Source organism: Lemur catta, chromosome 15 (genome assembly GCF_020740605.2).
Source record: "Lemur catta isolate mLemCat1 chromosome 15, mLemCat1.pri, whole genome shotgun sequence".
NCBI classification, from domain to species: domain Eukaryota; kingdom Metazoa; phylum Chordata; class Mammalia; order Primates; family Lemuridae; genus Lemur; species Lemur catta.
Genome location: NC_059142.1, coordinates 10188755 through 10401705, shown reverse-complemented (window position 1 = coordinate 10401705; position 212951 = coordinate 10188755). Strand labels below are relative to the sequence as shown.

General features: G+C 49.1%; 11 protein-coding genes and 1 pseudogene across 32 annotated transcripts; 4 read left to right on the top strand and 8 right to left on the bottom strand.

The window, feature by feature from the left end:
• Positions 1–10965: 10965 nt before the first annotated feature.
• Positions 10966–13522, bottom strand: LOC123650908 (cytochrome b5 domain-containing protein 1). 2 transcript variants are annotated; one of them, XM_045570164.1, is made up of 5 exons: positions 12819–13522; positions 12642–12718; positions 12292–12510; positions 11945–12000; positions 11641–11729 (listed from the first exon to the last, which is right to left on the bottom strand). In XM_045570164.1, exons 1-4 carry the CDS (start codon positions 12976–12978, stop codon positions 11950–11952), a joined length of 507 nt encoding a protein of 168 aa, XP_045426120.1. In that variant the 5' UTR covers positions 12979–13522; the 3' UTR covers positions 11641–11729; positions 11945–11949. The 2 variants fall into 2 exon arrangements, with proteins under 2 accessions (XP_045426118.1, XP_045426120.1); XM_045570162.1 differs by lacking the exon at positions 11945–12000 and having other exon boundaries at positions 10966–11729.
• Positions 13523–13613: 91 nt separating this feature from the next.
• On the top strand, positions 13614–14408 carry NAA38 (N-alpha-acetyltransferase 38, NatC auxiliary subunit). The gene is made up of 3 exons (XM_045570166.1): positions 13614–13700; positions 13894–14077; positions 14250–14408. The coding sequence occupies exons 1-3, from the start codon at positions 13620–13622 to the stop codon at positions 14360–14362; spliced, it is 378 nt and encodes a 125-aa protein (XP_045426122.1). The 5' UTR covers positions 13614–13619; the 3' UTR covers positions 14363–14408.
• Positions 14409–14986: 578 nt separating this feature from the next.
• On the bottom strand, positions 14987–16258 carry TMEM88 (transmembrane protein 88). The gene is made up of 2 exons (XM_045570165.1): positions 15833–16258; positions 14987–15678 (listed from the first exon to the last, which is right to left on the bottom strand). The coding sequence occupies exons 1-2, from the start codon at positions 16040–16042 to the stop codon at positions 15409–15411; spliced, it is 480 nt and encodes a 159-aa protein (XP_045426121.1). The 5' UTR covers positions 16043–16258; the 3' UTR covers positions 14987–15408.
• Positions 16259–16342: 84 nt separating this feature from the next.
• Positions 16343–38468, bottom strand: KDM6B (lysine demethylase 6B). 9 transcript variants are annotated; one of them, XM_045570160.1, is made up of 24 exons: positions 38336–38468; positions 31440–31556; positions 26077–26199; positions 25660–25801; positions 25426–25567; positions 25135–25233; positions 24812–25031; positions 24631–24723; positions 24385–24546; positions 24100–24297; positions 23664–24014; positions 21373–23564; positions 21160–21286; positions 20932–21037; positions 19961–20166; positions 19789–19853; positions 19635–19706; positions 19393–19541; positions 19127–19241; positions 18853–19040; positions 18509–18650; positions 17991–18117; positions 17709–17879; positions 16343–17613 (listed from the first exon to the last, which is right to left on the bottom strand). In XM_045570160.1, exons 5-24 carry the CDS (start codon positions 25560–25562, stop codon positions 17590–17592), a joined length of 4944 nt encoding a protein of 1647 aa, XP_045426116.1. In that variant the 5' UTR covers positions 25563–25567; positions 25660–25801; positions 26077–26199; positions 31440–31556; positions 38336–38468; the 3' UTR covers positions 16343–17589. The 9 variants fall into 9 exon arrangements, with proteins under 9 accessions (XP_045426116.1, XP_045426109.1, XP_045426117.1 ...); XM_045570153.1 differs by having other exon boundaries at positions 16343–17879; positions 38336–38463; XM_045570161.1 differs by having other exon boundaries at positions 16343–17879; positions 19635–19703; positions 38336–38463.
• A 493-nt stretch (positions 38469–38961) lies between these two features.
• On the bottom strand, positions 38962–141486 carry DNAH2 (dynein axonemal heavy chain 2). 7 transcript variants are annotated; one of them, XM_045570133.1, is made up of 88 exons: positions 141389–141486; positions 139348–139524; positions 135322–135383; positions 131495–131665; positions 124978–125206; positions 124064–124174; positions 123658–123896; positions 119948–120139; positions 119086–119243; positions 118531–118618; positions 117963–118168; positions 117385–117514; positions 116933–117115; positions 115910–116124; positions 107659–107805; positions 106314–106470; positions 105829–106068; positions 105357–105545; positions 105070–105217; positions 104409–104601; positions 102771–102971; positions 102532–102688; positions 102038–102212; positions 101418–101581; positions 99848–100009; positions 99642–99745; positions 96864–97020; positions 96631–96713; positions 96340–96520; positions 95805–95943; positions 91822–92039; positions 91453–91554; positions 90978–91103; positions 90548–90658; positions 90062–90250; positions 89436–89539; positions 89166–89355; positions 88508–88688; positions 87657–87784; positions 87153–87305; positions 86760–86885; positions 81733–81951; positions 81395–81512; positions 81048–81184; positions 79990–80127; positions 79742–79900; positions 76839–76991; positions 76549–76640; positions 76024–76222; positions 75644–75868; positions 74630–74734; positions 73215–73403; positions 72921–73006; positions 72648–72778; positions 72358–72507; positions 71592–71759; positions 71188–71348; positions 70469–70608; positions 69046–69178; positions 68812–68951; positions 65748–65958; positions 65408–65524; positions 65088–65229; positions 63781–63950; positions 63539–63655; positions 54555–54719; positions 53897–54022; positions 53590–53738; positions 53451–53517; positions 53163–53313; positions 52795–52943; positions 52474–52607; positions 52163–52307; positions 51823–52022; positions 50325–50451; positions 48333–48519; positions 47996–48144; positions 47672–47855; positions 47263–47453; positions 42161–42352; positions 41814–41998; positions 41382–41610; positions 41151–41302; positions 40923–41037; positions 39912–40088; positions 39740–39814; positions 39433–39583; positions 38962–39297 (listed from the first exon to the last, which is right to left on the bottom strand). In XM_045570133.1, exons 2-88 carry the CDS (start codon positions 139508–139510, stop codon positions 39143–39145), a joined length of 13527 nt encoding a protein of 4508 aa, XP_045426089.1. In that variant the 5' UTR covers positions 139511–139524; positions 141389–141486; the 3' UTR covers positions 38962–39142. The 7 variants fall into 7 exon arrangements, 6 of the variants coding, with proteins under 6 accessions (XP_045426089.1, XP_045426091.1, XP_045426092.1 ...); XM_045570135.1 differs by lacking the exon at positions 74630–74734; XR_006739508.1 differs by lacking the exons at positions 38962–39297; positions 39433–39583; positions 40923–41037.
• On the top strand, positions 97991–98532 carry LOC123650903 (annotated as a pseudogene).
• Positions 141487–147538: 6052 nt separating the features above from the next.
• On the bottom strand, positions 147539–153262 carry EFNB3 (ephrin B3). The gene is made up of 5 exons (XM_045570132.1): positions 153141–153262; positions 150636–150928; positions 150376–150468; positions 150159–150263; positions 147539–149732 (listed from the first exon to the last, which is right to left on the bottom strand). The coding sequence occupies exons 1-5, from the start codon at positions 153260–153262 to the stop codon at positions 149323–149325; spliced, it is 1023 nt and encodes a 340-aa protein (XP_045426088.1). The 3' UTR covers positions 147539–149322.
• A 2119-nt stretch (positions 153263–155381) lies between these two features.
• Positions 155382–168673, bottom strand: WRAP53 (WD repeat containing antisense to TP53). Of its 3 annotated transcripts, none has more exons than XM_045570129.1 (11): positions 168480–168673; positions 166243–166562; positions 165995–166093; positions 165619–165730; positions 157629–157717; positions 157346–157436; positions 157107–157239; positions 156353–156561; positions 156055–156158; positions 155768–155902; positions 155382–155645 (listed from the first exon to the last, which is right to left on the bottom strand). In XM_045570129.1, exons 2-11 carry the CDS (start codon positions 166551–166553, stop codon positions 155399–155401), a joined length of 1530 nt encoding a protein of 509 aa, XP_045426085.1. In that variant the 5' UTR covers positions 166554–166562; positions 168480–168673; the 3' UTR covers positions 155382–155398. The 3 variants fall into 3 exon arrangements, with proteins under 3 accessions (XP_045426085.1, XP_045426084.1, XP_045426086.1); XM_045570128.1 differs by lacking the exon at positions 168480–168673 and adding an exon at positions 166928–166963; XM_045570130.1 differs by lacking the exon at positions 168480–168673 and having other exon boundaries at positions 166243–166758.
• TP53 (tumor protein p53) lies at positions 168534–183625 on the top strand. Its single transcript, XM_045570131.1, has 11 exons — positions 168534–168701; positions 178891–178992; positions 179117–179138; positions 179231–179497; positions 179943–180126; positions 180207–180319; positions 180537–180646; positions 180955–181079; positions 181174–181247; positions 181990–182096; positions 182704–183625. The coding sequence occupies exons 2-11, from the start codon at positions 178919–178921 to the stop codon at positions 182783–182785; spliced, it is 1158 nt and encodes a 385-aa protein (XP_045426087.1). The 5' UTR covers positions 168534–168701; positions 178891–178918; the 3' UTR covers positions 182786–183625.
• Positions 183626–188478: 4853 nt separating this feature from the next.
• On the bottom strand, positions 188479–195347 carry ATP1B2 (ATPase Na+/K+ transporting subunit beta 2). The gene is made up of 7 exons (XM_045570127.1): positions 194604–195347; positions 192744–192872; positions 192297–192401; positions 191979–192184; positions 191200–191256; positions 190263–190361; positions 188479–190148 (listed from the first exon to the last, which is right to left on the bottom strand). Exons 1-7 carry the CDS (start codon positions 194713–194715, stop codon positions 189984–189986), a joined length of 873 nt encoding a protein of 290 aa, XP_045426083.1. The 5' UTR covers positions 194716–195347; the 3' UTR covers positions 188479–189983.
• A 6258-nt stretch (positions 195348–201605) lies between these two features.
• On the bottom strand, positions 201606–205561 carry SHBG (sex hormone binding globulin). 4 transcript variants are annotated; one of them, XM_045570123.1, is made up of 8 exons: positions 204782–205561; positions 204525–204622; positions 204166–204355; positions 203675–203836; positions 202928–203087; positions 202659–202795; positions 202096–202303; positions 201606–201773 (listed from the first exon to the last, which is right to left on the bottom strand). In XM_045570123.1, exons 1-8 carry the CDS (start codon positions 204911–204913, stop codon positions 201625–201627), a joined length of 1236 nt encoding a protein of 411 aa, XP_045426079.1. In that variant the 5' UTR covers positions 204914–205561; the 3' UTR covers positions 201606–201624. The 4 variants fall into 4 exon arrangements, with proteins under 4 accessions (XP_045426079.1, XP_045426080.1, XP_045426081.1 ...); XM_045570124.1 differs by having other exon boundaries at positions 202659–202747; XM_045570125.1 differs by lacking the exon at positions 202096–202303.
• Positions 205562–206000: 439 nt separating this feature from the next.
• Positions 206001–207542, top strand: SAT2 (spermidine/spermine N1-acetyltransferase family member 2). Of its 2 annotated transcripts, XM_045570120.1 has the most exons (6): positions 206001–206215; positions 206370–206421; positions 206553–206636; positions 206734–206835; positions 206984–207024; positions 207157–207542. In XM_045570120.1, exons 1-6 carry the CDS (start codon positions 206150–206152, stop codon positions 207322–207324), a joined length of 513 nt encoding a protein of 170 aa, XP_045426076.1. In that variant the 5' UTR covers positions 206001–206149; the 3' UTR covers positions 207325–207542. The 2 variants fall into 2 exon arrangements, with proteins under 2 accessions (XP_045426076.1, XP_045426078.1); XM_045570122.1 differs by lacking the exon at positions 206553–206636 and having other exon boundaries at positions 206058–206215.
• Positions 207543–212951: the final 5409 nt, after the last annotated feature.

Here is a 212951-nt window from a genome sequence, read left to right as displayed (position 1 = left end):
TGATGACTCAAAAATTGGGGTGCCATCATTAAAATCATAGGAATTGGGACAGAAGCTGGCTTTTAGAGGGCATAATGAGTTTGTTTCTAGATGTGCTTAGCTTGTAAAAGGTGTGGCATCCTTTTACAAATAACTGAATTTCTGAGCTATGCAATAGTTCTCTGTACCTCCAATATCTAACGAAGAACCCAAAGGATTTAATCTAGTCTGCTCATCCTTCTATTGCTGCCTTTTAGCTAAATCCTCTCCCTTGCCCTCACTGGATAAAGGGATACCTTAATAAGAAGGAAGAAGATTTAGCTCAAAATTGTTGTCTTTGCCTTCTGCAAGGTTTTTATGTTTGCTTTGATTGACCACTATGATGTAAGCTAAACAGTCCTATACAAAATGGCAAAAACCAAACATTTTTTCCCTTTTGACACTGCTTTTTAACAATTTCTTAATAGTTTTTTGTTGGCTGGCCAGCTAGAAATGCCTTGGTTTTTATCTGTTGTCAAGCCCCAGTTGTGCCAGCTGAATTGCCCTGAAACCTTAGGATAAACTATCTTTCCAGTTATAGATTTGTTATGGTAAATGCTAACCCAAGCTGGCTTCCTCCTGCCCCTCCAGTTACTCTTGAGCCCTTTCACTATCTAGCTCTCTGTATTGGAGAATCATTTTGATTTCAGACTAAACAAGATATAATTAATAAATTAAAACCAATGCATTTTATAAGATTCTATATTCTCAAACTGTATTAACTCCTGAAACATAGTCCAGAGCCAATAACAAAGTTATCCACTCCCTCCATTAGAGAAAGAGTTTGAGCTTTGGTGTCAGAGAGGTAGCACCTGGAATCCAACTTCTGCCACATACTAACTTTGACCCTGAGCAAGCTACTTATCTCTCCAGTCTCAGCTCCTTCATCTGTAAAATGGGGATATTAATGCCTACCTCAAAGAGTTGTAGTGAGGGTTAAGTGAGCTAAATTACATAAAGTACTGGTTATAATAAAACACTTGGTAATTGGTAGGTGTTATTCTAAACAATCAAGTTTACTATTAGCCATTTCTCACTTCGGAGAGATTCATTTAAGATTACTGGAAGATTAGAGGATTCAAAACCTGACTTATGAATAGTACATTAATCTAAAGGAGCAAAAGACTGACTTCAGTTACTCTTGCTCCCAATAGTTGGCCCCATTTCCTTGCTTTCCATCACTTTGTATGAATACGCTCAACTCTGGCATGATATGAAACAAACCACATTTTACTTGACTCAAATATTTCTCCTAATGGAGGCACAAACACTATTGTTAGGTTGGAAACTGAATGTTAGTCACAGGTACAGGTTTACTAATTTTCTAATCATGCCAGAAGTTACCTGGATGCTGAATAATGCCAAATCTCAAAGTCCTGATATAAGCATTCACTACTAAATAAAAAAGTGGCTAGCACAAGAAATGGGAAAGAAAACTAAAAATTTTGAGTGCCTTTTCCAAGGTACTTTTACAGTGCTGAGCATTTTCCCATACCTTATCTCATTTACTCTTCTCAACAACATTATAAAGTATCATCTATTTAGGGTGACCGTGTCCTGGGTTATGCCTGTCATTCTTACTGTCATCTTAATTTCTATTATCCCTATTTCTTCCGTTGAAGAAACGGAATCTAAAGGAAAATAAGTATTCTGTGAATGGTTACAAAGCCAGAACACACTCCTTCTAGTTAGATTTCTTCTAAGAATATCCCATGCATACCTCATCCAACTATAGCCTGGCTTTTCTAACAAATCCACCATTGACCTGCTGTTTGCTAAATCTCTAGACACTCAAGCCATCATCTTTTTTTTCCTTCTTCTTCTTCTTCTTCTTTTTTTTTTTTTTGATACAGGGTCTTACTCTGTTGCCCAGGCTGGAGTGCAGTGGTGCAATCATAGCTCACTGCAGCCTGGAACTGGAACTCTTGGGCTGAAGTGATCCTCCTGCCTCAGCCTCTCAAGTAGTTGGGACTGCAGGTGTGTACCATTGTGCCTGGCTAATTTTCAAAATTTTTTTTGTAGAGATGGGGTCTTGCTATGTTGCCCAGGCTGGTCCCAAACTCCTGGCCTCAAGTCACCCTCAAGTCATCATCTTACTTGATCTCTGTGCAACATCTCATACTGTTTACCACTTCCTTCTCTCAAGTAGTTTCTCTTTGGCTTCTGTGTACCATTTTGCTTGATCTTTCTCACCTCTCTGGCTCTTCCTTCTGTGTCTCCTTTTCCTTCTCCCCTCCCTTATATATTGTTCCTCCCAGGCCCTCTGCTTAGATCACTCTTCACTCTCAAGGTGATATCATCCTTGACTTTGACTGCAGTTACTCTCTGCCAATAAGTCCCACACCTGTAACTAGCCCAGAGCTCTCTTTCAGGATCTGGTCCCATATATCCAATAAGATCTGGACATGTATCTTTGCATGCCCCAAAGTTACTTCATACAGCTACTAAAAATTCATCATCTTCTTCCCCAAATTCTTCTTCCAGCAGTCCCCTTTTTGTCAGTGGACTCACCATTCTCCCTGTCACTCCAGCCAGACACTTGGGTGTCATCCTGACTCCTCTGTCTGCCTCAGATCCCTTCTTAACAAATTATCAAATCATGCAATTCTCCTTTAATTTCAGTCCACCTTCTCTGATCTCCACTGTCACCAAGCTAGTGGTGATGGTTGTGCAACATTGTGAATGTACTAAATGCTACTGTTCATTTTTTTTTTTTTTTTTTTTTGAGACAGAGTCTTGCTCTGTTGTCTGGGCTAGAGTACCATGGCATCAGCCTAGCTCACAGCAACCTCAAACTCCTGGGCTCAAGCAATCCTTCTGTCTCAGCCTCCCGAGTAGCTGGAACTACAGGCATGTGCCACCATGCCCAGCTGATTTTTTTCTATATATATTTTTAGTTGTCCAGATAATTTCTATTTTTTTAGTAGAGACGGGGTCTCGCTCTTGCTCAGGCTGGTCTCGAACTCCTGAGCTCAAATGATCCACCCGCCTCGGCCTCCCAGAGTGTTAGGATTACAGGCATGAGCCACCGCACCTGGCCAGAATAGGGGAACTTTAAAAACTCCCCCTGGGGCTGGGCTGGGTGCAATGGCTCACGACTGTAATCCTAGCACTCTGGGAGGCTGAGGCGGGAGGATCGCTTGAGCTCAGGAGTTTGAGACCAGCCTGAGCAACAGCAAGACCCCGTCTCTACTAAAAATAGGAAAAATTAGCTGGGTGGTGGCAAGTGCCTGTAGTCCCAGCTACTGAAGAGGCTGGGGCAGGAGGATCGCCTGAGCTTAGGAGTTTGAGGTTGCTGTGAGCTATGATGATGCCACTGTACTCTAGCCAGGGTGACAGAGTAAGACTCTGCCTCAAAACAAAAAAAAAAAACAAAACAAAAAAACTCCCCCTGGCTGCTGTGTAAATGTAGAAGCAGGATGACAAGTTAAGAGGCTCACGAACTTCTCTGAATCTCCCACTAAGCTATAAGCTCCTTGAGGGCAGACATTGTGTCTTATTAATTTTTATATCCACAGAGTCCAATACTGTGCCTAACAGATGCTCAGTATCATTTTAATGAATTGAATAAATAGATGATGGAGCCAAGATTCCAACTTAGGTTTTCAAGACAGGCTCAGCTCAAGTATTAGCACCCTATCTTCCCTACACACAATCCTTCAAAGACCACCTCTCCTCCCCAGCCCAGACTGGGTTGGATATCCCTCCTTTACCCCAAATGCATTTCAGGTAGATTGCATTTTCCAAAAATGGCCACAATAATAACTCACATCCCACCTATTCTCACAGTATAACATTGACATTTTTCCCACTGAGAGGTGAGGAGGTCTAGTTCCCTCCCCTTGGATTTGAGACTAGGTCACATGATATGATTCAGCTTCCTCTTGGTTCTCTTGGGAAGCTCATTCTTGGAACCCAGCCACCATGCTGTAAGGAAGCCTAAACTGCCCTGTGTAGAGGCTCATATGGAGAAGAACTGATAGCCAGCATCAAGTCGCCAGCCATGTAAGTGAGCCATCTTTAAAAGTGGATCCTCCAGCTCCCAGCAGTCTACCTCAGTTCACACCTTTTGGAGTAGAAATGAGCTATCCCCACTGAACCCTACCCATATTTCCAATTCATTAGCAAAATAAGCAGTAACTAGAATAGCCTCCTATGTTTGACATGCAGGGAGGTGGTACAACTCCATGGTTAAGTCGGTGGGCTATGATTATCTTGGTTCAGAGCCCTGCTCTGCTACTTATTAGTTAGATGACTTTTGGCAAGTTACTTAACCCTCTGTGCTTCAATATCATTTTTTCAGCATAAATAAAAATAGTACCTACTTCTTAAGTTTGTTGGGAGGATTAATGGCAGGATTAAATGCAGATTTGCAAGTAATCCAGATCAATCATGATCATCTCCTCAGACAAGCCTCTGGATCGTTCAACCATTGTTTTTTCATGTATTCTGGTTTTTGTCTTTATAGTACTTTCACTATATGAATATGTATATATATGTGTATGTATACAGGTTGAGCATCCCTAATCTGAAAATCTGAAATCCTAAACTTTTTGAGTGCTGACATGACACCACAGGTAGAAAATCCTATACATAGGTACTTAAGCTGGGTGCACTATAATCCCAGCACTTTGGGAGGCCAAAGGGGGAGGATCACTTGAGGCTACGAGTTCCAGACCAGCCTGGACAAAATAGTGAGACCCTATCTCTTAAGTAAATAAATAAATAAACACACAAACAAACAAATAAATAAAAATTAGCTGGGCATGGTGGAATGCGCCTGTAGTCCTAGCTACTAGGGAGGCTGAGGTGGGAGGACAGCTTGAGCCCAGCAGTTCAAGTCTGCAGAGAACTATGTTCCAGCCACTGCACTCCAGCCTGGGTGAAAGAGAGAGACCCTGTCTCCAAAACACCCACCCAGATACACACACACACACACACACACACGCACAAACCACAAACTTTGTTTCATGCACAAAATTATTTAAAATATTGTATAAAATTACCTTCACCCTATGTGTATAAGCTATATATGAAACATAAATGAATTTCATGTTTATACTTGGGTCCCATCCCCAAGATATCTCATTATGTATATGCATATATTCCAAAATCCCAAAAAATCTGAAACACTCTGGTCCCAAGCATTTTGGATGAGGGCTACTCACCCTGTAGATATTTATATATGCATATATATATGTCTGTATATATAGTATAATTTTTAGTACTATCTGAAGTGATCTTGTCTACTTGTTTATTATTTATCCCACAAGAGTGTAAGCCCCAGTAAGGCAAGAACCTTTGTCTCATTCACTTCTGTATCCCCAGTACCTGGAACAGTTACCTTGCACAAAGTGCTTAATAACTTTTTTAATGAATTTCACAAAGTGTTTAATAAGGTTTTTTTGTTAATGAATGAATGAATAGCACTCTTCACACTCTATGTTGTTAGTTTCTACCCAGTATCCATTCTCTACTTCCATGGTAGTAGGCCCTGCTTTTGTTTTGGATGTCAATATAGAATAATCACTGTCTCAAACTCCTTTTTAGCTAAGGGTCATCATGTGATGTATTTCCTATCAATGAGATGTAGTCAAAGGTGGGATAAGGATGTCTGGGAAAATTTTTGCTGTCTTGATATATATGCTGCCCTTTCTTCCATCCTCTTTTCCCCCTTCCTGCCTGCAATACAGGCTAGAAGTAGAGTAGCTAAAAAGTTGATAATCATGAGGACAAAAATGGGGAAGCAAGAAACACCTGAGACATTGATGATCCAGTGGAGTTGCTATTCCACTAACTCCAGACCTCTTATTATGTGAATAAAATTGACCCTTTGTAGTTAAGCTCCAACAACCAGGTTTCTGTTACATGCAGCCAAATACATTATCAACTGATACACTATGATGGGATAATATCTACCTCTCTAGGCTGATCACTAAGAGTAATTTTACATATATATATATATATATATATATATTTCATCTTCCTTATTACTCTATGGGATAGGATTGAAAGAATTGGTCAGCACAAATATCACTCACTATCCAGATCTCTTCAAATAGTGACAGTGATCAGCTAGCAAGGGACACCACATTATCTAAATCTACTTGGCTCTTGAGTTTACACAGATTTCAAATAGTGAGGGTTACACGTTCATTCCTGAAACAAACATTTATTTATTGCCAATGTATGCCAGGCATTATATGGCTATTGGGAATACAGAGAGGATTTAGTCAGATGATTGAAGCTGGATGCCCAAGTACCCACTAAGCTCCCAAAGGGCAGTAGCTTAGTTGCTCCCAGTAAGGTAAAGACTTAATTCTAGCAGTTTTCTCTACCATCTTGTTCCTCATATCAACCTTCTTTATCCCCATCCTCACTTTAATGGTCTCACTTGACTTATTCATTCACCACCTTTTTTTGTTTTTAGTACTTCCTGTGTCCCTAGCATACCTAGTACTTGGGCTGTATATCTATTTGTATTTTGAATCCCTAACTTTTGACCTCCAAGAGAAAGATCATTCTAGTTTCAAATTCTTTGTGCTTTCTTACAACTAAACCATGTGCTTCTACTGATCCATCATAAAGTGGCTATTCTCTGAATATCAACACATCCATGTGGTCTCCTAAACTCAGCTGGGGTGCTAAGATGCATTAACCTTATTCTGATGTCAGATTGGGTGTTATAGTGCCAAGCCCAAATGATGTATCCCCTCACTCATTTCCAGTGGACAGCCAGATCAAAACTTGGTTGAGGGACTGCAAACTAGTACAACCTCTATGGAAAGTAGTATGGAGATACCTCACAGAACTAAAAGTAGACCTACCATTTGATCCAGCAATCCCACTACTGGTATCTACCCAAAAGAAAAAAAGACATTCTATAAAAAAGACGTCTGCACTCAAATGTTTACAGCAGCACAATTCACAATCACAAAGATGTGGAAACAACCCAAGTGCCTATGAATACATGAGTGGATTAACAAAATGCAGTATATGTATACCATGGAGTTCTATTTAGCCATAAGAAAAATGATGAACTACCTATTATATTATCCTGGATGGAACTGCAGCCCATTCTTTTAAGTGAAGTATACACAAATGGAAAAACAAACACCACATGTACTCACCATTAAATTGGTACTAATTGATTAACACTAATGTGCACATATGGGAAGTAACATTCATAGGATGTCGGGCAGGTGGGAGGGGGAATGAGGGAATGGGTAAATCCACACTTAACAGATGCGGCGTGGCTGTCTGGGAGATGGGCACGCTTGTTGGGCAGTGCAAAGGCAATTTATGTAAGCAAAGCGTTTGTATCCCTGTAATACTCTGAAATTAAAATTAAAAAAAAAAACTTGGTACGGTAGTAAAACACTTCAGACTAGTCATAAACTTAGCCCCCAGCGTTAAAGCTTTAGGAATTTTTGCCATGGGAACACCGCAGGTGTAACACAGATTGAGGCAGACCGTTGAGAAAGCTGCCAAGAATCCTGGGACCACACTGTATTGTCTCTTTTGATATTTTACTTTTGAGGTTCTTTAAATTATCTGTGTGTGTATACTATTTCAGGGGCAGGGGGGTGGGATGTTCTGAGAATCTGATAGAAATTATAGCACCTTTCTCTAAAATGATATACATTGACACACAGTATTTAGAAACAGTTTCAGGATGTCCAGGTTAATCATCCATCTGTGACTTGCCATGAGGTTAGAAACCTTTTCTATACCATAATTTAGTCCTTTATCATATATATTTTTATTTACCTTTCATGTGTGCATGTTTTATCCCAATGAGCAAGCAACCTTGCTTCAGGGCACCTTGCCCCAGTGATGTGTGCATGTAAGGACCTTGGCTTGTGGGAAGGCTGCTGTGGTTTACTGAGGACAGGCAGCCTTCCTTTCAACACTCCATCCTCCTCCCCATCACCCTCCAACACAAAAGAGAGCACTATAAGGGGACTTGGACCCAAGAGTCATGTTCTATTTACTTTCTAGGTGTTAGGTTGAGGCATTATTTATTTACATATTCCTCATGCAAATACCCACTCTTATATATTTAGAGAACAAGGCAGTGCCTAGTGGAAAGCTTTATACCAAAAAAAGTCAATATCTAGTAATAAAAGAATGCATTCTATTATCTCAAAAATTTGTAATGTCTTTATTCCTTCCTCAGCTCTGTACCTCGCTTCATACACACGCACATGTGTACTCAGGACCCCCTTTTGTCCTATCCCATGAGTTACTTCTCAAACTGCACTCCTTTCCTGGCATGTGCTTGTGGAAAAAATTAAAAGCAGGAATAAACCTAATGTTAATAGAATGGTGGCCATGTGGTTTTTCCTTTTTTTCTGATCCTACCACCTTCAATCCTAACTTTGGAATTTGGAAGGGCTTAACCTCCTCCAGCCTCCTCTTCCTGACTCCATAGGTGATTACGGCCACCTGGTGGCCGTATGGGGAAATGACGGATTGCTCCCCAAAAAATCTGGTGACAAGAACCTCTATAGAGTAATTTTTTGTCTTGGATCTATGAGAAGCAAGGAAAAAGAAACCTATGGATAGAGGCTACAGCACAGGAACCAGACATCCTATTTCTTGGCCCTGCCTTGCCTTCCAGGACACGACATCCCACCCACTAGTTATTACAGACAAGACGAATTCACTAAACATTTGAGTTCATTCAATCAACATTTATTGAGCAACAACTGTGTGCCCTGCAGCAGGAATACAGCATAAACAAAATGGACAAGATTTCTGCCCTCATGAGCTTACAGTCTAGCAGCCAGCCAGGCAATTAAATCCATAATTTCACAATTGTAATAAGAACTCTGAAAAATGCTTGGTGCTAAGAGAAGATTTAACAGTCTTAACCTACACCAAGAAATCACAGAAGGCCTCCCTGAGGAAAAAACATTTCAGATGAGCTAGGTGGAAAGTGGATGGAAGAGTGCTGTAAGCAGAGAGAGCCTGTGAAGGCTCTGAGGCAAGAAGACATTTAATGAATTGAAAGCCAGCCAGTGTGCCTGGGGCATGGGGCACTGAGAAGAGTGTTGCTGGAGACATGCAAGGTAGGCAAGGCCTGATTTATACAAGGTCTTTGAATTCAGGGCTTTATTCCAAAAGCAACTGTGAGCCACTGAAGACTCTGAGGCAGGTTGAGTTAGATGTTTCAGTTTGTTTTCAGAGATCACTCTGACTTCAGCATATGGAGGGCAGGAGTGGAAATACGAGGACAGGTCAGGAAGTTTCCACAGCGGTCTAAACAAGAAGTGATGGTGACTTGGAGAAAAGAAGATGGGTTCTAGACGTATTTAGGAGAAAACCTACTTGATAGTGGCTGAGTGTGTGAAGAAAGGGACATGTTTCTGACAAGAGGTATTGAAGTAGGAGACTAGGAATAGGGACAGGTTTGGGCAGAATGAGCACATCCCATAGACACAGGTCCTGAGGCTGTGGCTAGAGGAAGAGGCTACCATAGCTTTGGTTCACAAATAGTTTAGGGTTTAATTGAGCAAACAAGATACACATAAAATAATTGCAGAGTTGTTTAAGATCAGAATGATTGATTCAGATAATAATGGACTCCTGCATTCCATGGGACTAGATGTAAGCCCTCAGTCTCACAGTGAATTCAGATACTGCTGAAGCCAACAGGGGTGTCCTCACCTTTGTTCATGCCTCTTATAGTCAGCTCCCTAGAAAACTCCTATGCGGCCCACCTGCTGTCTCGCAGGGGCCACCTTTCCCTGCATTGAGCCCTGGTGCCCCCTGCCATGAAGATGCACTAAACTCTCCCTGATTCTTTTTTGCTTGCTGCTGCCAGGAAGTTCACCTGTTATTCTCAATTCCCCTCTCCTGCTTAGGTTAAAGGGGACCAAGTCTAGCCATTGACCCCACGGTTGTTCTCTTTTGGACATCAGGAGAGTCCTGATGTCTTTCCTGACTGACTTGGCTACTCTCTTTATATTATCCCTGTCAAGCCCCCTCTTTTGGAGTCACCATCTTGCAAAGTCAATCCTGTATTCCTCACCTTCCCTAAGTGGCAAGACCCAACATGAAAACGTGTCTCCTTTTTGCTCCTTCACCAAAGTGTCCCAATTCACAGGCCTTCTTCCCACTCTAGTTTTTCCTGGAGTCAGTAAATATCCAACTCTTTGCCTCAAAAAAGTCAGAAGATAAATTTTGCCATGGGATTAATAAGGAAGTAGCCTCAACAGCTATTGCTTAGGTGACACTTAGCTGTCCCTGCCTTCTCTTTGCCACTGGAGAACTCTGCTAACTCCCTTCCAAAGACAATAACTGCTAACTACACAACAGACCTACAGTTTCCCATTGTGCAAGGAGTCTAGAACAAACTCACATCCCAAATACTTGGTCTGAGGGCAGTAGTTACAAATATTAACACGAGATTAGACATTGACATAGTCACTTTATGTTGAAAAGAATGTAAATTGTGGAATTGGGCAGACTTGCATTTGTATCTTGCCTCTCGTGATTACTAACTGATGTGCCTTTGTGCTATTAAGCTTTTCTAAGTTTCAAAGGACTTCTCTGTAAAATAGTGATAATGATATCCATCTTATGGGGTAGCTGTCTTAGGGTATATAAAGCATCTAGCATAACATCTCCCCTGAATTACCTGACAACCATTTATTTACCTTCTTTCCCTTGGGTTCCAGCTGCCAAACACTCTTGTAGAAGATAAGCCAGTTTTTTGATTTATTGATTGATTGAGACAGAGTCTCGCTTGTCACCTGGGCTAGAGTACCATGGCATCAGCCTAGCTCACAACAACCTCAAACTCCTGGGCTCAAGCAATCCTACTGCCTCAGCCTCCCAAATAGCTGGGACTACAGGTGTGTGCCACCATGCCTGGCTAATTTTTCTATTTTTAGTAGAGACGGGGTCTCACTCTTGCTCAGGCTGGTCTCTAACTCCTGACCTCAAGTGATCCTCCCGCCTCAGCCTCCCAAGAGTGCTAGGATTACAGGCCTCGTGAGCCACCACGCTTGGCCCAATAAGCCAGTTTTATATGGTCAATGATAGACATCTCTTATTCCTCTCTTTGTAAATCCCCCCTTCCTGCAGCCATCCCATTTCCATCATTGCCAGAAAGGTTCTTCAACCCTTCATCCCTGTAGAATTTTTCTTTCTCTTACTATCAAACAGCTCTGCCTGAGCTCTATCTGACTATCCTCTCCTACATCTCCCTAATCCAAGATACTTCATCTTCTATCATTCCTAAAAATTAATTTATTTCTAGCATTCTTCCTAAGTTTCTCAGAGAAAATTGTAATGGTGCTGGGGAATAGGACCTTTATACATCAGAAGAGCATGGGAACCACAGGCAAGTTCAAAGAGGCAAATGGAGGTCTAGGTCCAGACACCCCCTACCCCCACCTCTTTTCCTCAGGGCACAGAAAAAGCCATACTCAAAATATGCCTTAAGTATACATGAGCATACATTTCCTTTCCTATAGCTCTGTGAGGTCATCATTGAAATACAGCAGTATTGCAGGTGTGTGGAGTGAACCATCCATATTGAGATAGTCAAATTCTTCCTCCTCATCCCGGATCCCATTCTGTTCTAGGGTTTGATCCATGTTCAGGTTCTTCCCTTCATATTTCCACGTGTAGCTGGTAGCATGTGCATTACAGGGGAGATACCGGTGTAGGATTTCCCACATTGACTCCAGGATCCCCACCTGTAGAACACAGAAGCACCCCACCCGCAGAATTCTGGATGGAGTGTGTATGCATATACACACACACACACAGAGAGAGCAAAGGCCAATAGCCCACAATATGGTAGAGCCAGGATCAGAGCGCCTACTTTGGCAGATAGCAACTTCAGGCACTTTATGGTCCCAGAAATAAAGTTGAAGCTCCAGCATGCAATGAATGGGCCCCAGAGTCCTACCTGTCTTAATGGCAGCCACTTCTAACAAACAGGTCAACTGCCCCCTGGTTATATCCCTGCAATAGAGTACACTGATAAGGGAGCCCCACTGCTATCCAAAAGAACTTCCAAGGACCACCATCGCTAAGATGCATGAACTGCTGCCCTGGGCTTATAAAAGAATCTCTTGTACCCCTATGTCCCAGACACTCCTAGAATTCACAACCCTGAGGACCTAGGTGGTCTGCTTTGCCTCAGTATAAAGGACAGAAAATACAGCTTCCACCGGTTAATGGCAAAACTAATGGCCTGGAGATTAGCTGGGATTCCCAGTTCCCTCTAACCTGCCCTCAGGCACCGGTTCTCACCTCCAGTGTGTGCTCCTGCGACGTGAGCGTATTAATGATGCGGATGGTCCGGGTCTTGGCAGACAGCCGCCCCACCTCGTAAGAAGACCTCTGCCACCAGGGCTTCCCGAAATCATTGGCCCAGTCCGAACGGGGCAGCAGAGGCGGAACGTGCACAAAGCGGCCCCGTGGGGTGCAGTATGTCAGGCAGCCGGTCAGCGGATCTATGTGCTTACGGATCTTTAAAGCAGGGTTTGGGGGCGAGGGGTCGGAGCAGTTACTATTTCAGGCTCTGGCTAGCCCCCGCTTTTGCTTCCCATCCCCGCTCTCCAGTGCCTCTACCCACAACCCCAGGTTCCAGCAGAACTCACGTCTTTGGTCTTAGGATCAAACCAGTGGCTGATGTCCTGACCTGCAACTTCCACGATGGGTTTCAGCAGCACGTTCCCTGGGAAGGAGCAGCCACCGTCAATGCCGATGCCGACCACTCGAGAACCAGGCACCCGCCACATACACACTCCAACCCTGGCCCAACGTGTGGTCCTTACCCTTATATTCCTCTGCCAGTGGCGTTAGGTCGTACACGCGTCCCAGGTAAGACACCCAGAGGTCTTCGGGTTGGTTATGTTGGGCAACCTCTGCCGGCGTGAAATAGCGACGCTGGAAATACTCAAAGTCTGGCCCAGCCACTAGACCCCGGCGCGGCATGGCTTTTGCTCTGTCGGTCACCAGCTCCCTTAGCTTCCTCGTGCCTCTGCATGCACTCACTACTACCTCCGCCCTCTCTTCCAGCAGCTAAGGAGAGCGCGTTTATCCGCTGACATGGAAACCATTGTCTTTTTCCGGCCACTGAAATTAAACACTGTGCGGGTGAGGAAGGGCTAGGGCTGCGCGTGCTCTTGGGAAACGTAGTTTAATTCGGCATCTGGCAAGTAAGTATCAAGTAACAGAGTTACATCTCAGAAGTTCGGGGCGGGGAACGAACACGCTCCGTTTTAATTCAGTGGCCTGGTATACATGGGATATATAGGACAAACTATCTCCCGAGGCAGAAAAACAAGTTGAGGGGACCACCACGAAAGAAGATATTCTCGCTAAATCCCAGAGTTTCTAAATAATGTGTAAGAAACTATAGAGGTAAAGTTCTCGCGATATCTTAAGACATCCGGCATAAAAAACTTTACTGAGCCACTGTTCTGGAGAAGTAGGAAAAACTCGCGAGATCTCACTAGGAGAGGGAGATGTGATCTCGCGAAAAGAAAGAGGTCGGGAGCGATCGCGAGATCTCAGACCACCGGACCTGAAAGGTGCTTTGGAAGTTCGAGGGCCCAGAGGAGGCCCAAAGGCAAATGGCCGGAGCTGGGCCTACCATGCTGCTACGAGAGGAGAATGGCTGTTGCAGTCGGCGTCAAAGCAGCTCCAGCGCCGGGGTTAGCGTGGGCTCAGGTTATGGGATTGCGGGGCAGTCGGGCAGCAAAATGGGGGGACGGGCAGGGGGAACTGCAGCTCCCAGCAGCCTCTGGGCTTTGTGTGAGCGCCCCGCGGGCTGCCGGGAGCTGTGGTTCCGTGGGTGGGCGGGCAGCCGGGGCTGCGCGGTGTGAGCGCGTGTCCCACTCTGCGCAGGACTCGGACGGGGAACGTGAGGACTCGCCGGCTGCGCGCGCCCGGCAGCAGCTAGAAGCGCTGCTCAACAAGACTATGCGCATTCGCATGACAGATGGACGGACACTAGTCGGCTGCTTCCTCTGCACTGACCGCGACTGCAATGTCATCCTGGGCTCCGCGCAGGAGTTCCTCAAGCCGTCGGGTCAGTGCCCGGGGAATGCACAGCCGCCTGGGAATGCGGTGGAACCTCACGCAAGGCATTTCCCCTTCAGGGCCTGACTGCACCCCTGCTTTTCTGGGGTTTATTTTCGTGGCTCAGAAGGGGCGGGATTGATGCCGGTCTACCTCCCTGATGCTCTGACCCTTCTTTCCAGATTCCTTCTCTGCCGGGGAGCCCCGAGTGCTGGGCCTGGCCATGGTACCCGGACACCACATCGTTTCTATTGAGGTGCAGAGGGAGAGCCTGACGGGGCCTCCGTATCTCTGACCACGATCGCGCATGCCTTTCAGACTTTATTAAACCTATGACTGAAGTGGCCTGTGTCTGTGTAGCTGGGATGCCAGGACAGGGATAGCACACCCCACCCTAGAAGAGAGGGTTTATCTGAGCTCGGGAGCACTCTCAACCTTCCTCTTCCAATTTGGATATCCAGGGGTGCCAAAGGTTCCCTCGAGTTTGGGAGTGGGGATGGGGGACAAGGTTGAGCTGTGGACCAACAGGCCCCAGGGTGGGCCCCTGCATCTTTCCTCCCACGCTGCTGCTCCAGAATTGTGGCGGGAGGGGGTGTCATCCTGCTCCGGAAGGCCCATTGTTTCCCACCCCGGCCTGGCAACACTGAGTTCCTCTAAGCTGAGGTCAGAGAACGGGCTTGGGTCCCCAAGGGGAGCAGGGCTAGCGGCGGAGGCTGGGCCCCCTCTGCTCTATTGATGGGGAGGTGACTGGGGTCAGGGACAGAGCTCTGAGGTCTGGCCAGGAAGAATGGACTAATGCGATAAGGGAAGGCCAGGAGGCAGAAGGATGCTCCTGTTTACGTTGTTTCCTGCTCCTGAGCACAGGGCGAGGGTGATGTCTTATTTGTGCCACCCGTCTGTTCCCAGAGCACAAATTCAGTTCATTAATTTTTTTATTGATGTTTGAGCACCCCTTGCCCTCCAGCCCTGCCCCCTAATTCGGTAAATACTAGAGGAGCTGCACCAGAAAAGGAGGGTACAAGACTCAGGTATCTTATTTACTATAGGGGTGTGTGTGTGTGTGTGTGTGTGTGTGTGTGTGCGCGCGCGCGCGCGCCCACAGGGTCCAGCCCAGATATTCAGGATTTAGACGTGGGCAGTGAGAGGAAAGTGGGTTTTCCGGGTGTGAGGATTTTCACCAGGATTGGCTTCCTGATGATGCTGTTCTCTAAGGGAGAACAGCTAGGACCCGGCTCAGGCAGGAGTGGGGGCAGGGCAGGGCAGAAAATCCCCGGGCTTCAAGTCCTTGGGCAGAAAGGGAGGGAAGGCAGCCGTCTCGGTTGCTCTTGACTTGAGGTTTCCTCAGACCCAGACCTTTCCTGATGTGGGAACGGCTGGGGACCCTGGTGAGGCCCGGGTTTGCAGCGGCTGCGGGGCGCGCCGTCGCCGATAGAGGGCTCGGCTGTAGGGTACGAGGCAGTCGGCCAGGCGGAGGCGCAGGCAGAGGCGGCGGTAGCTGGCCAGAGCAAGCACGAGCAGCGGCACGAGGAGCAGGAATCCGGTGACCAGCAGGGCCGTGAAGCCCGGGTCCCGCAGGTGCGCGGTGCAAGGGGGTGCCTGGGATCGCAGGAACTGTGGGAGGAGAAGAGGCATCAGGCCCAAGCGGACCTGGGCCATACTGTGCACCGGGTGGGAAGAGCCCAGGCAGAGAAGTTGTGGCCCATAGACGCCACCGCCAGCATCACCACACACACACACTGCACACGCGTCCCGGGGGCATGCTCACCTGGGAATGGCAGAGGAAGCCGAAGCCCAACATGGTGACAGCGGGTAGCAAGATGGTCCCTAGCACCAGCACCAGCAGGAGAAGATTGAAGGCAGCCACCAGCAGATTCTGGGCTGTTACCAGCACAGCGCAGGCCCAGCAGTCCAGGGGGTCCCGGGGCTCCGGGCCACCGCTGGAAACAGGCCGCTGCGCCCCGGGGACATCCGCCATGGCCCGCCTGGCTCCCGCCCGCTTGGGCCGCTGCCCTTATAGCCCTCTTTCCTGCCCCTCCCCCGGCCTAGCCTCTCCCCACCCCCCTTCATCCTGGAATGCGGCTCTAGGATTAGGCACCCCCCATCCTGAGGAGCGGGCCAGAGCTCTGGACATTCCACAGGCGCCTCCGGGGAGGGGCTCGCCCCTAGCTAGGGTCTGCGCAGTCCTCCCCATCAATCATGCTCTCGCAGCCCTCCTCCCGGTACTCTCTCTGCTATCACCAGCACGTTATCAAAACAGGGTTTTTTTTTTCTGGCTTTTATTTTTAATATTAATATTCTCACACAAAAATCACTGAAAATAGGGGTAGGGTTGGGAAGACCCCTCTGCCCCTGGGGCAGAGAGACAGTGCAGTGCGAGGGAACGGGACTGTAAACCCCCCCACCCCTCCGCAGCCCCAGCATGGAGAAAAAACAACGTAAAGCCCCAGAGAAACTCACCCCGGGGTGTCCCTGCCCCAGTGAGGCCCTGGCCCTGGGCTGTTTCGCTTAAACAGAAAAGGGGGTGGGAGTGAAGGTCCGTGTTTTTAAAATTGGCCGGGGCTGGGAAGGACGGGGTTCCTTTTCCTCATAGTTCTTTCTTTAAAACCTTTAAATTTTTTTATTTTATTTATTTTTTTACAAAATACCATTTCAGTTCCCACTTCTTCCCCTACAGTACAGGAGTCGCTCACCCTCAGGCGGGGTTGGGGTCGGGTTGGGAGTCGGGGGGGGCGGGGGCTGGTCCGAGAAAGTGCAGGACGTAGGGGAGGGGAGCGGGTTTGAGCACCATGAGAACCCGGCTGGAGCCGCGGGCGGACGGGAGACGGTCGGGCCGGGCCCGGACACACACTCGGGGGGTAGGGAGAGCCCAGCGACGGGCGGTCCCTAGAGGGGCGGGCAGGATGGCTTCGGGGTGCAGGAGGTCGGGTTTTCCCAAAAATGAATAAATAGAGGTGAGTGGGACTGTTATAAATTAAAAACCAAAAACAAAAAAGAACAAAAATACAAATCATAACCAAGTGAATAAACAGACATGTACAGGGGTCACAGCTAGCATTGGAAGTAAAAAAGGAGGTTCTGGGGGAGGGGTAAAGCCCATAGAAAGAATCTCATTAAAAACCTCGGCTGCCGTAACGTCTATGTACATACACTAGCCGCGTGCATCTGCGCCGGGCGGGCGGGCGGCTGGCAGGCGTGAGGGAACCCGTATGCGACCCCCGCCGCCGCCGGCGCCTGGTCCTTGTGTCTGTTGCTAGAAAGGCCAAAGTCGGTGAGGGGAGGCGCTGGGTGGGCGAGGGGCTGCCAGCACCCTCCCCCCGTCTCCCATTTTTTTTCCTTTTTTCCTCATTATTTGTTAAAAAAAAAAAATTCTTAATAAATTAAGTGAGGGGAGCTGCCAATGGGGTGGAAGGGCTGGGCCCAACCCCCGTCCCGGCCAGAGGCGGGACCTAGGTCCAGCCCAGGCGTGTGCTGGTGGCCCCGCGGCGCCCTGCGCGGGCGGGCAGGCGGGCGGGGCGTCCGGCCTCATCGCGCTGTGCTGGCGGGGGCCTGCGGGTGAGAAAGCGGTTTGGTTCAGCGGCGGGCGCGGGTTGCGCCCCCCACCCCGAGCGCGCCCCTCACCTTCCCGCCCGCCAGGCCCTCACCAGCGTGAAGGCGTCGTAGGCCTGCGCCAGCTCCTCAGTGCGGTACTGCTCCAGCACCACCACGCCCTGCAAGCCCGCGCTGCGGCGTCGGGCACAGCCTTCGCAGTGCACCAGGTACGTGTTGCGGCTGCCGTTCTCACTTGTCACAAACAGGATGTTGAACACCTCCACCTGGGACAGGGAGGAGGGGCAGTCACAGGGAGGAAGGGCCACTGTGGGTACCTCCAGGACAAGGGGAGCAGGAGAGCGGGACAAGGGGAGCAGGAGAGCGGGCCCACTCACGTCGCACTCGTTGCAGTAATAGGCGGGCTCGTCCTTGACCCTGCCCTGGTAAGCGATTTTCTTCCCTGCCCGCACCAGGCTCTCCCGTTGCACCTGGCAGTGCTTCATGGACTGCAGGAGACAGAACCTGGGGAGCGGTGGGGTGGTGTTGAGGCCAGGCTGCCGGCAGGGGGGAGGAGGCAGAGCAGAGTTGGAGCAAGGCAGAGGGTGTGGGGGCTTAGACCCCTGAGACCGCAGCTCCATACCCTCCCCCTAGAGGGCCTCCCTTCTTTGTGCCTGGGTCAATCTCTGTCCTGAATATCTGTCACAGTTGAAATTTCATGTGGCTTTTGTCTATTTGGACCACAGCGAAATCAAGGTCTTGAGAGCAGGGACCTTCAGCCTCCCCAGCACAGTAACACTGCGGGGCACAGGGCAGACAAGGACCGAAAGAGCTGCAGAACCGGGTAGAGTCAGGCAGGAACAAGAGCAGGGACCAGGGCAGGTGGAGATGGACTCCCACCAAACACGGTTCTCACTTGATCATCTTGAACAAGTCGGGGTCGCTGATTTTGACTGTTCGAGCCACGTTCCAGGACACGTGAATCATGGGTACAATGGATTTGACGTTCTTCACCTCGTTCCACTCATATCGTTCCAGGGCCAGCTGGTACTGATAGGCTGCAAGCCAGAGGCCATCACTACGGGATTCTCAACCAGCCCCCAGCCACTCAGGCCCAAGCCCCTTCCCTCACAGCTGGCCATCTTCCCAGTCCCCCCTCCCCACCCCCACCCCCGTATGCTCACTCTCTACGGGGCTCACTCCCCAGGGGCCCTATCCCCTCAAAGCTGAGAAGCCCTGCACCTGGCCCCACCCTCTCACCGGTGAGGGGCCCCACGTTCCAGGCGATGTTGTTGCACCAGCCAGTGGCCTGCACCCAGTGCACGGTCCCCGCGTTAATCCACACCAGGTCTCCTGGGCGCTGCACGAAGCGGTACACAGGGATATTGGATGCATAGAGATCATCCAATATTGGCCACCAGGAACCTGTCAAGTAGTCTACGCCGTGCCTGCGGGGTGGCCACAGGGTCAGGTGGGAACCTGGAGACCGAGGGAGAGGACGCGGTAGGGTGACTAGCAGGGGAGTGGCACGCACCGGTCGCAGAAGGCGCTGATAGTCTCCCAGTAGTGCTCGTGCACCGCGAACCACTCACAGTCACCTGGGCCAATGTTGATGTTGACGGAGCAGAAGTTGTTGTTCTCTTGGTGGCCTGCAGGGGGCGACAGAGAACGGCATAGCTGGCCGGATCCGAGCTGCGATCCGCGACAGCCCCGCCCTCTGCTGTCATTGGCTGGTGGCTGACGGTCACCGCCAGCCCCGCCTCTAGCGCTTCCCGCCCGGCGCACCGGCGTGGAGCGCACCTGGCGTTCGGCTGCCGGGCACCTTCATGTACAGCTGCACTGTGTTCATGCCCAGGATAGTGTGGCCCACGTGGCTCAGCATGTTGCCCGTGGATGTTACCCGCATGAAGGCGGGCAGCTTCAGCAGCTCCTGCAGCTGGGGCTTCCACCTAAGGTGCGAGGGTGAGAAAAGTGAGAGGCTACCCCTGATTCCCAGCCCAGCAGCACTCATGCTCCAGCTTTGCTGGCCTCAGCCCACTGACCGCTTGGCATCAGACAGGTCGATGTTGGTGCCAAACTTGATGATGTGATGGTTCTTCGGGTCTGGTGCGCTGCTGCGGGGGCAAAGAGCACAAGTTGGTGGACAGCAAAGCGAAGGGAAAGAGTCAGGAAGGAAAGGGCACGTCTGTACTATACCTAGGAGGGGTTCCTGTGGTGCTGTCCGGCTCTTCTGACTCCTCATCCTCACTCTCTTTCTCCTCCTGCTCAGCCAGAGGAGTAGATAGGCCTGGGTCAGTGACCTTCCAGGAGCCCCCCCACCGCAGCCCCTGATCCCAGCACCCTGCCTCTGCTCATGCTCGCCTCTCACCTGCAGCGACTCCTGGAAGGACGAGGCTTGGTACTGTGCGTACTTGGCAATGGTGGTGTGGGAACGGGAGCTCTCGCAGGGCCAGATCTGTCGCGTGCCGGTCAGATCCCAGTTCTCATCTGAGGGCTGCTGCACCTGAGTGCGCACTTCCACGGTGTGCTCGCCACTCGCCTCCACCAGCGTCTTGGTGGAGAAGAGGCCCAAGTCTGCAAGGGAGGGCCGAGCAGGGCGTCGGGGCAGAGGCAGAGGACAGGGACTGAGGACCCAACTGACCCTTTCCCTTCCTACTCCCAAGGCCTCTGACAGGATGGACAATGGCTTGGCAGAGCTCAGCCCAGGAGGAATAGGCAAGAACCCCTAGCCCCACAGGAAGCTGGGAGGGCTGGCTTCTCACCAGCCCCCTTCCTCCCACAGCTGCTCAAGGCTCGGCCCCTCAGAGTCCTCAGGTGGGCATTTGGCCATGTGTGCAGAGCACCTGGCACACAGTAGGTACCCAGTGAATGACAGCTTCTTTAAGTTACCACTGGATCCAATTAAAGACTTAGTTAAGTGAAAGCCTGAAATGTGCTTCAAATAACTCAGTGGAAGGAAGGGAGGATACATGGGTATAAAGGAAACGAGATTGATCTTTATATTTCTGTATGATTTCCTCTACTTTTCTATGTGTTTGAAATTTTGCACAATAAAACATTGAAAAGAAAGCAATAGGTTTTCAAGAGTTTTCTAAAGTCTGTATTATTTTCATCCTTAATCACTAAGAAAACCGCAGTGACTCTTACCAGGCCCTGAAATATATCCCCTTCCCATCTGCCCACTGCTGGGAACAGACAGACGGAAGAAAACCCAAGGCCATCACTCAGAGCATTTCTCATAGCCATCGTCCTGGGTCTCTAAGTGTGGGGGTTCTCAGAGGGTCCTATATGCCCCAGATTCCTGCAGCCCTCGCCACACTTTCTGCCCCCCATACTCACTGAGCCGTAGGGAACCCGCCAGGCCTCTGATCACGGTGATGGGGTTTCGAGGGTCTGTACAGAACTGCAGCAGGACCGGCGAGAAGGCGTCCCGTTTGCTCTCCAGCTGAGAGACACCAGGAGAGGCTGCGGTCAGAGCCTTGGCCCAGGCTTAGAGCACCCCATTTGCCCCCAACAGTCTTAGAACCCTCTGGCAGGGGTGGTTCTGAGGACAGATGGCACACATACATAGATGCTGGGTGTGGGGGGGTTGAGTTTTTCCCGGGGCAGCTTCTCCTCAGTGTTGATCTTCGGTTTCACAGACTGGGCAGGGGAAAGGTAGGACTCTCGAAACTTCCCCTTCACCTTGGCATTCCTGTGGGAGGACAGTGGAATGAGGACAGAAACATCAGGATGATGGGGCCAAGTGTGCAGCCTTGTGGGTGACAGCCCCCAACTCACTTGCTGGCACGCACTACATCAGCAGCACAGTGACTGATGGTGAGGTCTGCCATGCGCAGCCGCCGCTCCTCCACCTCAGAGGCAATAAAGGTCTCCTTGTCACCACTTTCTACCTTGATGAGCCGGATCTTCAGCTCCTTGGGAGGCCCCTCACTAAGTGAGCGCAGCTTCAGCATGTCAGCCCGGCTGACGCACGGTGGCCCTGGAGCTTCCTCCCGAGCCTTCTTTCCAGGGACAGGGGCTGATGGGGGTGTGGGCTGGGCAGAAGGTGCAGGGGTTGGTGGAGGGGCTGGAGCTGTGGGTGGCTTCGCCTTGGAGGCCCCGCCAAGATCAGGCCGGGCCTTCTCACGACCCTGGATCTCCTCGCTCTGCAGGTCCAGGTTCCCCAGCACTCGGCGGCTCTTTTCTTTGGGGGCCTTGGCCTTAGCCTTTGCCCTACCCTCACGGGGCCGGCGACCCACAGTGTCCTTACAAGCCCGCCTATGCCGCCGATGCTCCTTCTGGTGCTCCTTCTGCCGCCGCTTACTGCTGCCTGACCCTGCTGCTGCCACCACCCCACCACTCTCCTCCTTGGCCTGTGTGGGAGGCAGCAGTCGCTCAGTCCCATTGTCCACTGGGCCCACTGTGTCCACTGGGTCTGCTGGGTCCGTGGCACTCCGGCCCACCCGCTCCACAAGGGTCTCACAAGCCCGACTGATCTCTTCTAGCACCTCAGACTCAGAGCGAGCAGGGGGCAGCGGCAAGGGTGGGGGTGGCTGGGTGGGGGTTGTGGGGCCCGGGGCTGGCTCTTCGCCTGCCCTGCGCTCCCGGGCCCAGGGCCCACTTGAGGTAGAGAACTGAGATGACGAGGAAGCAGAGGGCTGTAGGGAGCCCTGGGTGCTAGGGGCCGCTGAGGTGGGTGGCGGGATGGTAGCACCTGATGGGGGACCAGGGGAATACTGAGTGGTGGGCAAGGGCCCAGGCCGGGTGGGAATAGCTGCTCCAGTCCCCCGATAACAGTACTTTTGTCCCTCCAGCACGGAGGCCAAGGATTTGAGCAGGCTGGCGGGGCTCGCTGGCGGGGCTGGTGGTGGGGGTGGTGGTGGCTGTGGCTGGGGGGGTGGAGGGAACTTGGCTAGAGGCGGCGGTGGTGGTAGGGCTGGTGGTGGCTTCTTCTCCTCTTCCTGGGTGGCGGTGGCGGTGGCGGTGGTGGTGGTGGTGGTGGTGGCGGCGGCAGCAGTGGGAGCAGTGGTGGTGGGGGCTGTGTCAGTGGGGAATGGAGGCTGCAGAGATGCAAAGGGCTCCTTTAGCGGGGGTGGGGGGACCACGCCTGCCTCCTGTTGTTGCTGCTCCTCCTCCTTTCGAATCGATTCGTCCAGCATCTTCATGATGTTGGCCAGCCCATCAGGTAGGATCTTGAATTCGGCTGGCTCCTCAAACTGGTCCTCCAGCGGGGTAGGGGGAAAATCAAAGAGTCGCGGGCCTCGGGCAGGCAGCTCCCCAACGTCGGGCTGGGGTGCTTTACTCAGGGGGCCTGGGGGTGGCCCTGGCCCCACCTCGGGGGTCTTTGGGAAGGAGACCCTGGGCCGGGGGCTCTCCGGGCGCCTGAAGCTTCCTGAGGTATTTTGGTGACAGGAAGAGGGAGGGGCTGAAGGCAGGGCAAGAGTCAGGGGCGCAAGAGGTGGGTCCTGGGGGCTCAGTGTTGGGCTACGGGGCCGGGGAAGGGGGTCCATACTTCTGGCCAGATACGGAGGTGGGGGAAAGGACACAGGCCCAGCAGGGCTGCTACTGTGGCTGCCATTGTTGCTGCTGCTACTGCTGGTGGTTGGGGGAGTGGGAGGGGTGTGCGAATCCTGAGTGCCCACAGAAAAGCGGGGGGCCGGAGGCCCCAAGAAGCCCTCGCGGTGGGGAAGGGGTGGGGGGGGAGGGCAGGGGGGTCCCTCAGCCCCGAAGAAGAGCTCCTCTAAGATCTCTCCATCCTCTCGGGCTGCCCGGCAGGCCGGGCCCTTCAACCAGGCAGGGGGTGGGGGTGGGCGTAAAAGGCGGGGACAGGGGGGTGGAGGGGGTGAGGGGGGCCCAGGTGGCAGGGACAGGTGGGAAGTGGCAGCGGGAGCCCCCAAGAACGGTTTCCGACTGCTGTGTGCCAAGGGCCCCAGGCGGCCCTGGTGAGAGGAGACCTCCAGCGCGGGAGTTTGGTAATGGTCAGCGCCGGGCTGCAAGTGTAGGATGAGGTGGTCAGAGTGCTGCTCTGGCCACCTCAGACAAGCTCCACTGATCCCCCACTCCACCCTCTACCTGCAGTTGTCACTTACAATGCCTGGGTTTGGCTCCACACCCCGGAGACCGGTATTGCTGCTGCTGCTGCTACTGCTGCTGGTGGTGGTGGTGCCGGGGAGGCCAGGGGGCCGGGAAGGGGCGTAAGGCACGCAGGCGGTGGTTGCTGCTGGTGAAACGCTGGAGTCCATCCGCGACCTCTGAACTCTGCTCTCTCTAAGGTCACTTCCGGGGGGACGGGTGGCAGGCAGGCAGCCATGGCTCTCTGCTCCTGGGGGGCGGGGGCCTGGGCCTGGGGGTGCGGCCGGGACCAGCCGGTGGCCAGGGGGGTGTGAGGTGTAGGCTGGAGCTGGGTATGGATATGGGTGAGGCAGCGAGTGCCGCTGCTCCTATGGGAGATAAATGAGGACACAGGGTAAGAGAAGAGCATGGGATTTGCAGGTAAGAGGTGAAAGGCAACATACAGGGGCTCACCTGGCGCTCTGGGGGCACTGAACCCTTGCGCTCGGGGCCCCAGGCATCTCCATGCAGGGTACTCCACAGTCCTGGCTTGGTCAGCTGAAATGGGGGGCTGGTGGCCAGGCCAGGCAGGGGTGGTGGTGGTGGTGGTGGTGGTGGTGGTGGTGGTGGCAATGGAGGTGGAGGCAGTGGCAGCCCTGGGGGAAGGCCAGTCTAGGAGAGAAAAGGCTGTAAGAATCCCAACAACTCTTTGCCCCAATCCTGCCTATTTACTGTCTGCTGGTCCACCTACAACCATACCTGTTCAGAGTTGCAGCCTCTCCTGCGCTTGCCTCCAGGGCTAAGGCCCTCCTCCCCTGAGGGGCCTGAGAGTGCTGCAGGAGGCACAGGCTGCACCACTGGAGGTTCAGCAGCTCGCTTCACTGGGGGACCTCCCCTCTTGGCCCCATAGTTCCGCTTGTGCTGAGAACAAAAAGAGAAGAGAGAATGGCACAAGTGTAGGCCTAGCCCAACCCTCCTCCCTAGCCCACCCAGCCCCAGCCTCACCTCAAGGTGCAGCAAGTTCCACACTTGCTCCAGGGGGGGCAGGACCTTGGCTCGGTGCTGGCAGGAGCCAGCATGAAAGTTCCAGAGCTGGGCCTGGGGGAGCACAGCCAGACGCAGACATAAGGTGGGGCACTAAGCCAAAAAGCACTATCCTAGGCTCCTATGTCCTGCCTCATCCTACCTGCTGCAGTCGGCCAATGCGGGGCCCCAGTTCAGCGAAGCTTCCTCCATATCGAAGGGCACTGTGGTAGCAGCGTATGGCCTCCTCACTATCATGCTCTGACTCGTACAGCTGCCCAAGCTGTTCCCACAGCCCTGGCTGGGCCGGTTCCCGGAGCAATGCCTGCACACAGCCATGCAGGGATTCCAGCTTCCCATGGAGGGGTCTTGGGGTGGGCGTCCTATAGAACAGAGCAGTTGATTGGGGGGGGTCAGGCTTGGGGGAACTCTTTCAAGGCCCCAGTCTTACCTCCCATCCCCAGAACCTTCAAATCCCCCACTCACCCTGAAGCATAATATGGTTTGCTGGGGTGCCCAGAGCTACTGCCATGTGAAGGGGGTAGGGGAGCAGGGAGCAGGGGCTGCCCGATGCTGGCTGAACATCTGGAGGGAGAAGAAGTCTGTTATGTACAAGAAGCAGTCTTGTCCCTGCCTAGGAAGGAGAAGACTAAGGGAATAAGAGCAGCTGAGGACTGCACAGAATGAAACCCACAGAGAATGATGACATGGAGACTGAGGGATACGGAAAATGAGAATATGAATGCCTGGAGAAGGAGAAATGGCCCAAGTTCTCACCTGCCTCCAGGCAGCCATGCGCTACGAGGAGGGGGATGAGGCGGGCAGGAGCTCCAGGCCCCAGCACAGCTCAGGCCCCCAAGGGCAAAGGCTTCCCGTGCAGCGCGGGCCCCTGGAGGGTCCACTGCCCGATGCATCCAGCCTGAGTGGGAATAAGAGATTATACTATTACTGAAGGCACAACCAGAGCTGCCAGTATACATCCAGCCAACCCAGCCCCAGACTTTCCCTTACCAGGTCAGCAGTGGCCCCAGGAGCCCTGGAGATCGGGCACGGCCCCCTGCCCCAGCTCTCTGGGACGATGGTCCGGCTCCAGCCGCTCTGACGAGAGTGCCCACTACCCCAGATGGCCGCTTGGGGCCTTTCACAGCCAATTCTATAGAAAGAAGGAGAAAAGGGAGTGAAGTGAACTGGCCAACACACAGGGCCCAGGGGCTGGGTTGGGCTGCCTGTGGCACCCACAAGTCTGTCATTTGTGCAGGGAGCCTGGCCTTGGCTTTCCCTAAGGGGAGGCCCACCAGACCTAAGGAGCCCCTAAGAGGGCCAGAACAGTGGCTAGGAGCCGAATGGCCAGTCGGTGGGACAGGGTGGCTGCACTGCCAGATTTCCAGTCCGAAGCCACAGAGGCTGACCCGCAACGCCGCCGCTTACCCGGCCTCCTCCGTGGGAGCGTCCTCTCACCGCGCCGGCGAGCTCCCAAGATCTGGCCAATCACACGACTTCCTCTCTCCTCAGAAAGCCAATCATCACCCGCGTCTCCGCCTCAGTAACAGCCTGGCCGGAACCAATCGCAGCGAGGTTAGCCCGGCAGGCAGCAGCCCCGGGAGGAGGGGCGGCGGAGCCGGTCTGACGGGCTCGGCCCGGGGTGACCCCGATGTGACCCCGCGGCTCCCATCTAGGGTCCCCATCTTGGATCTGACACTCAGGCCGGCAGAGCAAGAAGGCCAGCAAGGACTAGATGCGTGCGGGTGACGGCAGTGAGTCGCACACTCAGGCCGGCCTGGGGGAAGACACTACCCGCAAGGCTCGAGCAGCTACTGAGCCACCACCGGTGATCCCGGCCAGACCTCTCTAGTCGCCCTCCTCCCGGCCACCGCCAAGACCGACGGACTGCAGACGGATGCAGAACGCAAAGACGTCCCTCCCCTTCTCACTTCACCTCGTCCAGTGACTGACCCCCACCCCACCCCGAGCGCCCCTGGGAACTGCTTATAACTGGCCAGCCACCGCGACTTCTACGGCACCCGAACCCTCCCGCGCCGCTATCAGAGCACTCCACCCCCCCAACACCCGACCCCGACCCCAACCGTGGTCAAGCCCCCAGCCTCATACCTAGTTCCTGCAGCTCCTCCACTTTCCCTGGCTCTCTGGCTCTTCAATACTGACCGACCCCCAAAGCAAAACTCCCCCTGTAATCCCCCAAATTCCGAGAAGTCGCGCACCGCAGTCCCGAGTGGCCCCTCTCTCGTGGCTCCGGTATCCTCTATGCCCTTCCCCGCCGGGGCCACGCGGTTCCCCACGGCCCACGTGGCCCCCGCCCCCCAAGGGAGGGGGGATTTCGGGGGTTGCCCGTGACGTGGCTACTTGCGCAGCGGAAGCAGTGTGTGTAAGTGTGTGGGGGGGGGTCTTAAGGGAGGGAGGAGGGCGGGGCCCGACAGGCAGTGACATCACCCTTGTCCCACTCTCACCGCCCACTCCCTTAAAGAACCCAGAACCCGTTTCACTTCCTCCTTCACGCCCCCCCATCCCTTCCCGTTGGTACTGGCTTAGACCCACGACGGACACAGCACTCCCCTCTTCTGGGCACCTTCCCTTTAGCCCCAGCTCTTCCTTCTCGCCTTTCTAAACCCAGGAGCTGCGTCCCCGCGCCTACCCGGCGTCCCCGCAGGTAGGGAGCCGGCTCCGCTCCCGGGATCGGTCCATTGAGAGTCTAGAGTACAAAGAGCGGCGAGAGGCGAGTGTCGAGTACAAAGCGGCGGGGGCGGGGCCAGTGCTCCAGCTGGAGCAAGCGCCGGGCAGGAAGCCGGGGGAGAGTGAGCGACCAGGGGCTGGGGGCGGCTGGAAAGTTCGCCTTCGCTAAGAGAAGTCTGCGCTGTGGGGAAATTTCCACCCAGCCCACAAAGGCAGACGGGTTTCTGGTGAAAAGAGCCTTCCCTCCTGCATGGGCAAGGTCGTCTGTTTGCAAGGAAACGCTTGGACCCTACAGGTCCCGGCGTGCCACTCTCGGCCGAGCCCTGGTGGGCACTTGGGCCCCGCGGACCCTCTCCTGCAGTTCAAGCGGAGTTTCTGTCAGAACTCTCTTCACCAGAGGCAGCAGCCTTTCTATCAGTTATCAAACACTGGCATTAGTACAGCGTTTAAATGCGGTCAAGTATAGCCCTGGCTGGCTGCCCCCACCCAAATCCTGGGGTGGGGGTGGGGAAACCCATGCATCAGACATGGGCAAATGGGGAGCAGGGGGACCAGACATCAGAGGAGCAGATCCCTACTTGGAAGTGGTGCCGAGGGTGCTGCCAGTTACCAGGAAATGCAGCTTCCCCTTCTGCGATGATGACACTTCCCCTCTGCCACTTCCCCTTTCCCACGGGGAACTGACTCAGCTTTCCCTAAATCAGCGATTCCTGTCCCTCAAGCTGTGGTCTTCCACCTTTATCCACACCCCCTCACTCCGGTTCCCAGGAATACAAAACCCTCACTTGAGGACAAAACTTCCTGTACACTAAACACACACTCACTCGCGCCAGCCACCTCGGATCCTTGTCCCCACCCGGGACCCAGGCGCCTGACTCCTCATCCGCCCCCCATACAAAGCCCTCCCTTGGGGTCTGATTCAGGCTTGGGATGGGGGCGTGTGACTCACCCAGAAAACCTTCCCATATTCCCACTGACTCAGCCCCCGCCTCCCTGAACACACACAGACACACAGTCAGAGGCAGACACAACTCCTCAGCCCACACACTGCTCACCACCGGTCCCGCGGAATTTCCCCTCTCATCTCCCCCCGCCACAATGGCCCCTCCCCGCGCCGGCAGCCCAGACGCCGCGCTCACACCTGTTCCCCGGCCGGCTCGCGGTCCACTCTCACCTCCACTCTCGCTTTGGAGCAAGAATAGCCCTCCCTGACTCCCAGTGTCCATACTAACCAAAGGCAGGGGACAACCACAGGCAGACACAAAGACTGACACCCACAGACTCCTCGAAGACAGACGAGAGGTAGACGCACAAGGCCAGAGCCAGGCTGGGGAGACGAAACACTTCTGGGGCTGGCATTCCAGTCTCTTCCAACCCGACCCACAATCCCGGGAGCCAGGCGCTCTGAAAGGGTTAATTCCGCTCCTGCCGAGGCCACGCCCTCTCCATCCGGGCACTCCCGGCAAAGCCCAGCTCCGCCCCCAGCATCCGGGCTCTGGACTAGGGACTTTAACCTACCGCCCCCCCCACCCCACCCCCGCGCCCCCACAGCCCCAAGAGAGAACCACTCCATCAATCACACCCACTTAACTCTCTCCGGGCTTGAGGCCGAGGAGCCCCTCCGCGCGGCGCCGCAGCCGCGCGGGACGCGTGGTAAGAGGCCTGAAGAGCCTCCGCAAACTCACAAGACAGTCAAAGACAAGACCCCGCAGATAGGGTTTTACCGAGGAGGCAGTTAGCGGGCAAGCTGCACGCGCGCAGAGGTGGGGTGGGTCCAGGACCCTCGCCGCATCCCGTCTGCCCGTCCTCATTCTGCCTGGTGGAAGCGAGGGGTTACAAACTCACTTCTTACCTGGGGGAGGGGGAGGCGGAGGGGAGGGCTGCCGGCGGAGGCTTCGCTGTGACTCAGCCACCCGGGCAGGCCGCCCGCCCGGGATTCCCTTCCCCAGCCTTCCCCCGCTGCCGGCCCCACCCCGCCCCCCACCGAGGAGTGACGGTGCCGGCCCCGGCCCGCTATGTGTCACTGCAGGCCTTGTGTCTGCCTCTGACTGAGCGCTGTGTTCGTCAGTCTGTCTGACACAGTCGGCTGTGTGTGGGTCCCGGTGTCTGTCTCCATGTGCACCTGCATATCTGCTCATCTTGTCTCCCACAGTGCCTGTGTCTGACGCGTTCCTGTCATTATCCCTGTCTACACGACTCCGCGGGGTTGTCTCTGTCTGTGTGTCTGCCTAGCTCCTGTCTCGGTCTTTTGTCTGGGTCTGCCTCTGCATCACTAGCGTGATCACGTGTGTCTCCGCACATGCCCTTCTGTGTTTGCCTTCATGTTCCTGAACAGAGTCAAGGAAACATTGGAGCGGGCTGACCCTGCTGACTCCTCGCTTCACTCCCCTGAATCCTGATGTCTGGCTGGGTCACTGAGCATTCTATTTGAGTGAAGTATTTTGGGGGTCTGTCTGCCTTCAATCAGTTTCTGTCCCATCCCTCAACATTCCTGCTTATCCTCACAGCTCCCTGAGGCTCCCATTATAATGATAATTGCTAACATTTAGTGAATATTTATTACATGCCAAGAATTACATTAAGCACTTTATGTGAATTTTTTTTTACTCTTTCCCAAAACCTGACATAGGAGGTACTTTGGTTACCCCATTTTACAGATTAGGAAATTGAGGCTCACAGGGGTTAGGTAATTTGGCCAAGGTCATTCCACAAGTAAATGGAAGAACTGGGCTTCTTTCCAGAGCCTCATTCTTACCACTTTTCTATACTACCTGTGTCCTATTCTCCCTCACATGGTTTTATTCTCACAGGCCATCTTCCTTTCAGCTCTACCCCATGTTACCATCCCAAATGTCTCATGTCCTCTAGAAAAAGTGTGGGTAGGAGGCTGTGCTTAAGATTTCAGAAGCCATAGATTTCTTGGCAATGAAGCTCATTCAGTTACATTATTCAACACAAATCCACTGAGGCACCCCAAAGTGCAAACCATCATGCCAAATAGTGAGAAATATGTAGATGAAAACCACACAAAAAACACAATGAGTAATGGGGAAGAGCAACACACACTCAGAGAACTTAAGTCCTTGGCCTAGGGATCATTTTCCCTTTTCTCCCACAGAGGAATAGGAAATGAAGCAGGGCCTCAGGTAGAGAACTGGCAGGAGAGTGGGAAGCAGAAGAGGAGTAAGACTTAGTCGGGTAAGGCCGGGCGCGGTGGCTCACACCTGCAATCCTAGCACTCTGGGAGACCGAGGCGGGTGGATCGCTCGAGGTCAGGAGTTCGAGACCAGCCTGAGCAAGAGCAGCAAGAGCGAGACCTCGTCTCTACTAAAAAATAGAAAGAAATTATCTGGCCAACTAAAAATATATATATAGAAAAATTAGCTGGGCATGGTGGCGCATGCCTGTAGTCCCAGCTACTCGGGAGGCTGAGGCAGTAGGATCGCTTAAGCCCAGGAGTTTGAGGTTGCTGTGAGCTGGGCTGACGCCACGGCACTCACTCTAGCCCGGGCAACAAAGCCAGACTCTGTCTCAAAAAAAAACCAAAAAAGACAGTGGGGTGAATACTATAGTTAAGTGGCGAGGCAATGGACACAAGGGATCTGGAATAAAAGGTGAGATGCCAAGTTTGCTGTGGCCATAGTAAGCTGTTGTGGCAGTGTTCTCCATTATCTCCCCAAATCAATTTCCAAACACTCTATATAAGCCAGGCTATTCAACAACTCTTACAGGGGCAAAGCCCTTCCCCTCCCAAGAAAAAATTCCTCCAGGGTCTCTCACATCCACTTTTCAGCTTCTAAACTCCAGCTTAACTCCATAAGCAACTGAGTTGTAGCACTAGGGGTGGGGGGGGGGCGGAGATTTTTTTGGTGGTAGTGGAGAGGCTCGTGAAGTACAGGGCTGAACCATTCACAGGAGACACAGGGGAGGTCCATAAAACAGGAGGGCTGAACCACTCAAACACCACATGGTGGGAGGAAGCTCAGAATTGGACTGGACCATTCTGAAGAGTGGGCATGATCCAGATCATACCAAGCATCTTCAACCATGTGGTGCAGAGTTGGACTGTTGAGGGGAGAGGGTCACCCAGGGGCAGGACTTACCAGATGGAGTTAGTTGTGCACTATCTCATTGAAACCAGTGTCCCAGTAATGGGGTACAGCAAACCACGGTGGTGGGGTGGGCAGTGCTATGGGGCTGGCATGGTGCCTGAGGGGAACCTAAAAGAAAGAAGTCAGTTAGAGGTGGGGTCTCCCAGGCTGGAGAATTTCCCTGTGCTCCCTGTCCCCTCGTTAAGGAGAGATCTGGCTTTGGGATTAGATATGATGGGAGAATCTGTTTCCATGGCAACCAGAAAAAGCCATCTCCAAAGTGGTCCTCCAACCTTCCCCTTTAGGACACAGTCTGCACCAGATCATAAGAGGGGCATGCTGTAGCATCTGAGTAAGTCTACACTGGACACCCAACCCATGATCGCTCTTCTGACTGGACCCTTCTGCTGAGACTCCCCTGGCCCCTGACATCTATACACAAGCCAGTTTGAGTCCTAGCCCCAGGGCATGCAGACCCTCTTCTTTTAGCTCTGTGTCCCCTCCAACCTTATCAAGACACCAGACAGTCAACCCCACCCTCTGGACTCTGCCTCCTCTTCTTCCCCGGGGCGGGTACAGGCAGGTCTTGGCTAGCAGCACAGGTGGCCAGACTAGATGAACGGGCCCAACAGGGAGATGCCTTCCTCCTCTGCAAGAACTATGACTCTGGGCCTGAGCCTGTAAGTGGCCTCTGCTGCAAGCCTCCCCTCCATCCCACCCCTCAAGGCCATATCCTGTTTCCCCATCACCTCCTTCCTCTATGTGGCCAAGGAGGTGTAACAGGCCCATGCCCTTCCTTCCCAACCCTCAGAGACAAGAAGCTAAGTCTTTTAACATAAGTCCAAGGCCAAGAATCAGATGTCCATCCAAGGTTTAGACCTAAATCAGCCCTCACCTCAGACTTACTCCTCAGAGATCTATGTTTTCTGCTCCCTTACTCATAGTTCTCATTCTCTGCCCTTACAAACCCATACTCTTGGGCTCCCAGTCAAATCTCTATTCCCTGTCCTTCCAGCCCCCATCCTTACCCCTGCCCCAGGGACTCAGGCCTCTGGCCCCCAGCCTCCATGATGCAATGTGCCGCAAGCTTCCATGGCTGCTGATGACACTGCCCCCAGGGAGGTCCTATTTCTGACCCATGCAAGGCCCCTTCACTGGGTCAGGGTAGTGGTCAGCTGAAGGCTGGAGAGGCCAGGCAAGCAAGGCCCGTCTGCTGGAGAAGGGAGCTTGAGGCTAGAACCCTCTACAACAGGGAGACTCAGAATGTGGGACCAGGGAGTGTGTATGTATAGACTGTAACATTTGTGTATGTGGTTGTGATGGGGGCAGGGTCTAGTCTAGAGAGAGGGGAGTGGGCAGGCCTTAGGACAGACCAAGAGGAGGTGTGAGGGGCAGCCAAGGGGGTCAGGGGTGTGTGTGAGGGGTGTCTGGACACCAGAGTGGGGGAGGGGCTAATAGTCATTTAAAGGGCCAGCCCCAGAGCTTTAATCCCTCACCAGCCCTGGCCCCAAGCCGGAGGCTGTAATTCATCTGTCCAACAGCTGGGGTGTGCATGCGTGTGTGTGTGTGTGTGTGTGTGTGTGTGTGTGTGTGTGTGTGTTGGGGGGGCATGTGGACGGGAAGGGGGAGCTGGGGGAGGGGCTGGGGCTTTCTTGTGCACAGAGCCAAACAACAAAAGGGGAAGCTGAAGGGCAAGCTCCAAAGTGCCCAGGCCAGGCTGCTGACCTGCAGACCTGCTGGTGGCCCCCACCTGGTGGCTGACAGACTCTGTAGTTTGGCCTTAGGATTCTTGGCCAAGGAGTCCATGGACCCGAAGGTGGGGCCCTGGAGAAAGCACAGGCTAAGCACCCCCTAGGCAGGCTGTCACCCCTCCTTGCACCTTCCCAGCCACAGCACTGTCCCAGACCTGGCAGGCCTGGCTACAGACTCAGCCTCAAATGCCCTGCTCACCAGCCAAGCCTCCCCAGACATGGCCTGCTGGTTCCCCTGCCTGGCGGCACAGGGTGGCAGCGGCCACACCGAGGCTGTCCCTTTAAATCATTACCACCCTTGATTGTGTGGACGAACCAAGGGCCCTGCCCCCCAGGCAGGCGGCTTGCTACCTCCCCCCAGAAATGTGAGGGCCATTTAAAGGGACAACAGAGAGGCAGCCAGGTCTCTAACTGACCACCACCCCCACACTACACACACACACACACACACAGCCCCTCTCCCCAGCGACAGGGGCCCTTGCCTCTCCAGGGTCCCCCCAAATTCCGGTTTTCTCCGCACCCCTAGATACTGCTAGAAGGAGAAGGGGGGCCAGAGTTGGGGGGGCAGGGAACTAGAGGGAGGGAGAAAAGGACAGGTACTCCCTCCTCCCCCAGAACCCCAGGAGACAGGTTGGAAGGGAGCAGGAGCCCGGAGAAGCAGCGAGACAGAGCCCCAAAAGGTGCCTACGGCAGACCTAGGGCACACAGGCTGTTGGATGAGGGGAAGAGAATGAGGCTGCACGAGACGGCGGCGCAGCCAGCGGGCGACAAGCCCAATTGGGGGCGATGGAACAAGGAAGGCCAGGGAAAAGAGGCAAGGCCAGGGAAAACGGGGAGACGGAAAGGGGGAAAGGGGTCATCCGGGAGGGTGTGGAGGAAAATCCGAGCGGGGAGGGTGAGCCAGGCCAGGGTTACCTGCTGGGTGTCTGTCCCCCGGCGGTGCCCCCGGAGTCCGGGTAGGGAGGGGGGGGAAGCAGCGGGGGCGGGGGAGTGGGGGCTGGGGGGGCGGGGGAGACGGTCCCTCCTCTGCCTCCTGGGCCTGCCCCGGCGCTTGCAGCCTCTGCCTCCCTCCCTCCTCCTCCCCGTCCCTGAGTCCCGGAGTCAAACAAAGAACTGTAGCAGGCTCTCCCCAACCCCCTCCCTCCTCCTCCTTCTCCTCCTCCTCCACCTCCTCCTCCCCTCCCTCCCTCCCCACCAGCAGGCTCCCTCCTCCTCCCTTCCGGTCTCTTCCTTTAACTACCCGTCCCCCCCCCCCAGCCCCCTGCACTAGTCTCTCTCCACCCACCCACCCCAATCTTTTACACACCCCTCAGCCTAGCCCTTTACCGGCTACAGAAACTGTGGAGTCCCTTTGCAAAATGAAAGGTTCCAGAGAACAACATGGGAAGGGACTGGGGTCTTGCTTCAAAATTAAGAACCATAATACAATTATTTTATTTTCAAAGCCAAAGGAATAGTCTTAGCTATTTCTTCGCCGAGAGTAGCAAAAAATAATCCTAAATAAAGCAATACAAATCTGTCTAAAGCCCTCATCAAATAAAGTGCACAAAGCAGTCACAGCTAATCCCCAGCACCCCCACCTTCAAATTAACACAAACTATCCACTCCTCCCTAACAAACTCCTAAGGTCATGGTTAGTTTGGAGTAGGTCTACCACCTATAATAATAAAAATAACAACTAACACCATTTAATAATAAAAGTATTTCATAACAACGAGCATTCATTCAGTGTTCATTCTGTGCCAGGCACTGTGCTAAGTGCTTTGAATAAATTGTCTCATTTTTTTCCCATGGGCCTTGAAGATAGGTATTGATATTTAAATTTTCCAGATTAAGAATATGAGGCTCATCGAGGTTGTGACCTTCCAAGTCCCAATAGCCACTAAGTGGCAGAGCTGGGATTAGAAACTAGGTCTGATTTGACTAGCCAAACTCTAAAGTACATCAAGGCAGAAACTGATTTTTTCCAATACCATCACCAACCCCAGGACTCTATAGAGAAGGGCAGCCATAGCTGTCAACTGAGACCTCCTCCCCTGAGATGCCACAAACTGAACCTACCCACCTACACAGTATAATGACCCTAACTTTTCAGCCTAATACTGTTTCTTGACCCTTTTCCTCAACTGTTTGCAGGGGGGTGGGGGATGTGCCATAGATTAAGGGGACATCAGGGATGAGCTGGTGTCCAATGAATGCCCCTAACTACACAAAACTTTTCTCCTGGGGGTAGCTATCTTGACAACCACTCCCACTCCAAGTCAATGTGGGTGGGAAGGGGCCAATGGGACACTTGGGCATGCAGCAGGTGGGAAAGTAAAGAGACTGCTGGGAGGCTCTCTCTGGGGAGGGGGGGGTGGAGGCTTGGAGGGGAAGTTCTTCAGTGCCAATCTAGGGAAAAGTGACCCAAGGTTCTCTCAGCCCAGCAACTGGGGGCAAAGTCTTTCAGCCACACCACACCCGTGCCTCCCCCTCCAAAAACTCCAGGCCGGGGTTTCCCACCTGCAGGAGGCTAAGGCCAAAGGAAGAGATAGGGGAAAGAGATGGCACGGGACTGGAACTGGACTCAGGGCAGAGGTGGGAGAGAATGGAAGGGGGAGGAGACCTCATTGCCAGGCAACCATCCCGGGGCACGTGCACTGGTGACATCATCCCAGGCCACCTCTAACACAGACCTTTGACCCCTACGGGTCTGCGGGGTCTGCTGGCTGAGCTTCCTGGGAAACAGCCTTAGGCCTTCTGGGAACCCAAAAAAGAGACGTGGGAGGGAACCCAGGCGTCCTGCCTTCACCTCTTTTACCCCCAATAGGACTCAATCCCAGGGACTCGGCCTCTCGCTTGCCTCAGCTCCTCCGCCTCCAGCCCTGACCTCCCAACCCACATTTCTGACAGGAGTCTCGACACGCCTCTCAGAGATATAGTGCCTCATCTCTCTTAGGCGAGATCTCGGGTGGGGGGTGGGGGACGGGGAATGGGGGCACTGGATCCCGCGGGGCTCCGTCTCCCATCTGCGGGATCCCCCGTGCCCCAGCCGGCCGCCAGCCATAATCTGTCTGGGTCCCCAACTGTCCCGCCCCTCCCCGCGCTGTTCCAGGGCGGAGTCTGTGGAGTTGAAATCAGGACACGGCGAGAGGAAGAGTTATGTAATCGGGAGAAGCAGAGAAGGACGAGTGGAGACGGGGACAGACAGCCCGAAAGGAGCCGAGGGAGGTGTAAAGAACACCAGGGCGAGTAAGGAGGAAACGTTAAGGATGGCAAGCCTTTTGGTGCACATCAAAGAGCAGGAATTCATGCGAAGAAGGGGAGTGATGGCCCAGAGGAGTCACCTGGGCCGTCCGGGGCTTCCCCGCAGCGCCCTCCCCCGCCAGCAACAGCAGCTGGGCCCGGGCGACTGAAGCCTCGGGAAGGGGCTCTGGTACCCGCTCCCTTTCTCTTGGGGAAGCAACCTAAGCCAGAGCCCGGGAAGGCAGTGCCTGAGCATATGGGGCCGGAAACCACAGCTCCGCCCAGCCCACCTGGGAGCGTGGGGCGCCAGCTGGGGGGAGGTGGGGAACAGGTAGTTGGCCCTCCCAAGCAAGGCTGGGCATTAATGGTCGCGACCCAGTGAAACAGTGCTGACCGACCCAGACGTCTGAGTCCCCAGGGGCTGAGGAGCGCAGCCCTGTGCTGGTTTACCCAGACTCCAGACGGGGAACAGGGAGCGGGGGGAGGGGGAGGTGGCTCGCTGCGCAGGCGCAAGGGGGTGCAAGGGCGCGTGCGATGAAAGGGGGGGTGGGCGCGAGCGTGTGGGAGTGCACGTGCGGGTCCCGGGCAGCTACCTCCTCCCTTTCTCCACCTCTTCCCCTCCTCTCTCCCTTTTCCAGTCGCTCTATAATGCCCTTTCCCCATTGGCTGCCAGGGCCCTGATGTCAGGGACGTCCGGTGGAGCGGATTGGACGGAAGGGAGAGTTAGGGAATCGGGCTCCCGAGTCTTGCTCTCCAGTTACTCTGGCAACAGGGCAAGCAACCCCCGGGAGGGAAGGGGAACCGAGGTGAGCGCCGCGCCTTGGTCCCGCCCCCCGCCGGGTAACCGCCTAGTCCTTTTCTGTTGCAGCGCAGTTCGCTGCTTCTCCTCCTACCTCCCAGGGTTTTCCTAGGCCGGGGAACCAGGGGTCCTGCCCTCAACCTGCCCCACAGTCTCCAAGCCCCCCCACTCTCTCTAACCCCCACCCATGTCACAGCCACAAGCCACAAAAGACAGGAAGCGAATCTACGTTGCTTAGTAACCAAACCGCGTGCCCCCCTCCCCACTATTTACCCCAGCCTGCTCTCCATCCTATGCCCTTTGCCCTGCTGCCCGCAATTTCCTGTGAGGGGGCCCAGGTGACACGAAGTCAAATGAGGGCCTCAACCCACCTTTCCCTCAGGCTGGGACGGGGGGCTTCAGCTGCTCTCATGGTCACATCCCCCATTCGCACTGCCCTCAGCTCTAGGTGTGCGTCTCGCCCTCGCCATCTCGTGGCTACATTGGAAAGGTTCGGCATTTAGAAGCCATTGCGAGGCATTTGAGGGTTAGGGAACCCGAGACTGCAGAGTGGGGGCAGGCCCAGGGATGAGGAAATTAGCGGGCGAGGCCGAGAGAGGGAGGTGCGGCGGGGTGGCGTGGGATGGGGGCGAAGGCTACCGGTAGAAAGCTCTTGGGGCTCCTAGTGGGGAAGTCAGGCTGAGGCTATATACCTGACCCGTGGAAAGAAGCGGTGGGAGACTTGAAATGGCCCCGGGACCGGAGACACCCCTAGTCTGACCACATCTGACCTTAATGGGCCATCGCATTGACCTCTCTGTAAACTCTGCCCTTTAGTCTTGCCCTTCAGTTAGAACTGCTGCGCCCGGCCCTGGTGTCCGGAAGGGGAATCCCAGCCCTGGGGGAACTGGGAGTCCTTTCAGGCCCTTCTTGACATCTGGAACCCAAGACATTTGCCTCCCAGTTCTTCTCCTACCCCCGCCCTGTTCTTTTGTAGGGGACCTGGATGTCCTGCGCCCCAGTCTTTTTCCCAGTGCCTTTCCTGAGACGCAAACGTCCATCCCCAGCTCTACCCCTCCTACGACTCAGGGGTCCCGCCCACCTGCACGGAGATGGTTTCCCTCTTTACAGACGTCCTCGCGGCTCCCCGTTACCTGGTTCTGGGGGGGTCCCAGGTGCTCAGGCTTCCCAAGGTCTCCCAGGGGGTCGAGCGGCCCCCCCTCTCCCAGGCTGGGGCTAGGGGGGGCCGCTCCGCCCAGTGGCGCAGTTGGATTTTCCAACACAAACACCCGCACCCCCGTTCCCCCAGCCCCGCCCCCTTCTCGTGGTCCCGCCCCTCCTTGAGCTGAAGTCTCTTTCTCCCGCTCCGCCCCGCCTTCTGCCGGTCCCTCTAGCCTCAGAGCCGGTGTTGGGTAGGATGCTTGGCGCGGGGTGCGGGGTACAGGGTGCAGTGTAAGGGTTCAGCCCTGATCCGTGCCTGACCAAACCCCTATTCCATTTGGATCACGCGCCCTTCTAAAGTAAGCCCCGCCCCACCCACTCAAGTCCGGCCCCGAGATTTAGCCACACCCTCTTTAGCCCCCGGCGCCCTGCCCATTCGCTCAAGGCCACGCCTCCTTTCTCTCAAGGCCGCCCCTCTTCCTCTGCTCCTTTCCCCGCGTCGTATTAGCTCACTAATAGCTCCCGTACTCTGTGAGACCTGGGATTTCTCCCTCCCCAAACCCCCACCGCTGCACTGAGACACTTAGGGCTTGTGGGCGCGAGTTTCACTGCTCTGAGCTCCAATACAACTCTTCCACTTTTATGGCTAGCACAACTAGGTGTCTCCAGGGCCCCATCACACGCCAAATTCAGCCAAGGTCAAAGCCTGAGGGAGGTCCAGCTGTAATCCAGGTGCATTATCAGCCTCAATTCCTAGAGGCCCCGACCCTCTGTTAAGCGGAGAAAAAGAGGAGGCCTCCTCAGCTGTCCAAGCTCATGAGTAGAGCAGTGCCTCTCTTGATCCAGTGATCGGATGTCATGGCCCCAGATCGGAGGTCGATGCCGATGACAAAGGAGGCTCGGTCTGAGCTGCCTGCCCGGTTGGGATAGTAATAGCAGGGGCAGGAGTACATGCCTGGGGGAAAGGAGACAAGGAGTCAGATCCCTGTGCGACAGCAGGGAAGGAGCGAGTGTGGAGGGGGCTGGAGCAGAGGATGGGTTAGGATCCAGAGTAGAGATGGGACAGACAGGTCTGGAGGAGCTGACCCACCCTTAGCGCTCTTCTTGCGGCTCTCTGCAGGCCGGAAGTGGATCGTGGGCATGAGGTAGACAAGCTGCATGGGCTCTGCCTCCACCAAGCAGGAGTTCTTCCGGTCCCAGCCTGCACCCTCCAGGTACAGGCCCCGAACCCAGACACCATCCTGGGGAGAAACGGGGGCAGGTTTGGGGGAAGGCTAGACTCTTAGTTGCCAGCACCCGGACCTGCCACCTCTCTCCTCCCTTCTCATCTGATTATTTCCACTTTTGCATCCCAGCACCGTGTTTTGCTCAGAGCCCCAAGCACATCTGGCTCCCACCTTGGGTGGATACACTAGGTTGCTGTCATCCACAGTGGAAACGATAAACTCCCAGGAGAGGCTGTCCACTGAAATCTGGGGGTTGAAGGTGAGAGTAAGGGAGGACCCCAAAGAGGAGAGCAAATACATGTCCTCAACATCCATCCTGCTTCACACTTTCCACATTGCTCACATTGTTTTGGCGAGCTGAAGACTGCAGCACAGCAGTGAGGAAGCCCGTGGGAAAGGTGAAACCAGACAGCCAGAAGATCACAGGTGGCCGGGCACGGCTGGCCCACAGCTCAAACTGCTCCACACGCATGGCCAAGTCCCGGGTCCATGCAGCCAGTGGCTTTTGTGAGGGATATGCCTGGGAAAGCGGGCAGTTAGTGTTTACTCATTCATTTCATCATGCATTCAAATCCTTATTTTGAGCACCTAGAGCAGATATGAGAAAACTATGTTTTCTCTGTTACCCACCTACGGGTGGGCAAAGCTCTCCATAAGCCAACTCCCAGGAAAGAAGCATAAGATAGCACCTATTTATTAATAACAATGGCAACAGTAATATTAACCAGGTATCATTAATGAAGCACCTACTGAGTGTTGTGTGCAGTACTGGGAATCTTTTTTTTTTTTTTTTTTTTTTTTTGAGACAGAGTCTCACTTTGTTGCCTGGGCTAGAGTGAGTGCCGTGGCATCAGCCTAGCTCACAGCAACCTCAAACTCCTGGGCTTAAGAGATCCTACTTCCTCAGCCTCCCCAGTAGCTGGGACTACAGGCATGCGCCACCATGTCCAGCTAATTTTTTCTATATATATTTTTAGTTGTCCAGATAATTTTTATTTCTATTTTTAGTAGAGACGGGGTCTTGCTCAGGCTGGTCTCGAACTCCTGACCTCGAGCGATCCACCTGCCTTGGCCTCCCAGAGGGCTAGGATTATAGGCGTGAGCCACCTCGCCCGGCCTGTACTGGGAATCTTTGAAACATTCTTGGAGAGGTTAGTAACCTGCCCTGAGTAAGTCTATAAATTAGTAAGTTGTGCAGAGTCAGAGAGCCAGATTTCAACCTTGAACCCATCTGGCTTCAATGCCCAGGCTCTCTGCAGTCTGTACATGCCTCCCTAGAACCAGGAGATTGGGAGGCACAGGGGTGACAAGAGAGCTCATGATTGCAATAGGATCAACAGTGGTGTAATCTTGCCTTTCCCCACAGTGGAGGGACATGGGCATCAAAGATGCAATTGAAAATCTCTTCCAGACTTGTAGACATGACGATGAGGCCCTGGATGCCTTTCTCTAGGTCTGTCAGTGAGAACCTGAACAGGATTAGGTGGAGGGTTAGAGACGGTGGGCCTGGAAAAGTCATCCTGCCAGGGGATAGAGGCCCTTCCCTCCCCCTCCCACATTCCACAGAGCCCCTGCATCTTACAGGATGGTCTGCATCAGCTTGTTGTATCTCTGGATCTCCTGCAGAAGAACCACATTGAGCGGGGAGGGGTCGAGAGCCAACAGTTTTCGGGTCCCCTCATAGTCGATCATTTCAGGGATCTTCTGCTTCACATCCGCAGCCAACTCAAGGACCTGTGGAGGTAGGAGCTGTGAGTGTCATCCTCCCTTCCTCATCACTCCCCACCCCCACCCCAGATGTGTCTCTTCTTGCCTTCTCTTCCCGGGTCTGGCCTCCAGCCCTGATGGGTGTAATCTGGGGTTGCAGGGAAAGCAGAGTCTCAAAGAGAGTTCGTGCTTCTGTGATCTGCGAGGCCACATCGGCATTGGGGTGCTGACCAAAGGCCTCAGGGGGGTCCATGCCAGGCAATAAGCTGATGTATTCCTTGTAAGAGGCCAGGCTCCCATCCTTGGGGATAAAGTAAGTCTCTAGTACTGACAACCTGGGGAGCCACAGCATAATTATCGCCATGTTGTGGGGTCTTGGGCTTCAATACCCAGCCAAGACCCCAGTCCTTATGCATGTCCCATTTGTCCAACTCCCTGCTCTTGCTCCCCACTTCCAGTCCCACAAACTGTCTTCTCCCAATCTCATATTCTCTGCTTGTGTCCTCTGGCTCCTTGCTCAGTGCTACCTGCCCCTCACCGGTAGGAGGGAGTTGATAGAGACTGGTCACAGAAATAGTCATTGATGTAGGTGATAAGCAGGCGCCGGTCCCAGTCATCTGTGACATGTCCACCGTAGTTGACGCCAGCAATGAGGTACTTGAGTGCATCCCACGGTGTTTCCTCATACTCATCCAGATAGAGGCTCAGCAAGTTCTCTGACACCTGTGAATGGTCCCAACCCAAGTCCCCACCCCTCCACATAGTTATGGCAGGAACTCTTCCAACGGAGCTTTAACACAGGCTTTCTGTGAGCAGATAGGGGGAGCCAGGGGCAGGAAGTATAAGCAGAGAGGGCTGGAATGAGGACCCCTGGTTAGCACAAACCTCGAAGTCAGAGTCGTTGAAGCCGTAGATAATATTCCAGCCAAGCTGCAGGAACTTTTTGCGTTCGAGTAATACAGAGTGGAAGAAGCAGAGTGCAAACAGCAGCTTCTTATATTTGGCAGGTTTGGAGCAGTGGGAAAACTGTGGTTCTGTCATCAGTTGGTAAAGACGTGTCATGTTGGCCTTTAGGCCCTGGGGACAATGAGGTGCACAGTTGCCATGCAGCATACTCAGCCCTGCCTCTAGCACCACCATGTACAGATGTGGAGGCTGTTCACTGCACAAAGGCACTGGCAGAAGGGGTAAGTGGAAGCCGAAATCTAGTCCTTGATCTACATGCCAAGATGTGCCTTCATTCACAAGGTGCCTTCATCTAGTTCAGACACACAGGCACTGTATGGGCTAGGGGCAGGCCTACCTCCTTGTACCCCCACTTTTGTTAAGCCAGTCAAATTTAGCAGTGGGAGGCTGTATACCAACGTTAGTGATGCTAATGTTAGTAAGTTCTGATAACCCACTACCATCAGACCAGCCTGTCCCCCCACTTTTGATCCTCTCAGCCATGATGTTCTCAATGGGTAGGCCAACCCAACTGGGGAGTGCCAGAAAATATGAACAAAGTATATACTTGCAACTATTAATTAACAAAAGTGGCAGAATTTTGCACAAAGGTTCATTGTTGATTAAAAAGTCCATAGTATATTATCAAGGAGGAACATTCTACGTGATTGGCTTTATCAGTTTTCATGAACAAGTTGGAATTTGGACTAAGTCTTATAAATGGGAAGGATATGACTAGACTTGAGAGAAGGGTCTTGGTTTCCTGGAGCTGGAAGGAATTGAAGGAATAAAGACACAATAGAGAAAATAAGTGAGGGGATAAGCCTGGCTCAAGTCAAGTGCAAGTCCTCAGGTGGGAAAAGAAGGGCCATGTACAGATGGAGAGGCAATAAGAAGAGTAGTATTAATAGTTGGAGCCATTTGGACTTGATTTACTAGCATCACGGACACAGAGCCATGCTCTCTCTTGAGTGGGACAGTGGTATTTTGAAACAATGTTTTAAGAAGACTTATCTATATGATCGATGGGATGGAGTAGTAAAAAACTTGAAGTGAGAATATTGGATAGCAGTAACAAAAATAACGTGATTTTTTTTACAAGGCCATTTATAATATCAAAACATGTAAAGTATCTAAGAATAAATCTAATTAAGATGTACACATCTTTAAGGGAAAATTACAAAACTTCACTGAAATAAAGAATAAATGGAGAGATATGGTATGCTCATGGATTGGGAAGTTTCTTGTCCTAAAGTTGCCAATTTTCCCCAAAGTGATCAATCCAATTTTTTTGTGAAACTTGACAAGCTAATTCTAAAATTTATGTTGGAGAATAAAAGCTCATTAAACCTCTTAAAAATTAAGAATTTCTATTCACCAAAAAGTAACATAAAAAAGAAAAGACAAACCACAAAACACATAACTGTCCCCCCATTTTTGACCCTCCCAGCCATGATGTTCTCAATGTTCTCCTAATTGACAAAGGGTTAGGATCTAGAATGTATGAAGAACTATGAAACATGAAGAACAGTATGAATGAATGTCAGGCACATAATGTTGAATGAAAAAAGCAAGTCACAGAGAAATTTATGTAGCATGATTGCATTAGCGATACAAACTTTTGTGTTAAAATTATAAAGAAAATAAAATGGCACATTCAGAATTCAGAATAGTGCCTTCCTCTGAGTGAGGAGGGAAGGCGATGAGATTGGGAAGAAGCACACCAGGACTTCAAAGACAATGCTAATCTTTCTTAAAAGGATGACAGGCACACAGGCATTCGTTGAATCATGATCCTTTATATCTTGCATATATTTAATAAATATTCTTTTTTTTCATTTGTAGAGATAGGAGTCTTGCTATGTTGCCCAGGTTGGTCTCAAACTCCTGGGCTCAAGTGATCCTCCCTCCTCAGCCTCCCAAAGTGCTGGGATTACAGGCCTGAGCCACCATGCTCAGCCTAAATATTCTTTTGGATCTATTTAATATCTAATTTTTTAAAAAAGACTAGAAAGCAGGGAGTGATTCAGCAATATACTCCAGGGCTACACCCCAAACTGGCAACTGGGGGCTGTCATTATGGGAACTTTCTTGTTTGAAGTAAAACTCAAATGAACCTCTGTCTCCTTAACTATTTGAGTTGACTTTGTATATCCTGAAGCAAAAATTGGTCTCTTTCACAGGACAAAAACATTGCAATACCTGATCCTAGAATGGGTCTTGTGTGGGGCAAAAATTTATAAAGGACATTATTGGGCTATTTGACAAAATTGGAATATGTATAATAAATTAGATAAAAAATATTGTATCAATGTTAAATTAATCGAAGGTGGCAACTGCAGTGCAATTATATAGAATATCCTGTTCTTAGGATCAAACCTTTTACACTTATTCTTACAACTTTTCTGTAAGTTTAAAATTATTTCCAAATAAAATATTTTAAAATATTGGCCTCTTTGTCAGCTTCCAAAAGAAATTCAGTTCTACCAAGTACACCCTGAACTTTCTTCTTTGACTGCAGGTTTGGCGGATCGCAGGGAGGATGTGCATTTCCAACAGGCAACGCTTCAGAGAAGCCTGTCCTGAGCTGAGCCACGACTAAGAGCCCTCTTCCCTTTGGACTCTCCACATTGCAGAGCCATTTCTCCAATTTCCCTCCTCCTAGATTTCCCCTCAGATTCATCACTGCCTCACATTTTTTTTTTTTTTTTTGAGAGGGAGCCTCACTCTGTCACCCAGGCCAGAGTGCAGTGGTGCAATCATAGCTCACTACAGCCTTGAACTCCTGGGCTCAAGGGATCCTCCTGCCTCAGCTTCCCCAGTAGCTGGGACTACAGGTACGAGCCACCCTGCCAGGCTAAGTTTTTATTTTTTGTAGAGACAGGGTCTCACTATGTTGTCCAGGCTGGTCTTGAACTCCTGGCCTCAGGCGATTGCTCGTCCTGCCTCAGCTTCACAAAGTGCTAAGATCACAGGCATGAGCCACTGTGCCCAGCCACTGCCTCCCTCTTTTATCATGCAGACCTAAGTAGCACCTATCTCCAAACTTACACACCTCCTCCCACCACAGGATGCTCAAGCAGCAAAGGACCATCTAGCTGCCAGGGCACATACCTCTCTTAGAAGTAAAAAACAAAGTTCTTAAAAAAAATTCAGAAAAAAATTCTGTTACACTGGTAACAGATTTCTGAACTATCTGACATTTTAAAAAGGGGCACAGAATATTTGTGTTGGCAGAAAAAATAAAGGAAAATAAAAATCAACTTTAAACATATTTTTAAAAAAATCATATTTGTGCCATTAACCAAAATGAAGCGAGGGGCTGTGAGAGGCGGAGTGTAGGGTGCTGGCGGCCGAGCAGCAGTGCTTTGCGATCACAGGCAATTCAGAGCTGGAACCGAGTTTGGTACTGGGGACAAAGATGGGGCTTGGAGTTGAAATCATGGAAAGGACAATTTCCTCGTCAAGTTGTGAAAGGAGTAAATGGAGAATGAGAAAAGCTGGAGGTTGAGGACTAAGTCCTGAGATCTGGCCACAGGCAAAGAGAAGGAGACACAGAGGTGATATGTGGTGTGTCAAAGACAGAGGGAGAAACAGCAGTGATGTGTCAGGGAAGCCAGGGAGAGGGACAGCCGACTGTGCCAACTGCCCCAAGGTAGTCAAGGAGGATTAAGAATGAGGAAAAGCTCCCACACATACACTCAAATGGTACTTATTTGCTGAGTACCTACGGTATACTGGCCCCTGTGTTTTTCACAGGGTGAGCAAAAAGGATTTTGATTTTGACTAGGAGCAATGAAAGGCTACTAAAATAGTTTAAGCAGCAGTGAGTGGGTGAGGCGCAGTGACATGGTGGATTTTAAGGGATCAGTATGATGGCAATCAATGATGAGCTTGTAATATTGGAAATAAAAAATTTCAGCAGAGTTGGAGGGAAGGAAGGAGAAAGAAGCTGAGAAGTGTGACATTAGAAAGAGAATGTAAGGGAAGGCTAGGAGGCAGGAAATTTCCTCGGTGTAAAAGAATGAATTTGGAGGCCAGGCGTGGTGACTCACGCCTGTAATCCTAGCACTCTGGGAGGCCGAGGCAGGTGGATCGCTCAAGGTCAGGAGTTCAAGACCAGCCTGAGCAAGAGTGAGACCCCGTCTCTATTAAAAATAGAAAGAAATTATCTGGCCAACTAAAAATATATATATAGAAAAAAATTAGCCGGGCATTGTGGCGCATGCCTATAGTCCCAGCCACTTGGGAGGCTGAGGCAGGAGGATCGCTTAAGCCCAGGAGTTTGAGGTTGCTGTGAGCTAGGCTGACGCCACGGCACTCACTCTAGCCTGGGCAACAGAGCAAGACTCTGTCTCAAAAAAAAAAAAAATGAATTTGGGAACCCAACTACCCAAACTCTGACTTTGGAATACTCAGTTACTTCCTGTGCCTCAGTTTCCTATCTGTAAAATGGGGTGTAATAGTACTCACCTGACAGGTGTGTATGTGGGTGTGATTTAAAAAAAAAAAACACAGGGTCTCGCCCTATTGCCTATGCTGAAGCACAGTGGGTATGATCATAGCTCACTGCAACCTCAAACTCCTGAGCTCAAGCAATCTTCTCACCTCAGCCTCCCAAGTAGCTGGGACTACAGTTGCATGCTACCATGCCCGGCTAATTTTTAAATTTTTTGTTGAGATAGGGTCTCACTATGTTTCCCAGGCTGGTCTTGAACTCCTGGGCTTAAGTAATCCTCCTGCCTCAGCCTCCCAAAGTGCTGGGATTACAGGTATGAGCCACTGGCCTGTGTGTGTATTAAATGAGTTAATAGATGTAAAGAACTTAGAACAGTGTCTGGCACATAGTAATCACTCAAGAAATGTCAGATGTTACTATTATGTTCTTGGAGTTTGGCACAAAGAGGAGAGAAATGAGGTGGAATTTTTCAGAAGGCAACAAAGTCATGTTGTGGTTAAGGTTAAGGCTGTACTCTGGTGCTAGCAGGAGGAAAGGTAGACCAGCTGGCTTGGGGTGATGCTGGCTCTCTACAGCCACGTACCTTTGGTGGCTCTGTGGTCATCTTGATGCTGGCCTGCAAGATTGAGATAGGGAAGTCGGGGTGGGGGCTAGAGCTGAGCCAGAGGCGGAAGGAAGGGTGAGGATCTTCCACCTGCAGCTGCTCCACCAGCTTGTCCAGATTAGGCATCCAAGACAGTGACAGGTGGCAGTTTGCCAGGAATACCCAGTGTCCTGGAAGGAGACGCCAAGTCAGTGAGGATCATTCCCTAAGCCCTACCTGTCCCCAAACTTTCCACCTGGTGGTGGTGGGGTCCAATACTCAGGTCTGCTACTCCTGGGGCCTTCTGGAGAAGTGGGAGGTGCAGTTCCAGTAGTGTGACTGGGGTAGGAGGTTCTGGGGAGGGGGACCAAGGCCAAGGGTAGGGGTGAAAAAAAAGATGGACACCGACCCTGAATCACACCCTCTCGGAGGAGCCGAGCTGCGATGGGGGCCTGGCCCTGGCCCAAGGACAGGGCGTGGAAGCGCTGGGCCATGCCTGTGTGCTCTGCCAGCTGGAGCAGGGCACTGGTGGGGTCCATGCCTGGGGACAGGATGAACACGAGCGGGGATCGTGGGGTTGAATCCTCCATCACCTGCCGGAAGCACCAGTGTGGCCTCAGGCAGAAGGCCACATAACCCAAGTGGGAGAGAGAGAGATTGAGGACACCAAAACAGAACGAGGGAGGCAGGAAGAACCCAGGGGTGGTGTGGGCAAGGAAGCCAAGCCACTGACCGACTTCATGTTTAGCACGGGCGGCTCAATGAAGCGGGAGCCAAGGTTAGTGACGATGAAAGAGGTAACGCAGAATGCTACCCGGTCCTGGCGCAGGGAGCGAACGATCAGCATCCGTTGCATTTCATTGCAGGCATTTTCCCACTCACCTGGGGATGAGTAATTGCAGGGAGAGAATCTGGAAGAGCAGAGAATCTAAACGCAGGGGCACCTGCCATGAATGCCCTGGGCAAGGAGGCAGGTGCCAGCTAGAGGAGGGGATGAGGAGCACTGGAAGGGCAAACACTTGAGCTGGATGGAGGGAAGGAGAGCTAAGGGGGCTCAGATGCCTGGGTACCTGGCAGCATCACCTTCTCCGGGGCAGCATTGGTATACCACAGGTGCCAATCACGAGGATACTGTTCAAAGGAGTTCATGAGACCGTGGAAGTTGGTCAGTTTGTCTAGCTCTGTGATGTTGTCCCAGTAGGCATCTGCGAGCCAACTAGTACATGGATTATCCATTTGGCCCTCCCGGTCCAGGACCTTGGGGGGAAGGAGAGAGGAGAAAGGGATGACTGGGAACATCTCAAAAGGGTTATCTTCTCTCTACTTCCTGCCCACCCTTCCTTCCTTTCTTCCTTCCTTCCTTCCTTTCTTTTTTTAGGGTGAGAAAGCCAAGATGGGTCTTGCGTGAAACAGAGTGAAGAGATGAACACAGGAATCCGAGATGGATTCGAATCCACCTTTCCTGGGGAGTAACCTAGGTCTAGGGCTCAGACACTCCGTGTGCCATCACAGTTCAAATTTAGGAAGCTGGCGCCCTCTGGTGGTTGCTTGGTAATAACGTCTCCAGCCTAATGACTTCAATTGGTACATCGCCCTTCCGAGAAGCACGGACTCCTGGTTCACTCATTCATTTATTCCTTCACTTATTCCTTCCATTTATTCATTCTTTTTAACAAATATTTATTGTTCACAACTATGTGTTTTCAGCCTTTGCTATGCATTATGGACAAATATTTCTGCCCTAGAGGAGCTTATTTTCCAACATGGGACTATGAACCCATGGGCAGTTATGAACCAAAAACATAATAAATAGGTAAATTATCTAGTATGTTAAAGATGGAAGTGCCATGGAAAAATAGAATAATTTTAGGAGGGTAAGGGAGATTGGGAGTGTGGGGGATAGTTTGAGGATGGAACATAAGTAGATGAAGGAGGTCTCACTGAGGTGGTCTGTGAAGGAGGCTACAGAGAGGGCTGAGTGTCCACCCAGGGAATAGCTTTCCGGCAGGAGGCACAGCCGGTGCACAGGCCCTGGGGTGCGACATGCCAGAGTGTTTCGGGAGGGCAATAAGGCCTGGGCAGCTGGAGAGGAGTGAGGAGCTGGGAAGTGGGAGACAACAGGATGGATGCCTGTCAAAATGGGGTCTATTTTAAAAGGACCTCTCTGGTTGCTGTGTTGAGAGTTTGGAGTGGGGGGCATTGGAAGGCTATTGCTAAAATCCAGATGAGGGGTTAAGTGAAGATGGCAAAAGGAAAGAACATGTTGTCCAGGAGGGTGGGAGAGTGACTAGCCCAAGGGAATGCAGCATGGTGAGATTCGTGATTTTGGGTTTAGAGTAAGTCCAGTCTGTGAGTCCAGTGGGTGTTTTCCTTCAGCCATGCTCAGCTGCATGGGCTACACAGGGACGGGGGAAGAAGAGCTGGATCCAGCCAGAGTGGTAAGGTTTTTTTTGTTTTGTTTTTTCTTTTGTTTTTAGAGTCTCGCTCTGTCACCCCAGTTTGAGTGCAGTGGCATCATCATAGCTCACAGCAACCTCAAACTCCTGGGCTCAAGGGATCCTCCTGCCTCAGCCTCCCGAGTAGCTGGGACTATAGGTGCGCTCCACCATGTCCAGCTAATTTTTCTATTTTTTGTAAAGACAGAGTGTCGCTCTTGCTCAGGCTGGAGAGAGTAGTAGTGTTGACGGGCAAATGCAACACAAAGTGAGAGGGAAAAGGGGTCAAGGTGACTGAGGGAGAGATTGTGATGATGACTATGGAATCCAGGCTGGGAAAGGGGTGGTTTGAGAGGCAATAAAAAAGCGGCAAGATCATGCCCATTGGTGGGTCACAAGTGAGAGATGCCCCAAAGCCCAGCCTGTGCTGTGTGCAAGGGGGTGCATGGCAAGTCACCCCCCACCCCCTGGGAGTTCATCATGCACCTGATGCTGCATGGTTCTTCTCGGCTCACTTGCTGAAGTCTTGGGCTTGACCCTGTGGGTCTGGAGTCCTCATCACACTTGCCCTCATCTCATCCCCAACCCGACTGCCGCAAACGGGGATGTGCCCTCTGCCCGACTCACCACACCCCCACGTAGAAAGAAGTTGTACTCGTCCATGTTGAGCTTGCCAGAAGTCTCCAGGATTTTGGCACACATATGAAAACTGAATAGTAGCTTGTGGCGCTCAAAAAGGGTGCGGCAGGTGTACCTGGGAGAAGGGCATGGAGAGGATGGATGAGGCAGGATGAAGTGGGCGAGGGACGCCCAACACGAATGCTCCCTGAGTGGAGGTCACGCTATCACAGAACCTTACAGAGAAGGACCTTACTCAGCCTCTAATCCAAACCTCCTGGAAACAGCCAAGGACCCAGGCCTAGAGAGAAGATGTGATTTTCCCAGAATTCAGTTGTAATTCGTCATTCAGTTCCATTAGAAAAACAAACCTTGGTTATTCCCCTACTGTTCTGCCACCACTCTCTGGGTCCTGAAGACACAAAGACAAACGAGCCATAGCTTCTGGGAGGACAGACAGAGAGGCCATCGGTTATGAGACAATGGGCTGAGTCCTACGACAAGGTGGCCATGGTGTGCAGGGAACGCAGGGAAAGTTTGTGAGGAAGTTGCCCGAGGGGAAGCAGAGTTTCTGAGTGATGTGGGAGAGGCAGGGACATCCCAGCACAAGCAGAAGCAGGGGCGTGAGGAGGGCCTGGCATGAGGGGCGGTTAGGGCTGCCCAGGCACATGGTGCAAGGTGGGAAAGGGGAGGCCAAGGCAGGTGAGCGATTTGTGGCCACTGGGGACAAGATAACCACAGACAAGCTAGAGCCAGGGGGTGACATGGTCAGGTTTGCCCACGCAGGCAGCCGCAGGATAGATCAAGAGGGACAGTTAGAGCACGACCTGCAGGAGACCATCATGCAGTTTGGGAAAAAAGCTCACGAAGGCCTGAAATGAAGCACTGTGGTAGCAGTAGGGGGAACCGGGAGGGAACAGTTTGCGGAATACTCATGAGCAAAACCTGGTGACTGACATGAGAGGGACGGGCCAAGGATAACTCCCCATGTCTGGCATGGGTGACTGGGCGGTGGGTGTTGGTGGCATTCAGGGATGAGGACCCTGAAGGAACAAGGGAGATAATGAGTCTGATCTGAAACAAGTTGAACTTGAGGGGTCCGTGGGATGTCCAGGTAGAGAAGCCAAGTACCTTGCTGCTCAGAATGTCACCCGTGGGCCAGGAGCAGTGGTGGCAGCTGGGAGCTTCTTAGAGGTGCAGAATCTCAGGCCCCACCCTAGACCTACTGAACCTTAACCTGTATGTAGTAAGATCAGGCTTTACGTGCACATTCACATTTGAGAAGTGCTGGTGTGCTGCACTTGTGTGTGCAAATCCAATGCTCAAGGGAGCGCTGAAGAGAGACCGGGAATAAATTGGCCCACAGGGGATGGCTCAGCCCTGAGAGTGGACGAGCCACTCAGGAAGGTGCATGGAGAGGAGGGCAGTGGCCGAGAATGGTGGCACAGGAAAACACCAAGGTAGAAGAGGCCAGAAGAGTGGCACTGGAGCCAGCGTGGGGAGGCACCTGTAGACGGCATAGGTGTGGTAGTCATTCAGGTAGTCGATGCGGTCCTCCAGCTTGCTGCTGCGATGGCTCTTGTCAATGCTGAGGATGAAGAGGCTGATGTAGGCGTCCAGTGAGAACTGATACATGGGGTCGATGTGGCCCATGTCGTTGAGCACGAAAAACAGGACCGATGCCCGCTGTGCACACGGGCGGTAAGCCTGTGGGGATGGGGGTCAGGGTCAGGCCACAGAGGGGCATGGCACAGAGCAGGGGGTCAGGGGAGGGGGCCTCAAGCCAACACGATCATGTTGCTTCCTGTTAGCCGGTGGCCAGTAGGGCTGGACAGCACAGAGCTCACCTCTCGGGCTGAGTCGATGTTGATCTCCGTGGTTTCACTGGTCTCCAGCTGCTCGGTCACCTCCGTGGCAGTTAACTTGGAGGTCTGCAGAGTGTTCACCAGCTGCACGTCATCTAGCAGGGAGCCTGTGGCCTCATTCAGCAGTCTGGGGAAAGCCAAGAGGCGCACGGGTCAAGGCGTTGGGGTAGTGGCTGGAAGAAGGGACCCCTTGTCACTCCCCAGGGATGCTGGCTGTGCCTGTGGGTAGGCCAGCTGGGTGCTGGCTGGGAATGGGCCAACGGGACAGTGGCTGGGCAGAGGCAAGGTCTCACCGAAGGATCTCATCCTCTAGCTCCTTGAGCTTCCTCTTGCCGGCAGCGATATTGATGACCAGCAAATCCTTCTGCTCCTCCAGCTCTGGTCGCTCCTTCCGAACCACGATGCCCAGCAGTTGGGCCTCCAGGCCCTGGGGCCACCAGAACTCAGGGTGAGGGGCTCACTCCTGTGACCTTCACCCTCCCTATCCCTTTACTCCTCCCAAGACTCTTATCCCCAGCTGCCCAACAGAAGCTTAGCCTTTTTCTTGATCCTTCCAAATCCTATAGCCCTTCCTGCTTCACCCTAGCTCAGTCTGGGCATCAGCCCTCACCCACCTGTTCTTTAACCGCAAAGTTGACGATGGTGGTCTTGGCTGAGGTCTCTGGGCTGTAGTGGGGGTTGGAGAGCTTGGTGGTGATGTAGAAACGGAAATTGGGGTTGTATTCCACCTCCTTGTCTCCAATGCGCATTAGCAGCCGACCACCTGCGTCCACAGGAGGGGCAAGGGCAAGGGCCCCGGGTGACACGGTAAGGGCCCACCCACTCCCCACCAGCATCCGGTGGCAGTGACTCAGCCTGCCCTAAAGGGCCCAGCCCAGGGCTGTCTAAATGCAGGGACAGGTGAGTAGAGGACACAGCCAAAGAACCAGCCCTTCCCACCCAGGGTCCCATGATCAGCCCCACTGTAGGCCTGGGCCCTGACCAATTCGAGCTACAGATTTGTTGAGCACAGGGTTGAGTGTGGGGTCCAGATATTCCTGCACATTCTGGAGCAGCACTGGGTATCCAAACTGAATGGCCTGTTCCAGAACTCGCAGATAATCGATCATCTGAAGGTCGATGATCTTTAGGCCCTAGACAGCAAGGGGGAGCATGGAAGAAACACTGAGGATATGAGAGAGACAATGGTCCAAGGGTAGGACCTCAGGAGGAGACAAGGCTTGGGGAGAGATTCTACTTGGGGGACAAAATCAGGTGCCCAGACATATACCTGGTTTCCTTCCATGTTCTTAATCCATTTCAGGGCCTGGGCCTGAGGATCAATCATCAGTGCCCACCTGAAGGGGCAGGGGTGGGTCAGAAGCCAGACCCAGCTCCCGCCCTGCCTCCTGCTCCAGCAGCATCCTCACCTGTTGCCCCGGGTGACGATGATGCCATTCTCAGTGGAGAAGGCATCTGAGGGTAACCCTTGGATGTTCCAATCCCGGACCTTGGTAGGATTGGTCAGGAAGTTATCAATGGTAAAGCGAGGTGAGCAAGGAACCTGAAGCTCCCAGATCTGGGGAGAGAAAAGCCCCAAACTTCAGCCTGAAGACCTGTGTCCAGCAGCCCCTGCCCCTTCTCTGCATCTCTTAATACTCCCCAGAGCCCTGCCCCCAGCCCTGGTCTCAGAGCCCACTCCGAGAGCCCGCTTCTCACACCTGCGCCCCGTCTCACCTTCCTGATCCAGATCTGGTTGACAATCTCGTCCCGGTAGTTCGTCAGGAAGGGGCCCATGTAGGACAGGAAGGCAGCTGCCAGGAGACAGTCGCCCACCAGGTAGCCCAGGTCCTCCTCCAGGCCCTGGTGGGCAGGAGGGAGATGTGAGCCTGTGGGGCCCCCAGCGCTCTGGGAGACACACTGTCCTCTGGACACTATCTCGATCAAAGGGATTCTTCCCTCGCCTAAACCTTTGCATTCTGAGAACTCCAACCTGGTTCTAATTACTTTCGAGTTCCCCATTTCTGACAGCAGTGTTTACATTCTGGTGATAAGGCCTACCCTTTTTGCAAAGCCAGGAGCTCACTGAGGGTAGAGACAAGATGTGCCATGTCTGTTTTCTATCAGGTCGGTGGGCTCTATCATGAGTCCTTGTGTGCGTTTTGCAGCCCAACCCAACAATGAAGCAGGTCCCTGTGGGCTCAGAAGGCCTTTCCTTCCACTGTTCTCACCAAAGGCGAGGAGGGAGGGGGAGAGCTCCCACCCCCCCATTCTTGGAGTTCCTTACACCCAAGTGTCCCTATTTTCTCTGACTGTCCCTCAACCTAAAGGGAACGGGTCTCTTGGAACTGGCGGGCACAGTGAAAGCAGAGCCAGGTGGTACAAGAGATCCCACCTGGACCGTCGCCTCCCAGCGGGCCTTCTCGCCAGCCAACCCAGACACCAGCATCCCGGCTCGCTCCAGCTTCATTGCCATCTCCTCGGACTTCTTGCAAAGCTCCTCCTTCTGTGCCAGCTTCTCGTCGTACTGTTTCTTCAGCATCTCCAGTTTCTCGGCCACCTGGGAGGGATCAGAGTGCCAGGCATCAAACACGGCACCTGCGGCCAGATGGGTCTGCTTCAAACCATGACTCTGCCACTTTGTGCTGGGTGACCTGGGGTAAATTAATCTCTTTGAGTCTCAGTTTCCTCATGTGTAAAATAAGGATAATACCTACCCAATAGGGTTGTCGCAAGCAGCAGATGAGATCAAATGCATGTGATAAGTTTTCTTTCCCCTCTTTCCACCCTCTTTCCTAGAGCCCAGAAACTATTCAGTCATGAAACCCATGGCTGGTGGGAGACAGAGACCTCTTGAGGCAAAATAAACTGCACAGATGTGTTGGCAAGAGAAGGCCAGAGAGCACAAAAATGAGTGCCGCTCCATGCCAGAGGCCATACCTGAGGTGGAATCTTGAACAAGGAAGAAAAAGCTAGAAATGAACCCAAGAGCTGTTAGAAAGAGAAAGAGGAAATCCATTCAAGAAAAAGGACCCTATGGTTATACTTTAGATGGAAAAAAATAATAATAAAAGAAAAAAAAAGTAAAAGGACAAAGTCCAGGGTCACACACCAGAGATGGTGGCCTGGGAAGGGCTACATATACTAGAGTAACCTCTCTCAGCTTATTGCCACACTGTGGGCTCTGCTGAGGCCCAAATATATCAGTTAAATCTGAAGCAGAGAACCCATAGAGCCTTCTCCAAGACCCCGCGTGTGCCTGAGCCGCCAGCAGCAATCATGGCTGGGCACAGACTGTATCCCGTCCTTCTCATCATGAGGAAAGTGGGGCTGGGTGACACAGAGCAGACACACGATAAACCTCGGTTTCCTTCCCTGCGACCACCCCACTGGGAGAGGCAGCCATTGTGGGAATAGTGCCACTAGTATAAAGTAGAAGTAGCTCTCCTTACAGAGTGGTGCCTGGGAAGTGTCGGCCTTCGGAGCCTGCTGTGTGTTGCTGTGTGCAAGGGCGATGTGGGCGGTAGTGCAGTGCCTCGCACGTGGTACGCAAGCCACACCCAAGCACTTGGAAATAGGATAGATAATGCTCCAAAAACATTCTTTAAAATAAAGTGGAGATTCAAAATGCCACCTTCAAATGACAGGATGGCTTACAGGTCCGGCCTTGGTAGCAATGTAATAATATTAGAAAGCATCTAATATTCCTCTAAAGAAAGACGGTGTCCTTCAGAAGGGGCTTGGCCAGCTGGGCCACGCAGAGCACTGCTGGCCAGGGCCCCACAGGGCGACAGGCACCCTGCACCCTGTACATGGGTGTGGGGTCCAGCCCTGATAGAGCCGATGCATCCAGTGGTCTTTGCTTGCCTGTCACCAGGATCGTGTGACCCCTTCCCTGTGCCGAGTCCTGCTCAGTAGCAACATCCTGATTATCATTTGGCTTCCCAGGGAGATTTGTCAATGGGGAGGCATCCAGCCCATTGGATGGTTCTATATTTTTGCATGTGGCTTTGTTGTCTTCATTGTTTCTATTTTTTCTACAAGAAACATATGCACAGCGTTGCAAACCCAAATAATATAAAAGAGGTTATAGGGAAAGCATGTCCTATAATCCACCTCTCCCACACCCAACCCATTCCTCTGAGGCAAACTACTTTTTAACTGTTTCTCTTTTTATTTCTTCTGGTAGTGACCTCCGTATCTGTGAATAATAACTTATACCATCATTTCAAAAATATATTAATCACTTTGTAGTTTTAAATTTTTTTTAAAAATTCTTTTTTTTTCTTCTTCTGAGACAGAGTCTCGCTCTGTCACCTGAGCTAGAGTGCCGTGGTGTCAGCCTAGCTCACAGCAACCTCAAACTCCCGGGCTCAAGCGATCCTCCTGCCTCAGCCTCCCAGGTAGCTGGGACTACGGGGGTGTGCCACCATGCCCGGCTAATATTTTCTGTTGTTAGTAGAGACGGGGTCTCGCTCTTGCTCAGGCTGGTCTCAAACTCCTGGTGGAGGCACCTTCTGATAGGTCATGCACAGGCCGAACCGGTTGGTAAGTATTTTCTTTTCTTTTCTTTTTTTTTTTTGAGACAGAGTGTCACTTTGTTGCCCTGGCTAGAGTGAGTGCCGTGGCGTCAGCCTAGCTCACAGCAACCTCAAACTCCTGGGCTTAAGCAATCCTACTGCCTCAGCCTCCCGAGTAGCTGGGACTACAGGCATGCACTACCATGCCTGGCTAATTTTTTCTATATATATTTTAGTTGGCCAGATAATTTCTTTCTATTTTTAGTAGAGACGGGGTCTCACTCTTGCTCAGGCTGGTCTTGAACTCCCGACCTCAAGCGATCCACCCGCCTCGGCCTCCCAGAGTGCTAGGATTACAGGCATGAGCCACCGCGCCCGGCCCTTTTTTTTTTTTTAGATAAATACTATGAAGGAAGGAAGCATTTTTATATTACCTTTGATTATGTGTTTTCGCTTTCAGATATTCCTTTTGGTTAGAGTGTGACTCATGTCTCTCTAATATTTTCTGTCTTTTTGTATTATTATATTCCTATCTTCCCACCCTTGAACTGAATGTCATACTTTGACAATTTTTAAATTTCCCAGAAATATTTCTTTTTCTGTTTTGACTTTTTCCCCTTACCATTCTATTCCTGTTTTCTAGGTGTAATTTCTTCTTTAATCGCTTTTGGATGATATCAGTTGGATTAAGTCTGCTTTTTAAGTTTTTCTCTATAACCCGAATGATCTCTGGCTCCACCCCCCCCCCAACCCCCGCAATCCCGGGATCATGTTTTGTTATAATTTTTTGTTCTGGTAAGTCCTTTGCATGTTGGAAGACTTCTTCCATCCTTTTACTCACATCTTCTCCAGGGGAGGTATGTGACTGCTCTGACTGGTAGATTAGGAAGAATAAGCTAGGAATGTTCCACTGAGATCGGATGCTTTCCTTTTAGGAGTGAGCTGCACCCCAGAGAATACAGGTTCCCCTCAGCCCCTCCAGAGTTTGGGAGGCCTGTTTGGCCTGGCATCACCTGAGATTGGGTGATTCTCTCTAAATATGGGGTCACTACTGGTGGGGCCACTTGCCCACAGATGTCAGACACATCCTCCAACCTACACCTCTACAGATGACAAAGGTGACATTTTGGCCAAACATCTTTTATTTCTCAATTTGTTTAGAACCTAGACATAGAAGAAGACTGCTAGATCTTGGATCCCCTCAAGAGTATATTTTCAGGCCAGAAAAAAAACCCATTAATGTAAGGCTGGGGGCAGGCACCCCTCCCCTCCCTAATGAAAAAAAGAAGCCTATGAGACCTGCCGAAAACAATGCTTGCAAGGCCCAGCTAAGTTAAAGAATAGCCACACCTGGATGGATTACCCTGATAAGGGTCTCTCAGCTCCTGAAATCCATACATACCACCAGCCCCTCCTAGTTCTCAATACCCACCCTAAAACCTTAACGGAACCGAAAGACCCCCATCCCCCAGCTCTAAAACATATAAGCCCACACAAGACTTCTGGGTGGTGCGACTTCTCAGGCCTCTCTCCCCCAGGACCTGAGAACCTCGCCCGGGCCCCCCTCTCTTGGGACCCGTTACCCTCACCCAGGAGCGCTCCAATAAAGCCTCTTTACTTATCCCTTTCAACTCTGCTTGTCTTTCTTTCTCTGGCGCCGACCATCCAAAAACCTTACAATTAAGAAGCTTTGGGTGGGGCTCGAGTTCATGGGTGTGGACAGGTGTTTTGACTTAGGTAATATGTAGAGGCTCATATTAGGTCAGGTGGTTTACTTACATTTCTGTGGTTGACTTTTAACCAGATAGCCTGGGTGACAGGCTTTAAGCTGATCATGTGTTATTCTGACCTTGTCAAATGATTGCAGTTTTGTCCACAGGTGAGGGACTGTTTCTAGAGAGGAAGGACTGTATGAAGCAGGGCAGCTTCAAGGAAACTGGGCTTGGGCCACTCAGACCTGGGCAAAGGAAAGATGTGGGCCTTCAAGGTGGCCTTAACTAAGAGGTGTGAGGTCTTGGGATAAAGCCTGCTATAGCTTACAACACAGAACGGCCTGGCCTGATATTGCGGACTAGGTCAAAGTGGAACTGGATTATGTTTTAGACACTAATGGACAGAATATTAGACTTCCTGCTTTTAAACTGCAAGGCTGTCAATTTTTACGTACTACAGGTTCTGGTTTTATGTTTTTATTTTATTATTATTATTTTTTTAGCGACAAAGTCTCACTTGGTCACCCAGCCTATAGTGCAGTGGCTCCATCACAGCTCACTGCAGCCTCCAACTCTTGGGCTCAAGAGATCCTCCCACCTCAGCCTCCCAAGTAGCTGGGACTATAGGTGTGCAGCATGACGTCTGGCTAATTTTTTAATTTTTTTGTAGAGAGGGGGTCTCACTATGTTGTCATCACTGGTCTCAAACTCCTGGCCTCAAGTGATCCTCCTGCTTCGGCCTCCCAAAGTGCTGGGATTACAGGTGTAAGCCACTCCACCTAGCAGCTCCTGGTTTTAAATGGTTGCTGCCAGGCCTAGGTAGACAGCATTAGATCAACTATGTGTTATTCAATTTTTTTATTTGGTGCTAAGGAGTCAATTGTGGTTAAAATCCTTAAATCCATGTGGTTTATCCACAGGTGTGTGGACTGAGTAGTCCATCTTGTCTGAGAGTCACCTGACACAGCTGGGGAGGTGGGCATGCAGGTATTAGGGATCATGCCTGAGCAACTTAGGGGATTCAGAGGTAGAGGAAAGCCGTGTCTTGAGATACGTGTGGCAGAGGGTTTGTTCCCCATGGGGCCCTGGGGCACAGCCTTCAGCAGCGTCAACAGCAGCTTTAGTTCAGGAGTCTGCTGAAGGTAGCTGTCCAGTTAAAATAAGTGTGGGGAAGAGGTGAAAACCTTTCCTAAGAGGCAGTTTTCGTGGCCTCACCAATTCCATGAAGAGAGGCAACAATACTAGCCGCTGTGGCACAGACTGACCAAGCCTGATCATGACATGGGACAGGGAATCCAGAGCTCAAGGGGGGAAACTGAAATTAAAAGGATAGACACAAGATTTCCATCTGGGGTGATGAAAAAGTTCTGGAGCTAAACAATGGTGATGGCTGCACAATATGGTGAAGGTACTTAAGGTCACTGAATCGCACACTTTAAAATGATCACAATGATAAATTTTATGTGGACTTTACCACAATCACCTTCCCCCCCCAAAAGGAAGGTATACATATGTGGATTTCCAACCACTCCAATACAGTAAATGCTTACTGGTTGGATTGTATCTCTGATATTAATCTGTTGCTAGAGATTTCTCCCAGTTAAATTTGAGTTCACAGGTCATGGTTTCCAGATAACCGACATTCTGATGAACTTAAAACCAAGATTTTCTCCATGCATCCTCATTCTCTCAAATATCATTGGGTTTCTACTATGGTCTTTTGCAACAATAACAACTGGGTTTTTTTTGTAACATAATTTTATCTAGAAGTCAGGTATGCCTTAGTAACTCCTTAGATTCTTTTTTATTCTCAAGTGATGTTCACAAGAGACTTCATTTTGAACTCATACAGCCTCTGAGGTCCTGAGGAACTATATCCTTTCACAGGGACAAACAGCCCAGGTTCTAGCTTAAGAAAACAGGTCTACCCAGAGAACCCCTGCTATGGTCTGAATGTTCATGTCCCCCCAGATTCATACGTTGACACTTAATCCCCAGTGCAGCAGTGTTGGGAGGTGAGGCATCTGGGAGGTGGTTAGGTCACGGGGGTGGAGCCCTCAGGAATGGGTTGCGTGTCTCTATAAGGAGGCCTGAGAGAGCTTGTTTGTCCTTTCTGCCACGTGAGGACACGCAGCAGGTACCATCACCAGACACCAAATCTGTTGATGCCTTGATCTTGGGACCTCCCAGCCTCCCCAACTGTGAGAAATAAATTTCTGTTGTTTATAAATTATCCAGTATATTGCTACAGCAGCCCAAATGGACTAAAACATCCCCTCAGCTAGAGACTGAGCAGAACAAGAAATTAGGGAGGATAGTTTGGGACTTTAACCTAAGAATGTTGGATTCTAGATTTTGAACTCACAAAAGCAAGATCATTTTATTTCAGATTTTCATTTCTTTGAACTTTAGTTCACAAAGGGATTTAATTTTTGATATTTGGCTTCTCCCTGTGGGTTGTATTCAAATTTGTGTGTATTTTTATTATTCTATTAATAGCACTTTAATACTACCATTTAATTGCACTACAAAGCCTCTGATACATTATGTTGGACAATGGGACTAGACATAATAGGGAATGCTAAATAGGAAAAAAAGTGAATTTTCAACTTTGGGGATACAGTTGCCTTGAAGTAGATTAAGATTCTGTTCTGACCTATTTCAGAGCCTTCTGAAATGATATCTAAGCCAGTGGTTAGTAACACCTGTTGCATAACAGAATTGGGCCTGTGGAAAATATATTTTCAGGGCCCCAAACACGTGGGTAAGGGCTGAAACTATTTACTCAAGATTTGTATTGATGTGCAATAGAGCTGGGCTCTGAGCCTCTTTCCAGACCTGGGCCCTAGTACCCCACACTGGCTTTCCCCCTTCTGGTTGGCGCTGACAGGAAGGCTTTTGAAATGCTGATTCCAGGCTCTGCTAGGGACTCTCACTTCACTGGCCTGGGATGGGGCCCAGACATCAGCACAGTGCCCAGTTCTGAGGTTCTGTTAAAAGGTGCATTTGACTCTCAAACTTTGCAGGCTTTATCAGTAACAAAGGTGAAATTTTGTTTCCCTATCTACTTTCTCTCACCCATTAGGGGTCCCCAAGTGTGGGTGTGGAGCCTCTACCAGGAGACCTAACACTGGGTGCTCTATAAATGTTTGTCCAGTGAATGATGTTGTTGGCAGTGGATCCCAGAGATCCCAATTTTCACATACAAAGGTAACTACCCCTAATTATTTGGCCTATTTAGGTGAGAAACTTTTCCAAATAGATTGCCACACCTGTCATTATTTACATTTGGAAAAAAAGAGAGTAAAAGAGTGAGGGTTCCATGGAGGCTGGGAGGTGGCAGTGGCCGCAGGAAGGGGGCAATGGAGAAGCAGGTGCAGGCAGAGCCCACCCGCCCAGCCTGGTGGAGAGGCCTCAAGGGTAGCCTCGCTGCTGCTGGAAAGGATGCCTGCAGCAGTAAAACCAGGGCCAGTGTGGCACGGAGTCAGGAAACTTGGGGTCTAACCCCAACTAGCCAGCGACCTTGGCAAGTCCCTTAATCTCACTAAACCTCAGGCTCCTCATCCAATCTGAGAAGGCTGGCCCTGGATGTTTTCCATAGCTGGTTTTAGGTAAAACATCTTGGAATTATATCACCAGCTTCAATTATATAAAAATTTTAAATTTCTCTATAAAGATACCATCAACAAAGAGGACAAGTGAAGATCGAAAGGTTGGAAATGATGAGTATGTCCATCAAAGTGAAGCAGTTGGGCCGGGCACAGTGGCTCACGCCTGTAATCCTAGCACTCTGGGAGGCCAAGAGGGGTGGATTGTTTGAGATCAGGAGTTTGAGACCAGGCTGAGCAAGAGCGGGACCCCGTCTCTACTAAAAATAGAAAGAAATTATATGGACAGCCAAGAATATATAGAAAAAATTAGCCAGGCAGGCTGAGGCAGGAGGATCGCTTGAGCCCAGGAGTTTGACGTTGCTGTGAGCTAGGCTGATGCCACGGCACTCTAGCCTGGGCAACAGAGTGAAATTCTGTCTCAAAAAAAAAAAAAAAAAAAAAGGGAAGCAGTTAAATAGATGATGGTGTAGCCACCCACTGGAATATCAAGCAGCAGTAAAAAGAAACCAGAAACTCCTTCTGTACTGATGTGGACAATCTTTAGCTCACAAGTAAATAAGACAGGAAGGTGCAAAACAGTGGGTATAATATAAAAAATGAAATATACATATATGTGCTTACATAAGCACAGCCTCTAGATGGATAAACAAGAATTTGTAATATTGGTTGCTTTTAGGGAGGGAACCTGGGTGGCTAGAGAGCAGAAGGTAGGAGAGAAACTTCTTTTTTTTTCTGAGACAAGGTCTCACTGTCACCCAGACTAGAGTACAGTGGCACCATCATAGGTCAGGGCAACCTCAAACTCCTGGGCTCAAGTGATCTTCCTGCCTCAGCCTCCCAAGTAGCTGGGACTACAGGCATGAGCCACCATGCACGGCCGGGAAACTTCTTATTGCAAAGGGTTTTGTACCTTTTGAATTTCAAACCATGTGACTGTACTACCTTAGGGATATAGTAGTAGTAGCTACTAAATCAATGACCAAAAAGAATCAAGGGGTAGATAGGAAGAATTCTTTTGATAATAACACCTGGCCATTCTGCCTGGTTTGAGAGTTACTTGTGCAAATATCTTCTAGGAAATCAACTTCTGGGTCATCTAGCCTACTCACAGTAACCCCCACCTGGCCTCCGGGGCACCCTGTCCCCACCCAAGCACACACATAGACACCTTCACTTTGTTCCCAGTCCACGCAGGGATGTAGACACTCTTGACCCATGGCCCTGGCAAAGACCAATTTGCCACACGGATTTTGTCAGTTGAAATCTCAGGGCCCATCTCCACAGGTTGTGACAGAGGTTGCCACCTCCCAAGTCAATCTTTGGAAGGGCTCCTAGTCACAGTGCTCTCTGAGCCTTTTTAACCTCTGCAATCAGCTTAGCTTTCTGAGCCAGGAGCAGCCCAATCTCAACAGGGCACAGAGTGGGAAGGAGACAAGACTGGAGGAAGGTAGGACGTGAGAAATGGAAATAGAATTAGATGGTGGAAAATGGCCACGAAGCGTCCCAGAAATCAGGGGGAGGGACTGTGAGGCTCACCTCCCGCAGCTTCTCCTGGGCCTCAGCGAGCGCTGCCTGCTTCTCTTGAAGCTGGGCCAAGGCGGCGTTCATTCGGATCCGTTTGGGCTCCACCACCCGATACAGCCGCCCATACAGCTGCAGGGAGACAGCCAGGCTGCGAGGGTCGCCCCAACCCAAGCCCCAGTCACCCAGCAGCGATTCTTCCTTCCCTCAGGTCCGTGCGTCAGCCCTCCCCCCAACCCAGCCCAGCCAATGCCTACCTCCATGGCCCGCACCCACATGCACAGGGACTTGGCAGCCAGGGAGACGCGGCCGATGATATCAGGCTGGAAGTCAGGCTGGGCACAGTAGGCCCCAATCTTCTTCAGAACCTTATCTGAGATATTGTCTTTGTCAAAGTGGATTAGCGACTTGATGAAGTTCTGTTCCCCTGTGGGATGAAAATTAGGAGCTTCAGCCAGAGGGCCTAATTCCATCCTCCTTGTCCAGGTTTTACCTCCACTGCTCAAGCATAGCCACAATTTTCCTGGCTCATTTCCTAAAACATCTGACCTAGTCCCCACTTCCTCCCTCTGAACCTGCTCCTTTCTCTAGGCACCTGCCAGCCCCCAGGGCCCTCTTCAATCCTCCTAGTTTATCTCCCATCACTTGCCTTTAACACTTGGCCAAGCCACCCTACACCTCATTCTTTCTCTACCCTTTGCACTTTCTTCTAGGGCAGGGGTCACCAAGCCAAGGTCGCAGGCTATATTCTACCATGGGAACCCAAGCAGAGAAAACCACAAGATGAAACACAAGAGTCCTGTCTTCTATTTTCTGATCCTTGTCCCTTCTTGGGGTCCCAAGGCATTCCTGCCCTTGGATTCTGCAATACATTTTTACATCTTCAGGACAATTTTCCTTTTAGTACTTATGCAGATGTTCCTTGACTTATGATTGGGCTGTGTCCCTATAAACCTATTGTAAGTTGAAAATATGATCATAAGTCAAAAATGCATTTAACATACCTAACCTACCAGACATCATAGCTTGGCCTGGCCTACCTTAAACGTGCACAGAACACTTACATTAGCCTACAGTTGGGCAAAATCATCTCACACAAAGCCTACTTTATAATACAGTGTTGAATATCACATGTAATATATTGGATGCTGCACTGAAAGTGAAAAACAGAATGATTATATGGGTACTACTGTGAAGCCGAAATATCATAAGTTGAACCATTGTAAGCTGGGGACGGTCCGTATTAAGATGAGCTGTTTTCTGTTACTTACAACCAAAGAATCATTTTTTTATTTCATGCTTAATAATTAAAGTCTAAAAGGGATAAGAAATGTAGTTTTTTCTTTTTCTTTTTTTAATGAAAAGAAATAGATAACTTTGTAAAAAGCCCGAAAATACCAGCAACAACCAAAGAATCTTAGCTGATATTTATGTCTTCTGCTTCCTGTGAGGCTCTGTGCTCTGGAGGGAGAGTAAGATGCCCCGTCCTCCCCTCTCTCTCTTCGGGAGTCTGGTGGCCGATGACGCACAAACGCTGCGTCGGTTGTCTCACTCGCCAGCTCACCTAGCTGCCTCTTGGCCTCCGCCCACGTGGGCTCATTTCCTCGAAGAATCATGACTGCCTGCATCACGATCTCCACCTGGGCGGGGGGCCGTCCGTAAGACTTGATCTCTCCTATATCCTTCTTGTTCAGAGACTCCAGGGCCTGGGGAAAGGGATTCACTGAGGGAGCAGGGCCGGAGGCCGCTCAAGGGGTAAGACAGGCCCTTACGGAGACAGGACATAGCTGAGGTGCCACCTCTTCTCACTTCCCCAGAGACTTCCCTATTCCCTTCCCTGGGCTCCCTGCTCCTGGCTCCCATCCTTTCGGATGCCCCTGGTACCCGCATGGCTTCTTCCAGGGCAGGCAATGCCTCTTCTAGATCCTTCTGGGCATTGTCAGCCAGAGCCTGACACTTGATTTCCTCAACTGCAATCTTTTCACTATTGGCTGTTACGGCCTAGGGATGAAAAGAGGACAAGGGTTTTTGTCTCTGCTTTGGGCAAAGGTGAGGGTGACAGTGTTGGTGGAAAAGATGAAAGAGAAAGCGAAAAAAAAACATGAGGAGTGGGATGGGTGTCCCCCAGGCAGGGACCCAGTAGCTGGTGGAGATGGGGAATCCTCTTCTGGGGGCACCGGTGGGAGTGGGGGGCGTAGGGCAGGGCTGGCGCTGGAGCCTCCACCTTCTGCTGCTCATCTGCTTCCCGCTTCTGCTGCACGATGATGACCAAGTACTCCTCGCACTGTTTCTGGAACTCGGCCACCTTTTTCTTGGCATCCTCCAGCTCCAACGACATGACTTGCACCTTTTCCCTAGTCTCATCGATCTTGAACAGTCCTGTCCGCAGCTTATTGGCTTGGTCCAGCAGCTCCTGCCGCTTCTCTGCCAGCAGCCTGCAGGACAGGGTAGGAGAAGGTGCACGGAGAGGCTGCGCTCCCAGAAAGTGGTGTCCTGAATCGTCCACCTGCCCGAGTGTCCCGAGTCCCCATCTTCCCTTCTGTTGGCACCACACCACCATCATGGTCAGCCTCTTATCATTCCCCACGTGGACTATTGCCCACAGCTTTCCACCCAGTCCTCTTGCTTTTGGGCTCTTATTCTACATGCCACTGTCAGAGTCAGCTGTTTCCATCAGCTCGCTTCCCCTCCCAAGCGTCTTGCCCTGTTCCCCGGTGCGCAGCAGGCAAGTGGGCTGCAGCGAACCAGAAAACATTAACCCACCCCAAGGGGGCGGCCCTCCCTCGGCTCCAGCCTGTTTTTTCTCTGTGGGAACAAACATGGGCCCGGTATTGCCACAATTTCTGATTTTTAAAGAGAAGCTAGAAAGCTGGATTTTTCTAAGGCCCCCAAGTTGAAACTTTAAAAATGTTGGCAACTGATTCAAAACATTTTCAGTATTGTTCAGGGGAAAAAAATGTCTGTGTGGGTTGTTTTCTGGACTAAGTGAAAAAATGCAAGTAAAGGGTTTATCCCAGGGACAGATGAATAGCAAACAGAAGGTAGAATGTCTGTCTGTGTACCCAGGGGAGGCAGGGACTTTATTTTGTTCACTGGTATGTTACAAGTATCCAGAATAGTGCCTGGCATATAGTAGGTGCTCAAAAAATATGTGGTAAATGAATGAATAAATGTTGGCTACCACTATTATTGCAAATGGCTTTTTCTTCATCTTGATTAAAAATATGGAATCCAATAATTTTTTTTACATCTCTCTTATATGCTTCAAAGCAAATTATCATTGTGTTGTACACATAAAACTTAAGTTAACAAAAAACAAAATTAAGCTATTAAGTGGGGCCACTCAATAACTTCATGAATGAACATAAAATTCTTGGGATAGGACAAATTGCAATGGACAAATAAAAAGAAAAAAGAAAAAAAATATTTGGGAGTGGTGGTGTGACACTGTGATTTATAATAAGAAATATATATTTGGTCTTCGAGTCCATTTCCTGGCACACAGCTCCTAAAACCCTTGGAATCTCCAAAGTGACAAGTGTCTTTGTATACTAATGAGATGACTGGTGGCTGGAGGTTGGTTGTCAGGGGCACCGACTGCGGATTAGAGTGCTGTAGCTTTCGGCCCCAATCCTGACCTCCAGATAGGAGCAGGGCTGAAGTTTGAGTTGATCACCAATGGCCAATGATTGAATCAATCGTGCCTCTGTAATGAAGTCTCCTTAAAAACCCAAAAGGACAGGGTTCAGAGGGCTTTCAAGTTGGTGAACAAGAACACATCCACATGCTGGCAGGGTGGCACGCCCCAACTCCACAGGGACAGAAGCTCTGTGCTTTGGACCCTCAGGAACCTCAGCCTGTGTTCATTTGTATCTTTTCAAATATTCTTTGCAATAAATAAATCAGCAATAAGCCGGGCACGGTGGCTCACGCCTGTAATCCTAGTCCTCTGGGAGGCCGAGGCGGGTGGATAGCTCGAGGTCAGGAGTTCGAGACCACCCTGAGCAAGACCTCGTCTCTACTAAAAATAGAAATAAAAATTATCTGGACAACTAAAAATATATAGAGAAAAAATTAGCCGGGCATGGTGGCGCATGCCTGTAGTCCCAGCTACTCGGGAGGCTGAGGCAGTAGGATTGCTTAAGCCCAGGAGTTTGAGGTTGCTGTGAGCTAGGCTGACGCCATGGCACTCACTGTAGCCAGGGCAACAAAGTGAGACTCTGTCTCAAAAAAAAAAAAAATCAGCAATAGCAAGTAAAGTGTTTCCCCAAGTTCTGTGAGACACTCTAGCAAATTAACTGAACCTGAGGACAACGAGGTCGTGGGAGCCCCAATTTATAGCCAGTCAGTCAGAAGCACCTGTAAAACAGTCTGGGGCTTGCAAATGGCAGCTGCAGTGGGGAAGTCTTGTGGAACTGAGCCCTCAACGTGTGGGATCTGACTCTGGGTAGATAGTGTCAGGACTGAGTTAAACTGTAGGACACCCGGTCAGTGTCTGCTGGAGAAAATCCCCCCACATCTGGTGCCAGAAGTGGTACAGTCAGCTTCCCATATCCATGGATTCCACCAATAGTGGATAGAAAACACGGGGAAAAAAGTAGTGTGTGTACTGAACATGTACAGACCTTTTTCCTTGTCATTATTCCCTAAACAGTATAGTATAACAAGCTACTTACATTGCATTTGCATTGTACTAGGTATTATAAGTAATCTAGAGGTGATTTAAAGTGTTTGGAAGGATGTGTGTGGTTTATATGCAAATATATACCATTCTACATCAGGGACTTGAGCATTTTGGTGTCTGTGAGAGATCCTGGAACCAACCCCCCACAGGTGCTGACTGATGACTGTAATGTGTTGAGTCAGAGAGGAGGGAAAACACTTTGGTTTTTCTGTCTCACACAGGTGGAAAGTCTAGAAGACATCAAAGGCAGACAGGAAAGGACTGGTTATATTACGGCAATGTTCTAGTTATGTTGTGGTTGGAACAAGACATAGACACATCATCCAAGAAAACAAGGACAGAGAGAATGTGGAGAGGGGTCAGAGCCTGGGAACATAGCTAGAGGGCTCTAGTGACGGCCACAACCACAGGAAGCCGCAACTCTCTGTTACTAACTTCCCAGGCAGAACTAAGACCTTTGTATCTCTGTCCTTCCACATCAGCACCCAGGTTCTTGGGACGGTCCCCATGGCCAGGTCCTGGGTGTTTCCATTACATCATTTCACCAAATACCCCCAAAGACGCCAAGCCCCCAGCCCTTCACATCCCCCGCTTTCCTTCATACTTCTTATATCCAGACACGAGTTCTAGGTAGTTGGTGGGTGTGACGTAGTTGTATCTTCGAAGTTCCAACAGCATCTTCTGGGAATACTGAGCCACTGACCAGTGCATGGTGACAAAGATCTTGGCCACCTTCCGGTGGATCTGAAGCCAATGATACGGTATGGAAGATAAAGACAGATGGAGAATGGACGTGGGAGGGAGGTCGGGGTGTGATGAGATGGGAGAAGGGGCTCACATTCTCCTGAGTTCCCAGGTCTACTCCCACCAGGTACTTCTCAGCCACCTCTAGCAGGGCCTCTCGGGGCCACTCCGAGAACCAGTTGATGGTTGTACAGTTCACCAAGGCTGGGTACTGGCGGATCCAGTTCCTGGGAGGGGTTTTGAGAAGCAGTAAAGTCCGTGCACAGATGCAGGCTCCAGCTGCTGGCTGCCCTGCCACACACTGCCAGCTCTCTAGGAACCTGAATGCCACATCCTCATGCTCCTGCATCTCCTTGTTCCTCCTATACCCATCTTACACATCCTTGTTCCATCCTACACCCCGCTCAGGCCAGGCCCACTCCCTCTCTGGCTTCCACCTCTCCTCTCTGTTATCACAGGGACTCAGGCATCTGACCTTTCATTCCTAGCCCCAAACCCTCCTCCATTTCAGAAATTAGACAGGCTAATTTTTAAATTAGGCTAATTAGAGTCAGAAAGATGAGGTTCCACATTTTCTAGGTGTAGACCTTGGGCAAGTATGTAACCTCTTTGAATGTCAGTTTCCTCGTCTCTAAAATGGGAATGACAATAAATACTAACAAAGGTTATTGAGAGGTTCAAAGAGGTCGTGCATGTAAAATGCTTAGCGCAGTGCCTGCATGTGGTAAACACAGCATACACCGTCAATGTTAATGACAAAAACAGAATGGTAACCCAAACTGCCTCCCTGCGCAAGTTTTCTACCTCCTCCTAGTTTCTGATGCCCTTAAAAATCTAGTCAAATCAAGAACGGATAAAGAAAATGTGGTATATAATGCAACAGAATATTATTCAGCCTTAAGAAAGAGGGAAATCCTGTCACATGCTACGCATGGGTAAACCTTGAGCATATTATGCTAAGTGAAATAAGCAAAGTCACAAAAAGACAAATACTGCACAATTCCACTTACATGAGGTGTCTAAATTAGTCAAACTCGTAGAGACAGAAAGCAGAACGGTGGTTGCCAGGGCCGGGGGGAGAGGATGCAGAGTTGTTTAACGGGGACAGAGTACTACTTAGGGAAGATGAAAAAGTTCTAGAGATCTGTTGCACAACAGTGTGAATAGCCTTAACACTACTGAACTATACACTCAAAATCGTTAAAATGATAAATTGTATGTTGTGCGGTTTTTACCACAATTAAAGAGTAAAAACAACAAAACAAAACAAAAAAGCCACCAACCCAAAAAAAAAAAAAAATCTAGTCATACCAAAAGGAAATGGATGACTCCCGTGTCAACCGTGGGCACTTCCTGACAGAAGGCACAGTCTATGGAAAGGAGTGGGGTGAGCAGGCGGGAGAGCCTGCTGTCAGTGTGACAGTAGCTTCCAGAAGGCACAGGAGGCCAAAAGCAGGGAGGAGCAGCATGGGAAGAGTGCTGGGCCCGCAGGGAGAGGAGAATGTGACAGAAGTCACCTGAACGGGTCCCCCACGGGGCTGAGGCAGAGCACGATGTGCAGGTTGTTCCGCACGCGATCGATGAGGTAGGCGAAGAGGCTGTCCGATGACTCGGGCACCTGCTCCGCCCGGGCCTGGTCTATGATGTGTGACTGGACCTGGACAGAAGCCACCCAGGGTCAGAGGGCTGACATTTCAGAGTCAGAATCAGCAGGGGCAGCAGGTTAAGCAAGGCTGACAAGGCGTGGGCTTTTTTTAATTTTTAAATTTTTTTTTTAGAGACAGGGTCTCACGGTGCAGCCCAGGCAGGAGTACAGCAGCTCAATCGTAGTTCACTGTAACTTCAACCTCCTGGGCTCAAGTGATCCTCCCACCTCAGCCTCTCGAATAGCTGGGATCACAAGCGCGTGCCACCATGGCTGGCTAATTTTTAAAATTTTTTTGTAGAGATGGGGTCTTGCTGTGTTGCCCAGGCTGATCTTGAACTTCTGGCCTCCAGCAATCCTCCTGCCTCAGCCTCCCAAGGTGTTGGGATTACAGCCATGAGCCACCACACCCAACCCCAAGGTGTGGGTTTTAAAGCAGCTCTGCCCAGTAGAGTCCCTGGAGGGGACCTTCAACCCTAGGGGGGTGGGGCGTGTGCTGGGTGCTACAGTATCGTATTCTGGGAGTGGTGGTTCTTCAGGGGTTAGTTAGGCCAAAGAACCAATTGGTCATGAGCATGGAAGGAATCATACCTCTTCAAATTCATCAGACTTGTACAGATTGGGGACCTCGCCTGAGCTGAGGATGTTGTTAATGTCCTCCAGGAAGGATTCGTCAGCAATTTGGGTGTCCACAAAAAGGAAGGACGTGGTCTTGAGCTCTACGCCAGCCTGGTGATACAGACGCTTGATATCTGGCCAGATGAGGGAAGGAGAAAGGGGACAGAACAGACTCACTTCAGATTCCCCATCCTGTGCTTTGTTCCTGTCTGAGATTTAGGAACCTGCCCCAGCCCGCCGCACACGCCATCCTACACTCAGCCAGGCCCACTCCCTCTCCGGCTTCCACCTCTTCTCTCTGTTATCACAGGAACTCAGACACCTGATCTTTCATTCCTAGCCCCAAACCCTCCTCCATTTCAGAAACCTGGCCGTACCATCTCTGAACTCCTGCTTCCGGTAGTATTTGGTGACCTCGATCTGGAAGGTGATGTAGTCGCAGATGGATGAAGCCAAGCGAGCCAGGCTCTGGCGTCCACTGCCCCCAATGCCCACCAAGAGCATGTTGCCCCGAGGCTGTCCAATCACCCGCACGATCCGTGTGACTGGAGGTGGGGGTGATGAGGGTAACAAGTCAGCTGAGCAAACTCAGGGGCCTCCAGGCCCTAGGCTAAGGATCGGGACCCCTGAAACTGAAGTAGAGGAACCAAGAGGTGTGGGAAGAAGTTGGTGGCTAAAGCCCTGGGTAGCAGCTCTTTTTTTTTTTTTTCCAGACAGCGTCTCGCTCTGTCACCGGGGTTAGAGTGCAGTGGTGTCATCATAGCTCACTGCAACTTTAAATTCCTGAGCTCAAGTGGCTGGGACATGTACCATCACGCCTGGCTAGTTTTTCTATTGTTCTGTAGAGGTGGGGTCTTGCTCTTGCTCAGGTTGGTCTCAAACTCCTGGCCTCAAGCAATCCTCCTGCCTCAGCCTCCCAAAGTGCTAGGATTATAGGTGTGAGCCGCTGTGCCTGCCCACAATTCAACTTTTAACCTCCACCTTGTCCGTTAAACACCCATTGCCACAAGGGCATCTGGGGCCAGGGAGGAAGGCAACTTTTGAGACTTGATTTGGGAGAGACCCAGAAAGAGATCCTTATTTCCTTAGAAATGCCCCATAATTGGGATGACAGGGAAGGGGATGTGAGTAGCAAGTGCTCACTGTGTTCAATGGCCTCTCGGAAGAGCACTAGCTGCATCGGCACGACAGCGGGTGACAGGTTGTACTCATTGAGAGCGGTCTCCATGGCTGTCTTCAGGACTGTCAGATCCGTGAGGTCTTCGTACACCTTGGGCTCCCTCAGGAAGTCCCCTGGGCCATGAAAAGGCTCAGAATCTCAAATGCTTGGGCCTCCCCAGACGTTCCCCCCCCCGGGCCCTGCGCCCCAACTCTCCTTCCAACCCCACTCTCCTAAGGGTCACAAGCCCACAGCAGTCGCACTCCTGGCTCACCAAAGATAGGAGGACGTTTGTTGGGACAGAGATTATGAAACGTGAGGTCAAAGAAAGTGCCGAGTTTGTCACTTATGATGCCCATGAAGGCTTCCATGTCTGCTGCATCGACCAGTCGGTCAGAGAAGACTCTGGTGGGAGGGATTTGGTGTGAGATCTGGGAATAAAGTGGGGACTCGGCCTGGGGACGGGAGGGTCAGGCCAGCGGTGAGGACGGCGGGGATGGAGCAAGGCTGAGGAAGTCTGAATCCGGCCAGGGCACAAGCATGTCACCTGAAACATTCATGGATCCAGAGTCGTGTGATGCTGGACTTGGTGTCATGGAAGTCCTTGTTGGCTCTGAGCATGCCCTGGAACACCTGGGAAGAGAAGCGAGTGCAGGTTGGAGGGAGGAAAGAGATTCCCTCCAGAAGGTTTAAAGATAAGCCCGGAGAACATGGCATTTTAGGATGAAGGTGACCTTTAGTGCACAGTATGCTATGAGTTCTAAGGCTTATTTTGAGAAAAAGAGAATGTTTCCAAGGAGGCTGTGCCAAGCCAAAGGGACAAGGTCAGCCCCAGAGTCACCTTGGAGATGTCTCGAAGGTTGAAGAGGTAATGGATCTTGGCAGGAGTGGGCAGGAAGCGCTGGACCACAGTATTGTACATGTCCAAGGTGGCCTCAGTCACCACGTTCCCGATGGGCTTCACCTCTTCCTCAAACTCCTGAAGCTTCTGGTTGATCATGGTGCCGAATATGCGGGTGATCTGAGACTCCTAGGAACAGACCTCAGACTCACTCTCGAGTGTCCGCGCCAGGGCCAGGGCGCTGCCGAGGAGCTTGGCTCGCGGGCAGAATTTAAGGGGACAGCCAAAAAAAAAAACCCAACTCAGAAATAGGAGAAATAATAAATGATATTTTAATACAATATTTAAAATCCAAAGTAATGTAAAATAATGCCCGAGGAGCAAAAATGCAAACATTTTAAATAAAGGCGGGTCAGGATTATCAACTTCTTTTGCCTCAGCTTCAATATGGGTCAGCATACTGTGCTGTACTTCTTTAAACTTTTGGTATTTGGTTTACCATGAATTGTTAGCATTAATTTTAATTTTAAAAAATATTGCTGCTTCTGAGTTCTGAGGTCTAAAATAAAAATAAAATAGAAAATAAAAACAAATAAGAAAAAAAATAAAAAACAAAAAATAAAATAAAATAAAATAAAATGAAAATAAATAAAAAATATTGCATTAAAATGTTATTTCTGGGCCAGGTGCGGTGGCTCATGCCTGTAATCCTAGCACTCTGGGAGGCCGAGATGGGCGGATCATTTGAGCTTAGGAGTTCAAGACCAGCCTGAGCAAGAGTGAGACCCCGTCTCTACTAAAAAAATAGAAATTAGCTAGACAACTGAAAAAAAAAAAAAAATATATATATATATATATATATATATAAATTAGCCGGACATGGTGGTGCATGCCTGTAGTCCCAGCTACTCGGGAGGCTGAGGCAGAAGGATTGCGTGAGCCCAGGAGTTTGAGGTTGCTGTGAGCTAGGCTGACGCCACAGCACTCTAGCCCGGGCAACAGAGTGAGACTCTGTTTCTAAAAAAAAAAAAAAAAAATGTTATTTCTCCTGATGACTGAGGTTTTTGGTGCTCCTCCCCTTAAATTCTGCATGGAGGTGAGCACCTCACTTGTTTTGCCCTAATCCTGGCACTGCTTTCAGTACTCAGGTTTGTGGGGTCTATCAGTACCTACCTTAGTCTGTTTGGGCCCCACCGAATCCACTGCGGCCCGTTGGGACCACAAGGCCTCACCTTCCAGAGCCAGAAAGCTACACTCCCAGCCTGTCGCTCTTCTAGTTCAGGAGATGCGAAGGGTCCTACAGATGGTCCCACCTCCATGCCTTATGCAACTCTGCTCGGGCTGCCTCGGCCCCCTCCTGCTCAGGGACAGTCGCCCCACCCCCACCCCCGCAGCCTCCCCTCCAACGCCCTCACTGTGGGGAAGGTCATGTTGATAATGTTGAAGCGACTCTGCAGCCTTGGGGAGATGACAGTCCGTCCGCCCCCAGGGGGACCCATGGCAGCCATCAGGAACATGTCCTAGACGGCAAAGACAAGAAGGGGCAGAGGTGGATGGGAAGAGGGGATGAGATGAGGCACAAGAAGAGGGAGGATGTAAAAGGGGCAGGGAGGAAGAGAGTAAATGGAGGGACAAAGTGGAAGAGGGATAGGGGCAGGTGAGAGGGAGAAACGTGGAGTGATGCGGGCAGGACAAGGTGAAGCACAGGAGGGGATGAGGGAAAGCGTTTTTAGAATTATTCACGTCATGGATTTGTCTTTATTTCATCATTATAGTCCATGTACCCAAATTAGAAAATACAGGCAAATAAAAAAAAAACTAACATTTTGATTATGTCTTCTCGACTTTCTCTTTTTTCTTATAAATTGTAAATATCTACACACGTGTGTGTGTGTGTGTGTGTGTGTGTGTGTGTGTGTGTTCTCAACCGTGAGTGCCAGCTAGATGGGGACCCCAGGATCAGGCCACTGATTAAAGAAAGAGAAACAAACTGCTCAGCACGCAGAGAGAGCAAAGCCAGGACTGAAGGCAGATGCTGGGTCGTGGGCAGGGAGCCAAGAACTGACACCAGGGAGGTCACTGCAATAGCAGGAGGCAGAGTAGACGCAGCTGTTTGGAGTTCTGACCTTGGGGTCCTACACAGTTTTTTTTTGGGGGGGGGGGGCCAGGTTGGTATGTGAATGCCATATTAGAGGCCTGAAAAGCAATGGAAGTAGGAGGACAGGATCCTTTGGTCACAAGCGTAGGGCAGGTTAGTGAGGAGAGTTAATATTTAATAATATTAATAGGAGCCAGATGTCTGGGTCCTGAAGAAGAGGCAGGACACTACTGCATGGGAAGAAATAAGGATTGTAGGATTATAGTATGGGGTCCCAGGGGAGCGGGGACTGAGCCTGTCACAAGAGAGAACAAATTCTTGGGAAGCTTACTCGAATGTACTTGATGGTCTGCTTTGCACGGTCGTACCAGAAGCCATAGTCAATCCAGAGGCGAATCAGCTCCAGGGGTGGCTGGGACCCAAACACGTCCTTAGCTGGCATATTCAGGTCATCCATAAAGGTGATCATGCTTTTGCCCCCAAATGGCACATAGACACCCTTGGTTCGCTTCTCAACCCTGCTCTCAATGATGCTCTGCACGTTGTTGGATGTGGTCTGGTGAAAGAGGTACAGAATGAATGTTCGTGTCCCCAAGAGACATATGGGGAGAAATACGAGGAGTGTCAAACAGACACCTGGATCCCAGGGGAAAGCAGAAGGCAGGGAGAGCACGGGGAGCTGGTGGCCTGGCCTCCAGGTCCCTCACACACCTGTGCAGACATGTTGACAATGAGCACCGACCACTGGCTGGAGGGCAAGGACTGCAGGACACTCTGGGCAATGGAGGTCTTCCCAGTCCCCACGGGACCCACGAGCAGGACAGGATTCTGGTTAGCCACCAAGTTGCTCACCAGGTAGTTGTAGCGAACAGTATCGATGGTGGGCACCATGATCTTGTAGAAGGGGGCACTAGGGAGGAACAGGGTCCGTGTGTGTCTCAAAGACCATCACCCACTCCTTTCTAACTCCCGCTTCCTTCTTCCTCCCAGTGTTTATCTTCCTTCGCATCACCACCCTATAATCACCAACCCTGCCTCCTGGGGGGCCTAGGAATTGGGTATTTCCTTAAGGTCCCTGTTCCGAGTCCCGTCCCTAGGTCCTCAAGAGTCAGCCCTTCTCTGGGACCCACCCTCTCCTCTCTGTCACTCACTGTTGCTCCGAGGCCCCGTCTCTCTTTCCACCTCTCCCCCCAGCTGCAGCCCCATGCCCTCCCCACATCCAGGCCCTGCTCGTACTTGGGAGGGTAGCGCCAACTCTTAGGGAGCTTATCTTCAAATGATGTCCAACTCCGCATCTTGGGGTCCACAAAGTACTCGTACACCGTGTCCTAGGGAGGGCACGTGTGTCAGGTTACCAAAGCCTTCCTTAGCCCTCCCCAGCCCAGAGTACGAGCTCCCAGACCACTGTTGGGGAGAAAGAGAGCTGAGCCGACAGGCTGAAACTCAAGCAGAGCCTGAGGACTGGAGATGCCTGTGGGGTCTGGAAAAACAGGACAAATAGGACAGCTGGGTGTGAGCACCCTGACCTTATTGGGAAAGGAGCCCTCGATCTCTCGGAGGTAGCTGTCGATCTTCTTGCGGCCCTCCTCGTCCACAGAGGCGCACACAGACCAGATCATGCTGAACACAAACGTCATCTCTACCATAGTGCCGTAGTTCTCACTGTCAGCTGGGTTCACCTGCCAGGAAGGAAAGAAAGGACAATAAATAACCCACACCTATAAGAGATGGGGGGGTCTGTGTGGGCAGGTCAACACAAACGCTTAGAGTCTTCCTCCTTTCCTGGCTCTATGTGGAAAACCACACAGTTGTGCGTGTTTATTTACAACCCACTGAAAGGTTTAGATAAACCTGAAACTTCTTGTAGCTCAGCAGTTGCCCTGAACTTCCTCTCTGCTGAGTCATAAAGACACAGTGTCATCTGGCCATACCAGGCCTGCCCTGGAGAAGCACCTATGGGTGCTCAGGAGATAGGTTCAGGGACATTCATGGTGACTAGTCTGTAATTGCAAAAAATTGGAGATGACCTTAACATCCACAGGCAGAGGGATGGAAAAGTAAAATGTAGTGTTCTGCCGTGGAATAGTGCATAGCACTTAAAGTTATTAGATGAACCTACATGCAGCAATATAGAACTTAAAAACATATTTTTGGTTTAACAAGCATGTTTGGTATACAGCATGATGCATTTTTTAAAGACCACATTTTCTATGGATACCTATGGGCTTATATGTAAATGTGCATTTATCAAAAAGGCCTGGAATGACACAGACATACTATAGCAGTTACTGTGTGACGGGGAAGGAGACCAGGATTGGAGGAGGAAGGTGATCAATAAGGACTTTAGCTTTATAAGAAAAAATCTAATTTTTATAAAGAAAACTAGATTCAATGATTACTTGTGTACTCAAAAATTAAAATTTAAAATGTACCAACTTAATAGTGGAAACAGTGTATTTAGAGCACATGCTCTCAGCCCCCACCCAGGGGCATGTGACAGTGCTGTGCTTCTAATGGTGATGGAGCTCATGGGGCCATCCCAACTCTGCTGGGCCTTTTGGGGGAAACGGCCAACAGACAGCTCGGCACCCTCCGTATCATCCCTGACCACTGTGTGAAACTGCCACAGGCCCATGGGTGGGGAGCTCTTGACGATGGCCCTGAATTAAGATACCTAGCACTACAAGTAATGTGATATACAGGGCACTGTCCCATCCAGAATGCTGGACTTGGTCTTGGAATAATCCTCAATCCTCAAAAGACAGGTGGGAAATTATGTTGAGAACCTTTTGTCTACCATATCCAATCCAGAGGCCCTAGTCTGTCCCCTGCACCCCCAACACACAACACCTCTCGCCATCCCGGTGGTTGAATCCTCTCCTCATGGTCTCTGCCACACTGAGGAGCGTTGGCACAGAAACACCACCTGCCACACCCGGCTGCAAACACCACCCCCTCGGCCAGGACTGACTGCTGTGCGTCTGCTTTATTGCAAAAGCCATTCTTCCCCGCCACTCACCCCGGAAGCCTCCCTACACAGCCAGTCCTCCTTGGCACTTCTGTGCCACTAACACTATATAATCATCCTCTTCCCATATATTACCTTGCAAGTTCATCTACGTATTTTTAATTTATTAATCTATAACTGTACCAGGAATGATATATATTGTTATAGGTCTTTTTTTTTTTTTTTTTTTTTTGAGCAGCTCTGTCATTTTGAGCAGTGGCGTCATCATAGTTCACAGCAACCTCAAACTCCTGGGCTCAAGCCATCCTCCTGCCTCAGCCTGCTGAGTAGCTGGGACTACAGGCACGTGCCACCACACCTGGCTAATTTTTTCTATTTTTCGCAGAGACAGAGTCTTGGTGTTGCTCAGGCTGGTCTCAAACTCCTGAGCTCAAGTGATCCTCCCGCCTCGGCCTCCCACGGTGCTAGCATTACAGCCATGAGCCACCACGCCTGGCCTGCTACAGGTCTTAATTGTTCTTAATAACATACAACTATAGTAACAAGTGATTATCTGGCAATGTCTTTTAAAACGATACAAACCATTTCTAGGCAGCAACTTAATAACAGAAAGCATCGAATTTTGTCCTTATTTCATAATTCTAAACTGAGAAAAACTATTCAGAAAGCTTAAATATCAATTAATCTGAAAAATTTTAAAACCCCTCTCATCAGATTAGTCTGGGAACTCCCTCTAGCAGAAACAGTATCCCAAAGCCTCACATATACCAAGACCTATTATAAATGTTTGCATTTTGAAAGGATTTTGAACTATCTTCAACTCCCAAAACATGGGTAGGAAATTACAGCCAGACCCACTGTGTACTACATTCAATTTAAAATTCCTAGTCTGGGGCGGGGCGCGGTGGCTCATGCCTGTAATCCTGGTGCTCCGGGAGGCCGAGGCAGGTGGATTGTTTGAGCTCAGGAGTTTGAGACCAGCCTGAGCAAGAGAGAGACTCCGTCTCTACTAAAAATAGAAAGAAATGATACGTACAGCCATATATATATATATATATAAAATTAGCCAGGCATGGTGGCACATGTCTGTAGTCCCAGCTACTCGGGAGGCTGAGGCAGGAGGATTGCTTGAGCCCAGGAGTTTGAGGTTGCTGTGAGCTAGGCTGACGCCAGGGCACTCTAGCCTGGGCAACAGAGTGAGATTCTGTCCAAAAAAAAAATCCCTAGTCTGACCTTTCAGCTCAACACACACACACACACACACACACACACACGCACATGCACGCACACGCACACACACACATGTGCACCCTCACTGCCTCCTTGGTCGTGGAGGCCTCGCCTTGGGGTCTCTGCTCCACTCGAGCCCAGAGTTCAAACTCTCCAAGTCACACCGTTTCCCTGAAGTTGTCCCAGTGAGGTTATGAGCCATTCCTGTCCCGGTCTGGGCCCTCCCCTTACCCCATTCTCTGGCGTGGCCAGGGCTGAGTACAGCTTGCAGAGGGAGATGATACCACTGTACTCGGGCAGGGGCACCAGCTCTTTGCAGTTGTCCTTCTTAAAGGTCAGTATCCTGTTGATGAACTTTTCGAACATGCGTTGAAGGGTCTCTGCCTCAGCCTGGAGTTGAATGAGAAGAGACTGTTTATTCACTCCTGGGGGCTATGGGCCACCCTGGTTACCTCCCCTCTGCTCAGTTCCCTTTATACCTTTGACCTCTTCTCTAGCCATGACTGAACATAGGGCTTCCAGCCAAGGTCTACGTAGTCGGTGTAGACCATCCCACAGCGAGAGACAGTGGCTGGAGAGGCCACGGCCAAGTTCTCCACTTCGAACAGGAGAGACACCTAACAACATACTTTCTTCAGATTAGAGAAACCTTATCTTCCTCTCCATCCCTCCATCAATAATAATGAAAACACTCCAGAGCCCAATGCCTCCAGTTATCACTATCAAGCACCAAGCATGGCAGGGAGAACAGAGGCCTGACATTTCCAAATGGTTTGCTTTTTAAAAGAAATTAAGCCGGGCGCGGTGGCTCACACCTGTAATCCTAGCCCTCTGGGGGGCCGAGGCGGGTGGATCGCTCGAGGTCAGGAGTTCGAGACCAGCCTGAGCAAGAGTGAGACTCTGTCTCTACTAAAAATAGAAAGAAATTATCTGGCCAACTAAAAATATATATAGAAAAAATTAGCCAGGCATGGTGGCACATGCCTGTAGTCCCAGCTACTTGGGAGGCTGAGGCAGTAGGATTGCTTAAGCCCAGGAGTTTGAGGTTGCTGTGAGCTAGGCTGACACCACGGCACTCACTCTAGCCTGGGCAACAGAGCAAGACTCTGTCTCAAAAAAAAAAAAGAAAGAAATTAGAGTTTAGTCAAGGTCATCCTTATGAAAAATCACTCCCTTGCTCGTGTGGGTTGAGTGGGTGGCAAGGGTGTGCTTGACAGCCATGAGTTCGTGCTCCTGGGGGACCGGGAAAGCTCGTGCCTCCTCTGTTGGCAGGAGCGCGCTGAGGCCGCCTGAGGTCACACGGTGCTTGCTCGTACACAGGAAGTGCTTCCTTACAATTGTTCTCCTACAGTTGTTTGCCACGCTAGGTAAAGCATTTTTTCTTCAGCCACAGGTTTCCCTGAATCCAGCCTCCTCTTCCCCAGCTCTTTCCTGCAGAACTCATTGTCCTCTCAGACCTCTGGTGCTCCGCCAGCCCCTGGCTCACGCCCTCCACGTTCCCACCCTGCGAGGCCCGGGTGGTCACTGCATTCTCTACCTGCTCAGGCATTGCGATGCGCTCGCCATTGATGAGGGTCAACACCTTGTTGTCGTCCATGACCGAGTTCATGCTCTCGACCCACAATGTGTCCACGGGGCCATCAAAAAGGATCCACTTCTCATCGGGTTTCTCATCTTAGTAGAAGGTGGATGATAAGGAAACCAGGAAACCGCACCCCTCACCTCCCTCACGCTCACACTCCTTGGAGATGCAAGCCTACACTGCCTTGCACTTCAGCATTCCCCAAACATTTCTTCCCAAATTTGGGCTTCCTATCCCCAGACTGCCCACCCCCTCAGGAGATTTGGGTATCTGCTCTCCCCACCCCATGATCCTTTGGATACCTGCACATGCTGTCCGCATGACGCTGGACAAGATGCCATCTGTCCATTCATTAGTGTTCAGGTCATATTCCCCATAGAGTTCCCCTAGGGACAGTGCCTTTGGGTTCAAAGGGAACTCCTAAAAAATGACAACAGAAGGGGTTTTTGAGTTACTGGTAGACAAAAATCCCAAGATGTCCTTTATTCCCAGCTCCCCTCCCAGGTACTTGCAGTTGTCCCTTCTCTCTCATTGCTCCTGGAACTCCCTGGACCCAGGCACAGTCCTCCCTGGCCCCCAACCAGCACATCTTCCTGCTACTCAAGCTTCTGCCACTGACTCCACTGTCCCAACTCCGTACTCTAACAATATTGAAGTTGGGGTCTCCAGCACGGCACAGAGAGGACAAGGAGGCCTGCAGGATGCGCCACGAGGTGGTCTTGCCGCTGCCCGTGCCACCCACGATCATGGTGGAGTGGCGGGAGTTCTTGGTTTCGTACAGCTGGAAGACCTTGGTGAGGGTGAATGGTGTGCTCTGCAGCCCCATGTCTCGAATCTCCTGTTCAACAGTCTCCTGCAGCTGAGGGAAGGGAAAATACAGGGAGTGGAAGAAAAAGGATGAGGCCTCCAAAGGACTTTCAAAGTCTCCCCCGTGCCTGGGAGGATATGTTCCAACTTAAAAATGGCAGCTTTGCATTCTAGCAATTGTTGCTTCACTGGGAAGCTGGCCGGTTCAGCTAGGACATTGGGCTGTAGAGAAGGCTGACCTGGTTCCTAGGTTTCAGCTGTGTGATCCTGGGTAAGTTACTTCTTCAATCCTCAGTTCCCTTATCTGTGCAACGCAGGACATGTAGCTCTACACATTTTTCTATTATTATTCTACAAACATTTATTAAGCCTCTACAGTATGTGCCAAGCACTGTGCCGAGTGCATACGACTGAGAACAAAATAGACCTCATCCTATTGCAGAGCTCATAGTCTGGTGAGAGAACCTGATTGATATTAAAGAAATCATCACCTAAGTTAAAAAGTAATGCTTATAGAACCATGATCCATATGGATCAGTCCCAGAGTAGTGTGACGTTTTCAAACGCACAGCTCATGCAACCAAATAATTTCAAATAGATGCAAGATCTTTTCTTGTATTTCTCAAACACCACTAAGAGGCCTCACCAACACAACTTCCTTCCACTATCTGAGAATTGGTTTTGTTAGGATGTTTGTGTGTGTGCATGTTTAATGTCATGCCACAAGTTTAATGCCACATTTTCTACTTATTCAGTTAAAAATATTCTCTAATTTCTTCTTTGACCCATGAGTTATTTAGAATTGTATTGCCTAATTTCCAAACATTTGGGCTTTTTCTAATTATATTTTGTTATTGATTTCCAGTTTAATTCTATTGTGGTTAGAGATTATCCTCTGTATAATTTTAATCATTTGAAATTTATGAGACTTATACTTAATAATCCAGCATATGGTCAATTTTCATAAACATTCCATGCGTACTTGAGAAGAACATGTATCTGCAATTGTTGGATGCAATGTTCCTTAAGTGTTAGGTCAAATCTGTTAAAAGCATTCAAATCTATATCTTTATAGATTTTTTGGTCTGTTTGATTTATCAGTTTCTAAGAGAAATATGTCAAGATCTCCCACTAGGGTTGTGATTTATCTATTTTTCCTTTTAGTTCTGTCAATTTTGTTGTATGGATTTTGTAGCTATATTATTGAGCACATAGAAATTTAGAATTGTTATCTCTTTCTGTGCCTTGCTCTTTTTATCATGACAAAATATCTCCCTTTGCCTTTAGTATTGCTTTCTGCCATAAAGTCTACTTTGCCTGATATCAGTGGTTAATGGTGTGATCAGAAAATGTGGTCTGAATATATTCCTTCAAAATATTTGAGGCAGATTTATGGCCTTTACGTTGTCAATTTTCCTAAATATTCTATGTGTGCTTGAAAAATGGTTATTCTTCAATTCTTGAGTACAATTTCTATAGATATCTATTAAATCAAGATTTTTAATTGTGTTGTTCAAATCTTCTATAACCCAACTGATTTTCAGTGTGCTTGATCTGTTAGTTACTAAGAGATGTTAAGATTTCCACTATGATAGTAGGTTTGTCTATTTCTCCTTGTAATTCTGCAAAATTTGCTCTGCTTATTTTGAGGCTATAGTAGTAGGTTCATCCAAAATTCAGAATTGTTATATCTTCCTGATGAATGGAAACTTTCATTATTATGAAATGGCCCTCTGTTTCTCATAATGCTTTTTGCTTTAAAACCTATGTTGTCCCATATTGCTTCCCTACTTTTCTTGCAATTGGTATTTACCTGATATATCTTTTTCTAATTTTTGACTATTCTTTGACCTTTCGTCTTAAGTTTTAGGTGTGTCTCTTGTAAACACTATTAAGGATTAGTTTAACAATGCATACTATTCAAGGTGTGATTACTTTTCCTTTCTTGCACAACTTTTTAATTTTCCCTATGGGCTAATAGTTGCTATATGTTTGTTTGCTCGGTTTTTATATGCTTATCTCTGACACACAATTCCAAACTCTAACAGCTGACTAAAGCTTTCAAAATGATTTTCACATCAGGGATCAATTTCTTCTTTTTAAAGAAATCCTCCCAAAGCCTTCAGACTTGCTGCAATCTGGATTGGCTTCCATCCTATGACCAGTGCATGGCTGCCATCCTATGACCTCCATTCGCCATCATCCCAAGAATTATCTTGGCCTCTCCCTTGCACTCAATCCTCTGTTTCCCGTGTTCCCTGTCATGGTATGCTCCTGAATTTTAGTAAAGCACATTCTCTAGTAGCTTTCTGAGAAAGGATACATTGGAAGCATTTTTTTTGAGAGTTCACAAGTCTGAAATGTCTCTGATCTAGCCTCCTCCATGACAGGTTGGCTCGGTATAGATTTTGAGGTCAGAAATAATTTTCCTCCAGAATTTTGAAGGCTGTCTCATTGCTTATGGATGCAATGTTGCTATTGAGAAGTCTGACATTCTGACTTTTTATCTTTGGTATGTCACCCCTTTTTCTCTTTCCCTCTTGTTAAATCTGCTCCTTGTTCTTGTGTTTGAAAATTTCATACTGACGGGTCTTTGTCAGGATTTATTTTGTCCATTGTGTCATGCACTTTTGGGCACTTTAATTTTGGGAACTTACATCTTTCAGCTCTGGAGATTCTTCTTGGATTGTTTCATTGTTGAACCCATCCCCTCCGTTTTCTCTGTTCCTGCCTTTTGGAACTCCGCTATTTGGGTGCTACCATCTTTCCTGTTAGAGGCTGTCCCCACGTGTCTGCTGAGCCTGGCTTTCTGCTCATAAATGAGGGTGGAGGCCAGCCAGCTGCATGGGAGCTCTGAGTGTGTGGGTGGGGCTTGCAGACTGGGAGTGACCTTGTAGGTGATTTTATCTGGGACTTTCACTGGGAAATTTCTTTTTTTTTTTTTTTTTTTTTGCGCTTTGTTGCCCAGGCTAGAGTGAGTGCCCTGGCATCAGCCTAGCTCACAGCAACCTCAAACTCCTGGGCTTCAGCGATCCTACTGCCTCAGCCTCCCAGGTAGCTGGGACTACAGGCATGTGCCCGGCTAATTTTTTTCTATATATATTTTAGTTGGCCAGACAATTTCTTTCTATTTTTTTAGTAGAGACGGGGTCTGACTCTTGCTCAGGCTGGTCTCAAACTCCTGACCTTGAGCGATCCACCCGCCTCAGCCCCTCTCCCAGAGTGCTAGGATTACAGGCATGAGCCACCGCGCCCGGCCTCACTGGGAAATTTCTGTTGTCCATGTCTTGGTCATTCCTCTTGGGCCAGACAGATTCCCCAGAGATAGCTCTTCCAATTTCCTGTCTGGCTGCCATTCTGAGAGCTTAGAGATGAAAGAAGGCTACGGGTTTCAGCACTCAGAGTGCAAACATTCACCTGATCCCCACATGTAACAGGGCTCACTCCTGCCCTCAACTCCACCTGGTGTCCCCAGTCCAGACACCTACCGTTCTGCCCTCTGGTCTTCTGCACAATTAGGGGAGGCACAGTCACCCAGGATCCCAGGGAAGGGGAGATCTAGCAACCTAATTGTTTCCAAAGCAGTTTGCCTGCAATCCTCCTTATTTTTGTTATAGCTCCTTTCCTCCCCTGGCCCACTCCCCACTTACAGAGGTACCTAATCACACAGATGCTGAGCCTTCCTTGCTGAGGCTCCGAAGACAGCCTCTCAATTTTTTCCTCTTCCAGCCTTCTCAGGCTTGCTAAGTAAGCCACAACTTATTCATTTTCTTCCTATGTCTAAAATTTAGTTTTTATCTCTTCTTCCATTCTCCCTATTCCTTTGGGTATGGATACCTCATAAATAAATTTCTTTAGTGTAGTTATAGTAGATTTTAATCTACTTTCTTCCACCACCACCCCTGCCGAAGTGCTGCCCAGACTGGAATGCAGTGGCACAATCATAGCTCACAGCAGCCTCATACTCCTGGGCTCAAGGGATCCTCTCACCTTAGCCTCCTAAGTAGCTGGGACTACAGGCATACACCACCACACCCAGCTAATTTTTTATTTCTTATAGAGATGGGGTCTCTCTGTGTTGCCTAGGCTGGTCTCAAGCTCCTGGCCTTAAACAATCCTCCTGCCTCAGCCTCCCAAAGTACTGGGATTATAGGCATGAGCCACTGTGCCCGGCCTTAATTCACTTTCTTTACTTGTAAGTCCTCTGTCTCTCTATTGAGGTTTGGGTTTCCCTCACCTCAATTATAACATTTTTCATTTCTAGAAATTCCATTGGTTCTTGTTCAAATCTACTTTGTTTGGAAGTCTCTTCTTGCCAGCTTAGCAATGCATTCAAAAAGATGTATTTTTATATTTTTATCCAGCATTTTAGTGGTTTCAATTGAAAGGATTATTTAGGGTATCTAGACTGCCATATTGCCAGAGAAAAAAGTACTTATATTTTCTAAAATCCCCTTCCCCCACCTTCCATTCCACTGCTCTCAGACATCAAACAACTCCTAGAAATCTCTCCTTAAAACTCCCTAAATAAGGAAAGAGGTAGAAGCAGGAGAGGGTTGATATGCATAGACACTGTGCAAAGGCCAATGGACAAGAAAGAGGTTTCAATGAGGTTGAAGCGCTGTGGTGTGGAAATACTTGAGAAGGAACTCATGTCAGGGGGGTAGGGAGTTGTGGTCAGAGAGTAGAATGTTTGAATAGGTCTACATCATTTGATAGCTAAGGAAGCCCAAAGAGAGGTCAATTGTCTTGCTCAAAGTCACAGCTAGTGGATGGCAGAGCAGGGTCTGGAAGCCAACTTTCCTGTTCCCAAATGCACATTCATCTGTGAGATCAGGGAGAGTACTGAGGAACAAATACCTTGCCATAGTCAATGACAGGCAGCTCGATGCTGGGAAACAGATCCTGCACAATGGCATTGAACAGTGGCACATCGACTGAAGTTAGCTTGGCAATATTCATATCTCTCATTGACAGCAGCAACACCTGGTGGGAAAAGACAGACTCAAGCTTAAGCCAGGGCCTACGTACTTCCACTTCAGAGTGCTTCGAGGCATAAGCCAAGAACAATGGCTATGCCGGCTAATCTTTAGCAATAAAACAGGTAGAACTCGGGCAACATGGGAACAAGGCATGAGGGTTTCCACCCTTTCCCCAAAATCTGGGGAAAGAGAGGGTCTGAGAAACTTTAGTGAAGGCACATAGGACCAGTGACAAAGGAGGTTCAGAACCAAGGCTGTGTCCTTGGTTTACCTCTTCGTCAGTCAGATCCGGCTGCAGGCGGCGCTTCTTGCCAGAATAGCGCAGAAGGGAGGTGAGGGCACGTAGGCCAAAGTCATAGTGGTCCTGTCTGGAGAGCTGCTGCACAGCCAGTAAGTAAAGTGTGTACACCTTCTTTGCCAGAATCTGGGGAAACAAAACAGAGGAGAAAACAACCCATCTCCCCACAAATCCCTGTGTTTCATCTAGGGACAGTTCCAGAAACAAGAAGCTAGGTTCTGGGACTTGAAGCAGCAAGGAGGTGCTCTATGGACAATCCTAAGGAGAAGCCCTTGTAAATCGTGCTGTCATCAGTTATTGACATCATGGAGAGGAGACCTGCCTCCTCTGAATTCTTCTGCCTCCACGTCCTATTGACAATAGTCTAAGTTCCTTGCAGGATAAGCTGATTGCAAGGCCTTCAGGGGGTTCCTCTGTCCAGGGAATAATTAATGAAAGGGAAATAAAATAACCAGAGAAAAGGGATTAACAGAATACCTTGCAGTTGCCAAAGCCCTCCCCAAAGAGAATGATTTCTGCAATAAGGGTAGAATCAGGCACCACCATGGCAATGGGACGGAACATGGATTTAAGATTGTCAGGAAGCTCTGTGCGGCCAGCATAGCCTGGAAAACAATACCATTTATTTAGAATCATTTGTTTCCTCATCTTGACTTGGTTCCCAAAACCCATTTCCCAATCAATCCCATTTTCCCCAGCCTTAACTTTCTCCCCAACTCCAACTCTAACTCCAAGATCGCCGCCTTTCTCATCTCAGCCCTGGCTCTTCCCATTTCACTCTCGTCATCTTTCCTGTCTCTGGTCCTTCCCCTACTTCCTGTGTGGCCCTGTTCCAAACCCAAATCACAGAGCGGTTGATTTCCCATCTCTCCAAGTTCTATGTATAGCTCACATCAGTCCTAATAGAAATTATCGCCGTTTCTCTGATTCTTTCCATACCTAAACCCTTTCCTATGCCTGTTCTCCCCTAGTCGCCCCCAGAGCATTTCCTAGGGAACAGGAACGAGACCCTAGGCTTTGCACTTTGGGGAGCTTCTCCCATTCTGAAACAGGAGGGCAGATAGACCAGAACTCTGGGAGCTAGCCCAGTGGGAGAAGATAGGGCTACACATACACACACACGTGGCTATTAATCCCTGTGGGGGGAACAGTAAGATTGTCTCCCCTTCTCCCAGAAAGATGTATGTTTATTCTCTCTCACCCTTATTGTCTTTAGCCAGGTTTCACTTGGCTAAACGCTTTGGTGCAGGAGGGGCAGGGGAGGACGGCAGTGATCGCCCTGAACACCGAATCCCCCCCCCGACTCCCATCTGCTCCCTGCCGCCTACCAGGATTCATGGTAATGAAGATCCCACAGGACCACACCAGATTTATTTCAAAGCCCTCAAAATAGAAACGGGTGAGGCCGGCAGCCAAGGCAGACAGGATGGACAGGATCTGCTGCGCCACCACGGACAGCACTTCGATGTTGATGCGGTTAAACTCGTCAAAGCAGCCCCAGGCTCCGGTCTGTGGAGTGGGAGGCAGAGTCACTGGGAGTGAGAGAGGTGCCCCAGGATACCAGAAAGCACCACCCGTCCTTAAAATGTCTTGATAGGTGAGGTGGCCTCCAAAATAGGGGGCCGGGGGAAGGGCACCAGAGGAGCACTATGGTAGCTCTGGCCAGAACTCTCCAGCAGACAGGGACAACCTGGGTGATGCTAGGAGAGGTGTGACTTGGAAAGAGACCGGGGCAGGGAACTTGTGTGCATTGAGCATCTAAGGTGCTCCGGTTGCACACACTATCTTACTTAATCCTCACATCAACTTCTGGTTTTGTAAATAAGCTAGGTGAGGTCAGGGAGATGAAGGGACCTCCCCAGCTGTAAGGGGAGGCAATGCAGTGTCATAAGCCACAAAGCACTGGACTAGACTTGGGTTCCAGTTGATTTTCTGAGACTAAAAGATATCTACAGAGCCTCTGGCACAGGACGGCAGGATACTGACCTGGGCCAGGCCTGAGTACATTCGGCCCATGGACTTATAGTCCAGGCCCTCGGAGCAGTTGACCACAATGACATATATGCCGAGGGCCTTGCCCAGGTCCTTGACGGTCTCTGTCTTTCCCGTGCCTGCTGGGCCTTTGGGGGAGCCCCCTCGGTGCAGGTGCAATGCCATGGTCAGTGTCATGTAACATCTGAGAATTGTGGACAGGGCTAAGTCAGACTTCCAGAAGCCTTGTCTCAGCCTCTGCTGCCCCCACCCCACACGGCACACCTGTCTGTCAGCGGGGTGATGACGAGCCGGCCAGAGTTACCCAAGTACTCATAGTTGTACTGGAATTGCGTGTTGGTCTGGCGGATCATGCAGTCGTCGAGATCCTGGGAAAACGGGGCAGAATAGGAGAGAGGTGGGAGTCAGAGCTGGGGGGTGACTGAGGTGGGCTCAGAGATGGTGGGGAGGCTGAAGTTAGAGCGGGGGTTCCCTCTTAGAGCTAGACAGAGAGAGCACTTTATGGCCAAGACAGCAAATGGCTTTCATATTGCACGTCCAGCCCAGTCCACTGCAGCAGCCAGCTGGAGTCCTTCTGATTCCCCATCAAGTGACACCATAGTGAACACTGGCTGGAACAATTATTTGCCACTCCTGACTTAGGAGATGAGATAGAGTTAAGAACTGGATCAGGGAATTGTGATTGGACTAAGGGCTAGATCAGGATATATTTTTTTCCTTTTTTATTTATTTTCTCTTTTTTGGTTTACCTGATTCTGTGTTCTCTGGTGCAATGATTGGTTTTATGTGTCAATGGGTCAGGATATTATTGCATTTAGAGAACATGAATTTAATTCAAGCATTAGGATCCATTTTAGGGGAAGAGAGAGGGGAGGTGGCTCATCTAGCACCTTCTCCCAGTAGAATCGAAGTTGGCTGAGCCAGTCAAAGGAGTTGACATCCATGAGGCCACTCTTATAAAGCTTCTCCAACACATCCCGGGCATGAATTTCTATCGTCACCAGAGCCACAATTTTAAGCCGCATGATCTTGGTCAAGTTCCCCCGGATGGCTTCTGAATACTTATTCAGGATTGACACCTGTGGGGAGGCAGCAGGGGACAGATCCTAATCTCACCTCATCCTAACCCAACCCCCTTCCATAGCCAATGCTGACCCCACCCCTGTCACTCCCAACCCCCTCAACAGCAACATGGGGAAACGTAATTCTGCCTCACTTCAGTCTCCTCCCCGGACTCCCCTCACAGAGCACCGTCACTCTGGCTCTCCTCAGCTCATCTCTAACTCTGACTCAAACTGCCACCTCCTCCCTCCCATTCTAACTCCGGGCTTGCAGAGTCCCACACCTCTAACTCCCACACTTGCAGAGTCCCGCACCTGCTTCTTCTTCATGACCTTGAGGATTTTCTTATCTCCCCGCTCCTTAGCTGTCAGCAGGCACTTGGTGACATCAGCCGTCCACTGGATCTGACTGGCAGTGATCACCATCTGCGGATGTGCAGAAGCTGGGTCCCAAAGCCCTGTCCTCAGCCACCCACCCACACAGCCCAGCTCCCAAGTCCCAGCTTCCAGCTTCTTCCAGGACTAGGTGCTACGTACGCCTCTCTCACGATGCCTAATCTGCTCCAAAGGATGGGGCAGACGCCTAAGGTCAGGAGCCAAAGGGCCAGCATGTGGCATACCAGAGACACAACCAGAGAGGGGGGCGAGAAGCCCGAATTTGTGAGACTCACAATTCTCTTCCCATTGGCTGCTCATTTCTAATTCCGTTTTTCTCGTTCCCTCATCTCTACTGAGCCCAGCTCACCTGGCCAGCCCACTCCTTCACCCATTTGTCCCTCTTGTTGAGGAACTTCTTGAGGGCCAGGCGGCAATTCCGGAGAAGGTCCCGCAGGGTCACCCTCATGGTCCGTTCCACATCACCAAGCCAGGACTGGGGGCAGGTGAGAGAACAGGGTGGCTGGGGGTCAGAGACAAGGTTCTCCAAAGGGAAGGTCCTTAGGAAAGAGGACTCCAGGGCTTTGGACACAAGGGAAAAGCAGGAACTGGGCAACAGCAGGCTCGGGTCCTTGAGAGAAATGGAGGCTAGGAGGAAGGTCATCTGATTTTCAGGAAGAAACTTTAGGTTCAAGCCAGAGGTTAGAGTTGTCAGGAATGGCAGGTAGAAGGGAAAAAGTGAATAACTTAGGCCCTTCACAGGGGATTCTCTCCTCACAGAGCCAAGCAAACTTTCTAATAGGAAGAATAATCGTCTTGGTCCCAAGACCCTCGCCACAACTCACCTCCACGGGCCCTTCTAAAAACACTGAGTGGAGAAAATCAATGTACTCGCCGTCGCCCGAGAACATCCCCACAGCTTCCCATTTGCTGCTGGGCCCCCCAACCTGTAGAAAAGAGAGCTGTTCATGACTGGCCTGCACACTCTTGGTACCCGCCTGGGAGTATTTGGGCCTCTTCGGGGTCATTTCTGCTCCTCTCCCCTCCTCTCAATGTTATCAGCTCTAAAAACTTCTATCCCATGAGAATCTAGAATCATTAATTAACATCACCCTCCTGTTGGGACGGCATGGTCCCCTCCGAAAGAAGCCTTGATTACCTTGACACCACCATCCCTTCCCTGCCACCATCCCATCATGGCCACCTCTACTGACCTTCTGCATTCTCAGCAATTTGATGTTGTCAAAGCATTTTTTGAGGTGTGGCTGCACAGCCTCTGGGTTGCGGGACTGGCCCAGAATCTCCAGCAGGTCATCATTGGACAAGAAGTAGAAGCGGGGGAAAATATGGCGCTTGGTCTCTAAATACATATCCAGAGACTTCTGAATATCTTCCAGGATTGTGTTCATTTCTATCAATTTGTCCAGGAGGCCTGGGGAGAAGAGCAATGAATGACATTTGATGGCCTGTTTACCATTGCCCTGGGTAGATCTGGATTCCCCAACAGTATCTGCTTTGCCAGCTCTTGAAAGTTGGGGTACAGATTGCCAGAAGGGTTTTTGGAAGCAGAGAAGTATCCCCAATCCTTCTATCATGGTCATCCCATTCTCTTCACTAATCCATCAATAAGTATTCATTACACACTATTATACACATTATAGTTTATACATTCATTACACATCATATATGATTTCATTAATATAGTAATCCTTTCTTACACGAAGTTTGACTTTTCTCAGTTTCAGTTACCTGTAGTCAATGCCAGTCTGAAAATACTAAATGGGAAATTCCAGAAATAAACAATTCCTAAGTTTTAAATTGTGTGTCATTCCAAGTAGCATCATGAAATCTTAGCCCCCTCTCACTCCAACCTGCGCCAGACATGAATCATCCCTCTGGTCCCGTGTCCCCATGCCATAGCTGTCCACCCGTCACTCACTTAGTAGCATCTTGGTTATCAGATCAACTGTTATGGGATCACAGTGCTTGTGTTCAAGTCACCCTTATTTTACTTCATAATGGCCCCAAAGTACAAGAGTAATGATACTGCCAATTCGGACATGCCATAGAGAAGTCGTACAGTGCTTCCTTCGAGTGAAAAGGTGAAAGTTCTTGACTGGAGTTGCTAAGATCAACAATAAGAATGAATCTTCTATCTGTGAAATTGTGAAGAAGGAAAAAGAAATTCATGCTCGTTTTGCTATCACACCTCAAACTGCAAAAGTTATGGCCATGGTGTGTGATAAGCGCTTAGTTAAGATGGAAAAGGGCATTAAATTTGTGGGTAGAAAACATGACCAGAAATGTGTTCCAACTGATGGCAGTTGGGTTCGTTACTACCCGAGGTTTCAGGCATCCACTGGGGGTCTTGGAACATATCCCCCAAGGATAAGGGAGGTGGGGACTACCACACCTCCCATCAGTCTTCAGAACAACAATCCTCTTCCACCTAAGAACTCAGGGCTTCATCTTCCTTCCTTTAAATGGGGAAAAGAAAAAAGAAAGAAAGAAGGAAAAAAGAACTAGAGGCTCTGATGGTCATCCCAAGAGCTTCTGAAAATTAGAGATTATTCTTCATTTACACAATCTAATACGTTAAGTCGTTAGATTTAAATACATGTCACATGCACACAATGAAAGAGGTCTGCAATGACTGGTTGCCAGCCCCTCAAGTCATAGCAAAAATAGCACTAGACTTGGGGGCAGAAGACCTCCATTTAAATTTACTAGCATGGGCCGGGCGCAGTGGCTCACGCCTGTAATACTAGCCCTCTGGGAGGCCGAGGCAGGAGGATTGTTTGAGCTCAGGAGTTCAAGACCAGCCTGAGCAAGAGCGAGACCCCATCTCTACTAAAAATAGAAAGAGATTATATGGACAGCTAAAAATATATATAGAAAAATGAGCCAGACATGGTGGCACATGCCTGTAGTCTCAGCTACTCGGGAGGCTGAGGCAGGAGGATTGCTTGAGCCCAGGAGTTTGAGGTTGCTGTGAGCTAGGCTGATGCCATGGCACTCTAGCCCAGGCAACAGAGTGAGACTCTGTCTCAATAAATAAATAAATAAATAAATAAATAAATAAATAAATAAATAAATAAATTTACTAGCATGGCCAGGCATCATGGCTCATGCCTGTAATCCTAGCACTTTGGGAGGCTAAGATGGGAGGATTGCTTGAGGCCAGGATTTCAAGACCAACCTAGGCAACAGCAAGACCCTGACTCTGCAAAAATTTTAAAAATTACTGGGGCATGGTGGTGTGCACCTGTAGTTCCAGCTACTCCAGGAGCTGGGGCAGAAGGATCCCTTGAGCCCAGGAATTGGAGATTGTAGTGAGTTATGATGATGTCACTGCAGTCTAGCCTGGGCAACAGAGCAAGACCCTGTCTCAAAAGGAAAAAATAATGTACTAGCATGTTGTTAACCCCATTGAGCTTTGACCTCTTTATCTGTAAAATGGCAATAAGATCCATCTCAAACAACAATTTGAGATATTAAATAAAATGCATTCACATTTGTAAGTTCTCAACAATCTTAGCTTCCTTCCAGCCTACATCCCCATACTTTAGGTCTTGATTGGTTTTTCCCCTTGTCTTCCGAGTTTCTAGCTTTCTGGAGAAAGTGTGGATGCCAGTGAGTGTGAACTCTGGGGTGCCCCTCAAGCCTTGAGTCCACAGGCCACTGGAGCCTCTCAGTGAGAACCCTAGTGACCCTCAGAGATCACAGGGAGACTCAGCAGCCATGGACGAGATGGATTTGTTCTGTGCGTTGTTTTTATGGCTTTGCTTATAAATTGTTCCAAAATAAAATTTTGTTAATTATCTCAAATATTATATTATCAGTTGTTGTCACTCAACTTTGCATATTGTATACTTACCTTTTATCAGAATAATTAATGTTTTTTGTGTGTGTGTATAATCAAGGACCTTGGGAAAATGAAGAATTGTTAGAATAGCCCTAGGCAAAATAAAGAAGTCCTCTGTACCCCTGCCAGGACTCCTCTCCTCAGGATACCCATTCTATTTTTAATTTTTATTTATTTAGTTATTTATTTTTATAAATAACTGCCAGGACTCCTCTCCTCAGGATACCCATTCTATTTTTAATTTTTATTTATTTAGTTATTTATTTTTATTTTTTTGAGACAGGGTCTCACTCTGTCACCTGGGCTAGAGTGCAGTGGCATCATCGTAGTTCATAGCAACCTCAAACTCCTGAGCTCAAGTGATCCTCCTGCCTCAGCCTCCTGAGTAGCTGGGACTACAGTCACACACCACTATGCCCGGCTAATTTTTCTAATTTTTGTAGAGTCTTGCTCTAGCTCCAGTTGGTCTTGAACTCCTGGCCTCAAGCGATCCTCTCGCCTCAGCCTCCCAAAGTGCTGGGATGACAGGTGTGAGCCACAGTGCCAGGCCTGGATACCGTTTTAGGTGCCTTTTGCCAAGCCTGACTCCCTTGATCCTTTACTCTGAAATATCCCAATCAATCAGAATTCACTTTCTTCCCCATGCTCTACCCCATACCCTACTCCATCCCCATGCCTACCAAAGTAGCTACAATAAAGACTAGTTAATATGGTCAACTAAAGTCAATGTAATAATAATAATAGCCAATAATAATAATAGTAACCAAGGGCTTACTATGTGCCATTTAGTGTGGTAAGTGCTTTATTTGTGTTACCTCATTTACCTACATTACCTCAACGAATGTGCTCATCGAACAAACCAGCTAGAGAAGAAGAGCGATTCCTCAGTCAGGGCCTGCTGAGACGCAGCGCTATGAATTGAGCACTAACTTTTTGCCAGACACTGTATTGTAAGTGCCACACACTCTTTTGTACTCCTGACAGAAACCCTGTGAAACAGCTTTCATTAATGCCCCTGCTGCAGAGGAAACCATGGTAGGGAGGAAGTTGCTGCTCAAGAGCATGTAGTCCGTAAGGCCCTATTATCAACTGGATTTTAAACTCAAGTCTGCCTGATTCCATATCCCATGCTCCTAACCACTGTTACACTTCACTCAATTTGCTGAATTTAATTCACTGAATTGTTATTTAATGCTCAGAAGAGGTGATGGAGATGGGAAGTGTGATGATGGCCAGGGACATCAGTCTTTCAATAAATGAAGCACGTGGCCATGACTTCACATAAAGTAGTGCCCATCGAGGCTGTGTCAGGACAGGTCATGGAGCACTGACCTGGGTAGTGGGTGCTCTGGAGAGCGTTGTTGTTCTTGTTCATCCGATCCATGATGGATTTCCAGTTGCTGTTGACCTGGTCAAATGAGGCTGATTCACTGGGCAGCTGCTTGCGGATGTCTTCTCCTTGGAAGATATTCTGAGGGGCCAAGAATCAGGGTGAGAGGCTGTTTGCCACACTCTCCACCCTCTGCTCCCTGCTCCCAGACCAGGGGTGACAGCTGAGTAGAAAGTACAGAGCATTAGAAGCCAAAGGGCAAGAAGCCCAAATTCTATAAGGAAAGTCAGTGTTGGGAGACCAGGTACCTGGATCTAAGAAGAAAAATGGAATGAAAATCTGGGAGGAAGAACAAAGGCTTGTCAAGGAGGGAATCTAAGGTGAAAGGTGGTAAGTGAGAATCAGACAGCTGAGTCCTAGAGGAAAGTGACTTCAAAGGTGGGAAAATGAGGTTGATAATAGGGCAAATATCTAGGTCCTGAGCAAATAAAGGAGCAGAAGCAGGAAGTGGGAAGAGCTCAGGCACTGAATCCTGACCTCCAGATACATCCACTGACGCTGCACTGTGAGCACCATCTCAATGACCTCCAAAATGAGGGAGAGGCAGCGTTCCCAGTGGTCCACATCCTTCTCAAAGGCCTTGACAAAACAAGATGCCTTCATGGTAGATAGAGCTACCTGGTTATCTTCCAGCGCCTGGAATACTTCTTCTGTACCTCTGGGACACAAGGGTCAACATCACAGTTGATTTACATCTGCCAAATCTTCCCTCCCCCAACCCAGGTCACACAGCCCTCCTCTCTCCAAGAGCCCCGGGTCCCTCTCTACCTGAGCCGGTGGTGGCCCTTATCCTTGTAGGGTACTATATCGAGCTGAGTCACCTGCCAGGTCTTAGCAATGTTCTGTAGTGCCTGTAGGGAGAAATTAAGGGACAGAGCAATCAGGCATCTCGTCCCCAAGGGGAACAGGAGCTCAGAGGTGCCATCAGATGATAAACAGCTGAAAGTCTGTGCTCCAGAAGGCTTAGAAAGTTGGGGAGGATGGGGTGAACTGTGTCCTACCACTTCTATAGCCAGCTCTTTGGTGGCTGAAGCAGAGATCTCCCCAATTTTCTCCACATGCTGATCCATCCCAAGCTCCACAATCTGCTCCAAGGTGAAGCTTTCAGATTGCTGATCAAACTCCCGTTGGATCTCATCCCTGACCTGGTCCCAGTGCCTGCAGCCAGGAACAGGAGGTGTTAGGACAGGAGTGTGAGCATCACTCCCCATGCTTTCTCCCATTGGGATGTTGTGGTTCTGTGTGTCTGTTAATTCATGGTTCAACACATTTTACTAAACAGGCTCTCAGATGCAATCTTAGGCACCATGGGGAACACAAAAATTGAGGCGATACCCTCCAGGTTGATATTCTCTGGAGAGGGAGTTAAGGCGGGTATGCACACAAAATACACAAGAAATTATTGCAGGTTTCCTATAGATCTGTGCTGAGTAATTGCCTTACATGAAACATCTCATTTAACTCTCACAGCTACTCTATAAATTAGAAATTATTATAATTCCATGTATGGATAAATAAACTGAGGCTTAGAAAGGTTAAATAACTTAAATAAAGTGTTCAGGTAATACTTAACCACATAACACTTAATGGTTTGGGCATTGCCAAAAACATTACACTGAAGGCAATGCGAAAGAAGTCAGATTATTTTCTCCTAAATGGATAGATAGTGATCAAAACATCATTTATAAAAAGTTTATTCTATCCCCAATGGCTTGAAATATTTCCTCTATCATATAATAAATTCCAGATACACTAAAAGAGTTAAACTTGAAAAACACAAAGTATCAGAGGAAAGAATGGAGAGAAGGTATTTGTAACTTTGAGATAGGGAAGGTCTTAAACAAGACACAAAAGCAAAAACCATAAAGAAAGAGAGTTATACTTTTGACTACATCAAAATAAAACCTTTTTTTAATGACAGAAGATACAATGCTTGGCCACGATAGACAACTCCCTCCTAGACAGAGGGAGGCCCTGGGGAAGGGGGAAGAGAATAAGGAATCAGCAAGGCTGGATAACCCAGGACAGTGCAAGAAGCCAAGGACAGGAAAGAAGGAAGACTTGGTGTGGTGCCACCATGTCCTCCACCTTGGGTCTCTGCACCTTTTGAGGAGCTCCCAACAGTGCCATGTTGGAACAAGGTATCTGCAGGTTCACAATCTCTGTGGCCCGTAGGAGCCACTGTGGGGGGTGGGGGAGCCAGGGAAGAATTTGCCATTTTCAGTGGAAAACAAGTGGCAGTTACTAGTTATGATGGTTTTGCACTTTGGATCTGGATTTGCTGCACCTTTCTTTCTTTCTTTTTTTTTTGGAGACAGAGTCTCACTCTGTTGCCCGGGCTAGAGTGCCGTGGCGTCAGCCTAGCTCACAGCAACCTCAAACTCCTGGGCTCAAGCAACCCTTCTGCCTCAGCCTCCCAAGTAGCTGGGACTACAGGCATGCGCCACCATGCCCAACTAATTTTTTCTGTATATATTTTTAGTTGTCCATATACTTTATTTCTATTTTTAGTAGAGACGAGGTCTCGCTCTTAATCAGGCTGGTCTCAAACTCCTGAGCTCAAACGATCCGCCTGCCTCGACTTCCTAGAGTGCTGGGATAACAGGCGTGAGCCACCACACCCGGCCTGCACCTTTCTTTATAGTAAGACACCAACTGCTTAAGAAATAAGATGTTTTAGTTCATCTATTTAACAAATACAAAGACATTTTAGGAGGTGCAATCTCTAAAAAATGGCTCAAACTCTTGAATTCATACAGCATATTAGATATGTTTGTAAATAAATTTATCACACAAATGTTTAATATCTCTTTCCTGAAGTAGGGAATGTGATAATTGAGCACTTGCTTACTTTATTATTTGGTTTATATTCCAGTATTCATCTCTTAATCAAGAACTGTGTGTCATTTAGCTTGTTTCATGGTTTTAAATTCTTAGATTTTGTTTAATTTTTGATCCCTATGCCAGGACTTCGTTAGTAATTTATGTTATGAACAAGAAATGCAAATTGGGAAAAAGAAACAAAGAAGCAGAGGACAGTGGCAGGCTTGATGTCTGCACCCCACGTTCATCGAGCACTGTTCACAATAGCTGAGATACAGAATCAACCCAAGTGTCCCCCAACCAAGGAATGAATTAAGAAAATGTAGTATACGTATACGACAGAATACGATTCAGCCTTTAAAAAGAAGGAATTCCTGTCATTTGGAACAACACGGATGAGCCTGGAGGACATCATGCTTAGTGAAATAAGTCAGGCATAGAAAGACAAATACCACGTAATCTCACATGTGGAATCTAAAAAAGGCAAACTCACAGAAACAGAGAGTACAGTGGAGGCTACCAGGGGCTGGGGTTAGGGGTTGGGAGATGTTGGTCAAAGGAAACAAAATGGCAGTTAGACAGGAGGAATAAATTCAAGAGATCATGTACAGCATGTTGACTATAGTTAATGTACCGTGTACTTGAAAATCACTCAGAGAATAGATTTAAGTGTTTGCATTACAAAAGAAATAAATATGAGAGGTAATGTATGTTAATTAGCTCAATGTGTGTATTCCATAATGGGTATATACTTCAAAACATCATGTGTACTCCATGAATACATACAATTTTCATTTGTTAATTACAAATAATTTTTTTTAAAAGACACACGCGTGTGGAGAGAGGGGAAGGGAGGGCTGTGAACACCGCAAAGGGGAGAAAGGAAAGAACCAGGTGACGGCACGGGCCTGAGCGGGCAGAGTGGTCACCCCCCCGGAGTGGACAAGCAGCCTCACCTGTCTCGAAGGGCAGGGTTTCGCAGGTCTGAGATGAGAGGCATGGTCCTCTTGAACTGCTCTATTTTTGAGCGAGTGGTTTCAATAATGTCCCAGTTTCGGTCCTGAGCAGACGTGGGAGGCATCAGAAGACCTGAAGACCTTCCCCGGATGGCCCCCCTTCCTCTGTTGACTTATCCTCTGCCCCTCCTCCCTCCTCCACACACCTTGTACTCTTTGGCTAGTCTTGTGAGGCGACGAAACAGTCCATGGGCCATGGTCTCCATGGCCTCTGTCTGCAGGGTCAGGAACTGGCCCATCTTCCACTGGTTCCAGTTCTCCTCCCAGTCCCGCGTGATCTCCCAGACTTGCTGGAGCGCATCGAGCTCCTACACAGCCGAGAGCAGGATGTGTGACGTGAAGTGGCCCCTGCCCTCCTCCTCCCTCACAGACACTCAGGTCCTTTGCTTCTCTCATTCTGCGGAGCTTTCCCCTCCAGATAACGGAGCTGCCTCCTCAGCTCACGTTCTTTTCTCCACTGTCTTGCCTTAAGAGCTCCTCAGATAACAAGCACACGACAAGATCCTCAACATTATGCGTCCTTAGGGAAATGCAAATCAAAGCCTCAATAAGAAACCACTTCACACCCACTAGGATGGCTAGAACCAAAAAAAAAAAAGGTAAATAAGAATTGGCAAGGATGTGGATTAATGGGAATCCTCGTACACTGCTACTGGGAACATAACATGGTGCAGCTGCTGTGGAAAATGGCTTGGCAGCTCCTCAAAAAGTTAAACAGAGTTTCCACAGGACCCAGCAGTTCCTCTCCTAGGTTTACACCCACAGGAATGGGGAACAAGTACATGCCTGTTCACAACAGCTCTACTCCCTGGAGCTAAAAGATGGGAATAACCCCATGCCCATCACCTGGTGATGGGTAAGCAGAATGTGGCAAATTCACACAATGGAATATTATTCACCCATAAAAGGGATGAAGCACCGATACATGCTACAACATGGCTGAACCATGAAAACATTATGCTAAGCGAAAGAAGTCAGAGTGAAAAGGCCTCGCATTCATGGTTCCATTTGCATGAAATGTCCAGAGTAGGCAAATCCACATACATGGAAGACACATTAGTAACTGACGGGGGCTATGGGAGAGGGGACAGGAGTGACTGCCTGCTAATGGTGCAGAGCTTCTCTTTGGGGGCAATACAAATATTTTAGAACTAGATGGAAGCGATAGTTGTGCAACATTGTGCATGTACTAAATGCTACTGTTTGTTTTTTTTTGTTTTTTTTTTTGAGACAGAGTCTTGCTCTGTTGCCTGGGCTAGAGTGCCATGGCATCAGCCTAGCTCACAGCAACCTCAAACTCCTAGGCTCAGGCAATCCTCCTGCCTCAGCCTCCCAAGTAGCTGGGACTACAGGTATGCGCCACCATGCCCGGCTATTTTTTTCTATATATTTTTAGTTAGCCAGATAATTTCTTTCTATTTTTAGTAGAGACGGAGTCTTGCTCTTGCTCAGGCTGGTCTCGAACTCCTGACCTTGAGTGATCCTCCCACCTCGGCCTCCCAGAGTGCTAGGGTAACAGGCGTGAGCCACCGTACCCAGCCTACTGTTCACTTTAAAATGGTTAATTTTGTTATGTGAATTTTACCTCAATTGAAAAAAAAAGCTCCTCATGAGCTCATCTTCCTGGTCCCAGCTGCTTTTCCAGGCCCTGAGGACCCATCCCCCTGTCCCTGTCCCTTACCTCCGGTTACCACAGGGGCCTAGCTCACACATCACCTTCTCCAGGTTCTGAAGGTCCTTGGAGGCCGGCTGCTCGATCTTGAAGATGCCCAGGTTGGAGCGGAGACTGTTTTCCTCTTCCCGCATGGCCATCAGCGTGGCCCGCACCTGTGCGATCTGATCCAGCGCCGCCATGTAGCCCACGTTGCTGCTGAAGGGGCCTGCAGGGGGTTCAGGGCGAAGCTCAGCTTCCCACTCGCCCGTGGTCACTGACAGCAAGGTCCTGGCTCTCTTATCTCTTTGAGGGCAAAGCTCACTTCTCTCCTCACGTGAGGCGGGCAGAGAAGGAGGGTGAGAGGGGACGCATTGAAAGAACGATGCTTAGTCTTACTAAAACTCCTAAATGTGGCTCGAGAATCAGGAACAGATGTAATACAGGAAGTCGGTATAAGAAACCCAGAAACATTGTGAGCTGGGCCGCTGCCTCCCACCCCAAAACTAGCGCCACCAGCTTGTGCTCCCCCTCTTCACTCCTGATGGAGCCCTGGGGCTTAGGCTCTGTCCCTCCCCAGCCCTGACCTCCTCCCGCCTTGTTCTCACCTTCCCAGGACCTAGGCTCAGAGGACTGGGTCTCAAAACAAAGGATGAAGAAGTGGGAGAGGTGGAGAAAGGAGTACCTTTGACTTCAAAATCTTCTAGAAGATTATGAGCTTTCTTCTTGAAATCATCGGCTGAGTGAATAAGGCCTGTCTTGAATTTCTCCTTGTGTTTCTTCAGCATCTGTTCGCTGTCCAGCAGAGTTTGCTGGAAGACGACCCACTCGCCATTGAGACTGTCCAGCATCTCCAGCACCTAGGGACATCGAAGAGGAGGGATGGCCCATGAGCAGGAGGTCTGTCCTCTCACCAGGGCTTTTAAGGACTCTTTTCTTATCTCCAGACTAGAGTCCGAGGGCTAGTTTTCCATGTGTGATGAGGCACAGAGAAACCAAGGAGAAACCCTTAAGCCGACCAGAATTATCATTCGAGCCAGCCTGGGCTCCAGAGGCTTTTGAATCTTGAGTCTTCTCCCTGCTCCCTTCTCTGCCCTCCCCGCTGACAGCACAGGGTCCCCCACCATCCGCTGCTGGTATGGACCCAACTCGGGTGGCCTAGACACTGCAGGAACTCACACTGTTCTCCACCAGCACCTCGTACTTTTCGAGAATGGCGAATTGCTCGTGTATGGGAGAGATCTGGGCCTCCAGGTTCGGCAAGTCATGCTGCAGGGTGTCCATGAGCTGCAAACTGACCCCCAGCTCCTCCAGCGTCTGGGGAGGGCGGCTGATTCTGAAGGGAGGCAAAGGGCACGCTGCTAAGCAGAAGGCACAGGGCCTGCCCCCGCCCCACCCCTGCCGGCCCCAGCGCGTACTTCTCCCCATTCTCCATCAGGTAGTTGTGCAGCTCCAGGAGACGCCCCGCCGCCATCTCCCTGAGTAGAGTCGTGAACTTGTTCTGCCACTCATTGCAGTGCTGCACCAGCGAGAACTTGAGGTGCGAACAGTCCAGCAGCACAAACTGGATGTTGAGGACGGTCTCCTCCTTCTGCACGTTATTAGCCACCTCCGTGTAGCTATGAGAGCCCCAGATCCCTGCTAGGATGTTGTTTTCTTTGCAGACATGCCCCCTGCCCTGACACCAACTCAAGGTCTCGTTTGCTTCTACCCAGACCTGGACAGCAGTTTTAGAGTGTTCTTCTACTCCCAGGTATTCCCCATTTCAGTCCACCCTGGGCATGCGGCTGTGACTGTCATTTTCCCAATCACTGGCTACAAGACAGCAGTCAAACTGCTTAGCCTGGCATTCAAGGCTTACATAGGTCTGGGTTGAGCTCACCCTGTGCTGCTTCCTGGTTCTGTGACCTCAGGAAGGTCTTTTGCTAACTGCTCTGAGCCTCAGTTTCCTCATCTGTAACACAGTGATGATAATAAAACCTAACTCAAAAGGTGGTTGAGAGAATTCAGTGGGCTGTTGTATATAAATCCCTTTGCATACTTCCTTCCCTGTGCCTATGGTCTAGACTACTCACTGCATGGGGAACATGCTCACGTGTTCCCATCTTTATAACCTTTGCTTACGCTATTCCCTCCATGTTGAATGCCCTCCCCACTGCCTGCCTCTGCCTGTTGAAATCCTGCTCATCCTGTAAAGCCCAGCCCCAAAGTCCCTTCCTCTGTGAAGCCTTTCCTGAAGTCCTTGGCTAGAAATTCCCTCTCCTTCCACTGAACCGCCCTGGCACCTTGTACGCCGTAATCATTGCACTTATCACATTAAAGCTTGTGTAATAACAATAGGTACATTAGTACAGTACTTTAGAGTTTACAAAGTGCTTTCATCTGTACTTAATAATATTGATAACTTCACAATGTTCCAAGGCAGGTAGTATAATATCTGTCTCATGGGAAACTGAGGCCCGGAGAGTATAAGAAACCTGCCCAGGGCTGCACAGCCAGTAGCGTGTAGAGCTGGGATGCCAAGAATTCTCAAGACACCGCTGCGCCGCTCTCTCAGCGATACCTTCACCTTCCCCACTACACTACAGCCGTCCGGAGGAAAGAATGTGTTCATTTCTCTTTTTCTTAATTCCTCATGGCCCATAGGACAATAGTGTTTGTGGAATGAATGAGTGACCAAAGGACCATGAAAAGAAGGGAGTTAACATCAGAATTTAAGAATCTTCTTCCATCTTACTCCGATCTGCCTTATTAGAAAGAAGCTGCTCACTTCCCTCATCTTTCAGATCCCTGGCCTTTCTCCTTCCCCGCCCAGACCCTGCTGTACTCCCCCAGACACCTGATTTCCCCTGAAATCTTGTCCAGCTCTTCCCTGAGCTCCACCCCTTGAGAAGCAAAGGTACAGTGCCCCAGCTCCTGCTCCTTTCCTATAGTTGGGGACACACATTTTCTGCACGTCCCTCACCCCCAACCCCCTTCCCAAGTGTCTAGGCCGGGACCTCCTCCAATTCTGTACGTCCTACAGACAGACTTCCATGCACACCTTCAGCACTCACCGGGCGATGTCGGCATCAAAGGAAGAGACAGGGGGGTTGAGGCGCTGGTAGCGACGAATGAAAGAGTCTTTGTTGATCTCCCAGATTTCCCGGTACATGTCCCAGGTCTTGAGGTAGTTCTGCAGCAGGCTCGCATTGTTGGTCATTCCACTGCTGATCTGCATCTGGATCTTCTTGATGTCCTCATCTCGCTCTTTAAAGGGATCCAGTAAAACGCTTCTCATTGCTTCCACCCCAACCCAAGCTCCAGCCTAGCACCTGGTCACAGACTTTCCACTGCAACACCAGCTCCCCAAAGAAACACTGCTCAGACATGAGCATTAGAAAGTAGAGGAGGAGGCAGGAAGTACGAGTATGACTCTTAGTGTCTCTTCCACAGGATCAGATGTCTCACCTATTGGTATCTGGGCTTCTTGTAGCCCAGCCTCAGTCCCAAATTTGTCTTTCCTCATCTCCCACACCAAATCCCAAATCTCATGAGCATCAGTCACTTAATCCCAACCCCCATCCCTGCGCCTGTTCCCTTCCCCAATCTGGCCTTTTCCTGGGTTTACCACTGGCCCAGCATGTCTGGAAACAGCCCTGGTCTCTTCTCCTCGCTCTGCCCTTTCCTCACCCTCTGATCCTCCCACACCTTATGCCTTCCCCTTTGCCCACTCACCCACGATCATGTAGATGGGTTCACGATGCATCTTGCGCTTGGTGAGAATTTCAGGGAGGTGGCAGAAGACAGAGATGGTGGAAAAGAGGTGGTTGCCAATGTCATTGACCACACCTGCCAAAGTCTGCAGGGCAGGTGAGAACTCCACCTGTGGGGAATGCAGTGCAGAAGGGGAGAGAAGCCTCAGGACTGGTAAGGTCAAGGCCAAGGACCAAGCGTGGGAATTGAGGGAAACTGAAAAATAAAGTGTGATAGTTTGGGGATGTTGGAGGCAAAGTGGTCCCCACCTGTGCCACACCTCCCGGCACATCATTCTGCAAAATGACAAGGACTTGGAAGAGTGGGTTTGGCGTGGTCTTTCCATCCCCATTGATAGCCTTGGACAGTTCCAGGAGTGACCACTTCACGTTCAGGCGCAGGGCATCCTCCATCATGTGGTCCAGCCGAACCATGTACAGCATCCACTGCTGCTGAATCTGGTGGGGAAAAGGGGGGAGAAAGAGCCCTCAGGGAAGACAGGGCAGGTTCAGCCAGCAGGGAGGGGAACAAGCTGGTTAGATGGAAAGGCAGGACATTGAATCCTAAAGGAAGTGGTTTGAAGGACTGCAGGCTGGCTGCATGCAAGACAAGAGCAGGATGTTTGAGAAACACACGCTGGTAAAAAGAGGGAAATGTGGGAGGGATAGTAAGAGAATGGTCTGATGGGACTGGGGGACTGTGGTTTTTCTAATCACAAAGCCCTGGCCTCAGGATCCCTACCTCAGGGCCATCATTCTTGAAGATTTCATAGGAGTTGGTCAGGATGGTCACCACATCCTGGTGCAGGCTTATCAGTTTCTGCTGTACAGCTGCCCGATGCTCTCTTTGGTCCTCCTCAAACTCCAGGTCCCTGTACACACGCTTGCCAGTAATGCGTACCAACAGCATCTCTGACATTTCTTGGGCTCGCCAGCCAATGGTCAGAGTGGATGCCTTGAACTCATTCACGATCGTCTGCACCTGGAGCCAGACCCACCCGCAGGAGTTTCAGCTTGGGCAGAGACCCTCTGGACCTCATTCTACCTCCCACCTGTCCTCCAGCTGCAGTTGCTGACACAAAAAAAGTCCTTCCCCAAGCATACTTAATTTCTTTTACACTACTCCCAGGTCTCTTTACCACTACCCAAGACTCAGGTACTAATCACCCAAGTGCCAGCCTTTCCATCAGCCTGGCAGACCTTTAGGGTCTTATGGCCATGGCCCACCTTGCTGGCATGTATGCGGCACTCTGTGATGAAGAAGGCACTCTCCCCTTTCAAGGCCCAGTGCAGTTTCTTGAGTCCAGGGTGGATCTTCTTATCCAGGAATCGGATACGCTCTTTGAATAGGGCCTGCTCATCTGGGGACAGCATGGCAATAATCCTGTGTATAAGACAGGACTGGTAGCTGGTGGGGAAAAGCTCTGAAGATCCCTCTTCCACACCAGGAAACTTGGTAGTGAAATCTGAAAGTTTCTAGACCACTACTAGTCTAGATTCTAGACTAGTGCTTTCCATAAAAACGTTTTGGGATGATGGAAATATTCTACAATTTGTGCTGTCCAATATGGTAGCCACTAGTCCCATGTAGCTATGGAGCATTTGAAATGTAGCCTATATCAATGAATAACTGAATTTTTTATTTTAATTAATTGGAAATAGCCACATGCAGCTAGAAGCTACCACATTGGACACTATTCAAACAAGACTATACCCCCTTGGACTTCAACCAGGCTGAGAAAGTTATCTACTCCAGCCTGAATATTTGTGTCTCTTCCAAAAAATTCGTATGTTGAATCCTCACTTCCAAGGTGATGGTATTAGGAGGTGGGGCCTTTGGAAGCTGATTAGGTCATGAGGGTGGAGTCCTCATGAATGAGATTAGTGGCCTGATAAAAAGAGGCCTGAGAAAGCTCCCTTGTCTCCTTCCACCATATGAGGACACAGTGAGAAGATGGCCATTTATGAACCAGGAAATGGGCCCTCCTCACCAGACACTGAATCTGCCAGCACCTTGTTCTTGGACTTCCAGATCTGTGAGAGATCGGTGAGGGCCCAGAACTGTGAGAAATAAATTTCTGTTGTTTATAAGCTACCTAGTCTATGGTATTTTGTTATAGCAACCCAAACACACTAAGACAGTACCTAACCCAGAGCAGGAGCTCACTCCAGAGATGAATACCAAGGGAATTCAGAGACTGAGTGGTGGGAGGGAGGGTAGTGGGCCACATGGCCTTGGTTCACTGAACCTGATGTTGTTCTGTGCCCAGAATCCTAATACCACCCAGTTCCATTCCTAGAGAAGTGATCCAGACCTACAATATATATGACCAGTGCCCTATGGGGTTGGAGGGGACCTGCTAGCTTTTGCTCTCTACCTTACAGCTGGAAGACCAAGGACAAGAATAATTACAGAGCCATAAGAGAGAGTATGGGAGGCCATTTTTTTGAGATGGACAAAATGAAAAGAACAAAAACTGTAGGAAACAGACAACATCATGGGACAGATAAGACAAAGAGGAAAAATAGAACAGCACCCAGAAGGGCTGCAGTGGGGCCTGGAGCCCTCTACCTATTGTAGTCCCGAGCAACGAGCAGCAGGTTCTCACGAAGAATGCGCAGGTCCTCGGCTCGTTCAGCCACGTTCACCACGTAGTGGGGAGTCTCAAATAGCAGCCGCTCCCAGTAGTCAATCTCCACAAAGAGAATCAGAAGGGACCTTTGAGGGAAAGAAAAGCAGAGCAGTCAGGGGACCACTGCAGGGACGCAAGGCCGGGAAGCATGAAGAAATTTAGAGACAAGAGTAGACCTTCCAGGTAAAGAAAGCCAACAGTACACAGTTACTTTTGTTCCCTCCCCAGGCCATTAAGACAGCGGTAAAGGGGTTTTCTGTGTGTTTAAGGCAGAATCTCACAAGCATGAGGAAACAACAACAGAAAATTTGGGGAAATTGAAAAGCAGATGGAGAAGAAACAGAACAGGGATCCTAAGCAGAGTGCGGACAGCTGGGAAGCCACTCAGTGTGCACTGTAGGCTCCCTAAAGGCCCAGGCGCTGGTGGCTACAGGTACCTCTGGAAGGGAGGGGCAGGCATGGAAAGTTTGAGAAGCAGCTCTGCCCTACTCTGCATGGTTAAGTGCCCTTCCCTCACCCCAGCAAAACACTGAAGACTTATTGTCTGGAGAAGGCAGTACAGAGACAGAGGGTCTTTGGACTGGGGACTCCAGGCCCAGTTGAACAAAAGAATATGTACTGAGAGTGGGGGCATTAAGTGACCACATAAGTACTGTTAATGCCCCCAGCCTTCTCTCCCACCCCGAAACCCACATTCTAGCAGCAGGACCTATACCTCCCAGGATGAAATTTGAAAGATTCTTTTCTGTGGCTTCTGAGCAGCCTAAGGAGAAAAGTCCTAAGGATCATGACCTCAGACAGATGTCCCTCAGAAACAGCCCGCCCAGACAAAGTTCACAGGTTCAAAGTTCACAAGCCCCACCTACCCGCTCACCAGAACTGCCATCAGCTTTCCAGTTCCCTTCCTTAAATACGGACAGACACCAAGGACCGCAACACGTTGGTCTCTACCTTTCCAGGCACGAAAGGTGGAAGCCAAAACAAATAAACAGAAAAGGCAACCAGAAGGCAACAAGAGAACTGCTCATCCCAGAGAAGGGGATGAGTTCTCATCACCCTCACTAAGGATGCTCCCAGGCCTTATGCTCCTTGATCTGTAGGTTTCCACATCGTGGAGTACTACTCCCCACTTTCTTCAAACACACTCTTTTCCCCTGGCTTCTGGACCACGATTCTCCTCTTCTCTGCTCCTCCCTTCAATAGCAGTATCCTTCTCTCTCCCTTGGAAATACCGTCCAGACAGGTGCTGGGGACACAGCAAAGCATCTGCTTCCTCTGCAGCTCCCTTAAATGGGGCTCCTCCAGGTTCTTCACATCCAGTACATTCTCCCTGGCTGATCCCGTCCACTCCTGTGGCTTCAGCTGCCTTCTGCAAGCTGATGACTCCAAGATCTATATGGCTGACACTCTATGTCCTACTGTCTACTGGATACCTCGCCCCTGCTTGCCCTGCAGGCACCTCACACTCAATGTGTCCAGAAACAAACACATCATCTCCTCTGCAAACCTGGAGCTCTTGTCTCAGGGAAGAGAACCATCCCACTGCCTACACCAGAACCACATGTCCTCCCTTAGCTTCACTTTCCAACAGCCAACCAACTGCCAAGTCCTCCTGTTTGTATATGCTAAAGCAAAGTTCAGAAATTTAGACACCTCCAAGGCAAGTGTAGCTCAAATGAGAGGATAAATGGCAACTGACACTTGGCCTAAAGTTGAGCTAGAGTGCATACTCCCTCTGAAAGAGCCAGGCTCCAGGCTCCAGGCAACTGTTGACATATGGGAATGCTGGCCCAGTGTGGCTACATTTTCTAATTTTTCAAGAGAGGCCAGAAAGTGGACCTTTATATAAAATCTCCCGAATTTTAACCATTAACAAATTCAACTGAAAAATAATTGTTGGGGGACAGCTTTTGGATGGCTGGCAATGTTCTATCCTTGACTTGGGTGGTAATTGCAAGGGTGTTAGATTTTATAACTATTTGTTAAACTGAACATACAAGTTTTAAGTATGTTTCTGTGTATATGATATGTTTCATAATAAAAATGTTTTTGAAAGGAAAAAACTATTTTAAACAATAAGATATTTGTAAGAGTGGCTGGGTACAAAACTAACTTACAAAAACCAAAGCTTTCTAATATAAAAACTGTAACCAGTTAGACATTATCATGGAGGAAAAGAGACAATGATAATTAAAATAACAAAAATTAAATATCAAAAATTAACCATAAATAAATAAATACATATATGGAAAAATGACTTACAGACAAAAGGCAGGACTTAAATAAATTAAAAGGAAAAAAACACTATTCTATAGGGAGAAAGACACAAAATCATAAAGATATTCATTCTTCTGAAGTCAACCTATAAATTTAATCCAATCTGTGTTCCTATAAAAATAGGAATGGGACTATTTCTGGAACCAAACTAATTGATTCTAAAATTCTTATGGGAAATAAATATTAAAAATAGCCAGGAAACTCTGAAAAAAGAATAGTAATGAGGACAATAATTAAAACAGTTTGGTTCCTGCACAAGAGTAGACAGAGATACCAGAATAGTGAGTCCCAAAATAGACACAAATATACTTGGGAATTTTTTAGTATGAAGATAGCAGTTCAATAAATGAAATTGGGTCAACTAGCTCTAGCCATCTGGGGAAAAACAACAAAATACAAAACTCAAGTTGAATCTGCACCTCTCTCCCTATACCAACATAAATTTCAAATGGATCAAAGATCTAAATATAAGGAATAAAACAATGAAATACCAGAAGAAAATATGGAATATTTTTAAAAATAAAAAAATTAGAATAAAAAACTTGATTTTTTAAGTCTGTGAGTTTTTTTTAAATAAAATTGTACTTTTTAATCACAAAGGATAAAAGTTTCCACAACCTGAAGACATACTCAAGAAATTTTGCATTCTGAAGCCTGCTGAAATGTTACTTGGAAAGAATATTGAGGAGAGAATCCCAGAATTTTTTTTTCGTCTGTTCTACAGGCAAGCACTGAATTCACAATACAGGAGATAATATCACGTTTTAAATGTTGCAAAGGATTATATTTTCACCGTCTTAATTGGAGAAGAATCTTCCAATGAATGAAATCATTTTCAAGTGCTTACTTATTTATAATACATGCTTTAAGAGATTATGGAACAAGAAATGCTGTTTTTTCAAACCTTGATGATCTTCACTAAAGTATGGTGTTGTTTTTTGTTTTTCCCAAAACTGACAAAATTTCTTCAAGTCGAGTAAGCCTCTCACAAATACAAATGAGCAATGAGTCACCAGGCACATAAGGAAAGCTTCCAAAGTAAAAGAGAGAGGCCAAAGCCAAAATCACTAGATTTACTAAAACTCAACCTACAATTCCAAACCCAGTCAAGTGTCCAGCAAGTAGAGAATAGAGAACAGCTTTTGCCAATCATACAAGAACTCAAAAACTTGACTGAGAAGCTACTAAAGACACACTCCAGCAAAACAAAGGCATAAACCAAGAAAGACAAAGACAGAGGAAACAGGAAACCAAACAAGAAAAGGGGCTCAGAGAAGTTCCAGGATGACCCTTTTGTAACAGGCCTTGAAAACCAACCACCTGGACCAAAGCAGGAGGACAGGTGACAGATCTAAAAAAAATATAAGACAAGTAACATACCTGACAGGTCAGAGCATGAGGAAAAACACTGTTCAAAGGGGTTTCATTAGTCGGTTTGGAAGAATGAATGATAGTGAACAGTGTGCTCACAAAAATTGTGAAGTAATTGTTAATTCCACAAAGAGCAGAACATCATACAAGCAAAGAAAGAGCTATAGCAACATAAAATTACTTAACTCGGCAGTAAACCATACTAACCAAATCATAATAAGATGAACACTGAATATCGATTTAACCAAACATTATATTATAGCTACATGGGAAGGAGGGGGGTGTGAATATACGTGGAGACATTTCTAGTAGCATAAACATATTCGCATATGTTCTTCAGACTGGATGCCTTGAATTTGTCTGTGTTCGTAAACATCAGGGCAAGCCCACTTGGGCACGTGCAATGGCCAACATTGCACCAGAATGTTTCTTCCTTTTCTCATCTTGGCAAGATTTTTGAAATAACTTTAAGGCAAATTATCAAATTTTAATTTGTTGGTCAAAACAGGATGAATTTGGAAAATACCTTCCTGATGTTGAGCTGAAAATCCTATGAGGAACATTTTTCATAAAAATGTTTAGTCTTTAACAGAAAAGTTTGCCAATAAATTTCCAGAATGTATATCATTTATTTTAAAAAAATCCATTTGGGGAATTATTTTTGTAAAATATTTGATAATTTATCCCCAAACAGCAGTAGAGGTAGGGAAAGGGGCAGCTGAGTTCAGTGCTGAGCCCAGGATGGACTGACCCAGTGCAGAAAGCACTCACTATCTGACCAGAGGAAAAAGAGGAGAGGACAGCCCTAGGGACAAAAACTGAACAGACAACAATGTCCCCTCTCCTGCTCAGTGGAGATTTCACTCTGCTCTACGCAGAGTGATAACACAGCTCTTCAGCCAGGCCACAGATGACATCTGGAATACGTTTGTGTTAAGTGCAATCTGCAAAGCTGGTCAGGCCATAAAACAGAGTAAAAGCCAATTTGGGCTTCAGAGTTCAAATATTTAGGATATAAAGCGGGATAACAAAACCCCACATGGGATAAAATAAGTGCTATTAAGGACTGGAAGCCTCCAAGACTGAGAGAGAGTCAGCTAATTCTGAGGACCATCAGGACATTTGGAAAGTATGCTTGTTTTAAATCTTAACCAGACCTTGTACACAAAGAGTAAACCCAGTAAAGTTATCTGCACCTCCTCGGAGCGTTAGTATTATAAGTTTTGGAAGCTGAAACTCTTGGATTTCTTCACTGGTTTGATGATCCCAGACTTTTCAAAACCCTTTACTATGATCATGTTCTTCCCCATCCGTTATTTACTGGATTGAGGCAGTTTTATCTCAAAACCACAAAAATGTAAAGTATCTTATATCTTTCTAGAAAACAATTGTCAAAGGACAGGAACAGGTACCTCTTCTATCTGGAAGAAGTATCTAGCCATTATTTGGGTTTCAGATAAACCCAGGCCGTAAATTCTTGGCTCATAGTTGCCTTGTTAAGCTCGACTATAAAGATTATGCAAAAGGGATTCCAGACAAGAGATGCCTGGGGCAGACAGAGAAGCTGTCTCCTACTTTTATCCTACTAGATGGACACACTGTGCTTAAACTTCAGGTAAACATACCACTGTAGGGGGAAGGGAACAAGGTGTAGGAAGCCTAGTTGAAATCCTCCAGGGCATATTTAGAAACCTTATAGAAATTGTACAAAAACTTATAAGTCTATCAATAGTGGACTAGTTGATTAAATTACAGCACAGCTATAGCATGAAATCCTCTAAGCCATGAAAAGGAATTAAGTAGTTCTACACTACAGAAAGAAAAATCTGCCATACATATTGACCTTTAAAAAAAGCAAGTTGCAAAAATATGTTCATAATGTGATCCTATTATATGTGTGCAGTGTATATTTTTGATTACATGGTAATCATGGTTACCTCTAGGGACTGGAGCTGGGTGGTAGATTTTTACTTTTTCCTTTACATACTGCTTCATCCATTTTTTTTAACAGTGTGCATATCTACCTTTGTAATTTAAAAATACCCAGTACAGATTAAAAAGATTAAAAGGAAACAACCAGATGAAATAGGGGGAAAAAACAGTGATTAAAAAATAAGCCAAATCAGGCCGGGGGCAGTGGCTCACACCTGTAATCCCAGCACTCTGGGAGGCTAAGGCTGGAGGACTGCTTGAGCTCAGGAGTTTGAGACCAGCCTGAGCAAGAGTGAGACCTCTGTCTCTACTAAAAAATAGAAAAAAATATCCAGCCATCATGATGCGCACCTGTAGTCCCAGCTACTCGGGAGACTGAGGCAGGAGGATCTCTTGCACCCAGGAGTTTGAGGTTGCTGTGAGCTAGGCTGATGCCATGGCACTCTAGCCCTGGCAACAGAGTGGAAAAAAAAAAAATATATATATATATATATATATCCCCAATCATTAAATGTGATTATCTTTGGGAGAATTTTTTTCTTCATTCTACTTTTCTGCATTTTGAAAATTTTCTAAAATGATCAATAATTAATTTTATAATGGAAAAATTAAATATTAAAATTAAAAATTAAATTTTGAAAACACTTTGAATATACAAAACAATATGTATAGTATGCTACTGTTTATGTAAAAAAGGATACTTGTGTACACACATATGCTTATCTCTGGAAGCTTACACAAGAATCTGGAACACTGGCACTTTCTTCAGAGGGAGACTGGGTCAGTGGGGAAAGCAGTGGAGGGAGACTTTTCATTCTCTACCTCTGTCTGACTTTTGGACTTTATACCATATGCACATATGAGTCCTTCTTGAAAATTAAAACTTATGCCACTCTGCTATTTATTTTGAAAATACTGCATTCATCAAGTTGTATCGGGCAACTTTTTTGAAGGGGAAATAATTCTTATCGATGGTTTATTCTTTGCAAAGACCTTTATGCATGTCATCTCGCCCGGTGACAACCTCAGAAAAGGGTTTTTTTAAATAGATAAGGAAATTCAGTCTCAGAGAAATTCAGTGGCTTGCGTGAGGTCATGTGGCAAAATAGATCTGCTCCAGGGTTCAGACCCCAGACTGTCAGGCATTGAAGTTCATGCTTTGTCCACTCCCCGAGCTGACCCCCGGGGAAGTAGCCACCAACAAGTGCTTACGTACGGCATTTCCTCACCTCTTGTCTCAACTTTTGTTTTCTCTCATATTTGGAATGTAAATATTGATCATTAGTGTTAAATGAAATTGTTATTTGAATACAATCCCTTGTTTCGTGGAAAAAGAACAATTGGTGGACTGAGTATGCTCATATTCATATTATTCCAAAGGTGTCCAAGTGGCTCCCCAGATACAGTGCCTTTAGGGGTACCCAGCTCAATGGGACAATGTGTCTTACAGGTTCAACTCCATTATGTATTTGAAAATGTCATCACTATGAGTTACTCTGGCCTAGCTTCTAACTCTTCAGAATCTTACCGTTGATTTGTGAGGCCATTTTTACATGGTCATGCTTGCTCATAGCTCACAAAACCAGGAAACTCACAAAGGCAGTCTCCAGCACCCCTCACTGGCCAAAGCCTTATTACCTCAAAGCTCTCAGCCTCCTCACCCACACCTCTGCCTCACCCCTCTCACCCGACATCAGCACTGCTTCTCCATCTTGGTTCTTCCACTTCCTTTCTCAACCGTAATGGGTCACCTCTCCCTGGTTAGGCCACCTTCAGCCACCCAGGACAGACACATGCGGTCTCATCTGTCCCAGACTCCATCTCCACACAGGCCTTCTCTGGCAAAGCCCCTTCCACATTTGTCCCAACAAAAACGGACATTTTATGAGGGAAAGCCAAGGCTCGTGGCAATAGCCGAGCAGCACAGGAAACAACTCTCCCCACAGGGCACAGCTGATGCCAGGCGGGGGCCAACACCGATCAAGTGGAAAGTTACTGCCTTCTGATTAGAAAAAACCTGTCACGTCACCAGAAGCTTTGTCATCTCTACAGACCGGTGCCTTACATAGCTCCTTCTTTATTTTCCTCTTCTGCATCTTACATGGACAGGAAGCCCCGCGCCAGGACTAGAACTGTCGAGTTCCAGAGTAACAGCCTGACTTCCCTAGGGCAGGGACTTTGCCATTTTATACATTCCCTGGGCCTATCTCAGTTCCTAACACATGGCAGCCTCTCACTATATATTTTTGAATAAATTAATTAATGGGTTAATTCCATTTTAAATCATTATGGTATAAGAATGTCCTAATTATAAAGCTGTAGGAGAGGCATGAGCTGACACCCGCATCCATTCTCAGGAAAGCCCAGACCGCAGCTGGGGATTTGGATGCTTTAGCTGAGCCGTCACGGCCATCTAGTGGCAGAACAGCCACATCACCGGTTTAGTAGGTTAGGGGGTTTGTTTTTTAATCAGCTTTTTTAAAAGATCAATTGTACAGTTAAAATTAAGTGATCGCAGGCATACTACAGTATAAGAGAGGGAGACAAAGGAAAGAGCCAAAAGGTGGGGAACTTGGGGGAGTTGGAGAGGGAGTCAGGTGGGGCCTGTACTTGTCAAAGTTGATGTCCAGCATGCCCGCCTTCTCCTGGCTGATTCGCAACAGTGGGATATCCAGCCGCCGGATGCAGTCCTTGTCCAGCGTTGATGTCCACTCTTGGAAGGTTTTTCGAACCAGTTCGTCAATGGCCTGAACCATCTGCTGATAGGTATGGACGCTCTCCTCCCCGGTCCCAATATGGGGCAGGAAATGAGCTCCAGAAAGGCACTGAGGGGGAGAACAACAGGTGGGTGGAGCCACCATGCTCCTTGACACCTCCCACATGCTCACCTGCACACACGTGGGCACACACACGTGCACACATGCACACACACCCCCAACAATATGTATAAGGCTTGCTATGGCGATTGATTGACTTTGACAATGTAGAGAGAAAGCAGAGCCAAGAAGAAAGTGAGAGGAAGAGACCAAGGCACGATGAGAAAGTGAGTCAAATGAGGAAAGAGAAGCACAGAAAATCAGCTCAAGAGAAAAGTTGGGAGAAAAAGGTAACTCACAGAAGATGGCGGCTTTAAGAGGTGTAAGGTATCAGCCCTTGCTAGCCCCAGTCCCAGCCCACCAGTTCTAAAGGAGCCTCCAGGTGTCCATAGGCTGCCTTATTCGCTCCCAGAACCAGTCACATGACAGCAGGTCAGTACCTCAATAGCTTTCCACCTATATTCCCAAAAAGTTAAAAAATTTTTTTGTTTCTTCATCAAGGTTCTTCCAGAGAGACCAGGCCCTACAAGGACCTCGCCTGTCAAGGTCTCTGGACCCTGACTTTGTATTACTCTTCTGCTGGCACCATTCCTTCTCTGCACCTTGATATGAATTCCTAAAATGACCCAGGTTCTGCCAGCCACGCCGGACACCTCTACAAATCCAAACCCACGCCCACCTCACTGAACTGAATCTGCCACTCTCCTCCTCCCATTTAGTTGCTGGCCGCGAAAACTCCCTAGGGAACCTCTCTGGACCCGTCCCCCATCGCTCCCAGCTCACGGAGGACAGGTCTGGGGAAAGGTCGGGCGCTCACACTCATGACCCGGTCGATGCGCCGCCGGAGGATCCGCACACAGTGCGCCTGCCCCGAGTAGTGGGCCATGTACGGCTCCAGGTACGGCCGTTTCTTGTTCAGTTCGCGGTTCACGAGGGCCAGTTCGCTATTGAACAGCATATAGAGATCCACCGCCTTCTTGTCATACGTGCGCTTGATAGCCTAAGGAAGGAGAGGGAGAGGATGACCACAGGCCCCGGGAGGCGGTTCCCCCTTATCACTCATCCCAGAGGAAAGCTCCACCCCTGCTGCGGGTCGCACTCCTCAGGGACGCAGGGACCTGGGAACCAGAGGATGGAAAGAGGCGCCAGCACTTCCGGAAACTGGAAAGGGCACAGGTGTGGGGGTAGGATGCGTCTGGAAGGCTCGGGAGGAGCTCATGGAAAGCACGAGAGACCCTGGAATAGGAGGGAGCGGGCGGAGCGGCTCACCTCGCGGGTCGCAAGCCTGTGGAAGGTGTCCAGCAGGAGCACTCCATGCTCCACGTCACGAACTAACTCGAAGGCCGAGGTAATCAAGTTCTGGGTCATCACCTCCAGGTCCTTGACTGCAGCACGGAATCTGCACGGTTAGAGAGGCACATGGAAGTGTGGGTGCCCTGGCCCGCCCCCTAAGTGCACCCCCAGAGTCAGAATCCCGTGTGCTGCGGGGTACAGGGGGCTTCCTGTGAGCCAGACACTTAACTAAGTGCTTTACATCCATGAATCCATTTAATCCTCAAAATGAAGATTAAATAGGTTCTGTCACTTTGTTTTGTAGATGAGGAAGTAGAGGCACCGGCTGGTGGAGTAGTTTGCCCAACGTTACATATGTATATGTGTCAGAACTAGGATTCAAGTGTAGCTCTGGAACTTTAACCCGAGCAGCCACCTCTCTCCCCTGCACTCCGGCCTGCCCTCCCCGTCCGTCCGATCTGTCCTTGCTTTCACCATTCCTTCCTACACTCTCACCCCTCCTCCCGTGCTGGTCTCCCCATCTCCCTTCCCTGCCCGGCCCTGGAGTCACTCACTTATTGTAGTCTTCGTGCCAGGTGGTGTTCTTGACATCCAAGATACCACCGCGAACAGCTCGCAGCATGTGCAGATGTTTATAAAAGATGTCCTCAATTTCCAGCAAGTTCCGTGTTATCTGTGGCCCCTGAGCCCCAAAGAAGCAAGGAAGGGGACCCTGCTTGCCATCTTCCCAGCGGGCAAAGTGATACTGACAGTCGCATACCTAAAAAGAAGCCAGTGTGAGGGTTCCTGCTTTCCTTTCTGAACTTGTAAGTCCTGAGTTCTTTGGTTTAGCTTCAAATGTCTAAAAACTAGGAAGAACCAACCAGACGCAGGTGGCTGCTGGGATGAATTTTGGCTGCAGAATGAAATGTGAGGCTAGGGCAGTGATAACAGAAACCAAAAAGAGTGAGGTGGTGGTAGGACATACAATTAATTGTGCAGGAAGTGATTAGTTCTATGCTTAGCCTCTTAATAAGAGCCTCCACCCCATCTCCCATGGCTCCTGGGCCCGGGTGGTGTGGGGGGTGGATTCAGAGGGTCTGCTACTGGCTTTGGATTCTCCTTCCCCAGCAATCACCCCACCTCAATGAGATCCTTGCAGCGTTGCACAAATGCATCAACCTGAGCAAATATGCTGGTCTGGTCTAGGACCCAGCCCTGACCGGAGAACCTGTGTTAGGAGAAAGATTGAATCAGAAAGCAGGAACATTAAGGATCAATCTGGCTATCCAAAGCTAGACTGTGAGCCCTACGTTCAGGGAGAGCCCTAGAAAACCAGATCCCAAGAAGCACTTTTCCTGAATCCTGAGGGAAAAGACTCAAGGTGAGAAGAACTGGAGAGGAGACATAGCATCTAAGTTCTAGGAGAAAGTTCACACATAATGAAATTTTAAACTGTGGAGTCAAGATAGGGTTTCTGGGATCAGAGAAGAGAAATTATTAGAGTGAGGAGAACCCAGGGCTAGGAGCTGGAGTATCTGTATCCAGAGAGGAAACTTGGCCAGATGTAGAAACTCCTAGGTCTAGGACAATATAACCCAAAGGCTAAAAACGTGCACACGAAAGGAGTCAGAATCTACCCTCTACAGTAATGACAAGGGGGGTAATATAATGGGACATTAGGGAGATAGACTGTACTGGGTATGCATCTGCACAGCCCTCAGGTAGTGATCTTTCCAAGCGTGACAACAGGAAATGCAGCCTTGTAGGTCCTCCTTGCTGGAGATGACATATCCCTCAAAGATCCTGTCCAGGGAGATGGCCTGGCAGCATAAGCGGATGATCTCATTGCTCATCTGTGGAAGAGGTCCCAGTAGCCTCAGTACCCAGCCTTATTTACACCCAGCCCCTTCTCTGCATCCCCCTGACTGAGCCTCAGGTCTCAGCCTCCTACTCCTTAATTTGACTCCAGAGACCCATCTTACCCCTGGTCCTCCACTGCTGGCTGGGCCAGCACCTCTGGGCTCCTCATCCACTCCTTGTCCTAGGTGGCCCCCTACTCTGCAGCAGCCCAGCTCTTCAGCTGCCCTGCCCAGCAAGCTCTCAGCTCAGCATCCCTTCCCCTACTCTTTGGCTCTGTCACCCTAGTGAAATGCACAGGGCCCTGATCCTCAAGAGCTGACATTCCTTCCTAAACCGACTTCACCCCCACTGCAATCTACTCCTGGGAAATGAGGAAAAGATCTCCCTCTTCTGCACAATCCAGCCTGGAAATCTGTCCTTCCTGCCTCCCTCCCCTTGCTCCATCAACTCCACCTCTGAAGCCCCTCTTCCTGCCTAGGTTACTTTCATCTGGAAACAAAAAGTCCCGGCCAGGCCCCAACGCTGAGCATCACTAAAACTGATGGTGCAGGTAGAAGCCTTTAGCCTCTGTCTCAGCTGAAGGGCAATCCTTGCTACCTTTCCACCCATAGATCTTCTGCCAAGTGAATTCCACCCTCTTCAGAAAATCTGGGTACCCTCCTAAAAACCCTCCATCCCACCCTCGGCATACACACACCTTTCGGAAGAGGGAGGTCAGTCTCTCCCGAGTGTTGTAGTGGGGAGAGTTGACCCAGATGATGCGGATGAGACTGATCAACTTAGGGAGCTTATTAGAGATGTCCTTAGGCCGCGTGAAAGCCAATTCCTGGTAAGGCTCCTTCAGGATTGACAAAAATGTCAGGTTTGACTGTGCTTGACCAGAGCCATCCTGGCAGTAAAGAGAAACCAGGAGTAGATTTATCCACTGGAAAGCACTGATTCAAAGCAAGCACTTTTCACCCACCTTGCACCCTGTGCTGACTTTCCTCTACTAGGAAGCGCTACCATCAACCCTGCCCAGTAGTAATCATTTCACATCTCTGCTGCCCCTTGGATAGACTTTGCACATATCAACTTTTATTGATTTACTACTTTCTATACAAGCGTTTTTACATCTTTTCTCATGTGTGCATACAATCTCTCCCCACCACACTGGGAATTCCCCAATTCCAGATTTTGTGTCTATTCCTCTATTTTCTCCAGTTGATTTCAGAGCTCTGTACAAAGTGGGTACTCCCTAGCTGTGAATCAACTGGCTGGACATCACTCCCATTTGTCCCCATGGTTGTCACTCAGTCCCCTTCACTGCCCTGCTCTCAACCAGAGCTTTACACTTCTCCAGCTAGTTAAGGCTCAATTCCCCTAACCCAGCTGAAAATTTCAGCTAGGAAGACAGGTCTTTTATCTGTATTATACGGGTCACTCTTACCTCCTGTGTGACCCAGCACAAACATAATCAGCTTGTCACATCATAGCAAAGTGTTTATCCTAGCCAGAGCAATTAGGCAAGAGAAAGAAATAAAGGGCATCCAAATTGGAAAAGGGGAAGTCAAATTGTCCTTGTTTGCTGACAACATGATCTTATATATAGAAAAACCTGAAGACTCTACCAAAAAACTCTTAGAACTGATAAATGATTTCAGCAAAGTGGCAGGATACAAAATTAATACACAAATGTCAGTAGCATTTCTATACATGAACAATGAACTAGCTGAAAAAGAAATCAAGAAGGCAATTCCATTTATAATAGCTACAAAAAAATAAATTAAATACCTAGAAATAAATTCAACCAAAGAGGTGAAACAAGGAAAACTACAAGACACTACTGAAAGAAATGGAAGAGGATACAAACAAATGGAGAGATATCCCATGCTCATGGATCAGAAGAATTAATGTTGTTAAAATGACAATAACTACCCAAATCAATCTATAGATTCAATGCAATCCCTATCAAAATATCAGTGACATTCTTCACAGAAATAGAAAAAAATCCTAAAGTTTGTATGGAACCACAAAAGACCTCAAATAGCTAAAGCAATCCTGAGAAAACAAAAACAAAAACAAAAACAAAAAAACTAGAGGTATCACACTACCATGCCTTAAAATATACTATAAAGCTGTAGTAACCAAAAGCATGGTACTGGCATAAAAATAGACACATAGGCCAATGGAACAGAATAGAGAACCCAGATATAAATCCATACATTGGCTGGACGAGGTGGCTCATGCCTGTTATTTTAGCACTTTGGGAGGCTGAGCCAGAAGGATTGCGTGGAGTCAGGAGTTCAAGACCAACCTGAGCAAAAGCGAGACCCCTATTTCTACCAAAAAAAAATACAAAAATTAACCAGGTGTGGTGGCAAGTGCCTTATTCCCAGCTAGTCAGGAAGCTGAGGCAGGAGGATCACTTGAGCCCAGAAGTTTGAGACTGTGGTGAACTATGATGATACCACTGCACTCTAGCCTGCGTGGCAAAGCAAGACTCTATCTCAAAATAAATAAATAAATAAATAAACCCACACATTTACAGCCAACTCACTTTTTTTTTACAAAGTCACCAAGAACACACAATGGAAAAAGGACAATCTCTTCAACAAATGGTGCTGGGGAAACTGGACATCCACATGTAGAATAAAACTAGACTCCCCCCCCCACCTCTAACCCTATAAAAAATCAACTCAAAATGGATCAAAGAGTTAAATGTAAGACTTGAAACAATAAAGCTACTAGAAGAAAATATAGGGGAAATGCTTCAGGACATTGGTCTGGGAAAAGACTTTATGAATAAGCTCTCAAAAGTACGGGTAACCAAAGCAAAAACAAACAAATGGGATAATATCAAATAAGAATCTCCTGCACAGCAAAGGAAACAATACAATAGACAGAGTAAAAAGATAACCTACAGATTGGGAAAAAATATTTGCAAACTACTCATTCGACTGGGGATTAATATAAGAATACACAAGGAACACAAATATCTCAACAGCAAAAAAAAAAAAAAAAAACCCTGATTTTAAAATGGGTAAATTATCTGAACAGACATTTCTCAAAAAAAAAAAAAAGACATACTAATGGCCGACAAATATATGAAAAAATTCTCAATGTTACTAATCATCAGGGAAATACAAATCAAAACCACAATGAGGTATCATCTCACCCCAGTTAGGATGGCTATTATCAAAAAGACAAAAAATAACAGATGCCAGTGGAGAAAGGGGAACTCTTATGCACTATTGGTGGGAATGTAAACCAGTACAGCCACTATGGAAAACAGAATGGAGGTTCCTCAAAAAACTACAAATAGAACTACCATATGATCTAGCAATCCCACTAATGGGCATTTATCCAAATGAAAGGAAATTATTATATCAAAGAGATATCTGCACCCCCATGTTTATTGCAACAGCCAAGATATGGAATCAACCTAGGTGTCCAACAACGGATGAATGCAAAGCAAATGTGGTATATTATACACAGTGAAATACTATTCAGCCATAAAAAGAACGAAATCCTGTCATTCATGGCAACATGGATGGAACTGGCGGGCATTACTTTAAGTGAAATAAGCCAGGAACAGAAAGTTAAACATGGCATGTTCTCATTCATATATGGAAGCTAAAAAATGTTGATCTCTTCATATCTCAGCAAGGATGTAAAAAAAAAATGTTTATCTCATAGAAGTAAAAAGTAGAACAGAGGATACTAGAGGCTGGGAAGGGTTGGGAGAAGGGTGGGATAGGGAGATTTGTCATAGGACACAAAATTACAGGTAGATAGGAGGACCAAGTTCCAGTCTTCCATACCACTGTAGGATGACTATAGTTAATAATATATTATATAGTTTCAAATATCTAGAAGGAGGATATTGAACATTCCCAACACAAAGAAATAATATTTAATATGATAGATATGCTAATTACCTTGATCTGATCACTATACATTATGTATCGAAATGCCATCTTCCCCATAAATATGTACAATTATTATTTGTGAACTAAAAAAATAAAACTAAAAATGTTTTAAACCATTAAAAATGTTTAATTTTAAAAATTTAAAATAAAAAGTGTTTCTCTTATAACTCTCTAGACTGAACCTCGTGGGCTTGTCTTTGATTCTCATGCCATCTGGTAATCCTATTTTGTGAAAATCTTATTTTCTCAGCTGGAGTATAAGAGTTGGGCTCACCGAGGGCACTCGACATATATTTGTTGATTAACTAGATGTCTCCCTACTTACATGATTAACTCCTTTAGAGACCCTGTATTATTCGACTTTTACACTCTCCACGAGTACCAGGGTGGATCCATCTGTCAGTGATTACCTTAGCTCCCCCTTCTCGGCCCCTGGTATCATCCCAGTCATTGCCCACTTTTTACTGAGCCTCCGTCCTTTGACCCACTCACAAACCTGGATCTGCTGGGCCAGTTTCATAAAGGGTGCCAAGTAGGATGACTTGGCAAGGCGCAGGATGGACTCAATGTGTTTCACTCCCTGCTTCACCAGCTGTTTACTGATGCCAGACAGGTCCGTGCATCGGTTGCGCCAGAACTCAATCTCCTCCAAAGGACCTGAATTTTCTCCTATCTCCACAGTCTCCTGGGCACTGAGCACCTCCTTTATCTGCCGGGTCCAGTGGATCATGGAGGCTGCAGGGGAGAGTACAAAACCCTTTGCCTTTCTTCACGCTGCTCCCCAATGATGTCTCCTGCCCCCACATAGCCCTCCTAACCCAATTCCTTTGTCAACATCTGGGCTGCCCCTTTCCTCTCCCCTGCAATCCCCAGCAGATGCTGGCGATGCGACCCACACTCACTCTCTAGCCGCTGCACCAGCTCTTTGTCCTTCACCACCACCTCGGGCTTCATGTTCATGGCCTCTGCAGGTATGTAGAGGACTGTGTGCCCCTCCAGTTTGTATCGAGTGTCTAAGCAAAAGAAAGGCCCATGGCAGCTTTCAGAGGGGAGGAGTTCTTGCTGCCCCCATAGCAGTCATGGCTGATGATTGGTGGGGGGCCCAGGAAGTATATGCATTTCAGGAGAGCAGTCAGGAGAAACTGACCTGTGCTTTTTTGATCTCAAAAGGAGAAATGACAGAAGGCAAGAGGGAAACTTCATGGAGGTATAACAAGAAATTGCCAAAAAATAAAGTCAAAGGTCTTTACCATATGCTCAATACTCTCTACCATGAGACATGCAGGTCCCCCCACCACCCTGCACCACCTACATTTCATCTTACCCCACATGCACTCTTAAAAACTTCCAATTCTGGCCAGGCGTGTGGTGGCTCACACCTGTAATCCTAGCATTCTGGGAGGCCGAGGTGGGAGGATCCCCTAAGCTCAAGAGTTCCAGACCAACCTGAGCAAAAGTGAGACCCCGTCTCTACTCAAACTAGAAAAATTAGCCAGAAGTCGTGGCATGTGCCTGTAGTCCCAGCTACTTAGGAGGCTGAGGCAGGAGGATCGCTTGACCCCAGGAATCTGAGGTTGCTGTGAGCTCGCTAGGCTGATGATGCCATGGGCACTCTAGCCTGGGCAACAAAGCAAGACTGTCTCAAAAAAAAAAAAGTCCAATTCGAAGCTTGAGCAGGTCTAGCCAACCAGTTCTACAGCAGAAAAGTGTATCTGAATTAGAAGGTAGATCCTGTGCCCTACTCCACACATTCGACAAACCAGTAGGGTTGGGAGTGCACTAAAGAGAAACCAGCTACTGCAGCCTTCCTGCTCACCTGTCAGGCAGGCCAAGAACCTGTGCAAATGAGAAGCAAAGTGATTTCGAATGCTCTCCGGCCAGGTTTTGTTTGTAAAGATCTGAGGGGCAAAGACGCCACCGAGCAGACGAAGCAGGGCTGGGATGTAGGAACCCCGCACCGTCCCATACTGCACAGTTGCCTCGAAGTTCTCTGGAGTGACGGGGACCGGTGCTTGGCGAATGAAGTAGACAATCTGATTCTGGGTCTGCATGAAACACAGTAGATCAGTGTTCAGTCTCCAGTCCCAGCCATGATATCCAAAGGAACCTGGGGCTCCAGTCATGAAAACCTGGCTGAGTCCTTTGTCACAGCCCCTTAGTGTGCACCCTGGCCCTTCTCTAAAAGTCAGTGCCATGAGGTGCTTCCTGTTCTTTCCAGGGACGTAATAGATTCCATACCCAGAGAGATGTAGAGAGGAAGTGCAAAGAGTATGCCTTGAGGGTAGGGCTGTGTATTTTGTCCAACTTGGCTCCAGAACCAAGTCCAACGCCTGACACATAGTAGTGCTCAATAAATGTTTCTTGGATGGATGAATGGATGAATGGTAGAAAAGGAAAGAATGAATGAAGCACTTCAGCCACTGGAAAAGCAGAAAGGACTGGAAGTAAGAGACGGTTGTGTAGAGTTCCATATCCTTTTTCCCCAGTTTTTCATTTATCTTTTGATTTTGCTTATAGTGAGTTTTTGTTGTTGCTCCCATTCAGAAATGTGTAACTTTTTATGTAGCTAAATCTGATACTTTTGGCTGGGCACAGTGGCTGACGCCTGTAATCCTAGCACTTCGGGGAGCTGATGCAGGAGGATCACTTGAGGTCAGGAGTTCGAGACCAGCCTGAGCAAGAGCGAGACCCCGATCTCTACAAAAAATAGAAAAATCAGCTGGACGTGGTGGTGCACACCTATAGTCCCAGCTACTCCCAAGGCTGAGGCAGGAGGATCACTTGAGCCCAGGAGCTTGAGGTTGCTGTGAGCTATGACGACACCACTGTACTTTACCCAGGCGACAGAGTGAGACATTGTCTCAAAAAAAAAAAAAAAAGATTCTAAAATTCTTTAAAGTCCTTTCTACCACATGCTTACATGGGCCATTCCCACCCTAAGATCAGATTCACCTGGTTTTTTTTTTCCCCCTCCTTTAGTGCTTTTGTGACTATTCTTCACAATTTAATTTTAAAAACTAAAAATAAAGCATAAAGAAGAAATTAACAGTCATCCATCTTGCCACTACCCAGAAATAAATCTTGGCATCTTGTGTCCATTTTTTAAAAAGCTTATTAATAATTTTTGTTAAGATGATATATTTTCATTACAAAGAATTGAAACAATGCAAAAAATACAAAGATAACAGTAAAAATGTCATCTAAAATTCCACCACCCAGAAATTAATAGTTAACATTAGAAAAAAATATTATTCCAGACATTTTTGTATAGATATATACATATATAAAATTAATTAAATGAGTTTTTTAAAATAGGATCATGCTGTTTTAATTAAAAGTATTAAATTTAATTTTACTTGAATTTAAGAGAATAAAAAGAAATAGAAGTCGATATAAAGGAATCGTTGAGCCTCAAATAAATGTTTCTTCACCCAGAAGAGAGATTTCCTCCCAAAAGACCCCTTTCTATGGTTGTAAGACAGAAAGATTATGAAAAATATTAAGAGTTTTCTCACTATCTTTCAATTTTAAGTTCTATTGACTCACTGCTTTTTCTTCCCCCTTGGTACTCACTGGTTGTCGTATAGACTCTGCTTTGAAAGGCATTAACATCTTCATTCTCCCTCCACATCCCAATTTTTGTTATGGTATTATTTTTACATTGTTAAAGTTTATAACATTCGCATTCTATAAATAACTATAATTCCTATGGTTATTTAATATCAGTTCTTTGTTTAAATGAACTGAATGTTCATTGATCTTTATTTGGTTCATTTCTTGATTGACTGCATTGCAATTGATGTTTCTATTTTTTTTTAATAGGGTTCTTTCAAAATTGAAAATGACAGCCTATTTTTTGCCTTTATACTTGAACATTTTGACTGGGAATAGTACCCTTGGATCACACTGTTTTTCCTGCAGAAAGTATTCAAAGAGGTCGGAGACTAACCTGACGTGTCTAGTAGATAATTTAGTTTTTTGACTAGGAGCCTAAACTAATTTTTTCCCAAACTTACTTTGAAAAAATTCCTATGCATAAAAAAGTTACAAGAAGGCCAGGTGTGGTGGCTTATACCTGTAATCCTAGCACTCTGGGAGGCCAAGACAGGAGGATCACTTGAGGTTGAGTTCAAGAGCAAGAGCAGCCTGAGCAAGAGCAAGATCCCCATTACTAAAAATAGAAAAAAATAGCTGAGTGTGGTGGCACACACCTGTAGTCCCAGCTACTAGGGAGGCTGAGGCAGGAGGATCACTTGAGCCCAGGAGTTTGAGGTTCCTGTGAGCTAGGCTGACACTATGGCACTCTAGCCTGGGCAACAGAGAGAGACTCTGTCGAAAAAAAAGAAAGAAAAGAAAGAAAGGAAAGAAAGAAAGAAAAGAAAGAAAGAAAGAAAGAAAGAAAGAAAGAAAGAAAGAAAGAAAGAAAGAAAGAAAGAAAGAAAGAAAGAAAGAAAGAAAGAAAGAAAGAAAGAAAGAAAGAGAAAGAAGAAGAAAGAAAGAAAGAAAGAAAGAAAGAAAGAAAGAAAGAAAGAAAGAAAGAAAGAAAGAAAGAAAGAAAGAGAAAGAAAGAAAGAAAGAAAAAGAAAGAAAGAAAGAGAAAGAAAGAAAGAAAGAAAGAAAGAAAGAAAGAAAGAAAGAAAGAAAGAAAATTACAAGCAAAGTACAATGAACATACCTTTCATCTAGATTCACTAATTGTTAATATTTTGCCATATTTGTGCTCTCTCTCTCTGCTGAGTCATTTGAGTTAGAGGCAGAAAACATGACACTATACCTTTAAATACTTCAGCATTACTCTCTCCTAAAAGTGAGGATACTCCCCAACATACCCAACATTGTAATTATTACACTCTGAAAATTTAATTTCATACAGTACTTTAAATAATATACAGATTATGTTGAATTCCAGGAGCCAGTCCAGGATAGTGTATATGCTCATGTCTCCTTAATCTCTTTTAATTTCAAACAGTTCTCCAGCTTTTTTCTTTCTTTCTAGTCCAGACCAGTTTTTTCTGAAATGTCTCTTAATTGGAATTTATCTGATTGTCTCCTCATTATGAGATTCAAGCTAAATATTTTTGGCAGAACTACCACATAGGAGACGTTCCTAAGAAATAATTTCCTCGAATTTTAGTCGCTTAACAAAGACACATATATTAACATTAAATCTTATGTAACAAACTGTGTGGAATATATAATAGCATGTCCTTCCGATTCCCAGATTCAGCTCCTTCTGCATTTCAGGGAAATTCTTTGTAATTTTTGCTCTAAATTTATATTCTGTTTCATTTGCTGGCTCTCTGCACTAGATCATCTGTGTCTGTCTTTCATATCTATTAGTTTCTCTCTAATTGCATTAATGTCTTTGGCTTTTTCTTCCGCATACATTTTGATGACCTCAAGCCTCTCTGTTGATGACAGGATTTTCTGTCATAGCTATTCAGTTCCTTGCTGTTTCCAATCTACCAGTTTTGTAACATGCTGCTTTATTCATTTCCTAAAATCTGCAATCTCCCTTTTATCTCATTCTCACATTTTATTTCATGTTGGCTTTTTTAAAAATTGAATGCCTGTTCTTATTAAGTTATAGTATAACGTGATGCTGTTGTGAGGAATCTCTTTGTGTTCATTCAGTTATGTTTTCCTCTTTTGCATGCTTTGTTCCTTTTTTTCCCCTTGGTGCTTGCAGTTGCCATGTAATTTCTTTTCATTTTGCTCATGTTTAGGCAGCAAGCACGTGAATTCATTCGTTTTGCTCTAACGTACTGTGGGTGACTTGACCTCCCACTGTGAGAGACCAGTCTATTTTGTCCCTGAAAGTTAAAGTGAAAGGGTTGAGTATTTTATGTGTTATTCACTTTTCTCGAGCCTAAGAGAATTGCTTCAGGAGACAGGCAGGTGGTTAAGGCTAATTTAAGGCAGTGGAAAATCTTTGTTAAAACATCTAAGCTCACACTCTCTCTCCTCCCTCTCTCTCTCCCTTTCTCTCTCTTTAAGAAACAGGGTCTCACTATGTTGCCCATGCTGGATTCGAACTCCTGGGCTCCAGCAATCCTCCAGCCTCCCGAGTAGCTGGGCACATCATCTTTCTCTCTTTTGAGATTTTGTCAAATGCTCTCAGGTTCACTCCACATAGCTGTGGACGCACAATGCCTGTAGGGAGGATGGTTCTTTGACTCTGTGCACATGCTTTCATTGGTCACCAATTTTTAAAGCTTATCAGATTCGATTATGCTTCTTTCTGTGTTAGTTTACTCTTGGGGGGTTTTGTGTGATTTTTGTTGGTTGGTTTGGGTTTGTGTTTTTTGGTTTTTGGGGGTTTTTTTGCTGGTTTTACTTTTTGTTTGTTTTATCAGGTATTCAGGGTAATAATTTTTTAAGGAAGTTTCAATCGGCCAGCTTAACTCAAGAGAATACAGTTAAGTCTATTCAGAATGTATTTCAGCACGCTGACTAGATTTTTTTTTTTTTTTTTTTGAGACAGAGTCTCGTTGTGTTGCCTGGGCTAGAGTGAGTGCTGTGGCGTCAGCCTAGCTCACAGCAACCTCAAACTCCTGGGCTCAAGCCATCCTCCTGCCTCAGCCTCCCAAGTAGCTGGGACTACAGGCATGCACCACCATGCCCGGCTAATTTTTTCTATATATATATTTTAGTTGGCCAGATAATTTCTTTCTATTTTTAGTAGAGATGGGGTCTTGCTCTTGCTGGGGCTGGTCTCGAACTCCTGACCTCGAGCAATCCACCCGCCTCGGCCTCCCAGAGTGCTAGGATTACAGGCGTGAGCCATCGCGCCCGGCCCTGACTAGATTTTTTAATTGAAAAACTTTGTGTTCCCTATGTTTCCCAATTCTATTCATTGAATAATCCATCCTTGCCCACAGATTTTAAAATGCCATTTTTAATAGAAAATGCTTCCATATCTGTTTCTGTAGTTTCTATTTTCTGTATTTCCTACGTTTCTGTACTGTTGCTTATAATATATATTCCTGTCCTAGTACAACTCTGTTTCAATGACTATAGTTTAATAAGAGAGTTTCATATTCACAAGTTTCCTCATTACTTTCGTTCATCATCTTTGCTATTTTCATGTCTTTTTCTGGAGATATTTTTAAATCTTTTATACAAGAGATCTAGAGACTGTGGCATTTGGGCACTAGGACTGGAGTTGCATTAAAATGACACATTTTTTAGATGAAGTGATCTTTATAATATTAAGACTCCCACTCAGAAACAGGCTCACCATTTATTTAAATCTTCTGTCATGGACTGCAACAAAGCTGTTTTCTTTAATATAAATCCTACTTTTATATTAAATATTTGTATCCACCTGTAAATGTATTCCAAACACTGTGAAATCAAGAAAATATATATATACATATATAGATGTATTTTGCAGATTTTTGTTCCTTTTGTGAATTAAATCTTTTTTTCATTACGTTTTATGGCTGATTATTGCCAATACACAGGAAAAAGCCATAGCCTGTTTTGCCTGTGTTTAATATAGAATGCTTTGCAAATTGTGTCATTGTTGCACAGGGCCATGCTAATCATCATCATAATTTTAATTTTTGTATATGTACTGCCAATAAGAGCAAAGCAATAGCCTTTTTTCTTTTCCAACATTTTATTTCAAAATGTTTCAAGTATACAGAAAAGTTCAAAGAATTTTACAATAATGACCTGTACTCCTGCCACCCAGACTCTACCACCACCATTTTAGCATGCATCTGGCTTTTAACTGTCTCCCTATCCTAGGTTTACCCTTCTCTAATGCATTCTCCACATTGCTGAAGTAGTTATCTAATTCCTAAAAGATTTCCCAGCTCTCTCTGGGATAGCAGCCAAGTTCTTCAATATAACATTCAAGACCCTTCATAAGCTGACCCCAACCTATCTTTTCAGTATCATTTCCCACTACTCCTCTTTTCTTTGTACATAGAGTGGTCTTTACTGAATCGCTCTTAGCTAGTCTTGATGAAATTCTACTTATCCTGCATCCCCAGCTCAAACTGCCCCTCCACCACCAAGCCCTCCCAGAATTCCACTGGTTCTATTAGTTGCTCCCATAAAGCTCCTATAAAGTTTGTTCCATGGTCACAAACTACAGTAAACATTCGCTTATATGTCTGTCTTCCCTGCTAGACCATGATGTCATCAAAAGTAAAACCCCTCATCCTTCTCAGTATCCCTGCCACCAAGTAAGGTGGCTGACACATAGTGGGGCTCAATAGGCCTTGGAGCACAGGGAACAACGAGACTCGAGGATAACAAAAATACACAGCCCCCCAGCTCCCTGTAAGACCACCTTTGATCTGGGCAAATAGGGTACGCACCTGTACGGGCATGCCCAGCTCTAGCTTCAGCCCACAGCAGGGGTCAATGAAGATGGTGAGGATGGATTCCGCAGGGTCCTGGGCAAAGCGTTCCAGAAAGGCATCATGCTCCTTTGTCCACACCGCGTCCGCCAGTCCTGTCAGCATGGCTCGGGAGAGGAAGAGGGGCTTCTACAGGAGAGTGGACAGACAGCCAATGCAGTTACAGCTATGAGGGAGGCCTTTCTCCCATTCACAGTCACAGGTGAGGACGTGGGAGATGAGAGAAGCCAGACAGGTTCAGAATGGTGAGGAGAAAGCTGAGGATGGACTGAATGATAGGTTTGGAGCTTTTGAAGAAACAAGACAACAAGATTCTCTTGCCTCTAAGAGTAAAAGGAGAACAGATCATAGAGGAAAATGATAGGATATGATCTTCCCAAGATATTTCATTTATGCCTGTGATTTGTAAAACTGCATTATCAATAAACTCTCAACATCAAAGGTAAAAGTGAATTAAAAAAGCCAGGTGCAGTGGCCCACGCCTGTAATCCCAGCACTTTGGAAGGCTGAGGCAGGAGGATCACTTTAAGCCAGGAGTTTGAGACCAGCCTGGACAACATAGTGAAACCCCATCTCCAAAAAAAAAAAAAAACAAGTGAATCAAGGGAACATTTAAGATATTAGCCTAGGCCGGGCACGGTGACTCACGCCTGTAATCCTAGCACTCTGGGAGGCCGAGGCAGGAAGATCGCTCGAGGTCAGGAGTTTGAGACCAGCCTGAGCAAGAGCAAGACCCCATCTCTACTAAAAATAGAAAGAAATTATCTGGCCAACTAAAAATACATATAGAAAAAGTTAGCCAGGCATGGTAGCGCATGCCTTTAGTCCCAGCTACTCGGGAGGCTGAGGCAGTAGGATCGCTTAAGCCCAGGAGTTTGAGGTTGCTGTGAGCTAGGCTGACACCATGGAACTCTAGCCTGGGCAACAGAGTGAGACTCTGTCTCTAAATAAATAAATAAATAAAAAGATACTAGCCTAGATCAAGTAATTAGGAACAGGGAGATGGGTACAAGAGCAATTTCTTCATGATGTAGCCCCCTCAGTATGCTGAAGTAAGTTAAGATACTGGGTAAAAGTCATTTGGCACAACAGTAAGGAGAAGTGAATAGGAAAAAAAGACTGAAAAAACGCCAAAGAACAAATTGATTAGATGGAAGGAAATTTTAACTGGTGGCTAGAAAAAAATTAATCTATAGAACTCTACTAAATGAATTCAGGAAACTAGAAGACAGGAAGAGATAGTTCAGTGAACTTGAGAAGTCACCTTATCCTTCCTCCCAGTGTTCCTGGAAGGTAAGAAAGAATCTCTCTTTTTTTCTTTTTTTGAAACAGAGTCTGGCTCCGTTGCCTGGGCAAGAGGGCTAGAGTGCTGTTGTGTCAGCCTAGCTCACAGCAACCTCAAACTCCTGGGCTCAAGGGATCCTCCTGCCTCGGCCTCCCAAGTAGCTGGGACTACAGGTGCTAATTTTTTCTATTTTTAGTAGAAATAAGGTCTCTTGCTCAGGCCATTCTCGAACTCCAGAGCTCAAGTAATCCTTCCGCCTCAGCCTCCCAGAATGCTAAGATTACAGGCGGGAGCCACTGCACCCAGCCAAGAAGGAATCTCTTACTTAAAATTTCCAGGTCAAGAAAATTTAATAGACAACAATCTAAAATCTTTCCTATATACAGACAGGGATAAACCAATGAGAAAAACATTAAGACCACAATAAGTAAATGGACAAGAGGACATGAACAGATGTCATGTCATCAAAAAGAAAATGCAAATATGGAAAAATGTTCAGTTTCACTTGAAATCAAAGAAATACAAATAAAAATAGCAAAGACATCATTTATTGCCTATCATTTTCTAAAAATCCTTGCTAAATTGATAACACCCAGCCCTTGAAAGGGTTTGTTGTTTGTGGGCAAAAAGTGTGATCCATTTGGAAAGCAAGTTAGTATTAGTATCAAAAGTGCTAGGAATGTCCTTTACTCTTTGATTCAGCAACTCTGCATACAGAAATCTATCTTAAGGAAATACTAAATATGTCAAAAGTGTTAGTTTTATTTATAACATTCATCACAGTATATTGTTTTATATTTAGAGACAGGGTCTTGCTCTGTTGCCCATGCTGGAATGCAGTGGCACAGTCATAATTCACTGCAGCCTTGAACTCCTGGGCTCAAGCAATACTCCTGCCTCAGCCTCCTGAGTAGCTTGGAATACAGGCATGTACCACCACACTCAGCTAATTTTTTTCTTTTTTTAGAGACAGGGTCTTGCTATGTTGCCCAGGCTGGTCTCGAACTTCTGGCCTCTGGCAATCCTCCCACTTTGACCTACCAAAGCACTGGAATTACAGGTGTGAGCCACCATGCCTGGCCAACACAGTATTATTATGACAGCAAAAAAATTGGAAATGGCAAAATGCCCAAGATTAATGGTTCAACTATGGTACATCCATCTAATAAAACACTATATGCTGGCCAGGCATGGTGGCTGATGCCTGTAATCCTAGCACTCTGGGAGGCCAAGGCAGGAGGATCGCTTGAGGTCAGGAGTTTGAGACCAGCCTGAGCAAGAGTGAGACCCTGTCTCTACTAAAAATAGAAAAAATTAGTCAGGCATGGTGACATGAACCTATAGTCCCAGCTACTTGGGAGACTGAGGCAGGAGGATCCCTTGAGCCCAGGAGTTTGAGGTTGCTGTGAGCTAAGCTGACACCATGGCACTGTAGTCTGGGCAACAGAGTGAGGCTCTGTCTCAAAAAAAAAAAAAAAAAAACCTATATGCATCTAATTGAATACTTTTAATGAAAAGTGGTGTTTACAAAATTATATAATAACATAAAGAATGATAAAATAGTCTGTGAAAAAGCTTTTTTTTGTTTTTTTTTTTGAGACAGAGTCTCACTCTGTTGCCCAGGCTGGAGTGCCATGGTGTCAGCCTAGCTCACAGCAACCTCAAACTCCTGGGCTCAAGCAATCCTCTTGCCTCAGCCTCCCAAGTAGCTGGGACTACAGGCATGTGCCACCATGCCTGGGTAATTTGAAAAAGTTTTTTACAAAATTGCAATATATGGTATAGTTGGGACTTATACAAAAACAAACTTGCAAACCTATGCACAGAAAGAAAAGATACATCAAAATATTAACATTGGACGTGTTTGAACAGTAACAATATGAGTTTTATTTTCCTTTTCTTTTACTTATCTGTCCCTTCCAATTTTTTCTTTAATAGATAGTTATTACTTTTCTCTCTCTTTTTAAAAATTTTCAAAGTCACCATTCTATTTATTCTTCTCACCAAGGTAACAATGGGTATGACTAAGCTTTGACGCAACTTGGAAGTAAAGATGTAGGGGCATTTAGTGTCAATTTCTCAAGGTGATTGAAGCAGCTTCTGTAAATTCTTCAACCAAAGGAGAGAACCGAAGGAAAGGAGGAAAGAGACTGTCTTAGAAATTAGTGGCCAGTCAAAACAACATCTTCCCAGCCTGTCCGACTTGTTCAGATGTTTCACCCACACAACCGATAAAGCTTGTTACCGTTTGCCCAAAGGTGGGGAGACCAGGAGAGCAGCCAAAGACCTGCTCCTCACTCAAAGCCCTCCTCTCCTAGAGGGAGCACACATGGCTTTGTTCTTTACTCAACGAACTGGATTTGTGGTGAATAGGCCACCAGCACAGAGTAAGAAGAAGTGACAGGTGAGAGAGAATTTCCCGTACACCATTCCACAACTGATCTTTGGCTGCACCAGGTGTTGGGAAGGAATATTTAACTCAGGGAAGACCCAAGCCTACCACATCCACCACGGGCTCTGCTAATTCTTCTTTCTGTAGTTCAGGTTCCTCCAATACTGGCTCTGGGAAGAATAAAGATACAAAAAGGAAAGCATTCCTTAGAAAGTTAAACATGGTCACCATATGACCCAGCAATTCCACTTCTAGCTATGTACCCAAGACACTTGAAAGTAAGGACTCAAAGGAATATTTGAAGTATGGTAATGTAATCATAAGTAAAAGAAAAAAATTTAAAAAAAGAGATAATTGGGGGCCGGGCGAGGTGGCACATGCCTGTAATCCTAGCACTCTGGAAGGCTGAGGCAGGTGGATTGCTCAAGGTCGAGAGTTCGATACCAGCCTGAGCAAGAGCAAGACCCGGTCTCTACTAAAAATAGAAAGAAATCAGCTGGACAACTAAAAATATATAGAAAAAATTAGCCAAGCATGGTGGCGCATGTCTGCAATCCCAGCTTGGGAGGCTGAGGCAGAAGGATCGCTTGAGCCCAGGAGTTTGAGGTTGCTGTGAGCTAGGCTGATGCCACGGCACTCTAGCCTGGGCAACAGACAGAGACTCTGTCTCAAAAAAAAAAAAGAGAGAGAGAGAGAGAGATATTTGTATGCCAGTGTTCACAGCAGTATCATTCATAATAGGCAACAGCCCAACTGTCCATTAACGAATGAATGGGTCAACAAAATGTGGTATATACATACAGTGGGATATTATTCAGCCCTAAGAAAGAATGACAGTGTGATTCATGCTGTAACATGGATGAGCCTTGAAGACATAACACTAAGTGAAAGAAGCTAGTCACAAAAGACCACATGTTGTATGATTCCATTTATACGCAATGTCCAGCATAGGCAAAGCCATAAAGACAGAAAGTAGATTAGGGGTTCCCAGGGTCTGGGGGGAAAGGAAAACAGTGAGCAAGGCTCTGATGCAACTTAGAAGTAAAGATAGAGGAGTAACCTAGTGCCAATTTCTCAAGGTGTTTGAAGTGGCTTTCTTTTGGAGAGATTCTAAAATTAGATAGTGGGAAGGTTGCACAGCTTTGTGAATATATCAAAACTACTGGATTACATACTTTAAAAGGGTGAATTTTATAGTGCAGTATCTCTCAATTTAATTTAAAAAGTTAACTGGGGCTGGGCACCGTGGCTCATGTCTGTAATCGCAGTACTTTAGAAGGCCAAGGCAGGGGGATCACTGGAGGCCAGGAGTTCAAGACCAGCCTGAGCAACATAGCAAGATCCTTTCTCTTCAAAAAATAGGAAAAATTAGCTGGGCATGGTGGCACGTGCCTGTAGTCCCAGCTACTCAGGAGGCTGAGGCAGGAGGATTGCTTGAGCCCAGGAGTTTGAGGTTGCAGTGAGCTATGATGATGACACTGCACTCTAGCCCGGGGAAGCAGAGGAAGACCCTGTCTCAAAAAAAAAAAAAAAAAAGACAGACAGGAGCTAACTTAGGGGGAGATTGAAGGCAGTTAGTACTAAGGTTATTCCAGGCATGCAGCCTCTGGCCTTCTATTCTTCCCCCAATGCTCTTCCCACATGAGGCCCACAGGAACCAGTCCTTCTCCAAACCACCATACTGCTGGACACTCAATTCTGCCACACCCACTTTGGAGCCCCATAAAACCCAGGAGGCTCTGTTTCTCTGCTTCCTGATCTGAGGCTCACACAGGAGATCGGGGTAAAACTGGTAAAATTCCCATCCCCTAGGGGCTTAAAGGAGGAAGGAACAAATGAGATAGAACCAAAAAAACTGAGGGGAACAGGACACTCTAACTTTCAGAAAGGAAAACTAAGAGGGGAATGAGGCACAGGGGCCAAGGAGGAAGGCAGGACAAGACGGAATAGGCAATTCCAGGAGCTTAGTGGTGAGTGGGATGACCCAACTCCCTCGGCAAAGCCGCTGGCATTCCAGATTTCAGCAGGGAACTAGGCCAGGGGAGGGAGACTGAGACAATCTCAAGAGTAGACTTACTTTATCTTCTATAATACAATTAATATAAAGACTGAAATATGCAATACCTGCAGGATAATAGTATATGACATTCATGGATACATGTAGCAAAAATTAAAAAAAAAAAAAAACAAGCTTGAGAATCGTAAGCACCAACTCAGGATAGCAGTGACCTCTGGAGAAGATGACGGGGTCCTGGGGAGGGGATTTGCCTGTGTATTTATAGGGATTCACTTGTTGCTATCACCATTGATTCTCACATTGGGTGGTGGGTCCGTGAGGATCATTATATTGCTCGCTATGCTTTTTCTGTTTTGCCTGAAATACAGGTCTACGATTCCTTATCTAAAACCTTGGGCTCCAGTATACTTCAGAATATAGAATTGTAATATAATATAGTATGTGAACACCCGCCACCACCACCCCCCCCCCGAGGGCTGTAGAATAGTACTTAATCAAACTCTTCATATTACGAGTATTTCTGCAGTGAAATATATGAATATTTATACTAAGTGGCTTAAAGAGACTATAAATACCTTCATGTCACTTTAGGTTAGGTTTTACCACCAAATAGGTTTAGATGCCAAACTTTCAAAAAACCTTTCAGTTCTCAGAGCTTTTGAAAATTACAGACAAGGAATTATAAACCTGATTATGATTCTTCTTCACCTTCTTTTAGTGGAAATTAAAGAATACTTAAGGAAGTAAAGAACATTGATAAGATCTCAAAAGGGTGTTTGCTCTCAAACCCACCATCTTTTACCAAGAAGTGTTTTAGGCCCCCTGTGTCTCCTGTGGGCCAGTTCCCCCTTGATTTCAAAGATTACAGGAATTAATGTTAGTTTCAGGGCTGCCTTGGGGGCTAAAGTCCTCTCTGAACTTCTGCCCAGGTTACAGGACAGCAGAAAGGCTCCATGTCAAACACTAAGAAGGCTCAGAGCTGGGGCAGGCAGAAACCCTCGGTGTTTGAAGGCGGATGCATTAATTTCACAGCTCCTTCCCTTTCCTCCCCAGGTGATTCTCCAAACTGGACCTCACTGCCTCCCTCCTACCTCCCCCTATTCCTCCTGGTACTGAGCTTCTAGGAGCCAGTTCCATTTTAATAAACTGCTTTCAACAGAGCACTTCAGAACTCAGAAGAATAACTTTTGCACATTTCTAAGATACTGTTCTAAGACAGGTTCCTAAGTCCCTGGACCTTTCCCCCACATCCATACTTAATCTCTCAACCTTTGACATTAAAGGGGGATTCTATTTCTCTCCATCTTCACAGGCTGCTAGCAGCGTAAAGGAGCTCCAGGTAAAAGGGGTGTGGGGAGGTCTACACTTAGCTCACAGTCCTGTCTAACTGGCCAGTGCTCTAAGGGAAAGCCCTGTGACGCCAACAACTACCAAACCTTCAAATCCTACTGGCTCCTGCTCACCCACAGTAAAGGAATCCTTCATATCAAAGCCACAAAAGCCAGCCTCTTTAAACTCTTTTCCCTCTCCATCTAGTCTTCTTTTCCTGTTGTCCTGAACCTGAACCTCTGCAGTCTACCAAGCCCCTGCCAAATTGAAGGCAGAGATACAAGAGCCTTAAACAGATGGTAAAAAGCATCAGCTGGGCTTAGGATTCAAAGGGTGGCAAGGCAGGCTGAGTCTCCATGGTGATGGGCTTAATGGGAGAAAAACATTATTTGTTTTGCCACCCAGGGTGAAAATGGGAAAAAGGAAGAGATCAAACCCTCTTCAGTGGGGTAGGAGCAATGAGGAATACTTGAAATAGGAAGGAAGAGGCTAGAGAAAGGATTGGCTGGTGAACTCCTGGTGCATTGGTGGGAAATTTTAGGACAGAAAGAACAAGTACAAGGCTAGCCAGAAAGAAGATACACAAAAAAAGGGACCCAGTGGCAGCGCTGAGATTCTGCTGAACTCCCTCAGCTGGAGAGTCATTTAGCCCTTGTTTCTTTCCCAGAAGCAACAGAGCCTGCTCCCCAACCCTAAGACCCTCCTAAGATATAAGCATTCTGCCTCCAAGCCCCTCTGATTTTCCCACCCTCCATTTCTAAGCATCCCCTGCCTCAGCAAATACCCACCAGGCTCCTCCTTGGGGGACTTGGGCTCAGCCTCGGACTCGGGCTCGCTGGCAGGCAGGGAACTCTCCTGTGCAGCCGGAGCATCCTGAGCAGCTTGCCCTACCCAGCTTGCCCGGGAGCCTACTCGGCCACTCATACGCCGCTTCTCACCTTTGCTGGACATCGTGCAGGCAAAACCTGCAGGTACACAGGAGTTGGGAGTCCACAACCAGATCCCAACCCAGCCCCCTGATACATGCAGTCCCTTTTGAATTCACAAATTGACTGAGACCCAATAAAATAATCTTTTCTGGGGGTACCCACACTCTGCTCCATTAACCACAAGTGACCTGTAATTGATAGGGGCCTTGGAGTCCTTGTTTTCCTGGGACACCCCACTTTCTTCAGGGTCCTGGGTTAAAAATCAAAGTCAGTCCTTCCAGGCATTAGGAATAAATGGAAGCTAAAGATGATAGCTCAACAGACACCCCACTAATGAGGGTTTAAGGACTCTCTCTTTGTCCAGCATATAAGGACATAAGATAATCAGGAAGGCCGGACGCGGTGGCTCATGCCTGTAATCCTAGCACTCTGGGAGGCTGAGGTGGGTGGATCGTTGAGCTCAGGAGTTTGAGACCAGCCTGAGCAAGAGCGAGACCCCATATTTATTAAAAATAGAAAGAAATTAGCTGGACAAATAAAAATATACAGAAAAAATTAGCTGGGCATGGTGGCGCATGCCTGTAGTCCCAGCTATTTGGGAGGCTGAGGCAGGAGGATCCCTTGAGACCAGGAGTTTGAGGTTGCTGTGAGCTAGGCTGACACCATGGCACTCTAGCCCAGGCAACAGAGTGAGACTCTGTCTCAAAACAAAAAAAGATAATCAGGAAAAGATCCACCAAACTGAAGTGTGGTTGCCCATACCCTCAAGCACTCTACCCCACAGGGCCAAGGGTGAGTGAGAAGGCCCAGGGAAGGGAAGACTGTCCCCACGTTCTCCACCCTTTGTCACTGTGTCAAGTCATTCAAGCAAACCAAGGTTGATTTTCCTATGTACCTTTCCTCAGATTAAATGGAAAACTGTTCCTCCTAACCACACTAAAATCTACAACATCCTTAAACAAACAAACAAAACAGTATTTGCTATGAGTCTCTTTAGCTTTTAATTCCCGAGAGCAAGAACCTTGTTTTGTGTGTACTGAGAAGTCTCTTAGCATAGTTGGCTGAGTAAGGCTGTGCTAACTGATAAGAAAAATCAGGATCATTTGACTCTAAATGCCCTGAAAACAGACTGGAAGCAGGAAAGACAAAAGTCATTCAACACTAAATTTTGAATTGTGTAATGGGGAAAAAGGAATTGGGGCACGAGGAAGGCCACAGTGGCACTGCCACTCTAAGCAGGATAACAAGAAGTGCTTCTCTGGCAGATGCTCAGCATCCCAAGGGCAAAGTCAGGCTGGCTGCACATTCTCTCTTGGTTCAGCCACGGCCTCGCGGCCACCTGTGGCTCTCCTTCCTCATCCCCACAGACTGCCACAGGCATTGATCACAGGTTATGAATTTCAGACTTGAAGGATTTGTATTTTGCTCCAAGGAAAAACGTTCTGTTAGGCCAACAAATCAATAAAACCAACTACAGCAAGAAGGCTTCCTCCATCAGTCTCCAGGGAAGCATCAGGCTGCGCTTCCCTGCCTCCAACTGGAGCCTCGGGTGCTTTCGCCATGGGGTGCACTCGCCATGGGGTGCACTCCACCGCAGGCCCCAGGAGGAGCGGTTCTACTAACCTGGGGCTCACTCTTACCCGGAAATACCGCAAGTGCCTGGCCCTCTCCTCAAATCGGTTACCGGTAGGCAATTTCCCCTTGCAATCGCTTCACCTCACACCCGCTTCCCCACACAACCGCCACAACTGCCCCTTCTTCTCCCCATCCCCCACACCTCTCCCTTGCTCCCCCTCCCTCCACAACTGCCCCTTCTCCCCACAACTGTCCCTTCCTACCCCCTCACTACTGCCCTTCTCCCCAGCATTCCTTCCCTCCTTGCTTCTGCCACGAAACACACCTCACGACGCTGACCCTCTCCTCCCCAGGCCGACCGATGGGCCACTCCAACTAAGAAGTTGCCCTGCTTGGCCTTCTCGGGCCCGCGCCTGCACGCGTCGCCATGGCAACCCCGGGCAAGGCGGGGCCGGCGGCTAGCGCAAGGGCCCGCGGAGTCGACCTCTCCGCGCAGGCGCCATGGATCCCTGCTCGTCGGCCCCGCCCCGCCCGGGTCTCGCCCGCTGGGACCGGGGGCAGGAGGGCTGGGGGCCTCGGGGAAAGTAACTACGTCTGGTGGGCTGGAGGGTGCGGGGGGCCTGGTGTGAGGACCGAGCTGGAAGGGCTGGGGCTGGAAACAACGAGCTACCGGCCCGCAAGACACTGAAAAGGCAGGGGGAACCCAAACGCCTGACCCCCGATCCCAGGTCTGTGGGCTCCAGCCTGAGCGGGTCCAGCAGATGGCGCCCAGTGGTCCCCCTGCGAGGCTCTTTGCGATCTAGAAGGCGCTCCAGGATTTCCAGGCAGCCGTGGCTGCAGCTGGGTCCGGGGGAAAAACCGGGGCTGGAGCACCCCTGCCCTCCTGCTCGTTCCCCCTTCTTAGTGCGGACTGGGATCTAGGATTGCCGGGCGGCAAGGGGCGGGGGAAGGGAGGGAATACTGGAACTGGAATTTTTGGAATCTGAGGATTGGCTTTGGAAAGCGTCGCAGGTTGGGGGGGGACGGGAGGCGGGGACTCCCTGGGGAAGGTGACCGGGCCGGGGAGGGGCTTCGCTCTCCATAGGAACAAAGGCTGCGTCCTGGGAAGCGGGAGGGGAGAGGGTGTGAGAGGAGGGGCAGATCGCAAAGGGTGCTAGGGGGCGCTGCGGGCCGGGGCCGCTAGAAGGCGCCTCGGAGACTGAGCTTTACCTGCGGCGGGGAGAAGCTTTGGGGAGACCTGGAAGATACAGGGAGGAAGCCGAGTCGGGGGATGGGGAGGCGCCCTCCCTGCTTCCATCAATAGTGCCTAATTAAGACAAAGCCAGCAGAGCCCACTGATTACATTTCCATGAGGAGCTAAATTGATGGCATTTTCTTTGCTGGATGAGGAGAGAAGAAGCTGGCACCTCAGTTCCCCTTTTTCTGGTCGGCGTTCACACCTGGCAAGTCTCATTATGCCGATCTGGCACTGCCGGGAGTAGCAGTCCCTGGCCCTCTTGAAGGGAGGTTGGATTAACCTACACCCTCATCTAACCCTGACCTCACCATCCCACCCACCCTATCTTTATTTCCAGAACTGATAGCCCTTGCCCTCCCCCCACCTCCACCCCCTGCCCCTTGCCCAGTTGTCCTTAAGGTGGGTTTCTGAATTCTGATTTGTGACCTCCTGCCTAGCCAGACTCCTGTTGCTGAGAGCAGGGATTGAAGAGAGAGGAGTCCTGCCCTTCCCCAAACCAGCTGCACAGCAAGCAGGACCAGATAGGCCATGGGTGGCAGAGGGTGGCAGAGAGAGGTGATGTGATTGGTCAGAACCGGGGGGATCCCAAAGGGATGGGGTGTGGGGGGGGGAGCCTCATGGGCAAGTTTCCTGGCTCCCTCGGGAAAGGAGCTTCCATAGATCCCATTTCTTCTGACTCCCCACACCCCAACTGTGACTGTGCCTAGGGATCCCAGCCCCCCACATTATGCTAAATAGGTAATCAAACATCTAGCTTTGCTAATTACTGCTCAATCCGATTAAACGCTGCTGAAGCTCATCAACAGAGGTGGAGGTAGGGGGAAGGGATTAAAGGGGGACAACCACAGCTGTGATAGGGAGCTCGTCCCAGGGGCTCTAGGGACAGCTGAGAAAAAGCCAGGGTGGCAAGACTGGATACATCCCAAAGGAAAGAGGCAGAAGAGTTGTAACGTCAAGACCCTTCAAGACCCTTCGCCTTGCCCTATCTTCCCAGCCGCAGGCTTTTACCTCCTCCCAGAACCTTCAGTACCCTCAGAACCCAGGCATCCAGCCATTCCCACAGCTCCCCACATGCCCCTGTCCCAGATTTAATAAGTTCTGTTCTCTCACTGTCAATATTTGATTTCTCAGAGCCATCTCCACGGAGAGGGGGCTGGGGGGCTGCTTCCCCCCTACCTTGGCCCTCTTTTGCCCACCCCCAGTCTTTTGTGCCCCCAACCTTCTCTGAACTTGCTGACTTAATGAAATGATATTAAAGTCTTAAGCAACTCCTAAAGAATGGTTGTTATGGTGAAGGGAGTGGGCAGGACGCCTGGGTCCCTGAGGGGAGCACGGGCGGAGGGGGGGAGACAGCTAGAGGCTAAGGTCTAGAGGCCCCAGCTCCCAATGGGGAGCAGCAGATTTGGGGGGAGCGGGGTGCCAGACCTCTGGATCTTGGCAGGAAGTAGGGCATGAGGGCTGGGGGCTAGGAGAAGGTGGGAAGGGAGAGAACATTCGGGGGGTCAGGGTCTCAGTCTGCTGTCCAGAACATCCATCAGAGAGTCCAGCCAGGGGACAGGGCCTCTATGCCAGCAGCCTCCCTGCTGACTATGCCCTGGGCTGGTCCCGTGAGAACCAGAGTGGACTCCTCCACAGCCCTGAGTCATCCCTCTTCCCCCTTTCTCCCCCAACAGCCCCCCACAGGTGATTTGTAGCTGATGCCCCCACGATGGTAGGGGCCTGGATGGAGTCATTCCATGACATGAAGAACTGAGAGCTTCCAGGAGAGAAGAGAACAGATGCCAAGGGATGGGAAGCCAGGCACCACCCCCACCTCTCCCACCCATCCCCATCCCACTCCCCTGGGGACCCTGGCCCAGCCCCAGTCCCCTTGGGGTGGTGGGAATGCAAGGACATTTGGCTGGGGCTGATTGATGAGGGAGGAGGCAGCCACCGGGCACCGAGGCTGCTGTTTGCTGAGCACACAGATTCCTCCCCACTCACCAGCTGCCGCCCCCTGAGGCTGCTCAGTCTCCCCCCACCCCACCAGCCACTGGGGTTGGGGGGAACTGATGCCTGAGTTTCTGATGGCAACTGGGGGAAGAGGGAGAATGAGGAAACCAAATGTTTCAATTCCCAGTGGGAATTGGGGGTACCTGGAGCCTGATCCCTTCAGAACTCCCTTCAGGACCCCACTTTCCCTACTACCTTTCCAACATCTCTCTTGCTGCCCAGTCATTCCCATTCATTCTTCTTCCTTTTTCCTTCCCTCACCCAACTCTCTGAGTCCATGCCAGCCAGCCCCCTGCCTCCAGACCACCATGCAATGTTACTACTCCCAGATCGCAAACTCTCAGCCCCATGTCTGTGGTTGCCCCTTAGGAAGCTCCATTTTTCATTCTAACTGAAATTCCAGATGTGATGTCAACCATTCCCCATCAGAAATTCTGACTGCAACCCCTTGCCCCATTTCTCCTTTCCTTAAAACCCCAACACAAACCACAGACACACACATACACCCCTCGGAGTGATTGGTGTCCCTCAGCTGCTCACGTTTGGAAGGATGGCAAAGTCTGAGATTCAGTCTGCAGTCAGCCGCCAGGACAGCCTCAACCCTATGCTGGTTTTTTGGGCAAGGAGGATGGACGGTTTTAGCTTCTGTGGTCCCCAGCCCTCTCAGTTCCTTTACTTCTGCTCTGCCTGCCTGCTCTGGACTCTGCCAGCGGCCATGTCACAGCCCCAGAAAGCTCAGAGCATCATCCTTGCCCTCCCAGAGCTTAAATCTTAGTAGAGGATAACCCAACTCACAGACACACAAGAAACACAGGGGAGAAAAAGTGGAAGGCCAAGTGAGATGAACTTCCTAAATGTGGATTCCAGACCCTAAGTGACTTACTCCCCTACAGGCTGAGGCTAGGGAAGAACAGGAGACATCTGAAATGTATGAGTGGTTGTGATGTCTTTCTTGCTGTTCCCAAACACATCATGATTTCACTGTGCCTTTGCACTTACTGTTGCACTTACTGTTGCTGTCTGGCATGCCCTTCCCCATAGTGCGTGGCTTACACCTTCTCATTATTCAAGGTCCTGACTTTTTTTTTTTTTTTTTTTTGAGACAAGGTATCGGTCTGTTGCCCTGGCTAGAGTGTAGTGGTATCATCATAGCTCACTGCAACCTCCAACTCCTGGGCTGAAGCGATCCTCCTGCCTCAGCCTCCCAAGTAGCTGGGACTACAGGCACTCATCACTACACCCAGCTAATTTTTCTATTTTTTGTGGAGACTGGGTCTTACTCTTGCTCAGGCTGGCCTCGAACTCCTGACCTCAAGCAGTCCTCCTGCCTCAGCCTCCCAAAGTGCTAGGATTATAGGCGTGAGGCACTGCACCCAGCCCAAGGTCCTAATTAATGTCACCTCTTTCAGAGGGATCTTCCTGACTTCCTAATCTAAAGCAGCTCCCTGTTACTCTCCATCCTGTCACTCTATATTGCTTATACCACTTTTCATTACCTCAGATTGTATTATGTTGTTTCCCACCAAAATGTGGACTTCATGAAAGCAGGGGTTTTGCCTGTTCACCATATATTCCCAGTGCCTGAAACAGCACCTGGAACGAAGTAGACATTTCATAAACTGTTGAAGGAATGAATGAATGAACAAATGAACAAATAAATGTCTTCCTGCCCCTATAGTCATTTTGTTGTAGATGTTACTCTAAGGGTGTGTTTGTGTATTTGTACGCAGAAAGGAAACAGGAGGGCACGAGTTGTTTTGTTTGGAAGTCACTAGCATTTTTAAATAGCTCAAAAGACACACAAGTCACTACACATGTGAGAGGCTATAGGTCTGTGTTGTTAATGCCGGAGGGTTGGGGGACTCTCTGGATGCCAGTGCTCTGAAGGGGCGTGTCCCAGGGCGCTGTGCAGTATGTGCTGTTCCTCTCCCCAGCTGTGCATCTGTCCCCAGGTGTCTTCCTGTCTCTCAGCATGTTATGATGTCTTGGCTGCTTTGGTGAGGTGTTTGCCTGTCACGGAGACTATTTATCCCCACTTCTCTTCCCTCTTGTCTCTCCACCTGTGCTTCTAGATGTATGTGTAGGGGGAGTCTCCCTCAGCTCCCTTGCCCCCTCATACACCGCTCTGCCCCAGTCTTGGACCCCTCCCTTTCTCAGTGGGCCCTGTTGCTGGGCTCCGGGTTGCCATAGTGACGGTTGCCAAGTCCCTGAGGCTGATAGCCAGCGATGGGGCTGTCGGCTCCATCCACGCGGGAGGCTGAGGGGGGCTTCCCATTGTGTGGAGAAGGGGAAGTTGCCATGACAACCAACCCCCACTAAGGGGCAAGGACCAGCCCTTCCACCCCCCTCGAGCCTCCCCACCTCGGGCAGCTCCAGTGTGGGCTAGAAGGCAGGAGCCCAGCACCTGGCCTCCCAGTTTACAACTCCCCTCCTGCAGTGCCTGCACCTCTCAGGACCCAGGCATCTTACTCAGACAGGGGGAGGGGCAGGGGTCCCACTGGACAGAAGAGGGGAAGGGGGACCCCTTGACCTCCAGGCAGATGGGAGACAGCGGGAGGGAACCTAAAGTCAGGGGAGGGGCGGGGAGGGCAGAGGTTGTGACCCCTGCTGACTGGCTCCAGTGATGCTCCTGACGGCTGCTTTTGTGGTTGGAGAATAGGGCTGAGTCCAGGGGGCTGGGCACCTGGGCTTTTTACGGAAGAAGAGCCTGGGTTATGGGTATACAGGAAGCCAGGGGATAGGCAGCTTGATGCCTGGGTCCCCGAGTCCTTCCTGCTTTCTAATGATCAGCCACATCCCTTGTGCCCACGAGTCCCCAACAGCAAAACTCCCCAAGTCAGAGATGCCTTGGGTAGGGGTGGCATGGCATAGACTTTAACACGTGAACATATTTTTACTGCCTTGTTCCTAACTGCTACTTGCCTTGTCCAGTGCTTTGGTTTAGCAGTAGACACTCAAACTGTCCCCATGGGTGAATGTAAATTCGCATACATCCCTATTTGAATGTATTGGCAACCCTGACTCCTGCCTGGGTTCCTTTCTCCATCCCATGGAGGTGGTTGTCTTCCTCAGCCTCCTCACTCAGCCCATTTTCCCCTCCCCATACACTGTCCACATCACCACTCCAGCCCACCCTGTCCCTACCCATTCCCCTTGGTTTCATGAAATCTAACCCTTAGCTTGAAAGCCACTCTATTCACTAATTCTTTGTCCCAATTCATGTCCAGACATCCTCCAGCCTTCTTGTCAACTTTCGAAGTTTTTTATTCTTTTTTTGGTTTTTGTTGTTCAAATTTCCCTTTACAGTAAAACTATTGCGGTGACGGCATACCCAGCCACCATGGCAATATCAACTTCCTGTTCCCCAGAAGGAGTGATTAGAAAAATCAGGAAGGAGCTGGGAACTACAGCACCAGAGAGATGACTTGACCTCTGGTAGACAAAGCAACCGTCTTGGCTGGTGATTGAGGTGGCCGACTTGGTGCCCAAGGGCAGCTTTGATCTAGTAAAACTGAGCTGGGAGGAAACTGAGGCAACACCCAATTGTGTACTAGAGGGCAGGAACAGGTATCAGCTGGTCACTATGAAACATTGGCCATTGCTAAGTGCCACTGTCAGCTAGACCAGCCAGTAGGCCACCATTTTGGTCACTAAGAAGGGAGCTGTTTGAGTTTGAAGGGAGCAGGAAATGGAGGAGGGATGAACAAGACAGCCATCTGGGTTACTGGGGGAGAACACACAGGTTCTTGGGGTAGTCATGTTGATTAACAGAGATTATATCGGGATATGGAAAGGAAAGAACACGACAAATTGGGCCTGCCACAGCAGATGGCAGTCATCTTAGCTGTCCTAAAATCAGCACAGAGCACAAGGGAAGGGAGATCCTGGGAAGTGCCACTGAATACTAGGAAAGTCTTCCTCAGTCCACCTCTGTCCTCTTACAGTCAGTAAGTTCCAGCTTCCTCCTGAATCAGGAAGTTCTTCCTGCCCCCCTTCGCCACAGAGTAAGAACCATCCACCTCCCGCCCCCCAATCCCCCAGACTAAGCCACTTGGAGTTCCAGCCAGATCACTTCCTGTTTCAGAAGTGCTACTTCCTGTCCTGGATGAAGGCACTTCCAGTTCCTGATGCACTTCTTCTGCCACTTCCCAGGCCATTTCTGTCCAGACCTGGTCACTTCTTGTCTGGAGCAAGTCACTTCCTGTCCCAAGTGGCCCATTCAGCATCAGACCAAGTCCGTACATGTCCTGACTGGTTCATATCTTGCTATTGGCCACTGGACAAAACGGAACACTTCTTCTCATGGTAGCTGTCATGACTCAACCGCCCCAAATGGCTGGAGTAAGTATGTAGAGGCTTGGGGCAGGGCAGACGGAGGCCCTGCTGCCCATGCCCTGAGCTGGGATGGAGTGCCAGAGCCTTCCCTGTAAGGCCCCCATTTTTGGCAGACTGAGGGGAGTGGTTGGGATGACAGGTCACAAGGGGGCCAAGAGCTAAGGGGAGAAATGCTTTGAGGCCCCACCCAGGAGATGGAGAGGCACAGGATAAGAAGGCAAGAGGGTAGAAGGAGGTGTAGGGAGGAGGGTGCTAAGGAAGAGGAACAGACCTAGAGACAGAAGAGAGAGAAAGATAAGAGATGGAGAGAAGAGAAAAACAGTGAGAGGCAGAAAGAAAGAGGTGCCAACCAAAAGACAGACTGTTCCCACCCCTAGCTCTGGGTGGGCAAGGGGTATAAGGATAGCTAGGTCATGGTCAGAGAGGAGGCTGAGCCTGTACCCCCTCCCCAAGGGAACAGGACCCAGGAGCAAAGAGACAGAGAAGGGCGCCCATGGCCAAATGGGAGGCAGGAGGTGGTGCCGTGGAACCTTAAGGAATCCTAAAAGTGGAGAAGAGGGCAGCAGCCAGGAGGAGCAAAGGAGCTGGTGGGGCAAAGGGAGCCAAGGAGATGTTGAGGGTGTCCCTCAAACCAGGAATTAAACTGGAGGAGCACCCCAAGAAGGGTTGGATTCAGGAGAGCCAGGTGGGAGCCCTCATACCTTGTAGTAGATGTTTGGAGGGCTCTGGGGGGGCCCATCCTGCACAATATACACAGGATGCCCATAGTCACCACTCACCTTCTCATAATGGGGACAGAAGGGGGGATCTGCAGCCCCACCACCCCGCAGAGCTATCCCTAGCTCCCCAGGCTCAGCCTCCCGAGGTCCCATCCCACCTCCACCCCCCAGGCCCAGAGACCCTCCCCTCCCGAAGGAGCCAGGACCAGGGTGGCGACTCTCCGAAGGCTTGGCCCGCCGTCTCCGCCAACACATGGCACCCCCAGCCCCTGCCACGCCCAGCAAGAGCAGCGCCAGCCCCCCTGCTGCCCCAGCCACTGCGGGCATGCTGGGAGGGGGCAGGGGGCCTTCAGCACCCCGGGAGGTTGCATTGCTGGTGGGGTCACCTGGCAGGGAAGGGGTGAAGGAGGAAAGAGGGGGAGGGACTGAAGGAGCCACCTGGGCATGTGAACACCCAGCCCTGAGGGTCCCCACGGGCTTCCCCAGCAGTGCCCAGGACCCTTGGGGACCCCACCTCCCCTTCCCCCAGGCCCCCACTCAGAATCCAGGTGTCCAGCCCTTCAGCTCCCTGCCACGTAGTCCTCCCCACTTCTCTGACAGCACTGATTGAAGCACTGACTTGGCTAATTAGTCCTAATTGAGTCTTTTCCTCATTTGGCTTCCATTCCCCTCCCACCCTCCCATCCTCTCTTCTCCTCTTTCCTGTATCACCACCCCCAAAACTGAAGAGGGAGGGAGAGGGTGGAGGCAGGGCAGCTGGGCTCTGAGAGCAGAGGCGGCTGGGGAAGACAGGGGCTGGGCCTGGTTTCTACCTGGTGTGTTCTCCTTCCCAGGCTCCAGGCTGTGCACTGCCCCTCGGTCTCTCTCCATGGGCATTTCAGACACAGGTTTTCGGGGAGCAGCTCCTCCTCGGGGACCTGAAGATGGGGAAGACCCAAGAAAGAAGAGCTGAGACAACTGCCCCCGGACTGTAATGGTACTGCCCCAACCTCCCTCAGCTCCTGGGAGGTGTCCCCCAGCCCCACTCACTTTGGCCCACTCGGAGAAGCACCTTCATGCCTCTGGTTAGGCACACACCTCCCTGCAAGCTCTCCAGACCTTCCCGGGTCCCATCCGATGTGGCTGGGAGACAAAAGCCAGAGGGAGAAGTTGGCACTCCAGAGTTCCCCCTTATTCTGTCCCCGTACCCTGGAGTGCCCACCCCCAAGGACATAGGGGTCCCCCTCCCTCATCTGCCCTCAATCTCGGGAGCAGCTCCCCATTGGACCCTGCCCTCTGCCCAGCAGTACCAATTATGTAGTAATCATGGTGCGAGCGGAACTCGTGGCCCCAGAGGTTAGGGCTATACTCCTGGAACTTGATGGTGAAGCGGAGGTCCAGGTCTGGCCGATCACAAGTGAGGAGGAGGTTTGGGGCTGGGGGTGCCTCACAGCGCCGGCCCTGGGCACCCCCTACCAGGTACAACTTGTAGAACTCATAATTGGGAGAGGAGTGGGGGCCAGGAGGCCGGGCCCGGGGGCAGAGCAGGTCTAGCCGGTCCCCAATCTGAGGGTAGAGCACGTAACCACCCTCTGCCTGGAACCTATGGGGAGGAGAGTGAGGTGGACAAGCAGAAGGAGATGTCAGAAGTCTGGCCCCCAGAATATCCCCTTCCTCACCCCACAACCCTCCAGGACAGCCATTCTCAGCTCCCGCCTGCCTGCCTGCCTTTGTCTGAGTGGAAAGTCTGTTCTTACAGAGCAGGCACCAAGGATTCTGTGAGCTCACACTGGAAGCAGCAGGAAGCCAGGCTCAGAGGTCTCCTGCCCCTTGGTGTGCCCAAATGCACTCTTCAGCCCGCCCTCACCACATGCACACTGCCATCTCCCGCTCCATCACCAGCCCAGTTGCCATGGCAACAGGATGCCAGTTACCAAGGAGCTGGCCTCTCTGGAACCACACAGCCCACCCCTCCCAGGTGATTTCACTATTCCATGGCAGTCAACCATGGGGGCAGAGCCTCCCCTCCTCCAGGCCACCACTGAATTTCAGGGATTTCAGGGTAAAGGGGGTACAGGCGGGATGGGGTGGGGAGGGAGTATGGAGGGTAATCCAGACCAGTGTCCCAAGTTAGCCAGGTAATAGGATAGGAGGTAAATGCCTGGTTTGTCAATGACCCTGAATGGGGCTAACAGGAACCAGGGTTTGGGGACCTGCTGCCTGGGTCATTCCCCACTGAGTCCTCCCACCCTGTGTCTCAGATTTCCTAGGGAAAGTGTTCTATTGCTTTGGAATTGAAGGAGTTGACTTTTCTAACCACAACAACACAACCCCACATCCCCTGGGCCAGCACAGCCACAAACTTGCCAACCACTGCAGCCCCTCGCTATGCATTAACAGCTGACACAGGGTCTCAGGACTAGGTCCCAGGGGACTGTTGCTTGTATCTTCCCAGACTCCCAAGTGACCCAATCCTTCCCACCCAAAATTCAAAAAAGCCCCCAGGAAACCCTAATGCCCTTTTCTCCACCCTATCAGAATAAGCCTACCGTATGTCCTCAAGCTACACACCTGATACTCGAATTGCAGCCAAGAGGCTTGAATGCAGAAAAGACATCGAGATTATTCCCAGAGAGATACTGGAGGGAGGGAGGGATGGCGGGACTGAGAAGTGTGAGCAAGGCTGGGAAGTAAAGAGAGGAAGAGTAATCCTAGCTCTCCTCTAATGAGCATATAATAGGTTCAAACACATTACCTCTAATCCTCATAATAGCTGTTAGGATTGAGGGTACAAGCTCAGAAAGGTTAAGTGACATGCCCAAGGCCACACAGCTGAAAGCAGCAGAGCTAGGATTAAGACCAAGGATTTGATGAGCTCCAAAGCTTACCCCTACCACAGTCTCACACAGCTTCCCCAGGGAAGCAAGAATTTTTCAAAACACAGAAACAACACTTTTGCTAACAGGGAGCAGGATCTGCATGTAGGCAAGGGACCCAGATGACCTCCCAAAGGTTCTGTCCTACCCTGTGGGGCTTGAAGTTTCATCTGACACCTGGCCTCTTTTCAGAGCAAAGCAAGCATGCCACTGAACAGAGGGTCTGATGGAAGAGTTTGCAGCAAAGATGGGGGAGGGGGCAATGGGGTCCTCAGGACTCCAGATGCAAGAGGGAAAGAAGGGGGCTTGAGGGAGCCCGAGCCTTATTCCAGAAAGAAGTCCCCATGCCAGGAAGGCAGGAATATGTTCTGGTTAGGAAGTCGTTCAGCCAGTGGTTCACCGACACTCTGGCTGTGGGCAAGAGTTGGGAGACAGACTGTAAAGAGAGCCAAGGAGCCTTGGAGAAGTTGTCCCCAGAGCCCCCAGACTGAGCCCCCTCGCCTCCTATCTCCAACACTGCTGGGGAGGGAGGCACCCTGCCCTTCCCCTCAGCACCTCAGCAGCACCTACTCAGCAGCTCTCTCCTGAGAGCTGACATTAACCAGGCTCCCTCCAAGCCCAGCCCCTGACACAGTCTCCCACAGATCCAAATAACCACTGCACTGTCCTCCCCGCTGCCCATGAACTTTCTTATCCTTGCCCCTTTGGGGTCTCCAAACTCCTGACACATGAATAGCAATACCCACATCCAGCTCTGTTTGGGACCCGGGAGTCTCGCGCCCAAGATCACCTCTCTCTAGTAACCCATAACCGTACGTCAGGACACCAGCACCTTCCCTCCAGCCTCCTCCCTGTTCAGAGAACCCAGCCCCCAAGTCTCCAAAGCTTCCATACCCGCTGCCCTGGGGTGTGGGGTCTCCCCAGCCCCAAGCCACTCACCTCTTATTCGCCGAGTTCCAGTAGACAGGCTCCAGGCTGAGCCCAGACACCAGCCCCCAAAACCCCAGCAGCAGCAGGGCCCCGACTCGCACGCCCCCCGGCCCAGAACGGGGGGCCCCCATGACCCCGCCAAGGCCTGGGGGGCGGGGCACCAACTCCCCCAAAGTCGCTCCCCCCCTTGGGTGACTGCTTTGGCTGCTTGGCTATTCAGCTCCGGCCACCCCGGTGGCTGATGTCCCCAGCTCCCACGCGGACCCGCTTCCTTCTCTGCTCGCGCCCCCGCTACGGAGCGCTCAGCCCCACCAGAGCCCTTGCAGGGGCCGTCTGCAGGCGCCCTACGCCCCCCCGGCCCACGCGCCAGCACCCCGGGATTTGCGAGCCGGCCTAAGTGGGGGACTGGGGGAGCCGGGGGCCGGGCGGGGGCGGCATGGGGCGCCGGACGAGGGAGCGAGCAAGGGGGCGCCGAGCCGGAGCCCCAGCCTCGCCGGGATTGAGGGCAGCGGGCTAAGGGAGGAAACCAGTCCCGAGCCCAGGAGGGGGGAGTTAAAAGAGAGGCGGGGAGGGGGAGAGGATGGTGGAGGGAAAAACTGGAGCTGGAGCTCGAGTCGGAGCGGGCGGCAGCATCCCGCGGCCCACGCCCCCCACACCTCCCTCACCTCGCGCACCTCCCGCCCGCCGCGGCCGCCTCGCCCGCCGCCCCGCCCGGCTCCCCGGCGCGGTCTCTCACGCCCCTTTTGTCTCTCCGAGTCTCCGTCTCTGGCTGAGTTTCTGCCCGTCTCCCCTCCTGCCCTCAGATCGCCTGAGTGGTTGGAATCTTCCTCTCTCGAATCCAGAAAGGCTCTCGCCCTCTCCACCCCAAGAACCCGTGCCTTGCGCTCCCGCAGCCGCCGCCTCCTCTGTCCCAAAACAACACCGCTGCCCCTGCAAGGTCTGGAGCGAATAATGATAACCTTGAAGGCTTGGCGCTTCATAAAGTGCGGCTGGGTTGATCGTCACGACTACCTGTGTGAAGTGGGAGGGGCAGAGCTAACGATCCCATTGTAGTGAGGAAGAAACTGAGGCTCAGAGACGCACGTTACTTGTCCAGGGTCACTCAGGGAGTCTGGGAGAAAGCTGGAAACCAAACCCAGGCTCTTCAACTCCCACTCCTGGGGTCCCTTTTGTCACAGCTCCCTGGACCCTTTACTGTTATCTTGGGGTTAGGTGAAAGGCAAGAGATTAGGAAGCAAACGTGGGCCCTTCTTAGATGTTTGGGGGGAGAAGTGGGGTTGGAGAGGAAAGGGAGTACCTACAACCCCGCTCCCCAGCAGCAGGAAGGGCTGTTTCCAATTATCCTGGGGGAAGGGAGGAGTTGCCTTTTTGGGTGTAAGAACCTGGCTTTCAGCACCTCCGGGCAGGGGCAACATTCCTCTCCTTTCCTCTCAAGCCTCCACAGGCCTTTTGTCCCTTCCCTTTGATTGTGAGATCCAAAATCACATCCCCTGCTGACAGTATCTCTCAGTGTTTGGCAAGGTGTGTGCTTGTGGAGAGGGACAGAGAAGAGACATTGCTTCAGATACCACACTTGTCCCCCACCCCCCAAAAGACAGAGCAGATAAATGCAGAAACAAGACCAGCGACAGCTGCTAAATGAATAAGACCCTCGGCCTTGTCCTGCATCTCACAGCAATACCGAATGTGATGTCTGTATTTTTTGGCACCTTTACTCTTTCTTGTGTGTCCTTGACTCTGGCTACTGGGTTGTCTGCCTCCTGGGGGAGGTCCAGGGGAGGAGACTGCTCCTGCTCCCCTTCCCCCAGAGCAGAGTCCGTCCCTCTGCTGCTGGATGATGGTAAATAGTGTTCAGTGGAAGGAGCAGGCGTCTTGTCTGTCACTGTCTGCACAGTCTCACACAGTCACACCCCACAGTCTGACACAGAGCTCCTGCCACTCCTGCTCAGCCCTGCTCACCCTGACCCCTGCTGCCCCCACCTTGGGAGTGAGATTTCAAACAGGTTCCCCCCTTCAGTTTACCAAGTTGCCTAGCAACCAACCAGTCAATGGCATGAAGCCCCACCCCCATCCACTTGACTTCACACCAAGCTCAGCCATCCCATTGGCTCCCGCCTAGTCCCACCTCTCAACCCCTGCTTTCAAGAACAATATGCCAGTCCCCACAGCGGCTGGACAAGGGAGCCCACCAGTCCCCCTGGCCGGGCCACCTCAGCCATATGCCTCCCCAAACAGACACGAAGACACTAGTATCATATAAAACCTCTTTATATAAGCCCATCCCCACCTCTCCCTGCCCCTCCTTGTTCCTCCTCACCCTGGTAATCACCAGGGACATTGGCATCTGGGTGCCCCCCACACCACCACAGCTGAAGGCGACATTCAAGGTGGACGTGGCGCGTGGAGAGCAGGGGAAGGTCCAGCTCCTGCTCCCCTTCGTCCCCACTCTCTGTGGGCTCTGGAAACACACGCTGACCGGAGGCAGTGGCCAGCAGAGGCAGGCTAGGGTGCAGGCTGGAGGCAGAGATGGGGCGGGCTGTCAGCACCCTGAGTGAGGATGCTTGCTCCCTCCGGGACTCACCTCCTTCCTTCCTCCCCAACCCAAGCCCCAAGATCTGTGGAACTGAACTGAGGACCTCACTCCGTTGGTGCAGTCCTTCTGGGGCAGAAAGCTCAGCACTGACTCCGGCTTCCCGTCGTCCCCAGCCCCACTGATGTCCCACACAGAGACGGCCCCACTAGTGCTGCCACTCACTAGATACTGCCCAGTCCTGGGAGAGAGGAGAGAGAAGAGAGACTCGCTGGCATAGAGGCACCACCCCTGGGGCAGGAAGATCTCACCCAGGGGCTGGGATCCTATGCGTGGGCCCAGACGTTCCTGGGGGCATCAGGGCCCTGGGCAGGAAGGAGCCACAGCACTCACGGGTCCAGATCGAAGTAAATGCGCTGATTGGTGGTCACCTCTCGACTCAGGGACCACAATGGGTGACCAGGCTGCCGGAGATCCCAGCACAGAAGCTCGGCATCCTGCAGACACAGAACAGGGCCCTGGAGTTGTCCCCTGACCCGGGCACATCTCTGCCTCCCTCAAGGTCTACAGGTACCCCTTTAGCTAGATTCATTTTTTTTCCCCATCCCCTACACCTCAACACATTGCAGACTACATCCCCACTCCTGCCCTACTGCCCGCCAGCTTTCGGCTCTCAGGATGTGACCCCTACCTTGCGAGCTCCTGAGAAGAACCGGTTGCCATCAGGGTGAAAGCAAAGGTGAGTGATGCCCCCTTGGTGCCCTCCCAGCAAGGCGAGAGGGGAGCCATCATCCCAGGCATACAGACCCAGGGAGCAGCCATAGGAGCCACAGGCGTAGAGGGGCTGGGTTGGGCTGAAGGCTATGCAGGAGATGATGCCGCTCTGGCCCTGCTTTTTTGCTAGAGAGGAAAGGAACAAAGTGGGGGAGAGGGCAACTGCACCCGGCATCAAGCAGGCTAAGCAGAGGTACGCCTCCGCCTCCTGTCCCAGGACTCAACATCTCCCCGACCCTGTTTGTCACAAGCAGGAAGAAGATCCCCAGATCCTTCTATCCCCTCAAAGGACCTAAATGCCCATGTTCCTTTATCCCTCTCAAATCCCAGTTTTTCCTTGAAGGGATGCAGAGCTGGAGACCTACAGGAAAATAGAATCAGCTTCATCTCTAATGTTCTAGACATACGAAGATTTTGGAGACCAAAAGGTACATAGCTGACAGGGCATGGGTTCAGGAGTCAGCCAGTTCTCTGACCAGCTGGTTGACCTTGGGAAAGTTTCCTCCCACTCTGCGTCTGTTTTCTCCTCTGCCCACTGGGCACAGTTTGCCTTCTGGGGCCATACTAAAGATGAGGCAAAACCCCACAGGTGGGCCCCTGGCTCACACAGGCCCCTGTGCAGGTGGCAGCACCCTTCCCTTTCCTCCTCCTTTGGAGGCACAGATGCTTACCAAATGTGGCTCGGACCTCACAGTCTCGGCCAGGGCGGGACGTGGAGAAGACACGCACAGTCCGGTTGAAGCCACAGAAGAGCTGGGAGCCATCCGGGGAGAAGCAGAGCGAATGGGCTGCCGTCAGCTCATCCTGGGGGCAGGAAAGGACTGAACATAGACCTTGCAAAGCCTCAGTTGTCCTCAAGGAAGGAGAGCTGGGCCAGGACGAGCACAGGGGCTGGTGTAGAGGTCCATACCAGGTGGTTGTAGGAGCGAAAGGAAGCCCGGAGCTCTCCAGTGAATGCATCCCAGATGTGAATCGGGTTCTCCCGGCTGCTGCTGGCCACGCTGAGAGAGACACGGACACTGAGGCCCCGGTGCTGTCAAAGGAAGGGGAGGAAGCCAACTGACCAGCCCTCTCAGCTCCCATCTGAAGTGCACACTGAGCCTTCCTCCGCCCAAAGCAGCCCCTGACTCTCTCAAGAGGGCCCTCTTGAAACTGGGGAGATGAGGAAGGAGGAGGCAAAAGACATCACTTACTAGGAAGTGTCTGGCTGTGTCGAGGACATCAGAGAATACCAGCAGTAATCATAGATGGTATCACCTTCCACCATTCGAAGGACGGGGACCTGGACAGAGATATGGGGATGCCTGCGTCACTCGGAGTGAAAAGGAATCAGAGACTCGTGCCCCTAGCAGTTTTATAGCACAGAGGAAGACTGCTGGCACTTTACCAACCAGGTAGGAGAAGGCAGGTGGGGTATATATAGAGAATAGAATCTTTACCTCAATGTTCAAGGGTTAACTTAGACTTTAATGTCAGATTTAGGCCACCAAAAACCATATAGATTCATATTTTTTCTTTATAAACACTTAGAGAGGAAGCAGTTCGAACATGCAAAGTATGAAAAAAAATGTCACATGACCAAGTACTTAAAAAAAGGAAAAGAAAAAAAATGTAAAACCCTGTGACTCACCCCCTCCACCCAGCTTAAGAAAGAAAAATATGTTTCCTAACAGAAACCCTCTTTTAGAGGTAAACACTGTCCTGAATTTATCATTGTCATACATTTCTTTAAGAATATATTCATACAGAAAAAAAAAAAACCCAGCATCCAGCATTGTCTTGCATGTCTTTAGACTTAACATGAATGGTACCGGTACTGTATGATTCCCTCTGTGATGGTGAGATTTAACTGGGGTGACACATTTTGCTCTAATACATGCATTTTCACCACCACATAGCTATCCACTCATGAACGTATCCAGACTGATCTACACTTTTCCTACTGACAGTCACTCATGTTTTTCTGGTTTTTGGCTAGTGTGCATTAACATTCTGGTACACGTGTGGAAGAGCTTCTCTACAGTTCCTGTTAAAGAATAAAATTACTGGTCTCTATGCTATGAGCTTTGCCAACTTTATGAGATACCGTAATGTCAATTTTTTTTTCTCAAAGAGCTCATCCCAATTTGCTCTCCCAACAGTGGCATATAAGAGTGCCTGTTGCGCTCTCTCCTCTTGATATTGCCAGACTTGTAAATTTTTCTCAGTTTGAAGACTGTGAAATGGTATTTCACATAAATTTACATTTCTATCATTATGATAAGTGAGGTTAGACATCTTTCTCTGTTTCTTGGCCATTTAGGTACACCTTTTCATAATTTTTGCCCATTTTTATGCTAGGTTCTTGCCTTTTTCTTACTGATTTGTAAGAAATCTATAAATAGTCTGGATACCAGTCCTTCATCAGTTATTTGCTGACCCTCGGGGTGATGTCACTCAGCCATTACTTTAGTTTGCACCTCTACACTCCAAACAAATATGTACAACTGCCTGGTGGACAGCTCCGCTTAGACATCCCACAGGCACCTCAAACTCAATTTGTCCATATCGGACCCTGCATCTACCACCTTCAAACCTACTGTTCCTCCCGTGCCCCACACCTAATTTGCAAGCCTGAAATCTGAGCACCAGCCTTTACTACTACTACTCTTCTCTCCCTTTCCACTCCTGGCCCAGCCTAAATCTTGCCAATTCCTCCTTGTAGGTTTCTCCTGCATCTGTCCTCTCCCCTTCATTCCCGCTCCTAAGATCCCATTACAAGCCTCTGCCTCTTGCCAGCATTTCTGTAACACTCCACATGTTCTCTGGGCCTCCCTATAATCCAGCCTGCCCATCCATTCTTCACACTTGCAGCCACATGGAGGCCCCAGGGATCTTGTTAAATTGGAATTCTGTACAGTGTCACTCTCCTGCTTAAGCATTTCAATGACTCCACGAAGCCCTCAGTATAAAATCGATCTCTTTACAAAGCTTTCGATTACCATGCTCCTACCCTTGACCCACCTCTCCAGGTTCATCTCCATCTACTCCTTTAAAATCTCTACATCCCATCACTTTGACTCTCAGGTCACAAAAGGTGCCAACTCGCCATACTTCCAACCTGCAGGCTTTCACATGTACTTTCTGGAACATTCTTCCTTCACATCCCCCAACAACTTCTGGTTGAATCCTAATCATCCTCAGGTCTCTCAGATGCTTCTTCCTCTGGGAATGCTTCCCTAACCCCTCGAGCCAGGCAAGGTGCCCCCGCTCCATGTTCCTATAGCCCTCAGTGCTGCTCACTGTGCATTGTATCTGTCGGGGAGGCAGGAATCACGTCTGCCTTGCTCACCACTGCTTCCCCCACACCTAGTGCATGAATGGCAGTCAATAAATACTGTTTTGACGAGCAACAGGAGGCAAGAGACTGTTTCAGCAACATAAGGCCCAAAATAACAGGACCTGAACTAAAGTAGATGCACTGGAGTGGAGACAAGTGGATGGATTAGAAAGATTAGGTGGACTTGATAGGATTTAGTAATTATAATAATTGGATGTGGGGGGTTACGAAAAGGAAGATTAAAGGATGAGACCTGGGCTGAGTGCAATGGCTCATGCCTGTAATCCCAGCACTTTGGGAGGCCAAGGTGGGAGGATTGCTTGAACCCAGGAATTCGAGACCAGCCTGGGCAACATAGCAAGACCCCGCCTCTACAAAAAATTAGAAAAATTAGCCAGGCGAGGTGGCACATGCCTGTAGTCTCAGCTACTTGGGAGGCTGAGGTAGGAGGATCACATGAGCCCAAGTGTTTGAGGTTGAGGTGAGCTATAATCATACCACTGCACCCCAGCATGGATGATAGAGTAAGACTCTGTCTCAAAAAAAAAAAAAAAGGACCCTGGCTTCAGGCTTGGATATCTGAAGTCACCAAAATGGTAGAAGGAACTGAAGGACACAGGAAGGCTATAAGGTGCCAACACCCTCTGAGTGAGAGAGAATCAGATAGCATAAGCCTCAAAGGAAAAGTTTTGCAAAGATGAAAGGCCAATTGTCTGGCTATAGCATGTGGGAATGAAGACACCTCCTTGTCCCCAACCTGAGAGATGTAGGGCACAGAAGATGCAAAGTCTCTACTGCAGAAAGGTAGAGGGGAAGTGAAGGCCTCCTGCAAGAGCCACAGAGTAGGGTGAGTACTCAAGGAAGAGGCTGGGGAGTTAGAAATAAGACTTCCGGAAAGCACTGTGAGAAGGTAGAGAAGGGAGGAGAAAAATTAGGAAACTATGTTGGCAAGAAGACTCAGTACACACATGTATATGGAAATACCCAAAAATGTCCCCCCCTCAATTTCCCCACCTATATAAATTTTATCTATTTCCAAATACTAAACTTGCAGACATTAAAAATGAAAATACCTAATGAGTGAGGTTGTGACAGACTGATGTATTCATACATGGCTAACAGCAGGGGAAAAAAGGCACAAAAAGCTTTTGCAAACAAATTGTATCATAAGACACAAAAAAAATATTGATATTGTCTGATCTAGGGTATTTCTTACTCGTAACATTTCTCTTAAGAAAAGAATCTCCCCCAAAATACATGAGGATGTTCACTGAAGAATAATTTATGATATAAAAGTCCCGGAAACAACCCAAATGTCCAAAATGAGAGAAGAGGTAAGAAAATTATTGTAAGCACTCAATGCAATATCATACATCATTAAACATCACAACTAGGAAGACTGGACTACCAAGAAAAGCATTTAGGATATGACTGTTAAAAGGAATAAAGTAGAATACAAAACCATTTATCACAGAATTACAACCACATAAAAGCTTCAGTACTTGGACAGAGCTTAGAAAAAACATTATTAATAGAAAGATTCAAAGGGCTGAATTTTCCAGTGGTAATGACTTTTCCCCTTTTTAACATTCCTGTTTCTCTTCAACGGAGTTCGTGCAATAAATACTCAAACTCCCATGTTTCCAGAGTCTCTTCTAACTGTCCCCACATGAAACGACCTCTGCTCCTAAACTCTTTTAGGATGGCTGCACCAAAGCTCCCTAGCCCTGATACACCGCCAATTTCTGTTCCAGGAACCAGGCCTTCTAATGCCTTATACCTCGCTCAGAGGACTGAAATTCTGGGGCCTCCAGTCTTAAAGAGTTGCATTTTAGGTTAGTGTTTAGGACCAGCCCTGGAATTTGGCACCTTTCTTCTTTTAGGAAGCCAATGAGCCTCTTCCCCTACCCCCACATTAACCTCAGACACTAAGGAAGTCCCAGTCTCCTGGATCATCACCAGGACCTGTACACACACCCTAACCTGCCCCAAACCCACTCTTCCCAGCTCCCACTAATCCTTAAACCAGGCCTCTGAAATTCCCACTCTAGAATCTAAAACCCCCGTATTTCTCATCTTCTCCTTAGAATGCTCCATTTGCACTCCTGGACTTGACTGGCCATGGCTATCCCCCCACGGCCCTCTCAAGCTAAGACAGCCCTCCCCAATACATGGCTCAAGGACAAGAGGTAGATGGGTGTCACCATTCCCCCCATCATCATTTCCAAACCTTTTCACTGCCCCAAACCCCAGTTCCTCTGCAGTTCTTGCCATCAGACTAGATACCCCCCTTTTTGTCACCCTCCCTCATTCACTGAGACTTTACCTCCTTGTTCACCACCTCACTGCCCACAGATGCTCTTGTTTTCATTCTCAGTGACTTCTGCTTCCACAGAGCCTGTGAATTACTGTCTTTTCTGCCTAGCACCGTCTTCCCCCGGGTATCAGCCTGGTTCACTCCCTTATTCCTTCATCTCTGTGCTTAGATGTCACCTTACTAGTGAGGTCTTCCCCAATCATCCTTTTTAAAATTGCAATTTACCCTCCCATTCCTCTTCCCTGCTTTATTTTTCCCCATGGCACTTGTCAGATATATTTTTCATTTTGTTATTTCTTTATTGCCTATTTCCCACACTACCGGTGTCCCAAAAGTCTCCATACAAAGAAAAAATTTTGTAATATTTTATAAATAAAGGGACACCTAGCTACAATTTCCCATTTTCCCTATGTATGGCGACTTTTGGGACACCCTGTAGAATATAAGTTTCACAAGACAGGGACTTCTGTCTGGTTTTTTTCTAACTAATCCCCAGCTCCTAAAACAGGGCTTGGTACATAGAATGTGCTCAACAAAAGTGTGTTGAACCAACAGACTGATGAAAGAATGAATAGATGTGTCCAACACCCTGGCCTCTCTCATACTCTGACATGCTCAGCACCCACGGCCACTGCCTTCGGCCTACATCAGCCACCCATTCTCACGGGCATGCCCTGGGCCTTGTCATTGCCCCAATGGTACATCTTAATTTCTGACTATCATCTCTGACTACCATCTCCGACCTGTCCAGTTCACTTGCTCTGCTGTTTCTACCAAGACAATTATTCAGCTTCATCAAAAACATATTTACAATCCATTTCCTTACCCACTTAGATTCTAGTCCACCATGACATGCACACCCCTGCAGACACTCTCAAAACACCCTGGTCTTTCTCTCCTGGCAAACCCCAACCAGACTATCCTCCTATTCCACACTTGTACCTAAATGACACCAATGACTATTGGTGTTTACTGAATATTTACTATATGCTAGGCCCTGCTTTAAGCACTTTACATTAATTCATTATTAATTCTTTTAATTCTCACAACTTCGTGAGGTGGGTGCTATTATTACCATCCTCATTTTACAAACAGAGAAACTATAGTCATTTAACTTGCCAGGAAAAATGCATAACACACTAAATGGTCTCATTTTAAATGGATGGCAACAAACCTCTAGTGGGCACAGAGCAAAGAACAGCGATACTGCCACATTCCTTGGTGGTTTGATTTTCTCCTCTCTAGGACAGATCATTTCGTACCTTCTGTTCCCTGTACAGACCTTCAGCTGAAAACCTCACTTTATGCTTCCCTAAGATTATAGAAGCCAAGAGACAGAAACATCCAAATCTTTCAATCACCAAACAGCAGCCACAGAATGTTCCTCCTCCTCTCTTCCTGCTACAAGGAAGGAGTCTGTGCCTATCAAAGCCAAGTCCTCCAATGTGCTCTAGATCCTGTCTTCACCCACCCACTCAGGGTCTTTGTCACCCCTCCCCCCAACATCAATCCCTCCCTCTCTACAGGTCTATTCCTGGCATCACACAAGCACCCCAAAAGCCCTTCTTTGGCCCTGCATTCCTTCTGGTCACCAATCCATTTTTTGGCTCACTTTCACAGCAAAACTTCTCCAAAGAATTGTCTATACTTTTTCTTCCACCGACTCTAATCAGCTTCTGCCGCCATGGCTCCTCTGAAAGTGTTCTCGTCAAGGAGGTCACTAATGACCCTCTGAACTGGCCTTGCTCCATCTCTCAGCAGCATTGGTCACAACTCTCTGCTTCCACCTCCGTATGCTGGAGCACACAGGGCTTTGCGGGTCTTCTCTTCCACCAACACTCTCTCCAGATGGAATCCATTCTCGAGACGTGAGATGCAGGCCCAGCGTGGTAGCTCACACCTGTAATCCCAGCACTTTAGGAGGCCAAGGTGGGAGTATCGCTTGAGCCCAGGAGTTCAAAGCTACAGTGAGCTATGATCTCACCACTGTACTCCAGCCTGGGTGACAAAGAGACTGTCTCAAAAACAAAACAAAAAAAGACATGCAATACCATCTACCACTTCTCGAAGTATATCCTTGGCCCCAATCACTCCCTTTAGCTTTACATTTCACATTTAATGTACCTAAAAGCCCTGACTTCTGTACCAATACCTGTTCATATCCCTGTTTCCTCCTCTGTGTAAACTGTTCCACCATCCCCACAACTGCAAAAACCTGGACGTCACCCTCAGTTGCTTCCTTCCCTGCACCTCCACGTCCAGTGGATCTCTAAGTCCTACAAAATATACTTCAAATCCATCCACCATCTCTCCTGACACCACCCTCGCCCAAGCCACCATCATTTCTCACCTAGCCCGTGTAAACGCATCTAATAAGTCTCCCTGATTTCACTCTTGCCCACCCAAAACTCTTCTGTTTTAAAGCTGTCCCATGGTTTCCCAAATAAACTCCAAATGCCCCACCCACAAGACCCAACACAATGTTGCTGCTCCTCCCTGTCCTCACCCCACCTTCCCCCTGGCTGGCCTCAGTCCAGCCACCCTGGCTTTCTTTCTCTTCACAAGGCTCTCTCTCCCTCAGCTCTGGGTCTTTTTCTTTTTTTTATTTTGAGACACAGTCTCACTCTGTCACCTTGGGTAGAGTGTGTTGGCGTCATCATACCTCACTGCAACCTCAACTCCTGGGCTCAAGTGATCCTCCTACCTCAGCCTCCCGAGTAGCTGGGACTACAGGTGCGAGCCACCATGCCCAGCTAGTTTTTTCTATTTTTAGTAGAGACAGGCTCTCACTATTGCTTAGGCTGGTCTCAAACTCCTGACCTCAAGCGGTCCTCCCACCTCAGCCTCCCAGAGTGCTAGGATTATAGGTGTGAGCCACCAGCTCCGGGTCTTTGTAGTATCTATCACTGCCTCTTTCTTGAAGGCTCTTTCCAGGGCTCTTCACATGATTAATCCCTTATCACTCTTCAGGTCTTGGCTCAAATGTCTGCTCTTCAGAGAGCCCCTCTCCCTGACCATTTTATCCAAAGTGGTATATCCTCTAGTTAATCTCTCCCCATTCTGTTTTATTTCCTTTGAGCATTTATTATAATCTTTAATGATCTTGATATTTACCGGTTTACATGTTTGTTGTCTGTCTCCCACACAAGAGAAGCAAACCAGCTCTTAATCTGTCCTGTTCACCACTTTATTCTAGTACAGTGACTGCCATATATTAGAAATCATTTGATAAATATCTGGTCACCCATCCATTTCTTGCCTCACTTTCACAGCAACATTTCTCCAAAGAACTGTAAATAAATACTGCCACAAAAAAAAAATCCACTATTTTTTTTAACAAAAAGCATACATTCTTGACTACAGAAGGGGCAAACATCTCTTTAAATGACTTCAGAATTCAGGGCAGAAAATACTACACGTGGAAATTCATGGTGATGAAAAGTCCTGCTTGTAAACAGAAAACACGTGAACCATACTTTCTCCAACTACATGTAGGACTTAAACATGCAGCGTCTGACAAAGGGGCAGAGTGAGCCCCTACTCTTACCATTTCTGCATATTCTACCTGCTCCCCTTCACTGTATAGCTCTTGGGGCAGGTTATAGATCCGCAGGATGTTATCAGCACTATTAGTCAAAATGCAGGAACCATCGGGGGCCCTAGAAATAGAAGAGAGTTAGAAAGCTGGACAGCCCTGTGTTTTCCAAGTGTAGGGCTGGGGCTGAGCCTAACTCCGGGGTAGATAAGCCCCAAGTCCTTGACGGAAATGGAAGACACAAAGTCCTAGATGAAACAGAAGCTTAGTCTAACAGAGATTCTTAGTCCTTCTCCCCCCTCTAGCAGATCCTTTTTCTAAATAACTGGGGTGTTTTAAGTGAAAATCCTGGGGGTGGTTACCTCTCTGCCCCATTATCCTCACTTACCACTTACAGCCTTTCAAGAAGTTCTCCGGTTGGGTGCTGAACTCTGACCAGGAACCACTAAGAAATCGAGGTAGCTGGGAGAAGCTGTAGTTCCAAGTGCTGGAAGGAAGATGGGGGGACAACAAACTTGGGTCGCCAAGGCAGAGGGGAAATGGGCCTGGAGAAGCGGGGCTGAGGACTGGTGGATAAGGTCTATCTCACACTTCCAACCTCCTCCGATTCCAGAGTCAGCTGCCGTCACTACTTACGTGTCTCCCTCATCCTCTGGAGCGGCTTCCTCAGACACAGCCTCCGTGGCTTCTCCAGACCCCACCTCTGGCCGGTTCGTTTCTCCTGCAGGAAGGCTTGCATTTTCAGAAAGTTCTTGCTCCTCGATTCGAGGACTCAACTCACTAGGAGTACCACACTCTGTTTCCAGGGGAGTGGAGAGAGTAGCTGGGTCCCCTTCCCCCAGCTCCTGGGACACAGCTGAGGCAGCCACAGGAACCGGGGACGTTCGGGGTGGCTCCTCCCCATCGGGTGGCGGTGGCACCAGTTCGGGGTCGGTATTTTTATCCATCAGGGAAACCTGAGGAGAGAGATGGGCTGGAGCTGAGGCCTGGTCTGAAGGAAGGCAGTCCGGAGCTAAGAGTTGCGCCTCCGACGTCTTCATACTGCCGAGGAAGCGCGGCAGACATTGGCCCCGGCCGGGTAATCCTCTTTCCGCTGGCTGCCCGCAGCTCGGCCCGCGGAGCGGCCACGGCGGCTTCGAAGTTCTCAAGGATCCGAAGCCGAACTAGAGAAACCCACCAGTGCCTTCTTTCCTCTTCCGAGAGGGGGCAAAACACCCCCCAGAAACACGGCGAACGCGGGGGAAACAAACTTTGAAATCACAGCGTCCCTTGGTACCGTGGGTCGCTATGTGCCACTTGCTCTCGCGGGATTTGAGCCCACCTTCCAATTGGACCTCGGCATCCCGGATCAGATTTCGCGGGCCACCCACGGAAGGGGCAGAATCGGGACGCAGCAGGTTAGGTTTCCGTTCCCATCAAGCCCTAGGGCTCCTCCTGGCCGCTGGGAGTTGTAGTTGGAACGCTTCTGCCTTGCCGAGAAGTGCCGGCGCGCCCCCTACCGTCTCCCCCAGTAATTTTTTTTTTTTTTTTTTTTTGAGACAGAGTGTCACTTTGTTGCCCTGGCTAGAGTGAGTGCCATGGCGTCAGCCTAGCTCACAGCAACCTCAAACTCCTGGGCTTAAGCGATCCTCCTGCCTCAGCCTCCCGAGTAGCTGGGACTACAGGCATGCGCCACTATGCCCGGCTAATTTTTTCTATATATATTTTAGTTGGCCAGCTAATTTCTTTCTATTTTTAATAGAGACGGGGTCTCGCTCTTGCTCAGGGTGGTCTCGAACTCCTGACCTCAAGCGATCCACCCGCCTCGGCCTCCCAGAGTGTTAGGATTACAGGCGTGAGCCACCGCGCCCGGCCTCCCCCAGTAATTTTTTTTTTTTTTTTTTTTTTTGAGACAGAGTCTCACTTTGTTGCCCGGGCTAGAGTGAGTGCCGTGGCGTCAGCCTAGCTCACAGCAACCTCAAACTCCTGGGCTGAAGCGATCCTACTGCCTCAGCCTCCCGAGTAGCTGGGACTACAGGCATGCGCCACCATGGCCGGCTAATTTTTTCTATATATATTTTTAGTTGTCCAGATAATTTATTTCTATTTTTAGTAGAGACGGGGGTCTGGCTCTTGCTCAGGCTGGTCTCGAACTCCTGACCTCGAGCGATCCACCGGCCTCGGCCTCCCAGAGGGCTAGGATTACAGGCGTCAGCCACGCGCCGGGCCCTCCCCCAGTAATTCTTAAAGCGCCTCCCCCCACCGCCTGCAGAGGGCGCCAGCACTGTGTTTGATTTTACAGGTTTTCCACCTCTTTTGCATCTCATCCGCCAGATTGCTCAGCACTGTGTCTCTCTCTTCATTCATTCAATAAACATTTATTATCGAGCTCTTACTTGCTACCCAGCACTGTACTAGGCACTGGGGAATACAACAATGAATAAGATAGTAGACAAGTTCTCTACCCTCATAGGGCTTATGTTGCTTTGTATTGAAGGCAATGAACAAATCTTTTCAGATAGTGACAAGGACTGTGAAGGAAATGAAACAAGATGGTGTGATATAAAGTACTCGAAGAAAGACGTTAGATCGGGATGTTCAGTAAAGCCTTTCTAAAAGGTGATATTTTAGTCTATTAGAAGAAACTATCCAGCTATCTGAGAGAGCAAACGCAAAGCTTTCTTCCTTCCACCCTTCATATTTGACACAGTGGCAGGAGTCCTCCAGAATGGTTTCCGCCAATTCTGCCCTCACAACTCTGGCTTGTAGAACTTCCCTACCCCAGAAGATTAATAGCTACAGCACCAATACGGCGAGAATCCTGACTCCCCGCATTCTTCCTCCAACTCTCCATTTCCTTTGCCACCTCCGGCAGGCGAATTACTTGCCCTTACTTGTCATGGCGACTGTCCAGCTTTGTGCCAGGAGCTCCGCAGAGGTTGCTGGGATTGGGATTTTCCCCTCCCATGTGCTCGGACTGGCGCTAAAAGTTTAGAGCTCCTCAAAAGTCCAGAGCCACCATCCTGGGCCCTGGTAGTTGCAGGGCTCCGGTGGCACCTGGCGTCCGAGCTCGGAGCGTGCTTCCCAGGACGGTCACACGCTCCACTGAGGATTGGGTAAGCTCGAGACTTGGCCTGATGAGTCCTCTCTGAGTCACGGGTTCTCGGCTCCCTGTATTTTCAGCTCGGGAGAATCGCGGGGGGTGGGGCAGTGGGGGACTTAGCGAGTTTGGGGGGTTAGGATGGAAGCTTGGCTGGCGGGATCAACATAGAAATGCAATGTTGAGAAGCCTGGGTGTACATTATGGGGATGCTGGCACCAGCTGAACTCAAAGCTGAATACCTATGCAGGGGAGTGGGACTTTGGGGAACATTGAGCCGGCCTAAGGGGTACTTCTTTCCCCAGCACCCACCTAGTGCTGGGTGTGGGGAATGCCTGAGATAAAAGGCATAATGCATTGGGGTCTGAGACTTTCGGATCTCGAAACTTTGGGAACTCAAGGCTTGAGACTTTATAGCCCATGGCATGCTAGGGAAACCTTGGGCTGCATCCCGAAATGATTACTTGGGGTGATCTGGAAAGCCCAAGCTAAGGTCCCACAACTTCCGGACCTTTGTCCTTCCTGAAGCGATCTTTCCAGCCAGCCCCGGCTCCGCTAGATGGAGAAAATCCAATCAAAGACTGTCAGCCGTGGAAGTGAGAAGGGCTAAACGAGGGGTTTGCCCGCCACACCAAGAAGGACAGTCCTAATTTGAGAGGCCCGGCAGCCCTGTTATTGTTTGCCACCACATTTACATTTCTGCTTCTCACAGTAGCATTTCCGGTTTCTTTTTGTGGGGCTAGCTCACTGTTCACCTGATGGGAGGGGAGTAGAAAGAGAAAAATCTTCTAGGCTGGCTCCTCTTACTTGCAGAAGGGCTACTATTCTCCCTCACTTTTTTTTTTTCAATCTGTATTACGGGGTTATTGCCTTGGCAAACGAAAGGGTATCTGTTTTCATGCAAACCTCAATCCGTCCCCCCCCTTTGAATGGTGTGCTCCACCCCCTCCCCGGGGCGCCCGCAAGCTGGGCGGACGCTACCATTGCGTGGGACGGGGTGAAAAAACAGTGTGCAGAAGGCAAGCTCTGGGTATTTTCAAGAATAAGTACGTTTGAGAATCACATTTTGAAAGAGTGCAGTGATGGGCCGCTTGATAAATTGTCAGAAAGACAATCGACCTATTTTACCTGGCTTTGGGCCACTCCGATTCCGGACGCAGCCCGAACGTTGTGAAAGCGGAAGGGGCGAGCCTTGAAGAGGGTGGGCCCAGAGGTCCTAAGTGCTCCCGGTGCTGCTGGCGACTTCCCGGTGGGAGGCGACGCAGCCCACGTGAAGTCTGGCTTGTGTTCTCTGCTCCCGCTTCTTCATCTCTTAGGGCGCAGTTACTGTATTCAGCAGGTTACAACGCACCTGCCCCGTACCAGGCACTGTATGGCGTACTTACGTTCTTGCCTTTTTTCTAAATTCAAGTCGAATTTACAGTGCAATTGCATGGATATTGAATGCACAGGTAGATAAGTTTTGGCAAGCAACCACCGTGTACTGCCTAGCTAAATACAGAACGTTGTCATTATTCCTGAAACGTTTCCTCACGCTTCTTCCGAGTCAGTCCCTGATCTCCACATTTGTTTTTATTTCCGTAACCATTTTGCCTGTTGGAGAACTTAATACAAAGTGTTACCACTTTGTGCTCATTTTTGTCAGGTTGCTTTCCTTCAACGTAATGTCTGTGAAGTTCATCCGTGTTGTATATATCACTATTTTGCTTTTTTATTTGGTATAGTCCATCAATTGCGTATCCATTCTCCTTTTGATGGTCTTCGAGTTGTTTCCTGTTTGCGGTTATTAGGAAATAAAGCTGCTATAAACATTGTTGTATAATTCCTTTGTGATCATGTTTTTTTTATTTCTTGGATAAATACTTGGAAGTGGAATGGCTAGATCAGAAGTAAAGGGTAGGGTGGGTGCCATGGTCAAGCCTGTGATCCCAGCACTTTGGGAGGCTCGGGCAGGAGGAGGATGCTTGAACCAAGGAGTTCAAGGCTGCAGTGAGCTATGATCGCACCACTGCACTCCAGACTGGGCGACAGAGTGAGACCCCATCTCTAAAAACGAACAAAAAAAGGAAGAATAGATATATTTTTCACTTTATAAGAAACTGTGAATTTTCCAAAGTGATTCCTACCGTTTTACACTCTTGACTAGCAAGATATAGGAGTTATGATTGTCCCATCTACTTTTCAATGTTTGGTGTTGTCACGCTTTCTAATGTGGTCTATTATTGTGGCTTTAATTTACAGTTCTCTGTTGGCTAACGATGTCCAGCAATTTTTCATTTGCCTATTGGGCATTCATATTTCATATGCGAAGTGGCTTTTCAAGCCTTTTACCTATTATTTTGGGGTTTTGTTTGCTTTTAATGTTCAATTTTGAGCATACTTTATATTTAATATATTCTGGATACAAGTCCTTTGTCAGATACATGTGTTGTAAGTATTTTCTTCTAATCTGCTGCTTGCCCTTTTTTTTTTTTGGACAGTCAAATTTAGCAGTGGGCGGTTGTATACCAACTTCTGTGACACTAATGTTAATAAGTTCTGTTAACCCACTGCAGAATTCGAGACCACCCTGAGCAACATTGGACCGGCCTTTGAGCCATTACTAATTAATTTTTCAAATTAATTTTTGCTCAGGGTTTGAGATATAGGGGTCAATGCTCAGGTTGATTTGTTTCCTATGTGGATATCTAGTTATTTAATTGTTGTATGGTTGGAGTTTAGGTCTGCCATCTTATTGCTATCTTCTCTTTGTTTCCTGTTCTTTGCTTTCTTCAAACATTTGAGGAAAAAACAATATCAATCTTACATAGACTCTTTCAGAAAATAGAGGACCTTTTCCTAACTCATTTTGTGAGGCCAGCATAATCCTGATACCAAAATATTCCAAGAAAAGAAAATATAGGGCCGGGCATGGTGGCTCACGCCTGTAATCCTAGCACTCTGGGAGGCCGAGGTGGGTGGATCGCTCGAGGTCAGGAGTTCAAGACCAGCCTGAGCAAGAGCGAGATCCCCCGTCTCTACTAAAAATAGAAAGAAATTAGCTGGACAACTAAAAATATATATATAGAAAAATTAGCCAGGCATGGTGACACATGCCTGTAGTCCCAGCTATTCGGGAGGCTGAGGCAGAAAGATTGCTTGAGCCCAGGAGTTTGAAGTTGCTGTGAGCTACGCTGATGCCATGGCACTCTAGCCCAGGCAGCAGAGTGAGACTCTGTCTCAAAAAAAAAGAAAGAAAAAGAAAATTTAGACTAATATTCCTGTTAGCATATATATACAAAAATTTTACCAAATTTTAGCAAACCAAACCTGGTAATATATAAAAAGGATAAATACATCCTGACCAAGTAGGGTTTATCCCAGGATTGCAAAGTTGGTTTAACATTCAAAAATCGGTTGGGCACCGTGGCTCATGCATGTAACCTGGAAGGCTAAGGCAGGATAATAGCTTGAGGCCAGGAATTCAAGACCACACTGAGCAACATAGCCAGAACCTGTCTCTACAAAAAAATAGAAAAATTAGCTGAGCCTGGTGGCAAGAGTTTGTAGTCCCAGGTACTCAAGAGGCTGACGCAGGATGATCTCTTGAGCCCAAGAGTTTGAGGTAGCAGTGAACTGTGATGATGCCACTGCACTCTAGCCCGGGCAATAGAATGAGACGCTGTCTCAAAAAAAAAAAGAAAGTTTCAAAAATTGATTTGTGTAATTCACCACATTAACAAGTTGAAGGATAAAAATCTTATGATCATTTCAACACATGCAGAAAAAGCAATTAATGATATTCCACACCTATTCATGATTTCAAACAAACCTCCTAACAAAGGAGAGAAAGGAAATTTCCCTAATCTAATAAAAGGGCATTCACAATGAAAGTAGCATTAACAACATACATAGAGGTGAAAACAACATTCAGTGAAAAACTGAATGCCTTTCCTGTAAGAACAGGAACTAAGAAAGGATTTGACTCGCACCCCTTTCACATCATACTGGAGATCCTAACCAGGCAAGAAAAAGAAAGAAATAGCATAACGATTAGAAAGGAAGAAATAAAACTTCTTCACAGGCACCATAATTGTGTATATAAAAAGACCTAATGGAAAATCAATAATAAGCTACCAGAACTAATAAGTAAATATAGCAAAGGTTACAGGTTAGAAGGGCAATATATAATCATCCCCCAGTATCCATGGGGGACTGGTTCCAGGACCTTCTCCCATACCAAAATCTATGAATGCTCAAATCCTGGATATAAAATGGTACAGTATTTGCATACAACCTATACACATCTTCCCGTATACTTTAAATCATCTCTAGATCACTTAAAATACCTAATACAGTGTAAATAGTTGGTATACCACATTGTTTAGGGAATGAATACCCAAAAAAAGTATGCACATGTTTTAGTAAGACACAACCCTCCTTTTATTTCTGCCCAATATTTTCTGTGTCGTTTGTTGAATTAGCAAATGGGGAACCCACAGAAACAGAGGGCCAACTACATAAATTGTATTTTTATGTACTGGCAACCATTGAGTCTGAAGTTGGAAAATGACTTTAAAACAGTACCATTCACAGTAGCATCCAAAATTTTGACATACTCAGGAATAAATTTAACAAGAGATGGGCAAGAACTACATTGAAAACTATAAAATATTGCTGAGAAAACTTAAGGAAGATTTAAACAATAATGAGAAATACTATATTCGTGGATTGGAAGACTCAATGGTATTCCTTAGATGACGGTACTCTCCAAAGTGATTTAATTTCATCCAAATCAAAATCCTCGAAGGCTTATTTGTAGGAATCCACAAGCCATTTCCAAAATGAAATGAAGAAGTAGTACCAAAGTTGGAGGTCTTAAGTGATCTGATTTCAGGATTACTATAAAGCTGCAGTAAAACACAAGAACCAACGAGCAGACTAGAGTCTAGAAAGATATATAAATGGCCGGGCACGATGGCTCACGCCTGTAATCCTAGCACTCTGGGAGGCCGAGGTGGGCGGATTGTTTGAGCTCAGGAGTTCGAGACCAGCCTGAGCAAGAGTGGGACCCCATCTCTACTAAAAATAGAAAAACAAAAAATTAGCCAGTCAACTAAAAATAAAAACAAAAAATTAGCCGGGCATGGTGGCTCGCACCTGTAGTCCCAGCTACTCAAGAGGCTGAGGCAGGAGGACCTCTTGAGCCCAGGAGTCTGAGGTTGCTGTGAGATAGGCTGACACCATGGCACTCACTCTGACCCAGGCAACAAAGTGAGACTCTGTCTCAAAAAAATAAAAATAAAAAAAAGATATATAAATGTGGTCAAATGATTTTCTACAAAGGTGCCAAAGTAAATAAATGGGAAAAGGAAAGTCTTTCAACAAATAGTGTTGAAACAACTGAGGAAAATAAATGAACCTTGACACCTGCCTCCCATAATACACAATGATTAATTTGAGATGACTAATATACCTAAACATAAAACTGTAAAACTTTCAGAAGAAAACAGAACACCATCTTTGTCCTGGTGGTGGTGGGTTACAGGGCTATATCAAAATTTGTCAAATTAATCAAGGTTTATATGCTTCAATATATGTAAGTTTTTCTTCAAAAACTTTAGTGGGGACTGGGCGTGGGGGCTCATGCCTGTAGTCCTAGCACTCTGGGAGGCCAAGGAGGGAGGATCGCTTGAGGTCAGGAGTTTGAGACCAACCTCAGCAAGAATGAGACCCCATCTCTACTAAAAATAGAAAGAAATTAGCTGGACAACTAAAAACAGAAAAAATTAGCCGGGCGTAGTAGCACACACCTGTAGTCCTAGCTACTCAGGAGGTTGAGGCAGAAGGATCACTTGAGCCCAGGAGTTTGAGGTTGCAGAGGGCTAGGCTGATACCACTGCACTCTACCCAAGTTGACAGAGCAAGACTGTGTCTCAAAAAAAAAAAAACAATTTTAGTGGGGTCGTAGGGAGTGGCTAGAGGGATAAGAATAACAACACTCATTCACCAAATAATTTTAACACTTAACATTTTGTCTTCTTACCTTTTTGTTTTTTTCCTCTAGACAGGATCTTGCTCAGGGTGGTGTGCAGTGGCATGATCATAGCTCACTGCAGCCTTGAACTCCTGGGCTCAAGTGATCCTCCTGCCTCAGCCTTCTGAGTAGCTGGGATTACAGGTGTGCACCACCACACCTGGCTAATTTTTCTATTTTCTGTAGAGACAAGAGCCTCGCTATGTTGCTCAGTCTGGTCTTGAACTCCTGGCCTCAAGCGATTCTCCCTCCTCAGCCTTCCAAAGTGCTAGGATTACGGGTGTGAGCCACCATGCGCTACCTTGTTTCCATGTTTTAATTACACAAGTAACGTATGAATACCTTTTCCTTTTATTTTTCATTGTTAATAAAGCTAAATCCCCATTTGACTATCAGCCCTAGTCCCATGCACATACTACACCTGTTCCTGAGACCATCACTATCACAGGTTTTGTGGATTTTTTTCTTCTTGACTGTTTTTGACACTTTTACACACTTATGTTTATAAATACTAGAGAGTAGTTCTATAGTTTTAATTTACATTAACTGTTTGGATATATTACCATGTTTTGCTTTTTTCCATAAATTATATTTTTCACCCAATGTGTTTCAGAAACATGTTTTATTTACCATTCCCTACCTATGGATTCTGATGTTGTTTCTTTCCACTTGCCATTAGGAACAACACTGGCAGGAATGTTTTTTATGCAAGACCCCTGTTGTCCATGTGCAACCATTTTTCTAGGGAGTCTGATAGGAGTGGTTTTGCTGAGTAGTAAGGTGTGTTTTTGATTCTACCAAAAACTGCTTTCTTACTTTCTAGAATCAAATTTTTTCCCTAGTCAGCTTTCTGCCAAAAAAATTTTTATACCAAGCTTGGTGAAATCTTAGGAGCATAATTATTTCTAGCTTGGGTGTGGCTTCAGACAACCTAGGTTCAAATCCCTGGTTCTGCCTTTTGGGAGTTTTAAGAACCTGGGTAAATGACTTAATTTCTTGAACTCTCAGTTCCCTCTTCTGGTACCTACCTGGCTTTTTAGAAAACCAAATGAGATAAGCCACTGAAAGCACTGGGCCTGAGGGCCTGTAAGGCCTATAACAGCGGTCATTGTTATGATAATGTCAGGCCTGCCCCTCCTTGAATCTCAGCTGAGCTTATTGCCTTCCCAGCCAGCCAGTGGTGCCTGCATTTCCTTGTTTACATCCTGCCTCCCTAACTGGAAGGTCCAGTTCAGCTTGGCACATTTGTGTCATGGCCCCCTGATGCTGGTACCCATGGGAAGCAGAAACATTATTAGCAAACATTGAGACATTGAGAATTTAGTTGCTACTGAAGACTTGAATGATGGAGACAGGGAGACCTCCCCTGTCTGTGGGGCTGTCTCCCTCCAAGTAGGATTGAGACCTTGGGTTCACCATTCCAGGACAGCCCCTCCTAGCAAGTTTACTGAACAGAGTTCCCTGAAGGAGGTGGACTTGCATTAATGGTGTGGGAGCAGTACCACAAATCCACACAAACTCACAATTGCAAAGTTCTTTCTAGAATAACAATATAGAAAAAATAGGCTTGGCGTGGTGGCTCACGCCTGTAATCCTAGCACTCTGGGAGGCTGAGGTGGGAGGATCGCTCGAGGTCAGGAGTTTGAGACCAGCCTGAGCAAGAGCAAGACCCCATCTCTACTAAAAATAGAAAGAAATTATATGGACATATATATATTATATATATTTCTATATATAAAAATATATATAGAAAAAATTAGCCAGGCATGGTAGCGCATGCCTGTAGTCCCAGCTACTCGGGAGGCTGAGGCAGGAGGATCGCTCGAGCCCAGGAGTTTGAGGTTGCTGTGAGCTAGGCTGACGCCACGGCACTCACTCTAGCCCGGGCAACAGAGTGAGACTCTGTCTCAAAAAAAAAAAAAAATAGAATAACAATATAGAACAAATAAAAGAGAGCAATTGTATAAAGAGCTAACATTTCTTGAGCTCTTAATATGTGCCAGGAACTTTTCTCAGCTCTTTACATTCCCCAAGGTACTACTGTATTTTAGAACAAAGAACACTAAGGCCCAGAGAGGTTAAGTAACCTCCCAAAGTTGCACAGTATGGGCCTAGCCTGTCTGCCCCCAGAGCTCATGCTATGCAACAGCTCCCAGTGTTTCCTAGCCCCTGGGCACTTTGCACTGAAAACAGAAAGACTGTAAAACTCAATTCTTATAAATGAGGAAGCCAAGAGGTAATCCCTTTAAGATAAGTAAGGTCATATAACAAATTTACATAACAATACAATGTCAAACCCAGGCCTTTTTTTTGTTTGTTTGTTTGTTTTTGTTTTTTACCTTTTTTACCCCTCCCCCACCCCAGGGCTACTAACTTTGAGCCTCCTCCCAATTCTCCTGAGCTCCCTCCCATAAAAGTCTTTTCTTTTGATCAGTAACTAGGGGAACCCTGGTTCTTCCCCCCCCAGGGCAAATATTTGGAATCACTCCGGCTGCCGGCCCCCTCTTACCTTCATCCATGCGTGTGCACAGTTAATCTCTTCTCAGTTCTACTCAGCGCTTAGGGGCTGTGATACCTGACCCTTTGCCAACCTCATTCAGAGGACTTACATCAGCTAAGATCTGCCTTGACTGCTCACAAAATAGAGCTTTGCAGAGGAGTCTGTGATGAAGTACATATCTTACTCTTAGGTAATAAAAACTCACTCACCTCCTGTGTGTACCATGGGCAGTTTACATAACCTCTCAGACACTTCACCTGTGAAGTGGCAGGTGTAGTTATCAGGACGAATAAGACAATCCATGTGAAAGGATTTTGCAAACTCTAAGTACACAAGAAAGAAAGCCCAGTATCCACACAAAGGCGGAGCAAAATGTTAAAGAAGATTAGAAAAGAGGCCACCATTAATGGAGCTGCTTGGTAGGGGGATGTTTGTCAGTGCAAGACAGAAAAATGTAATGAGCATTTATAGTGGCTATGTTTCTTAGCAAAGCTGATGACAAGTCTGGCATTAAGACAGATAGCATGGTGAAGCCATTAGAAAGCTGGTCTGGGAGAAGGTGAGGTCACTGTTGCATAGCCTTGTGCAAGACCCTGACCCAGACCGGGGCAGCCCCTCTGACCTTGTTCGACCACTCATGACCCCTTGCTCATGGTCTGGGCACAGTGATTCCCTTATTCACCACGTTTATTGAGCCCGACCAGGTGCAAGGCATTGTATAATACTGTGATACACAAGATCTGTAGTGACAGATCACTCCCCTGCCCTGAGGAAGTTTGTAGTCTACTAGAGGGAACAGATGGAATAAACCAGAAAAAGTATCAGGCAGTGTAAGTACTGTGAAAATGAAAATAGGGTGATGGGAATTAACATAAATGACTTGATGGAGTTTGGCTGATTGAGTGGTCTGGGGAAACATCACTGAGGAGGTGTGACATTCACGGTGAAGTCTCAGTGGGGGGGTGGAGCAAAAAAAAAATGAGAAAAAAAATAAATAAAAATAAAAAGAAGTCTCAGTGGGAAGGAGCCAGCCTGAGGGGATTGAGTCCTCTTCATAGAGGGACCTGCCACCCCCGCCCCCGCCCGCCCCCCCCACGCCAGTTGATGTGCAGAGAAGGGCAGCCCGGGGAAGAGAGGGCGTGTTTGCAGGAGAGGAGATTACAGAGGAAGGCAGGGGCCATTCCTGAGGGGTTGGTAAGGCAGGGGTGAGGAGCTCCCAAGAGAATGGCAGGTGGGAGGTGAGACTGGTTCTTCAGGAAGCTTGACAATAAAGGGGATCAGAGAAATGGAGCTGTGTATCTGGTGGGGAATGGTGGGCTTCAAGGGGGCTGTCCTTCCCCATCTGGAGGGAGCAGGCCGAGAGCTACCACATCCTTTAACAAGGAGGGCGGAAATCGGGTGCAGGTTCGGCAGGGCCTGTGAGTGTAGTGGTGGGAAGCTTGGAAGTCCCTCTTCAGTTATCTTTTCCTCAGCTGTGTGGCTGGCGAGGTGGGCAGGAGCAGCCTGGGGTGTGGTGGGAGATTGGGAGAGAGAAGGTGGAAAGGAACAGCTCTGTTCCTGCTCCTCAGGAGGTCGTGCTGTGTCTCAGACTCTGATATGGTGTTGGGGGAGGGAGACCCTCCCTCCTCAGGCCCAGGTTACCCAGCGTTGGGTGTGTCTCATGCCAGATCCTCACTTGTCTCCTCACAGCAGCCAGACTGCGTTCCTGGTCACTGCCATGGAGGAGCCCCAGTCAGATCTCAGCATCGAGCCCCCTCTGAGTCAGGAGACGTTTTCAGACTTATGGAAACTGTGAGTGGATCTCATGGGAAGGGTAGGCTCACCCCACCCCGCACCCCCCAATCCCCAACCCCCAGCAGAGGCCCATGGGAAGCAAAAAAATCCATGGTACTGACTTTCTGCTCTTGTCTTTCAGACTTCCTGAAAACAACGTTCTGGTAAGGACTAGGGGTGGGCAGGGACCAGGGGTTTGTTGGTGGACTACTGGGCTGGGAACTTGGCCCTCTAACTCTTGTTTCACCCACCACAGTCCACCTCGCTGTCCCCACCAGTGGACAATCTGATGCTGTCCCCAGAGGACATTGAAGGCTGGTTCACCGAAGGCCCAGATGAAGCTCTCAGAATGTCAGAGGCTCCTGAACCAATGGCCCCTGCGCCAGCTGCCCCTACACCAGTGGCCCCCACACCAGTCTGGCCTCTGTCATCCTCTGTCCCTTCCCAGAAGACCTACCATGGCAACTACGGTTTCCGTCTGGGCTTCTTGCATTCTGGGACAGCCAAGTCTGTCACCTGCACGGTCAGTGGCCCTGAAGGGCTGGCTTTCATGTGACCCTTCCGAGCCTGGCTGTATCTCCCTGCATTTTTCTGTTCAGAACTTTGGAATTCTCCTTCAGCTTCTTGTCAGTCTTTTTACATTGTACCCATTTCATCTGTGACCTTTGATTTCTGTCCCAAAGTTGAATTTTCCCCCTTGACCTCAAACTTTTATCCTTCCCGTCACACTCTCAGCATCTCATGGGGACATGGAAATTTTCTTCCTTTTTCTTCACTCACATTCATTCCTTGGCTTTTGAAAAGCAGCTTCTGAGGTGTAGACCCCAACCCTGCTGTCTCCAGCGGCCCTCCCCACACAGTGCACAGCTTCCGGCAGGTGCTTGAGCAGGGTTTGTTCTCCTGACCCCCCCTTTGGCTTGGTTCGCTTGTCCCCTGACTTTCCATTCTGTCCCTTCCTTTCCCTACAGTACTCCCCTGCTCTCAACAAGATGTTTTGCCAGCTGGCGAAGACCTGCCCTGTGCAGCTGTGGGTGGACTCCATGCCCCCACCAGGCAGCCGCATCCGCGCCATGGCCATCTACAAGCAGTCACAACACATGACGGAGGTCGTGAGGCGCTGCCCCCACCATGAGCGCTGCTCGGATAACGAAGGTGAGCAGCCAGAGGCCAGAGAGGGGACGGAGCTGGCTGTCCAGGCTCCCCAGGCCTCTGATTCCTCGCTGTGCCCTTAGGTCTGGCTCCTCCTCAGCATCTTATCCGGGTGGAAGGGAATTTGCATGTGGAGTATCTGGATGACAGAAACACTTTTCGACACAGCGTGGTGGTGCCCTATGAGCCACCTGAGGTCTGGTTTGGCAGCCGGGTCTGGAGGGGGAAGAGGGTGGAGGCGATTGTCGGTGACCATCCAGGTGGGAGGTGGGAGGGCTTTCTCCTGCCTCTTGTTCCCCATTCCCACAACCCTGTGAGGTGTGCAGAGCAAATGGGGTACCCCCTTGCACAGTTGAGGGAACTGAAGCTTACAGAGGCTAAAGGTCTCACCCTGGGCCTCTGTTCTTTCCCAGGTTGGCTCTGACTGTACCACCATCCACTACAACTACATGTGTAACAGTTCCTGCATGGGCGGCATGAACCGGCGCCCCATCGTCACCATCATCACACTGGAAGACTCCAAGTAGGGAGCCACAGGCCACCCTTCACACCCCAGCCTCTGTCACCTGGGCCTGCCCCACACCATTTTCTTCCATACTACCCCCAATCCCCACACAGGGCATCTCCTCTACTGCTGCCTTTCAGTTTTCTTTTCTCTGGCTTTGGGACCTCTCTCTTACCTGTAGCTTCTCTTCCATATACCTGGAGCTGGAGCTTAGGCTCCAGCTAGGACAAGGGCAGTTGGGAGTGGGTGGACCTAGTTTGTAAAAGAGGGCAGGTAGGACCCAACTTCCTTAATGCTTCCTGCTTCTCCCTTCTTACCCTGGGTAGCGGTAACGTGCTGGGACGGAACAGCTTTGAGGTGCGCATCTGTGCCTGTCCTGGGAGAGACCGGCGCACAGAGGAAGAAAATTTCCGCAAGAAAGGGGAGCCTTGCCCTGGGAGTGCCAAGCGAGGTAAGCAGACAGGACAAGGGGAGGTGGAAGAGGTAGAGGGAGCAGTTCTGCCCCAGATTCACTCTTTTCTCACCTTTCCTTGCCCCTTTCCCAGCACTGCCCACCAACACCAGCTCTTCTCCCCAGCCAAAGAAGAAACCACTGGATGGAGAATATTTCACCCTTCAGGTACCAAGTCTGAGAGAGACAGATGCACAGCTTCTTGCATATACTAAGTGGGGTTGGATAATGGAAGAAAAGATATAAATGTAGGGAATATGAGGTCAGGCCCAGTTTCTCTATCCATTCTTTCCTCTATTCATGGCCCTGAATCTTGTAAAGTTAATATTATCAGGTTGAAAGTTTCAAGTCTATCACTCAAAATGCTATTTTCTTCTAGCCTGCTTTGCCTGCAATTAGGGCATTTGCCATTGGAGGGCAGTGGTGCCTCAGAGACAATGGCTCCTGATGGTACCTAACTTCAAAACACCAACTTGTACCATACATTTTAAAGGACCACATTTCAAAAAGAAAATTGTTAAAGAGAGCATGAAAATGCCCTAAACAGATGCTTCTTGACTTGGTATTACTTCCTGATAAACTCATTGTAACTTGAAAGTGCATTTACCACACCTAAGCTATCGAACATCAGAGCTTAGCCTAGCCTACCTTAAATGTGCTCAGAACGCTATGTTAGCCTACAGTTGGGCAAAATCATCTAACACAAAGCCTGTTTTACATTAAAATGTTGAATATCTGATGTAATTTAGTGAATAATATACTAAAAGTGAAAAACTTTGTTGTATGAGTATATGGTTTCTACTGAATGTGACTTGCATTTGTACCAGCATAAGGTCAAAACATTGTAAGTTGAACCATCTTAAGCCAGAGACCATCTGTACTTCTTTATCCCTCTCCTTCCCTGCTGCAGATCCGTGGCCGTGAACGTTTTGAGATGTTCCGAATGCTGAATGAGGCCTTGGAATTCAAGGATGCCCAGACTGGGAAGGAGCCAGGGGGGAGCAGGGCTCACTCCAGGTAAGTGACCTGGGCTCCTTCCCAGCCCTACTCTCCTGCCTTTCTACGTTGGAAAGCCATACGATTCCATTCTAATCCTGCCTTCATGGTAAAAGGCAGCTAATCCCATCCCACTGGGTCCCAGCCCTGTGTAAACATTTTTTAGTCTGTCTCCAGTTGTATGGTACAACCACTTTCCTGCCTCAGTGGATCCACAGACCCTTCAAACCCAGGGATGAGTGTGGATACTTCTCTGCCCTTCTCAACAACTCCTAGCCCAGAGCTGGGGGAGTCTCAAGGAGGGGCCTGATAATTGCATGGAAGTGTTAGGCAGAGCCTGGGTTTGAGGTCAGATACTCAGCCCTGACAAGTACTAGCACATCCTGAGTGACCTTGTGACTCCCCCTCTCGGGCTCAGTTTCTTCATTTATAAAATGGGTAAGGGAAGATTAAGAGATTAATATACTCAAATACCCTAAGATAAGCCTGTCTGCATGTAGTGGTGACCATCTTAAATTCCCCTTGTTCCAGCCTTAGGCCCTTCAAAGCCTTGATCAAGGAAGAGGGGCCCAGACCCTCTCACTCATATGATGTCATCTCTCCTCCTCCCCTATTCTGTCTCCCACAGCCACCTGAAGTCCAAGAAGGGGGAATGTACCTCCCGCCATAAAAAACTGATGTTCAAGAGAGAGGGGCCTGACTCGGATTGACACCCTCTGCTTCTTGTCCCCCGTTGGCAACTCCCTACCCGTACCCAACTTCCCTGGCATTGTGCAACTCAGGAACCCCTGCTTGCTGTGGATGTGCCTCAGAAACACCTAGGAATTTTTCTGTCGGCCTTGGCCTGGGGCTCTACTGAAGAAGTAGGCCTGCACTGGTATTTGGGGTGCAGAGTGGTAGGAACTAGGAAATACTAGCTTAGCTTCTAAGGTTTTTACTGTGAGGAATGTTTGGGAGAGGTAAGAAAATGTTCTTGCATGTAAGGGTTAGATTTTACAATCAGCCACACACTGGGTGGGAAGTCCAGTTCTCCACTGTACTAAGCAGGGAGCCGTTTCTAATTGTTTAATTTCCCCTGACCTCAGTGGCCACATCTGTGAAATGCGGATAATCACACCTACCTCACGGAGTCTGTTGTGAGGGTTAATGAAACGATGTATGTCTGATCTCAAAACCACCTTTTATTACATGGAGTCTAGAATTTGGCCCCCTCCTGGGGTGCTTGTTCCCTGTCCCTATTGGTAGGTGTATTGGGAGTTTTCAAGTCTCTACTGAGACTTTACACTCAGCCATATCCTGTCCAACCTCTTGGTGAACTTGGCACCTAAAAGGAAGTCTCGCCCTATCCCACACCCCGGAGGATTCCATCTCTTGTGTGTAGGATCTGGATCCACCAAGACCTGTTTTACTTCTTCCCCCAAATGCTCAGGGTCAATTTCCTTTACACTCTGCAAGGCACATCTGCATTTTTTACCCCCACCCCTTCTCTTCCCTTTTTGTATCCCATTTTTATAGCCATTCCTTATTTTACAATAAAATTTTGTACAAGCTGTGTGTCTGAGGGGTGGGTGCTAGTGCAGGCTGCTGGGCCACAGGTGCAGGGCTGAGTGTGGAGGTGAAGTTGGGAGGCAGCCACCTGAGTCTCCAGGGAGTACAGGCTTGGGGGGCCCAACGCCCAGGTTCCGGGAGGGGAACAAAGGCTGGAGACTGGGTTAGTCTGTGGGCTGCATGACAACAAGGGAGGGGGGTGACTCCATTCATAAGCAGGGAACCAACTGTCCCTCCTCCCCTCCTGCCAGGGCTGGCACAGGGTTCTCTCCCTCCCCTGCTTCGAGGGTTGGGCTGCTGCCCCCTCGCCAGCCTCTCACCAAGGATTATGGGATTTAAATGTCTGATTTAGCAAGCCTGAGCCTCCGGGGTGGCCATCTGCTCCACAGGATAGTGGCAGGATACCTGGGTTCCCAAGGAGGAAGGGGGGGGGTTCCACTGGATGGAGGGAGGCCAGTGGGAGGCCTGCCAGCAGGGGTCCCAGGAAAGTAGGGGCAGCTAAGGTAAGGGTTGGGGTGCAGGGCTGGGGCCTTCCCGGCATCCCCTTATCCTGGGCCTCATGCCAGGCAGTTGAATGAATTAAAGCTTTAAACTCTGCCAGGAAAACCTTTCAAAGGCCTTCTTGGGATAGGGAGGACAGTCGGGTTGGGGAGCTGAGCACCCCCCTGCCTGTTCTGTCCTCAGTGCTGCTGGCTCCTAGGGAGGGGGGCTGGAGGCAGGCTCTCCCGATCGCCCACTCCCTGAGCCAGTGCTTGGAGGATGGTTAGTCAGGGGCACATGGCTTGTCCTTCCTCCTCCCTGGTGCTAGAGACAGGTGCTAAGGTCCAAAGGGGCTTCTGGAGCCACTGTCCTCAGCCTATCAACCAGGCTTAAAGTGCCAGTGGGATCCATTGCCTTGCTCCAGGGATCCCAGAGCGCTGTGAAGCCAACAGTAATCCTGCCCTCAGGACCACCATACTAGGGGATGCCAAGCACTCTCCCCAGGAGACCTGGGTCCACCTATTTCAGAGACCTTTAGCTTAAACATCTGTCCCCACCCACTGGGTGAACCAAAGCCCTTGAAACTCAGTCCCTCTCCTTGCTTCTGTAGACAGGTCACTTTGATAAGGTCTCTTTTTCTTTTTTTTCTTTTTAGGTTTTATTGAGGTACATGTGACCCCCCCCAAAATTGTATATATTCAAAGTATACAATGTGGTGATTTGATAAGTAGTATATACTGTTAAATTATTACCATAATCAAATTAATTAACACATCCATCATCACACACAGTTACCATTTGTGCGTGTGTATGTGCACATGTGTGCATATGGTGGGGACAGCTTAGATCTACTCTGCAAATTTCAAGTAAATGGAAAAGTTCCCTTTTTGACCAGCATCTAGCAACCCCTTAACACTCAACATTTCCCTACATTGTGTCACTAGCTCTGTTTTTATTTCTGCTGTATTGTTTCCAAAGGCAGATCCATTCTGACTCTGCTAATCCCTTGTTTGTGAGCTGATTGATCCCTGGATTGGGAATTAATGAGGTTTGGGGTTTCAGGCCAGCTCTGCTATGAGCTGTGTGACCTTCAGTGAGTCCATAACCTCTCTGGTTCCACTTGCTGGCTTTCCCTCTTGTTTGTTCAGTCATCTGTCCCTTCTGGTCAGTAGGTAATCACTGGTGCCTTACTCTGTGCCAGGCACTGCTCTAGGCGGTAGGGGTCTGTGGCAGACATGGCCCCCAACCTCAGGCTCAAAGACTGGAATCAGATCTCCCAATTTCCTGACTCCAATCCAGACTTGCAATTCACAATCTTAAATCAGTATATCCTATTTTTTAATTTAGAAAATTTTTGTCCCTCATTTTAGGAACACAGGATCTCCAAATCTAAAAGTCATACCCTGGCCAGGTGCGGTGGCTCACGCCTGTAATCCTAGCACTCTAGGAGGCCGAGGCAGGTGGATCACTCGAGGTCAGGAGTTTGAGACCAGCCTGAGCAAGAGCCAGACCCCGTCTCTACTAAAAATAGGAAGAAATTATCTGGCCAACTAAAAATATGTATAGAAAAAATTAGCTGGGCATGGTGGCGCATGCCTCTAGTCCCAGCTACTCGGGAGGCTGAGGCAGTAGGATCGCTTAAGCCCAGGAGTTTGAGGTTGCTGTGAGCTAGGCTGACGCCACGGCACTCTAGCCAGGGCAACAGAGTGAGACTGTCTCAAAAGAAAAATAAAATAAAAAAATAAAAGTCATACCCTGAGGAAATTGTATAGCCTTAAATGTTCTCATTAAACGGAAAGGACCTAGTATATATCCTAAAAGATACAAACTGAAATTATTGGAAGCAAAAACAAATTTGGTTGAATGGGTAAATCCAAAAGCAGAGGCCTAATATATACATATATATATAGAGAGAGAGAGGCACAAATTTTAAAAAGAAAAACTCAAGAGCTGGTTGAAGAAAACAAAGATCAAGAACCGAATAGTCCAATACTTAAACTATTCTGGGCCATGGGAAGAGTAAAATCTCTAATTCATTTAAAATTATGCTGACTTCATGAATGTTGAAACAATAAAGATTACAAAAAAACTAGAAACCAAATTAATTTATAAATATAGATGCAAAATCTCTAAATAAAATTTGAATATATTGATGAAACAGAAAAATTACACTGTAACGAAATAGTTTGTTCCAGAAGCACAAAGTTGGTTTACTAGCAGAGAATCTATCAACATAATTCATTATGTTAACAAATTAAAAAGAAAAGTTATATGGTATCAGCAAATGCTGAAAGGAATTTGATTAAATTTCAGCAGCCAGTCATTAAAAAAAATAAAGCTATAATTAAAACAGACTGCTAATGGAATACCAATAAGTCAATCTTATCCTAAATAATTAAACACTAAGATAAGTTCAATTAACATCAAAAACTACCTATGAATATCCATTAACACTGGTTTTAGTGCATTCAAGAGGACCAGAAAAAGGACGATCACTGGTAAAAAAAAATTTATATGTGTGTGTGTGTGTGTGTGTGTGTGTGTGTGTGTATCTGCCTTTTTGCTTAAGGGATTATGTACCTAAAAACTCAAAAGACTTGGCCGGGCATGGTGGCTCAGGCCTGTAATCTTAGCACTCTGGGAGCAAGAGCGAGACGCCGTCTCTACTAAAAATAGAAAGAAATTAGCTGGACAACTAAAAATATATAGAAATAATAGCCGGCACGGTGGCGCATGATCTGTAGTCCTAGCTACTAGGGAGGCTGAGGCAGAAGGATTGCTTGAGCCCAGGAGTTTGAGGTTGCTGTGAGCTAGGCTGATGCCATGGCACTCTAGCCTGGGTAACAGAGTGAGACTCTGTCTCAAAAAAAAAAAAAAAAATAAGGGGATACCAACCCAATAGAAAAACAAAATATTATGTAGCCATTTAAAAAATGAATTAGAAGAGAGTCAGTGAGTCAGTCTGTCTCTCTCCACTAGCAGAGACAGACCTGTTTCATTTTGTAATAAAAAGCTACTCTTGGCCAGGCGCAGTGGCTCACGCCTGTAATCCTAGCACTCTGGGAGGCCGAGGCAGGAGGATCGCTCGGGGTCAGGAGTTTGAGACCAGCCTGAGCAAGAGTGAGACCCCATTTCTACTGAAAATAGAAAAGAAATGATCTGGACAGCTAAAAATATAGAGAGAAAAAATCAGCCAGGCATGGTGGAGCATGCCTGTAGTCCCAGCTGCTTGGGAGGCTGAGGCAGAGGGATTGCTTGAGCCCGGGAGTTTGAGGTTGCTGTGAGCTAGGCTGATGCCAGGGCACTCTAGCCCAGGCAACAGAGCAAGACTCTGTCTCAAAAAAAAAAAAAAGAAAGAAAGCTACTCTTGTGAGAAAAAAAAAGAATTTGAGCTCTACCAGGGGAAGTACTGGCACACAATAGTTACTGAGTGGAAAAAGTAAGATGCATGAATATGTGTATAATATGATCCAATTTTGGTACAACAATGACCAAAACCCAGTGTGTGTCTGTTATGTATTCTTGATAGAATTGTGTGTGTATGTATGCATGCATATGGATAATAATAAAGCTATTTCTCAAGACAAATATTAAGACAAACTCCTTGCAAAAATAATAAATAAGCCCCAAGAAAATGAAAATTAACTATAAACCCATCCTCTCCCCACCGTTACCGCAGTGAACATTGTACATAATCATCCATCCTTTTTTTCTAGCTTATGTTTATGTATGTGTGTGCACTTTTACACAACATTAGGATCATCTGGTTCACGTTGTTTTGAGATCTATGTTTCTTCTAGTCAACTTTTCTCATCTGTCTCTAAGCGTTTGCTGATGCTCTTCTCTCCCCAAACCACCACATCCTTTAAGCCCCTGCTTAAATGCTGCCTTCTGTAAGAAACCTTCCCTTTGGAGCCCCGGACAGCAAATGGTTGACCACTCTGAATTTGATCATTGCCAGCTTTCTCCCCTTCCATGAAGCACGTTTAGGTCTACCTTTTATGAAAGTTTCTCGTGTGCTCCTCACCTCTCCCGTTAAACTGGGGAGCTCCTTGGGGGCAGGAACTCTGCCTCTTTCATAAGTGTGTCCTCACGGTGCCTAGAATGCACACAGTAGGCACTTTATAAGTATCACTGTACAAAGAGACGAAGGCTTCCTGTCTCTCTTATATTGAGTGATCTCAAGATAGTGTGCATTAAATTAGTTGAAGTGAAGGAGGTAAAGTGGGTAGATGCTTGGGCACCAGAAGGAAAAGGTCAAAGGTGAGGAGTGGCCCCCAAGGGCTGGGTAATAACCAGGATCACCCAAATCCCCCTCTACCCCTTTCCCTAAGCTCTTCCAAATGCTTGGAAAGGAACAACCTGCACACAGGGCTCTGTATATGATATATATTTATATATATAATTGCTCTCATTTTATTGTACTTTATCCTCTTTTTACAGTAGATCTGACACAGGCATTAAATAACTGCAGAGAGAGACCACTGGGGCGGGGAGGTGCAGGAAAACATGGGGACCCAAAGGGAAGAGACACAGATCCAGCAAGAGAAAAAACGGAAGGGTCGGTCTGTGGGTGGGGCGTGGAGGCTGCAGCATTAAGAAAAGAAAAGGGAGGTTAGAGAGGCTGAAGAAGTGAGGGGACACTGGAGGAGAAAGAGTTAAAATGCCTCTACAGCTAAAGAATATTCAGAGCAGGAGAAGGCCCCTCATTGAACATTCTATGGGCATTATGGGTTTTTTTTTTTTTTTTTTAAAGGCAAAGGGGTCTGAAGGAGATGGAGCCAAGAAATTCGGAGCCTAGATTGAGGAGGGTATTTGGAACTTTCAGGCTGGCATGCGGAGGAGAGGGAAGGAGTTAGTGATAAGTTGATAACTTGCTAAGCAAAGCCAGAGAGAGAGGATGGTGGGGGCAGATCTGGGCTCAGGGGAAGGAGGTGGAATAGTCCCATAGCCAGCTAATGTTTCCAAGGTGGCCGCTGGGGACGCAGCCAAAATGGCTGCCCCTCCCCCAGGGCTCCCTGGGAAGTGAACTTGAAGGATATTCTGGGAAGGCCAATGGGGGAGGGGAGCCATCGGCAAAAACAAAGTGGATATTCAGCCTAGGTCAGCCCCGCCCCCCTGGGCAGTGGCTATTTGGGTGATAGGAGAAACCTGGAAGAAATCGGAGTCAGGGGCTGCTAGAGAGTTCTCAAGGGCCAACAGGGGCTTCTCTTCTAGTCTCTCATTTCCGAGCTCACGGAATCACCACAGGGTGAGAAGCAGGATGTGCCAGGAAAGAGGGAAAAGGCCACAGAACCACCTTGTCCTCAAATACAAATGGCTGCCTTTCAGAGGCAGGAATAGGGATGGAGAGGAGGGAAAAGCCCTGCCAAAGGAGCCAGGTAGGTCAAAGTCACCAAGACAGCAACTGTGTAGACGAGGGAGGAAGCTTAGAAATGGCAGGAGGGAGTACCACGTTCAACTCTGGGAAGCAAAGGGCTGAACCTGGGTGGGGGGGGTGCGCGCGTGCACGTTTGTAGGTGGGTAGGTCAGTGGATATTTGCTATAGCACTCCGGATAGGAGGGCAGGAGAGGTGAGTAGCTCTCACAGCTAAACCAGAACTAGAAAGGCTCCTGCTCTTCTGTGGCCATCTTGGCAGCCCAGCTCCCTGTCTCCGACTGAGCTAAGGTTGGGAGAAGATGGTGGGAACTGTGTGTGGCCAGGGACTCACAGTGGACATCAGGCTGGGCTGAGAAGTCAAGGAAAAGGGTGTGAGGCTCAGACAAGTCATAGCTCTGTTATAAAAAATACCTTTGGGGTGGGTGAGGGAGGGATCAGGCAGGGTCAGGGACATTCCAGAAGCATCCACAGGAGAGAGATGGGGGTGGGAGGAAGGGGCCTCAGGTTTTGTTGATGCGGAGTTTGAAGGCCACGCGGCCGGCGAACTTGTCTCGCTCATCGTCTGTGGCGATGTTGGCGGCATTGATGCGGCATTCCACATTCACCTCCACATTGGGGGTCACATTCAGGAACTTCACGGCCACCAGGGGCTGCGTGTAGTTCACCTGGGCCAGAGGAGCATTGCCAGGGTCTGGGCCTGCGGCAACTCAGCCTCCTTCCCAGGATCCCCGAATCCACCCCTTGAGGAGCCACCACCCTGGGCCTTTCCCGGGACTTACGTGGAACTTTTTGCCATAGTAGGGGAAGTACATGAGGTCGATGTTGCCATTGGCAGGGAACATGACAAAGTTGCCAAGATTCTCAGCATCTTCATCTCGCTGTGGGTGTGCAGGAAGGTATGGGCGAGTAAGTTGGGATGGCAGCCACCCAGAAGCTCACTAGACTTCCCTTTGTTCTTCCTTCACCCCCAGTTACTCCTGTCTCAAGTCTGCTTCCCTCCAGCTGTGAGTTGTGTGTGTGTGGCTGTGTGTGTGTGTGTGTGTGTGTGTGTGTGTGTGTGTGTCTGCATGGGAGGGGGAGGGCCTGTCTCTGTCATTAGACTGGGAACTCCTGAAGGCTGCTAATGACACAGAACCCTCCTACTCCATTCCTACCCCAAGTTCTTACCCCATCCTTAGGAATCGGTTTCTGGAGGAGAGCCAAGAGAGAACAGACAATGAGTACGGGCTCAGGAGGAAGCAAGGAGGGGGCATGAATGGAGAAGGGTAGCAAGTCTCTAGAGAGGACAGGGCGGGGGGGTGGGGGACGGGGAGCAGGGTTCCAAAGACAACTTAGTGCTGGCAGATGGTGCTCACAAATCAGCAGCTACCAGGTACCTAAAAGGAACGGAGGAGCAGGAGTGATATGGGAGGGACAGCAGAAGACACGGACCATCAGGGATGAAGAAGGTGGAAGAGTTAGGGAGAGAAGCCAGAGGCCAGGGTTTTGGTGGAGGAGCAGGTGTCTGTAACCCCCTGAGAGCAGCTTCTGCATCCTAGAGAGAAGCAAGAGAGGTGGGAGCCCAGAGTTTAAGCCACAGCAGAGCCCACTCTTACCCCCTTGTCCCTATAGTGTTGGGGCCTCTGGGAGCAAGGAAGATAGGGAGAGATGGGTGAATTACACTGAAACCACAAAAGACAAACAGGTGGGTGGGCGGACAGGGCCCAGCAAACTCACCTTCCCAGCACAGGTAACATTCATGCTCTGGTTTGCTCCTGCAAAGAAGTTGATGACCTGGAGCAAGGAGGAAGGGTGGTGAGAGTCAAAGGAAGAAGTTGTCAAAGACAGGCATCCAGGCCGGGCGCAGTGGCTCGTGCCTATAATCCCAGCACTATGGGAGGCCGAGGCAGGCGGATCATTTGAGCTCAGGAGTTCGAGACCTGCCTGAGCACGAGCGAGACCCCGTCTCTACTAAAAATAGAAAGAAATGATTTGGACAGCTAAAAATATATATAGAAAAAATTAGCCGGCCATGGTGGCTCATGCCTGTAGTCCCAGCTACTCGGGAGGCTGAGGCAGGAGGATCGCTTGAGCCCACGAGTTTGAGGTTGCTGTGAGCAAGGCTGACGCCACGGCACTCACTCTAGCCCGGGCAACAGAGTGAGACTCTGTCTCAAAAAAAAAAAAAAAGAAAAAAGAAAAAAATATGAAAAAAAAAAAAAAGACAGGCATCCAGATCGAGCTAAGCCAAGCACGGTGGCACGCTCCTGTGATCCCACCTAACTGGGAGGCCGAGGCAGGAGGATGGCTCTGGCCTAGGAGTTCGACACCCACCTGGGCAACATAGCAAGACCTCACCTCTATCAAAAAAGAAAAAGACAGGCATCCAGCATTCCAACTATGGAGCTTAGCCTCCACTGGCCCAACCTCTCTTTTTCTCTCAGCTACTCAAACATCCAAAAATCCTTCTCATGCCCATTAGCCCCAGTGAAAGGACACAACTGTTCCTTGGATACCCGGTTCATCTTGATGAAGACACAGGGCTGCCCTGTGCTGTAACCATAGTGGGTGGGGTCTCTGATGCCGGAGCAGTCGCCCAGCTGGGTCCGGTTGAACTGGCAGGCACGTTTCGGGTAGTTGAGGACTCCATTATCTGGCTGTTCATAGTAGCGCCCAGGGCGGCAGACATCATTCTTTTGGGCTTGGATAGAGTCATTGTAAGCTAAGGCGGTAGGAAGGAGAGAGTCAGAGGCCTGATGTTCCACTTCCAGGGACCACCACCTCCATCCCCTGCCCCAAATCCTGGACTGCCACATAGCCAGTGTCACACTCACGCTCCAAGAACTTGTTGAGCTTCTGAACATGCTGGTCCCAGCTTTCAGTGTCACTGACATTGACAATGACATCAAGGTTCTCAGTCTTGGGGCGAATCATCAAGCCTGTACTCGACAAGGGCAGGAGTGGGGAGTATATATAAGATGAGGGACTCCACACAGGGGAAGACGATGGACACACAGGGAATGCTGGCATGAGGGATGGGGTGAAGATCTGGCATTGTCTTCATGGGAGGGCAATCTCCTGTGGTTATCTGCCACCTCCCCAGATCACATAGCTCCCAGATACAGGAAATGGGAAGGAAGGCAGACTTCAAAAAGAACTTCCCAGCACATTGTGATTGGGTTGTCAGAACCAAACTTCTGAAAAGAACCGTGAGTTCCTTTTGCAGGCTTGGGGGCACAGCAGCAGTTAAAGTGGCTGGCAGGGGGAGCCCCATCACTCACCTGGTGTGGCCAGCCGGTCCTGGTACTTGGGGGTATGGTCAGAGACAGTCTGCAGCATCACCCACATGGTGAGGGTGAACATGGCGGTGAGGAAGCCATAGAAGACGAGGTAGAAGAGGAGGATAAAGGCTAGGGAGGAGGAAAGAGGGTCAGTAGGCTCTATGTCTCCCACCATGACCTCATCTTTCCCTCGTACCCCTCTACCCACTCAGAAGTTCTGCACTGGGGTTGGTCGCAGAGCCACAGGGATGTCTTAGAGCCTTCCCCTGGGACCAAAATGAGACAATCTGGAAACAGGCAGTTGTATCTGGCGTCCAGCCATGACTCCCAGGCCCCTCCTGGTCCTAGAGCACAGTGAAGTCCGACCTTGTGTAGGCCACAAGAGACCTAAATTCTTGTTGCTTGGGCAACTCCGCGTATAGGCTGCTGTCATTTTGCCTCCAATTATATTTCCAACTTCTCAACCATGCACGGTCCTGAAAAAGCATGGTCTTGTTACCTCTGCATTGGTACTCATGCCTAAAGCTGTGCTAGAACAATGACTTTTTAGGCCAGCACTGGCCACCATTCACAACCAAATTTTCATACTGCCCCGCAGAGCCTGGACCCTTAGATTAAAACAAAATTTTCTTTTTCTTGGTGCCCTGCAGAACTCAGATCCTGAACACAGTTCCTGAAATAAAGAATCTAACACTCACCCTCAACTCACACCCAACACCCTGGGCAGAGGCAGAGAGTGAAGGCAGAATTGCCCACAACCTTCCTGGGACACCATCTCTCCATCGCTCCCTCAGCCTGGTATAAGGGCCTGCTGCTCCCACCACCCTGGACTCCCAGTCCTCCCATCTCAAAAGACACTTCCTCCATGAAGTCCTCAGATTCTCCCAAACATTCTTGGATCCCTCTCATCCCAGGGACTGGACTTGGAGTTCCCTGAGGGCAAGGAATGCATTGGACCCCCCTCATGGGCCCCTAAGTGGGTGGGCTGCCTGGGACAGTGTCCAATGTGGATAAATTGTAAATTGTGTCACACAGCGTCCCCTGTGCTTCAACTTCCCAGCTTGGCAATCTCTTTAGGAAGAATTCCACCCTTCACCTGCACCTGTGCCCATCACCAGACCCCCCCCTCCCCCTCCCCCACTAGGTACAACGCCCTCCACTCCCCGAGTCCGGCCATGGTAAGGCTGGGGAAGCTCCCAAGCCATGCGACTCCCACAGACACACCCGACCGGATGATGTACACATCTCCCCACAGTGACCACTCCTCCCTCTGCCACTGACATCTGAGCGCAGCATCCAGCCTCAGCAAACTCACAGGGTTACCCCTCCCTAGCAGCCCCCCACCCACAAAGCAGCCACAGAAGGCTCCAAACACCCGGCAACTTCCGCTGTGAAGAACCCCCCCAATACCTCCCCTCCAAGACCCGCCCCCTCAAGAATGTTCCCAGGGTCCAGGGGGGTGGGCACGAGCTAAAAATAGACGGGAGTGGAGAGCTAGTGAGAGCCAGAGGGAGGGAAGGTGGGGGCTCTTCAGAGGTGGGGGACGATCGTGTGAAGCCGACAGGCCCCGAGAGGGAGCGTGAGCGCCGCGCCGCGGACACGCGCGCAGAGCTCGCGACCCCCCGCCCGAGGGGGCTCCGCGGGGGGCGGGAAGGCGGCTGTGACCTACTTTCTCCGCCTCCGCACGGCCAGCCAGGGAGATTAGACTGGTGATTCGGCCACCTCCCAGTCCAGAGCCCAGCAGGGGGGCTGGACGCCAGGAACCTGGGAGGGGAGCTGGGGCCGCGTCGGCGGGACCCTGCACCCCCGAGGCGTCGCCCGGCGGCTCCCCCCGGCCCCTCGCGAGCGGGCCCCGCGTACCCCAGCTGGTCCCGGTGCGGCCCATGAACTGGTGCGTCCTCGGGTTCCACACGAACTCCTTCCACTCCTCAACCACCTGCCCGCAGCTCTTCTTCTCTTTCTGGATGACCATCTCGGCGGAGCGGGGCGAGTCCCCGCGAGGGCCTGGGGGCTGCGGAGAAGCGGGGGCGCCGCGCGCTGTAGCCCTCCACGCACCCGAGAGCGCCTGGAGCAAAGGCGGCGGGGGCTAATGAGACCCCGCTAAGATATGCAGCTGCTGCAAATTCCGGGGTGCACGGCCACGCGCTGCGGGGTGCAGGCAACGTGGCGGAAGATGCACCGATCCTAGGCCCCCCGACTGCGATGAAAAGGGGGCCTAGCAGGGTAGGGGAAGGATAACAAGGGGAAGGGGTATGAATGCAGCTTCACCCTCCCAAACCGCCTAGAAGCAAAACGAAAAGGGGTGCAAAAACAGACGGCTACAAAACCCGAGCGAAACGCAGAAAAAAGAGGGGTGCAAAGAGGCAGGGAGAGGTGGGGGAGGGGGCCGCCCCGAAATTCGAGATGGAAAGAGGCTGTGGAACGGGGTGGATGACCGCTCAAGGCTCTTCTGCCAAGCGGAGACCACTGTACCAGTAGTGGCTCTGTCGCGGGGGTGGGGCGGGGACGCGCAGTTGGGGGACAGCCAGGGATAGGAGGGGCCCCCAAGTCGGAGGCTCCGCTCCTCAGCAGTGCTGGACCCGCGGTCGCCGCGCGCGGTCTTTATACTCTGCGGCTCTGGGGGTGCCCGCCCCCTTCCCATCCCCACAAGCTCCGCCTCCTCGCCGCTGGCCCGGGCGACCTCATACATATGCAAATACGGAGAGAAGGATTGGGGCCGCCCCTGCCGCCTCTTAGGGACCTGGCAGTCTCTCCCCTACCCCAACCCCAGGTACTGGACTGCAACAGGGTGGCAGGAAGAGATAAGGGGGCGCGTCTGGGCGGAGTAGAGGGAAAGATAACCGCAGAGAGACTCAGAGACAGACAGTGAAGCAGATATATGCTTAAAGGTGGGGGCTCCGTGCAGGGAGTTAGAAAGGGACTAAGATAGAGATGCCACGGAAGAGTCCAGGAGACAGATGGGGCAGAATGTGAAAGCTGTAAAGAGCTTGAGACCAAGAAACACTGAGCAAAGAGACCAGCGGGGTGCTGGACCAGCCGGGAAGGAAGCTGGAATACACCAGCAAAGATGGATAAAGGCCACCCCAAGGAGGGAATTCCCCTGTAGAAGCTGCTACCAGTCCCCTGGACACCTCCTTCTCCAGTCCCACAGCCCGTTGTCCCACTGCCTGGTTCTCTCCACATGCAAGGCTTCCCCATCTTCCCACCACATGTCTCCCTGAAGCCTTCCCAACACTACATTCCCAGTCCTCAGTATTGCCCTGAGACCCCAGCCCTGCAGCTAGGTATGTTTAGGTGTTCTGCCTCCCCGCACCCCCAGCCCCAGTCTGAACTTCCCTCCTCATTTGCCCATTTGGGTCAGCAAATATTTATTGAGCACTTAGTAGAGACTGTGTGCAGCTATAGCCCTGGGGAGGCCAAGATAGGCTGGACTGAAGTCACAGCTCTCACAGGGCTCAGCAGGCCCACAGTCTAGGAGGGAAGTAGAAGAACCTCTAAATACCACATGTTAAGAGTCATAATCTCCACTTCTTTTAATCTTTCTTCCAATCTTGCCACTTTTCTCTGAAGAGATTTTTCTTCTCCTTTCAACTCTCACCCTAAATCCTCGGCCCAAGTCCTCAACATCTCACATCTAGACTATCACTTTTGTCCTCCAGTCCAGGGCCAGCTTCAGGACATGAGACCTGCTCAGTCCCACAAGGCCTATGGTCAGAATTGCTTGGTTTAATGCTCTGCTGTCTCCTTGAAATTCTTAATAGTTCTAACTTTGAAGCTGTGCTTTGTGAGGTCCAATGGGACACTGGCACATGTGTGTGAGCAGAGGCAATATGGGTAATGTGGTGGCCCATTCTCATATGTTCAAGAGGCTCCGTGAGCACAGAATTCTGGTGGACCTATGATGCATGGAAGTTCAGCCAGACCCAAAGGGAGTACCAGGTAAGCATGTTATATCTGCAACTGCATAAATGGGGGTGCTGACAGCTGAGAGCCCACACCTTCCACTCAAAGCAGAACTTGTTTCAAACACAGAATGCAAGCAATGGCATTCTAGGAGGCATGGACGATCATGACATCCTATCATAGCCTCTCTTGGTCATGTCACTTTCCTGTGTTAGCTGGCTGCTCAGGCTGGCGATGATGACACAGAAGGACAGCGAAGGCTGGGGCAGCCTACGGTTCCTTTGCCTTTCAGTCCTTCGTTACCTATCAGGAAACTGAAGGTAGAAAAGTGTTCATTTAAAAAATGCAAACATTAAATAGCAAAGAAAAAACACCACGAGAAATTGAGAAGAACAGAAAATAGTTTATATTTTAGTGCCTCTAATGGCACTTTTTTCCTGCTTTTTGAACAAGAGGCCCCACATTTTCATTTTGTACTGGGTCTGCAAATTATGCAGCTGGCCTGCTTCGCTCTATCCTGCAGCAGACTCTCGATTAATTTTCTCAAAATACAGCTTTAATTAGGCCACTCCTCAGCTCAGAGGTGTTCAATAGCTCCTCGTTACCCAGCAGGATGGAGTCCTGATTCTTCAGTCTAATCTACAGGGTCCTCCACAACCTACACCCAGCCTGTGTCCCCAACCTCCTTTCTCACTAGTACCCAACTAGTCCTCTGCTGGAACCCAGCCAGCTACTCCCAGGAAAGACTGTGCTTACTCCTGACTTCGCACCTTTGTCCATTTCATTCCTTCCTCCTAGAAGACTGCCTACTCTTCAGAAACTAGCCCCAACTCCTATTCATTCATTCAATGCAAATCTAATGCGCATTTGCTTAAAGCCAGGAAGTATTGTTATTCTGTTCCCTGTGTTCCTGGGGCTCCCACTCCAGTGGACAATAAAAATAAACAAACAAATATAATAATGTCAATATTATGCAGAAAAAATATAACAGGGTGATGTACCAGAGTGCCTGGATGGTAGGGATGGCCTTACCAAGGAGGTGACTTTTAATGTGGACCTAAATGGCCCAAAGACCTATGGGGAGAGGTGGTGGAGGAGCTTTCCAGGAAGAGGGAGGTGTAAGTGCCAAGGCTGGACTTTAATGAGGGAAGGCAAGATGGATACAGCAAGAGCTCCAAGAGGTAGATGGGCTCCAACCCATACATGTCCTTGTAGGCCAAAGGGAGTGGTTTGGATTTTCTTTTTTCTTACATCCCATCTAGTAGACACGGTTTGGATTTTAATCCAACCATCCTGGTAGCAATTCTAGAGTTTTAAGCAGGGGAGCGACAAGACACACAATTTAGCAAACATAGCCTGGGAATGGCCTCCAAATTCCTGGCTTAATCTCTGCCCTGTACCCTAGGCTCACTTAGAACGGGGAGAATTAACGTCTTCTGCGCACTGCAGGGGGTTATGGAGTAAGGGTGAGATATCTGTTGCCCCCTGCCTTGCTGTCTTCTCCTACAGCCTAGAAGGAGGGAAGGGGACAGGGAGGAGGGGGGCCTCTGCACTAAATGCAACACTGGTGTTCAGAGGGAGACAAGCTGAGAAAGGGGAGATCAGAGAAGCCTATAGTATGCTGGGGGTAAAGAGCCATTACAAACCTCCAGCTTCTTCCTGAAACCCAGCCCTCCTTCCAGTCTCCCCAGAAAGGAGAGAAGGAATGAGAGTCCCCACACCACACCCAGAGCTTGCCCTGAGGTCTGCCCATTGATCCCCTCCCTCCAGTCCATGCAATTCCCGGGACTTCGCTGTCTGGCTTCCCAACAAGATGGGTCTTTGCAGAGAAAAGAACAAGGAAAGAAGAGCTCTCTGAAACACAGATATGGCGGGGGAAGGGAGGAATGGAGGGTTGTTTAATGGGGACAGAGTCTTAGATCTGCAAGGATGAAAAGAGTTCTGGAGACAGATGGTGGCAATGGTTGCACAACAATGTAAATGGACTTAATGCCACTGAACTGTACACTTGAAAATGGTTAAGATGGTAAATTTTACATTGTGTATATTTTACCACAATTGAAAAGAAAGAAAGAAAAGAAAGAAAGAAAAGAAAGAAAGAAAGAAAGAAAGAAAGAAAGAAAGAAAGAAAGAAAGAAAGAAAGAAAGAAAGAAAGAAAGAAAGAAAGGGAAAGAAAGATCCTTCACTGACCAGGTTGAGCCCCAATTCCTCAGCAGGACACACAAGGCCTTTCACCACATGGCCTGAGGAGCCTCCCAGTCTGCCCTCATTCCAGCTCAGCCTGCCCAGGGTTCAGCCACATCACATGCCCTTCCTCATCTTTTATACCCAGCAGGCTCAGACTTTTATGTCAAGAACCATGTGTGAAGTTAATAATAACAACATATCTCATATAGTGGGCACTCTCTAGATGCCAAGCGCTGTGCTAGACATTTTACCTACATGATTTTGTCACATCTTCCCAGCAACCCTATGGAGGTGATAACTTCACCATTTTGTAGACAGGGAAACTGAGAGTTAAAGAGGTTTAGTCCTTTGTTCAACTTCACACATCTAATAACTCACCTCTTCGATGGTCCTTGGTAGAACTAGCAACCAGTTTCCCTGGCCTCTCATGGGTGTCTCCATTAAAGCATTTCACGTGTCTATCTCTCTCTCAAAACCCTGGTTCTCCAAGGCCAGTGGCAAGTCTTGTTCATCTTTACAGACCCTGTGGATGACCTAACAGTGTTTGGCATGCTGTCAGCAGCCAATAAATGTTAGTTGAAAGGAAGGGGGGGGGGACAGGAAGGGAGGGAGGGAGGCAGAGAGAGAAAGAGGCAGGGGATAGGGTAGAGTGAGTGGGTAGACTGGGCCTGGAGGCTGCAGGGTGTGCTGCCAAGCTCTGGCAAGTTTAGTTTTTCAGGGGTGTGGGGAAAGCAGAGGACATTGGGCTGGCATCGTAGGTGCCCTTGGTGGGGGCCTGGCAAAGTCTGCGTCAAAGCAAAGTCAGTCTTAATGAAAGAGTGTAGACAGCTCTGGATGGTAATCAGGAATCTTGGAATCTAGGACAGGCTGGGGAAAGAGAGGTTGGGGGCACAGTGTCCTGGAGAGGGTAGGGTGGAGGGAGGAGAGAAAAGCCAGTCCCTGGGAGATTCCAGGGACAAAACGTCAGGAAGTTGCCACTCAGAACAAGCCCCTTGGTGGGTCCCCAGGTGTATCCAGGCTCTTTAACCTCTCTCCGCCGGGCTCACAGTCCCGGCCTCCAAAGGATGACTTCTTTTCATTATTCAGGTCTCTGCTCAAGTGACTTCCCTGACCACCCAGCTAATGTTGCCTCCCCACCCGCCCCCTATTATATTACAGGATTTTATTCCCTTTATAGCTCTAACCACTATCTGAAATGAGCCTGCTTATTTACTTGTGTTCTTGTTTATGGGCTGTCTGCTCACCCTCCACTCTATTGCAAGCTCCATGAGAGCAGGGGTCATGTCTGTCCTTTTTGCCAATGCATCCTAGGTGTCTAGATCAGTGCCTGGTACATAGTAGGTGCTCAGGCGGCCTAGGTAACCCTGAACATCACTCAAGGGCCAGAGTTGAGTTTGGGCTCCTCTCTCCATGCCCAGGACTCTCCTGCAAACACTGTTGGCTGGGTGGAGGCAGGTGGAGACCCTGGGAAGGTCTACAGGGTCAAGACTGGGAGGGGCACAAAGCAGGGCTTGGGATTTGTGTCTTCCACCTCAGAAACTCTATTGCAGCCTCCTTACCCTAGGGTCATTTAGGTCCTAGCTGATCCCTGCAGGAGGGGAGAACAGGTCCAATGAGTGACTCACCCTGTTGCCTGGGTTACTGGCAGGAAGAGCCTTGTAAGAAACAAGAGGCTGGGAAACTTGGTGGGAGCCTAGAGATTCCATGGGGGGTGGAGATGGGGGATGCATTAACAGCTCTTGAGCAGGATGAGGGTTAAGGAGTAGGGACAGAGGGGCTGGAGCCCCAGGGCTCCTTAGTGGGCAGGGAGCTTTGGGGTGAGACCCAAGGGTTTCTAAGAGGGCTGAAGACTGGGAGCTGGGGTCTAGGGGCTGGGAGCTTGGGCATGAGGCATCCCCAGGGAGCAGGAAGCTGAGACAGGAAGGTGCCCCTGGGAGAGGATAGGGCACCAGGATTCTCCTGAGGTCTAGGGGCTATGGGCTGGGTCACTATATTCTTTAAGGGCAGAGATGTTCCTAAATCTGTCTATTTTTCCCAGCTGGGACCAGCACAAGCCAGTTCTTGTTTAATGGAGTAGAGACAGATTCATCTGGGAACACAGCGAGTAGACCAAAACTAGGAGAGAGAGAAAGAGAGAGAGAGGCAGCTTTCTCCCTCTGCTCACCTCCCTGTTTCTTCCTCCCTACCGCCAACCCTTTTCCCAGACTTCCTGCACCCCTCTGCCTATGACCCTCTCACGCCCCCTGCTGCTCCCTCCCTGGGCAGCAATGGCCAGTCCAAGGACTAGAATGACTGAGACAACAAAATTCCATCTCTCCCCTTGCTCCTGATCTCTAGGGACTAGCCACAGAGGCAGGAAGCTGGAGTTCCAAAGGGAGTAGATACTGTGGAAGGAGGTGGGCTCCTGGCTTCCAGAAAGTGGCCTGAATCTGGTGTGTATGTGTCTGTGGGTGCTGTTGCTGGGACCTCAGCCTAAGAGGTGACCACTTCCTCAGGGAAGCCCTCCTTGGGGCCCAGACTAGGTGAAGGCCTCCCAGTCTGCACGCTATCACAACTCTGAGAGTCTCCTGTGTGGTGCTTACAGTTTCCAAGTATCCATTTAGTAGTTAGCCTTTGATGGGTGCTTGCCTCCCGACGGGACTGTGAGCATCAAGAGGGTAGGAACCAGATTGGTTTTGCTCATCAGTACAACCCAATGCTTGACACAGTGCCTAGTACCTTCCCCGTACACCGTAAATATTCGTTGAGTAAGTGAATGAGTGACTTTCAAGGGAGTTCTTAGGTAGGGCTTTAATGGGAGGTGTCAGTGCCATTGCCTGGGCTCCGAGGACAGCTGTGAGTCCAGATGTCCTGGCTTCTGTTCAGGGCCTGGTCCATGTCCAGCCTCTGGCCTTGTGCCCAAAGGCCATTCAAGCAAAAAGAGGCAGAAGAGTCCTCTCCTGGAGGGAGGTGACACAGAGGTGGCATTAGAGCACCTGGTGGGTGCTTGGATCCAGAAGCTCCTCCCTACTTTTCCACTTCACCAACCTGAATATTCTTTTTTTAAATTTTAATTAATTAATTAATCAATTGTTTCTTTTTTAACAAAGGGGGAGAATCCAACCTGAGTTTTCAAAAGCACTGCCTCCCACTGCCCCCATATCCTGTGTCTTCTTGTGGCCTTTTCTTCCTCCCTACCAGAGGCTTCCTTCCTCTCAAAAATGTGCCCCTCCCTTTAGCTATTTACAGTGGTGTGCAGGCTGGAACACCACTCTCTCCCACCTGGTAAAGCCCCCAGGAAGAGTCGCCCTTGAGGCTGAGCCCAGAGGTTGAGGATGGGGCCAAGGCCCAAGGAAGGCAGAGCAAGGACTTCAGTCTTCAGACCCTGGCTCAAGACCACCCTGGACACACCCAGTGTCAGCTGAAGAGGGAGTCCCAAGACCAGGGGCAGATCCAGCCCCTGCCCGGACCCAGGAGACAGCACCACCTTCTGCAGAGCATGTGGGAGGAAAGAATCAGCAGAACCCACTCCCTGTGGCCCCATCCCTCACTGCCTTAATCGTGCCTCTCAGCTACACCTCCACCTACTGGCCATCCTCACCACTTAAATCCTGCCCCAGTTTTCTAGGCTTAACCTCTGTGAAGCCACACCCACCCCAACTAAATATGCAATCTAAGTAAAAACTGTTTGCTTGCTGTGGGAGGCTTCAAGATATGTCCCTCACCCCATACCCACACCTGAGCGCTACCCTTAATATTATAATATTGAAACTTTGCAGGCCTCTTTTCCCGTGTTGCTGCCAGGTTCCACTGAACACAGGTAGTGCCCCATCCTCCCTCTTTACTTGATCTTGGAGGTGGAGGCTGAGCCAAGAAGGGTTCTCTGGTGTCCCAAGGGCAAGGAGGTGGCCTGAGCCTGCCATTAGCTCGAGTCCTAGGTCCAGAGAGAAGGCCCAGGGCTCCGCATGAGGCTGGGGAATGTCTGGGGGGAGAAATGATCCTCCTGAGGCCCCAAAGCTGGGCCTTCAGGGAAGGGAGGGGCCAGTGGTGGAGGGAGACAGAGGAAGGCAGAGCTGGCCATGGGGGAAAACAGACTCCAAGGAAGTCTGTCTACCTTGGAGACTGAATTCTGCATGAGTCCCTGCAGGGAAGAATATCCCGGGTTGTGACTCCACATCGCAGCTTCTGAGGTTAGCAGGGGTAGAGGCTGAGGTCTGGATCTGTTTGCCCAGCCAGGTGCCCTGACGCAAGCAGCCATCCAGGGCGGGGACCAGCTGGAGGAGGTGGGGGTAGGGAAGATGGAGGAATGTGGACATCAGGGCATCTGTGCCCCAGTCCCTGCCTCCCCACTCTCAGTTTTTTTTTGTTTTTTTTTTTGAGGCAGAGTCTCACTTTGTTGCCCCGGCTAGAGTGAGTGCCGTGGCATCAGCCTAGCTCACAGCAACCCCACACTCCTGGGCTTAAGCAATCCTACTGCCTCAGCCTCCCGAGTAGCTGGGACTACAGGCATGTGCCACCATGCCCGGCTAATTTTTTCTATACATATTTTTAGTTGTCCAGATAATTTTTATTTCTATTTTTAGTAGAGATGGAGGTCTCGCTCAGGCTGGTCTCGAACTCCTGACCTCGAGCAATCCACCCGCCTCGGCCTTCCAAAGGGCTAGGATTACAGGTGTGAGCCACCGTGCCTGGCCCCCACTCTCAGTTTATTCCCCTCTGAGACATGAGCATTTGGCCTCCCTGATGCAGCTCTCATCCCACCCCTCTCCTTTAAACCATGCATTTAGATTCCTATGGCCACCCACCCAGCAGTTCTTTACCACGTGTTGGCCACCGCTCCCCCCGCACCCCACATAGTTACCGGGAAGCGCAGGTTGGAGGCGGGGAAGAGCAGTGCCCCCAGGGCAATCCTCAAGATGGGCTGGACTTTGGTGTCCAGGGGCCCAGAGACTTGTCTCAGGTGCAGCACCTCCTTCCCATCTACCCCCAGCAGCACTGAGTCCCCATCCATCTTTAATTCCACCTGCAGGAGGGCGATGAGAAGCAGAATCAGAGGCCCCTGGGGCCTGTCTCTGCCACTTTCCTCTGAGGTGGCCCAGCACTATAATGGAAAGAACACATCCCTGAATACTCAGCTGGCATACTTGGCCCACTCAGGGCTTGTTGCTTATATACTGACTGAGCCTTACCATTCCCACTGGAAAAAAAATGGGGACAAGAAGAGCTCCTTCGTGAGTTTTATGTGGATTAAATGAGATGACAATGGTAAAGGGATGCCCGATAACTTGGTTTTGTTCCCTTTCCTCAGACCCACCCCGGACACCCCTCGCCTCAGGACCAGAGCCAGCTTACCTGGTGCCATCTCCCATCATCCAGCCGAGGTCCTGCACTCACTGTAAACCGGGCCCACTGATTGTGCATCTGGATCTCAGGCCTGCCATCCCGAAGTCCCAGCATGAACCAGTCATCCTTAGGATTGGTATCCCCATAAAAAATCACTCCCTCTGGATCCCAGGTTCGAAACTCAAAGGAGGAGGAGGTTCTGGAAGGACACAGAAGGAAAGACTGTGTATGGGGTGTGCCCTTTGAGGGTCAACCTGGGGTTGTGGGAAGTGTGGGGGTGGCATTCAGGGAGAAAGACAGGAAGACAGGGAAAAGAGAAGAGCTGGTAGGGTCAGAGAACTGGATCAAGAAGTGGAGTCGATACTTGCTGATACTTGCTGATCTTGGTGAGGTCAAAGGTCGTGACAGCGACAGGCTGTTGTCCTAGGCCATTGCCAAGGTGCACAGCAGGAGGGTCCTGGGCCCTCTATTAGAAAGAGAAAATAAACAAGCCGGAGCAAGGACATGTCAGAGACAGAGGGAGAGGCCCTGCCACAGGGCCAGAGGAGAGAAGGAAAGCAGGCAGAGCCAAAGTGTAGCTCGTTTAAACACACACATGAAGTAGTGCCCTGTCCCACCCCTGCACCTGGGTGGGGAGAGTATGTCTCAGGGGCCGTCCCTGGTGGGTGTGAGGCAGTTGCAGCAGCAGTGGCAGCAGCGGCAGCAGCAGCAGCAGCAGCAGCAGACGCGAAGTGGCCAGTGGGCCTCCGCTCTTCATAATCAGCCGCTGTCCACTCTGTGGCTCAGACAACTCTTTGGAGAATGCAGTGAGGGCAGGCAGCCTCGTGCATGGGCGGTGGAGGGTTAAAGGTTGCACCGGGGGATAAGGGGGGCAGGAGATGGGGCACTGACCCTGCGGGCCCCAATGAGGACAAATGGTCCCTCCACTACCATCCCCCACTGCTGAGAAAGTTTACCAGCTGGGAGAGGACAGCCCATTTCCTCTCCCCTCTTCTAGAACCTGACTTAGGTCCTCCAAGACTTCTGCCCACCTGGGGAGGCTGCCTTGCCAGGCCTCAGGTCTAGAACCAGTCCTGTCCTGCTCCCCAAGGAACATCCTTTCTTAGGGCTAGAGGTGAGACATAGAATCCTAAATATTTAGCTAGGTGATCTTCAGCAAGTCACTTTGTGCTTCAGTGTCCTTGTCTGTAAAATGAGGAAAATAACACTTTATGGGTTGCTATGAATGAGGGTTAATTGAGATAACGCAGGCACAGATACCTGGTGTGAACACCTCCTCCAGTGTCTTCCCAGGCCTCTGAGGTTTGTCTCACAAGAAGGTATTGTCTCTGTGTATGATTTAGTGGCTACTAAGTGGACCCGCCCCTCACTCCCAATTATCTTCCCCTATGCATTTATTATAGGGCCTAACAGTCTACCAGTAGAAATTCATCACCCTCTCCCTGACCCATTTAAAAATGTAAATACCCTTGAAAGAAATAACACTTTCAACCACCCCACAGCGGTAGGACAGCTGTCAGACCTGGGGGTCTTGGGGCTCACCCACGGTCTGGGTGGGTGAGCGAGAATGAGGCTAAGGCAGATAGTGCATACTTCAATTAAAGAAGCACGGGGTGGGGGGAAGCTTTTCAGCCGATGGAGGCTGGGATGTCCAAACAACAGAAAAGAAGCCTCCGCACTCCCAACTTTGACCTCTGCCCAGGCGCCTGGTCACAGGACTGGGGCGTTGGGGGCGGGGCTGGGGCGGGGCTGCACCTACTCCGCAAGCTGATTGGCTAGCGGGTGTGCGCCTGCAGCGGCGGAATTTAGGGGCTTACCCCGGCGGTGAGGACCGCCTTGCCCGCCCACTGTCTCCGCCCCGACAGCGCCGCTTTCCAGCCCGGGCGCCCCCGCCGCCCTGCTCTCCCAGGCTTTTCGGGATCCGAGCTTGTAGGCCCTCCCAGTTGCCCTTTGCCGAGTCCCGGGACTTTGATCCCAGACGGTGGGGAGAGGGATGGCTTCTTTGCGAATCCGAGAGGCCAAGGAGGGAGACTGCGCAGATATCCTGAGGCTGGTTCGGGTGAGGGCTGCGGGTGGGAAACTAGGGGGTCAGAGCCGCGCGGGGTGAGCTCTGGAGTAGGAGGTGCGGGCAGGGGAGGGGCGAGCCGTGGGACTCTGCTCGGGGAGCAGTGGGGTCCTCCTGCCCTAATCTAGCCTCTGTCCCCACGACGTAGGAACTAGCTGAGTACGAGAAACTCTCGGATCAGGTGACGATCAGTGAAGAAGGTGAGGGCTCAGCACCCGGGCAGGACGGAGGGTGGGGAGGAAGTGAGGGGTGGATTCTCCAGGCGGCAGCTCAAGGATGGGCTTACACCCAGGTCCTCTTTTTCTCTTTGTCACAACTCCAATCTCTGCAGCCCTGAGAGCAGATGGCTTTGGAGAGAATCCTTTCTATCACTGTTTGGTAGCAGAGATTCTTCCAGCCCCCGGGGAGCTACAGGGTAAGAGCACCTGGACCTCTGAAGTCCACTGTCCAGTCGGCCTCAGAGGTCTCCCCGCAGGCTCCCACAGGCCATAACCTTCTTTTCTTTCCCCCAGGTCCCTGTGTGGTGGGCTATGGGCTATACTACTTCGTCTACAGTACATGGAAGGGACGCAGCATTTATCTGGAAGATATCTATGTGACACCAGAATATCGGGGTACTGTGCAGAGGCTGAGGCTGGGGTGGGAGCAAAGCAACCCACAGACCCTACCACCATCCTCTGCCCCACCCCCAGTCCCAGCCTATGGCCTTTTCTGATCTTCTCCAACTCAATCACTCTTTTTGCCTCTTTCTCCCTACAACAGGTCAGGGAATTGGTTCGAAAATAATCACAAAGGTGGCCGAGGTGAGGAGAGGGGTGGGGACTACAAGCTAGGCCCTGAAGAAGCAAGGGTATATGGGGGAACCCGGGTTGATGAGGTGAGAAAGCCTTTTTTGTTTTTGACCTCAGGAAAGTAAATGATGTCTTCTCCCACAGGTGGCCCTGGATAAGGGCTGCTCCCAGTTCCGCCTGGCGGTCCTGGATTGGAACAAGAGGGCCATGGACTTGTACAAGGCCCTAGGAGCCCAAGATCTGACTGAAGCTGAGGGCTGGCACTCCTTCTGCTTTGAAGGAGAGGCGATGAGGGAGATGGCAGGAAGATGACACCATGGCATGGGGGGCTCTCTCCCTACTTGAGTTTCTCCTTCCCCACCAGCTCGAGCACTCCCCAGTGACTGTCTCCACAGACACTGATACCCAAGCCTCCCTGAAGAAAGGAGGGTTGGGGGTACCTATCCTGAAGTATGGAAAGAGCAGAATTTCCAGAGCGGCCCTTCCTCTTTGTTGAAGGTGAAAAATAAATGAGAATTACTATGTCCTGATGTGGTGTTGGGTAGAGGTGTTGATGAGGTGATAAGCTTCAGCCCCTTCAAGACCCTTCCTGAGTGTTCTGGTCAGTGGATGTTTTCCTTGGGGGTAAGCCCCCCCCCCCCAGGTGACTTTAAGTCTCAGTGGGCCAGGTCTTGGCCATGCCCTGTGACAGATGGAGTAAAAATGAGCAAGGAGCAAGCTTGTTACATCAAGCTTGTTGGTCACATTTGGGACCCAGACAAAGGCCTCAAATATCTGGACTGAGCTGTGCCACACCCAAGACTGAGGCAGGCCCACAAATGAGCAGACAGAACAGGCTGCCACCTGGTGTTGGCATTTCAAGGGGCACTGAGAGGGACCATTTGCCCCAACTTTAAGATATCAGGGTGGGTGTGGTGGCTCTAATTCCAGCACTTTGGGAGGCCCAGGGGGGAGGGTCACTTGAGGCCAGGAGTTGGAAGTTCCAATGAGCTATGAGTGTGCCACTGCACTCTAGCCTGGGTGACAGAGTGAGACCCTGTCTCTAAAAAGCAAATGGAAAAAGAAAAAACAAAACAAAACAGATCAGCTCAGCCAGCTAATGCTTTTTAGTTTTCAAAAGTCACAAAATCTTTATTTTCATTCTGGCATGCCTTAAAAATAGTGAAGTTCAGCAAAACCAAAGAAAACCTTTAGGACCATGGATGGGCACAAGGAAAGAAACAGGCTCATTTCCCACTTTTATAATATTTTATTACACATGTAGTGCACATTTGTTGTAGAAAAATTGGAATGTACACATAAAATAAAAATAGAAGAGCCAGGCATAGTGGCACCTGTCTGTAATCCCAGCTATTCAGGGATTACTTGAGGTAGGAGGATCACTTGAGCCCAGAAGTTCAAGACAAGCCTGAGCAACATAACAAAACCTTATCTCAAAATTAGAAAAAAAAAAATAGACATTGTTTACATAGTCACTATTAACCCTTTGATCGCTCGAGGTCAGGAGTTCAAGACTAGCCTGAGCAAGAGCGAGACCCCATCTCTACTAAAAAATAGAAAGAAATTAACCGGACAACTAAAAAAATATGTAGAAAAAAGTTAAGCAGGCATAGAGGCACATGCCTGTAGTCCCAGCTACTCAGGAGGCTGAGGCAGGAGGATCACTTGAGCCCAGGAGTTTGAGGTTGCTGTGAGCTAGGCTAATGCCACTGCACTCTACTCAGAGCAACAGAGTGAGACTCTGTCTCAGAAAAAAAAAAAAAAAGAAGAAGTAATGAAGCTGGTCAGCCCCTTTTCCAGAGAGAAGCCAGGAGAATCCAGTTTCATGTTCTTGGCTCGTGTCAACGTGGGAGAGATTACTGTCTTTTAAACATTAACAATCTATCTAGTGATGAGGCCTTTTAAACTTAAAATTTAATGCAGAGTATATTATTATTATTATTGAGGCAGGGTCTCACTCTGTTACCCAGGCTAGAATGCAGTGTATAGCTCACTGCAACCTCAAACTCCCGGGCTCAAGCGATCTTCCTGCCTCATCCTCCTGACTAGCTGGGACTACAAGCACGTGCCACCACACCTGGCTAATTTTTTAAATTTTTTGTAGAGACGGGATCTCACTGTGCCGCTCAGGATGGTACATAGCTAGTCTCGAACTCCGGGGCTTAAGTGATCCTTCTACGTTGGCCTCCCAAAGTACCATGATTACAGGTGGAAGCCACTGTGCTCAGCCAGAGTTTACTCTTTATGTTTTTCCCCTCACCTTGACCCTAGATCTTACTAACATTCACAGGATATCTTTGCACTCCAGAGTCACTCCATTTTCATGGCCACCAAGAGTCCATCCACATCCTTGGGTTCTGGCCCACTTTTCTTCTTTTTTTTTTAAGAGGCAGGTTCTCACTCTGTTACCCAGGCTAGAGAGTGCAGTGGTGAGATTACAGCTCATTATTGCCTCCTGAGCTCTAGCAGTCCACTCACTTTGGCCTTCCAAAGCTCTGGGATTATAGGTGTGAGTCACTGCACCAGCCTTCATTAGCCTTCTATAAGGTGATCCTATCAGGTGTTGGGGCTGCTTGGAATGGGGTGATAAGGGCCTGGGTTCCAGCCATTCCAGGGAGAACAGAGGTTTAGGGTGAGGGCTTTTAAAGGGGAGAATACTGAAAACTTAATTAAAATATCTCAAGTCTGTGCATGTCTTTATTCCTACTTCCAATGTTACCTCTCTGAAAATTGCCACAGACTCCTAACTGGTCTCTTAGCCTTGTTTTGTATCCTATCCTCCAAGTTCCATAGGTTTACTATTTTTTATTTTTCTTTTGAGGCAGAGTCCTGCTCTGTCACCCTGGCTAGAGTGCCGTGGTGTCAGCCTAGCTCACAGCAACCTCAAACTCCTGGGCTTGAGCACTCCTCCTGCCTCAGTCTCCCGTGTAGCTGGGACTACAGGCATGCGCCACCATGCCCGGCTAATTTTTTCTATATATATTTTTAGCTGTCCATATAATTTCTTTCTATTTTTAGTAGAGACGAGGTCTCGCTCTTGCTCAGGCTGGTCTCAAACTCCTGACCTCAAGCGATCCTCCCACCTCGGCCTCCCAGAGTACTAGGATTACTTGCATGAGCCACCGCACCCGGCCTCTTTCATTTTCTTATATTTTCTTTCCTTTTTTTCTAACACTTTTATTTTTTGCTCTCTTTTCTGAGAGATTAATTTTATTTCCCAACCCTATATTGAATTTTTCATTTCTGCTTTCATATTTTTAATCTCTAAAATCTCTTTGTTCTTTGCATTTTAAAAACATTGTGCTTTTGTTTCATGGATATACATTCTTTTCTTATCTCTTTGAGGATATTTACGATAGTTTTTTTACAAATGTTTTTCTCCTTGCATAGTCTTCATTTCCTCTAAGCTGTCCTTTTTCTTTATTTGTTTTGGCCTCTTTCTTTCATTTAAGAGACTCCTCCAATGTCTTGTAATCTTCAGTTGTCTGCTCATATTTAAGAGTGAGGCGCTAAAGTAATGATTGGAAACTGGGAGTCACTCTGGACCTATTTTTTGGGGGACTACCTGATAAAAAACAAAAAATTAAAAAAAAAGGCAACTGTGTATGTAGAGGGTAGGGAGGCTGTTGACTATTGGCTTTACTACAGGGTGATTGACTAGGCCAATTATCTGAGGAAGTCCTGATTTCAGTATCATTAGATCTTTTTTTTATTCCTTTTTTTTTTTTTTTTTTGAGACAGAGTCTCACTCTGTTGCCCAGGCTAGAGTGCCATGGCGTCAGCCTAGCTCACAGCAACCTCAAACTCCTGGGCTTAAGCAATCCTACTGCCTCAGCCTCTCAAGTAGCTGGGACTACAGGCATGAGCCACCATGCCCAGCTAATTTTTTCTATATATATTTTTAGTTGGCCAGATGATTTCTTTCTATTTTTAGTAGAGAGGGAGGTCTCACTCTTGCTCAGGCTGGCTTCGAACTCCTGAGCTCAAACGATCCACCCGCCTTGGCCTCCCAGAGTGCTAGGATTACAGGCGTGAGCCACCGCGCCTGGCCTTCATTAGATCTTTTTTCTTGTCTGATCAGAGTTCTCAGAGAAGACTCGTCCAAACTCCTGCTTGGATGTATAGGCCTAGCTGCAGTTATTCTCAGAGCTGGGCGAGGAAGAAGTCTAGGGGGACTGTTATCATTCAGTTTGTAAAGTTTCATTTAATTTGCACGTTTCATATCTAACCATCCATTTATCAATCTATTCTTTTTTTTTCTTGAGACAGGGTCTCACTCTGTTGCCCCGGGCAAAATCATAGTTCTCTGCAACCTCAAACTCCTGGGCTCAGGCTCAAGAGATCCTTCTGCCTCAGTCTCCCAAAGTAGCTGGGACTACAGGTACACACCACCACACCCAGCTAATTTTTCTATTTTTTTGTATAAACCGGGTCTCACTCTTGTTCAGGCTGGTCTCGAACTCCTGACCTCAAGTGATCCTCCCACCTCGGCCTCCCAAGGTGGTGTGATTACAGGCATAAGCCAATCTATCCATCTTTCTATCTTCCTCCAATTTCTTATCTATTTAGAAATCCTAAGGCATGCTGGAGCATTCTGTTACAATATCCTTTGTACTTCAGCTAAAGTAATCTTACTAAAATGGAAGTCTGCTGAAAATCCTGTAATGGCTGCCATCACTTCCAGCAAAAAACCCAAACTTCTAAATAGTTTCAAGCCCTCCAAGCTCTGGCCCAAGGCAACCCTTCCAGCCATGTTTCCTCTCCAAATAGGTTCCAACCATGTTAGACTCTTTTCAGCACCTCCAATGCACTGTACTCTCCCCTCTGGGCCTCTTGCATATGCCACTTGCCTGCCCAAAATGCTGTTTCCCCTCTTCCCACTCCCATTCTTTGGCTGAATGAACAATAACTAGAGCAGATGAAGAAGAGGAAAAATCAAACCTGAGATGATTGTTCATGCTGGGGGCTTGGGAGCTGGTGATGGTGTCATTTCTAAAACAAAATAAGTCTCTCTTTTGCTTCAGAGTCCAAACCCAAACTTTTCAGTCTGATGGTCAGCACTGTGGATAACCTTCCCCACTTGATTTCTCTAACTCTCTCTGCCTATGCCTCAGAATCACTGCTGATAGTCTTCTACCATTTCTGCCACCCTAATTCCTGCTGTTCCTTCTCAGGTACTCTTGGAGGCATCTCTTCTTTTGTTAGGCCTTTAAACACTGGTTTAGTTGAGTTTCATCGTGGATCCAATTTATTTCTCTAGTAATGTAATTTTCTCTCTCTCTCTCTCTTTTTTTTTTTTTTGAGACAAGGTCTCAACCTGTCACCCAGACTAGGGTGTATTGGTGTCATCACAGCTCACTGCAACCTCACATTCCTGGGCTCAAGCAATCCTCCTCCCTCAGCCTCTTGAGTAGCTGCGACTTACAGGCACGTGCCACCACACTCAGCTAATTTTTCCATTTTTTGTAGAGATGGGGGTCTTGCTCTTGCTCAGGCTGGTCTCCAACTCCTGGCCCCAGGTGACCCACCCGCCTCGCCCTCCCAAAGTTCTAGGATTACAGGCATGAGCCACCATGCCAGGCCTCTCTTATGGCTTTAACTATGACTAATAATGTTGGTGATTCCACCTGTCAGCCCCAGACCTCTTCTGGGCCACACACCTGTGTATCCATTGACCTGTAGGACATTGATTCCTTCATTTAGTTACTATTTGCTATGGCAGGAACTGTGCTAGGTACTGGGTATACAATAGTGGGGACAGACATGGAACCTAGTCTTTAATCTCACAGAGCTGATAGCATTGGCAGAAGAAAGACACTGGACACATTATTAATATTACAACTGTGATGAGTGCCATGAAGGAGTACAGGATGCTTTGATACTGGGAGGCAAGGGAACTACCCTAGTGGGGTATAGTGGAAGACTAAGGAAATTATATT

What these genes read in the sequence shown, in the direction of transcription:
- WRAP53 (XM_045570130.1), bottom strand. Translation starts at nt 166,646, where the DNA reads ATGAAGACGTCGGAGGCGCAACTCTTAGCTCCGGACTGCCTTCCTTCA. An exon ending in TTCTTGAAAGGCTGTAAGTG is followed by an intron (nt 165,731 to 165,994) that starts GTAAGTGAGGAT and finishes TTCTATTTCTAG; the next exon opens with GGCCCCCGATGGTTCCTGCA. An exon ending in TGAGGTCCGAGCCACATTTG is followed by an intron (nt 156,562 to 157,106) that starts GTAAGCATCTGT and finishes TTTCCTCTCTAG; the next exon opens with CAAAAAAGCAGGGCCAGAGC.
- LOC123650908 (XM_045570162.1), bottom strand. Translation starts at nt 12,978, where the DNA reads ATGCCGCGCCGGGGTCTAGTGGCTGGGCCAGACTTTGAGTATTTCCAG. An exon ending in TTGATCCTAAGACCAAAGAC is followed by an intron (nt 12,511 to 12,641) that starts GTGAGTTCTGCT and finishes CCTGCTTTAAAG; the next exon opens with ATCCGTAAGCACATAGATCC. An exon ending in CGCAGGAGCACACACTGGAG is followed by an intron (nt 11,730 to 12,291) that starts GTGAGAACCGGT and finishes TGTGTTCTACAG; the next exon opens with GTGGGGATCCTGGAGTCAAT.
- KDM6B (XM_045570153.1), bottom strand. Translation starts at nt 25,562, where the DNA reads ATGCATCGGGCAGTGGACCCTCCAGGGGCCCGCGCTGCACGGGAAGCC. An exon ending in GCATGGCTGCCTGGAGGCAG is followed by an intron (nt 25,234 to 25,425) that starts GTGAGAACTTGG and finishes TTCTCCCTCCAG; the next exon opens with ATGTTCAGCCAGCATCGGGC. An exon ending in ATCAGCGCCTTCTGCGACCG is followed by an intron (nt 19,041 to 19,126) that starts GTGCGTGCCACT and finishes GCCACCCCGCAG; the next exon opens with GCACGGCGTAGACTACTTGA.
- SAT2 (XM_045570120.1), top strand. Translation starts at nt 206,150, where the DNA reads ATGGCTTCTTTGCGAATCCGAGAGGCCAAGGAGGGAGACTGCGCAGAT. An exon ending in ATATCCTGAGGCTGGTTCGG is followed by an intron (nt 206,216 to 206,369) that starts GTGAGGGCTGCG and finishes CCCACGACGTAG; the next exon opens with GAACTAGCTGAGTACGAGAA. An exon ending in GGTGACGATCAGTGAAGAAG is followed by an intron (nt 206,422 to 206,552) that starts GTGAGGGCTCAG and finishes CAATCTCTGCAG; the next exon opens with CCCTGAGAGCAGATGGCTTT.
- TP53 (XM_045570131.1), top strand. Translation starts at nt 178,919, where the DNA reads ATGGAGGAGCCCCAGTCAGATCTCAGCATCGAGCCCCCTCTGAGTCAG. An exon ending in TTTTCAGACTTATGGAAACT is followed by an intron (nt 178,993 to 179,116) that starts GTGAGTGGATCT and finishes CTTGTCTTTCAG; the next exon opens with ACTTCCTGAAAACAACGTTC. An exon ending in GCGCTGCTCGGATAACGAAG is followed by an intron (nt 180,127 to 180,206) that starts GTGAGCAGCCAG and finishes CTGTGCCCTTAG; the next exon opens with GTCTGGCTCCTCCTCAGCAT.
- NAA38 (XM_045570166.1), top strand. Translation starts at nt 13,620, where the DNA reads ATGGCCGGAGCTGGGCCTACCATGCTGCTACGAGAGGAGAATGGCTGT. An exon ending in AAAGCAGCTCCAGCGCCGGG is followed by an intron (nt 13,701 to 13,893) that starts GTTAGCGTGGGC and finishes CACTCTGCGCAG; the next exon opens with GACTCGGACGGGGAACGTGA. An exon ending in GGAGTTCCTCAAGCCGTCGG is followed by an intron (nt 14,078 to 14,249) that starts GTCAGTGCCCGG and finishes CCTTCTTTCCAG; the next exon opens with ATTCCTTCTCTGCCGGGGAG.
- ATP1B2 (XM_045570127.1), bottom strand. Translation starts at nt 194,715, where the DNA reads ATGGTCATCCAGAAAGAGAAGAAGAGCTGCGGGCAGGTGGTTGAGGAG. An exon ending in GGACCGGCTGGCCACACCAG is followed by an intron (nt 192,402 to 192,743) that starts GTGAGTGATGGG and finishes TGTCGAGTACAG; the next exon opens with GCTTGATGATTCGCCCCAAG. An exon ending in TCTTCATCAAGATGAACCGG is followed by an intron (nt 191,257 to 191,978) that starts GTATCCAAGGAA and finishes TCCTTGCTCCAG; the next exon opens with GTCATCAACTTCTTTGCAGG.
- SHBG (XM_045570123.1), bottom strand. Translation starts at nt 204,913, where the DNA reads ATGAAGAGCGGAGGCCCACTGGCCACTTCGCGTCTGCTGCTGCTGCTG. An exon ending in CCTCCAACCTGCGCTTCCCG is followed by an intron (nt 203,088 to 203,674) that starts GTAACTATGTGG and finishes CACCTCCTCCAG; the next exon opens with CTGGTCCCCGCCCTGGATGG. An exon ending in TGCAGAATTCAGTCTCCAAG is followed by an intron (nt 202,796 to 202,927) that starts GTAGACAGACTT and finishes TTCTCCCCCCAG; the next exon opens with ACATTCCCCAGCCTCATGCG.
- EFNB3 (XM_045570132.1), bottom strand. Translation starts at nt 153,262, where the DNA reads ATGGGGGCCCCCCGTTCTGGGCCGGGGGGCGTGCGAGTCGGGGCCCTG. An exon ending in TGGAACTCGGCGAATAAGAG is followed by an intron (nt 150,929 to 153,140) that starts GTGAGTGGCTTG and finishes TCCTCCCCATAG; the next exon opens with GTTCCAGGCAGAGGGTGGTT. An exon ending in GCTTCTCCGAGTGGGCCAAA is followed by an intron (nt 150,264 to 150,375) that starts GTGAGTGGGGCT and finishes CCCCATCTTCAG; the next exon opens with GTCCCCGAGGAGGAGCTGCT.
- TMEM88 (XM_045570165.1), bottom strand. Translation starts at nt 16,042, where the DNA reads ATGGCGGATGTCCCCGGGGCGCAGCGGCCTGTTTCCAGCGGTGGCCCG. An exon ending in GCTTCCTCTGCCATTCCCAG is followed by an intron (nt 15,679 to 15,832) that starts GTGAGCATGCCC and finishes CTCCTCCCACAG; the next exon opens with TTCCTGCGATCCCAGGCACC.
- DNAH2 (XM_045570133.1), bottom strand. Translation starts at nt 139,510, where the DNA reads ATGTCCAGCAAAGGTGAGAAGCGGCGTATGAGTGGCCGAGTAGGCTCC. An exon ending in CAGAGCCCGTGGTGGATGTG is followed by an intron (nt 131,666 to 135,321) that starts GTAGGCTTGGGT and finishes ACTCTCCTGTAG; the next exon opens with AAGCCCCTCTTCCTCTCCCG. An exon ending in ATCGTCACCCGGGGCAACAG is followed by an intron (nt 53,518 to 53,589) that starts GTGAGGATGCTG and finishes CTGCCCCTTCAG; the next exon opens with GTGGGCACTGATGATTGATC.